The 280,596-nt window shown below is 34.8% G+C and overlaps 33 protein-coding genes, 2 long non-coding RNA genes, 14 other non-coding genes and 4 pseudogenes across 62 annotated transcripts; 33 read left to right on the top strand and 20 right to left on the bottom strand.

Moving 5' to 3' along the window:
• The first annotated feature begins 5,123 nt into the window (after window positions 1-5,123).
• On the top strand, window positions 5,124-5,826 carry LOC110772223 (alcohol dehydrogenase 1-like). Its single transcript, XM_021976646.2, has 4 exons — window positions 5,124-5,310; window positions 5,410-5,492; window positions 5,590-5,665; window positions 5,774-5,826. Exons 1-4 carry the CDS (start codon window positions 5,139-5,141, stop codon window positions 5,824-5,826), a joined length of 384 nt encoding a protein of 127 aa, XP_021832338.2. The 5' UTR covers window positions 5,124-5,138.
• A 174-nt stretch (window positions 5,827-6,000) lies between these two features.
• LOC148296042 (uncharacterized) lies at window positions 6,001-7,955 on the bottom strand (annotated as a pseudogene).
• A 4,501-nt stretch (window positions 7,956-12,456) lies between these two features.
• On the bottom strand, window positions 12,457-15,059 carry LOC148296041 ((E,E)-geranyllinalool synthase-like). Its single transcript, XM_088250676.1, has 4 exons — window positions 14,735-15,059; window positions 14,270-14,459; window positions 14,027-14,196; window positions 12,457-12,578 (listed from the first exon to the last, which is right to left on the bottom strand). The coding sequence occupies exons 1-4, from the start codon at window positions 15,057-15,059 to the stop codon at window positions 12,457-12,459; spliced, it is 807 nt and encodes a 268-aa protein (XP_088106802.1).
• A 10,134-nt stretch (window positions 15,060-25,193) lies between these two features.
• On the bottom strand, window positions 25,194-29,882 carry LOC110772263 (S-linalool synthase-like). Its single transcript, XM_021976693.2, has 12 exons — window positions 29,564-29,882; window positions 29,061-29,259; window positions 28,416-28,585; window positions 27,948-28,068; window positions 27,709-27,827; window positions 27,326-27,531; window positions 27,034-27,149; window positions 26,840-26,941; window positions 26,522-26,737; window positions 26,193-26,322; window positions 25,830-26,075; window positions 25,194-25,748 (listed from the first exon to the last, which is right to left on the bottom strand). Exons 1-12 carry the CDS (start codon window positions 29,880-29,882, stop codon window positions 25,194-25,196), a joined length of 2,499 nt encoding a protein of 832 aa, XP_021832385.2.
• A 10,997-nt stretch (window positions 29,883-40,879) lies between these two features.
• LOC148296040 (secreted RxLR effector protein 161 pseudogene) lies at window positions 40,880-41,332 on the top strand (annotated as a pseudogene).
• Window positions 41,333-43,001: 1,669 nt separating this feature from the next.
• On the bottom strand, window positions 43,002-43,073 carry TRNAQ-CUG (transfer RNA glutamine (anticodon CUG)). The gene has a single exon. It is a non-coding gene; the product is annotated as a tRNA-Gln (tRNA).
• Window positions 43,074-43,128: 55 nt separating this feature from the next.
• On the top strand, window positions 43,129-45,290 carry LOC110772269 (Pentatricopeptide repeat (PPR-like) superfamily protein). Its single transcript, XM_088249815.1, has 2 exons — window positions 43,129-45,120; window positions 45,223-45,290. Exons 1-2 carry the CDS (start codon window positions 43,193-43,195, stop codon window positions 45,287-45,289), a joined length of 1,995 nt encoding a protein of 664 aa, XP_088105941.1. The 5' UTR covers window positions 43,129-43,192; the 3' UTR covers window position 45,290.
• Window positions 45,291-49,488: 4,198 nt separating this feature from the next.
• DFL2 (Auxin-responsive GH3 family protein) lies at window positions 49,489-52,863 on the top strand. The gene is made up of 4 exons (XM_088251271.1): window positions 49,489-49,983; window positions 50,191-50,292; window positions 50,477-51,297; window positions 51,964-52,863. The coding sequence occupies exons 1-4, from the start codon at window positions 49,652-49,654 to the stop codon at window positions 52,500-52,502; spliced, it is 1,794 nt and encodes a 597-aa protein (XP_088107397.1). The 5' UTR covers window positions 49,489-49,651; the 3' UTR covers window positions 52,503-52,863.
• A 115-nt stretch (window positions 52,864-52,978) lies between these two features.
• On the top strand, window positions 52,979-55,611 carry LOC110772272 (uncharacterized). Its single transcript, XM_021976701.2, has 3 exons — window positions 52,979-53,065; window positions 53,597-53,947; window positions 55,171-55,611. The coding sequence occupies exons 2-3, from the start codon at window positions 53,648-53,650 to the stop codon at window positions 55,330-55,332; spliced, it is 462 nt and encodes a 153-aa protein (XP_021832393.2). The 5' UTR covers window positions 52,979-53,065; window positions 53,597-53,647; the 3' UTR covers window positions 55,333-55,611.
• A 781-nt stretch (window positions 55,612-56,392) lies between these two features.
• LOC110772224 (uncharacterized) lies at window positions 56,393-58,020 on the bottom strand. The gene has a single exon (XM_088250911.1). The coding sequence runs from the start codon at window positions 57,692-57,694 to the stop codon at window positions 56,675-56,677; it is 1,020 nt and encodes a 339-aa protein (XP_088107037.1). The 5' UTR covers window positions 57,695-58,020; the 3' UTR covers window positions 56,393-56,674.
• Window positions 58,021-58,659: 639 nt separating this feature from the next.
• LOC110772245 (lipoic acid synthase 1) lies at window positions 58,660-60,996 on the bottom strand. 2 transcript variants are annotated; one of them, XM_021976673.2, is made up of 4 exons: window positions 60,450-60,993; window positions 60,142-60,353; window positions 59,483-59,862; window positions 58,660-59,046 (listed from the first exon to the last, which is right to left on the bottom strand). In XM_021976673.2, exons 1-4 carry the CDS (start codon window positions 60,878-60,880, stop codon window positions 58,927-58,929), a joined length of 1,143 nt encoding a protein of 380 aa, XP_021832365.1. In that variant the 5' UTR covers window positions 60,881-60,993; the 3' UTR covers window positions 58,660-58,926. The 2 variants fall into 2 exon arrangements, with proteins under 2 accessions (XP_021832365.1, XP_088107036.1); XM_088250910.1 differs by lacking the exon at window positions 58,660-59,046 and adding an exon at window positions 59,062-59,332 and having other exon boundaries at window positions 60,450-60,996.
• Window positions 60,997-64,613: 3,617 nt separating this feature from the next.
• On the top strand, window positions 64,614-71,816 carry LOC110772215 (protein STRUBBELIG-RECEPTOR FAMILY 3). 4 transcript variants are annotated; one of them, XM_021976637.2, is made up of 17 exons: window positions 64,614-64,753; window positions 65,266-65,456; window positions 65,821-65,950; window positions 66,043-66,114; window positions 66,666-66,731; window positions 66,866-66,937; window positions 67,020-67,091; window positions 67,182-67,253; window positions 67,333-67,398; window positions 67,518-67,583; window positions 67,804-68,222; window positions 68,334-68,743; window positions 69,448-69,719; window positions 69,838-69,976; window positions 70,573-70,709; window positions 70,808-70,964; window positions 71,247-71,816. In XM_021976637.2, exons 2-17 carry the CDS (start codon window positions 65,336-65,338, stop codon window positions 71,343-71,345), a joined length of 2,370 nt encoding a protein of 789 aa, XP_021832329.2. In that variant the 5' UTR covers window positions 64,614-64,753; window positions 65,266-65,335; the 3' UTR covers window positions 71,346-71,816. The 4 variants fall into 4 exon arrangements, with proteins under 4 accessions (XP_021832329.2, XP_021832326.2, XP_021832328.2 ...); XM_021976634.2 differs by having other exon boundaries at window positions 64,616-64,826; XM_021976636.2 differs by lacking the exon at window positions 64,614-64,753 and adding an exon at window positions 64,906-65,063.
• Window positions 71,817-72,594: 778 nt separating this feature from the next.
• Window positions 72,595-76,230, top strand: SCAMP3 (Secretory carrier membrane protein (SCAMP) family protein). 2 transcript variants are annotated; one of them, XM_021976640.2, is made up of 12 exons: window positions 72,598-72,935; window positions 73,474-73,575; window positions 73,712-73,774; window positions 74,015-74,048; window positions 74,132-74,254; window positions 74,472-74,534; window positions 74,620-74,713; window positions 74,925-74,970; window positions 75,066-75,133; window positions 75,402-75,450; window positions 75,678-75,743; window positions 75,849-76,230. In XM_021976640.2, the coding sequence occupies exons 1-12, from the start codon at window positions 72,882-72,884 to the stop codon at window positions 75,933-75,935; spliced, it is 849 nt and encodes a 282-aa protein (XP_021832332.1). In that variant the 5' UTR covers window positions 72,598-72,881; the 3' UTR covers window positions 75,936-76,230. The 2 variants fall into 2 exon arrangements, with proteins under 2 accessions (XP_021832334.1, XP_021832332.1); XM_021976642.2 differs by lacking the exon at window positions 73,474-73,575 and having other exon boundaries at window positions 72,595-72,935.
• Window positions 76,231-76,675: 445 nt separating this feature from the next.
• On the top strand, window positions 76,676-80,160 carry LOC110772218 (Pentatricopeptide repeat (PPR) superfamily protein). 2 transcript variants are annotated; one of them, XM_088250896.1, is made up of 2 exons: window positions 76,676-78,560; window positions 78,669-80,160. In XM_088250896.1, the coding sequence occupies exons 1-2, from the start codon at window positions 76,865-76,867 to the stop codon at window positions 79,940-79,942; spliced, it is 2,970 nt and encodes a 989-aa protein (XP_088107022.1). In that variant the 5' UTR covers window positions 76,676-76,864; the 3' UTR covers window positions 79,943-80,160. The 2 variants fall into 2 exon arrangements, with proteins under 2 accessions (XP_088107022.1, XP_021832331.2); XM_021976639.2 differs by having other exon boundaries at window positions 76,676-80,160.
• Window positions 80,161-80,342: 182 nt separating this feature from the next.
• On the bottom strand, window positions 80,343-82,465 carry LOC110772220 (Pentatricopeptide repeat (PPR-like) superfamily protein). Its single transcript, XM_021976643.2, has one exon. The coding sequence runs from the start codon at window positions 82,403-82,405 to the stop codon at window positions 80,507-80,509; it is 1,899 nt and encodes a 632-aa protein (XP_021832335.2). The 5' UTR covers window positions 82,406-82,465; the 3' UTR covers window positions 80,343-80,506.
• Window positions 82,466-84,133: 1,668 nt separating this feature from the next.
• On the top strand, window positions 84,134-84,632 carry LOC110772236 (uncharacterized). The gene has a single exon (XM_021976661.2). It carries the CDS (start codon window positions 84,253-84,255, stop codon window positions 84,457-84,459), a length of 207 nt encoding a protein of 68 aa, XP_021832353.1. The 5' UTR covers window positions 84,134-84,252; the 3' UTR covers window positions 84,460-84,632.
• A 6,050-nt stretch (window positions 84,633-90,682) lies between these two features.
• On the top strand, window positions 90,683-94,216 carry NAF1 (nuclear assembly factor 1). Its single transcript, XM_021976660.2, has 3 exons — window positions 90,683-91,846; window positions 92,491-92,568; window positions 92,713-94,216. Exons 1-3 carry the CDS (start codon window positions 90,863-90,865, stop codon window positions 93,979-93,981), a joined length of 2,331 nt encoding a protein of 776 aa, XP_021832352.1. The 5' UTR covers window positions 90,683-90,862; the 3' UTR covers window positions 93,982-94,216.
• Window positions 94,217-94,750: 534 nt separating this feature from the next.
• Window positions 94,751-98,346, bottom strand: ULT2 (Developmental regulator, ULTRAPETALA). The gene is made up of 3 exons (XM_088250318.1): window positions 97,556-98,346; window positions 95,758-96,082; window positions 94,751-95,180 (listed from the first exon to the last, which is right to left on the bottom strand). Exons 1-3 carry the CDS (start codon window positions 97,764-97,766, stop codon window positions 95,006-95,008), a joined length of 711 nt encoding a protein of 236 aa, XP_088106444.1. The 5' UTR covers window positions 97,767-98,346; the 3' UTR covers window positions 94,751-95,005.
• Window positions 98,347-104,515: 6,169 nt separating this feature from the next.
• LOC110772249 (beta-glucuronosyltransferase GlcAT14A-like) lies at window positions 104,516-108,620 on the top strand. Its single transcript, XM_021976679.2, has 5 exons — window positions 104,516-104,700; window positions 104,975-105,958; window positions 106,884-106,959; window positions 107,047-107,162; window positions 107,977-108,620. The coding sequence occupies exons 2-5, from the start codon at window positions 105,352-105,354 to the stop codon at window positions 108,483-108,485; spliced, it is 1,308 nt and encodes a 435-aa protein (XP_021832371.2). The 5' UTR covers window positions 104,516-104,700; window positions 104,975-105,351; the 3' UTR covers window positions 108,486-108,620.
• On the bottom strand, window positions 108,461-110,638 carry LOC110772250 (formiminotransferase cyclodeaminase-like protein). The gene is made up of 3 exons (XM_021976680.2): window positions 110,482-110,638; window positions 109,296-109,710; window positions 108,461-109,196 (listed from the first exon to the last, which is right to left on the bottom strand). The coding sequence occupies exons 1-3, from the start codon at window positions 110,503-110,505 to the stop codon at window positions 108,679-108,681; spliced, it is 957 nt and encodes a 318-aa protein (XP_021832372.1). The 5' UTR covers window positions 110,506-110,638; the 3' UTR covers window positions 108,461-108,678.
• Window positions 110,639-112,072: 1,434 nt separating this feature from the next.
• Window positions 112,073-113,959, bottom strand: LOC148296039 (formiminotransferase cyclodeaminase-like protein). 2 transcript variants are annotated; one of them, XM_088251248.1, is made up of 3 exons: window positions 113,819-113,959; window positions 112,886-113,302; window positions 112,073-112,667 (listed from the first exon to the last, which is right to left on the bottom strand). In XM_088251248.1, exons 1-3 carry the CDS (start codon window positions 113,820-113,822, stop codon window positions 112,156-112,158), a joined length of 933 nt encoding a protein of 310 aa, XP_088107374.1. In that variant the 5' UTR covers window positions 113,823-113,959; the 3' UTR covers window positions 112,073-112,155. The 2 variants fall into 2 exon arrangements, with proteins under 2 accessions (XP_088107374.1, XP_088107375.1); XM_088251249.1 differs by having other exon boundaries at window positions 113,749-113,822.
• Window positions 113,848-114,326, bottom strand: LOC110772227 (uncharacterized). The gene has a single exon (XM_088251250.1). The coding sequence runs from the start codon at window positions 114,262-114,264 to the stop codon at window positions 113,848-113,850; it is 417 nt and encodes a 138-aa protein (XP_088107376.1). The 5' UTR covers window positions 114,265-114,326.
• A 1,690-nt stretch (window positions 114,327-116,016) lies between these two features.
• LOC110772251 (uncharacterized) lies at window positions 116,017-118,678 on the top strand. Its single transcript, XM_021976681.2, has 2 exons — window positions 116,017-116,423; window positions 117,125-118,678. Exons 1-2 carry the CDS (start codon window positions 116,235-116,237, stop codon window positions 118,484-118,486), a joined length of 1,551 nt encoding a protein of 516 aa, XP_021832373.2. The 5' UTR covers window positions 116,017-116,234; the 3' UTR covers window positions 118,487-118,678.
• Window positions 118,679-118,989: 311 nt separating this feature from the next.
• Window positions 118,990-120,972, bottom strand: LOC110772266 (uncharacterized). 2 transcript variants are annotated; one of them, XM_021976697.2, is made up of 4 exons: window positions 120,778-120,966; window positions 120,610-120,680; window positions 120,109-120,195; window positions 118,990-119,271 (listed from the first exon to the last, which is right to left on the bottom strand). In XM_021976697.2, exons 1-4 carry the CDS (start codon window positions 120,896-120,898, stop codon window positions 119,248-119,250), a joined length of 303 nt encoding a protein of 100 aa, XP_021832389.1. In that variant the 5' UTR covers window positions 120,899-120,966; the 3' UTR covers window positions 118,990-119,247. The 2 variants fall into 2 exon arrangements, with proteins under 2 accessions (XP_021832389.1, XP_088106018.1); XM_088249892.1 differs by lacking the exon at window positions 118,990-119,271 and adding an exon at window positions 119,413-119,593 and having other exon boundaries at window positions 120,778-120,972.
• Window positions 120,973-121,632: 660 nt separating this feature from the next.
• Window positions 121,633-123,143, bottom strand: LOC110772267 (syntaxin-124 pseudogene; annotated as a pseudogene).
• Window positions 123,144-123,312: 169 nt separating this feature from the next.
• On the bottom strand, window positions 123,313-126,115 carry QWRF3 (QWRF motif protein (DUF566)). Its single transcript, XM_021976686.2, has 6 exons — window positions 124,753-126,115; window positions 124,509-124,628; window positions 124,274-124,390; window positions 124,103-124,192; window positions 123,715-123,822; window positions 123,313-123,577 (listed from the first exon to the last, which is right to left on the bottom strand). The coding sequence occupies exons 1-6, from the start codon at window positions 125,965-125,967 to the stop codon at window positions 123,476-123,478; spliced, it is 1,752 nt and encodes a 583-aa protein (XP_021832378.1). The 5' UTR covers window positions 125,968-126,115; the 3' UTR covers window positions 123,313-123,475.
• A 1,165-nt stretch (window positions 126,116-127,280) lies between these two features.
• On the bottom strand, window positions 127,281-127,352 carry TRNAD-GUC (transfer RNA aspartic acid (anticodon GUC)). The gene has a single exon. It is a non-coding gene; the product is annotated as a tRNA-Asp (tRNA).
• A 493-nt stretch (window positions 127,353-127,845) lies between these two features.
• Window positions 127,846-131,221, bottom strand: GAUT10 (galacturonosyltransferase 10). The gene is made up of 2 exons (XM_021976657.2): window positions 130,653-131,221; window positions 127,846-129,535 (listed from the first exon to the last, which is right to left on the bottom strand). The coding sequence occupies exons 1-2, from the start codon at window positions 130,800-130,802 to the stop codon at window positions 128,087-128,089; spliced, it is 1,599 nt and encodes a 532-aa protein (XP_021832349.1). The 5' UTR covers window positions 130,803-131,221; the 3' UTR covers window positions 127,846-128,086.
• A 2,871-nt stretch (window positions 131,222-134,092) lies between these two features.
• On the bottom strand, window positions 134,093-136,610 carry LOC110772199 (protein TIC 20-IV, chloroplastic-like). Its single transcript, XM_021976617.2, has 3 exons — window positions 136,457-136,610; window positions 135,207-135,346; window positions 134,093-134,952 (listed from the first exon to the last, which is right to left on the bottom strand). Exons 1-3 carry the CDS (start codon window positions 136,510-136,512, stop codon window positions 134,294-134,296), a joined length of 855 nt encoding a protein of 284 aa, XP_021832309.1. The 5' UTR covers window positions 136,513-136,610; the 3' UTR covers window positions 134,093-134,293.
• Window positions 136,611-137,577: 967 nt separating this feature from the next.
• Window positions 137,578-143,249, bottom strand: LOC110772198 (putative cyclic nucleotide-gated ion channel 20, chloroplastic). Of its 2 annotated transcripts, none has more exons than XR_015834752.1 (13): window positions 142,863-143,249; window positions 142,099-142,441; window positions 141,631-141,822; window positions 141,342-141,440; window positions 141,032-141,169; window positions 140,710-140,958; window positions 139,983-140,237; window positions 139,689-139,834; window positions 139,097-139,174; window positions 138,864-138,993; window positions 138,401-138,647; window positions 138,146-138,292; window positions 137,578-137,961 (listed from the first exon to the last, which is right to left on the bottom strand). XR_015834752.1 is itself a non-coding variant. In XM_021976614.2 (13 exons), the coding sequence occupies exons 2-13, from the start codon at window positions 142,423-142,425 to the stop codon at window positions 137,847-137,849; spliced, it is 2,127 nt and encodes a 708-aa protein (XP_021832306.2). In that variant the 5' UTR covers window positions 142,426-142,441; window positions 142,863-143,245; the 3' UTR covers window positions 137,579-137,846. The 2 variants fall into 2 exon arrangements, 1 of the variants encoding a protein (XP_021832306.2); XM_021976614.2 differs by having other exon boundaries at window positions 137,579-137,961; window positions 138,146-138,296; window positions 142,863-143,245.
• A 1,469-nt stretch (window positions 143,250-144,718) lies between these two features.
• LOC110772228 (putative F-box/FBD/LRR-repeat protein At5g44960) lies at window positions 144,719-146,551 on the top strand. The gene is made up of 2 exons (XM_021976650.2): window positions 144,719-146,106; window positions 146,199-146,551. The coding sequence occupies exons 1-2, from the start codon at window positions 144,727-144,729 to the stop codon at window positions 146,475-146,477; spliced, it is 1,659 nt and encodes a 552-aa protein (XP_021832342.1). The 5' UTR covers window positions 144,719-144,726; the 3' UTR covers window positions 146,478-146,551.
• Window positions 146,552-147,433: 882 nt separating this feature from the next.
• On the top strand, window positions 147,434-148,927 carry LOC110772246 (Tetratricopeptide repeat (TPR)-like superfamily protein). Its single transcript, XM_021976674.2, has one exon. It carries the CDS (start codon window positions 147,456-147,458, stop codon window positions 148,776-148,778), a length of 1,323 nt encoding a protein of 440 aa, XP_021832366.2. The 5' UTR covers window positions 147,434-147,455; the 3' UTR covers window positions 148,779-148,927.
• Window positions 148,928-149,242: 315 nt separating this feature from the next.
• EMB1923 (embryo defective 1923) lies at window positions 149,243-151,817 on the top strand. Its single transcript, XM_021976696.2, has 2 exons — window positions 149,243-149,675; window positions 150,956-151,817. Exons 1-2 carry the CDS (start codon window positions 149,327-149,329, stop codon window positions 151,645-151,647), a joined length of 1,041 nt encoding a protein of 346 aa, XP_021832388.2. The 5' UTR covers window positions 149,243-149,326; the 3' UTR covers window positions 151,648-151,817.
• A 734-nt stretch (window positions 151,818-152,551) lies between these two features.
• On the top strand, window positions 152,552-152,692 carry LOC148296038 (small nucleolar RNA snoR134). The gene has a single exon (XR_015834946.1). It is a non-coding gene; the product is annotated as a small nucleolar RNA snoR134 (small nucleolar RNA).
• Window positions 152,693-152,916: 224 nt separating this feature from the next.
• Window positions 152,917-153,005, top strand: LOC148296037 (small nucleolar RNA U36a). Its single transcript, XR_015834949.1, has one exon. It is a non-coding gene; the product is annotated as a small nucleolar RNA U36a (small nucleolar RNA).
• Window positions 153,006-153,074: 69 nt separating this feature from the next.
• Window positions 153,075-153,166, top strand: LOC148296036 (small nucleolar RNA Z223). The gene has a single exon (XR_015834956.1). It is a non-coding gene; the product is annotated as a small nucleolar RNA Z223 (small nucleolar RNA).
• A 72-nt stretch (window positions 153,167-153,238) lies between these two features.
• LOC148296035 (small nucleolar RNA Z278) lies at window positions 153,239-153,353 on the top strand. Its single transcript, XR_015834925.1, has one exon. It is a non-coding gene; the product is annotated as a small nucleolar RNA Z278 (small nucleolar RNA).
• Window positions 153,354-153,469: 116 nt separating this feature from the next.
• On the top strand, window positions 153,470-153,584 carry LOC148296034 (small nucleolar RNA Z278). Its single transcript, XR_015834924.1, has one exon. It is a non-coding gene; the product is annotated as a small nucleolar RNA Z278 (small nucleolar RNA).
• A 183-nt stretch (window positions 153,585-153,767) lies between these two features.
• On the top strand, window positions 153,768-153,877 carry LOC148296033 (small nucleolar RNA snoR97). The gene has a single exon (XR_015834820.1). It is a non-coding gene; the product is annotated as a small nucleolar RNA snoR97 (small nucleolar RNA).
• A 3,571-nt stretch (window positions 153,878-157,448) lies between these two features.
• On the top strand, window positions 157,449-160,147 carry LOC110772208 (uncharacterized). 3 transcript variants are annotated; one of them, XR_015834304.1, is made up of 5 exons: window positions 157,452-157,948; window positions 158,157-158,273; window positions 158,722-158,939; window positions 159,378-159,487; window positions 159,881-160,147. It is a non-coding gene; the product is annotated as an uncharacterized LOC110772208 (long non-coding RNA). The 3 variants fall into 3 exon arrangements; XR_002529038.2 differs by having other exon boundaries at window positions 157,449-157,948; window positions 158,722-159,487; XR_002529039.2 differs by having other exon boundaries at window positions 157,449-157,948; window positions 158,127-158,273; window positions 158,722-159,487.
• Window positions 160,148-165,160: 5,013 nt separating this feature from the next.
• Window positions 165,161-165,301, top strand: LOC148296032 (small nucleolar RNA snoR134). Its single transcript, XR_015834945.1, has one exon. It is a non-coding gene; the product is annotated as a small nucleolar RNA snoR134 (small nucleolar RNA).
• Window positions 165,302-165,525: 224 nt separating this feature from the next.
• LOC148296031 (small nucleolar RNA U36a) lies at window positions 165,526-165,614 on the top strand. Its single transcript, XR_015834950.1, has one exon. It is a non-coding gene; the product is annotated as a small nucleolar RNA U36a (small nucleolar RNA).
• Window positions 165,615-165,683: 69 nt separating this feature from the next.
• LOC148296030 (small nucleolar RNA Z223) lies at window positions 165,684-165,775 on the top strand. Its single transcript, XR_015834955.1, has one exon. It is a non-coding gene; the product is annotated as a small nucleolar RNA Z223 (small nucleolar RNA).
• Window positions 165,776-165,844: 69 nt separating this feature from the next.
• On the top strand, window positions 165,845-165,959 carry LOC148296029 (small nucleolar RNA Z278). The gene has a single exon (XR_015834922.1). It is a non-coding gene; the product is annotated as a small nucleolar RNA Z278 (small nucleolar RNA).
• A 116-nt stretch (window positions 165,960-166,075) lies between these two features.
• On the top strand, window positions 166,076-166,190 carry LOC148296028 (small nucleolar RNA Z278). Its single transcript, XR_015834923.1, has one exon. It is a non-coding gene; the product is annotated as a small nucleolar RNA Z278 (small nucleolar RNA).
• Window positions 166,191-166,379: 189 nt separating this feature from the next.
• Window positions 166,380-166,487, top strand: LOC148296027 (small nucleolar RNA snoR97). Its single transcript, XR_015834929.1, has one exon. It is a non-coding gene; the product is annotated as a small nucleolar RNA snoR97 (small nucleolar RNA).
• Window positions 166,488-168,678: 2,191 nt separating this feature from the next.
• Window positions 168,679-171,203, bottom strand: LOC110772255 (uncharacterized). Its single transcript, XR_015834374.1, has 3 exons — window positions 170,934-171,203; window positions 169,970-170,033; window positions 168,679-168,872 (listed from the first exon to the last, which is right to left on the bottom strand). It is a non-coding gene; the product is annotated as an uncharacterized LOC110772255 (long non-coding RNA).
• A 2,775-nt stretch (window positions 171,204-173,978) lies between these two features.
• On the top strand, window positions 173,979-175,972 carry LOC110772231 (UDP-glycosyltransferase 88F5 pseudogene; annotated as a pseudogene).
• A 7,945-nt stretch (window positions 175,973-183,917) lies between these two features.
• Window positions 183,918-188,097, top strand: LOC110772234 (external alternative NAD(P)H-ubiquinone oxidoreductase B1, mitochondrial). 2 transcript variants are annotated; one of them, XM_088250787.1, is made up of 10 exons: window positions 183,918-184,114; window positions 184,848-185,127; window positions 185,312-185,512; window positions 185,713-185,969; window positions 186,231-186,450; window positions 186,620-186,724; window positions 186,922-187,185; window positions 187,275-187,396; window positions 187,622-187,741; window positions 187,835-188,097. In XM_088250787.1, exons 1-10 carry the CDS (start codon window positions 184,026-184,028, stop codon window positions 187,920-187,922), a joined length of 1,746 nt encoding a protein of 581 aa, XP_088106913.1. In that variant the 5' UTR covers window positions 183,918-184,025; the 3' UTR covers window positions 187,923-188,097. The 2 variants fall into 2 exon arrangements, with proteins under 2 accessions (XP_088106913.1, XP_088106914.1); XM_088250788.1 differs by having other exon boundaries at window positions 185,312-185,522; window positions 185,723-185,969.
• A 136-nt stretch (window positions 188,098-188,233) lies between these two features.
• LOC110772258 (external alternative NAD(P)H-ubiquinone oxidoreductase B3, mitochondrial-like) lies at window positions 188,234-191,758 on the top strand. The gene is made up of 10 exons (XM_021976688.2): window positions 188,234-188,656; window positions 188,922-189,201; window positions 189,297-189,506; window positions 189,658-189,908; window positions 190,010-190,229; window positions 190,327-190,431; window positions 190,551-190,814; window positions 190,917-191,038; window positions 191,202-191,321; window positions 191,400-191,758. Exons 1-10 carry the CDS (start codon window positions 188,568-188,570, stop codon window positions 191,485-191,487), a joined length of 1,749 nt encoding a protein of 582 aa, XP_021832380.1. The 5' UTR covers window positions 188,234-188,567; the 3' UTR covers window positions 191,488-191,758.
• A 394-nt stretch (window positions 191,759-192,152) lies between these two features.
• Window positions 192,153-195,301, top strand: LOC110772238 (Tetratricopeptide repeat (TPR)-like superfamily protein). The gene has a single exon (XM_021976663.2). It carries the CDS (start codon window positions 192,314-192,316, stop codon window positions 193,376-193,378), a length of 1,065 nt encoding a protein of 354 aa, XP_021832355.1. The 5' UTR covers window positions 192,153-192,313; the 3' UTR covers window positions 193,379-195,301.
• Window positions 193,766-195,517, bottom strand: LOC110772237 (uncharacterized). Its single transcript, XM_021976662.2, has one exon. It carries the CDS (start codon window positions 195,320-195,322, stop codon window positions 193,949-193,951), a length of 1,374 nt encoding a protein of 457 aa, XP_021832354.1. The 5' UTR covers window positions 195,323-195,517; the 3' UTR covers window positions 193,766-193,948.
• Window positions 195,518-197,015: 1,498 nt separating this feature from the next.
• On the top strand, window positions 197,016-207,164 carry LOC110772217 (zinc ion binding protein). 2 transcript variants are annotated; one of them, XM_021976638.2, is made up of 23 exons: window positions 197,018-197,335; window positions 197,802-198,014; window positions 198,119-198,258; window positions 198,361-198,456; window positions 199,043-199,110; window positions 199,282-199,383; window positions 199,550-199,694; window positions 199,934-200,077; window positions 200,176-200,295; window positions 200,469-200,525; window positions 201,379-201,438; window positions 201,537-201,644; window positions 201,939-202,081; window positions 202,324-202,402; window positions 202,527-202,589; window positions 202,698-202,828; window positions 203,370-203,475; window positions 203,914-204,102; window positions 204,487-204,714; window positions 205,121-205,276; window positions 205,665-205,826; window positions 206,383-206,499; window positions 206,753-207,164. In XM_021976638.2, exons 1-23 carry the CDS (start codon window positions 197,173-197,175, stop codon window positions 206,924-206,926), a joined length of 2,964 nt encoding a protein of 987 aa, XP_021832330.1. In that variant the 5' UTR covers window positions 197,018-197,172; the 3' UTR covers window positions 206,927-207,164. The 2 variants fall into 2 exon arrangements, with proteins under 2 accessions (XP_088106967.1, XP_021832330.1); XM_088250841.1 differs by lacking the exons at window positions 206,383-206,499; window positions 206,753-207,164 and having other exon boundaries at window positions 197,016-197,335; window positions 205,121-205,271; window positions 205,665-205,820.
• The last annotated feature ends 73,432 nt before the right edge of the window (window positions 207,165-280,596 follow it).

Raw genomic sequence — 280,596 nt, 5'->3', positions numbered from 1 at the left:
ACACAAAAGGAATAAAGCCACTATTGCCGTAAAACTTATTAGGGCATCCCTAATCATAATATCTAAATGAGGCTATAAAAATGATGGATAGAGCCTTATTTAAAGTTCCGATAAAATAGACTCTAAAGGCAATATGGCGGTCCTATGCCCTCTAGGCACTAGGTAGGCAAGGTAGGTACGAGAGCTTCAGCTCCCAAAAAGCTTCTCAGGTGCCCACATGATACAAATTCAACATGCTTTCACAATTTTCCATGTCATAAAATAGCAATACCTATCCAATATGAAATGATTATTCATATTCAAGTTAATTTGGTTTCTTTACTGCAGTCCTAATTCCCCAAAAATGTAAGATCCCACATCGACTAACGGAGAGGGGGTTGATGTGTCTTATATGTACATGCCCGCATCCATCTAGCACGAGACCTTTTGGGAGCTCACTGGCTTCGGAGTTGTAGGAACTCCGAAGTTAAGCGAGTTGGGGGCCAGAGCAATCCCAGGATGGGTGACCCACTAGGAAGTTGGTAGTGAGCTCCCAGAAACAAAACCATGAGGGCCAGAGAGGGGGCGCCCAAAGCGGACAATATCGTGCTACGGCAGAGCCGATCCGGGATGTGACAATTTGGTATCAGAGCCACTCTGTCGTGTGGTGCGAGTGTGCTGACGAGGACGTCGGGCCCCTAAGGGGGGTGGATTGTAAGATCCCACATCGACTAACGGAGAGGGGGTTGATGTGCCTTATATGTACATGCCCGCATCCATCTAGCACGAGGCATTTTGGGAGCTCACTGGCTTCAGAGTTGTAGGAACTCCGAAGTTAAGCGAGTTGGGGGCGAGAGCAATCCCAGGATGGGTGACCCCACTGGGAAGTTGGTCGTGAGCTCCCAGAAACAAAACCGTGAGGGCCAGAGAGGGGGGCCCAAAGCGGACAATATCGTGCTACGGCAGAGCCGATTCGGGATGTGATAAAAAAAATATTTTCCATGCTCCCTCGCAAATATTTTCATATTCCTATCTGGTTTCTGTGCTAAAGTTCATCTTGTATTTGGTTGGAATTTATTATGATAATTTTAATAAAGGGTTACTTATTTTAATTTATATTTATTTGGTTTGTTACATTATATTTCTCTTTTGTACTCAAATTTCAAGGTTGATAAATGAAGAAATATGTTGTTATAAGTAAATTGCAAAAATTGTTGTCATGTGTGGGGTTGGAAAAATTGTAGTGTTGGATATATTTAAATTTATATATGTTTTTTGATGTGCAATGAGCAACACAACATGATATTATTCATAACAACCTTAATTTTGCACAAACAACTAAAGTTCAAAATTTAAAATAACATCACTCATAAGACAATTGATGCCTATAACTAGAAGTAGTATCAGCACTATTGGTTTTTGTGATGTTGTAAGTCAGAAAATGCATTAGTGTAGTATAAAATTATGATGCTATAAAGCTTATTTAGTTTCAGAACTATTAAAACTACCGATGTCGTTGCATGTTTAGGCATCGGATGTCAACATTTTTTTGTCACACATAAGGAACTTTAGCATCACTGTTTATTATAGAACTGATATAAAGGTAATGTTATAGGCAAAGGTGAGTATTACTGAGGTAGGAAGGGTGATTTGGCATAGTGAATTATCATAAGCTCTTGTCAAGTTATTGACCCCCAAAAAAAAAAAAAAAGAGCTCTTGTCAAGCTTTGTATGTAAGTTTTTGCCTACCCAAGTTTGGAATCCTGAATCCACCACTGTCTAAAGGTATCTTTTCCACAATGGGGGTTCTATATTTGGATTTTATGGTGTAATTTAATTTATGTGAATTATTCATTTATTTATTAACATTTCAACAACAAAATAATCAAATTTACACAAGATTCCGAAACGACAAAAACGCATTTTATTAAGACTTTGAAAGTAGAAACAAATTAAACAAACACAACATTAAATTTGAAAGTAAAAACAAGTGCAAATGACTTAAACAAAAACAACATTAAACTAAAAGAAAACAATGTTGATTTTTTCTGTAGGATGTTGATAGATTAACCAAACAAGAAACATGGCCCCATTATGGGATCAGTTAATGGTTGGACCAAAAACAAGAAACATAGCCCCATTAATGGAAAGGCTCTGGATCTACCTAGATGCCCGAGGGCCAAGACAAGCTGTCCGGCCGACATATATGAATTTCGCAACCTACTTACACAGTTATTTTGATGGCTTCTTGACCACCACACAACGTGCAGCGTAATTTTATGGCCCAAAACATGGTATTGTCGAGAGGTAGACCAGACACATTCAAGAGTGGTAGGTTGTCCGACATTGATGTTTTGCATTATAACATGAATTTTATTTATTATTATTAATATTATACCGTAAAAAACTTGTGGTTCATTCATATTATGACATGTACAAACAGGTGATATGATCACACTCAAATTTCTATGACATTTAGTGAATTAGAATAATACATATATATATTCTAAATGTGTGTACTAGATTTTTTGTGGCCAGAATAAAAGCTATACGGGAAACAAACATCGTATATGTCTATTAGGACCAGAATATATGTGTATATACTGAAGGATTGGCATTTGCAGACTTCGGCAATCTAGCTAGCTATCTAGGTTAACTATATAAACGCAACAGGATAATGACCAAGTTAAGCCACCTTTTTCTTTTTCTTTTTTTAGGACTTTTTCCTACTAAGAGTGACAATAACATATTAAACTTCACACATACTCCACAAATACTAGGACTCGAACCCATAACCTCTCCTGGAAGGGAACATTTACTCCAAATTACTACACTACGTACACTAATGGATCCTTTTCACGTATCATACAGCCACCTAATGCAAATCAATCAACATCCAATTACAACTGGAATATAGGAAGTGATGATTTTGAAAGTTTTTCTTTCAAGATAACTTTACTTTGATCTTCCATCAATGGCATTGCATGGTAGATTATGTGATGGGCCGTAAACAATATATGCGTCATGCATATGTCTGAGACTGAGCTCATGCATGATATAAGCATATGCCTATGATCTAAAATGTACGTACGTGTAGATGACTTACATATTAATCGTTTCAATAAAGTCAATGGTTTCAATCTAAATTAGTTTTCTCTGAATACAACAAATCCATAAGAACAATTAATCTTATTTGTGTGAAGCTTTTACGTTCTGAATTCTACACTTCCAAAATGGTTCATCCATCATTTTGACCTCTACAACCACAAGTCGTGCTTTGTTTGTTTGGCCAAGACCCATGCGCAGACTTGGAATACCAAATTTGGAGTTATGCTCGCGGTGGCTGTAACAGCAAACAAAAATGCATGATCAATTAGCTCGTAGTCTATTGAAAGTTTAAGCTTCTCTTCTAGGCATAGGTCAAACCCTGTTTTTATTTTTATTTTATTTTGTCAAAAACAAGTTTCATTGATATAGAAATCCAGAGCCAATACATCAAAGTGAACTCAAAAGAATGAGCTCAGAGAAATGCAACACAAAAGGAATAAAGCCGCTATAGCCATAAAACTTATTAGGGCATTCCCAATCATATTCTTTAAATGAGGCTCTAAAAATGATGGATAAAGCCTCATTTAGAGCTCCGATAAAATATTTTGGACTCTAAAGGTATATCTTTTCCACAATGGGTGGGGGGCTCTATATTTGGATTTTTACGGTGTAATTTGATTTATGTGAATTATTTATTTATTTATTAACATTTCAACAACACAATAATCAAATTTACACGAGATTCCGAAATTACAAAAACGCATGTTATTAAAAAAAATTAGCATTTTAAAATTTAATAGTGGTATTATACACATACGTACGTATTTTAATAATCTATGAAACTCCACTCTATGAAATTATATTATAAACACACTTAAAGGAAGCTTTAGATATATCAGCTGCCACGTATGAGAAGCTAACAAATAACTTCTACATTTCTAAGTGTTTTGAGTAAGTAGTATGAGTTTATTTCTTTGGTTGGTTAGTGTGAGTTGTTGTTATGGTTAATTAATATAGGTTCAGTCTTTTAAAAAAATTGGAAATCTTTGCATGTTGACTCCACTAATTATGTTCCTCCCTTTAGAGCAAGTCCATCCCAAAAGGCTAAGGATAAGGCAAGGCAAAGGTAAGGCAAGGGCTGCCATTATTCATGTGAATAGGGCAGCCTTGCCTTTTTTGGTTCCACCCCAAAAAGTTAGGGCAAGGGCAAGAAAAAAAAAAGATTATGCAACAAAATATAAACAATTTAGAAATGTAAGAAATAAAATCATTATGCAAGAAAAAAATTAATATGGAAGAAAATATAAAAAAATTACAAATGCAAGAAAAAAAAAATGATTACAATTTATAAATATTGGAAGGAGAAGAGTTTGTATGAGGATTTGGTGTGGAAAGTGAATAAAATTGTTATGTATTTATAGGGAAAACATCCATAATTTTTTGGTATTTTTAAATAAATTAAATTAAATGTTTTTGGATTTTTTCCACTCGCTAACATCAGCATGACATCAGCACTGACGTCAGCGCCTTCAGGCTTGAGCCCAAGCAGGAATTGCCCATGAGCTTGCCCAGGCTGCTGGGTCCCAGTGCTTGCCGGGGCTGGTTTTGTTGCACTGGAGGGGGATTTGGGCTCTCGGGGGGCCTGTTGCCATGGCAGGGCCCCTGCGCTGGATATGCTCTTAAGGCTTGTAAGTAAGGTAAATTTAGCCCATTCCAATTTGAAATCTTGAGAAAAGAAGCAAGCGAAAAATATGTATAACAATCTATGGAAGTCCACTCTTCAAAATTATTTTATATATAAGGTAGAATGGACTATTTTAAGTTAATCTTACTTCCTCTGGATTCAGAATGGACTATTTTTCCCAGTATTGGTTCCTTTTCTTTCTTCCTTTCCCCCTCCCTTGGCTTCCATAACCTGGTTTAGTTCACATTACGAATGCAAATGCTGATTTCACACTAGAGTCGTTGAGAGTGTTAGGGACGGCGTTAAAAACCTCAAGCCAGGGGATCATGTGCTTCCAGTTTTCACAGGGGAGTGTGGGGATTGCGTGCATCGCAAGTCTAAGGAAAGCAATATGTGTGACCTACTGAGAATCAATACATGAGGAGTTATGATTGGTGATGGGAAACAAAGGTTTTCCAAGAATGGGACTCCTATTAATCACTTTCTTGGCACATCCACCTTCAGTGAATATACAGTCATCCATGAAGGCTGCCTTGCCAAGATCGATCCGTCAGCACCATTAGACAAAGTCTGCATCCTCAGTTGTGGTGTCTCAACAGGTTTAGTGTTACACTCTCAGAGCATAATGTTATTGCATATTTGATGATATGTGTAATGGTAAATGTTTTTCTCACCAAAAAATGGAAATAAAAATTCAGGATTAGGTGCTACTCTGAATGTGGCAAAACCAAAGAAGGGATCTTCAGTTGCTGTCTTTGGACTTGGGGCTGTTGGCCTGGCAGTAAGTTTGGGATAAATTTTGTTGACATGTCCTGAATTGTAGTTCTTTGCCATTTATTTCCCATGTGGCATTCATAATTATATATATGTTTCTTTAGGCTGCTGAAGGTGCAAGAATTTCTGGGGCATCAAGGATTATTGGGGTTGACTTGAATCCCAAGAGGCTTGAGGAAGGTACTTGTAATTTTGTACATTTTCATTAGTTTATCATGGTTTAACATTTACTTGGAAAATATAAGAAACAAATTCTTGATTGATACTTTTATTTCCCCTGGTTTTAAGCCAAGAACTTTGGAGTAAACGAGTTTGTGAGCCCAAGGGCCGAGAAATTATAACTCCTAACAGCTTAATTCGGCAAAGCATAGAAATTGGTACTGAAAACTGAATTGACATTCATTTGAAGACACCAGATATATTTCTTCTATTAATCAAAATCCTTTGTTCCACCTTCTCTGTGTGTGACCACAAATGATACGAAAATGAGTGAATGAGCCCTACCAGTGAGGATGTTACTTATACTTCTCCATGATTCTCCTGGCTTCTTCTGGACTGTCCTCCATCCCCTCCTCCTTTGGTGTAGAGGTGGTGCCTCCGCCCCGCTTTGGTCCTTCATCCTTATTCAAAGCTATAAATGTAAAGTATACAAGTCCCATCGTAGCCTGTTATCATACAATGCTTAGTTCATTACAATTACATAATATTTATGTACTCAAAAAATAAGGTCTATCTATACGAGAATAATGCTCTCTTACTGTCAACAGGAAATTTACTTGTCTACATTGCATCTCCTTTCCTTATAGAAACTAGTAACGCAGAAAAAGACGTTGATTTTAAAACACAAACACACAAATGATAGCACAAGCATACTTGATATACATTTTGGAAAAAGCAAGTCAAAATAACATCATCGATCTACTGTTCTTGCAGGAGGAGAGAAATAGAAACATACCAGCACAAAGAAAACTGTAGACAGTAAAGACTTGAGTACAAAGAGTGAAAGAGCCAATGCAACTACTGTCACAGAAACCCTTGCAATTGATCTTGGCACAGAATCCTAGCACCCAAACACAAAACGCAAACAGAATATCAAAAATCTTCAATTTGTACTAAAAGCAAGAAAAACACCCTGCATTGAAATTGCAAAATCGATAAAAGTTTGAAAGGGTAGACTAAACATAACTTACCGCCACAAGATTGGTTCCTGCCTCAATTCCATCTCTCCCAACCTTCCAAACTGTTTGTACAACTATTTTACACAATTCAAACCAGTAGTCAACACAAATGTAAACATAAAACTCAAGGGTAAACTATCTGCTCTCTTGTATGAGCAGGAAAGCAGCAAAAGTAATTCATGTGATGCAGAAAGGTAGAAACACTTGCTGCACATGGCAGCACGTCAGCTAGGTTTCACCCACCAAATGGTAAGTTCCCATGGATATTATGGTATGGATGATTAGCCAGTTCTCTTAACTACCCGATTAACGGGTGATCACTCTTTAATGTAAGAAGATTCAAGCTGTTCTAAACGGTTCCATTCTCTAGTTATAAGGACCTGACCCACCCAGGCCGCCTAACTCCCGCCTAGCCGCCTAGCGCTTTTACCTTTCGTGCCTGATTGAAATCTTTACAATAGCTTTTTATTTTTTGACGCCAATCATTTACAATTTCATTCTACTAACCACTAACCGGAGTTCCAAAGCACTGAATTGAAATCCACAATCAATTTTAAAAATTGCTAGGCGGTAGGCGGGCGCCTAGGCGTTTTTTTTTAAAATTTATAATTATTTTGTATTAATCGTGGCCCGGTGGTGGTCGTCGCGGGTGGAGGCGTGGTGGTGGTCGTTTGTCGTGAGAAGAGAGAGAGAGAGAGAGAGGCAGCGTTAAAGTCAGGAAAAAAAAATATTTTTAAAAGGACCCGACCCGACCGCCCAGGCCGCCTAACTCCCGCCTAGGCGGATTTTTCGAACACTCGACAATTTAACGTTAAAAATTGTCATAATCTAACAGAAATTACATGCTTTCGACAGATATTCACCAATACAATGCTATTCAGTTGCAAAAATACCTTTTATCAAAATCCAAAAACCAAAAATATAAAAACACGATTCATAAAATAGCAAATTCGACGAACCCACTAAACAACAATGTTCAGGGATCATAAATACTAAACAGAAGAAGAAGAAGAAGAAGAAGAAGAAGAAGAAGAAGAAGAAACGCAGGGAAGTGCAGCTAGCTAACCCTTTAAGAAATTGGACTGTGCAGCGAACACAACAGGAACAGAGCGATACCTCCGAGTCCTCTGCCTCTTATTAATTTGAAGAGCTGAGACCAAAGACTGCTTCTTTAACCTTAACAATTACTTAGAAGTGAAGAATTGAGAGTGGGTGAAAGCTAGGGTTTGATTCTTGTAACATCTTGGAGAGTGTGGGGTTATGCAGCATAGGCTCTGGAACATAACTGAGCCAGCCAGCCAGCCATAAATATCTCTCTCCAATATGATTACTTTACGCACACTAATTGAGAGCTGGAACCGCCATTTTAGCTTTCACCCAGTGAGTCTCTCACTTTCTCTCTCAGCCTCACAACAGCTATCGCTAACCTAGTTATGGCTGAATTTGTTATTGATTTTCAGAGCTTGGCCCATTGTTTGTGCTGTTGGAGAGAGAGAGAGAGAGAGAGAGAGGAGTTTTAGGGCGAGGGTGGGATAGAGGGATGGATTGTTGTCGGCTGTGGCCTTTTGGTTAGGAAGCGGGCTGTCATGAAGGAGAAGGGGGAAGGGGAGCTTGTGGGATAATTAGGTTGAATTTTTTTTTCTTTTTAATTATGTTAGTTTTAAAAAATGCAAGTTTTTAATTATAATAAATTGATTTGGCAAAAAAATAATAATGAATTGATGAAAATCACTTTACAAAAATATCAAGGACATGCACTGATGGACAAGTAAAAACTGGGGCCCTTTTCCTTCAACTTTGTTGCCAGCCATGCACTGATGTGAGGGAGAGAGAGAGCACATCAATTCCTTAATCTTTAATAAAACTTTACGGAGGAAAAAGAAGTAGGGGTGGGCATTATTACCGAAAACCCGACCGAACCGGCCGAATCGGACTGTTTTTGGTGGTTTGGTTTGGTTTTTATAATTAAAAATGCATGAATCGGTAAAAAAACCGGCCGAACCGGCCATGAACCGGGTTGAACCGATTTAATTTTCTCCAAACCGGCGAAAATCAAACCGGACCGAACATTTTAAATTATATTATTTTAAAATGAATTAAAACATGTGGCAGCAGCTGATTCGTCCATTTTAAACCCAAGTCTACACCTTGCCACACTCGATCGCTCGCTCAAACAAGCCCTAACATTCCATTTCTTCAGCCGCTCCAAATATTTTTTCACTTCTCTCTCTCGATTAGATCTGCTGCCTCTGCCTCTCTCACTCAACCTCTCACTCAACCTCTCACTCAACCTCCTCTCACTCAAACAAACCCTAACCTAAGTTCTAACATTTCATTTCTTCAGCCGCTCCAAATTTTTTTTCACTTCTCTCTCTCGATCAGACAGATCTGATCTGCTGCCTCACTCTCTCACTTAACCTCCTCTCCCCAAAAACCAAATCCGTCGACTTCTTCTTTCAATCTCTCTGTCACTATCGTTCTCTCTCTCGCTCTCTCTCTTTCTCTCTCTCAGTCACTCGCAGGGTGGCTCTCTGTCGCTCTCGCTCTCGCTCTCTCTCTCTCTCTCTCACTCTCAGTAACTCGCGCTCTCTCAATCAGTGTCGCTCTCTCTCTCTCTCTCACGGTCACTCTCGCTCTCTCTCAGTTTTCCTCACTCGATTTTTCTGTCAATTTGAGCCGCAAATTCTCATGAACGAGTCTGACTATGTTGTGATTTTTATTATTTGTATTTATTTATTTTAGGGCCGAAAATTTATATTTATTTTGTCTAACTATGTTGTGATTTTTTTTGTTGGACAGATTGATTTTGAAGGCTAAGGAAAGGATTGGCTTGCCGCTGGTTGTGTTTTTATTTCTGGTAATTTTCTATATTTTTTGGTTCAGGAATTTTTGGTGTATGTTATAAGATGTTTGTTCACTGTAATGAATAATGTCTGATAAAAGGAACTACTATCTGGCAATTTTCTTTTTATTTGATATTTTTTGGGGGACACTGCCTAGCAACCGAGTTTTATTACGTATTGCATTTTATGTACTGGTTATGTGCTACGTATATTACTATATTTAACATCTCAAAAAATTCAGGTGCTAGCTATACTAAACGAGTTTGCTAAAATTTCTCGGGTTATGTCTAACACAAGTTATAATCCTTACCTCTGTGTGTGTGTGTGTGTCTGCTTCTATACTAATCGAGTTTCCTAAAATAATGAAAGAAGAGAATGGAAACTTTTTCATTTGAAATAGAGTTCATTTTTTGTTCTCCACTAATGTTCCTTTGTGATATCATTATCTGTACAGAATTGATTTGTAGGCTAAGGAAAAAGGATTGGCTTGCTGGTTGTGTTTATTTCTCATAAATTTTTATATTTTGGTTGCTGTCATGGAAATTTATTTGTTTTCATTTGGATTTTCTTTTAAACTTTGCAAATATGTAGATTGTGATTGAGATTACTCTCACAATCAGCTATGATTTGTAATAATTATTGGATTATTTGGACATGAGTGGTGGTTGATAATTTTCTTAGGTTTTAAGTGTTTTTTTTATATTTGAATGATGATAAACTTTAAATAGGAGAAACTGGAAAAACAGAATGGGCCTGGAAAACTGTTTTTTTATAATAAAAAATGGGCCTGGAAAACTTTAAAAAAAAGAATGGGCCTGAAAAACTTTAAAAAAAACCTTCAATTCTTGCTTTGTTGGGCCTCGGCATACATCAAAACCGAACCAACCCGACCTGTTTAATTCGGGTATCGACTTAAGTCGAAAATGGGCTTAATAAACAGGTGTGCGGTTAAGGATTTGGGCTTGCCGACATGACCCGGTTCGGTGAACGGTTTGAGTCCATAACCGACCCAACCCGACCCGTGTGCAGCCCTAAAAAGAAGTGGATTTAATTCTCTTCTTTTTCTAGTCCCTATACTCTTTGAGGTACACAAATAAAACAGGACGACGTATCAAACAAAAAAAAAAACTGGATGCCTTTTGACTACTTTTAAACCCTACCCAAAATAACATATGCTAAACCCACAAATCATGTTCAAATTGAACCAAACATTCATTCAGAAACACTAGCATTTGGATATATGGTGCTTTACACAAAGAAATTAGGTCCACGTGTAAAAGAGCTCGAATTATACAGGGTTATTTTCATTAGCCATTGTCCAAGCCCATCTCTCACTCCGTTTCTAGGGTGTCTAGTAATTGTAGAAGGTTAATTTTACATGATTCTCACTACATAATTAATAGTCACTGACGTTTGTGGTCTTGATGGGGTGCTTAAAAACTTTAGCGGCATCTAATAGTTAATAATAACTACAGTTATTCATACCCATTGTGTTATTAGCCACTTCATCTTGTGACACAAATGTCAAGACCAAACACAAACCCATGCCGTGCCCTTCTAACTAGGGCTATAGCCAAACCAAAAATATGGAAAAATAGTCTACATCTAGGCCAAGGAGATTCAAACCTCTCAAATGGATGTCAACTAAGTGCGCTTTTCCCTTAGGCCATCACATATTTCTTATATATATTTTACTTATAGGAATCTAATATTAGTAGCTTCTCACCCACATCCATCATTGCAATTATGGAATCTATTTATATGGAATCTCATATATATAAAATCATAAACTCTTCTTATTCCATTTGGTCTTAATTGTTGGAGAACAATCAATATAAAACCAAATAACAGAATAATAATCAAAACGAAGTATGCTTTATATAAATATAATCAAATCAATACAAGAGTAGAATAAATTACAAAATACTGACTTGCAGGGACGGATCCAGGAATTTTTCTTCCAGGGGTCAACGTCTAAAAAGTTAAAAAAATTCTATACAAAATACACCCATAAATTTTTTTATATTAAAAAACCCTTAATTTATTCAAACTAACAGTAACTAACCAAAATAAAACCTCCTTGGCAAAAAATTAAAAAACAAACCTCAACAACTAATCAAGAAAAACATCAATATTCATCCCATAAAAATAAAACGATAAATTATCATTCATATATAAATCATTGAGAAAACAACATTACAAAACACCTATTAAATCAATCCACCATATTTTTATTAACTATATTAACCAATCCACAAAAGCAAAAACCTTATATTAAAATGCACAAAGATTCAACACTAAAGTAACAAACTATAAACCTATCAACCTACTAAGAAATATTATAAACATTGCAGGACAGTCAACAATGTAATTTATCTCGGTTACAACTATATCGATGTATTGTGTATTAAAATGCACAAAAACAAATTATAAAATAGAATGAGCTAAAATTATGTAATAAAGAAAAATACATGGAAAGGAAAAAAATGTAAAATAAAAAGTAAACACAAAGTAAAGAGCAAAAGGAACAAAGACAAAAATATATACAAAAAGAAAAAACTGAAATGAAAAAGAGGAGAAAAAGCAAGATTGGGAAAGAGAAAAAAACAAATTGGAAACAATATGTTTAATATAAATATAAATATAAATAAAAAGAGAAAAACAAATTGGAAACAGTACTGCGTTTGAAATGTCCACTGTATTGGGGATTGTGGGCTTTATCGGGTAGCAGCTCCATTGCTTGCTGTTGCCCCTGTTTATTTTAATATGTTTAATATATATATATATATATATATATCATTAAATGAAACAGCGTCGTTTCTCCGTGAATCAAAAGACTAAAAAAGGAAGCGCTCTGCGTGCAATGCTGCTTGCTGCCCTGAAGTTGAAGCTGCTGCAACCCTTTGAGGCATTTTCTCGAACAGATGGCGGGCATGAATTGCCCAGCCATCTAGCCATTGCAGGGGTCAATTTTTCTTCCTCTAGAGGCGGATTCAGGAGTTGCAGGGGTCACTTGACCACCCTTGCTCCTCTGTGGATCCGTCCCTGCTGACTTGGATTGATGATAGAGTCCTGCAGAGTTGCAGGGTTCTTTAGACAGTATTTAGAGGTCAGACACCTCTTCATCCAACAGTTACATTAACTATCTAACATATTTGAATTTCATATAATAATTTTATCTAAAACGAATTTCTAATTAATAAATCCATGATGAGTGTAAGATCCCACATCGACCAACGGAGAGGGGGTTGATGTGCCTTATATGTACATGCCCGCATCCATCTAGCACGAGGCCTTTTGGGAGTTCACTGGCTTCGGAGTCATGGGAACTTCGAAGTTAAGGGAGTTCGGGCCTAGAGCAATCCCAGGATGGGTGACCTACTGGGAAGTTGCTCGTGAGCTCCCAAAAATAAAATCGTGAGGGCAGACAAAGCGGATAATATCGTGCTACGGCGGAGCCGATTCCGGGATGTGACAATTTGGTATCAGAGCCACTCTGTCGTATGGTGCGAGTGTGCCGACGAGGACGTTGGGCCCCTAAGGGGGGTAGATTGTAAGATCCCACATCGACCAACGGAGAGGGGGTTGATGTGCCTTATATGTACATGCCCGCATCCATCTAGCACGAGGCCTTTTGGGAGCTCACTGGCTTCGGGGTCATGGGAACTCCGAAGTTAAGCGAGTTGGGGCCTAGAGCAATCCCGGGATGGGTGACCCCTTGGGAAGTTGCTCGTGAGCTCCCAAAAACAAAACCGTGAGGGCAGAGAGGGGGGCCCAAAGCGGACAATATCGTGCTACGGCAAAACCGATTCCGGGATGTGACAATGAGGCCCAAATTTGCCTCCACTAAGCCTATACCCTATTTAGTATTTCTAAAGTGTTGGTGCTTATAAACCATGGAAGGAAACAACTCCCTTCCAGTGTGGGACTAAATGCAAGTGTATTTTTCCTATACAAACTCTAACATTAACCACTATCATCGGCTCCTTGACTCCACGGATGTTTCTTCTGTTGTTTATCCTCGGTGGAACTTATGGAGTTTGGGATGCCCTTAAAGTGCAAATAGCACTTATTGCTTGGATTATGGTAGCACTACTCCTACTAAGTGTAGTTTGGGTGGCTTGCTCACCACCATTTTCTGTTGGTTACTGGTTTCTCTTTGGTGATTGTCGACTTGCTTTGGTGGTGCAATTTGTGGCTGTTAGATTGTGCGGCACATATCTGTTATTGGTGTTAGGGTTTCCTAATGTTGTGTTGTGTTTTGTAGGCTTTTGCCTTTTGTGGGCTTTTTGCTGTTATGTGGGCTCTTTGCCTTTATGTGGGCTTAATGCCTTTATGTGTGCTTTACGTATTTTGTTAGTTTTATTTGTAGTGGGCTCTATGTCTGGTTGTATTACATTTTGTTTGAACTCAATTATTTGAGTTCATTTTGATGTAATCTAGCTTTGACCTTCTATTTAATGAAACTCGATTTGAACCAAAAAAAAATTAATGCAAAATATCAAAAGAAGACTACGTACCTCCATAACCACATGTTTGGACAATAGAATTCAATTTGACCAAAAACTCCTTGTTTCCTGTCTTCATGAAAGCATACGCAATGGCTGATGGGGATTGGATTAACCCATCTTCAAGATGTTTTAACATGAGTTCTAGATAATACTGTTGCTGACCACAACCAGACACCCACCTGCCCCAACAGAAAACTAGCTAGATAAATTTTCATACTTGGGATATGAGAACCAGGCACCAAATTAAACTACCTGCGCGTTTGCAATATTTCTTGTCTCTCTAGGAAGACTTGTTCCACTAGCCCATTAGAAAAGTAAACATGTAAGCCTTTGGTCTCTGCAAGTTCAATCATTGCTGGGAAAACTATTGCAAACCACTTAGGAAAAGAACCATTCTGCTCTTCCAAGAGCTTCTCTGTGTTTCCATGGATGAATGCCAACCCTAAACATACATATACATACAGTCGAGTCAACAAACACAAAAAGGCAAAGTTTGCAGCAATTAGTTATGCGCAAAATTTGTTAATTTTCGGGTATAATTGGGTACTTTCTTCTTAAAGTATGGTTCTCTTGATTTAAGCTACTGAAAGACTGTAATGTTCGTTGTAGATATTGCATTGGTAATAGAAACAATCCAATAATGATTAGGGAACTGGATTTTAATAGAATCCGAACATCTAAATTAGAGAAAAACTTTATATATATTTGCGTGTGTACCTCTCTGAATGGCATCGTGGCCGACATTCCATGTGGTAAGTGCAACAATATTAATGCAAGCAAGAGTTGAAGTGAGGCACTCTACGGTGGGATGAGCAATATTCTCACCCCAGAAACCTCCTCTGCTTTGGTGTTGGACAACCCAATCCAAGCACCCCTGAAACAATGGTTGATCTGATTGTTGAGGGTTGGAAACCATTGAGAGCCAAGCAGTGTCATAAGGAGAAGGAGGCACAAGAGAATAAACATCAAATTCTGATGACGCTAGGAGATCTTGTTTAACCTTCATTAAAAGATTCTTAACTAGAGATTCTTGCGAATCCATTGAAAAACGACCATATGTCTATCTTCTCTTTTTTTCTCAACCTGCTAACACACAATTATTCTGAGCTTCTGTATGAAAAATAGGTACAAGAATACATTAGGTAAATTATATTTACAGTATTAGGTAGATTAAGTCTATATGAAAAATAAGTACAACAATACATTAGGTAAATTATTTATATTTACAATGTTAAGTAATCAAATATACATTAGGTAAATATACGTTAGGTCCCTCAAACATAAAATATTCGAAGTAAGTCTATTTGAAAAATATGCGTAAATAATCTTCAAACAAAAACACAGGAAGCAAGAACAATTAATACCTAAGTGGTCAAATTTGCAATAAATTCCACTAAATACGTTTAAATATAATGTAGGGGAATTTTAGGAGGAAAGAAATCATCACAGTAAAATGAGAAAAACCAACACTTAATACACCACACATAACATGTTAAACTAAAATTAAGGGTACTTGTGGAATCTTAAATGTATAATAAATTATATTTTAAACTTGATTAGGTAACTTGTTGATTTGGATCCTATAGTCATCAGATTTTACTTATAAAAATTTGGGTTTTATTTATAGAAAAATAAAGTGATGAGATGAATGTAAGAAAAAATTAGTTTGAAAGGGAAAAAACCAAATTGAATATATTTATTAATATTATGCTGTAAAAAACTCATAGCATATTTATATTATAACTAGAGCTGGCAAATTTGCAGGTTACGGGTCGTGTTCGTGTCAACCCGTTACCAAATCCAAACACAACCTGCACAAATTCGCGAATAACACGACACTACCCGTTATGGCTAATGGGTCGTTTTTCACCCGTTTCACTCATTTAAAAAATAAACAATATTTTTTAACAAATTATTAAATGAAAACACCTCAAATTAGAGATATAATAAAAATAAAGCTAAAATCCTTAAATAAGTCTTACACTTTACACATTGGCAAACAAAAAAACTCTTAGACAATGTGAGTTTCAAATTAATCTCAATTGAAACAAGTTTTAAATAAAATGTTAAGGAGGAAAGGAATAAGTCTAGAGCCACCTCCATGAACATAATCTCAAAACTTCAATCCTCCTTGAACATAATCTCAAAATTGCATTTTTCACCAATTATGTTATAATTTATGAAGGTGCGATGGCCATACTCAAACTTGTATGACATCAAATGGATTAGAAAAAATATCCGGAGTGACATATGGACCACCGACCACGTCTATAGTACTGTACATGTATCCAATAATTGTAGGTCTAGTAGGACCAGAATGTGCGGTATATTAATCAATGACAAATCCATATAAAGTCGATGGTGCTGTATTTCAGTGTAAATACGTTTTGGTCTGAATACAACAAATCCATAAGAAAAATGAGTTTGCTCCATTAATAATGCACCGCAGGAATAACAATACTATTCTGCGGATGAGTTTCCTCATCTTCAGGACTTCGTCATTCTGCACCAATGCATAAAAAAAAAGCATATTTGAGTATATATATACAAACAAAGTTGTTTTAAGTTTTTATAATGGTGTATTATGGTGTACTAAGAGTATTTTTGGTAGTTAAATAGAGTGCACTTAGTTAATTTTACATTTTAATTTAAATATTATGATGTACTCAATTAATTTTAAGAAGGTTCGTTTAGCAGTACTCTTTTAGATATTATCATTTTTTTAATTGAAATGGGTTGAATTAAAATGCCTAATATGCACTCAAATCTAGCCCATATTCTCCAATGGAGACACCTACAGGGTGATTAGATAGCAAACATATATATAATGATTCAAAAAAATATCAATGACATTACAGTTTTTATATAAAATAAAAAATATCTATTGCCAGAGTTCCTATTTGATTGATGCGATTTAGCATGTTAAGAGCAAATTAATAGATCTGAAATTAATGCGGCATGGAATGAAATATATGTTACATTAAATTAAGAAATTAGTGAAGCTAGCTTTTCTTTTATTTCGTCTTCATCTGTAATTTGTGATTTAGGTTGGGTTTTTATGTTTAGTTAGGTGGGTGTTCAAGATTTCTTTTGGGTTTATTCTTCCTAAGATTCCGTTTGATTTATGGGAAAGGAGGCTTGTGTATTGTGAATATCAACACATGGTGGGTGTTAGAGACAAGAATTACGTATAACAATAGTACTCGATGATCTATTTTCTCATGTCCTTTTAGCTGGACAATTAATCCTATTTGTGTGAAGCTTTTACGTTCTGAATTATACACTTCCAAAATGGTCCATATCTATCATCTTATTACCTCTACAGTTTCATCTACCTTGGGTTTGTCTAGCCTTGCCTTGCATTGCATTGAGATCGCATGCATTGCCTTCCCAATTCCTTCCACTCATTCTCGCCCTCTACTTCTAGTCATTTCTCTGCCCCCTTTTGCGTTCTTTTCACTTGGATTGGGCTCTGATTTCTCCTTTCCTTTTGTTAATTTCAATTTGGGAATCTTGGATTTCTGAATTTTTGAATTTTTATTTATTTCAATTTCAATTTTTTTAGATCTTAAAAATAGTTTGGAGTTCAATACCAAACAAGTTTTTTAGATCTTAAAATCAGTATTTGAAAACTCATGTTTTTAAAAAGAATTATGTTTTTTTGAGTAGGATACCAAACATGGGTTATGTTTTCCTGAAACTTAAACCTTTATAGGATGGGTTATGTCCATGAAAAGAGATTGAAAGATGGGGCGAAATCTGTCTTTAGGACATTGCAATTCTTGCAAGCCTCAATTGCTAAAGTTGTTAGTATTTCTATCTATTTGTGTTTACTTATTTACATTAATTTCATGTAAATTTGTGATTGTATTTGATTATTACAATTTTGTTGAGAATTATTGTAATCTAAATTCATATTTTCTATTGTTCCGCCAAAACGCATAACATTAGCATTGGAATTTTTTTTTTTAAAATTGTGAACAAAAGTTTAGGGGGAGATTGGCTACACTCACCACCAGATCCAGGGCTAACCCATAACTTTGAGCCAGAAGGACTTACGTGTACCACCCAACTGCTAACTATCACCGGCATGAATTTATGTAGGATTTAGCACTGCAATAATTGATGTACTTGCACTACGCCAAAAATGACCTTTAGCAACATATATATTGGCTATTTACCCATCCTACTATGGTATTCGTGACAAATGCCTATATACATTTCTATTGGATATGAGAATTAGTTTTTGAGTTGTGTGTGATTGTGTGAGGTTGGGTTGGTAGAGGGGTGATTTCCATTGTGATTCTTTATAGAAACAAAATTGATGATATAATGTAGAGACACAGAAATGTGACTTTGTTAGCCATTGCAATTGTTGAGTAATGTTATGTGAAACTTGCAGCGAATAAAATTGAAGGATCCATAATTTATATTGTGGATTGTAAGGCCCGATCACGGCCAAGGGCGAATCCACGTATATGCTAGCATATGCTCTAGTATAATGCTGACTTTTGAGATTCGGCTTATTGTGTAGGCTCAATCTAGACCAATCAAAGAAATCAGCCTGCCATGGACAAGAAATCAGTCGGCTGCAAGAAAAAAAACAAAGATATGGAGCAGACGGAGAGAGTTGGTGCTCAAAGGATCTCTCTATTTATGTTAAGAGTTGTTGCTTTGATACCAATTGAAATTGGTACTTAGGTGACGAGGGGTAAATTTAAATGCTATTCAAACAGACACATCAATATTCACACACTTTAAAACTTGACCAAAGATGATTATGACTAGTCAACAACTAGTCATGAAAGCCATAACTAAGAACACACAAAGCACACCAATTTGTACATGCAAGCCTAGAAGATTACTAGTAACAACCTAGGCACTCAGAAGGACCCGTCAATCTAGGCATCCCCTGTGCTAGCAAAAACTATGGTGAAAGTGTGTGAAAGCATCATAATCAAATTGTTGAGGCCCAAAAATCCAAGGGCTAGGCCCAAACTTGTTCTTAGCCCGGCACAAATAATTAGTCGCAAAAGAAGCCCAATCAGGATATAAAAGAAATTGTAGGACACGCCTACATAAGCCGTGGGTCATGTGTCACGCCAAGCAAGCATGCGCAAAAGGGCCAAAAAATGCAATGGCCTTATAAATTCACACTCATGAACCTGTCCGGTGCCATTTAATTCGATATTGGCTTAATATGGCGCAATAAAACTCAAGCACAGGCACGACAAATAAACACGCAATGCCGTCAAGCCATGCTACAAGCTCGAGTGGGCCCAAGCCACGTAATTACCCGGGGCTTGCTGAGAAGGTTGTGGTATGGAAGGAAACAAGCGATCACAGAGCCCATTGAGGGTTCAAGGAACAAAAGTTTTAAGCCACTTGGGAGCATTAAAATTCAAGCCCGTTCCTCGGACCCAAACACATGGGATAGCATGAGAGAGGGAGAAAATTAATCCAATGCCATAGGAGAATATCTAGTTTTCTATGATACTTAGACAAGCCTACATCAGTAAAAAGCCCAAAATGAAAACAAAGGGGTTGTTTCCAGCAGCTTGACGAAAACCCATTGAATGTTGGAAATAGCATGCCAATAACCCAATACTATGCACAAAGCCCAGCCCAGCGCTTTATGAGAAATCCAGCATCGAGCTCCACCCTTATTAGAACACCAAGGTGGTCAACGAGGGACCATGGCAAGGACCAAAGGAAATCTATGTACGAAGAAGGAATACCCATTGGATAAATAACTTCATCCATTCTCTCCTTTCCTCTGCGAGCTCCAGTTTGAAAATCAAGGGAAAAAGCAAGTGGCGCCTCACCCCCATGGGGAGACCTAGCTGTACAAAAAGCCTTGGAACTCAAAGGGGCTTGCACTCCGGTGGAAGAGATTTCACCAAAATGAGTGAATGGAGAGAAGCGAAGGAAAAGTGGGAATGGAGGATTGATAGAATTAGAATCCTGAACGCCTATAAAAGAAAACTCCCTCTACCCAGCAAACACACACCATTCCAGAGCAAGACCAAACTTTGTCAAGCAAACTGAAATTTACCCCATCTTTTATTCCATCGTTTCTCTCTTTCTGAGATAGAAACCCTCCTAATTTTCCCTTCTTCCACTCTAAACCTTCTTTTCTGAAAGAAACTCAAGCTTTGATCTCTCTCTCAAATTGCTAAACTTGTGAAGGCTTAGCTCCCATGCAACAAGCTCCTCAAGCTAAGTCACTAATAAACTTAATACGTTCTTCTGGTTGTTGGTGAAAAGAACCCAAACGTATTTTTCTAAGGCTTCAGCAAGTCTTTTAAAAATTCTTTTGGGAGTCTGGTTCTTGAACTCATGCATCAGGAGATTTTGTTCGTTTTCTTCTTACAGCAGCCCAAGCCCATTAGTCAGGCTGCTGGAACAAAAAGACCCCTACACAAGTAAACAACAAACAATAGATAATGATGACTAGTCAACCGCAAGAACTCAAACCCAGAAATACATTAACATCATGCGATGACTAGTCAACTATCAAGAACACAAACCCAGAAAATTGTGAACAACAAAACCAAAAAAATTGTTCACCCAGAAACCCACCACTGGGAAAAACTGGGGGACATCATCCGACCAGGCAATCTGTTGCGTAGATACAGCTGCACCAAAATGGATTCAGCTGCATCCTCAACTTGTGATACTCGCAAGTGCACGAGCCGTTCGGTAGTATAGCGTATGTAAGTGCGAGGTCGATCCCACGAGGATTGGTGATTGAATGATTCAATTCATTTTCCCTACACAAAACAGAAATGAAAAAGAAGGGAAATAAATAAAACAAGGAAGAAAGAAAATAACTAACTCAAGCAGATAAGTTCCCAAGTTCAATTAGATTAACGGATTGATTCTAGCTAATGTATGATTAAGCCATGGTGTGTGGTCATAACCTTGTGTTCCTAATTCCCTAATTTGATCATTTGTTGTCTAACCTAAAATTAAGCATTAGGAACCCATTAAGCATAGAAGAACAATTTAAACAACCAAGCATGTATCTAATCCCTGTTGTCGAATGTCCATACATACTCTTCCTATTCATAGTTCAATTCGAATTAAAGCATGGTGTATACTCTTAATTCAAACCAAGATAGCTAACATGCAAGCCTTAATGGTGATCAATCATTCAAACTAGCATATTAACTTATAAGCATAATGAATAAGAACATGAACCATAATTGAAACTTGGAAACTAATCAAACTTGAGACTAAAGAAAAGAATTTACATAATGAAAAGTAAAGTGGAACTAAGAAAAACTTAAGGAAAATTTCAACACAAAAGATTTCATTACAACAATTGAAAACTAGAAAGAGAAACTAAGAGAATTTGAGGGAGAGAAGGGAAGGGAGCTCTAGAGAAGTGTTTGAGAGCTCCCCCCCTTGGGGTGTGTTTACAAGCTTGGGAAACCTCACTATATATAGGCCTAAGGAAGCTGAAAATCTGAATTAAGTATGGCTAATGCATACAACACTTCCATTATAAAATCTGAAATGGTTGATGCACTTCACTAATGCATACAACACTTCCATTATAAAATCTGAAATGGTTGATGCACTTCACTAATAAATCCCACCAGCAGCCCTAGCTCATCTTCATGTCACCATGATCAAGCTTCCAACCAGAAATAATAGCTCATCCTGAGGTCAGCATGACCAGCAACTTCAAGGGCTTACGAATTGGGCTTCCCTTAAGCAAATTAAGACTTTAAGCACTCAAACTTGAAGTTCAGAATGTCTTCTTTCCAGCCATATATCATTTGGGCCAATTCAAGGTCGGAGGAGGAAGTTAAGGCCAAAACAAATTGCTAACTCATTTTGCGCGCTGATAAAATCCATCCTGAGCATGGCTCTGTGTTTGCTAGGTAACAGACTCCATATTTATCCAATGGGGCTGAATTTTGGATATGTTATATTACACACCCATTGGAACAACTTTCATGAAGAATGTGGCCGCATCCGAGCTATGTAGGTTGCTGAAACAAAGCTTGCAATATAACCTACGAAACTGGGCTGGCAGGGGACTGTAGCCAAAATTGAGTTTGTCTTTAAGCTCTTCATCCATTCATCCAAATTAAGCCCTAACATGCATGGATTGCATCATTTACTATCCAAAGCCCTCATTATTACCTAAAGCTCAATGAACTGAAAGATAAACACAAAAAGGATTAAAAGCACAAGTTTAACTCAAAAACATAACCAAATCATAAGCTAGAAGGGTACAAAATGATATGTAAATATGCACCGATCACAATCCACTAAGCAAAGAAGATTCTTACAGAGAATACACAAGCAGGCTCAAGAAATCCTAGATCTATGTAGGAAACAAGCTATACCTCCTCCGAGCAATCTTCTTCTCCAACATAGTTGAGCTAGTAGCTAGTCCGTCATGTAAGTGGCAGCTAGTCCATCAGCTTCTTCACTCCATAGCACCGGCAACTCAGCTCCAGATCGAACAAACATAATGAAATATAGATTCTGAGATGAAAGGGTCAATTCCTTCAAGAAACCATACTCTTGAAGAAATCATCCAAGAATCTGATCCAGACTAAGAACGATGACTAGTCATAATGAACCCATATGCAGACATAAGAAGATGACTAGTCATAACTGAACCCAGATGCTGATTTTAAAAAAGCATTTTCAAAATCTCACAATGAAAAACCTTAGAGAATGCAGAGTATAAGTTTTACTCTCAAAATTTCTCAATAGGTAAAGTAGATTTTGAAAATAAAAGCATATTTCAAAAGCTATTTGAAAACCTCATTTGAAAACTCAAATCATACCCAGCTGCAAATGCAGAGAAGAAGAAGAAGACCTTTCTCTCTCTCTCTCTCTCTCTCTCTCTCTCTCTCTCTCTCTCTCTCTCAAAGATGCAGACCTCATTCTCAGAGAGAATCTCAGAGAGAAGATGCATAGCAAAATCAAAACTCTCAAAACCTTTCTCTCTGAAATTGACAGAGACAAAAAAATGCCTCTCAAAAATCAAACCCCATACTTAGGGCCAGTTTGGCATTGCTGTGCTGTGAAAATAATCGCTGTCATATTTGCTGTGAGGGAAATCAGCTGTGAGAGAAAGCAGTTTGGCGTTTGGTAAACTTTTTGTTAAAAGTGTTGTTGGTATTGATTTTCGCATAATCAGAAAATAATTGCCGCATAATCATTAAACCCAGCGCCTCTTCGAAACTAATTTATGCATAATCAGAAAATGAAAGCACCTCATTAGCTGCTTTCCCTTATGGCTTTCTCTCATAGCAATTTTTAACAATAAGTGATTTTCTCACAGTTTACCAAACAGGCTAGGCTTCCCAAAAATTTTAAAAAATCACTTATTACCCCAAATAAGTAATGCCAAACAGGCACTTAGTCTCTCACTAGAGCTCTCTCTCTCTCTCTCTCTCTCTAAAAAAACCATATCAGAAATTGTAAATGAGAGAGCTCGTGAGTCCAGACCAGCCCTAGCCTTTTTGGTAGGTCAAAAGGACACTTGGCAGCCAATGATTGGACTTACAATAAGCAAAATCACGTCCCTTGGTTAAAAATCCCGTGCTGGAAAATATTGGACTATATGACTAGTCATCTCGACAAAGTAACAAATACTGATTTGGTCTATATGACTAGTCATCTCGACAAGGTAGCAAATGCTGATTTGGCATGTATGACTAGTCATCTCAACAAAGTAGCAAATGCTGATTTGGCCTTTATGACTAGTCATCTCGACAAAGTATATGGATGCAAATGCTGATTTTCCTATTAATGACCATTATAAATGAATGCACAATTACCTTGGTTTTGTAGCCTCATAAGCTCTTCAATGTACTTCAACTTTGTAGCAAATACCCAATGCCTATTTTCTAAAGATGAGCTAAGAGGAATTACATGAAAGTGTACATTTGGCAAGGAAAGCCAATTCTAACAATCCTAAAACTAACACCACCACATCCTCCTCCTCCTCCTCTGCCACCACCACCACCACAACCACCACCTCCTCCTCCACCTCCACCTCCACCACCACCACCACTACGCCGCCATTGCTGCCATCACCGCCACCTCCTCCTCCTCAACCTCAACCACCACCACCTCCACCTCCACCTCCACAACTGCCATCACCACCACCACCACCACTACCACAACCACCACCTCCACCTTCACCACCACCACCACCACCACCACTTTCACCATCACATGATTAGTCCATAACACTTCAACATCATGTCCATTTTAGTCATTATTCACAGTTACAACAATTTATATTAAAATTTACCAAACGGTTTTGACACTGATTTTTGTACTAACAGTGTTTTAAAATATTGTTTACCAAACATGGAGCTACTTTACTTTACAGCTAATTATTTTCAAAGCACAATAAAAGCAACTTTTTTTAAAAGTGACAGAAATCCTAAACTGGACCTTAGTGTATCCATAAAAGGAAGCTTTTTTTTTTTTTTTTTTTGGGGTCGAAGGGAATGACAAGGGCTTTTTTTTTTGCCAAATAAAGATACAACTTACAAGGAAGCACAAATACAAAAGTCAGAAAATAGAAAAACTAGGGCTCCTTAACAAAATAAACATCCAACCTAAAATACTAAAGTAGCATGCTCAAAACAACAAAAGCTCAAAAATTACCAAAACTCTAAAATCTAACCCTAAACTAAGCCAGCCGTCATCACCACCAGATACGCCGCCCTGCCACAACAAGAGGGAGGTCTAGGAGAACCAAGAGAGGAGATCTGTAGAGTGTGGATGTGGGGGAGCAAGCCACCATGCATCATACTCAAGCGATCTATCAAGTAGTAGTCAAAATTGACCATTGATTTACAGAGCCCACAAGTGCAGATCGAAGTGTTACATCTGAGAATGAGTTGTTGGAGTAAAACACAGTTGTAGCAATCCAATGGCAAACCAAGTAACTTTTAGGGGTAGAGGACTTTTGGTTTTGAGATTTTGTGGGGGAGAGACACGGGTCGACGGAGGAGTGGAGGGATGAGAGGAAAGAGAGATGAGGGAGATGCAAGGGATGTAGAACAAAGGGAATGGAAGTTCATAGGGAGAAGTAGAGGATCTCTGGGTCAACATTTGAAAATGCAGAGAAAAGGCTTTTGAAAGGAAACACATAAATTAAAGAAAGGAACCCACATAAAAGGAAGCTTTAGATGTAAGCTTTGGGCTTTGAAAAGGTTGTATAAATAATTGGGTTTCTCATCTTTACTGATAAGATTCTAGAATAAGGCTTGGTCACCAAGTCTTTCCTTGAGTTCCCTTGGACTTTGATAGCACAAGTGCTCTCAAAAATCCCATTACAGGGCTTAGAAGAGCTGTAATGGGATTTGCCATGGATAGCCAAACTTTTATCCTTCTTCAAACCAAGAATGCCTTGCATAGAGTTGAGTGGCATAAATGATCCTTGCACATCTTCCACTCTCAAGGGATCAAAAATTGCTTTGTTGATGTCAGCAAGCAACTCTGTTGGGGAGTCAAATGCATTTGTAGAATTGAAAAACATCTGAAATGCTTTGAGGCAGTGAAGGTGAAGTTGTTTGCATTCTTCTGGCATTTCATTACTACTCAGAGCCAGTTCTTGAAACTCTTTCTTCTTTTCATCCAATGTCTTCTGTACAATTGCTATTGATTCTTCAACCCCCAAATTTGGATTTTCCTTCATGTGTAGCAGAACAAGGTTTGGCTTTCCCTCCTCTTGCTCCCTCTGCAATTATACCATTAGCAAACTGAAAATTGAAACATATTGACAATTAATTAAGAATTTTGTCATTAAATTAATATGCACCTGGTAGCTTCTAATGTCATTCAAAAGCCTTGTCAAAAGCATAAGTGAATTTGTAAGTGTCTGCCTTTGAGGGCACTTGAGGATGTCTATTTCTGGAGGTGGATTAAGCAGAAAAGCAGCTGGAAGAAGAATGGTCTGTGAAGCAATAGAGCTTGTGGCCACTTGGAGGTACTCAACTGTTGATGGGGCATGCCCATTTCGGCTCCAGTCAGCTTCCTTTAACCAGCTTGCAATTGTTTGGCACCACTAAGATTCATTTGGTAAAAAGTTAAAAATTAGTAACAAACATTTTTACTTTTTACCATAGATCTAATGCGTGTGTAAGAAAATTTTGTCAACCGAAGTTTGAAAGTAAAGTCTTACTAGATCCTGGAGATATGCCTTTATGTCATATCCATTTTTATTGAAGAATTGCCCAGAAATGTCATCAACAAGGTCTTTGAGAGCATTGAATATAGTTTTGCCATGTCCAGTCAGGCCTTTTGGCTCCCATCTGATTTTATATGATACCAACATTTAGTTAGTATTGACAAAATTCTATTTGAATGCGAGAACTATATATATATTTTATATAAAGTCGTACTCATAACACTACGCATACCGCATAACAGTGAGTGTTGTAGTTACACATCGTGAAACAAACTTTATATAGCTAAAGTATACAAGAATCATTGTTTAACATTACGTTGTACCTGTTGATGGCATTGGCAAGAGCATCCAATTCATCCATTGAACCTTCCCTGTCAAAAAAATCATCAGCAACTGTAACAAGAATTGCACCTTTCACAAGTGCCAGCCGTACATCTGAAAGGGAAGAGTTTGATGCGGTTGAAGCAACCGCAAAATAGCAGTATGTGGTTTTCTGTCGAGCAAACCCCATGTCAGCAAGACCCATGTCCTTTGACCACCTGCATTATTTTTCACCACACAAAAGGAGAAAAAAAAAAAAAGGTTTCACTTTTCATGACTGATTAAAATAAGATAAATAAAACAATTAGGAGAGTTTGTACCTTTCTAACTCCTTCAATTCATTTCTGAATACGGACTGTCTCAGTGTATAATTCTCAATGGCAAGTTGTAGCAGCGTGGCATTGCTTTGACATGATAGTAATCTGCAGGGAATAATTAATCAAGTAATTAACGGTAATTTACCTGATTGTGAAAATTGGACTGCCTTTAATCTAATTGTAGTATTAGTAATTACCTATAAGATAAGGCATTTCCTGTCCATGGACCAAGAGTTTCTTTCCACTCAATGCACCTCCTGTGCTCTAGATGATCCAACCGTGCAAGCCATGGGATACTAAGTTCATGCTTAATCTACACAAGGGAAATATGCAACAAATTGAGGAGCTGATTAAGTAACTGATTAAAATTATCATTAAAAAATTTAAATGAACAATAATGGCCAAACTTTTACCATATGTTTTTAAAATTTTGTCAAATAATACACGTGCGTATTTTTCTCATCTCTTCGCAAATAATATAAAATATACCTGTTCTTGCAAATTTGTAGAGTCTTTTATTGTTTCCTTTTCTAGTATTCTTCTTGAGAATGCCCTGGCATCCTTAAGCTGATTTTCTCTTATAAAAGTAACATCAGTTGCCCTGTATACGTTATACATGGCACTCAAAAAAGGCTCATGATGCTCTTCTATGTACGCCACTATATCTTCATCCTCGAGGAACCTGCAGAACTTCTCTGCATATAATTGCAAAAAACGTAAATTAATATTTAATTAAAAACATTCAGTGTGCAATTCAATTAATAAAAAGGGCTAACGACAAAAGACCCCCTAAAGGTTTGGGGTCATTCTCAATATGGCCCTGGAGTATGCAGTAACTAATAAACATATATGTAATTAACATTGATCCTTACCAGGAGAAACTCTATAACCATGTAGTCTTAGAAGTCGAAATGCGAGAGAATGTGTATAGAGTTGTAGTGGCAACGCATGCTTTGCCATACTCTTTGGTTCTTCGCAGCTGATGTAACTTCTGCTTTGTCGATTAGAAAAAATAATTAATCAATAACCAGATTAATTAAATGGACATGTTAATTATCTTTATATATCTATATATGCTTAATTAATGTTGAAGATAAGGGCTGGGTGTCACCTGTAAACTTGGCCCAGCAGACTTGTAATCTCCTCCATGAAATGCTCCGCCAGCCCCAGCCTCTCAATTTGGTTAATTAGAAGAATCTTTACAAGGTCTTCATCAAAGGGGACCGCAGGAACTGTACACGTACCAAAATTGTTCTACTATGTTAGCTCATGTAGTTTTCTTATTTTATTTTTATTTTTAATAAAATTGATATTGGGGAGGGGGTCTCGAACACATAACCTAGGTATATGAAAAACTGTGTTCAATCACTTGAGATACAAGCTCCTTAATATTAACTCATTTGTCATTCAGGAAAAACTATTCTCAACCACTTGAAATACAAGCTCTCCTTGCTATTTAGTTAATTTTTCATTATTTAATATATTAACACATACATGCAACGTCAGTAATATAGGTGACAAACTACGTAGGCCAACAATGACGTCATATAATACAAAATATAAAAAGAAAACTACGTACCTCCATAGCCACATGTTTGGACAATAGAATTCAATTTCACCAAAAACTCCTTGTTTCCTGTCTTCATGAAAGCATATGCAATGGCTGATGGGGATTGGATTAACCCGTCCTCAAGATATTTTAACATGCGTGCTGGATAATACTGTTGCTGATCACAACCAGACACCCAGCTGCCCAAAACAGAAAACTGGCTTAGATTAATTTTCATAATTGGGATATTAGGCCCGGCAGGAGAAAAACTTTGCTGTAACGGGAATAACACTATTTTGCTTTTCTCTACCAATCACGCTATGCCACGTGAAAAAATTATCACGCGTGTAATAGCATTATTGGCCGGAAATAGTCAAAAGAACACGTGCAAGAGTTGACACTTGATTGGATCGGTGGTGGGGCTTAGGAAATTGCACGGCAGCATGCTGTTTCACTAGAGAGAAACTCTCATGTATCAGGGATAGCACTTTTTGCTATCCCCAGCCAATAACGCAAAACAACTTTTCCACACATGTCATTGTGTTATTAGCCGGGGATAGCATAACAGTGCTATCCCCATTACATGTAAGTTTTTTAGGTTTGACTGGCCATATTAAGTCTATCATAAAGTGTACTTCGTATTAAACATAAAGAGAAATTAAAATTTAGATCTACCTCTTCGTTTTGAATATTTGTTGTCTCTCCAGGAAGACTTGTTCTACCAGCGCTGCTGACCCATTAGAAAAGTAAACATGTAGGCCTTTGGTTTCTGCAAGTTCAATCATTGCGGGGAAAACTATTGCAAACCACTCAAGAAAAGAACCGTTCTGCTCTTCCAAGAGCTTCTCTGTGTTTGCATGGATGAATGCCAACCCTAAACATACATATACACAGTCGAGTCAACAAACACAACAAATTAAGAAAAGTTTGCAGCAATTAGTTATATGCAAAATTGGGTATTTTTCATAATTGGTTACTTTCTTTTTAAAGTCCAGTTCTCTTGAATTAACCTACTGAAATAGTGTAATGTTCGTTGCACGTAATGCATTAGTAATTGAAACAATCCAATAATGATTAGAGCAAATGTAAAGAACTGGACTTTAATAAAATCAGGACATCCGAATTAGAGAAAAACTATATATATATATATATATATATATATATATATATGTATGTACCTTTCTGAATGGCATCATGGCCAACATTCCATGTGGTAAGTGCAACAATGCAAGCAAGAGTTGAAGTGAGGCACTCTATGGTGGGATGAGCAATATTCTCACCCCAGGAGCCTCCTCTATTTTGGTGTTGGAGCACCCAATTCAAGCACCCCTGAAACAATGGTTGATCTGATTGATGAGGGTTGGAAACCATTGAGAGCCAAGCAGTGTCATAAGGAGAAGGAGGCACAAGAGAATAAACATCAACTTTTGATGACGCTAAGAGATCTTGTTTAACCTTCGTTACAAGATTCTTAACTGAAGATTCTTGCAAATCCATGCAAATTTCTTTTTTTTTTTATATTTAGAGTTAGTGCTCACCTCACACGTCTTTTTGCTTTTCTTATTATTTCTTTGTGTAGGTTCGTATAATGTGTGTGCTATTTATAGAGTTTAAGTCAAACCATTCAAAATGTGTATATATTTAATACTTCCATAAATGTTTTTTAAATTAAAGGGTTCTTAGATGTGGGTCCGATTTGATCAAGATGTAATGGATGTATAGTCCACGTGATTTTCATTTTCAATTGCAATCCAATAACCTGCCTTGCCAAATAAGCAAGTATATCTACAATTTTTAAGTAATTTACAACATATGCCACTATTAGAAAATGGCAAGTCTTGAAAACACCTCCTAAAATTAAGGGGCCACCTACAATCAAGTCCATGTGAAACAAATCTTTGGCAATTCATGCTTAATTAACATATTCAGCATTTTTGTTATATATATACATATATACCTTCAAGGTATTAGTTTTTTTTTTTCTTAGGGTTTCCATGGAGTTTTATCTCAACTATTCATGTGCGAGTATACCTGTTGTGGAGGTGTGAATTTATTTTCCCTAGCTAGAACATAATAGGAACTAAGAATTGAAAAAACACAACAAAACAAAGGTAAATATGTGAATATGACTCAACACATCAAAAAAGGAATGTAATTCTACATGGCAATATAGTCCGAGGACTTAGATCAGTTTATGATAAATTTTCTATTTTAGCATTTTCAGTTAAGTAGGATCGTTTTAAGTTTCAAACAGAGTTCTTGAAATTGAAATCTCATAATTTACTCAAATTATAACTTATTTTTGACCTTGTTTTGGCATCTTAGATCTTTATTATTCCGTTTTTTCTCCTAAACTTTCAGTTTGATTATGACTCTCCTATATCTTTATTAAAAATCAATTTCTACTGTCGAGTAGTGGTATGAATGGCTGGCCACTTTTGGAGTTGGACCAAATACTCGTGTATGCCCTCAATTGTATGAGGTTCTTCTGGTCCAGTCCAGTCCAGAGTCAGACCACATTAATATTGTGGGTTTCCACGAAATGTCTGGGCAAGGGCTGGGATGGTTCAAGGCAGGGATGGATCTACAGAGGAGCAAGGGTGGTCAAGTGACCCCTGCAACCTCTGAAATCTGCCATGGAAGGGGAGAAAATTGACCCATGCAAAGTGTTTGATGAAAGTCCCCAAAGAGCCACAATCTGCTTCTCCAGGGCGCAGAGATCTTGCGCGCAGCGCTGCTTGCGCGCTTCCCCTTCTTTTTTTTTTAACCTCGACGTCAAAACGACGTCGTTCTACTAATGTTTTTTTTTTTTTTTTTAAAGGCCAAAACCACATTGTTTTGTCTCACGTTTTGAAAAAAAAAAAAAAAAAAGAAGGCGCAGACTCTGTTTAACGCAGAGAGCCCGATACCTCCCCTCCCCATATCAGTATCAGCTTCCAGATTTGGGTATTAATTGTGAACGTATCTTGGGAATTTGTTTTCAAGTTATGATCTTTTTAGCTGGGTTTTAGAAATGTAGAAATTTGGAAATTGAATAATCACTGTACTTTGCCAATATTCTGGCATAAACATGGTTTTTTGGGGCTCTGTTTTTGTTCAAATTTAAAGTTCATTTCGTTAAATTAATTGTCTGAATCATTGATTTGTGTTTTCTAGTATTGTTTTGTTTAAAATCTGTTTAAATTTGATGACCTTTCTGCCATTTTTTGTTCTAATGGCTAGAACAATAGATTTGATGAATTATTGGGCTCTGTTCTTTTTTCAAGTTTTAACTATGTCATTTGGTTCCAAAAATTGATCTTGTTTCTAGGTTTATCAGTTTCTTGAGGATTTTTGTCAATCTTTCGGCATCAATCTTGTTTTAGGATCTATCAATTTCTTGATGATTTTTGTCGATTTGTTTAAACTTGATGAATTATCTGAATCTTTGCGTTCTAAAATCTCCTCCTTATCTAATTTTTCTCGTCTCTTTTTGTTTACAATTTCAGTAAAGCTAGAAACTAGGCAAGTCTTTGCAACTCAATTTCCCATGCCTTCAAGGTACATTGGTCAGATGAATGTACCTCAGCTCCGAAATCAATATCAAGTAGCCGTTGGGACGTTGACCCCTGGAAGGAAAATTCCTGGATCCGTCCCTGGTTCAAGGTAATGAAATCAAGGCTAGTTACACTATAGAAGCATGCATGCACTTACTTCATTAATTATAATAAGGACAACACCTGGAATTCTAATTGTCTTTTGATTCTTTTTCTCAGTGTTTACACATGAAATTTCTTTGTGTCGGATGTAGAGTTTCTTTGTCTGGACTTAATAATTTTTAAGTTTGTCAATCTGGTGGACCTGATCCAGCCGCAAATCTGATAGCTTATTGACCACCACACAACGTGCAACGTAATTTTATGGCCCAAAACATGTTATTGTTGAGAGGTAGACTACACACATTTCAGAGTGATAGGGTGTCACGACATTGATGTTTTGCATTATAACATGGATTTTATTTATTATTATTAATATTATACCGTAAAAAAAATTTGTGATCCATTCATATTATAACTAATGAATCCTTTACAAGCAGCCTTTGATTACTACATTACGTACACTAATGAATCCTTTACAAGCAGCCTTTGACTAAATCGTATAGAGCATAAATTCTCATTCTAATTTGTCTTTTTTGACCTCCAACATTATGATTAATTGTGTACTTCACGTATCATACAGCCACCTAATGCAAATCAATCAACATCCAATTAATTGTGTACTTCGCATTTGAATATCGGAAATGATGATTTTAAAAGTTTTTCTTTATGATATAAGCATGTACATATGCTCGCGTAGACTTGGTCCATCATCATTATGACCTCAAAAAAGACAAGTCGTGCTTTGTTTGTTTTGCCAAGACCCATGCATGCGTAGACTTAGAATACCAAATTTGTAAAGGCTCTGTATCTACCTAGATGCCCGAGGGCCAAGACAAGCTTGCCGGCCGACATATATGAATTTCGCAACCTGCGTACAAATTTGTGGTCCATTCATATTAAAACATGTATATAAAGGTGATATGATCACACTCAAATTTCTATGACATTTAGTGAATTAGAATAATATATATATATATATATATATTCTAAATGTGTGTACTATATTTTTTGTGGCCAAAATAAAAGCTATACGGTAAACAAACATCATATATGTCCAGTAGGACCAGAATATACGTGTATATACTTTTTTTTTCCCCAAAAATATATGTGCATATATTGAAGGATTAGCATTTGCAGATTTCGGCAATCTAGCTAGCTATCTAGGTTAACTATATAAACGCAACAGGGTAATGACCAAGTTAAGCAACCTTTTTCTTTTTCTTTTTCTTTTTTGAGGATCTTTCTCTATTAAGAATAGCGATAACATACTAAACTCAAACACACTATACGAATACTAGAACTCAAACCCAGAACATTTACTCCAAACTACTACACTACGGTACATCAGTGGATCCTTTCCAATCAAGCTTTGACCATATCGTATAGAGCATAAATTCTGATTTTAATTTGTCTTTTTTGACCTCCAACGTACCGTCCCAAGTGTGATTCATGTGCATTATGATTAATTGTGTACGTCACTTATCATACAGCCACCTAATGCAAATCAATCAACATCCAATTACAACTGAAATATAGGAAATGATGATTTTGAAAGTTTTTCTTTCAAGATAACTTTACTTTAGATCTTCCATTAATGGCATTGCATGGTAGATTATATGATGGGCGGCAAACAATATATGCATCATGCATATCTGAGACTGAGCTCATGCATGATATAAGCATATGCAATGATCTAAAATGTACGTACGTGTAGATGACTTACATATTAATCGTTTCAATAAAGTCAATGGTGCTTTATTTCAATCTAAATAAGTTTTCTCTGAATACAACAAATCAATAAGAACAATTAATCTTATTTGTGTGAAGCTTTTACGTTCTGAATTGTACACTAGTTCCAAAATGGTCCATCCATCATTTTGACCTCTACAACCACAAGTTGTGCTTTGTTTGTTTTGCCAAGAGCCATGCACTCGTAGACTTGGAATACCAAATTTGGAGTTATGCTCGCGGCGGCTGCAACAGCAAACAAAAATGCATGATCAATTAGCTCCTAATCTATTGAAAGTTTAAGCTTCTCTTCTAGGCATAGGTCAAACCCGGTTTTTATTTTTATTTTATTTTGTTAGAACAAGTTTCATTGATATAGAAATCCATAGCCAGTACATCAAAGTGAACTCAAAAGAAGAAATGCAACACAAAAGGAATAAAGCCGCTATAGCCATAAAACTTATTAGGGCATCCCCAATCATAGTCTTTAAATGAGGCTCTAAAAACAGTGGATAGAGCCTCATTTAGAGCTCCGATAAAATATTTTGGACTCTAAAGGTATCTTTTCCACAATGGGGGCTCTATATTTGGATTTTTATGGTGTAATTTGATTTATGTGAATTTTTTTTACTTTTTTATTAACATTTTAACAACAAAATAATCAAATTTACACGAGATTCCAAAACGACAAACATGCATATTATTAAGGGTAAATGATTTTCCCACTCCCTTTTTATCCACCTACACTCTTTTTTGTTTAGAAAAATGGAGTGTAAGTGGATAAAAAGGGAGTGGGAAAATCAGTCCCCTTATTAAGACTTTGAAAGTAGAACAATTGCAGTGAATGATATTGGTGGTGTGAAATTTTTTAAAGAACAAGGTGCATTTTATATGGAAAATTGAATTGCACAAAATACTTAAATAATCAAAAAAGAAAAAAAGAAAATTGATGTTGGTATATTGAATTTCTTAAAATTGCCATTAGTTTTTTTTTTTTTTCTTTTCTGGATCGGAACTAAAGTTCATTAGAAACCCACAAAAGGGCACAAAAATACAACATAAAAGTGAGACCCAACAAATTGAGCTTAACATCAAAGCAAAAAGGCTAGAGGCCCAAATAAAAGACATAATGCCCACAACAAGCGTAAAGCTCATAAAGGCATTAAGCCCACATAAGCCCAAACAAAAGGCCAAAATAGCATACAAACCCTAAACAAAACTCAGCTGAGTCGCTGCCGCCAACGCTTGAGACGACACCACCGGGACAAGTTAAGGAGATGAGCTACCATACCCAAGGGGCACAAAGTGAAAAAAAACCCACAACCCACAAATCCACCCAAATACCCTAAAATCCCACGTATTACATAAACACAGACAAGAAAAAAGAAGCCACCACATGAAGCTCAACACCTCCCAAATCAAAACTGATAATGTACCAGAACAAACACAATAACCAAACAAACAACGACATAATAGAAGGAGGTGGTGCAGGCACCTGAGTAAGAGCAAGAGCAAAAGGTTGAACTCTACGAATCTTCTGAGTTGTACGCTAGAATACATGTTTCCGACTAGCCGAAATAGCCACATGGTTAAGCCAGATCAATAATGAAGAGGCAAATTCAGTGGGAGAAGATAGGACCAAGACTAAAGAGAAGAGATTTGAATGGAGTGGGTAGGAAAGATAAAAGGAAAGGGATGATGGAATGGACAACTGAATACAAGGGATGAGAAATATAGGGATAGTTGGGGAAATAAATGAAGTCGGAGACATAAAGCCTCAAAGTTCAAGCAGAGCTCGGGTAAAACACCCACACACAAAAAGGGTGAAGGGGGCCAACAGATCTCCACCAAGGGATCCACTGGAAATAGGCAATAGGCAGAAAGGCAAAAGAAGAACCACTAGAGGAAGGGGAGGATAAGGGGACCTCCTTCCCCCTTTCCCCCCCTTCCCCAAGTCGTCCGACGCAAACTTAAATTTTATCTGAGAGTTTATGAAACCCATTATAGGTTCACTAAGCTAAATGGGCAATCAATCTGGATTGTTGTTTGTGTATGCACTTATGGCGATTAGATGGAGCAGCTTTTTTCCTTCCATGTGGGGCCCGCTAAGGCTTAAGGAGCTCTATCCATGTCCACATATTTGGAGACCTCTTTGACAGGGCTTCATCATTTAGAGCGCAAAATTAATGCCACTGGGATGCCTTTTTAGGTCTTGGGCTATATAGTTGAGAGCCTTATGGTGGTTGCAAGAATTCTATAGTGAGAGCCTTATATATGGCCCTTAAGTGAGGCCATATCTCTTAACTGTTGGATCACATTGGTTAGCCTGATCCAACGGTTAAGAGATAAGACCTCATCTAAGAGTCATATATAAGGTCTACATTATAGAATGACTCATGGTGGTTGAGCCTCAAAATATAGACCCCATTGGGGATGGCCTTACATGCATTAATCCTATTGAAGGCATAAAGCCAACCAATGGCCAGGTAAATTCTAACTCTAACAGACTAACAACAGTGTTGTCAAAGCCTGGATGCCAAGCACAGCACCCATGGCCCAAATAGATGGGGAAAGCTGCCACCACACATGAAATATGGCAGCAAAAATACCAAAAAAAACACAATACAAAAAAATTCACAACCCATCAAAACCAAAAAACCCTTACAAAACATAAGCACAAAAACACAAAAGCAACCACACAATAATCACCAACTCCACCAAAATTGACATCACCAAAACACCGAATCAAACACTGCAACCAAGGGAAGACGCAACCCTACAGTAAAAAAAGAATGAAAGGAGGTGGGCCAAGTACTTGAGCTATAGCATAATTTAGATTTCTACACATCTTTCAAGAGGTACGCAAGAAGTCGCGTTTAAGCCTGGTAGGAACATCCGAAAAGGAAGGCCAAATCGAATTAGGGGAGAGAGATTTTGGTTGAGAAAAGGGAAATAGGGGATTTTGATAGCGAGAGAAGTGGTAAGGAGGATTAGGAAGGAAGAGCAGAGATTGAGATTTGGATATTTGGGGGAAATAAGGATAACATAGTGAGGGATGGTTTTGTGGGAGATTGAGGAAAGGCATATAAGAAGAGGCATCGAGCCTCAAAATTCGAGCAAAGCTAAATCAAAAACCCACAAATAGAGGAGAAGGGGCCACTAACAAACAGCTTCGGACCAAGCAAATAGGGAAAAGCCTACTGTAGTCCTTATTTGATGTCCTTTTTTTTTTCTTTTTTTTTTTTGTTGTTGAAAATTTCACTTATGTATATGTATGCATTTCGAGAGTTAAGGTCGTTGACTCCTGACTAGGTGTATTTTTTCTTGCTTATCACTGAATTCATCGTACTATCGAGTTTTGTTTTGTGTAAAATTTAGGATGCATGTTATTCTTGAGAATGTAGTTGAAGATATAGAAGTAAATAATAGAAGTATTTAACGGGTTGTATATGTTATGTTTTCCTATTTAGATCAATGCACTAGATACTAAGTTATATCAGGTTTTGATAAGAGTTTAAATTAAGTTGTACCTTGAGGCCCAAAACCTTGTGAAATAAGGAAGGGTTTTGAGGCCTATTAAGGGGTCCTATTTATTTCCTTTTGTGCGTGAACCGATTTGGTGGGCTTACAAGATAAGTTAAGTCGGCCCTCGGTGATGAGTAGAGACGACTTGACCTAGCCTATATAAGCTTAAGGCCCTGCTCTCATCAGACATGTTCTCTAAACCTATTCTCATCATAAAGAGAGAGTTGAAACAGATTCTGAGATAGAGCAGAAGTCTTGAGTCGTTCCTGTTCTTGCTAGGATTGCTGCTGCTACAGATTGGATGAGTTCAGAGGTTGTGTACTCAAGGAAGGTGGCTCTAGGTATATCTTCATGTCTTTATACGTATTACATATTTGTTCACACATATCTATAATCGTTGTTCAAGCATGCCTACTATGTTTTCATATATGTTCATGCCGTGATGAGTTTTTTGTTATGTTTAAAATTTGAAGATGGATTAAACATGTTTTCTAAAATATCAAGAATATTAAATAATCTGGAAAAGCATGTTTTATTTTGATTTTTCATATCTTCAAAACTTTAAACACATTTTTGACATATCAGATGACCTTAAAACCTTAAATCCTAAACTCTCACAGCAAAGCTGTGAATTGTTAATTAGGTCATTCCCCATTCAGAAAGGCATTTTGCATCAAAAACGGACACCAACAACCCCTAAAATACTGTTCACGTTTAAAACACTGTTCACACAGAAACACTATTCACTGCCATTTTAGGGGTTTTCTCTTGAACTGTGTTTTGGCTGGTTATTTTATGTGCTAGATAGGTGCTTGTTTTTGTTTTGAGAATCAACAAATTTTTCATAACAAAACCAAACATAAATACTCAAACCCTAAAGAAATAACCAAAATTGCATCATACATAAATTACTTGATAAGTTTCTTCAACAAATAGAATCTATCCTGTAATTTGTTTATGATGGCACAAAATAACACGTAATTTGTGTAAGCTATAAGTAATCTCTTGCCACAAAGGTGTGATACTTAATTGAGGAAGCTTGCATATGTTATTTGTTAGTTTTGTGAATAAAGTTAACGGAAAAACTGTTTTCTCTTAATAAATTGAGAATCGGTTTCTTGGAAAGTAATTATACTTTCTTTTGCAAATCCTTACAGCTTTGAACACTCCCTCAATCAATTTCTCGCAAATTGAAAGATCATTGGATCAAACTTCAAAATATGGACGTTTGATTTTGAAGTTATTCTCAGAATGAATGAGATCGTTTATGATCTCACTCATGATTATATTTAATTCAAGCTAGCCATTTCGCTTATGTATCTTGTAGTTTCAGTACGCTAAATAAAGAGAAATTTAATTTCTGATTCAAGATTATTAAGACTTGGTTTTATTTTGGATTCAATAAAGATGTTTTGTATCCCAAAATTCAAAGACAATAAAGATGGATTATATTGTCTCAATTACAATAAAGATTGTGAAGTTTTAATAGCTGAATCGAGTGAGAAAAAGATATTAGACGTGAAGGAACATCCACTAGGCTATGGCATAGACGTTTAGGGCACATTTCAAAAGAAAGAATGAAAATTCTTGTTAAGGAACAAATCTTGCCATCACTGACTTTCGGTGATGATGAAATTTGTATTGAATGTGTTAAAGGAAAGCTCACTAAGACTAAGAAGAAAGGTGCAACTCGCAGTAATGATCTCTTAGAAATCATCTACACAGATATTTGTGGACCGTTCCCTCATCAAACAATTGATGGAAATCGATATTTCATCACCTTTATAGATGACCATTCTCATTTTGGTTATCTGTATCTCATAGCAAAAAAGTCTCAAGCTTTTGAAATGTTTAAGATTTTTCAAACTGAAGTAGAAAGGCAACTTGAGAAAAAGATCAAAATTGTGAGGTCAAACAAAGTGGGTGAATATTATGGACGTTTTGATGAAGGAGGACGACGTGCTAGACCTTTTGCCAGGTATTTACAAGATAATGGAATAGTTGCTTACTACACAACACCAGGAACTTCGCAACAGAAAGGTGTAGCTGAGAGAAGAAATCGAACTTTGAAGGACATGGTTCTTAGGAAGATTTCCAAAACTGATTTGCCTATGCTTTTTGAGAGAGGCGATCAAAACAACAAACTATAGAGTGCCTAGTAACTCCGTACCTAAGACTTTTTTTTTTCAAAATTTGGACTTCCATAAATCCTAGCCTGCGGCACCTTCATGTATGGGGTTGCAAAGCTAAAGTTAGAATCTGTAACCCTTAAGAGAAGAATATAACCTTTAAGAGAATAAGCTTGATCCTAAAATGATTTACTGTCATTTTATTGGCTATCCCGCAAGGTCAAAGGGTTTTAGATTTTATTGTCCAAATTATAGTACCCGAATTGTTAAGACTGGTTGTGCAAAGTTTATAGATTACGAGGAGAATGCTACTGGGAATGAAGATTTTATTTTTGAAGAAGAAGGTGATGTAGCTGTGATTGAGAATGTTGAACAAGATGTCACACCCTTGATTCCTTTAAGTGAAACTGTATTGGAAAATCCTCAGTTTGAAGAACCGGTTGATCCACAAGAACAAGCTGTCGAGAATCCTGAGTTAAATGATCCACAAGAACCAGTACAACCGAGGAGATCTGATAGACCAAGAAGATCCACAGCAAATTCAGATTATGTGTACTTACAAGAAGCAGAGTTTGACATTGGAGATGAGATTGATCCAACAAGTTTTAAAGAAGCTATGGAGAGTCAGAATGTAGACAAATGGAGGGAAGCAATGTTGGATGAACTCGAAAGCATGAAGAATAATCAATTATGGGAATTAGTTGAACCTCACAAGAGTCAGAAATTGATAGGCTCGAAGTGGGTATTTAAAACAAAGAAGGATAAGGATGGAAGAATCGAAAGATTTAAGGCTAGATTAGTAGCCAAAGGATTCACCCAAAGGGAGGGAATTGACTACACTGAGACATTTTCTCCAATTTCCACCGAAGATTCTTTCCGCATCATTATGGCTTTGGTGGCGCATTATGATCTATTTTTGCATCAATTGGATGTCAAAACTACCTTCCTGAATGGTGAACCCGAAGAAGAAAATTATATGAGGCAACCTGAAGGGTTTGCAAAGGAGGAAAAAGAGCATATGGTTTGCAAACTTGGCAAGGCAATTTATGGACTGAAGCAAGCAAGCAGGAGGTGGTATTTCAAATTTCACCAAATTGTTTCATCTTATGGTTTTGAAGAGAACATAGCTAACCAGTGCATTTATCTGAAGAAGTGTGGGAGCCGATTTATTTTTCTGGTTCTGTATGTCGATGATATACTCTTGGCTACAAATGTCCACAATTTACTGAAGGATACTAAGGAACTACTTTCAAACAATTTTGAGATGAAGGATTTGGGAGAAGCTGCTTTTGTATTGGGCATTGAAATTCAGAGAGACTGAGGTCGAGGCCTTGTAAGCTTATCATAGAAGGCATACATTGAGAGGATACTCAAGCGTTTTGACATGAGTATGTGTTATGGACAGAAAGTTCCGTTAGCTAAATGAGATTTAAGGAAGGAGCATTGCCCTAAGAATAAAGAATAAGAAGATGAGATGAGGAACAAGCCATACGCTTCTCTAGTTGGAAGCATTATGTATGCACAAGTGTATACAAGGCCAGACCTAGCCTTGTGCATTAGCAAGATGGGGAGATTTCAGTCAAATCCGGGAATGAAACATTGGATAGCTGGAAAGAAGAGTCTGAGGTACCTACAGAGAACAAAGGCTTATATGTTATTTTATAGACACACAGAAAATTTAGAGCTTGTGGGTTATGCTTATGCAAATCTTGGAAAAGCAGAGGATGATTACATCTCTACTTCAAGTTTTCTTTTCAAGATGGTAGGAGCAACTATTACTTGGAAGAGTGTTAAACAAACTGGTGTTTCGAGTTCAACCATGTTTTCAGAATACATAGCTTGCTATGAAGCCACTTCTCATGTAGCATGGCTAAGGAATTTTATTAAAGACATTAAGGTGGTGGACTCGATCTCTAGACCAATATAGATATATAATGACAACACTGCGGCTGTTTTTCACTGCATAAACAACAAGATGTCGTCTGGACTTCAGCATATTGACAGAAAATATTTAATAGTGAGGGAGAAGGTGGCGGACAAACTAGTCAGGTTTGATCATATCAGAACTCAAGATATGATTGCAGATCCGTTCACAAAGTTTTTGCCTTCAGAAGCTTTTTTGAGACATGTTGAGAGCATGATATTATTTCCTAGTTTTGATACTGCAATCTAGTGGGAGTCTTGTTCTCATTATGATATTTTACTAGTTTGTTTATTTTGCTATTTTCTGGATTGAGGGATTTGCATTTATGGATGTTAATTTGGTTGACAGTTTTATTTATTATTGAATAAATTCTACCATTTTGACTATTTAGTTGTTTAAACTTATTATGCAATTTTGTTTATGCATGTGAGTTTATGGTCTCTTTTGAGATACTATTGTTTTAATAACATTGCGAATTGACTCTTGCTAAGTCGTAAATGGGTACTTGTACTGAAATTGCATAAAGATTCACATTAAAGATCAGTACATATTAAGGTTCGCGTTGTAGGTGCTTCATGTGTTTTGAGATTGCATTATGTGATTATAGATGAGCTGGTTTTAACAAAGAGAGCAGTGCTTGTCTATAGTTCGTTTTGTCTATTCACTTTTCATGATAGCTTGAGGGGAAGGACTTAACTGTTTTAAACTCATGGCCAATAAAGATTATCAAACCTTTCGGAATATAGAAGCTTATTGTTCTAGTGCTTGATCTAGTGGGAGAATTAAGTTGTACCTTGAGGCCCTAAACCTTGTGAAATAAGGAAGGGTTTTGAGGCCTATTAAGGGGTCCTATTTATTTCCTTTTGTTCGTGAACCGATTTGGTGGGCTTGGAAGATAAGTCAAGTCGGCTATCGGTGATGAGTAGAGACGACTTGACATAGCATATATAAGCTTAAGGCCTTGCTCTCATCAAACACGTTCTCTAAACCTATTTTCATCATAAAGAGAGAGTTGAAACAGATTCTGAGATAGAGCAAAAGTCTTGAGCCGTTCCTGTTCTTGCTAGGATTACTGCTACTATAGATTGGATGAGTTCAGAGGCTGTGTACTCAAGGAAGATGGCTCTAGGTATGTCTTCATGTCTCTATACATATTACATATTTATGTGAAAGATCTTGATTGTATAAAGAAATCTAATAGTATACAATTTGGGAAATGTCATAAAAATTAAAGTAAACTCAGCCAAAATTTCAAGAGAAACTTTTCGTTTCATAAAATTTACGTAGAAGTTAGCCTACCTTATTTTTGAATCACGAGCCAGTACATATTAGTTTTCCGAGATGTCACATTGCAGAAGGAAGAAACAAAGAAACCAAGGAATAAATTACTAAAACCAACCAAATCAACAAATTGGGCCTTGGGCAACCCTTGTGTAGGAGTGGGGCCAGTAGGATTGTTTCCTTGCAAAACAATGTGGTAATTGGACTTATGCATAGCAGCACACTCACTTCCGTCAGAGATTGTTTCCATAGGCGTAAGCCCAAGTGCTACATTTTTATTTCGTTTGTGAGATGAATATATTTTTCTCCTTGGTCTGGCAAAGAAAAGAAAAAGATGGTAATCAACAAGAAAATAATGTAAGCTTAAAAACATGGAAAAGGGCAAAAAATAAGGTCCCACCGAGATTTGAACTCGGGTTACTGGATTCAGAGTCCAATGTCCTAACCACTAGACCATGGGACCGTTGTGCTAAAATCCTCCAAATTATTAAATATAACCAGTGCCTCTTTCAGTCTTCATAAACCATTTCACCATTTTAGCTTCACTCTCGCTGAGCACACTGGCAAACACCCAAAACCCTGATGAGAAGAACCCTACTGAGAGCTCCCTTTTCTTTCTCAGCAACCCATGTTCTTCCTCCGAGGCCTCCCCGTCCGTACATCAATGGTGACTCTTCATCAGAAGCCTCGAGTTTTCACTCCATGTCAAGTTTCAGCTCAAATCCGAGGTGGGTCTTCACCAACTCTCTTCCTCCTCCAGAATGGGTAGAGCCTTTCAATGATGTCTCTGATATAGTATCGAACCCACAAGACTTTGACCCATCTCCATGGGTTGCCCAAATTCTCAATCTTTTAGATGGGTCTCTGAAGATGGAAGCCAATTTGGACTCTTATTGTCATACATTCTTGATTAAATTGTCTCCCAATTTTGTTGCATATGTGTTAAAGTCTGCTGAGCTTCGTGGAAAGCCCGAAACCGCTTTGCGGTTCTTTGCTTGGGCTGGTAAGCAAAAGAAATATCATCATAAGCTTGAATGCTATGTATCTTTGATTGACCTTTTATCTTCATCTGGTGATTTGGATCGTATTCGATATGTTCTTGCTGAACTTAAAGACAAGAACTTTTTGATGAATTCTGCCGCTGCTAATTCTTTGATTAAGAGTTTTGGCTGTCTTGGAATGGTTGATGAGCTGTTGTGGGTTTGGCGTAGAATGAAGGAGAATGGGATTGAGCCTAGTTTGTATACATATAACTTTTTAGTGAATGGATTGGTAAATTCGATGTTTATTGAATCCGCTGAGCGGGTTTTTGAGGTTATGGAAGGTGGGAAAATTGTACCAGACATTGTGACTTATAACACAATGATTAAAGGGTATTGTAAGGCAGGGAAAACCCAGAAAGCAATGGAGAAGTTCAGAGCTATGGAGGGGAGGAATGTGGAACCTGATAAGATTACTTATATGACTTTAATACAGGGATGTTATTCAGAAGGAGATTTTGATTCATGTTTGGGTCTTTACCAAGAAATGGAAGAGAAAGGACTTGAAATTCCTCCGCACGCGTATAGTTTAGTTATCAATGGGCTTTGTAAAGGTGGGAAATGTATGGAAGGATATGCTGTTTTTGAAGATATGATTCAGAAGGGTTGTAAAGCAAATGTGGCAAACTATACATCTTTGATCGATTCATATGCAAAATGTGGGAGCATTGAAAAGGCAATGAAGCTTTTTGAGAGAATGAAAAATGATGGGCTCAAACCGGATGTGGTAACTTACGGCGTTGTTGTCAATGGATTATGTAAGAGTGGGAGAGTGGAGGAGGCCATGGAGTATTTTCAGTTTTGTGAAGGCAGTGGGATGGCAGTTAATGCCATGCTGTATTCTAGTCTGATCGAGGGCCTCGGAAAAGCTGGGAGGCTAGATGAAGCTGAAAGCCTTTTCGAAAAGATGATTGAGAAGGGATGTCCACAGGATTCATATTGCTATAATGCCCTTATTGATGCCCTAGCTAAAGGCGGAAAAACTGATGAAGCATTAGCACTCTTTAAGAAAATGGAAGAGGAAGGTTGTGATCAGACAGTTTATACTTACACAATACTCATCAGCGGACTGTTTAAGGAGCACAAAAATGAAGAGGCATTGAAGCTGTGGGATATGATGATCGATCAGGGCATCACACCAACTGCTGCTTCCTTCAGGGCTCTCTCAATTGGGCTTTGTCTCTCGGGAAAGGTAGCCAGAGCTTGCAAGATTTTGGATGAGCTAGCACCAATGGGTGTAATTCCTGAGACAGCTTTTGAAGACATGATCAATGTTTTGTGCAAAGCTGGCCGTTTCAAGGAAGCTTGCAAGTTGGCTGATGGGATTGTGGACAGAGGTAGGGAAATACCAGGACGAATTCGAACTGTTCTAATCAATGCTTTGAGGAAAGCAGGCAATGCAGATTTAGCTATGAAGTTGATGCATAGTAAGATCGGCATTGGGTATGACAGAATGGGTAGCATCAAAAGGCGAGTGAAGTTCCGAATTCTCTTTGACAGTTGAGTCTTAGCAATGCTGTAGCTCTTAGAAATTGTGTTTAGCTAATTCAAAGATGGCCTCTTGTATCGCAGAGTTGATGTTCACAATTCAATCCCTGTATATTACATCATTCAATTTATTGAAGAAACTTTCACATAAACGTTTTGGACCTTAAAAAAGTTGTCGAAGTGTCTATCGGCCCAGCTGGATGGCAGAAGAACCTAATCAATTAGCTTTGGCTAAATGGCATGTTGAATATATATGTGATCTCTGTATCAATACCCAGGTGTGGCTTTCGTCCTCTATATCAAGAGCAACTAATCATACATGAATTAACATTTTCAAAAATATATAACTAGGTGGAGATATATTAATCGGAAATCTAAAGAAAACATTCTATTCAATGTCCAAAATTAGCATGTTTTATTATTTATTAAATAGAAAATGTTGTTGAATAGACAGAAAGAGACAATAGATTCATTTCCACAATTCTTCTAAATGCAACCTAATTTGCAAGTAGATATAGGTTTCAAATTTGAACAAATAATAATAATAATAATAAATCTTCTGGAGAGATTTGCAGTCCTTGGGCAATTTCAGTTTGGAGGAAAGCAAAAGTTAAAATCATACAGAGTAAATAGTGAATCTAGGTGTACTCTCACTCCTCCCAACCAGGGCTACCACCCTCCAACAAAAGGAAAAAGAGAAGAACTGCAGGTGATTTTCAGAGTACCATGATGTGCTAGAAACTTTGGCTCTTCAAGATTCCTAAAATAATAAAATTGCAGAGAAAAGTTTCGAATAGACAGGGAAAGTAAAAAAACTTTAGTATCAGCAACTCAACTGAGCAATATTCAATATATTGACTCTATTTGGTTCCTAATTTTTACATATTCTACGAGTGTGTATGACTAAGCACATTCATCTGTAATGATTTGCCAAATTAGTTTCTTGTTGTGGTAGGCATTCCACCCACCTAGATATCATTAATTGCGTTTACTGCCAGACACATTTGTTGACATTGCTGCAAAAATATCATTAGTTTGTATTGCAAGTTGCATATGTGATGAAGTTGTGAGATTTATTGCTCATGCAGGGAAAGGCCCATCCCCAAAGAAATAACAGCTGTCAATTTGTGTTCCCCTTTGAATGGCTGTCAAAATCAAAGCTACAGTATGGACTTTTGTAGTTATTTCATTAAGAGAATCTAGGTTGATGCTTTGATGAACCTGGAATAAGGATGGGTTCCCGACATAGTCAGATGAAATGAGGGTGAAGAGAGGCTTCAGTGTTGGGATAAGACAAAATCTTGCATACCCTACTCATATCAGCTACTGTTTTCATCATTCGCAAAGACGCTTGTCTTTCTAAGCCTCTATCTTATGTGATTGTCCATTAATATTATTGTTTGAATGAGGTCCCTCAGTGACTTGATGTCTTGAGAATTATGGTCATCTGGCTTAAGTCCTTAGTCAAATTTGGTTTTTCTGCTGCTGTCTTGCACCCAATGTTAAGTATAAACTGCTTGCTGAACTTGCAGCATTAGGACTTTTCTGAGATCAATTTTGGTCCAGGGTTTTATATTTGCTGTAAAGTTGCTTTCTGAGATTAATTTTGGTCCAGAGTTTTATATTTGCTGTAGAGCTGCTTTCTGAGATTAATTTTGGTCCAGGGTTTTCTGGTTGTCTTGAGAGGGATTTCCACATTAATGTCATCATCTGTGATAAGTGTGACTCAATCGCTTTGCCAAAAAAAGCTTATCATGTCTATTGGGAAGATTTTGTTCAGGTTTTTCTTCTTTGAGAAGATTTTGTTTCTTCTTCTTCTTCTTCTTCTCCTTTGTTCTATTTCTCCATTTTCTCCACTTTCACTGCAATAGCCAACAGCTTTTATTTGCCACTTGGGTAATAAAAGTTAGCAAGTACAACTGGAAATCTTTGCTCACACAACACAACAAGACTAGCACCCCTTTTTCCCTTCGAACAAAATGAAGTATCAACTCTATGGTAGTGACCTCTCTGGACGCTAACAGACAAGAATTGAGGTACCGACGACTTGTTGCAAATTGAAATTTAAAAGAAAAAAAAAAGGAAAAAAAAATAACAACGATCCAACTGTCGCCTTCTTCGTTACACTACCCTCGTCGCATTATTAACGTTGTGTTTCTAATTGTTGATTCTCATACATAATGTCCTTGTATTATCAAGATAAGATTTGTTCGTTCTTTAGGCCCCGTTTGGTCGGCGGGTTATGGTATTGCAGAAACTAGTATTAATTGAAGAACTTCTCTTCTTGTGACATTGGAAAATATCTAGCTTTCTTTTTCCTCCGGGGAGATTATATCAGTCTAAATCTAACAATCTTGAGACCAAAAAAAAAATATTTGTTTCGGAGTCATGTATTTGTTTCTGCAGGGTGCAACAAAGCTAAACATCATCTGTTAAATCATGAAGAAACTTTACATCAATAGATTTTACAAACTAATCAAGGTTGATTAGTACCTTTTTAAAATCATTTGGGTTTATGGAAAATGCTGGTTTTTGACCCCTAAAATCTTATGTGAAACAGGTGGGAAAATTAGAAACCCCACAAAATCTGGAAAAAGATATTGGCTTGTAAATGAGTGGCTCCTAAACTTAACACACACATGTTTGATTAATTTCATCATAACTAAATGTTCATTTTGGCTGGGGAAAACTCGCAAATAATTGTAATAATTATATCTTTGGACATGGACTTGGATTGGATGAGATTTAAATAGTTGAGAGTAGCTACATCACTGATGGTGAAATGGAGAAAGTGAAGCTACAAATGGTCCTTGCACTGGACACATTTAGAAGGCAGGGCCCCAAGAGACAAGTAAAGCTTGTCTTTGCACAACCACTTGTTAATTATCCAGCTAGGAAAGGATATTACATTAAGTGCCTACAAAATTATAGGACGTGGTGTGGGTCTCTTCTGCAGAATATGCAGTGCACCAATGGTGTGAAATTAACCAGTGAGTTTATGAAAAAAAAAAAACCAGTGGGTTTGGGTGGTAAAGCATTCTTCTCCCTACCCAAAATCTGGGTTTGATTTTATCAGTCTTTGCTAATATGCACGCAATGAGGGGACAGTTTTTATCCAAGGCTGACTGGTCCGTAGAGGTCCACAAGAGTTGGAACAAAATCTAACAACTATCTTAATAGTTATAAATATAGACTTTTGTGAGCTGTAATAAATAGGGAAATCGTGATTATGTATTTATAAGAAATGCTAAGGTCAGTCGCCACTTGATTGAGCAAGCATGCCATACATACGCGATACATATATGCATAATCTGCCACAAATCATGAAGAATAAGAAAATTTAGGAGCATGAAAATTCTGGAAATAAGAGGCCAAACATAGCTTCTTGAAGGAAGCTTGGTATCTTCTCGTCAAGCTTCAACCCTTTCTTTAAGTGAGCATAAATAGGAAGCTCAAAATCGCAAGTAGATTTCCTCTTTTGCATCTCCATCCCAAAGCGCCCTATGCTCTTGGAAAATGGTTTGATGAGTCTACATCAGGCAAAACTCACTCCAACTAAACGCCAATCTTTTCTTTCATGGCTCCAAATACTTTAAGGCTACTAGCGAGAAAATGGGAAAGATGATTCTTCAAAAAAAGTGATAACTAGATAAGCAAAGTACAGAAAATCTGCTTTTGTTACTTGAATGAGCTGGAGATGATGAAAGTTTAGTTTGTTCTAGTTCATTACCTTGTATTAAATGTTTTTCTCTAAATACATGGATCAAGTTTTCAGTCTAACTTTGTTAGGAATTAATTATCCCATCCCAAAATTGTCATGGTAGGTTTGGTGTGTTTACCATTTTCTGTCTTTGACTTGATGAAGTGGTGTTCCTCTTATTGCCACATGTGCCTATAACTTGGGTTTCTATGACTTGGGTTCCTACGAAACTAGAATGAGATCATTGTCCACCTAAATTTCTGTACCTTGCCTTAGCAGTAGAAATAGGAAGGTGGGCAGAGGGGCCTTCCACCAAAATGAGAGATGAGAGCATTTATGTACGAATGAGGCACTACTATATATCATAAAATCCTTCTCATTTTTCAAAGGGTGGCTTAGTAATTGGAGGGAAAAATAGAGCATAGTGCTTCGAGGCCAAGCTGTCAAAGCTGATTGGTTTTGGTCCCTTAGCAATCGTTGTCCCCATATAATTTCAAAGAAGAATCTCTCTCTCTCTCTCTCTCTCTCTCTCTCAGAAAAGGATGACACTACGTATGTCTTGTGGTCTACAAGGCATCGTACCATTCTAAGAAGAGTGAGGTTGTGCAACATTAGAAGAAGGTTGGTTGAGCTTTTTAATAAACGACAAAGGCTAGCTCAAGATAGATTGCCATAATCCAAGAGAGATATTTGAATGTTGTGCTTTGCTCTATATAAATCATATATATGCTAGAGAGAAACAAGAGCAGTCAGGACCCCCACTAACAATTGTACCAACTTTATTATTTTCTGCAGCCTCTCAGAATCTCTCCAATGGAACCAGCTGAGTGTACGAATAACCAGAGCAATGGCAACTATGGAGAAGACATCATTGGGTGGTTTGAAGATGTGACTGAGAAAGCTGGTTTGGTTCAAACACAGACACTCAGGAAGATACTTGAGCAAAACTGCAGTGTGGAATATCTCAAGCAATGGTTGGGGGACATCAAAATCCAAGAGGTAGATGGATTTGTATTGGAATCTCTCTACACTTCTTTGGTGCCCCTTGCTTCACATGCAGATTTAGAGCCTTATATTCACAGAATTGCAAATGGGGACACTGGCCCTATACTCACCCAACAACCTATGACCACTCTCTCCTTAAGGTAGGTTCCTTCATTAGGTTATGTGCTTTACATTATTCCTGGTTTTCGACCAAACTAAGTAAAATATACCTTGTTTGTGCTATCTTATGCCTGCTCGGAACATTTTTGCTGTTGTATTGAGTTCAAAGAAAAAAGCCACCATTACCTCTGGTTTTGCAATTTGGCTTATGTTTTCTCACTTTTTTTTTGGGTTTAATGTTCTTCTAGTTCTGGAACCACAGATGGGAGACAGAAGTACGTACCCTTTACACACCATAGCGCACAGACCACTCTTCAAATATTTAGGTTGGCTGCAGCTTACAGATCAAGGTTGGCTACACTACAAATTTTTCATTGTTCTATTTTATGAATAACTATTTGAACTTCTGAATCTTTCATTCAATATATATGAACCTATATCTTACGGAAATATTCCAATCTTTTATCATGAATACTTAGAAATTTCTTGAAGTGGCTCTTTAATTTTACTGAGATTTCTTCCTCTTGATTATAGAGTTTATCCAACAAGGGAAGGAGGGAGGATCCTGGAATTCATATACAGCAGCAGACAGTTCAAAACTAAGGGAGGATTAACAGCAGGAACAGCCACAACTCACTACTATGCCAGCCAAGAATTCAAGATCAAACAGGAAAAAACCAAGTCATTCACTTGCAGCCCAGAAGAAGTCATTTCAAGTGGAGACTGCAAACAATCAACATACTGCCATCTCCTTCTTGGCCTCTTCTTCTCTGATCAAGTAGAGTTCATAACCTCCACCTTTGCCTATAGCATAGTGCAGGCCTTCATCACTTTTGAAGAACTCTGGAAAGAGTTGTGCAATGACATCAGAGATGGCACTCTAAGCAAAAGAATCAATCTACCGAACGTGCGAAAAGCGGTCTTGGATATCATCTCCCCAAACCCGACATTGGCTTCAAAAATCGAAGCTAGTTGCAAGGGCTTGGAAGATTTGGATTGGTTTGGTCTAATTCCCAAGCTCTGGCCAAATGCCAAGTATGTGTATTCTATAATGACAGGATCAATGCAACCATACTTGAAAAAACTCAGACGCTTTGCAGGGGATGTGCCATTAGTTAGTGCAGAATATGGATCAACTGAGAGTTGGATTGGGGTGAATGTGGATCCTTGTTTGCCTCCAGAGGATGTGACTTTTGCTGTGGTACCAACTTTTTCTTACTTTGAGTTCATACCACTCCATAGACATAAGCAAGATTGCAATTTAGCCATTGATGACTTCATAGAAGATAAACCAGTCCCACTATCCCAAGTCAAGGTTGGACAGCAATATGAGATAGTCCTCACTACTTTCACTGGTAAGTTGCCACTATTGCTTTTCTCTTCTCTTTTTTCTTTTTCTCATGGATATCAATTTTTTAGCAAACATTTCTACATGAAGCATGTAACGTCCCAAGGGTTTGGTTTTTTGCCAATTCAAGTGATACGTGAGTTGGGTTTAGAACATCGTGAGACAGTTTGGTGTTTGAAGTTAATCTAATTTTGCATATTAAACCCAAGTTAAAGTTAGTGTTTTTCTTAAGCATTTTAGCATCTTTACTAGGCCAGCTCAACCAGTTGCCCTGACATAAACGACTTTCATCAATAGAACTTTGACTTGGACGTGTCTATGCCCCATCACTATGTTTTCCTATAGCAAACCAAGCCTCGATTCAACACAGACACGTGGACTGTTGATTATTTGCAGACCAGCAGCAATCTTGGAAAAATCTGATCTTTTTCCCAAACTCATGGCCCACTAGTTACATTTGGAAAAATTAGGTAGTTGGGATACGTGGATGAAATTAAGACCATAATATTATGGTCTCAAAAAGCATATGCATTAGGATCTGTGTGATGTGTTGATCAATATTTGAGTTACTGTAGAAGTTAAAACATCACAAAATGAGGGAAATAAAAGCAAAATCTTGCTTTTGTTTCAATTTTAAATTTTAATATAATGAATGTTTGTATAATGTTTTCAGGACTTTATAGGTACAGGTTAGGGGATGTAGTGGAAGTGGCTGGTTTCCACAATGGGACTCCAAAATTGAACTTTATATGCAGAAGAAAGCTTATATTGACAGTAAACATTGACAAAAACACAGAAAAGGACCTTCAGATAGTGGTAGAGAGAGGGTCTCAATTGCTGAGCAAGTCCAAAGCTGAACTGGTTGATTTTACAAGCCATGCTGATCTGCTAACTCAACCAGGCCACTACATCATATATTGGGAGATCAAAGGTGAAGTTGAAGAGAGGGTTCTTGGTGAATGTTGTAGAGAGATGGATGCATCATTTGTGGATCATGGCTATGTGGTCTCAAGGAGAAGCAATTCAATTGGGCCTCTAGAGCTACGCATTGTGGAGAAAGGAACTTTCAAGAAAATTTTGGAACATTTCATAAGAAATGGTTCTGCTTTGAGCCAATTTAAGACCCCTAGGTGCACCAGCAACAAGGTGATCCTGAGTATTCTCAATCTATGCACTATTAAAAGGGTTTACAGCACTGCATTTGCTCATTAGCAACATAAGTTGCATATTGCGGGTTAATTTCTTCCGAATTAGAGAGATCACATGTCAAAACCAAGACTTGCAGCTGCGCGCTATCAAATGTCTGACAGTTACAGAATAAGGCTTTGTTACATTGTTTCTCCTGCTTATATATCATGTCCTTGCCATTCCCTCATGCGTGGTGAATGCTCTAAACGGATAACGAGAGAAACAATTTAAGATAAAATGGCGTTGGCTGTGGCAACCCCATTTACATCCAAGGGATTGAAAGACTTGTTTCTGATAGAAATCTAAAACTTTAACCATCCATCAGTCTTGTTTTTTTAAGTAAGATAAATGAGCACTGGCCTGGCCAGATCAGTTTTACTGTCCATCAATGATTGAGCTTTTCAATAAGAGACCTGTGCAGATGAAAAGTTCATCAACATTGAAGAGCAAAACTCAGTTCAGGCTTCTCACATCCGCAGATTCTAGTCTGCATCTCGAGAATTGCAGTTCAATGAAGAGATGAAAATTAGTAACTACAACAACAGTTTTGTGTTCTACTTATCATATGACAAGCTAATTTCAACTTGGTAAGAACCATAACCTGAGGTGGTTTGACGATTTCTTTTCCTACAAGCAATAGGAAACTTCTATCTTAGGCAATCTTGGACGTTGGTTGCCTTTACTTCACAAATCACAACTTTTTAATTTTAAAACATAAAAATATATCCAATTCCTTATGGAATTTAAAGTTTCAATCTTCCACACACACAAAAAAATGCATAAAAATGTACTAACTTTGGAAGCTTTTCCGTTTCCACACTCGTTTAAGTGGCTAGACATAAACGCTTGGCCCAATAAAAGGTCCATATTTAATAATTCCGAACAAAAACTAGCCCAAGCAGGACTTGTATTCGACCCATAAAGCCTAGAGACTCCCTCTGTCTGTAGGCATTTCAACCTCCAACCATCTCTCTGTTCTCTCTCTGTTTTCCCTCTGTTTTTCTCTCTGTTTTTCTCTGCTTTTCTGCTCTACGATTCACTATGAAGTAAAGAAATGCACAACTGGGTTTCTCTCTTTTTCATCAGCATTTTTTTCTGAGCTTAGTTGTTAATGACAGTGACACAAAGGAAGAGAGAAGAGAGAGATTTCTGCTGAGGTTTGGCTCTAAATGGTGGGTGAAGATAATTGGGACGGCGGCATAGCTCTGGCACCAGCGATGATGATGGCTGCACAAAATACAGAGAGAGAAGAAGAGAAGTGGAGGAACTTCAACAACTCAGTCAATGCAGTTTCCTTGGGTTTTGTTGCTACTGCCATTCTCATATCAATGTTTCTTGTTATGGCTATTTTTGAGAGATTTTTCAGGCCCAGATCATCACATCTGCCTTCAACTTCTCGAACCACTCGTTTCAATCTCCAGCAACAGCTTGTCTACCAGAATCCCAAGCTTGATCACCACTCTCCCAAAGTAAGCTTCATTTAATTTCTCTTGTTCACCGCTAAACTTTTTTTACTTTCTTTTATGGGGCTCCAATTATAGCTAAGCTGATTCCAGTTTCACTGGATTTCGTCCAAAATGAAAATGGGTTTGTCATTCTCCACCAAAAACAAAAACAAAAAATAGTGTCACTAACAGAAGAAAGAGCAGAACAGAAACCTATTTTTATTTTTAGAATTTGCTGTTGTCTTTTAGAATTTGTTGTTGTCTTTTAGTTTCACTAAAATAGTGTCACATTTGTTAGGCTCTTTAGCTAATTGAGGGGTTAGTGGTTTTAGTTTAAGTAACAATCTCATCAAGATGACAGTGAGTTATTTGGAGCTTCCATTTGTATAGTGGGCTGCATAGTTTATAGGATCTGCATTACTTGCAATCTTATTTGATTATTAATATCCCAAAACCTATGATTTTAAATCATCATTTCAAACCATTTCTCATTATTAATGTTTGTAATGCTTTGTGGACTGTTCTTAATTTGTTTTTTTAGGTAGACTATCAAGCAATAAGCAGACTCTTTGACTCAATTATTTATAAAATTATGAGATTTATATACTGATCAAGTACTTGTTCTTTGACCAACTATAGCCATGAACCCTGATTTTAAGCATGGGAATGGCAAAACTTAGCCACATGGTGCAAGGACCTATGTTCACCATGTGATTGATGTTCCAAATGTTTTATGCCTGCCTTGTATGATCTCCAAAAACAGGCATACCACCAACTCATTTGTTTCTTATGCATAATAAAACAAATTATGTTCGGGGTGCCACGTGTCCGTACGACATTGAGTGATCGATGAATTGTGAATATCTTTTGATGTTTCATAGTTGAATTTGGTTTGTGAGAAGCCTTGATTTGAGGAGAGGGTTAAGTATTCTGCAGACAGCTTTAGTATTTTTAGAAGGTGTACAATTCACGTGAAGGAAATTTCTTAATGTTATTTGTTTACTTTTTGTTAACCCACTAGTGAAGGAGTGATTATCATATTCATATTCATGTTCTATTCTTGGATTGCAAGAATGATTAAGTAAAAGGGCTTGCTTTGCTGCATTTGAATCTTTAAAAGCCACCAACCACGCCAGAAAAGTGGCTTCCATGATTTGGATTTATTTGTAATTGCATGTTATTTGTGCTTTTGCGCTGTCTGTTAATGAAATTGAGTTGTAAGCTAGTTTTGTATTGAATTTGTGCAGATGACAAGTTATGCCAGAGAAGTTTCTGTGGTGATGCCTGGAGAAGATATTCCTACCTTCATTGCACATCCTGCACCTGCACCTGCACCATGCCCCAGAGAGCGCGCCGCTTGGCCTCTGCATCAACACAAGCCATGCCTCAACCCCTCCTCCTCAAGCTGAATTTCTAGTTATACCTAGAATCATACCTAGTTTTCAACAAAAGTGCTTTTAGTTTCAGACATTATTAAAACTTGGGTTAGTTATTGACAATCACATTAGTGTTTTGAACCTAGGAAAGAAGCTAGTAACCAGAAAGACTCATCATCAGCACAAGGACATGTAAATTCCACTTATGTATATGTTTTCTTGGTAGCTCATTTGAATTCTATGTAACTTAAGTTTGTGGCTTTGTTAGCCTGCAGTGGATGAAAATCAAATAACCATCCACAAATTGGTCCTGCCAATCCCACCAAAGCGTCTAAAGGACCTTACTTAAGTGTCATATATAAGGCCCTCACTATAGAATGACTCACTCAAACGGGCTTACTTGCTTTTTCACCTTCTAAAGCCCAAAAGAAATGTTAGAGAGTCAGCTACGATTCAGAAAAGATTACCACTGAACCTGTACAATTAAAGGCTTTTATTTTTTAAATTACCAAAAATTAATATAATCTACGAAAAGAGAGTTTCAAACTTAGGTGCAAGGGACGAGCTCCCTGTCCTAATCAACTAGTCTAATCTACTCCTCACAATTTTAAAGTTAAAAAAGAGAGATTGGAAAGACTACATTGATTTACATTTACCAAACAAAAAAGAGGAAATTTCCTACCAAATCACCAAATGTTCCTGAGTACAGACCGTACAAGCAGAAACAAATTCTGGGGGATAGTTTTGTATTATTTGTATGCAAAACCAAGACCAAAACCAAAACCCAAAAAGTTACACCAAAACCAATGAAAGGGAAAGAACTAAAAAGTCTTTGTCTTTCCCACCGCCCATCCCATTCCATTCCAAGAGAAGATACCGCCAATTCGAGGAGGAGGACCATTTCCAGTCCAGTACATATCCCTAGACGATTTGCAAATCTTAACTTTTTGAATAAAATTTTTTGAAAAAATAAGTAGGAAAGAAGGGTGAAGAAAGATGAAACTCAGCAAGTCAGCTGCTGCTGCTGCTGCAATCCAACACACAACAAAGAAAGATTATTGGGTTTTAATTCACAATTAATCACAAGACAAAGTCCCAAAAACAAGGATGCTCAACACTAATTCACATAAAGATAAAGACACAGCCCAATCCTGATGATACCATCTCTAGGGAATATATATATACATTGTTTTTTAAAGCAAAATCAATTTCCCATTTTTTCAAAAGCACTTCCCTTATTGCTATTTGAAGCTGCTCTAATCTATCTTATCAGCACATGTTTATGCATCAAAACAGCTCGATTCCATAATGCTTTCAAAAAAAGCCAAGAAAAACATTTCGCACAAAATGCAACCAGTAATGTGAAAAAGCAGACTTAGACAAAGATGAAGCATTCTAACTCAAGGGACTCGTTCCCCTGCTTCTGGGGATGCGAAACGCCGTCGTTTGATGGTTCCGCCTCCTTTTTAATTTGTTTACCCTCACTCTCCACTGCTCCCTGCTGCGATGAACTGCCACCGGCAGTGGCTCGTCCAGTCACCTTCGCCGGGCTCCTTCCTACAGCTGCCCGACCAGCACCACCGGCCGTCCGTGTAGCTGGTGACCTCGACCGGGACGACACCGCATCACGCCTGACGCCGGTGGGGCCCGCGCCACGCTGCATGGTCCTCAGCTGACCCGATTCCCGCCCTCGAGACGACCTCGTTTCAGTCCGATTCCTCTTCCCCATTGTTGGTTCCGGCGCCCTCGCAGGGAGCTTGACTCCTTTTTCTCTCCGGCCGGCGAGTTCGCCGGAGTAAGGACGCTTGCAGCGTGCCGTCGTTGAAGAAGGCCCACTCGCCCTGTCTCTGTGACCCACGTCTCTCTTCCGCTTGCTCGTAGCTTCGTCTTCTCTGGCGTCTGTAATGGTGGTTGTGGTGGTGGTTGTTGACAATGAGAAGCTCTCGCTAACCCCACAAAGCTCTGAAGCCTGAGAAGGCTCCTCGGAGAGCTCCTTGGGCTGCTCTGCTTGGAGTTTGGGAGGAACATGGGTGAGCTCTGCCTGGGGATTCGGAGGAAAATGGATGGGTTCTGCTTGGAGTTGCGGAGGAAAATCGGGAAGCTCTCCTTGGAATTTCGGAGGCAGATGGGTGTTTTGGTCTTGGGATATTTTAGGGATTTGGGGTTTGGAGATGGGGGTTTCGGAGAGAACCTCTTTCACTGACTCTTCTTCAACAACCGGTGGAGGAGGTGGAGGCGGCGGCGGTGTCGAGGCTCTGAGTTGGGTTTTCTGGATATGGGTCGGGTCGGGTTCCGTCACCGAAGATCTAGCGTGGAAGTGGCGGTTGTTGGGGCCATTTGGGTGGTGGTGAGGGTGTTGGTTTGGGGTCTTGGTGGTGCCGAGACAACAACCCATTTATGATTTTTTATGGTTTGTGAAAGCAGGGATTATTTTCAGAGCGCTTTAGTGGTTGGTAGTGGCTAGTGTAGTGAGGGAGGGTTGGGTGGGAAAGAAAGATTTAAAATTTAACGGTCATAAATGGTTGGGGAGAGAGAGAGTGACTGGCGCAGAGACAGAGGTTTTAACCTTTAGGCTAAAAGACTATCTCCAAACAGCCAAGATATTGATGATGGATTGATTGGTTTGGTCATTCCGATGAGGATGAGGCCCTCTTCACTCTCTTCAGTTGCAATGCTTTATGCAGCAAAAGTCTCATTGCATTGCAGGTTAAGTTGACGTGACATATATATATATATATATATATATATATATATATTTGTGTGCGGTATATTCACCTCTCTCTCACCACAGCACGCTCAATGAATGATTATGGTTCCCAAACGGAGCAACAAAAACTTTTTAGAAGAAGGAAGGAATAGATAGAGAGAAAACATAAAGGTTTCGTACGTACAAAAATTTAGAAAAACAACGCCAAAAGCAAAAGATGCCCATGCGCCACCAACATCTCAAATATGGTCCCCAGATGCTAGAGTCGCTGATCTTCAATATAAAACGAAAGGAGAAAACATATGGGCGTGAAGAAGACTCTAGTAGGTCCAGTACTAAGGAGGACCCGCAACCAGTCTGGCAAACCTTCCTAGGATCATTGCAAGCTACAACATAAAAGAAGAGAGATGGTTTTCAAGTACACTTTTGCGACGATATGAATGATTTTGGCATATGCCGTAAAGCCATTGCCATCAAGTAGACCCAAACATATGGGACTTATAAGCAAGCATATATTATCAACTACACTGCCTGTAAAAGGATTGTATTGCAAGGCAGCTTCTTGCCATCCACATCAGTCGCTTCGTGTGGGTTTAGTGCCGAACTAGAATCCAAAATCAAAAAAGGGAGCAGCATGTATAATGGATGTGGCATTGAAGAATAATCAATTATTCTTTCTATTAGTAAGCTGATTAACAGCAACAATCACAATGATATAAGCCCTCAATAGAGCAGCAGAGCAGAGTGGTGTCTGATAATTACAATGAATTGAGCATACAACTGGAAGAGATCATAACAAGACCATGTAAGCTTGGGCCCTCTATAATCATCAATTGTACAACACAGAGAGTAAGCCCATGGAAAAGAATACAGACCGACGCTTTGTCGAAAGACGACAAGGTAGGAAACAAACCCACTTATCATGAGGCAGAAAGATGCGCAGAAGTGGCCCGATCTGATTCTATCATAGATTTGATGTAGAATTCACCGGCTTTGTATGACGACCTGACCATGGGACCAGAAGCCACATATCGAAATCCCTGTAACATTCAAAATAAACCATTGATTGAACTGGTAGCTTCATAGAATGAGATGGTATTGTATCAATTCATATATTCACGACACTCAGTTGTGTAGTTGTCAAAATATTCATAACATGATGTTACCACATCCAGAGTAAACCAGGCTCGATATAGCTGTACCTTGCCTGATCCCTGATCTGGTTTCCAGGTATAGGACCTGGGAGAGACCAAAGCTGCCTAACGTGCTTGTAACCAAATTTATATGTGAGGTGGGCCAGAAGATCATTTGTTTATAAGTTGTGCTCTAGCATGACATGAGAGAGCAACTAATTATACCGGTGCTCAAACTTTTTTTTTTTCTTCCAAACTACAAGAGAAAATGGGAAAACCTGTTTTGCAAAGAAACATGGAATCAAATAGCATAGCCAGCTTAGTTAAAATGATAAAAGCATACCATTTCCATGCCAAGAGCTCGATACTTCTCAAAAGCTTCAGGAGTAATATATTCAGATACAGGCATATGGCGCTTCGAAGGTCGCATGTATTGACCAAATGTCATCACATCAACACCTGCTGCTCTCACCTTCTCCATTGTCCTCACAACTTGATCAGGTGTTTCCCCACAACCTAACATTACTGAAGTCTTTGTAAGTGTTCCAGCAGGAGCGTAGTCTTTGGCCATCATTAGAACATCTAAAGATTGTTTAAAATTGGCACGATGATCCCGCACTGCCCTCTGAAGCTCTTCAACTGTCTCAATATTGTGAGCAAGAACATCTAATCCTGACGTTGCAACTTTCTCTACGCAGCTGGAGTCTCCCCGAAAATCAGGAACTACAAGAAAACATGGCAAATCAACATCGCATATGGAAAACAAACAACACCGGAAAAGTCTAGACATAAAAGAACTGCAATCACATAATTTCCAGGTTTAACATCCGTTAGCTATAATCTCTTAACCATTCATTTATACATACAAAACGCAATCTTTAGTCCACTCAACATAATGTTCTGAATTCTATACTGAGCTGATTTCTATCATCCTAATTTAAACAATATTATTAACACAAATTCATAATCCAGAAAAAATATAATAAAAGATAAAAATCATACCCAAAGCCTCAATTAGCATACTGGGTTTCAGCGTCTTCAACTTTTGCACGGTCTCCGCAAAATGCCCACTCCCTTGATCAGGCAAATCGTCCCGGTCCACGCTAGTAATCACCACATAATCCAAACCCCATGACGCGATTGCCTCCGCCACATTCGACGGTTCATTGGGGTCAGGAGGAGGTGGAGTCTTCGAAGTCTTCACATTACAAAATCTACAAATTTTAACACACAACCAAAAACTCCCATCAAAACAAAAACCAAAAAAGCACAGCGACTAGCTCTCAAGCGCATTTCATCGAACAACTTGCCTACAACCGCGGGTGCACGTGTCACCGAGAATCATGATCGTAGCGGTGGCGGTGCCGGTCTCGCCGCCGGACCAGCACTCACCGAGGTTGGGACACTTGGCCTCCTCGCACACCGTGTGGAGCTTCAATTCCCTGAGCTTCTTCTTGATCTGAGTGTACTTTTGGCCGCCGGGAATTGACTCCTTCATCCATTTTGGCTTGGGGAGAGGGTTCTTCTTGGTTCCAACTTCGACGGAGTATGGGCCTTCGCCTTCCACGAAGTCCGTCAGAACTGGAGACTCGGCGGCGAGGCGGGCCCGCAGGCCTGCCAGAGTCTGTGGGAATTGAGAGGAGGTTGTGGTGGTTGAGGGTGGAGTTTGAGTGGACGACGAGAAGGACCGCGTGGTCGATTTTAGAGTTCGAGCAACTAGGGTTGTGAACCGGGTCTGCATCTCTCTCCGATGTGGGTTTTGCGATAATGTGATGAGCGATACGGAGAGAGTCAGATGGCTCGAGGATGAGGAAGAAAGGTGATGAGATGAGATTTGGTGGTTCGTTTGGTTGGCGCAGACAATTTTGGATCTGAAAACAATGGCCCATGTCTAACTTTATTAGGGCCTTTTATGTTTTATCAAATTGGGTTGGTTTGGGCCAATGGGTAGCCCAAAATATCAGAAACCCAGTGGTGCTATAATGAGGGACTAGCCTATGTTGAACGGCTATCGAGGACCTGGGCTATAATGAGGGGTCAACAATAGCTGTTTGATCAATGAACTCCTCAATATTAGACGGCTAGATTGAACCTTCAACATAGCAAATGGCATCTAGCTCAGTGGAAACTTGCAGACCATAAGTCTCATGTTCAAATTTTTACGGCATCATAGTTGTGTGGGTGTGTAAGAAATCTCACTCTTTTATAATTTAGATTATCGTTTATATTAGAAATAAATAAATAAATAAAAGCTCTCTCATAAACCTTGATGTGCTAAAAATAACGCATATTTTTAATTACTTGAAATCGAGTCAATCATGAATTCGAGACAAATAATTTTTTTTTTCTTCAAAAGAAGTAGTAAATTTTCATTAAAATTGTGATAGGTTACATACTCGAGCAAACAAATGTGGCCTCATTAAAATATTGCTCAGGAAAATCCAACAGGACAAAACCTAAGACGAAAGAAAAAGAATGTCACACACTCCATAAAGGCTACAGACAAAAACTCATGACAACTCCATAATATCATAGTCATCTTGAAGAAGCACATTGAGCCATGAAGAACCCTCTTTAGGCCAAACGTCTATGGACGCACTACCTAAAGCAAACTTAGCAAGTCTATCAGCCACAATGTGTGCAATGTAACCTACACTATAACACAAAGAAGCGATGAATTTACACTTTAGGATATATGTTAGTATCACATAAGGGTGCACTATAATGAAATACATTAATAAAAACCTCGTGAACGTAACCCGATTATCATTTCATTGAAGTTGGGTAAACCACATAAACCTCGTGGTCTTTCTCTTGTTTGTCCATTTTTTTTAAGACATAAAAAATATAGTTTCAAAAAAAATGAACATGTTATAATATCAGTAAATTAATAACATCACGTGGCAATATTACTCAGTAGGCTGGAGCTTAAGCTCTACGCGTTGATTAAAAAAAAAGAGAGCTTTGAAAACAGAAAGAGAGCAAAAATATATCAAATTCAAGCGTGTCGATTTCCGATTGGGTGTTAATTGGCTTTTCCTTTTTGAAAAATGACTCTCTTTTTGCAGCCAATAAGCTTGGGCATCATCCTTAAGTCGTCAACAAATAGCATCTATTCAAAGGTGCTGGGGCACCACCGAAGGTCCTACATATAAATAATAGACACAAGGACAGAAGAAAGAAACAGCTTGTTGATATCATGTATACATCTTTAGGGATATATGTCCAGTTAGAACTTAGATGTACATGACATGTCACATGTATGCATTGATCAGACAGACCTAGAGAGAATTTGGACTAGATCTTAGCTTATCATCCACTAAATTTTATATATTCTTATGAGTGTGACTAATTATTATTAATGCCTAAGTTCAGTTAAGAGGTTGCTTTCTATGTCTTTCTCCTCCAAACTCCAAGTACCAGATCTGCCCATTCATTAATATTATCTAATTTCCTCCAAATTTATATATCCAGCCTTGTTCTTTTATCTTTCTTTTTTTCTTCTCTTCATTTTGCCAGTCACGTGGATTGGGTTTAAATTATGTTTAAAACTAATGACTGGCAATACATGGTTTGATTCTTGTATCTTTCGTTTTCTAATTAAACTAAATTAAGTGTCCGTTAGTATTCCATTTCTCTGTTAAACCGAATATTAAAACGACTTGTAAGAGCATCTCCAAGGGAGATGTCAAATACCAAACATCAAGTTTAAATTTGATGACTGATGTGGCAATTTGACATCTTACACAGTCTGGTGATAAGAGGATTTGTAACTCAAGTAGTTAAAAATATTTAACCTTGCACTCAAAGTCTGGTGATATTAGAGACAACAAGTTTTGTTTTTCTTCCACTCTTTTCGAGACATCGGGTCCTCCATGTGTGTATGTATTTTTCTCACACAAAATGATATTGAAAAAAAAGAAGAATCAAACACGATATACATCATGTATGGAGTTAAATTCTCTTAACTATTTAAACTACAGTATCAGTATAATTAACGCAGCTTGCCACATAATATAATCAGCAGCTAAATAAGATTATCTCTTCATAATTTTTAACTATAAATTGGTTTAAGGAAGACTAAACGCAAGTAGCGCACTGTTTTCAGCTGAGGTGTTGTCGCCGTGGCATTGCTTTGTGGTTTTATGCAAAACTCAATTTTTTTATGGAGACAAAAGAGACACTATAATATAATACGATGATGTGAACTAAACGACGCAAGAAGTTGTCGTTTTCGGTCATTTTAGTCGGTGGCTCAACTGGCCATTATCAGAGAGATTCCGCCGCGATGAATGACAGCTAAAGACTGCCGACCTTTTTCGAGATCCGATTTTTCTATTTTCTTATGACTTGTGACTTTTTTTTTCTTTTCGTTCGTTGGAAACCGATAGGGATAAGAGAAAATTTTTGCTTTTCTTAAAAGTCGCTTTTCCTCACCCTTAATTTTATTCCCCACACTCCACGTTATGACAAAAACTGACCTCCAACCCAAGTAACGCTCCTCATCCAAACAGGCTTTTATACTCGTCCAATATTTTTTTTTCGGTTTAAATTTGGGAAAAAGTCCAAAATTGTGACCGTTTTCATGAAACATTTTATTTTCAAGACTATAAATATTGAAAAATAAGGGGAAAAAAAAAACAAAAAAGATAAAATTATGTCCTCATAAATTGTGTGGGCTTTTAATTGGCTGGATACAAAGCCCATAACAATCATTCGACGGAACACGTGAAGCCCATAGAAAATCTGGCGGCTATTAATGACGTGTACTGTTTTTAGGTGTAAAAAAAAAAAAAAAAATTTCCGCTTCCCTTAAATCACTTCGTCACGCTCACGCGGTATGCGTGGCAGAGCTGAGCTACCCATGCAAATACTTATCACTAATTTATTTGAATTTTTTTTTATAAAAAAAAATACAGAAAAGGGAGAAAAATATAGAACTAATATGCCAATGTTTTTCTTACTAAAGAATTTTTTTTTAAAAACTATGTATGTCTGATTCTTCCTTCATAATTTATATTTTTAGTGTGTTTATTGTTTGTTCTTTACGTGTATATTTTGAATTAATTATTTTATTGCCTAAAGTATGTGTGACTTTTACTTTGCTGGTTAGATTTTGATTTAACTTCCTTACGGTCTTTTTCTATTCTTTACACATTTTAATTTATCCAAACAAAGCAACTTTAATGGTATATTTATCATCATGGAGAGAACATAAAATGGCTATTAGGAGGGCTCATTAGGTAACTGATTAATCTGGATTACATATTTTATTTTTATCCATTAAATATGAGTCAGAAAAAGTAAAAGCAAAGTCAATGATTTTTTAAAATTTAATTTTGTGGTGATATTACAAGATAAAATTATAAATCTCCGAAAAAGGAAATAAAACCGACGCGCGCGCCATAACGAGCGTGGGCTTTATGCTCAACCTTTCATACAAAGAGATATGTATGACTTACGCGCACACACATAGACTGTTCCTGAGCTGAAGTTTAGAGAGAGAAAGAGAGATAGTGGTGGGAGAGAGAAAGAAAGAAAGCAAAGAAAGCAAAGAAAGAGGGAGAAGAGTTTCAGAGCTTCAGAGCACCTCCTTCTCTTCTCCTTCCTCACCGTACCTTTCTACATTTTCCTCTGCCTTTTTCCAACTTTTTCTTTTCTTCCAAGGCTAAAAAGGATTAATATTGGTAATTGTTAATTCGGATTATGATGTAATAATTCTGTTTAAGTGCCTCACTTACATTGCGTAATTCATTTGAATCTTAGCTCTTAAGTTCTTTTTTTCTCTTGTTAAATTCTACATTTAAACAATTCACTACTTTATCCACAAAGCTCTCTGCATTTTTCCTCACTGCTGCTTCTTGCTTCATTTACTTCAATTTCCTTCAGCATTTGCTTCATTCTTTTCTCTCTCCACTTTCTCTGTAAGTTCAGGCCATTGTTTTTACATGAATCATTTACCTGTGTATATGTGTGTGTGAAATTATGATGTTGTTTATCTGTGAGTTTTGGCAAGTGTGTTTGCTGACTTTTTTGTGGCCAGTTGGGATCACGAGGGCTGCTTTCTGTTTGGATATTAATATTTTATTTTAATTACGTGATTTTTGTTTTTGGTTTATTTTTCAGATTGGAGGATGATTTGTGAGTGATTGCTTATGAAAAAGGGAATTGAGAAGTAAACTTCAGCTTGGGATCAATGGGTAGGAAGAGATCTGTGTTAGAGTACAAGAACTTGAAGATCCATGGACAGGTTTCATTGGGGTTGATATTGATCTGCTTGGCTCAAGTTTCTCTTGGAGCCACTAGTCCTACCGATGGTAAGCCTTTTCCCATTTTCATTTAATGGCCATTCTTCAGCATTAAAATTCTTATGTGGGAAAATGAGTGGGTGCTCAAGTTCTAAATCTTGGTTATTCTTATGGCTGGATTTCTCAGATAATCAAAACTCATTATTCTGTTGTTTCTGTGTATAACTTTGTGTATGTCTTTTTTTTCCCTACTTATTTCAAAGAAAATAAAATCTTTTGATAATGTGCTTCGGCGGCGTCGTCGTTTTCACCAATTGAATGCTTTATTCTAGTGTAATTGTGTGTAAACATGTTTTCTTGATTAGTTCTAAATTTTTATAGTTAATTGGAGCTATAAACCCTTATTATCTGGGCTTACTTCTGGTTTGGTCAGTTGCTGCAATTAACAACTTACATGCTGCACTTGGCACGCCTGTTCTTCCTGGGTGGACTTCTGCTGGAGGAGACCCATGTGGTGAAACATGGCAAGGCGTTCAGTGTAACGATTCTGTAATATTGAGAATGTATGTTAGTTTCTTTCTTCGACTTCTTTTGTTGACAGGTCGTTCTCAGCATGTTAATTTTCAGCTGTCTCATGATTATAATGATTTTATAGAGTTCTTAATGGCGCTAATTTGGGAGGACAACTGGGTGAAAACTTGGGAATGTTTGCTTCAATACAGGCAATGTAAGTTGTACTCTCTCTCTGATGGAACTTTATGTGTGTGTGTGTGTGTGTGTAATGTTGTTTTATTATATCTTTTGCTCCAAGTTATTTCTTGATTCAGTGTCATTAAAATCTTTTAGTCTTCATTTTAAGAGATAACAGGCAAATTAGGAAGATATGCATGAAGGGGTGGTTGTGAGTGGATTTAGGTTTGGTTAGTATGTATGTAGGGGCTTTTTGTGCATGCAAAATCGGTTTTACTTTAATCTTTGTGCTTGTACGTTTTTGTTTTTGTTTTGCTCTTAAGTTGTTTTCTTTGGATGATAGTGTGGGGCCCATAAACATTATACACTAGCTTTTATCCGGAATGCTCATTAGGATGATAGTTTTGCATTTGCCAAGGTGACTTGTTTAGTCTGTGTGTGCTTGAGGTGTAGAATGCAAAATGTTGGGGAAAGATCTAGGACTAGCTTTCCTCATATTATGATATCTTGCATTTCTTCATGCATAAGTTTTTTCTTTTTGAAATTTTGATAAGTTTGTGGATTATCGACATTGGTGTTTATGTGCAGAGATCTAAGCAACAACCATATTGGGGGAAGTATTCCATCCAATTTACCTGTTAGCTTGCGAAACTTGTATGTTCAACCCTCTTATGAAATTATAATTTTATACTGCATATATCAAATATTAGCCTGAGACTGCTGATTATTTCCTATCTATTATGCTCACTTATGCAAAACATATGATAGTCTATACGTACGTTTGGCAGTTTTCTTTCAGCTAACCAATTCACTGGAAGCATCCCAGATTCTCTAGCGTCGTTGGCTGAACTCACAGACATGTAAGTCATTTTCTTGCTTTTGGTACAGCAGCTCTCAGTTTTTTATAGGATTGTTTCTAAGATAAACTATTTTGCCAATCAGGTCTCTTAACAATAATCTTTTAACTGGAGAAATACCAGATTCCTTTCAGAGCATCACAGGGTTGATCAATTTGTAGGTTCTTATTCTGAACTTTTCAGGCTTATACTTCCCAGTTTTACTTTTGTACGCTTTTCAGGCTTTACACACATTTAACCTTTGCAGAGATTTGTCCAGTAACAATTTGAGTGGGCAACTGCCACCCTCTCTAAAAAGCCTAGTATCTCTGACCACTCTGTGAGTATCTTGTCTAAGTAAGCCTTGTTTATTATGTATCTTTTGTGTCGATGAATAGAGCTAACTCCTCTATTGGCAGACATTTGCAGAACAATCAGCTGTCTGGAACCCTAGACGTTTTGCAGGATCTTCCCCTAAGTGACCTGTAATCATCTAAACAATTATTTGTCATATACAGAATTCGGAAGTTTCTATTTCTATCTTGCCTTCTCATTTTCAACGTTTCTTTCCCATTATAAATGATTTTTCTTCCTTACTAAACAGGAATATAGAGAATAACCTTTTTGCTGGACCCATACCTGAAAAGTTGCTGAGCATCCCAAATTTCAGGTGAGGATTATGGAGTACAAAAGTTTGAAGAGATTGCTTGCAGTTTCACACACATTGTAGACTTATCCTTAAATGAAGCATTAAGTTCTGTTGCAGTATATCATATGCAGAATCTAAGTTGTTGATCTCTGTTATACATTGTTATCAAGGAAAGAGAGCTTGATAATTTGGATACTATAGTTGTTTTTCCACATAACTAATTCTTATATGCTTAATGCAGAAAAGATGGGAATCCATTCAATTCTTCTATTGCTCCAGTCCCTCCACCCACATCTCTGTCGACTCCACTCCCACCTCCACAGTCTTTTTGGGGACCACCTACTGGAAAACCACCCGGCAGAACACCTGGAAGAACACCTGGGAAACAGGCTGATGGACCATCTTCACAAGATACATCAAATTCTGGAAAATCAAAGAAATTTTTAACTACTAAAAGGGTAGTTGGGATATCAATTGGTGGGGTCTTGCTTTTTGTTGTTTTGTTACTAGCAATTTTGTTTTTTATGCCAAGACGTGGCAGAAGAGAAGAGGCGGACAGAATTTCCAAGCGGCATCAAATAGGTGCATATATGGGTGACAGGGAGAACCCTCCCAGGGACAATAGTTCCTTGGTTCAACCAACCAATCTAATACAGAAAGGCAAATTCTCTCACTTTTTAATTCAATCCAATTTAAGTATATTTTTCTTTCTTGGATCGTTCATATTTATGCATCTTATTGTAAGCAATTCACTAAAATTATGGTGAACAGTTCCGAAAGAGGCAGTTGTGAGGCCCAAAGAGGATAATGAAACAGAAACCAGAAGAACATGGGCAATTCCAAAGCCAAATGATGAGCAAGATAGAAATGTCCAAGGGACGGGCACAGTACCAAGGCAAGAGTCTGATTTGAGTGCACTTGATGCGTATTTGATGCCTCCTCCTCCTCCCCCTCCTCCCCCTCCTCCACCACCACCTGTTGAGAAGGTCATTGTGAAGCCATTTGTGCCAACTGAACTGCCTAAACTGAAGCCTTCCACTAAAAATCCAAACCTTGCAATTTTTGCGAAGTCTTTTACCATTGCTTCCCTTCAGCAATATACAAACAGCTTTTCTCCTGATAATCTTCTAGGAGCAGGCATGCTGGGAAGTGTCTATAGGGCACAGCTTCCTAATGGAAAGGTCTGTTTCTGATTTATGGATTGGTTTTGCTTTATTGCAACTGCTTCATGGATGCGTAGTTGACTGAAATTTGTGTTAGGTGCCTGTTATTTTGCACTTTTGTAGTATTGTTGTGCTAGGTCCACCAGCATTGATTGATTGTTTTAAACAGCCTTCTTGTTTATCAATTTATTTATTATCTGCTATTTGTACTTCCAACCATCTGAGTTTTTTTTTTTAACAGTATGATTGATCTAGTATCAAAATAACCACGTGGAATGGGTGCATCTAATTCATTATATGTAGATTCAATCTTCATGTTCATTCTGTGATAAGTTTCTAGCAAATGAATTAATGTGTAGATAGTTTCCATTTTCATTGAAATCTAGTGTCAAGCTTGATAAATAAGCAAATTCAGGTTGATCAAAAGCAAGCTGTCAAACTTGATAAGCAAACTGAGGAGGACTTCATAATATGTATTGGATTTCACCTTTTAATCAGATAAGAAGAAGCAGATATTTTTCTTTATAGAGACATAAAATTAGATGCAGTCTTATCAACATTTTGCAAAAATATCTTGGCTTGGGAGAAAGGGTTGCACGAAGAGAGTTATTTCATATTTTTTTCTGTGTCATGTGCTTTTATCTCATGTAATCAAGCAGTTTCTGTTTATATGTACAAAACAGTTCAGAAACTGACATTAATCTTTTGGGATGCTTTTGTAGCTACTTGCAGTCAAGAAATTGGACAAGAGAGCTTCCAGTCAGCAGAAGGATGATGAGTTTCTTGAACTGGTAAACAACATTGACAGAATCCGGCATGCTAATGTTGTTGAGCTCATCGGTTACTGTGCAGAGCATGGTCAAAGGCTTCTTATCTACGAGTACTGCAGTAATGGTTCACTGCATGATGCTCTGCACGTAGATGATGAATTTAAGAAGAAACTGCCATGGAATGCTCGTATTAGAATGGCACTTGGAGCTGCAAGAGCCTTAGAGTGAGTACCAATTGCAATGGCAATTTCTGAACCCACTCATGTAGGACTTTTTTTTCCCTGATCATATGCTGATAGGAGCTACAGTGAGTCTAACTCTCCCTTTGTTTTGTTTGAGTAGGTATTTACATGAGGTCTGTCAGCCACCTATTGTACACAGAAATTTCAAGTCTGCCAACCTTCTCCTTGATGATGACCTTTCCATGCGTGTTTCTGACTGTGGCTTGGCTCCATTGATATCATCAGGTTCTGTAAGTCAGGTAAGTCATATTTCTACATTTTTTTTGCAGGTTTTTTTTTCCTTACAACAGCGTGGGTCATGAGACCAACATTGACAGTTTAAGGGTTTTTTTTTGGAGGACATGTGTTGTATTCCTTCAACATGGATTTAATTAGCAAGAGAATTTGGTGCAGTGAATGCTTTCTCCATTGTGATTATATATAGATATAGTCTAGATTAGGAAAAAGAAAGAGTAAGAATGTAAATGATTTCTTTGCATTTTAAATGGATGTAATTGTGCATTCTTAAGTGAGCCAATATTGCTTTTCTTTCCCAGATAGTTTTGTAGCTTTAGGCCATTCCTATTGGTTGATTTGTATTTCTCAGATGGTTTTGTAGCTTTAGGTCATTCATGTTGGTTGATTTCGCCTTCTGATCTTGAAGCTTGCTTATTGGACTACCACTCTTCCGTATTACTTCTTTTTCAAAAGGCATGCAGTGTCTCGATTGTCTGCTTAGGCTTTTGGTCATTTCTATTGGTTGATTTGCAGTGTGGAACAATTGAACGAATGATGACTAGTTATGGTCATCACCAGTACTACTTATTACTACTCCTAAATTGCATCGTACTTTCAGTTGTCAGGACATCTGCTATCGGCTTATGGTTATGGAGCTCCAGAATTCGAGTCAGGAATTTATACTCATCAGAGTGATGTTTACAGCTTTGGGGTGGTAATGCTGGAATTATTAACAGGCCGGAAGTCCCATGACAGGTGAACGACTAGCAAATTCAAGTTCTTAATTGCATTCTTGCATTATTCCACCAACCCCTGCTTAATTTATTTTTGTATTTGAAAATTTGAGTTTACAGCACAAGGAATCGAGGGGAGCAATTCCTTGTTAGATGGGCCACTACTCAGCTTCATGACATCGATGCATTATCAAGGATGGTCGATCCTTCTCTAAACGGACAATATCCTACGAAGTCTTTATCACACTTTGCAGACATTATATCTCGATGTGTTCAGGTGAGCAATGCCATTTTTGACATCGTAAGTTATACAGTTAAGTTAGACTTTGTTTTATGGAATTTGTGACATAATATTCTTCAAAAGGGGCACCATTGGGTTGGTAAATTTAGCTTACCTGGTATCTCTGTTCAGTAAAGATAGAATGCTTCAAATGCTCAAAAACATAAGTTTAATTTGCCATATTAGTGGGACATGAGCCCCACTATATTTTTAGTTGTTATTCACCACCTCGACTCCAAAGAGAACCATAATCCTAAAAATGTGAATTGTATTTTACAGTCCGAGCCAGAGTTCAGGCCACTGATGTCTGAAGTCGTGCAAGACCTATTAGACATGATACGGCGAGAGCCTCACGGCAGTGGATCAAGTGAAGGTTGACTTCTTTGTGAAATAAAGACCTAATGACCAGATTATCAATGATGGGGTGCGCGCTAGTTGTGACTACTGCTAGAACCAAGAAGATACATCCTTTGTAAACAGGCTGCAGATGATGGCCCCAAACTAACACCACCAATATCTGCGTCACAAGCTTCTTTACCACGACCGGCTGCACAAAGTTCTGGATGTGAACATTCCAACAGTCCGATTTTGGTGTTCGATACTCTGTGGTCATTCTATTGTTTGTCTGTCCTGCAAAGTTGAGCTAACCCAATTTTTTAGCTATTATTATTTGTCAATTGTCACTATAAATTCTTGGTAGTGAAACGTTTTCAGCTAGCTCTGTGATGCCTCACGAACTTGGTTTCTACCGATTCAAAATGTAATCTATTCCATTTTATAACGCATATACATCATGAGTTTTGTAAAGGATGGGTTAAATTAGATTTTCTCCGCCATTTCAGGTTGTTAGCGCATTTGCCTGTGTAGTTTTACTATTTTAGCAACATCTTCTGACTGCACCAGCGGTGAAGTCATCTGACATGGCAATGTGGGCCCTACACTAATTCATGCCACGACTGATGTTAGCACTTTTCTTAACTAACACGTCATATTGAATTCGGCATTTGGATTTCCATGTATGCGAACTTGAGTGTGAGGGAGGTGGACTCATTGTCCTGATCAACTGGCTTAACCCATGTATACGAATGCAAAAGATAATATGACCGTCATTGTGGTTTAATCCAATCCAACTAATGCACAATTAGCTCCTTGAAGATTGGGAGCTCCTAGACTATCATGGTCAATTTCTGTCTCAGGGATTAGAAGTTAATTATAACTAGCGGTTAATTAGTGGTGTTAAAACTAATTTGTTACCTCAGTGAATTGTGGTTTTACTTAATGACCGCTATTCACGCTCCCTCAATGCACTCCCACAGTGCAAGGCCACCACAAGGGTTGAGCGCGAATATCTCCTCCTTTTCCTTCTATAGATATTTGCTTCTCAAATATTTATTTACTTTCGACAATACATTATAAATAATAAACATAGTGAGTGTGACAGTCTTATAATGTATATAAATTATAAATAGCACTAAATAAATTAAAAACCGATTAAAAAACACAAAAAAATATTTGTCTCCAAATCTTACTGTAGAGAAATAAATATTATTAAAATATAGTTTTGGCCCTTTTTTTTAATGTCTGAAGACTGAAATATTCTCTTAAAGGCCCCACGCCACGCACAGTAATAAGTTACAGACTTATAGGCCTTCCCCGCCAAACACCCTTTATAATCTCGTCTCTGATTTTCTGGTTCAATTTTCCCAGGAAACAAACAGCTCCACTAAAACGAAGGCCGTACGCTCCAAGAGCCTCTCTTTGTCTCTCGCTTCCTTAAAACCAATAACCACAAGAAAAAACCGTCTCTCTCGTTTTTCCATGTTCGACGATCCTTATCACCGAAAACTCTAACTCCCACATTCCCAATTTAGAGCCCATTGTCATTTCACAGTCACCAGAGCTTGGATCGCTCCCATGAATCGGTACGATTCTAACCCTTTCGCCGATGAAGAGGTCAATCCATTTGCGGTAAGTTCCGATACAGACCTGCATTTACGCATACGTGTTTTTGTGTCTATAGACCGAAGTCTCTATCTTCAATCGCGATTTCTGTACGTTTCTATGTATTTACATATACATGATCCTTTGGGAATTGGAATTGATGATATGTTGAAATCCTGGCTTATAGTTTGAAATCTTCAATGTGTTTTCATTTCACTGGTTGGGTCTCTGTTTTGTATTTGATTCCGCGGTGAATTGAAACCCACAATGTAGGTTGTGTAGCTATGTTCATCTCTAGTTTCTTTGTTTCTGTTATTCAATGGTCAGTTTAGTTGCTTAGAAAACAAAGAAAAGGGAAACAATTAGAAGGTTCGGATCTTAGGCACTTTTTTTGTTTGTTTTGGGTTATGTAGAACTCAAGAATCTGAATGGGTTCATGGTGCATTGTTGGTGTGATTGTGCTTGCCTGATGTGCTGACTCTGTAAAGATGATTTCTGCAAAGATGATTTTTTTTTCTTTCCCTTTCTGTAATCTTCATCTTATTGCGTTTTTCTAAATTTCTAGAATCCTGGAAGTGTCCCCCCTGCAAACTCGAGGCTTTCACCTCTTCCTCCTGAACCCTATGATCGCAATGCAACAATTGATATTCCTCTTAATAATTCAAAGGTTGTTCAGCATATGCAAGATGTTGAATCATATTTTAAAGTTTTCTATCTGTTATTTACGATCAATGATTTATTTATTTATTTATTTTTGTCAACGAGCAATGATTTATTGTTTCTTATTATTTTTGTTACTGTAGAGTTTACAAGCAAAGGAGAAGGAACTCCACGCAAAAGAGGCTGAATTGAAAAAGAAGGAACAGGTAATTGCCCATTATAACTCATATGATGCTTGCAAAGGGCTTATAAAATATAATTGATGTACTTGTAAACAGAGTCCCAGACCGTTATTTTTATAGTAATTATCAATTTATTGCGGGTATGTCGATATTTAGTTTATATTTTGACGTGCAACATTGATTTTAGTTGAGAATTTTATGCTTTTAGACAAATTAATTTTGTATTTAGTAAGTGGAATTCATAATGCCATCATCTTGTTTCAGGAACTAAAGCGGCGGGAAGACGCCATAGCACGAGGTTTATCCATTTTCTGATATGTGCTTGAGAGAGACTATGACACCAAAGTTCAATTTGTAATTTCCCTTTTTTTGTTTTGGCAGCTGGAATTGTTATAGAGGAGAAAAACTGGCCTCCATTTTTCCCCATCATCCATCATGACATTGCAAACGAAATACCAATCCATTTACAGAGGATCCAGTATGTTGCGTTCACAACATATCTGGGTATGCTAATTTTTGTTTATTTTCTTTTGTGATAGTCGGCACAGCTGTTTCAATGGCCAGATGATATTTGATTGTAGATTTTTTGTTTCTCGCTCTTTTCCTTGTATTTACTTTAGTAGCTTGAGTTAAAAATTGTTTGTACAAAAAGATGATCTAACTAATTAAGTCAAATTTTTCTGTGGTTGCTTAAGTTGACTAAGCTTATGGCATTGTTCAGGTTTGATTGTGTGTCTTCTCTGGAATATTCTGGCTGTTACCGTAGCCTGGTTCAAAGGAGAAGGTTTGATCTGTGACTTAGTGTAGACGCATTAACCATTATAAATAAACTCTTTCATAATTTAGTCTGAACTTTTATCTTCTTGCAGGTCCAATAATTTGGCTTCTGGCTGTAATCTACTTCATAGCAAGTGTTCCGCTATCCTATTTCCTCTGGTATCGCCCGCTTTATCGTGCTATGAGGTACTTATGATTCTATGGATATGACCTTATTGTCATCACTATGAAAAAAACTGTATATGAGGCTTCAGGCCTATGCAAATGATCACTTTGATGACTGTACTTCTACAACATTTGTCCAGCATATCTTCTATCTTTTTCTTTTTTTTTCTGTTATTTTTTCATCCTAACATATTAGGATTCGTACTTGTAATTGTGTGCTGTCTATTTACAGGACTGACAGTGCTCTGAGTTTTGCTGGGTTTTTCTTGTCTTATCTGGTACGTATATTTTTGTTCTTATTAAAGTTATATTTTCTGCATTCAAGATGATGTGAAAATTGGCTCACTTCTATGCCCTGTTTCTCTATTTGCAGCTCCACATTGCGTTTTGCATCTATGCTGTAATTGCTCCTCCAATTGTCTTCAAAGGGAAATCTATCACGTAAGTTTTCTTAACTGTGCAGTCTACGGGGTTTACTAATGACTACTGTTACATTAGTTATTTCTTTTATGAAGGGGGAATAAGTACAAATGAGTAAGGGATGTGCCATCCAACATGATAATGTCCAGCAGATCTTGTCATCTAAAATTTTCTCCCAATAGAAAACCTTGCCTTCTTCTAGTAGTACATCTTCTTCTATTAATCACAAATATATACTAATATATTTCCTCCTGAAACTGATTTTTCTTTGGTGTGATCTTGTGTACAGAGGTATTTTGCCTGCAATAGAACTGCTGGGTTACAATGCTGGGGTTGGGGTAAGTTTCGAGCTTTCATTATTCTATGTTGGCTTGGATATTCTCCTTGAATAATTGCAACAGAGATAAGTCTCTTTTTCAGCTAGGCAACAATCTAGCGGTGTTAGTGATGAGAATTTCAATATGATGGAAAGAACTAGAACTGTTAGATTGCTATGACAGTGGTTTGATCTTGAAGTTTTATTTTGAGTTGATGACCCCGTCAAGACTTTGTTTCTTCATTTCAGATACTTTACTTCATTGGATTTGGGTTATTCGTCTGTGAAACACTCCTCAGCATCTGGGTTATTCAGGTTAGATGATTAATGGACTTGCATTTTTCTCCTGGCTTTTACTCTGTCGTTTTTCTTCCCCTCATTGGAGAAACTTACTCTTCTTGCATCGTATCGTATTCGCAGCAAGTATACACGTATTTCAGAGGCAGTGGAAAGGCTGAAGAGGTGAAGCGTGAGGCAGCAAGAAGTACCATGATGGCAGCAATGTGAAATGACCAAAACCAAAAGGATTTTGGATAGCAACTTGTTAGGATCACGGTTTCTCTTACATTCTTTTTGTTTAATGGTTTCTTCACAAACCAAAGGATTTCGTATAGTAGTGAATTTTGTTAAGTTGTGCAGTCAGAGATGGACGGTGCCTCTTTTGAGTCCAACCTTGAAATATCGTTTTCCCCGTTTTTGATTCTAGAGAAACACTCTTTATGTTTGATACTTTTGGTCCTTGAATAGTTGAAATTTTAGTCACAGAGCCCATGATAAATCAAGCTAGAGAGGCTTCTTTTCATTGTCTCGTACAATTTTGAATTTCTTATGACTTTGTTAAGCAAGCATTAATAAGACCCGTGAATCAGTCTTGTGTAGGGCTGTCTCAAAAACATTAAGCATTGCATGTGTCTCAACTCCGAGACCCACTTTTTGTGAGAGAGTACTCTCATACTTGACCTAATTTCTTATAATACAATCAAAGAAAAAATGCCATAACAATTTTCCTCTCCAATATTTTTTCAGTGCCAACCATATAAAAATCATGGCCGCCGTCTTGCGAAGGCTATGAGCATGGTCACATTAAAAAAAACAAAAAACAAAAAACAAAAAATATTATTTCTGGGGATAAACAGAATATTTTGTCTAATATTATTTTAATAATAAACTTCTTTTTTTTGGTAAAGTATAAAGATAAGACGAAAGTTCAAAGACTGAAACAGAAAAAAAAACATTCAATAAAAAAACGAAGATTTCGAAAATTTCTTTTGTCGGTTTTAGCCCTGAGGCTCAGCTTGTTTCTACATGAAAGAGGACCAACTGCCAGGGGCTGCAGCAGGAATGAGAAACTTAAGTCCTCCATTAAACCTAATTCTTTAGGAGCTGAAAAACCCTGAGCCCCAAGTACCAAGTTTCAAAACTCAAAGCACAAAGCCATGATGCTTCACAGCCAGAGTTGCAGTTCCATGGAATTAGGGCAAGAAAGTTTCCAGAGCTCAATGCACAACCGCACCTTCTCACCAAGTAAGCTTCGAAATCCCCAATGTCCTTTCAGAACTAGGGCCTTTCTAGAATTTAACTTTACTCACCACAATCACGGCTTAGCAAGAAGGCAACTGTATCCTGTTCCTTATGCCTTGTCCATTCCTCAAAATATTGACCATGTTGTGACTTCACGAGCTCAGAAGCAGAATTCGAGAGGTCCTAGGGCTTTTGTAGGGTTTAAGCTTCAGTGTGATTCGAAAACATTGGTTTTGCCCACAAAAGGTTCTTCAATTAATGGTAAGAAGAAGGCGTATGGAGGCGTATTGCCTTCGATTTTGCGGTCTTTACAGTCCGAAAACGATGTTGAAAAGACCCTTAATTCGTGTGGCGAAAATTTGAATCCAAAAGAACAGACTGTGATTCTCAAAGAACAGAAAAGGTGGGAAAGAGTTGTTCGTGTTTTCGAGTGGTTCAAGTCACAAAAGGAGTATGTACCCAATGTAATACACTATAATGTGGTGCTTCGAAAGCTGGGTAGGGCTCAGAAATGGGATGAATTAAGGCTTTGTTGGATTGAAATGGCGAAAAGAGGTGTTCTGCCGACAAACAATACATATGCAATGCTAGTTGATGTGTATGGGAAAGCAGGCCTTGTGAAAGAAGCGCTTTTGTGGATCAAGCACATGAAACTAAGGGGGATTTTCCCGGATGATGTTACAATGAATACGGTTGTTAAGGCCTTGAAGGATGCAGGGGAGTTTGATAGGGCAGATAAGTTTTATAAGGATTGGTGCAATGGCAAGATTGAGCTCGATGAACTTGATTTGGATTCTATGGGTGATTCTGTGAATGATTCTGGATTAGAGCCTATTAGTTTTAAGCATTTCTTGTCCACTGAGCTTTTCAAGACAGGTGGGAGAATTCCCAATTCAAAGATTAAGGCCTCATCGGATACAGAGAACTCTATCCGAAAACCACGGCAAACATCGACATATAATGCTTTGATTGATTTGTATGGGAAGGCAGGACGTCTTGATGATGCAGCTAATGTGTTTGGAGAAATGATGAAATCTGGTGTGGCAATGGATGCTATTACTTTCAATACTATGATCTTTACTTGTGGAAGTCATGGGCATTTGTCAGAAGCGGAAGCTTTGCTTAGTAAGATGGAAGAAAGGGGAATATCTCCTGATACAAGAACTTATAACATTTTTCTGTCTCTGTATGCTGATGCAGGGAACATTGATGCTGCTCTGAACTGTTATAGGAAAATCAGAGAGGTGGGTCTTTCCCCAGATATTGTATCTCACAGGACAGTTCTTCATGTATTATGTGAGAGAAACATGGTCCAAGATGTGGAAACTGTGATTCGGAGTATGGAGAAATCTGGTGTGCGAATTGATGAGCATTCTGTTCCTAGTGTAATCAAGATGTATATTAATGAGGGACAGCTTGATCAGGCGAAGGTTTTTTATGAGAAATGTCAATTAAATGGTGGGCTTTCATCAAAGACATGTGCAGCAATTATAGATGCATATGCTGAAAAGGGATTTTGGACTGAAGCTGAGGCCATATTCTATAGGAAGAAAGACTCGGTGAGACAGAAGAAGGATGTTGTGGAATATAATGTTATGATCAAAGCTTATGGTAAGGCAAAGCTTTATGATAAAGCATTTTCTCTCTTCAAGGGCATGAGCAATCATGGGACTTGGCCTGATAAATGCACATATAATTCTCTCATTCAAATGTTCTCAGGAGGTGATTTGGTGGACCAGGCAAGGGATGTTTTAACAGAAATGCGTGAAATGGGTTTCAAGCCACACTCTCTAGCCTTCTCTGCTCTTATTGCATGCTATGCTCGCCTTGGCCAGCTTTCTGATGCAGTTGATTTGTACCAAGACTTGGTAAACTCAGGAGTAGGACCAAATGAATTTGTGTATGGTTCTTTAATCAATGGATTTGTAGAATCTGGCAGAGTTGAAGAAGCACTTAAGTATTTTCGCCACATGGAAGAATCTGGGATTTCTGCAAACCAGATAGTTCTTACATCCCTGATAAAGGCTTATGGTAAGGTGGACTGCCTTGATGGAGCAAAAGTACTCTATGAGAGGCTGAAAGATCTAGAGGGTCCCCGAGATATTGTTGCATCTAACAGTATGATCAATCTCTATGCAGATCTTGGAATGGTATCTGAAGCCAAATTGATTTTTGAAAAATTGAGAGCAAAGGGTTGGGCAGATGAGATAACATATGCCATCATGATTTATCTTTACAAGAATGTGGGCATGCTTGATGAAGCCATTGATGTAGCAGAGGAAATGAAACTTTCAGGTCTAATAAGGGACTGTGGTTCATTTAACAAGGTAATGTCATGTTATGCCATTAACGGGCAGCTACGTGAATGCGGAGAATTGTTGCATGAGATGGTAACTCGGAAACTCTTGCCTGATAGTGGAACTTTTAAAGTATTATTCACTATATTGAAGAAAGGTATTCCAATTGAAGCAGAAACGCAGCTTGAATCATCTTACAATGAAGGGAAACGTTACTCTAGGCAAGCTATCATCACCTATGTTTTCTCTCTGGTTGGTATGCATGCTATGGCGCTCGAGTCGTGCGAAAAATTCACAAAAGCTGATGTAAAACTTGATTCTTTTCTCTACAATGTTGCTATATATGCTTATGGGGCAGCCGGGGAAATTGACAGGGCTCTGAACATGTTCATGAAAATGCAAGATGAAGACCTGGAACCAGACCTCGTAACGTATATTAACCTAGTGGGTTGTTACGGTCAAGCTGGTATGGTTGAAGGTGTTAAGCGGATATACAGCCAGATGAAATATGAAGAAATAGAGCCAAATGAATCCTTGTTCAGAGCTGTAAGAGATGCGTATACAGATGCCAATAGGCATGACCTTGCCAAATTGGTTAGCCAAGAGATGAAATATGTGTTCGACTCAGAACATCAAACGGATTCCGAAACTAAAGCTGAGCCTGATGAAACTACTTCAGATCTTGAGGATTTGTAATTATTTGAAGTGAAAAACTCCCAATGGCGTTACACTGTACAGAAAAGCATTTGCGCATGCATCTCATACTGTGTATGTATGGTAGGAAAACAGCTGAATAATTTGAAGATTGTATAAAAAGTACTGGGTTTGACGAAACATGTATTGTATTTCCCATTTGTTAAATTAAATCTTAATAATATGCCAACGCTGAATGCAATTTTTGCTACTTGATTTAAGCTTTATGTGCTTGTTCATTTTTCATGCAGGCTGATATGCCAAAATTTGCAAGTGATCGGTATCTCATTTGAACATTGCTACAGTAAAAGATAACCGATTATTTTGACAAGTCCAGGTCAAAATCTACTCTCACTCACCAATTAACCATACAAAATGAGATTAAACCAAAATTCTCATGATATAAAAAATGTAGAACTCCCAGTTGTATATTGAAGTGAGAAAAGCTAAGAAGAATGCATCAATGCAATTGCCTCCACCAACCATTTCTTGAATTGCATAATGTGAGTATCTTATCAAGGATGGGTCGACAGTGGATTGTTGGTTCACTCCTATTTCTTCTCACTTTCAAACAATATCCATAACAACTGGAAAATTTATTCTTCTTGGAATTTCCACATCACCCACAGGAAGAAAAGAACCCAATTTACTGTTGGATTCAATCCAGCTCTTACCCGGCGTCTTCTTAACCCCTCTATCTTGCATTATCCTCCCAATCTCCAAGGCATCATCCCATCGGCCTACTGATCTATACACATTAGCTAGAAGAACATAACTCAAATGGTAGTCAGGTTGTAGTTCAATCATTTTCTTGGCTATGCGCTCCGCAGTAGTGGAGTTGGAACAGGTTGTGCTAGCACCTAGAAGAACTGCCCAAAGAGAAGAATCATTCCTACAATCTGCATTCTCTATTAAATTCTCAGCTTCTTCAAGTAGCCCAGCACGGCCTAGAAGATCAACCGTGCAACAATAATGTTCAATCCCAGGTTTAATCCCGTACTCCTTTGTCATCAAGATAAAATAGTTTCGCCCTTGATCAACCAAACCTGCATGACTACAAGCAAAAAGAACCCCAATAAAGCTGATATAGTCGGGCTTAACCCCCTCCTTAATCATCCTATCAAATATTCTAAGAGCTTCTGCACCTCCACCATTCTGAGCAAACCCACAAATCATTGAGTTCCATGTTATCAAATTCCTAACTGGCATCTGCGTGAAAACTCTACGGGCAAAATCTATGCAACCGCATTTTGCATAAAGATTAACTAAAGCTGATTCTACAATAACATCTCCCCAACCACACCTTCTCACATACTGGCAGTGCACTTCTTTCCCTTGTTGTACAGCCGCCAAACCTGCACATGCACGAAGAACAGTTCCAAAACTGTAGAGGTCAGCCTCTTCCATTTCCCTGAAATGCTTAATGACAGATTCAAAGTCTCCAGTTTGACAATACACTCCTAGCAACGCAGACCAAGAAACTGAGTTCTTCTTGGGAATCCTATCAAAGACACGCCGAGCATACTCTACTGACCCGCATTTTCCATACATGTCAACCAAGCTACTCTCAACAACCACATTTCCACAAAGTCCATGTGTAATTACCTTAGCATGCATTTCTCTACCTTGCCTCAGCCTCCCCAAGTTGCCACAAGCAGTCAAAACCGTCCCAAACGTAAAACCATCCGGAGACAACCCATGATATCTATGCATCAAATAAAAGAACCCCAATGCTTCCTCAAACAAATCGCTCCTTGTGAACGCAGAAATAACCGACGTCCAGCATATAGCACCTGGTTCAGTCAATTCATCGAACAGCCGGCGCGCATCTTCCGATCTATAATTCCTCCCATACATATAAATCAAAGCACTAATTATAACATGATTTGAAACAAACCCACGTCTCACCACCACTCCATGAAAGCACAGGCCCAGCCTCAAGTTCCCAATCTCCGAACAAGCTTTAACCACGGCAGACAAAGTGAACGCGTTTGGCTCAATCCCAAACTTCAACATATCATAAAACACTTCAATTGAATTTCCAGGCTTTCCAGCCCGAACGTACCCAGTTATCATCGAAGTCCATGATATCACATCCTTAACAAAAAGACCATCAAACACTCTCCGAGTCTCGGACATATTGGGAACCAACTTGAAATACAGAGAAAGCAAGCTGTTCCCAACGAATCTGTCGGTTTCGAGGCCAGACTTAACGACATGCGCATGGATTTGGAGGCCATGGTTGAATGAAACAGCTTTGGTGCAAGTTTGTAAGAGCGAAGCGTATAGGATTGGTTTAAGGGTGATTTCGCCGGAATCAATGGAGTTCAGGACCCGAATCGCATCGGAGAGTAAGCCCAGCTTGCAGAGTCGGAGGATTTGGGATTGTTTGGGTGATGGGTTTTTGGTGCTCTGTAGATTTAAGGATGTGAGAGAGCTGCAATGGCGTTTGAAGACGAGCTTCATGAAAATGGGGACGACGGACCAAAACTGATTTTTGAAAAATAGATTATTATAAATAAACCCAATCCTAGACATGTATTTATAAAAAAAACCCACACACTATTTAAACATAGAAACACACCCAAAATCAACCCCAAAATTAACAATTGTATATTTTTTGGGTGTGTTTATAAATGGGTTTTGAGTATGTGTAATAATGGGTTTTGGGTGTGTTTATAAAGTGTTTTGGGTGTTGGGTTTTTTTATAATTTCAGCCCTCATTTTGGGTGTTTTAGTAAAATCCCCTTTGAAAAATATATAGCCGTTTGAGAACCTGTTAAGTGAAGTACCCGCCTCTCTTTTTTATTCGAGTCATATTGAAGTTTTACATCATTAATTTAAATTAAAAATTGAGCAATTTTTTTTTTCTTACAAACTATAGAGAGGGAATCGAATTTTGGTGTAAAAAATCGGGTTCATTGTCTTTGTCAACTAACCTACCCTACATTTTATAAAAAAAGTTGCGAACTACTTGATTAATTAATAAATTTATGGGAATTTATTCATAGCATTTCATCTTGGATAACTTAATTTACATTCCTTACCCATTAAGAAATATATGTGCTTGTATGGTGTCACGTCATCTTAATTTACATTCCTTACCCGTTAAGAAATACATGTGCTTGTATGGTGTCACGTTATAAAAATGAGACGAAAGGAAAATGTATGGCTGAGATCCTTCAAAAAGAAGTATAGCTTTAAAAGTTCTATTTATAACCTTTTTTTTCTTTTAAGGAAGATAATTCTACTTTTAATCTTTTAATTATATATGATGATGGTATAAGTTGGCAGGTCCTTGAATTTAAGAATGGACATATTTCATGAATATGGTAATCCCAATACCAATTTGTAGCCACTAACTATTAAGCAAACGATTGTGATTTGTAGCTGAAAAAATCATATAAGTTGGAAACTAAAAAGTTCGAGAAAAGAAAAAAGTTCGATAAATTTTTGTATGTGCTGGTGTACCATCCAATACGCATGGGAAATTACTCGTTTGATTGATACTCTTGGTATTTTTATAAAATTGATTTTTCAACCAAAGTTTTAAATGTGATTTGATGACACCTTAAAACGGGCATATTTTTCATGTGGTGACGTTTTATATTGGTTGAGTCAATTTGAGCTAATCGTTTTAGGGTAAAATTCTGTTGCTGATATTACAAGTTTGGACGAGACAAACAACGAAATATTAATTGAAGCATGCGCATGTGGTGGAAAAGTCAAAATCTTTTTCCAATTTTCCCAGCAAACAAACAAAAGTTAACATCTTTTTTTCTTAACCGATTTATTTATTTTCCAAGTTGGAAGAAAGATGACCGTGGATTTACAATGCTTTGACTGTGAGTCGGCCAATGCCCACTCCAAATCCAAATCACCACCAAGGACCTACCAACTGCCACCCACATTCATTCCCAACTGAATCAGCTGAACCCTATTAATCACCAGATCACTGTCAGCCCTTCATCTACACCCACACGTACGGCCAAGATCCCTTGTCCATCGTTTCATCCTCAGCCAGTTGGCGAAAATATATAGGCCTGCAACAGGAGCTTAAGCCGCGAACATCTCCATCCCACAACCTTACAAATCCACACTGATCCAACGGTCAAAAATCAAGATGACCATAAAACTTGCTCGACCTATAATTCTTCTGATGTATTATATAAACCAATAAATTTCCATTTCGTATTTCTCAACTTGTAGTTCTCACTTGCTCTCAGCTCCCAAAAAAGCAACACATCACATTTTTGGGTGCTCTCCTCAGAAATTAGTTAAAAGGCAAAATCCGAAACCGAAACCAAAACAGAATGGTGGTGTTCTGTTTTCTGGTGGATCAGAAGAGGCAAGTGCGGCGGAGCAAGCCGGCAGCAGGGATATGCTCACGGTGCGGCGGAGGAGCGAGTGTTGCCGACATGAAGACGGCTACAAGATTTTGTTACGTCCCATTTTATTGGAAATCTTGGAGAGCCATCATATGTACTTTTTGTGGAGCCATTCTTCGATCTTATCGATAGTTTGCTAGTCATGCAGGTTTACTTTACTATGAATGACTGATTCAATTTCTATCTCTCATTATTAGTTTAACAAGTGTAAGAGTGCACATAAACGCCTTACACATTGCGTCCGATTCTCTCACCTGAATATGTTTTTTTATAAAATCCCTATGAAGTTTTTCTTTTTCTGTTTCGATTTGGTTTTTGGGACGTAGTTGCGTTCATGGTGTAGATTTTGACTACACACAAGAAAATAATAATTCATGGTGTCGAATTTAAATAGAAACAGTGTAAGGTGGAGACCATGAATTTTTTTTACACATGAACTGTTTTTATGAAAGCTGTTCAAAGTGGATAGGTAAAAGTGAAAGCTGGAGAGTTAAGATGGTTTTTATGACATGAAGAAGGTAAGTTTGGTGTTAGGTTTGGTTGGGGTAAAACTGTGTGCTCACTCTTTATGATATATATGGTATATGGATGTCTGCCTCCGGCTCAGTTTGTAGCTATATGCAATAAATACTATGCAAGTCAAAATGTTTTTTTTTTAAAAAAACCAGGCTTTTATCATCAACAATATAGAAAAACCGTATTTTATCATCTTATCCTTGTGGAAAGTAGAGTTGAAAATTTCATATATTTAATAATCCTTTGCCTTTGTTTTTTTATACGAGCGATATTAGAGGAGAGGGTTTTTTCACATACAAACACTATTAAAGTACCATCGTGGAGTTCAAACCTGAGACTACTGATCTACAAGTCAATGCCATTTTTAATTGAACTAGACTCCATTGACATAATTTTTTGACTTTTGATTATGAGCAAGAGATAAAAAGGGAGTTGAGGGGATCCGTCCCCTATAGTTTCAATGGGTTGATTTTACTGCGTACTCTCCTCAACTCCCTTTTTCATTACTAATGGAATATCCTTCATTAATGTTATTGTACTAAAATTGGGACGAATGATGTTGTTTTGTTTCTCCAGTTGAAAAGAGAGATGTCATGAGCAATCTTCATGTCAATTCCAACATATGGGAAGAGTTGAGACACATAGTGGCTTTTATTTCAATATTTATTCGTGAGTCGTGACAGTTAACAGTTAGGTCCTTATAATAAATGCTATGCTGAAACAATTTTACCTCAAGAGCTATTTACATTTTTCTAACCCTTAAAAAAAAAGAGCTGTATACATTCGATCTGTTTTCTTAAAATTTCTATTTCTATTTTTGACTCGTGTCCTTTGTTTGGATGAGAGAAAATAACTCAGAATTTAGCTCAAAGTCGGGAATTTAATAGGGGAAATTGATAATTTCCTTGTTTGACAACTTAAACGCGTAATTTATTAAACGATGGGCAGAAAAAATTGTGGAAATTGGACATTAAAATCCTGAGTTTAATTTCCACCAAAATAGGCGTCATTTCACAATTTTTATAGTGTCGTTTACAAAATTCGACATACATGAATTCAAACACTGAAATCTTCAATTGCTAGAAATTGAAATTATAGAAATCCAAATTGTGTCTTTTTTTATTTTTTATAAATCAAATAGAAACTTCATTAAATAAACTTCAACGGTACAATCAAAGATATCAACAACACATCTAAAATACCAATCCTAAGAGAGCAACAAATTAACATGCTAAAAACAAAACTAACGCGGACAAAAGCCGCACTAAAACTACTAGCCCATATCACCACAATTAACCATAAGCCGAAACAAATCCCACAAACCCAACATAACCAAAACCTTAAAACAACCCATGAGTCTAGACGAATCCTACCACCACCACTTGAAGAAGCGTCGTTGCAACCACACCCACCATGACATCCGTAATAGATATGAGGAAAATATGATTTCCAACAATTTACCTGGGCATAAGAGCGAACAAATAAGCGAAAACAACAACTTTGCCAAGGAACAATTTGGTGATTTACAACAACCTCTGTCAAAGACGATGTAGAATCAAATTTAGAGAATATGAGCGGCGTTAAGGAGCGAATTTTGGGAGCATGATTTGATTAAGAACATAGATTAAAAAGGGTGATGGGGAACTTCAATCTAATCATAGCTCAGAAGAAACCACCACAAGGGGCTTTTTCTCAAAACGCCCCGATGGACTTATTCACTAACCTAAAAAGAAAAAAACGAGAAGAGAGGAGGAGGAGGGGCAGTGATGCTTCTTCCTCTTCCCCCTCTATGGAGTTTTCCTTTAGGGCTCACAAAAGGAGAGAATGGCTAGAATTTCTTAGGAGAATCGCAGTATTAAATTCCGTCATTTGTAACCCACTAATTCAAGTCATTATTAGTTAGTGTTTTTTTAATCAAGACATTTATTGGTTTTCTAAACAATTTATTGTGTCGATCACATGTGAGACCAATTAGTCATTTTAGACGCTCTTAGTTAATTAGAGATTTTCCTATACTCTTCAAAGCATAGAAAAAGACTAAAATGTCTCTACACATAAGATTTAACCACTTGAATCAATTACATGAACAAATTTTTTTTTTTATTAATGCATAAACAAAATAAAAACTCAAGATAGGGATCATCATTTGGCCCTAAGTCCATGAGCTGAAGTGGGTAGCTCAAGGCCTAATGGGCCAAAGTTCGACATGGCCATTCTTTAGGTCCGTTTGGTTCGACTCGCTCTTGAATTGAATAGGGCTTGAGATTATAATTTGAAACCCTTGACCTAACCCGTCTAGGCCTTTTTTTTAAGACTTCATTGATATGCACTCCTTAACCTCATTTTAGACTTAATCAAAATAATACAATTGTTTAGGCCCAAAAAAGTCACGAGAAGCCCAAAGACATTTAAAGTCCAATATAACATAAAATGTTGGTCATGCGTTAATCCAAGCTGTATTTTGTGAATTAATTCATTAAATAAATAATAGTGTCCATGCCATGCGAAGCCAATAATACATTTTTCATATGTCAATCACTTATCAAGCTTACATTAACCCAAGTCATGTGGTTTACGGGGCTTGGATGAGGGATTGTGGAGTGGAAGGTTACAGAGGTCCACAAGGCCTACGGAAGCTCTTGGATAATGGAGACTTTGGGCTAGCTACTTGGGAGCACCAAAGTCTAAGCCCATTACTTAGAGTTCTCCAATGTGGGTAAGCAAATGAGATATTTTCCAAGCATTTCCTTTTATCCATAGGAAATAGTCATTTTCCAAATGTCTAGCTTTACCCGTTGGAAATAAGCATTTTTCTAGCACTTCCTATTACCCATTGGAAACAAGCCAATTCCGACACTTCCCTTTACCCGTTGGAAATAGTCATTTTCCAATGCTTAGCTTTACTCGTTAGAATTAAGAATGTCCCAATGCTCCTTTTTACTCATAAGAAATAGACTAACTCCAACACTTCCTTTTACCTATTAGAGATAAAGGAAAACCCTCACCCTCTATAAATTGGGAGGCATTTGCCCAGCCAAAATCAATCATCTCTTGGTTGTTGTAAGCCTCCCAGCAACCATGAGAACTCATCTTCCTTCCTCTTTTTGGTTGCTGCAAGCATTCCAGCAGCCATCCCAGCCATCAACCTCCATCTTTTGGCTGCTGCAAGCATCCCAGCAGCTGTCAACCAACATCTCTTGGTTGCTCAAGCACCCTAGCAACCGTCGAACCACTTTCCCTCCTCCCTTTGGCTGCTGCAAGCATTCCAACAGCCATCCTAGCCGTCCCAGCCATTCTTCAACCATCACAACCGAGATTTTCCTTCCTCCTCATACCCTTCCAAGCTTTAAATACCATAGCCTTCAAGCCTCAAGCTTTTCCCCCCATCCTTCTTCTCTTGAAACTCTTAAATCCATAAAGCCTCACCAAGCATAACTCCAAGTTTTTCCTTCATTCCAAGCTATAAACACCATAGCCTTCAAATCTCAAGCTTTTCCTCCCATCCTCCTCTTGAAACTCTTAAATCCTCATAGCCATAGCCACAAACAACAAATTATCAACACCCCAAACTTAAGCATATCCAACACCAAGCCAAGCACATGCATTCTCATTTGCTAAACTTGTGGGTCTTTAGCTCCCACACTCTAAGCTCTCATGCCAAGCTCATACAATCTCATATCAACATCAGCAAGTCATCTTCAACTCTTCTTCAAACTGCCAGAAACATCAGCAAGTCATCTTCAACTCTTCGTCAAGCTGTCGGAAATATCAGCACCAAACACGCAGCCGCTGGAAGAAGAACAGAGTACTCCCCTGGGACTTGCTACTCCTTTGGGATGCTTTGGGCCTAGTTCTCGCTAACTCAAACACGGGGTAATTTCACCAATTTGCTCCTTACGGCAGCCCAGCCCATTTGTAGTTGCCGGAACGAAAAAAACCCCAACAACAATATATAGGATAACTTAATAAACTTTTTATTTTGTTTACACATATTATGAATTAAGTTAATTTTTTCAATATTGTCTAAACATTTGTAACAACAAACTTATAAAAGACATTGAACTAGAACCCACATCTGTTGGCTTCACAAATCTCGCGGCCTGGTGCTCCGGGCCGAGGGGATCTGCGTCAACACAAGTCGTCATTCTTTGGTGCCATGTGGTGGTGCGCGGGCGTGCCAGCACGATTTACCGTGCGTTTGAGGGTGAGTTGATTGGGTGAATAGATGAAGGGTGCACCTGTTCAAATCTAACTTCTAATCGAGTGACTGTGGCCGAGAGAGGAACTGATCTCGGCCGTCAGGTTCACGGCCTAAGTTACAAGGCCGTTAATGGTGATGATGATAGTGGTTCTTAGGTGGTGCTCCGGCGCATCGTTGGGTAGCGACGGTCGTATGATATATGAGATGAACGAAAGAGTAACAAAGGTGGTGCTCCGGCGCCTTGAAAATCAAGGGTCGTATGATATATTGATGAATGAATTTTTCTACAAACTGCCACTACTCTTAAGAAAACAAGTAAAAGTATTGAAAATGCATTACTAGAAAATAAATGACCTGAAGGAAATGACCTAAAAATATAATCTGCTCCGGGGGAAGCTTGTGTTTGGTGTTGAACCCTTCAAATGTAGTTGGGGCCTGATATTTATAGGGAAGGTCTTGAGAGGACAATGAGGCTGAAAATCTGCATGGTGAGGTTGATCAGAGCTAGTGGGTAGTCAAATCGACATTTGGGAATGTGAAGCATGGTGGTGTGACCCCCATAAACCCCGGCCGCCGCCCTGATGGTGGGCTCTGCGTCTCGGGCCTTGGAGGAGCATTTAATGCCCTGGTTTGATGGTTGGTGGCTTAACCTTACAAGTCGTGGGATTTTCGCACCTAATCCCTGATTTTACTCGCCACATCCTGACTTCAATCACGTCCCCTCTTTCTTGGCTCATTAAATGCTTCTTCGTGAGTCATGGGCCTTCTACTGTAGTCAGAGGCGTTACTTCATTAAATGAAGTGTGAGACCTTAACGTTGCATGGCGACGCCTCTTGACCCTCCTGCCTTGGCCGTATATCTGAGGAGTTTGTCCTTGGCCGATGTTACCGAGGCCATGATGACTTTGCCTTACAAACTCACCTTTGTTTCCAAAAGAAAACGAACAATGACTTGTAACGTTCGGCCTTGGGTAGGTGCTAGGGGCGAGGAAACGAACAATGACTTGTAACGTTCAGTTTCCTTGGCCAAGATTTATTAGGCACAAACAACATCCAAGTGCACTCCCTAACCTTATTGTATACTTAATTGAAATAATATAATATGTCGCATAAATTAATAAACTTTTTTTTTACACATAACTATGACCACACAATATTATATACCGATGCGGCATCATTGACCACACAACATAAACTCGACATTATTATTATAATACATGTTAATTCTGGACACAAATATATAAAAATAACATAATGTGCTAAAAAGTTTCCCAAAATTAATTAATAACTTCCTAAAATGGCTAATAAATGAGTCATTTTAAACATGAACAACTTAATCTTGTTTGTAAAATAAATAAAAAAGAAAAAAGAAAAAAGAAAAACTTAATCCATGGAACCCATTTATTTGATATTGTATAAAGAAAATGTTTGAATATATTTATTTTCCTTAATATTTTTTTTTATACAAATAGTATTTTTATTCTATATAAAAAAATATATAGTATTTTTATTGGTCGTGCGTTTACAATTTTGTTTCCTCGATGAACCTCTTGAAACGACGCCGCCTCACCTTATTATTATTTTTTAAATATTCTTGATTTTTTGGACGAATAAATATTCTTGATTTAATTAACCAAATTACCGAACACTTCGCCATCTTTATATTCAGCTGAAGAGGTTGAAAACCCTAGCTAGGGTTTAAGCACCTGACCGTTTCAAAGCAAAACCCCAAACTATTTATATTCGCTTGCTATTAGCACTTATGGAATTTCACTTATCTCATTCTTCAACACGAGTTCTTCTTGTCTGCGTTCTCAAATGGTAGGGCTCATCCCTGAACTAACCCTCGAAGACCTCGATCTAGCTTCAAAGACCAAGATTTCAAAGGACCCGCCTGACCCTGTTGATCCCAGAGACCTGACGTTTGCAGATTCGTTCTTGGATTTTGAGTCCATAGAGGATTGGTTTAAGGATATACCAAACCCTGATATGGCAGAAACAGGGGAGGTCAAGGTTGAGGTGGTTGAAGATGGGTTTATTAGAGAGGCAAATGGTTGTGAAGGCCAAATTTTTAATGTGTATGACCCAATTGATTGTGGATCTGAACCGACTGTTGATGGGTCTGTGCCAATTGATTGTGGTTTTGTGGAGAAGGTGGAGTGTGAAATATCAGAACATTTGAGTTGTTCTATTGAGGAAGAGCTGGGGAAGGTCAGTTTGCTTGGAGGGTGTGATCAAAATTCGGTTCTTGATGGTGGGAATTGTATGAGGAGTGAGAGGCATGAGGAAAGTTCGGCCCTTAATGGTGAGAATGGTATGCAGAGTGAAATAGTGAGTCGTAATGCTGGAGAAAGAGAACCACAGAATAATGAGAATGGGAATGAAAGTTTGAAATCCAAGATTGAAGGTGAGAATGGTGCTAGAAGTGAAATAGTGAATGAAAGTTCAGAGTCCTCATCGTCGTCTTCGAGTAGCAGCTCGAGTGTTGACGACAGCAGTGATGATGACAGCAGTAATGATGGTGATGATATGGATGAGGAGGAAAACAAGAAAGGGAAAATGAAGGTGGAGGTGGAGGAGTGCGACGAGGCTGGTGAAATTGAAGAAGGTGAGATACGGGATGCTGATGGAGGGGAGAAGAGAGATAAGACAGACTATATAGATTATGAAAGTGCTGCTGATGATGATGATGATGATGAAGTGGTTGCTTGGACTGATGCTGAAATTTTTGATGATGGAGACGAGGAAGAGGATGATGGTGGAGCTCTGAAAGGACCCATTAGGTCCAAGAATGAGCTTGAGGTAAGAAATTTTTTTATTGGTCCTCTCTCGCTTTTGAAGCCATTACTGAACTTTTGAATTGATAAGCTGCTATGAACTTTTGGCGAGAGGTGGACAAAAAGTCTCCATTGATTTGCTTGGAGTCACGGAGGAAATGGTACTTCATGACTCCTTACTGATAAATTAGCTTAGCTGAGGGGTACTGGTTGATTTCGTTTTAGTGTAGATAGATGAGAAGATAGCCAACCTCAACTTTTCTGGATGGGGACTTGGTTGAATTTAGTTGGGATAAGGGGAAAGAAAAAGTAGTTAAGATCTTTAAGCAAGCAACAAAGGAGGATTCGGCTATCCTTCTCACTGTCTAAACACATGTTGAATTGATCTTCTTTTTCTATCATATAAGTCTCATATTTAGTGGATTCCAGAATTGCCAGTATTTTGGTCTGAATACTCTGAAGCAGATTAAGTAGCTTGCGTTGGAGTTAATACAGCATGATAATGTTAGGTTTTATTTTTCAATGTCTCTTAACTTAGGCTACTTTTACTTGTCAGAACTGACTTTGGAATTTTTGTCAGCCATCTTCTGTGTAAACCGTCAATGAAATTAGCTTTCTGCAGTTATATGTCTGCAAATTGCTTGAAACAGATTGTTTTGAACTTTGCAGGTACTTCCACCTATTCCTCCAGTGAATGTGACCTTGGAACCACATCATCAGATGATGCCTGTGGGAGTTGTTTTATCGGTAAGCTCATAAGCAAGTAATCCTATATTGTAACATGGACTCCATCAATCTCTGGTGTCATTGAAAATGTAGAATCTAGGTGACACTCCAGAAGATGCACATTTGTGGTAATGTTTGAGTTTGATGTCAATTTCAATTTTACAGATCCTTGGTACCCAAGCCATCGTAGAAGGGGTTCAGAAGCACAACCCTCTAAACGAGGGTTCAATTCTTTGGATAACCGAAAGCAGATCTCCGTTGGGGTTGATAGATGAAATCTTCGGACCTGTCATACACCCTTACTATGTGGTGAGATACAATTCAGAAAGTGAAATCCCTGCTGGAATACAAGCAGGCACTTCGGTCTCTTTCGTTCCGGAGTTTGCAGATCATGTGCTCAATAACAAGGATGTTTACAAAAAGGGTTATGATGCATCTGGTAAAAATGATGAAGAGGTGTCAGATGAGGCAGAATTTTCAGATGATGAGAAAGAGGCTGAATACAGGAGAATGCAAAAAATGACAAAGAGGGGAATGAATGACCAGAATCTTGGCAATAGGAAAAACAACAGAAAAAAGGGTAAAAACAAGCCTGGACCCTGGAAAAATGATCAACCTTCACCCCAGCAAACACCAAAGGATGCAGGTCAGCTGCCTCCCAATCAACACCAACATCATTTCTCTCCAGCTGCACCATCATTTGATCGCGGTTATTGTCCATCTTCTTCTGCAGCACCACAAGGTTTTGTTGGTGGGACTGGATTAGTTCCACCATTTCCAGCTGCTACACAGGCCACTGGTATGAACGCAACTTCAAATGGAGTTTGGACAAATGGGATGCCGTTTCAGCAACAAAATACATCCTTCCCTAATGGATTTCCAAATAATAGTTCGCCATGGCCTTCACCCTATAATCATCAATATCCTTATCAAATGCCTATTCCGGAGAGATTGCCATTCTATCCGCAGGCTGAAGGTCAGAGATTTCTTTCTGGTGCTGTCTTACCAGGTGGACAGTTGAATTCCTTTGCAGGACCAACGTATTCACAGGGGCTGATGGGTCAACATGGCTTCAATCAAACAACATTTGGGATAGGTTTACAGGGCCAACCCACACCAGGTCAACAATTGAATGCCTTTGCAGGACCCATGTATCCACAGGGGATGGTGGGTCAGCATGGTTTCAACCAAAATGCATTCGGGATGGGTTTACAAGGCCAACCTACTCACCCGACCTTAAATGCAGACCAAGGAATGCTGTCGAATAGATTGCCTGTTGAACAGAACTGTAATATGCCACAGCCTGTCGCAAATACAGGCAATGTGGGCATGCAGCAATTTAATCCGGGCGCATCTTCTAATCGTGGAAGGAGACCCTCTCATAGAGGGGGTCGTCATTTTGGAAGGGGAAGAGGTAGGCAGCAATCAAGGTGAAAGTTATGGCATGCTCTGCTGCACCAAGCACACTGAAGTTAAACTACAATAGGCGATGAGAAGAGCCACCGTTTTGAAATTGCTTGGTTCTTTTGTATTTTGTTTACCGATTTTGATAGTCTGTTCCATGATGCCAATTTTCTCGTTTTTGTATTTGCTGGTCCAGTATATGGATGAACATAATACCTGCAGCATGGAGATCAATGTGATGCATTAAATTCTATTGGTGCCCTTATTTATTAGTAGAAGTTAAATTCCAAAGCGAGGACTAGGAGGTTAAAATGGTCTTGGGTGAAGTCGAATTTTGAATGTCGAGAAATTCTGGTTTAGTAAAATGTTGAATTGTGTTGTGTCCGCAATATATAGAAAATAAAGAAGTTGAATTTTGTATTCCGGTGTCCGTTGGGGCAAATCTTTTGCAAGGGGTTTAGTCCTCCCTAACTTATGCAAAGAAAAATACATATAGAAACTCAATGTAACTTCCCATCTCATTCCCCAACAAATAGAACGGGGCTCAAATCCTTTAATTCATCACCTAATTTTCTACTCACAAATTCGTATTACACTATCTCAATACTTTGCATTTGCAATGTATATAAAGTATTTTCTTTCATTTGCAAGGGTTAATCTAGCGAAGACCGTAAGCATGCCCGATGACAGAAGACAGAATCTCCAGGTCAATCTTAAGCTTTCCAAGTATTCAACAATTCAAGAAATTTTGAAAATGGTAGGATAGTAGAACTAAAATATCACACTGACCAAATAGAAATGATGAGAATAAATCATTAAATTAGAAGGTTCTGAAGCAGTCAAGAGAACAACATACATTGAACTCAGGTGACTGGAAACAAGTTTAAACATATAAGGAGAATGTCATTGAAGGCTGCTTTTCAATGCTTCTTTTGCTTCTTTTTTCTTTTCAATGCGGGGAAATGGGAGGTGGCGGGCGTTCTCTCAATGAAGCTATAATTGGTGCACATAACCCATATGATGAAAAGAGAATATCAGGACCACCGATTGTTACTCAAGTTTTAGCATTCCTTGTGAAGTCAGTGCAAGTCTGGCAGCTGCAATCTGAGAAACGACAGATTTCACAGCCAAAGCACACACAAGAAGTGCAGCCTTGGCATGTTGGAGAACGGGTACAGCCTCTATATACTCTTCGACTTGCTCGTTCTTCTTCATCATTACATGTTATTCTGAAATACATAAACAACCATTCCCATCATCATTATTGAACCTTTAAAAACCTAAACATACCTAATACATATATATACTTGGTGTTTGCACGAATTTACAACATACACACTTTAAAGATGTGGTCACAAGGAACATGAAAATAGATTTACCCCCAAACTAAAATACCTACTGGTAGCTTTTAAACATTCTAGTGGAATAACATTTACTAAAATTAGCGCCTTCCATTTTCAGGGTTATGTATTCCTAAGGCAGTATTCGAGTTCATTACATAGTAATAGAATATTATTCCTCTGAAGTAAAATCTATTTTTGCTGAATGAACAGGATACATAAACATAAAATAGGTGAACAATAGAACTATAGACGCTTCAATAAGCAATCATTTAATGGTTCTAAAAGTTGAGTAGAACAGTATTAAAACCGTAATAACTTTAGACACCATTAGCATAAGTATGGAACAAGCTTGTTCATATGCTTCACATTGTTAACAATGGTTAATGGACTAAAGTATAAGAGAAAAAAACAACCTGATCCATTAATGAGTAAAGTATTTATTCAATGTAAGAGAGGAACATACTTGTCATATGGCAGCTCAGCACATTTCCAGTTCACATCAGCTAAAGCATCATGGTGAATCCGGCATTCCTCTTTTGTCCGGAGACGAAACCTGCGCTCCTTGTTGCATCTAGTACAGCAAACAAACTCATCACGGTGACAAGCCCGTCCATTGTTGGATCTGTGGGAAGCATTAGCATGTTTTGATGCCTCGTTGTGGTATTTGAGCAGCACTGTTTTACACAGTGCAACCTTCTTCCCATTATCAATTACCCAAACATTATTCTTCCATTTCCTAGCTGTCTCTCTTCCAGAATGCTTCTCAAATGCGGCAGGAGTCAGTTTGTCTAGTCATTAAAATACAAAGAGAAAAATTCAGATGCTTAAAATGCAAGATTTGAAATGAAATTGAAACAAAAAACCTGAATATAACCATAAGCATCAGACACTTCAATGTGTGCTTTCTTCATGATCACTTAAAGTAGTTAAACAATACTTGAAAAGGCTTGCATTCCTGCCAGGTAAAGTTTCACATGCTAAAAGAAAAAGAACCTTTACCATTTTCTGGATATTCTCAAGGCATCACGCTCGCTTAGATATAGCTAAGTTAACTACATAATTAAGCATTAAGGTGCTGTGTCTTTATCTTGTTAGAACACGAAAAGTACTGAAAGTACAAAGACATCACTTCAAGACAAGAAAGTTGTAAGCAGGTGGTCTCAGTTATGAAGTTAAGACAGTAACCAAATAGCTTTCCTATTCATGGCTTCAAGGTAACTATTTGCTCTACGAACAGAACAACTGTCCTTAATGTACCAAGTTTTAGATGAGGAAAATAAACTGGAAATTCAATGTACAGCGAAGACATAGAATCTTATTAGATCCTCTAATGTTTTAAAAGTACTCAATAGAAAGAAAAGAAAGTCCATGAGCTATGGCAAATCCAATATGCATAATTATGAGGATGCAACACTTTCAGATCCTCGGTTGTCAGAAAGAGGTACTTTTGAAAACTCCACGCCATATTCTCATTGCTTATTGATAATATTACTGTAGAAACAAGACCAGATGCTCATAAAGACATCAAATAACAAAGCCTAGCTTGAAAGTTATGCGCTTGATTGCTCATCAGAAATCAAGTGCAAAGTTCATTAGCTGCAAGAAACACTGATAACCAAAGAACAAAAATACTATCAATACCAATAAGCCAAGGATGAAAATGCAATTTCATGAACCACACTTGTTCAAATTACAAGAAAGAAGAAAGAAAGATAGATAAAACCCTATAAAAACTAACAATGGTATGCAACTCCACAACATCTTACTCTGTAGAACAGAAAGAAAGAACAGAATTTGGACATCAAAACCAAAACCAAAACCAAGTCCAGGAGGTCCCGATCACCACCACAATGGCAATGTAGGTTTAATTCTCAACACGCCGCCCCAAAGAAGAGCCCCTTAGTCAACAAACAGACCACGATACAATCTAAACTCAACCATATGAAGCAAGAAAGTGTACAAGTACATAGCTGCATTACGTTGTTGCATAAAATCAAGGAGAAGACATTCACTGAGACAAAACAACATACACTTAAACTGTATAACCAGAAAAAATACAATGGACAACTTGCAAAGAGAAACTCGACACCAATACAAACTCTTATCTCACGGCAGATTAAAAAGACCAGAAAGGGACACCCATCAACGTCAAAACCCAGTTCACGATGAACTCGAACTCAAAACACAGGTACGCACATTTAACATGCATTAAAATCAAAACCCTTTTCCCAAAAACAACAAAGCAAGGCAGAAAGAAAGACCTTCCTGACAACCAGGGGTGCATTCACAGGTGATTTCCAGGTCACCATTGACGAAAACCCTAAGCCTCCCAACAGCATCACCATATCTGTGGCTGGTACAGCCACACGTGACCTCTATATGGTCCGAGCCTCTGTTGACCCCACTCATCTCTCTCAGCTCATCATCGCTAAACAGCACCAACCCAGTTTCCCTCTCTACTCCATTCGCCATTTTTTCGCTTTTCTCTCTGAAAAGAACGGTTTTCGATCGAAACCCAGAAAACCCACAAGGCTTTTCAGAGAGAAATCGAAGAGAAAGTCAGTGAAAAGCTAATAAATCAAGGAAAATAACATGGGTCTGGGTGATGGATAATGGGCTCTATTGGGAACAAGAGGAAAAACTCAAAAAAGCCCAGAAAACCACAAAGAAAGGCAAGTAATTAAAAGGGTCTAAGAGGCACGCATCTCCATGGATTTATTCCAAGAGATCTGGTGGAGGAAAACGTTGAAAGTTGTGGTCTTGTAGATAGAAAGAGAAAAAAAAGAAAAGAAAAGAAAAAAAAATAATAAGCGTTAGGAGTTTGATAGAGAGAGAAAGAGGTTGGTTGGTAATGGGGTTGAATGAATATGAATGAATGAAATGAGCTGGCGAAGGAAAACAAATGTCGTGGGGTGAACTGAGAGAGAAGTGAGAAGGGGTTAAAGGACTCTCTCTCTCTCTCTATAAACTACTTGCAATGCATGATATGACATGAGAGAGGGATAAAAGAAAGAAAATGGCTTTGGGGTCAGGGCTTTTCGTTTATGGGAAAATCCCTCTCGTGGGAAGGAGACGAGGTTTTCGTTTTCTGTTCAAGTCTTTTGTTTACTCATTCATTTCTTTCTATCTATAATAAAAATATAAATTAATTTGTATTCTAATTTTTTACTGCTAGCTACTTGGTTGCTGTGGAGTTTACGAGTACTTTAGGACTGTATTAGCAGATTTGCCCTGTTTCCATAGAGCTTGGCATCTATCTATAATCTATCTATGTCCATCTATATATCTAACTTCTAAGTCTAATAATAGACCAAGTCTAAAGTCTAAACTATGTTTACTGTTTTACTATGCTGCTGAGGTAAAGGTCGCTGCCACCAGGCACCTGAGCTGTAAAGATTTTATCAGAATTTGTAGGGAGCTGAGTTGGGTTTGTACTTTACCAGTGAACAGCCAAATTTTGAGCAGAAATTATAGGTTCATACACTTGGTTTTCTCGAGAATCGGGATTGAAAACAACCCAACCCTTTGCTAAATCTCTCTCTCTCTCTCTCTCTCTCTCTCTCTCTCTCTCATACATATAACATATGTATGCCAAGAATACCAATTATCTTTTTAATGCCTTCCCCTAAGTTTCAGCTAAAAGTTTATTGAATTTGGGTTGAAGATATGAGAAATGCATGAGGTTGTAAAAGTTGCATTGTCGCTATCTGTAAATAGTTTTGTCTTTAGGTGATCAAAGCTATAAGTTCACGGTGCTTGAATTGCTGCAAAAGGAGCTTTTCCAGATAAGAAGTGAGCCTTCAGCTGGGCATACATGTCTGATGCATGCACAATATTGCACAATTTGTCTACCTAGCCAAATAGTAATGCTGCTGCACAGATGGTGCAAAAGATTTTTAATATTCCAAAACTGCATGATCACGAGTCTTGCAATCAAGTGGTCCAAACAAAGCTAGCTCCAACTATCTGAGGTCGATTGTAGTGTTTTCAAATCCACAAAATACGGATCTCAATTCTCTCAAGTTATTCACAAATAATCTTGATATAACATAAATCTTGTTAATACTCTCGATTTGTTATGGTAATAGTGTTACTTGAGAGTATTTCTCAAAACTTTATATTTATCCAATAAAAATCATCATCGTGCCTACTTCGATCATTTTAAAACGAGACATTTTCTCAAGTTTTCCAATGATAGTTATACAAATTTAGGAGAAATATAATATAAAATGTGATACTTGCACTTTTTTTTTGGGTGATAAAATGTCTTAATTGTACTTAGGCACTCACCTACCTTGAATTTGTGGGAGTAATTTTATATTATTTGTATGCGTCTGTGGCGCCATTCATATTAGGTACGTCACTATTTTCACAATGGCACATGCATTCTCTGTTTTCTATGACTTGGAACATTTAAAAACATACTCAAAGTTTTAGACTAGCTTAAAGGGACATCATGGACGCTAGAATCCGCGTCTAAATTCATACATTATTGCAAAAGTTGGATGCCAATTATCAAATTCATATACTGTCCTTATATATATAAAAAATAGTAAGATTTGGTTTTAAATTGATCGGTGCAGGACGTGTTGATTGTTTAAACTTTAAACACACTTGATTATGAATTTTCATGCCTTTAATAATAGTGGCGGGTTTTTGTGTGTGCTCAAGCCAGCTCCTCTTTTGGGCACAAACACTGCATTTGTTTTTCCTACTCTGCTTTCCCATAGGCAAAGATTGAATTGAATAATATGGTTATCTTTATTGCATACTTATGAAGCGAGCCAGAACAATGTCTACCATGCCTGGTTCACCATCTTCATGACTTTTAGTTGGCAGTGGTGAGGCAGTGCTCCCAAAAGGACCTACCATATTAGACAAGAGGCATGATTTAAATTGAAAGTTAACTGCAAGAAACTTTGATCCTTTGTGCTCTATTGGACTTGGTTTTTGTTAGCGTCAATTATCCACGCGGCGTGCCACCAATGCATTGTAAATTTCATATGTATATAACGTGAATAAGTTACGCAGGTGCACATTAACATGAATAAATTACGCAGGTGCACGTGGACGAATGACGGTAACTTCTTTTCTCTATGGTGCCAAAATCTCAAAGCTGGTGGATGTCAGTGTCACCTTATCACAACTCAGGCTTATGAGCAATATTATTATGTGGCATACCACACTGGACTATACTCCCCTGAAAAGAGTCAGTTCATGACACGGTTGCATCACAGTGAAACGCTCTAGTTATAGTTTGGTTTCGTCTATCTATATATACATATATACATATATGTATGTATAGATAGCCAATTGGTTCCATCATTAGCTCATGACACAGTGCAGCCACTTACATATGTCTTGAGCTAATTATGAGCTGTTTTGGCTAATTACCAACTGCGGAGCCAATTGGGTTTTGTGGTAGCAGGATCTGATGCCATCATCATCATCATCATCATTATAATCTTTACTAAAAGGTATAGGAAATATTTCAGTGTACTCCCATTATATTATTATATAATTTCATAAACAAAACCTTTTTTTCACTGTGGCATGCGATTTGGTTGATGATTGGCTTGATATCCATTGAAGTGACCTGGCCAAACAGTCATCTCTCTCTCTCTCTGCATTCAAAAAGTTGTGCAGACAGCCAAACCATAGTCCCCAACCCAACAAGCAACAAGAAAAACTTTCTTAACCCCGTTGCGTGTCCCTTGCTTCTTATCTCTCTCCTCATGTCATTTATTAAAAAGTCGAGATAGACAAAAAATGAACAACATAACGGAATAGGGAAGTATTTCTCACAAGCCACACCATATAATCATAACAGATTGCCCTGCACAGATCTTATGCAGGACAGATTACTAACAACAATGATTAATTTAAGAATTATGAGCTTCTATTTTTTTTCCCTTCCTTTTTTCCATCTGAATATGGGTTTGAGCTTGTCATATGAAATTGCTACATGATTTACATTGGATTCTCCTTGAGGACCACTTGGACTTCCAGGCCTACCCAACTTTGAAATCAACATACATACATACATAGTTTTGATCATTCTATATATCTAGTCTAGTGACCCAGTCAATAGTCATTCATGAATCATAATCCATTGGGTCTTTTCTCATGTACAATTTTTCTTCCAGTAATTAAGACAAATTCATTGGCAAATCCAAAACCAAAACAGCATTTTTTTCTTGTCCAATCCAAATAATAAAAACCTAGGGCGGTGCCTAATATCCACCTACTCCTAGAGACACAATACAAACAGCTTTCTAGGTCACCCAAATAGCTTTGAACTTAGGTTGTTTTCAGAGAAAGATACATACAATATAAAATAGTAAGTGACTAAAATCTCAGATCAAACCAGCAAGTTAGCTTTAAAAGCTTACAAGAAGGAAGAACAAAAAGATTTGATCAGTTTGGTCTTTGTGTAAGATGTATCATGGGGCATTGTCAGCGAGCTCCTCTGTTGAGGTAAGGCTTCCAGGTATGGTATGGTGTAAAAGCTCTGAAGCTGCACAGAACCCAATACTTGTTGTATGTATGTATATACGTGAATCTGACCCATATATGTATATATATATATATATCAAATGGTACAAAAGCATGTATCAGCTTTTGACGCCATCTGAAGCTGCTAACTTTGGCAATACTTGAACCTGCTGTTACCTTTTTTTTTGGTTCAAGCATTGATGATAATGATGCTCTCAAGTTTTACCTCGATCAAAAGTCAAAACCCAACCAAGCAACATAATTTGGGTCCAGTAACAAAGATTGCTTTACCCAACTTTCAAAAATCATTGAATGTAAGCTTCCTTCATTCAAATTCACAACATTTTTATCGTGAATAAATCCTCTCCTTTTATTCCGCATTCATCAAAAAGAAAGAAAAGAAAGCAAATTCCATTTTGACAAATTGGCCACGCAATTTAGGTAATGATTAACTTATTAACGTCTGAGTTTACAGTTCATCTGACAGTCGGATAACTTAAAAAGTTACTAAATGGTTGCAAGACCTTCAAAACCCTATTGACAAAAAGTGCAAGGTAGATTGTAGATGTGCAAGTTGGGATGGAATCTTATATTTATATTATATTGTATAGGGCTTCTGTTTCATGAACGTCAGTGTCAGAGTACCTAAGATATAAACACAGAGAAAGAGAGAGAGAGAGAGAGAGAGGTCTGAGGTCTAAGTCTAAGGTCTAATCCCATCTCATACTAGTGCTCGTACCATATGTGAGATCCGCATAGCCGATCACACCACAGAAAACGACGGCGTACTTTTCCTACATTTTCATCGAAAAGTCAACCTGTAAATTTCTCCCATTCATCACCATTTTCATTGGCTAATCACATCAGTCAAACAGTAAAACTTTTATATAAAAAAACCTTAATATATCACATGAAATACCCCAATAAACCAAATAAAATTTATAAAGATTTGGAAATCACAAATATTATAAACTTTTAAAATATGAAATTTTATTTTAAATTAAAAAAACACACACACAAAAAAAAAACTTCTTTTGGGATGAGTTTGGACTTTGCGGCCCAAAGCGAGGTCTTGAGCCCATGAGATGGGCTTCCCTGTCGTGATCAACAATGAACAAGCTTTTCCTTTCAGCCAACCACAAAAGCAGCTGCAAGAGCAAACTTTATGATCTTCTTCTAAGCTGAGTTGAAGTTTCAGATGATAGATTCAAGAAATGTTAATTTCATTGAAGATAAAAACTTCCAAGTCACAAGAACCAGATTAGTTTAGAAACCAACAATTAAACATACGGATTATGAGTAATATATGAGAATAGGACCCTCAAAGCTATCACAATACAGAGTAGGAGCCAAGAATTGAGGGCTTTTCCACTCCAATGCCTTTTTTTTTTGGGTCAGTACTCCAATGCCTTGTAAAAGCTATTTAGAACCAAAAAAGTTCAATTAGCAAAAGGGCATAATGTTTTAGCCTTGGTATTTGGATTGAACACCACCAAAATGTTCTTTTACCAATTAACCAAATTACGAAAGAAAAACCCCAAAGTTTTTAACATATCAAAGTTATTAGCAAGGCAAAACAATTGTTGTAGTTGTATTGGTAGATTTAAGAGTTGTGATTCATGTCTGGTTTGTTCAGACATGCGGCTTTTGTGCCGAAATTTCAATGGCCTTTTGTGGTTTGTATATGTATTAACCATGTGTGGTTATTATGCTTCCATATTTGCATTACCCCTATGTCTAATTTATGAATACAATTATCACTTTTTCTAACAAAAAAGTTATTTTTATTTATTTATCAAATAAGAATAACTTCATTCATCGCTATCATCAAACAAACGATAAAAGTTTGGAACATAAGGTGTTAATGTGGCCTCATTAAAACTTTGTCATCAAAAACCCCCAATGAAGGTAAATCCAATTAAGGATAAAGAGTACCACCGCACCTCAATAATGTACAGAAAATTGTTAGTTAATCTAAAAGTTTAATTCCTTACTAATTAACCATCAATAACCCCAACAATCAAACAACAAATGTGAATTTATCATTCATTAGGACTCTTTCATGGTTTCAGAATTATTAAACTATAATATCAGTTAGGTGCAAAAAAGTACGAAGGGTATTATAAGCAGAACAATAATTTTGCAAAAATGCCTATCTTATTGTCATTTCATATAATTAAGTTAATCCCTCCCGATCATAATCTCAACCACCACCCAATATTTTCACTTCATTTTAGTATGTGGGCCATAGCCCCACACAAAAGAAGGTATGTGGGCCAAAGCTCTAGTAAACTATAGTTTTCTTTTTTGAGAATTTTATAATAATATTTAGGAAGGAATGAAGATGGTGTTTAATGATAACAAATGTCACCACCAAGCACAATGTTCAGCGTTACATTCCAATCGCAATTAAACTATAAATTTTTTGTTCAACTCATTAATGAATTTAATCCATTCGGATTGGAATAGGGTGGGGACATCTTTGGATACCATCACTTGTTGCTTGTACATCGATCTTCTTGTGATTTGGACATTTAGCATTTGGCCAACGGGTCTAGTTCGATTGAAAAGTCAATAATTTACAGATCATTAGTCTCAAATTCGAATCCTCATAGCCGTATTATGTGAGAAAATTTCCTCTTTTAATATTGCTTACAAAAAAAATATATATATAAAAACACATTTGATTAAGATTAAATTATGTTTTTGTCCACAATGAAAGCAAAGTCTTCATTTACTTAATCACCCATTGCTGCTTCTCTCCGCCTGCCCTAGTCTCTCTCAAGCTGCCCACTTTCTGATGATCTCATCTCCCATTACCAAAAGTCATTACTTGAGCCTTTTAATTTCTGAGACTCAAGACTTGAGCTTTCTCTTGTTTCTGAATCTTCTCTGGGGCCTCTCCACCTGAGTAAGCATTCATACTCTGTTTCCTTTTTGTCTGGGCAGTTTTTTTCTCTCTCTCTCTCTCTCTCTCTCTGCCAAACTTCCTTGATTGAAGCTTATCAAACTTACACTTTAGTGGTTTGCTTTTGTTGCTTTCAATTCAATTTTGGTAAGTTAGATCTGGGTTAGGTTGGAGTTTAAAAGACGCTTTCCATTCATGGCCCTCTGAAAACTGAAATTTAACTCCTTTGCATTTAAATTCATCTTGACGTTTCATAACTCTGATCATTACTTGATAGATACCTCTCATTCCTTCACCTGGTCTCGTTCCTTTGCAACCAACGCATCTGTGTAAGCGTTCTTATTGTTTCTGTAAATAAATCATACATTTTTCACTTGCCTTGTTCGCCATCATAGCTCCTGAATGCTAAAGTTGTGAACTTGTTTCTGTTTTGCTTGACACCCATGTTTTGTGCTGAAAACTATTAACTCTCGGCTTAGATGTTATTTATATACTTGTTAAGAAGGCGTTTCTGGTTTGGTCATTAACCTCCTTGCTACTTAAAGCTCTGTAGTCTTTAGAAGATTGGTGGGTTTTGCTTTGATTCAGTTTCTGAGCTGATACAGAGGGTTTAGGTTTCTAAACCGAAATATTTGTTGGATAAGGAACCAGTAAATGAGTATGAGGAAGTATATGAATCCCCACTCAGCAAGGGTCTTTGGTGATAGGGTTTGGGTTATTCCATTCTTTGCTAGCTTGATCATATTCATTACCCTCTTTTTCTCGGGCATTTCTGGGCTGTTTACCTCCCCACATGGTGGAGAGCAGTTGCCATTTGACATTATCTCCTTCTCAAAATCAGATGACTCAAATGAGTATTTTGTTGAATCTGATTTGAAAAGATCATTGGAAACCAATGGGCGTTCTGAAATTGGGGCACCTAGATTAGCATATCTTATATCAGGTACAAAGGGTGATAGCCATAGGATGATGAGGACTTTAAGCGCGGTATATCACCCAAGAAATCAATATATCCTACATTTGGATCTTGAGGCTCCGCCTCGTGAAAGGTTGGAATTGGCAAGTTCAGTGAAGGTTGATCCTACTTTTAGTGAAGTGGAGAATGTGCGTGTTATGGCTCAATCCAATTTGGTGACGTATAAGGGCCCTACAATGATTGCTTGTACCTTACAAGCCATTTCTATTCTGTTAAAGGAGAGCTCAGAGTGGGACTGGTTTATAAACCTCAGTGCGTCAGATTATCCTCTCATGACACAAGATGGTTAGTACTAACCTTCCCTAATTGCTCATTGTTACTTTCATTGATATCATGGATGCTGTAATCATTACTACTATGCTTGTATGAATATTTGCTGCCCTTGATTTTTTAAAGAGAGATTTGATACATATTTTGCTATTGCTTTTGATTGAGCTTCTTTCCTCCCATATGGCCTGCCAAAACGTTGCTTGTCACGTTTGTCGTTTTAAGGACTTTGTGACAATTGCAAGGGCATTTTTTTGCAGCATGAATTTGTGTATTGTCCACTATGTCATTTCTAATTATGATGGATTTTCATCCATTTTAGTGTGGTAGCAGAGAATGTTTTGCTGATTCAATGTATACTTTTATCCCTTACCATGTCGTAATTGATAATAATAATAATTTTTTGTTGAATCTGTTTGCTTATGAACTTGGATAGTGAAAAGTACCTCATGAAGTGTTTCCGATGACATGCCCACCAATGTAGCCCCAAATTTTGCCTGCTAATATTCAATGTTGTGCTAATACCTGATGAATTGACACTTTATTCAAATATGTGATGAAGCCTATCCTCGTTGACTAATGGCATGCTATCTGCACACTGCTGTTCCTTTGTATGAAATAGTCTATCAAAGGTGTACCAGAATCCTATAAGTAACAAGGCATTTATAAAAGGGGTACAGTAGTTTTCAAAATATATTGCTTTGGAACATTGAGCTAGTGATGCCTGTCTATGTTTTGGCTTCATTGATGGGCATTTGTTTGGTCCTAGGAGTGACAACTGCTCTGTCCTGTTGATTTACCCTAAAGTCTCATGGCATTGTTATTTATGCTACTAGCAGAACCATATTTGTATTAAACTGTCTGCCTGTTTGATATAATCTAAATGTATGTCATGTGAGGAATATCAGTCTCATGTTACCTGATCTGTTTCCTAATTGTGCAGATTTGCTTCATGCTTTCTCCAATCTGTCTAGAAACCTCAACTTTATTGAACTTATGCAGATTACTGGATGGAAACTGTAAGTGAAATGTATTAAGCCCAATAAGAAACTATTCTATCTTTGTATTTTCTTATCATGATTATGCTATAATCTCTTGTTTTGCAGGAATCAAAGAGCAAAACCAATCATAATTGATCCAGGCCTGTACTTATCAAAAAAATCTGACCTTGCATGGACCACTCAGCGCCGATCACTTCCTACATCATTCAAGTTGTTTACAGGTAATTAAAACTGGTAATTTCTATCCCAATGTTGTTTCCTGGAAATGTTTTATTGCACCTTTGCTTGTTGAATGGTTATAAAAACTTACATAGCAGAAACATATTGAAAAATGTTGAAATGTGTTTATTTTCTTTTAGTTTGACGTGTGTTGTTCATGCAAATCAAACTGTATGCATATTGGGTAATTCAACTCTGAAACAATCTAGAAGGTTCAGCTAAAATGATTTATATTGTATATATATATATACACACACAAACCCTTTACGGTCCCCTAAGAATTTGTTTTCAACGATCCAAACCATCTATTTTTTAAGTCTACATTCATAGATCATCCTTGCAAAAAATTAGACAAATCGGAAACCGTTTTGACATCTAATTGTGTCCTACAAAATCAATGAACATGGTGCTTCAATAAAGTACTAAAATTTTAATAACTCAATTGAGTGGTCAAATGATATCAGATTCCAGTGATTTTTTGTAGAGATGATCTTTGAATGATTATCTAAAAAATAGACGGTTTGGATTAGTGAAATACAATGCGGAGTGAGCCCTACATGGGTGTCCCTCAAATAAGTCCTCAATGGAAGCTATGTTTTGTGTCCAGCTGAACTACTCCCTCAACCCCAAGAGAGGGAAAAATAGAATGAAGATAGACAAAGTTATATGTTAGAAAACCGTTTCTTCTGCAAAATGACATTAGCTTTACTGATTAAATATAGTAATTTATGACTTTGATTTTTCGTTTTTCGATTAGCAATGAATCTCTCTCTAAATTAGTTTTAACGCTAGTTTTTCATTTTTCCTTGTGTGCAGGTTCAGCTTGGGTAATGCTATCTCGATCGTTTCTTGAATATTGTATATGGGGCTGGGATAACCTACCACGTACCATCCTTATGTATTACACCAATTTTGTTTCTTCTCCAGAAGGCTATTTTCATACTGTTATTTGCAACAACGAGGAATTTCGCCATACTGCAGTAAGCCATGATCTCCACTACATTGCTTGGGATAGCCCTCCGAAGCAGCACCCCATCTCGTTGTCTATGAAGGACTTTGACAAAATGGTAAAGAGCAATGCTCCATTTGCTCGAAAATTTGCAAGGGATGACCCTGTCTTGGACAAAATTGATAAAGAACTTCTCGGTCGAAAAAGCCGGTTTGCGCCTGGGGCTTGGTGTATAGGCAACCCAGAAGGTGGGGCTGACCCATGCTCAGTGCGCGGTAATGATTCAGTGTTTAGGCCAGGCCCTGGTGCTGTGAGGTTCCAAGAGCTGCTTCAGACACTGTTGTCTGAAGATTTTCAGAAAAAGCAATGTACATGACAGAGCAGAAGTAAGAGTTGGAAAACCCAAGTGTACATTAATGTATCCATAGATTACAAGGCTGATGTAAAATGACACTGAGTTTTGTTTTAGATATATTAATAGAATATGCAAGCTCGCAACTTCCATTTGGCATCATGGTTCTTCATCCCTTTGTTCTCTTGGACCACATTGTCCAAACAAGTTCTTCTGATTAGTTTCTGTCTTCAGATGTTAGTTTCATATACTTTTCAATAATCATATCTGGTGAGTGATCAGTGAAGTAACCCTTCTCCACATCCAACCCTTCTTGAGCCGCTAGCATCTCAACATGGTTCTGAACTCTGTCCCCTCCAATCTGGTTGGGCTCTAAAAGCATGCAAGCTATCTCTGTGGAGTCCTCACCGTGAACAAGGCCCAGTGTTTGCACGGTTGGGAGTCCGCCCCCTCGGGCACTCACCATCCGTGCAATCCGTCGAGTGGCTGCGACATCTGTGGACAATATGGGTATGTTGTACAAGGCAACCCATGGACGTGCCCCGATCATCGAGATGCCTCTAGCGGGGCATATACTAGTTGGCCCTTCATCAGGCTTTTCATGGAGGATTTCTGGCATTGTCCATCCTGCCCATTGGCTGCCCATGAAATTGGGTCTGTAGTAGCCAAGCTCACGCCTGATGGTGTCAAGGGCCTTGCCTGTAGGGTGTGCTGCAGCATACAGATATACTGGCACTGCAATCAGTATGAAAGAAAGCTTATTAGTCAATAAAGAATGAAGGGTTACATTTCCTTGACTTAAGAGTTATTTTAAAAGCTTAGGATAGGACCAACCTTGGAACCTATTGCCAATGTCCACTGCCACTGCCTTGGCAAGCCAAGCAGCTTCATCCAGAGATGCCCTAGCCAACGGGTGGAAGACAATGTCGTCGACAACCCCTAACCGAGGGTGAGCCCCGGAGTGCTGCTCAAGGTTAATGGCTCCAAAGGCTGCCTCAGCCATGGCCATTACAGTTTGCTGCAAGGGGCTATATATGGCACTTCCTGTGCTATCATGCATAACATAGGACACAATAGTGTACCTGATCCTATTGTAAGCTCGGTCCTCAAACTTGTTAACAATGACAGACTCTGGATCGAGCCTGGCAGCACGTTCAATGGCGTCCAGAGCAGCGTGGTTGCGCGATTCAGATATGTAAAGCTTACAGCAGAGTAGCATGGACTGGTCTATGGTCTTCTTCTTCTTGTCCTGGTGTCAAAAACGACATCATCTTTATCAAAGTGTTCGAGTGAGACAATAAGAGGATAATGTACATAAAATTTACTTCATGTATGTGGCCGGTTAGAATGGCAGGAAACATTTTCAACTAATAGAACTAAAAACCCACCGTAGAGATCCAGTGGGCTTTTTACCATCTTGAAACATCATCTTAAACTCTGACTTTTCAAACTAATCACACTTTAATTATGCAGATCGTCTTCACGTGAATCACATCATATGTCATGAAGCTTCCACTTAGCAAACTGACGAATGTATGGCCGGTATTTTTGTTATTTATTCATTGTCATTATTAGTCTGTCTTCTTGTTGATCCTTTTTTTCTTTCCTCTCTCTCTTTCTCTCTCTCTCTCTCTCTCTCTCTCTCTCGGTAGCCCCCAAAACCAGAATCCAAATGCATGATGAACATTTCTAAGAAATCTTAATTTGTTTGATGAACATTATACTTAGAGTAAAGTAAGCTACTAAGTTATACTTGAAAAGAAGCTGCTGCATTATTGAAGAATGGGTTGGTTTCAATTAATTCATAAATCACACATATAATCGCCACAAACTTGATGAATGATTCTGCAGTTGAACTAGGCATGAGAAAAATAAACACAAGAAGAACTATATGAGCAGATAAAGAGACTAGATGATATTTTCTTCTGCTAAAACAGAGAAGAAGAAGAAGAAGCAGCAGCAAACTACAGAAGACGAGATGATCAATCTTTCAATTTTAATGACTTTAACAACTCCGTACCTTGCAAGCTGGGCTATGATCCATTTCTTCTCTCCAATGTTTAATCTTTGCAGCTAAAGTTAGTGTCTGTTTCACGAGACCTAACAGACAGGGAAGGCGCGTATATAAGAACAATGCTGTGAGTCAGCATTGAGGCAGCATCCGTGTAAGCATGCGCCCCCACAATTTGACAAGTAAAATTACCAAACCCTTTTGAAAGCATAAACCATATGGTGAATGTGACGTATTTTTTTAATCACCACCGTCCGTATGAATATCCATTATAATAACACCACATGATAAATTATCTCTCTCTTGCCACTCTTGCACATCAACACCTAACTATAAGTATACACGCTAGAAAGCCATGTGTAATTGTAAACAAAGCATCCCAAATGTTGTACTTATCTTAGGTATGGGCATCTTTTCTTGAAAGAAGTATAATGTAAGCGGAAAAACTTGCGTGAAATGAGGGTATCGGTCAATCACGGTATATTAAATGAAAAAATTATCACGTATGACATACCGTAATTGATCAGGATAGAAAAACAGTGCTATCACTGTTCCACACAAATGTTTCTCATCAAGTAAGAGTTCAACCCAGGCAACTTTTGTCCTCTTTCCGTGGTTGTTTCCTCTAAAGTAAAGAGTTCTTCAAACAATAAGCAGACTGTGTTAGCATTACAAATTGCAGTCTTGGTAAGTTTTGTTGTTTGCTTACAAAAGTTATTTAATGTTAAGATGAAACTGGAGCCCTAAACCAACACGCCATGCCATTAATATAAAGCTGCAGAATCAAATTTCTCATTGACTGTGGGAAACAATATGACTGGATGACAGATGTGTCATTTTGTCTCTGATCCCTTTTAGCACAAAGCCAGACCAATCAAATATTATTAGTGTGGATAAGAATTTGCCATGCTTTGTCGGGCGAGGCACTACTACTAAGCAGTAAGCACCAACTAGACCTCCATAATTATACTAAAAAAATACATGATTAAGAATAACAAACATATAGGATTTAAATAAATTCCAAGAAGAATGACTACAATAGGATTTAAATAATAAATTCCAAGAACAACGCCAAAGCTTCGAGTTAATTATAAATTGGGAAAGAAACTAATGTTTGGATAGTGTGTTGACAACGACAGATGGAGAAGCTTCAACCAGACAAGTTATGAAGTCTCATCACGGGTGCATTGGCCTTATCATATTGAAAGAAACTCTTTTGATTTTATTCATCAAAACTTGTCTCAGATAGTTTGTGCGATCCAACACATGCTGAAAGAGAGGCCTTAAATCTTGTTCGACTAGTATGAGCAACGGCTGTTTCTAGCCTCATAAAAAAAACAGCTGTTTCTAGATAAAACTAAATAAATTTGATCTTCTGCAAGACATTCCTAATATTGCAAAAAAAACATTTCTTTTAACGGAAATAACACTGTTTTGTTAGCCCACGTGTCATTACGTTATTGGACAGGATTATCTCATTGCATGAGAGTGTTTCTCCTAATATTGGGGTTATTATTATTATTATTATTTTAATAGCAATTTCATTGGGATTATTATGACTAAAAGTTTACACAAATCAAAGCCTCAGCGATTTCAAATATAATGCCAACAGAACCATCCAAATTTCATACATTGGACAATTCAAGAATCAGTAGCCTCACAAGGATACATGAAAGAACAAGTTTACATACAGCAACCTGACTGCAAGTAACTTTCAATTAATTTTTCCTGAGAAAAATCAGTGAAGTAGCCCTTCCCCACTCTCATCCCCTCTTCCTCTGAAAGCCTCTCAACTTCAAGCTGAACCCTATCTCCACCCACTTTCTCCGGTTCCAACAAATTGCAAGCTACCTCGATGACAGATTCACCGTGTGCAAGTGCCATGGCTTGGACTGAAGGAAGTCCACCTCCTCTGCCACTCACTCGTTTCGCAATTCTACGAACAGCAGCAATATCAGTAGAAAAAACTGGGACGTTATAGTTATCAACCCACCGGGTTGCTCCAATCACAATGACACCTTTTCCCTGAGTCACTTGAGGGGGTCCCTTGTCCGGCTTCAGTGCCAAGTATTCCAATTTTGGCCCCCCAACCCACTGTTCTCCACTAGAAGTTGGCTTGAAATAACCCAGCTCTCTTCTGATTGAATCAAGTGTCCTCCCCTCTTCATGGGCAGCTCCATAGAGAAAAGTAGGAACTGCAGGCTACATTTGAGATTATCAGCAATCCATGTAGAATATAAACTGATTTGCATCCATATAATTTGAATTTGAAGTTGACTGTTGCTAATAATCACATAACTTAACATAGCCAGATGATTTTCTACTTTCCAGTTAATCATCTTTAAAAGCATATTTGCTCAGCATTCTACTACTATCGACAATATAATGTGGTCTCACAGTAAAGGGAGCAAACCTTGAAGATTAGAGCCAACATCTGCCCCCAAAAAGTGTGCAACCCCAGCCACTTCGTCCAAAGAAGCACCAAGCAGGGGGTGAAAGCATATATGATCCACAACTCCGAGCCGGGGATGACTTCCACAATGCATCTCAAGGTCTATGGTTTCGAAAGCAGCCTTAACCATGGCAAGCACTGCCATCCTCAAGGGACAAGGATCCTCAGATGGCTTTGGAGCCAACTTGGAGACAAGAGTGTAACCAACTCTGTTGTAAGTCTCATCTTCAAACTTATTGACAATGGGTGCTTCTGAGAAAAGCTTAGCAGCTCGCTCAATGCCCTCCAGCGCAGCCCTGTTTCTGCTTTCAGAAATGTACACCTTGCAGCAACCAAGCATCGACTTCAACATTTTCTCTCCTCCCTGCTCATCAGTAGCTGCAGAAAAACCCCACCGATTACCACAATGAACAGACACCATCCAAAAACAGTGTGGCCATAGTTTCTCTCGGACCACAAAATCCTCTAACCTTAGCCACTACTTCAGCTAGCTACTAGTGGCTGGTGATAAAAGTATCTGAGCACAACCTAAATTTGCAATGAAGGATGCTTTGCAATAGTGTTTATAAATTTCATGCAATGGGAAGTTCAGGTTTATAAAAGCTATATCAAATTGTCAAAGAACCTTGTCTTGCAGTTAATTTACTGAGACTCAACATATAGAAAAACAATAGAGTTTATCAGATTATCATGAAGAACAAAACGTTCTTTAGTGTTCAATTTTCCAACTAATTAATTACACTATAATCATATCATAATTTCAGCAATACATATTAGGAAACTCTATGAGTAAAGAACAAATCTAGAACTAGACCAGGAGGAACACTCACAACCCAAAAAGCAATTGACCAACTCACGCTCCTCCCTTAACCAAAACATCAACTTGAGACTAACCCATTACAGTAAAATGACAAGAACGCAACTCAATACGACATCTGCTTAGCTTCAGAAGCAGCTCCCGGATACCCCTTATACTCCAATTTCACACCCATTGAAGCACAAACCGCCCTGAACTTCAACCTTAGAGCCTCCATTACATCTTGGACGCTCTCGTCCTCGGGTTCCATAACTGGGTATTTCTCAATCAACTCCTCCATCTGCTTCACACCCTTCTGGACCCGAAGCGAGAACCGGGTAGGGTCGACCCGGATTGCAGAGTTCCACACGTCCACGCAGCCCCGGTAGAAGCCGAGCTCCTCGCCCACCTCAAAGCCGTGCTTGAGGCCCACTTCCTTTGCCTCCTCTTTTCCGGCGACGAGGCCGTCTCCGTAGCCTTCATCGAAGCCTTCCTTATGTAGGTTCTCAACGAGATTCACAGCTGGCTCCAATATGTCCTCCATGTAGCACAACTATGCAGAACAATAAAAGCAAAAATAGGAAAGAGACCAAAGATATATCTACCTGCTGATCGCGTAAGTCTCCGAGACTGCAAGAGGGCGCTTGTGAATGGCGGTGGCCTGTAATTCGGCTGGAACAGATCGGAAACTAGTGTTTCGAATTCCAATCCGAAAATTTTCGAAATTCAATATAACTTCCAATTCCAATCCCAAAAAGCCATTATAAGAAAATAAACGGCGTAGACGAAGAAGCTATTGAAGACAATGAGGGATCCTTACGAAGTCATTTGGGCTACTGCGAAATGGGCTGGGATAAAAGTAATTGGGCTGCTGGCATATTAAACCTTTTTGTTTTTCAGTTTTTGTTGGAAATGTTATATAAACCTTATCATGAATGAGAGTTGCACAATTCACAATGAATGCACTTGTTTAATTTATGATATTTTTGTTGATGGAAATTTTATTTATTAAATCTTATTTCATCTTTAAAAAAAATTAAATTGTATGAATATTTTAAATAAAATAGTAGTATAGTAGATAGCAACATTACATATAATTATATGTATGTTTAATTGATATAGGGAGAGATAGTTTCTGTTTGATATAATTAAATGTATGTTTAATCTTGGTTTGTATTAATATAACTTGGGAAATTTTTTATGCTTTTTGTATACATATACATTATAACAAAAAAAAGTTACACATGTACATCTAAAACCAAATGAAAGTATTTCACGTGGTATTAGTTAATGACAAATTAATGAAAAAAAAATTTGTGATATGTATATTTGTTCATTCTTAAAAAATGTGTTAGTCTTGCTCTAGACAAGCACACATATACTCCTATCATGATTTATAGGTAACAAGCACATATATGCATTTTTTATTATATATTATAGTAAAAAATACATAATCTTAAAGTGATATGTACTCTTATACATATGCACATATATGTATATATAATAAACCTTTAGTGTATATAAGTATGTGTATAATTCTTATGTATACATGTATGTGTGTTTTATATATACCCATATATTATAACAAAAAATAGATACACATATATATAATACATAAGTATACATTAGGGGTGTCAATTTCCTATACGACCCGTTACACGACTCGAAATCCACACGAAAAAAACAAGACCCAAACCAGCACAATTAATAATTGGGTAATTTTTGAGTCAACTCATTATGACTCGTTTATTAAACAAGTGGATTTCAGGTCAACCTACCAACCTGCTAAAATACTTGGTTAACCCGTTTAATAAACGGGTTGTGTCAACCAGTGTAATACCTGCCAACCCACTAAAAAATACAGGGAAATGAAAACTTCAGCATCTGAGATCTTTAGTTTCCAAGTCAAAACTCTTTTTTTATTTGGCTAGACCTCGTTAGCAGCGGTAGTCTAAAGTATTCTAATATTCTAATTTATGAAAGTGAGAATTCAAACATTAATGCAAGAAACAGACAAACTGCCTAATTACTCTAATTGATTTTTTATGGCAATTGTTAATGTTGTCTAAACTATGCCAATCTCATCTTGATCCAAGGGCAATTTTCTATACACCACAATATGGGAATTTGAGGGACTAAAAAGCCCAAGTAATATCTCACTCACCAACCGAAAAATGAGGGACATTGTTGTAATTTTGAAAGAGAACATGGGAATGCTCAAAGAAATAAATAAAAAAATAAAAATGTGAAAAGGTAAAGAGGAGTTTCCAGAATCAGTGCTCTGGACACAGTTCCCATGCTTACTCACATTTGACTTCTTCCTTGTTAACTCCGCTCTTAGTGAGTTATTTCTTGTGAGAGAGACTGAGAGTAGTTGCAGGGTCCTTTTTGCATGACAAGCAACATGCTTATATGAATTAATTAACCTCTAATATTATCATTATTATTATGACTGACTGAGAGAGAGATCACTCTGAGAGAGACCCATTGAGAGAGAGAGAGAGAGAGAGAGAGATGGCTAAGGGGAATGGAAGCAGCAACAACAGCAGCAGAGGGAGGCCATATGGATTGATGTTGGTGATGGCATTTGGGGCAGCATTGCTTGGGGTGATGGTGCTTCACAAGCTCAGGGAGAGGCGCATCTTCAACCTCCTCCTCAAAGAGAAAGACACCGACCTCATTTCTCTTCACCACCTTCTACTGGTTCTCTCTCTCTCTCTCTCTCTCTCTCTCTCTCTCTCTCTCTCGCATGCAACTCACTTTGACAAAACTACAAATCAATCTCTTTCTCTTGGCACGCCACCTACTAATTAACCACATGCTGACATGCCCTCATCTCCCTTTTGAGTTTTTAGTTTTCTCCTTAAAGAAAATCACCCAGAAAATTATGGCTTGCAATCAGTGCCTGTTTTGAGCTGTTAATTGGTATGTATTCATGTTGCTGTTTCAATCGATATGCAGATCCAGAAGCCCTTCTAAAAGCACTTTCACTTTGTGTCCCCTCCCCTGTAGAAAAAAAAGTAAAAAATTGATGGCATATCGATGGACGAGTTACATAATATATTCTAAAGAGATACACCCGTTTTGACCAAAACACCTTACTTATTTAATCAGTGACCAATTATTTTATTTGGGATTTTCTTAATTTGGGGAGAAGAACTTCCATGCAATTTTGGCGGTATTCCAAACCAGTCACACACTGTAATGTAGGAAAGTTAAAACCCATGTGATTTGCTTGGGATATCGCTGCAATGACATCCGAGTGTTGGTACGTTTCTCTTAGGGGGCAAGAGGGGTGGATGATTAATTATGATTGATTATGAAGCGTATTATTAAACAAGATTAGCATATATGGCTAATGAGATTCTATTTAGTGATATTTTGCTATTTGTTTACCCTCACAGAAGGAGAGAGACTACGCCAAAGAGTTGAAAAGGAAGAACGAAGAGATGACAGCGAAGCTATACTCCACTAGAACCAAAAAGATGGAGCTTGACAGAAGAGTCTTGGAGTTTAAGTCCACCATTGATTCGCTTAAAGAGGAGCTACAAACCATGGAGACCGCACTTGAGGAGAAGCAGAGTGAAATCAAAATGCAGAGAGTTAACGTGGAGAATGAGAATCCTCAAGTGATGGAATTATTAGAAATCTTGAAGAAAAAGGAAGCTGAAGTTGAAGATTTGAAACACCGTCTTGAATACCCGGTTAAGTTATGGTCGGTGAGCACTGATGATCCATCAAATCCAGCTGTAAATCTAACCTTGTCTGAAAGTGTGGCAGGAAAAGGGAAAACAGAGGTGATTGACACTACAGAAGAGGCTGACCGATTGCAGGAATCAACCACCTCTAAAAAGGACATTGAGAAAGCAAGGCCAAGTGAAGGTGGAAGTGGGAATAAATCCATTCGTCCTAGACAGGGTGAGAACAGAACAGAAGTAGAAGATCAAATTGGAAATGGAGAGGGAGAAACTGATAGGAGAGAAATGATGAGCAAACAGTCGGAGAATTTCGCGAACCCTCAAGACGGGAATATCAAACAAGGCGACACCGAAGAGGAGGGCCAAGGAAAGAAAGGTGAGAATTTCAAAGATGGTGAGGAAAGTAATCTGGCAAATGCAGTTGAGGCAATTAGTGAGACTAATGGAAAAGATGATGGAAATATTGAAAACTCTGAACTCAATGAGAGTCAGAAACTTCATGCGACTCCTAAAGGTGGGATGAAGTTGGAAATGCAAGACAACTCTGACAACAGTGGAAGGTCTAGAAGAGTGAGAGGGAAGCATGGCTTTATTAGTGGCGATAGACGTAAGAAATGGAGATTAATTGCTAAGCACAGGAGGTTGGAGAACAGGGGAAATTTTAAAACCAATGGAGTGGGAAGTGTAGGAAGTGTGAGAAGTACAAGATTCATCAAAGATGATCAGAATGGGTCCATGGACAGTGGAGACTTAGAGGAAGCAGCTTCAAACAAGAGACTTAAAGGTGATAGCAAACAGAGACTTGAAGTTGGAAAATCAGAAGACCATGAAGCCATTAACATGCAACAACAGAACCTAAACAACAGGTATATCAAGAAACCAGAAAATAGCGCTGAACAAACGAACTCTGCAGATACACAGGACTTGCCAGCGGATTTGGAAGTTGGAGATGCAGAGGAACAAGAAAAAGATATGACTGATGATAATCTCTTTGATGAATTATCTGGTTCCAATTTGGAAGAAGATAAAGATGAGTACAGGGAGGAAGTAGATGAGTCTGAATTTTAGCAGATTTAACAACTTCTTAAGACTTCTGTTTGATTAGGAAAGTCTTAGATATCCGCTTTTATTGCTAGTTATGTTTGGTTAGCATGTTTAAGCCAGAGTGAAACTGAAATCTGGTGTATTTATTCTACAAACCCGGAATTTAGCAATTAACATCACTGAATAGCCAAGAGAGTGATTCATTTGGTTTAAGAATTCTCCAGAAAACAAAACTGCAGACAAAAAAAACAACTTTGCGCTATTAAAGAGTTTAATATTAAAAAAATTCCCAGAAATTGAAGAATCGCTTCGATACGAGTTGCAGACTTGCTTTACCAAAAAGGCAGATATAAAGAAATTGGAGTATAAAATGTTCTTGTGTTTGAGTGGCTTTTTTAATTTGCTGAAAATGACTATTTATTTGCTAATAAATTTCTATTGAATCCAACAATAAGAGGAGGGTCTGATTGGGTTACTTCTCTAGAGCCTAATTAACTGCCCTTTAAAGCCATCAAAAGGATTTGAACTAGGAAGGAGAAAGTCATTATTTTATTGACACATGAAAGGTTAATGCATCGAATGACAAAAGTAACTACAAAAAAGACATAATTGGACAGGGCATAAACTCCCAACAAAGCCATTAACCTCAATATTTTTTCAATGTATCAATCTCCATAGACTGATCAAAAATCAGTTGCTGACAAAGAAAATGAAATTTGAAGACATTATATCCAAGCAAACTCGTTATTTCGAAGAAGTTCTGGGAATATCTAAAACTCCAAACCTCAGTGCGATGCTTCCGCCAGTTGCTGAAACAAAACAAGAATTGGTCAGCAAAAGCTAAAAATACATCACAAAACAACACAATAGTTTACATCGGTGACTCCATACTGGAATGCAAAACTACACTCCCAGCTATGTTTACCTGATTCAATCAAAATTAGTTTTTTTTTCTCCCTGATCGTAGAGTTACTAGGATTGTCCAACCAATAAACACAGTAGAAAAGGCACACTGCATTGCATGGTTCACACAGAAGTACTCTACAAGACCCTGACCCAGCGTAAATTCCCCTAACTTGATCCATAGCTAGCTCTATGTGGGGCATTAATAGCAATTAGCAATGCAACACCCTGTAATAATGTGATCCAAATGCCATATGTGAACAACTTGAATATTGCAAACAAGAGTGTCATCTTGCAAATTTTCTTAGAGGTGAACCACTAACTATAGAATACCAAGCCATCTATATCATAACACCAAAAACATACAATATAAAGCAGGGAATGTGACGACGGGACAAAAGGAGAACAACCATTTATTGTAAGAGTATAAAGTGAGAGACGCAACATGAGTTCTCTAGTTATGTTTTTGGCATCCTACTTATTTTTAAGCATGCACAGATTTAACAAAACCTATATGCTGGAAACAATGTAAAACTACAACATCTCACTAGATTGGGACAGGGAACAGCCACATAAAGGCATATCTGATTGATAACACAAAATTATGACACGCATCCTTCTGCATCGAAAACAGTGCTTATTAAAAAAAAAACACAGCAATGTTGCTTTGCATATCTGATGCCTAAGTCCACAATCAACCATAACATATCCTAATACTTATGGGTTAAAGAAATCTGAAGTACCTCTTCCTTCTTGCCTTTGCCTCCAGTGAAGAACTTGTAAGACCCAAAGATGAGTAGACCCCAGCCAGATAAAGAGACAATTACAAACTGCAAAAGTACAGATTCCAGTCAAGAAAACAACTTTACGTGCCCAGTAATTTCTATTATACCAACGGTTCAACGAGGTAATGTGTAAAACCACTTTTCCATAGCTAACAGTCCCTTTTTAGCACGTCTTTTCAGATGAGAATCATAACTCAGCACCCATAAAAATGTTAACATTGCTTATTCTACATCTTAAGCCATAAAGATTTTTCCTTGACGAATGTCAATTTCAAACAAATGGATATAATGAAAACCTAAAAAAAGCATCAAAATCATCACAACTCATTAAAATTCAACAAGAAACTAATTTCATGAAAACGAATACCACGACCATAAATTTATATATATATATATATATATATACAATGAAATTTAAGATAAAAGGAAAACGAAGCACAGAGAGAGAGAGGGACTGACATGCTCTTCCTTCCATTTAGATGGGCTCAATGGGTCTTGCCAGACGTTAATCCTTGGGGGTCCATGATGATCTGCAAGTTCAAATTTTTTTGTTGAAATAAAATCAGCTCAAAACTCTAGATCGGGAATCAAGTAATGGAAAAACACAAGATTGAATCTACGGTTTACCCGCAGCGCCGGCAAGGCCACGCCTTTGGATTAGATTCGAGGCTTGAGACGAGGTTCTAGCCGAAGAGATTCGACTTGAAGTTGCGAATTGACGAACTGCAGCCGCCGCTAAAGTAGCCATGGCTTTGAGCTTCAGAGATGAGAGGTAGACGAAGAGGAGAGCGAGACACAGAAAAACGAGGAAATGCTTGCTTATGAGTTATGCATCATATGACTACAAGTAGGGAACAAACGTCGTCGTTTGTGCAAATTACTAATGGAGGGTTGGGTACTTTACTTGGGTTAGTTTCTGAAGTTCAGCCCAAAAGGCTTGTAAGCCCAAAACGGGAGAAATTCTCTGGTCTGGACGAATCACCTCACCCGTCCGGCCGCAGATGCACACAACACAAGGGAGCCCCTGCTTTGGGGTCTCATACCAATGAGAGGTCTCATTATTTGTGTTGTGGGCCGAACGAATGAGGTGATCCGTCGTCGAATAAAAGAATTACTCCTAAAATTAACCGATTAGGCCCATCCATTGTTCTTGAGAACATGTGCAAGACTTGAAAATCTAGTGGAATAATGTTATGTTCGTTACTGAGAATGTACCATGCGTAATCGAAAATATTTCCTTGAATTTCTTTTACTCTGATATGAGCCTAGCACACGAGGAAATCCATTCATCTACTTGTATATAAATCATGTTTGTATGAGCTTTCAGGTTTTCGCGTTGCGTTTGAAACAATAGCTTCTCATAAACACAAGTACTTGTTACTTTGCATTGATTCAAAGTGAACTTCAGCGATACAGTGGAATTATATTTCATACCATGTAAATCTAGTAAAGTAAAAACGTAGAGAGAATACAAATCTGCTTGCATGAACATTCCAGCTTCTATGTGCCATAGAAAGATTATATAAGAAAAAAAGGAATTAAAATATGGAGCAAGCTTGTCCAATGTATTGGAAAACAAACAACTCAATCAATTTCTTGTCACTCCAGAAGGCAATTGCATCTTTTGTTAACTCTTGAAGTGAAGATAAACAGGTAAAAGAAGAATGATAACAACACAGGTGCCAATAACTATGGCAATGCAAGCCCACTTCCTGTTATTCTTCTGATAGTCCTTAGCTACCTCAAGCTGCACATTTCCTTGCCTGACGAATGAATTGGCACGTGCCACATGGCTCTCTATGTCATTCAGCTGCTGCCCTTGTGCATCCACCAGTTGCCCCATGTCTAGGAACACTTGGTGGAGCTCAACGAGGCTCTTCTCCATCTCCTTCACGGCATCATGCCGCTCTTGGATCTCTTGAACAGTGTCCAAAACTTGGCCACGACCCTGCTCCTCAATTGCCTTCTGAAGCAATGTCTCACTCGCTCCACTCGATATCAAATTCTCAATCATTTCTTCATTGGCCTTCTCACCTGTTATTGTGAAGTACCTCCCTTGAACCGTCTCTTTGTATTCGGATCCCATTTTGGCTCTGAGGCCTTGAAAGTCATCCATCATGTCCTTGAGCTTCTTTGCTAAGCCATTAAGTACTGAAGTTCTCGTTCGATCAGAAGATGACCCTGCTCCACAGCCGGGAAGTTTACGCTGTTCGGCATTGGAGAGTTCAAGTGTTTCCAGCTTCCCCTTGATGATTTTAACCAGCTTCAATACCTGCTCAACATCAGAATCCATCCTGGCGCGAAGCTCTTTCATGGATTTGGCATCGTGGATGAGTTTGTTCTCCTCATTGGCTTCCTGTAACCGCTTGTAAAGCTGCACTACAGCTCTCATGTCATGTTTGACATTCTCTATCTCCTTAAAGAAACCATCAAGATTAACAGTCTCTTTCCAGGCCTCGCCACCTGCCTGCATATCATCAATGTAGACTTGGTGTTCGAGGTCCTTGTATCTTTTGAACGAATCGCTCAAAAACAGATCGTTCATCTTGGCAGCTTATCTTGATCAGCTTTGCTGTTTGGTAGGAGGAGAAACTTGTTTGAGGTACGGACTGGTGAGAGGGTCATAGCATTTTCCACTTTTCTGAGGACCAACATTATAGGAGAAAGAGGAATTCATGGTTGCCCATGAACTGCCACATGGCTGCTTCTCCTTCTTGGTACACCCTTTGAATTGGGTTTGACTTTGTCATTGATTTTCATCTCAACGATCATGATTGCAAATTCAAACAGTAATCTAAATGAAAGTTGACTTACGTTCCAATAGATCTGGCCTCACTCTGTCAAACATAAGTACGTGTTGACCAAATTGATTAAATAAAAGAAACATGAAGAGCACTAAACATTTGTAGTGCTGCCCCTGTAGATTTGTGGCTTGGCAAGTGAAATACAATAATTTAAAACATGGCATTGCAGATTTACAATGCAGGGCTGATTAAATTACTCATATGTCATGGAAACATATTATATGGAAAGTTAGAAGCAAGCCGAAGTGAATATGCTGCAACTACATGCCTACAAGTGCACATGGTGATGAAAGCAGAATCAGATAAGAGCCAATTTATATATATGATCATAAAAAATGATATTACAAAAAAAGGAATGTGTTCATCAGCTAATGATCAAAATTTTCTTGCTCATTTACAGAAGCTTGTACTCACATATACACTACAATGGTACGTTTCACGAATCATCTCCCGGGTCATGATTTCTAGACAATATGATGATGTCACTTAGCCCCGTGCTATATAATGTTGAGATAGATAGATCATGACATTATATCTTCTTGTTTTAGTTGTTGCTGCTTAATTTTCTCCTGTTTCCATAATTCCAATTGAATAATACTACACTTCAAACTCCTCTCCTGACTCTGTCCGCACAAAATAAAAAGAAATAGGTCACTTCTGAGAAGTTTTGAGCCACTTGTATATGACATTAAGCATTAGTAGATCGAATTTTAAACATGTATCGTTCTTGATTTGGAAAAGAATAGTGTTCTTTTATTACCTCAAGTGTCGATATGGTCTTGGAAAGCACAAGACACTCCTCTAAAAGCAATTTTTCTTGTGCAACCACCTTTGCTAATTCAGACAGTAAAGGAACAGTCTGCTCAGCCTGTTCAAGAATCGGGTTCAATGTGAGTCCGCATTGCACAAATTTCAGGTTACAAGGTAGTAGTATATAAGCTTACAAACCACTGAAGTAAAGACCTCTTGTGTATGATGGGACCTAAGCCTTTATTAAGGATCTCAAAATGCTTTATTCTAAACAGATTTCCTCTTAGCTTAATAGATTTCCTCTTAGTAGGAAGAACAACTGTAAGTAGAAGTTCCTATTAAATAGGACTTCCTTTAAGTCTTATTTGGGAGTATGGTAGTGTTGGGGAGTATAGTACCAGAGGTGAGAAAGTAGCTAGCAACAACTTCATGGAAGCTGTGAGATCGGAAGCATGTCGAAGAGCAACAGCAGCCAATTGAGTATCCACCTGCAGAATGCTTGGCTTTGTTAGAAAAACAAATCTCTTTCGCCGAAACCAAAACCTTACAATCAGTTTCCTTTGGCCTACCTCTGCACCCTCAATAAGGGGTACTCTGCAGACAACAGAATGTAAGCACTCTTTCATCATGGAAAATGCTGCCATGTGTTGCCATTCCATATCTCCCCAAGACTCCAATGGCTTAAGCTACACAAATTACAAACACATCAGTCACATTTTAACACAGTCTGTTTGAATCAATCCGAACATCTGCACACCATCAATCTTGTAACAAAATATTTATTGATTGTTGTTTGCTACTGACTTGAGATCGGAGTATAGAATTCAGCTTCAGGTCAAGCTTTTCTTTCTCTAGCTTCAATTTCTTCTGTAGCACGGAATGTCGCAACTTTATAAGATTATCCCAAGCATATATAACATTGGACTGCAAAAATCATTGAAAAACAAACAGTTCCCAGTTATGAACTGAACTTGGTAACCTCATAATCTCATGAGAATAAAATAAAAAAATTTTGTTCCCACAAAGTAGAACTAGAATCAGAGATAACCTGTGCTTGATTAGCTATCTTCTCATCCACAACATAAGCTCTAGCATTGGCATATCGCCACTGCATCAATCTGTTATGAAGCAACCGAAGTTGATGACCCATCTCCGTCATACTTGACGCCGAAGAAACCGAATTAGACCTTACCAGCACTGAGCTAGACGAAGAAGATTTCTTACTCTTGAACAAGTCCAACCCCAAGTTGAGTAACTTCTCCACCCCCTTGGTTTTTGAGGGACTAGTAGGAGGCTTCAAGCTCGAAAACGACATCGGTACGCCCATGTTCTCGACAGACATCGTCGGCGACCCTGTTCTTCCCGGCGACAATGCCCATTGTGTCGTCGCCCCCGTCAGCGAATGAGCTCTCCTGAACACATTTTTAATGGTGAATTTGTTCAACTTCGGAGACTTATCTCCTGATATCGGATTTGGGAGAGTAGAATCCGATGTCCCTCTTCGATGCCTTAAAGGTACCTCATTCATGTACTTTGAAGAAACCCCCATGCCCAATTTTCTCGAACTCGAACCCGCATTTGGAGACCCAACAGTCTGGCCTGAACAACCATCGCTGCACTCCGATCCCGAATCAAGAGTATCGGAAAAACCATCCGAAATTCGCCGAGACGATTTCTGATACAGAGCATTTTCGTCCACTGAAAATCTCCTAGGAACAACCACATTCGAATTACTCGAAAACTTACTCGAAGACGAAGAAGAAGGGGAAGTAGATTTTCCCGGAAATTTGAAGTTTCTCGGGTATCTCATCGACCCACCAATGATGGGTTTGTGATTTTCCTTGGCGCTTTCTCTCTCTTTCTCTTTTCCATTCTCGAACAAACCCACTTCTCTGCGGCTTCTCTGCCTATCAAAGTTTGAATTTTTACTCTCGATATGATCTTTGAGCCTGTCCTTTCCAAGGTGATCGGCTAGAGTGTCGAGCTTCTTGTTTGATGATGAAGTTGAAGAGGGCCATAGTCCTCGGATGGGGCCCAAGTCATCGAGCTGGGTTTTGGGTTTTCGGGTTTCGTTGAAAGGCGAACCAGATTTGCGCCGGACTGGCGAGATGGCTTGGTTTGGAGATGGGAGGTTAGTGGTGGTTTCGAGCGAAGTGGCTGAAGTTGGTGATGACATAAACCGCGAGCTTACTTCGCGGGATTTGGGTCTTCTGGGTTTGTGAGATTGCTCTGTGACAACTTGATTGTTGTCATTCTTCTTCATGATTTGTGAGAGAGGGAGGGAGAGGGAGAGAGAAATGTTTGATTACTGGTGCGAAAAGAGTATGTGAGGATTTGAAGAATTGATATCTGCGTTTCTTTGGAAACAGATGGGATGATACAAAAAACAAACCACCACACTTGAAATGGCGGCAAATTAGATCCTACGCCGGCATGTGAGGGGGGGTTTTGTGGGATTTTGGAGGTGAAATCACTATAATGCCCTTGTGTTGACTAACTTAGCAATAAGTGGTATATAGACGAAAATAGTTGTATTAATTGTTTTTCAAAATAATGACTTCTTTTTTTCATAAATACCAATAACATAGCAAGATAGAAGATTCGAACACAAAATATTGGTTGCAGAAGTAACACTGTTACTTCTCTTAACCAATCCTTTAGTAAAATAACGAATCCTGAAATCAATTCCGATGTATATAATCACTGCAAATTTATAAATATAAGCTTAATAAAAATCTTAACGATGTACCATATTTACTAACCGAATACATAGTAGAACTTGTTAATGGTATTAATGCTATATATGTGCTAATCATACAAGTAACTTTGTTTGGAAATGAATGTTAGTTTTCGGTGGTAAAAGACTCAAAAGGGTAGTAGTAGTGATTGGATGGGAGTGAAGCAAGAGACGTTAGGAAGTAGGAGACAAATGGAATAAAGAATCACACTTGGGACTCCGAGACTCAGTACAAAGTAATTCAATTAAGCCGGCAGTTAAGGGTTAACGAAGGATTTGGTTGGATTGGCATCTGCCATTTGTCAAATAAATAATGTGTTTTTGTTGTTAATTTGTGATTAAGCATGAGCGTGCGTGTCTATGCAAGCTTCTTCCAATTTGAAACTTTGAACCCAATCAATCAAAATCCTGTTTTATCTTTTGTTGATTCAACTCAAAATTTGAAGTGGCAAACTAATCTCATATCAAAGAAATAGTCAACTGCCAATTCAATATTTTGAGGAAGGTAAAGGCACAAAGAGAAGAACGTTCTTTTAAATGAATTTATAAATAACCTTTTATTTTTATTATTTTCAAAGAATATTGAGTGTAATAAAAGGGTGTCTTTAAACGATCTCGTCCCTTCTTTTTTCTTGCACAGAATATAAATAATAATAATATAAAGAAACATTGAAGTGATTAGAGAACACAAGAAAAAAAAAATTCTGGTAATATATTTTCATGTAACGAAAGAGTAATGCGTCAGGGAGAATATGGTGATGGTAAAAGTGATTGTGAAACACTGAAGTCAACGTTCACAATCTCTTTTATTTTAAAATAAAAAATTAAGGAAAGGAGCGCGCCGTTGCCGGGGATCGAACCCGGGTCACCCGGGTGACAGGCGGGAATACTTACCACTATACTACAACGACGTTGTTGTTCATAGCTTTAAGCTTCATCGTATTTAATAAATTCAGAGCAGAAGTAGTACAAGAAGATACAGAGCTATTGTATTCGTTTTAACACTATTTTCTCTATCATTATGTCGATTTAGCTTTACCTTATAACTGTGATTTCTCTCTATCAAATTTCTTTTTCTTTTTCTTTTTCTTTATGGGAATCTATCAGATCAAAAATCGACTTTACATTTTCTTTCTCATTCCTGATTGTTACCGGTTGCATCGTTGCGGTTGAATCTTGAAACAAGCATATGTTGTCAGCAGGTGATGAAAGGAAGTAAGCCAAGCACAAATCTTAAGAGTACATGACAATGGTGAATTTGATTAGATGGAATGTAAGAAACTTTGCCTATCCAATACCAAGCAGTAAAAGGCAATATCCTTCCTATCTACGTATTGCAAAAGAGACCAAATCAAAAGGATACTACAAACTACCAAGGTTGTACAGTTCAACCTATACCACAGATACTGCAATAAAAAAACAGTTATTCAAGAATAGTGGTTAGCATTAACAATTCTGAATGACTTATAATGAAGTAAATCATCTATACTACAACACGATCAAATAAACACTACCCATCTTACAACCAATCCCCATGCTTGATCTTGCAAAATCATCATGCAAGCATTCATGACCTCAAAAAGGCTACATCTCTCCTTTACCCACCAACTCCGCCGTGATAGAGTAGAAACTTCTGTGTCTGAAATCAGTGGAAATTGCATCTTTGTAATAAGGGGTGGCTATAATCAACGTATTTCTCCCAAAGGGGCTTGTACTTTTCCATCCCAATCTTCAACCATGGTTTCGAGTTTCCGTTGTAGTGCAGCACAGCTCCTTTCTCTATCAAATGAGGATCAACATTTGTGTAGCCTAAACCCAGAATATGCCACGAGGGATCCAAAGGCTCTGTCAATCCGTAGAACGTCAACAATCCAGGTGGCAATGTGCCAAGTTTCCACAATGTTCGATCTACATTTCTTTCCTGCCAGTAGTGGTAGATACCAGTGACATTCCTCTTCCTCCACTGAACCAAATCAAAAACATTCATCCCAAACGCCCATCCACATGCATCAGGGTCAAAATGTGCTCTTATGAGAGGGTGAGAGTAATTCAGATATTTATGGTATCTGTGAAATGTCTCCATGCATGTCTCCACTGCTCCGTTAACATTACCATTCAAATCAATAGAGAACAGATCAGACACATCCTTCTGAACCACAACATCATCATCCAAAAACACCACCTTCTTCAGGGCAGGAAAAACTTCTGGAATATAAAACCTCAGATGATTAAGCATAGAAAGATATTTTGGGTTCCGAAACTTGATTGGTGTCCGGCCATCATCATTATTTCCAGAAAAATAATAACTTTGAGTTTCAGAGTCTTGGAGCTGCTTAAGTACGGGAACATAAGAAGCATTTAACCATGTAAAATCCGCAAATTTTTGAACATCAACGACCACTCCTCTGAAGCTGTTTATAGAAAACCAGGCCTTCATTGCAGCATAGTTGATTTCATCAGTTACGAGATGGAAGACAATCTTATCTGGACTTTTGGAATTTATAGAAGTTGAATTGACCACAACTGAAGTTGCTAGGATGTTGTCAGAGAAGACACAGAAATGATAGAGATTGTTATCCTTCAGTTTCATGTCTATTTGCTTTCTGTCCTTGGTTTTCCTCTGTAGATTTGAGTTTCTGAACCATTCACCAGTCAACTGAATACCAAGACAGTAAAGACTTTTTGGGACTTCTTCAGCAGCTATTTGTCCATATTTTGAACTTTTCTCACTCACAGAACTCATCTGTTCTTCCAGAGCTTGGATTTTGGCTTTCAGTCTCATGATCATGGTTGCACTATCATAATGGAGCTGCTGTGCTTGGTACAGTATTAGTGCCATATCGCGAATTGCATTTTCCGATTCTCTAATTGTCAAAGGAATTCGCCTGGTTGCAGCATTTGACAGTAGGATCTGTGAAATGCGAATCTGAGCACTTAATTCCCAAGCAAATTGAAGGTTGTTGCTTTCTTTGGCAATCACAACAAAAGCTTTTGCCAGAGCAATTTGGTCATTGAGTTGCCTGGAAACTGAGTTGGGATTCAACATTTCTTTGGTAATGTTAAGGCCTTCCATAAGTCTATCATTCCTGTATCTCTGCGGAAGGAAAACAAGCACATATTTTCTTAATTTTGCAAAAGAAAGTGGAAAAGCTAAAGGGAAAACGACGTATCTATCATTTCCTCCACAGCAGAAAAGAATCAAACAACGAATTGTCTTTTGACCAAATAAAAAGGAAATTCAATTTGTCTACCAAAATCTTGAAGGAGGATATTGGGGACACCATATAAAACCAGCTTCCTGGCATTCAGACCACATGATATGGTGTCATGATACATTACCAAAACAGAATGCTAGGATTCAGCCAGAGTTTTTATTATTTGTACTTTATGACGACATCTAAACTAAGTGTTCCTTGACCTTGTGATGACAATAAAATTTCTAGATTTTTTCTTTGATTTTAACGTAATCAACTCCACAAATTTCACAAGGATCCACAATATGAGCATACTAGTCTGAAATTTTGATACACTCAAAAAGACAATCCGCCAAGCACATCCATATCATTCGACAAGCATTAAATCTCTGTACTGCCTTTCAAAAACATTAACTATTTTTAGGCTTCTCTAGGGTGTACCATATTTCAAGATCCATGATGCAAGCAAGTTCAGTCAAATGGCCCTGGAATCCCTTACACAAATCAAAATTGCTTTGAGTACTCTTCTGGTATACTCCCTTGTCACATTCCACATAATAGATAATGAAAGTAACAGGTTTTTTTCTTTTTTTCCCCTCCCAATAGATCTTGTGCACTCAACTCCTATTACATGAAAAGGGGAGTCAACACTTTCAATGAAAGTTTTGGGAATAATAAGATCATGTCAGATGACAACTAGATCAAAAGCCAAACCCCAAGTATACAAAATCAACTCCTTTCCCAAGTACAAAAGCAAAATACAATCGAATTCTAAAGCTTACATCTTTTTGTTGTATTAGCTCTCAAACTGACAAAAAAAACTCATTCCCATAAAACCAATCAACTGTTCCATTCACAACCCAATTCAGCCTTTTCTACCTCACCTCCCAAGTCACTCAAAAACACAATATGTACAACTCCAATTCCCTCTTTATTCCTACATTTTCTAAGGAGCACCCAACTAAACCAAAAACGAAAAAAAAAAAACAAAAAAACAAAGGGTAGAGAAGTATATACCGTGGGAATGACAGGCCCGGACTCCATCTGATTTCCTCTGCTCAAAGTGAAAATGAAGAGCAAAACCGCAAACCCACACAGTACCCACCACAAGGCATTGGGAAACCGCCTCCTCAGGGGCCTCCGAAAGTCCACGGCTCTCCTCCTCATTATTCTCTACCAGTTCCAAATCTGAAGGGCCAATACGGAACCCGTTTGTTTCCCGAGAAAGTTGCAGCCTTTTAGACAGTCGTATATCAGAGATCGCCAAGGTGGATTAAATTCGAGTGATTGGATCTTACGGCACAATACTTTTCCAGGGCTGAGACTTGAGATTTGAGATCATAATTGGGATTGAAATTTAGGGTTATGAGGGTTGAATAACTTGAATTGGGTTGGGTTTTGGATTGACGAAGATTTAGCAAACACTGGGAGGGGAAATTTGGCAAAGAGAAAGAAGGAAGAAGAAGCTTGTCTTCTCAGTCTTTTTTTGGGTCTGAATTGTCTTCTCAGTCTTTCTTCACTAGACAGACAACAACAGTTGGGAGTTTGTGTGTGATTGTGTGGAGTCAGAGTGGTGTGGGCTCATCTCTTTTGTCCAAGTTCTGATAATAATTCTCTTTCTTAATTTTTATTATTTTAAATTTATTTGTTCATTGGGCATGCGCATGACTATATGTCTATGAGATTCAGATGAAAATAACAGCAAAGTTTTAGAATAATTAATTCAATTGCTGGGGTCGTTTTCATTTGATCTTGTGGCTTCTCTTAATAATGTGGGGTTTTTTTTTTAATTCGTCACATTCAGATTTCTGACATTCACATATACTAAACAATTCTACCGAGCGTAAGAGCAATTCCACCCATTTGCTCTTAGCCATGGCAAGGGGGAGCTAGGGCAGCCACTATTCACGTGAATAGTAGTTGCCCTTGCAAATAGTATTTTGTGTTTTCACCCGTTGCCATGGCTAAGGGCAATTACTATTCATTTTTTTGTTTTTTTCACAAATTTTTTTACCTTAATAATTAATTTGGACAAAATTTTTTAAAAAGATTTTTGGTGTGGAAAGTGAAAAATATGACTAAGTATTTATTTAAAAAAAATTTGAAATTTTTTTCCATTTTTTATAAAAAAATTTGTTGCTGACGTCAGCAACCCTCGTTTTGGACCTCGGGCTGAACTGGCTTTCGGGCCAGCCCGACTTGCTGGGACCCACTCCCTGCCCGGGCCTGGGTTTTCCGTTGAAACACCATTTTTTCTTTCCCCCCCCAGCCCGTGTCCCAACTCCTCGCTGGAGCTGCTCTAATGTGGAAGATTTTTCTAGAACGTCAATTATATTTGATGCAAACGCATTTGTAGCCGTTAGATTAACATGTTCATGATAAATTCAGAAAGACAGGCCAGTGGCCTACTACTAACAGCATCGATATTGTCCCCAACTTAACCACTTACAAAGCCCAGTAGGTGTGAGGTTTTATCACAAAAAACCTCTGTGATATTAGTAGTGGGGCCATTTATTGTATTTTATTTAGTCAAGTTTCCGAGGTGGGACTTTAAATTCTTCAACATGCCCTCTCACGTGGGACCACCACATAGTGGGCCACACAGAGTCAAGTCCATATCGGAGTCAAACATTCAAGTTCAACACGTGAACATCACGTATTGGGTAAGAGGTATCGGTAAACATTCAAGGCCAATATGTGAACATCACATATTGGGTGAGGGTAATGGCCCAATTCAGGCCCAATCAATTAACCCGCTCTAATACTATGTTAAGATTTCAAAAGGACGGATCCTTGACCCACCACTAGCAACACCGATATTATCTCCAACTTAACTACCTACAAAGCCAGCTGGTATGAAGTTTTATCACAAAAAAATCAGTGATATTAATAGTGGAACCATTCATTATATGTTGTATCTTATTTAGTCAAATTTCAATGTGGGACTTTAGGGGTCGTTTGGTACGGCGGACTGTCATGGACTGGACTAAATCCTGGGACTGTCTTGGATTAGCTCGGATTGGACTAAGCTGGATTAAGTACTGACCTACGTTTGGTGCTGCGTCGGACTAAGAAGCTGGATTGTAAAAATAGTGAAGACCTATGTTTGGTGCTGTGTCGGACTAAAAAATAATTCTTGTAATATTTAAATTTAATTTGAAATTTTGACCTAAAAATAAATAAATGCTACAAAGAAACACAATTCAAAGATTTAAAACAATAAAACAAATAAAATTATGATTGTTTATGAAGAATAAAATTTTGATATTTTTTTTTTTTGGCTTCTCAAGATTTATCTTAGTTGCTCCTTAGCCTTGCCCCAAGACTACTACAAATCTTCTATTTTTTGTTGGTCGAAACATTACTAAGGAGCTAAACTCACTCTATATAATTCTACGTCTTTCATGGAAGACCAAGTAAAAAATAATTTAAAATATATATATATATATATATATATATATATGTGTGTGTATAATTTTTGTATATTTGACTTTTGACTTTAAACTGAAAAATATAATTTAACAAGGTAATAATTGCTTGCGATAAAGAAAGCAACACATCATGAATTATTAAACTTGTTTCAATATAAAAAGAATATCAAGCATTTGTCAATTATTATAGTTTGATTTTCCAGCACATCATGAATTATTAAACTTGTTTCAATATAAAAAGAATATCAAGCATTTGTCAATTATTATAGTTTGATTTTCCAAATACAAATGTGGTCAAATGCAATATCAAAATAATTCTTGTAATATTTAAATTTAATTACGGATTTTGACCTAATAAATAAATAAATGTTAAAAATCCCAATTAAAAATTTAAAACAATAATAAAAAGAAAACAAATAAAATCCTAATATTTTTTAAAGAGAGGAGTCGGACTAGCGTGTTCTATTTAGGAACGTGCTATTTAGTGAACCACTTTTCGGGCTCACTATATTAGACGGGCGAGTGAGGCCTTTTTTTCACTATTGGACTATATAGTCTCATTTAAGTTAGTCCCGTCTGTTACCAAACATGGGTTTCGAGTGCTATTTAGCCTAGTCCAGTCCAGTCCAGTCCAGTGAAGCGTACCAAACATACCCTTATATTCTTCAACAGTTCACTTTTAAATGACGAAAAGATAAATATGAAAAGAATTGTATTTTTTTTAAATAAATTTTTTAATATAAACGATAATTTAAATTACAAGGAATGAAGATTTTTCACACACGCAAAAACATCAAACAAAGAAGTAGGTTGTGGAAATGAATTAAATGATAATTGAAGTTAGAAAATGATCTCTTGGAACATTCAACAGAAGTCTCAAATTCAAACATCCCTCTCCTCCCCTTGTCGATAAAAGAGAAGAAAGAAATCCATCGGATTTGTTAGGATTGACCTTCAATTTAAAAACATAATGTTGATAAAAATGTATAACCATTCGTCCCAAGCGCATAGCCAAGTCACACTGACTTATTCAAATGGAATTTTATTTCTTGTTTTTTTGACATGTTTTTCTTTTACAATACAAGAACCCAGAACAAATGTAATGAAAATAAGTAAACCAATAACTAGTACAGATGAAAATTGATCTTCTGCATAACCTTACATCTCTAAGCCAACAAAAAAAACTAAAACAACATACAACTCACAAGGGCGCCGGAATGACACCCTCTAGAAAGGTTTGTAGTAGCCTTCTACTTCAAAAAGAGTATGCGCTAAAGCAGGTGTGCTAAAGAATGGGAGTTTGACATACTTGCCACCAAGAGCACACCTTATACACTCCAACAAGATGAAGATGTACGCGAATGAGACAGCTGCCCAGTATTCTATGCCGAACGTCCCACTGAAGTGTATCAGCGGAAAAAAATTGCTCGAATGCTCTACCACTTGCAGTATCATTTCTAACAACATCGCCATCATTATATGGTACCTAAAGAAGTGAGGCCACTCTTTCTTCTTCACCACTCCATAATATGTAGGGAGGATATATATCATTGTGAACCAGTCAGGTAACCTCTTTATTGCTCCTGGGACATAATAAACCAAATCTCCAAATACTTCGTAGTGTTCTGTGAAGGGTTTAATGAAAAACCCAGTATCAGACGTCTGCAAAGCTATCAAGTAGGGGAGACATGCTAAAGTTCTCCACCACCAATCTGGCTTCTTTTCCATTTTTGGAAAAGGTATAGTGACGGAATTATTCTTTTTTGCTTGTGCCAATGTTGAAGATTTGCGTTGTCTAAGTAACACTGGTAGTTGGTGTGACTGACTGCCTCGTTCCCCCGTTAACAATGCGGATGATGTAGCAGAAAGGTGCAAGCTTGGCAATCCTGAAAATTATGAGTTCAGGATTATAAGAGCATAAAAACAATCTCAATGATGCTCCTATGCAAGTATGCATTTCATCTTCGTCCGTATAGAAAATGAGACTTTGTACATAACATATTGAATGAGCTCATCATAACACAAACAACAGATTAGTTTCAAATAAGCTTATGGGTTCTAAACCTCTTTTACTCTGAGACCAAGGATTGGCTAGATGCGATTGAAACAAGGAAGATGATTGACAAGATATTGGACATACCTGTGGAAGTCCAGCCATGCAGATTGTGATTAGGTTGTTGTAGATTTCTGCTGCTGGACAATATAGGGATTGTATTCAAGTTAGATTTGCATGCAACCCTGTTGGGCTTGTTGCGACTTTTGAGGCTCACATCCTTATACCTAGTTAAAGACCAATATAATGTATACTGATTAGCAAAAATACAGGAGCTGAGAAACAATCATCAAGCTGAAGCCCTCTTTTGTTTCTTCAATAGAATGCTGCTATTGATGAAGACACGAGCTGAGAAACAATCATGCTAATAATTCTTATAATTGTGTTTTAATAACCATCTAAGTGAAACACATGAGATAGAGAATCTATATCACTCAGACCCTTAGAAATAAGCTCCAATGGCGGAAAAAACAAAACCGTCCTATCTCTGTAATAATACTCAAGAGAAACAGAGCGTCACAGAATGTCTCTAACATTACAATGCAGTGAGCCCTTTATCCGTGTCTCCACCACCCTTTCTTTTGGCAATTACAGATTCAAGAAAACTGTTTTCAATTTTATGTAGAACCATGTAGGACATGGCCGTGCTCGTGGTAAGGGTACACACTTACTTGGCCACTCTGGTTGTTCTGAAAACACCCTCACCCTCTCATAAAAAAGCAAGCTATGTTTATTTCAGTACAACTAAAAGGAAATTGAGATAAATAATCATTGCCACCGAACACTTCGAAGATTTATATGCCTTATCTACGAAAGAACTTGATCCACCTACCAACCAACACTATACACTCTTCGATCACGACTCAAACTCATTGCCAGGTTAGAAGCTTAAAGAGTAACTCTACAAAAATCTTTATCCAAAACCAGAGCTACATAAACGATTTCCTAAATTCCCAATTTTTTCCTCTTACATTAGGATTCCGTTCCTAATGTCTGAAAATCCTAAAATCCGTTTCTTGCTAAAGCACTAAAATTTACAAATTTATAATAGTAATGAATACAAAAATAAAAATACAAAAAATACAAAATTGCCCAAGACCCAATTAACTCTTGACTGTTTCAAGGAATTAAGAAATCGAAAAGAAAAAAATGAACGAATCCACGAAAAAAAAAATTCAAAATTAAACTAAGAACAAAAACAGAAGTGGGTTCCTTATCTTTTCATATAAGATGGCGATCTGATTACCAAACAGGCTAATTTGTTTTCATTTTTTTTTTTCATTTCTCTGTATTTATTAGATCAATGGTAGCAATAACTATAAGGATCGAATACGTACCGAGAGGCAGCGGGTGAGGCAAGAACGCTAAGGCGGCACCCCAAGGTGGTTGCCATGGCTTGTTGAGATGTGTTCTGGTTTCGCGCACTGTTAAATACACGGCGCCGTCTGGGTTCCTTTGTACGCAAGTATTATAGGGCCCCACACTCCTATATAAAAATCACCTAGGCTAGCCGGAATTTTAATTTATTTTTAAGTGGGTGAGGGAGTATGGAGTTTATTTATTTTACCCAAAATAAGGTTTTTGTGTTATTTATTTTTAATTCAAGGATTGAAATGCAAATAGTTTAACTCTTATCGTACATATAAAAACAAATAATTACTAACCAAATTGGGTATGTATATGCGCATCCTCTAAACTTTCCGAAGGAGGTGGGATGGGTGAGTTGAACAATTTCCTTTAATCAGATTTTCTTTTCCTTTTTATGACAATTTCCTTTTCCTTTTTGGTTTGCCCTAAATTTCTATGTTTACAGAAGCTTTTCCATAGTGGTTTTTTTTATAATTAATAATGAAATATTTATAAAGCTATTTTTACAACGGTCACTCACAAACAAATTATGTTATTCAATGAGTTCGTACAACTAAGTATTGAACTCCCCAAAAATATATGTATCCTATCGCAATATTTATATTGATGTAAGTCGAATTTGAGGCATTTTCCTATTAAGGTGAAGACAACTACTACTAGACTGAAGATTCATAATATCTTTTTCTTAATTGACATAGGGCTCGTTTGGGGAAAAACACATTCTCCATATAATCATTTTAAGTGATTTTAAGTAATTTTGAAAAGAAGCACTTCCCATGTTCTTCTTCATAAACGAGCCCATATTGTATTATCTTAAATATGATCCAATGCAAGCACTCAGCAACTAATGTTTCTAATAATTAAGAGTAAACATGTTTCTAATAATTAAGCATTTTACTCGTATACAATGAAGATAAACAAGTTTGAGCATAATCCATGATTTGGACCGCTAATCTGGTGATTGCAACTTAATTTTATTCAATGTCAAAACTTACATAAACATTTTCGTTTAAACTTGTTGCAAATAGAATGTCTCCAACGTTAGAAAAAGGGGTAAGTACGCAAGATACAAAGAAAATATTGTCCCATTCGTAAATACGGCAAATAATGGACACTTTGGAAAATTCGAAATTTGAGTAAAAGAAACTTTGACATTCTCAACTCTTCTAGGATGTGTACGAAAGTATATTCAGAACTGTTCGAACTAAGACTAACGACAGTAAATAGATTAATAATTAAATACTGGACACAATCAGCTACTACGATCCTACTTTTATTAGTCTACGTCCCTCCCTAAGAAAATCAAAATGCTTTACATGAGAAACGGTGCGTTTCATCAAGTGATTGACCAAGAAGTCTTTAATGCAGGCGAGAGGAGCGAGGGATGCTTGCACGACTTAGACGCTTCTTCCGGTATCTCCATGCTACTTGAATTCTCTTTGCTGCAAGACCTCTCCAATAGGGTGATTCATACCTATCAAAAACAAAAATTACAATCAATCAAGTTTCACTTTCTTACCACAATGACCAAATTGCTTCATTACGATTAAAATCAGATTAGTATGCTTCCATGTTGCAAAATCGAAAACACGTGCCGTAGGAGATAAACAAGAGCAAAAAAAAAAAAAAAAGCTATGTTGGTTGAGATAGTAAGTAACCTTATGGCTCCTTGCACGCGTGCATTCCGTAAGAATCTTGCAAAACGACTGGTGAATTCTTCCAGGTCTGCAGCTCGAAGTGAAAATGCTTCTACGTTACTCAAGCACCTTACCATCCTGTTGCTCAACAATTTCCGACCAGGGATCCTGACTTTTTTTTTTTTTTCCATCCGCAAAACAACATGTTGAATAAGTATTTAGTTTATGTAATGAATTGGAGTAATTCAAACAAGTGAGCAGTTATCAAAGTAATACCATTGTTTACTGAAGGATGCTCTAGACACCATGTGAGAAGTTCTTCGCCGCAGACATCCCCTTCACATAAGGAAACAACAATCCCATCCTCCCCAATGCTCTCCACTCTTCCGCGCACAATAAATACCATCTTCTCGACCAGGCCTCCAGGATAAAAGATTTTGCTTCCTTTGATGTATGTCTTTTGTTTTAGTTTCTCACAAATTGCATCTAAGACAGGATCTTCTAGCAGGGCAAAAATCCGAACCTGCAATATTCTTTTAAGTTATGGGAACATGCATGCTGCATGGATGCTCTCTACACTTAACATCAGGAGGTATCACTCATAGTGCTTCTTTAACATATTGAGTTTTAGTTATGAAACGACTCTCTGTAGGTTCAACACTCAGCCTAAAAGATGCACTGCAGCATTTCAAAGCATAAGACACAGAACTAAGTAGTAAGCATACAATGGAGATCTTACTTTTTTCACAAATTTGAAGAGATGACGCCTTATATCTCTTTGAAGGTCTTCAGGCAAATTCTCCAAAAGCATTTCTTCATTTACACCTCTAGTTGCAGACCAATTATACCGTTCTGCTTGCCTTACTTGTCTACATGAGTTAAATTGCCAACAAATGCCAAATAACATTAGAGATAAAAGTTATTGAAGAACATGTTCATAAATATGTGCTTAGAGTCAGTACTGACATATACCTTCTCAGTTCTTCTGGTAAGTGGCGATAGCTCATCCACCGTTCAACATCACGGCGTCGCAACAACATCTCAAATCTCCTGAAAGAGGAAAAACACCCAAAATTGGGAAGAAAAAAGAGGAATGAAAGAAATTAGAAGGGCGCACACACACACACACACACACATATATATACATCAGAAAATTAAAGGAGAGTTTGAACTAAAATTTCAAGGCTGCAAAGTATATTGCCAAAAGATAAATACTGACAAATTTTCAGTTAGTGATCACATATAGTTACAAAACAACCATGCATAACATACTGCTCTGTTATTTTATACAGAGCTAGCCTACTCCAATATACAGGACGATTTTCTTTGTTGGTATAACAGTAGTCCTACTATTGTTAAAATGAGCAAAATTAATACGTAAGCATAGATGCTTACTTTCAGATACCTCTTTTTGTGAAAGAGGTTCATAATGGAAAAATGTGGTTATTAAGACAAATAGGATCAAACAGTTAAAATGCAGTGTGATCAATATACCCTACATCCCTTCAAGCAGCTTTGGCATGTAGAAGATTTAAGAAGCAGAAATGATAGTAGAAAATAGTACCTCCGTCCAAGAGATTGAAGAAAATTCTGCATATTTCCAATTAGAAGAGCAAAGAGCAAGAGACCCAGTCCAATAATTGCCATGGTAAAAAGGACTTCCCAAACAAAGTAGCTTGGAACTTGATTTCCTGCCAGAGTGCTGATTTGCTTCATAGAATCAAGTAGGAAGAAACCAATAAACCAATTAAATTAGCATTTGGTAAGATGTGAGGTACAAATAGAAATATATTGAGTACACAAATAGTCGAACATATCTTCAATACACACATTATAATTAAGATAAGATGTGAGGTACCTGGAATCCCCAAAACAATGAGTATACATAGCTAGTCACAGTATCTGCAGTAGTGAGCTTGACAGCTTTAGTGTAGATTCCATAGGAGAAACCGTCTTCATCAAAACAAGCATTAGCCCTCCCATTATTTTTCCAGTTATCCCACGCTGGCTCGGATGTAAAACTTCTACCAAACCCACAATCTATGAATCTCATGCACAAGTCATGGGGGATTTCAGAGGCATGGCAGGCATTTCGAAGACATTGATTAACCCTCTGGGACAAGAAAAATGAGTAAAAAGGAGATATTAAACATATAATGGAACACTTCATGCATGCAAGTTCAACACGCTGTATTTCGACACTTAATTGGCAAGATGCACAAACAAAATTATTATGGAGACAAGTTAGAATTAATGGGTCCATGAATAGATTTCTCTAGAAATTAGTAGCACATGGATGGATATCTAAGTTTTAATGAGAGATTCATGTCGACACATTGCTATCTTTCGAGGGAGTTATTAATTGCAAACTGTGGCAGCTAGTAAAAAAGGAAGAGCACCCTGTAAACGTTCAATCCAAGAAAATATCTTTGAGTGAAATACAATAATACTGTAAGCTTCAAGTTCCTTATGTACGTTTCTATTTAGTAGCTTTATATTGAAGATGTTATGACATAAGTTTTCTCTACTTCTGCTGCCTCATATACTTTCAACACTTTATTTTAGAGAATAAAATCTTCGCACACCTGTAAGCCAAAGAGGTACCAGCAGGAGCCGACAATGTGGCCAGCCAACATGAAAGTGAGAAGGTTTATTATAAAATTCGTCCATGCTGACTCAAATACGAAGCCATATGGAGATTGACCAGCAAGCAGAGGTAGAAACCTATACAACCTTGGAATGTACTGAAAAAGAACTGCCATACGTAGAAGATTCTTCGCATCATTTGCTCCAGATGATTGGATGTATTGTGGTAAAACTACAAAAATTATGATCTGAAAACAATTTAAATTCATTAACTCATAGCAACAAGAGTGTAGTAAGATGATTGAGAGCATTGAGCCTTACTTGAGGGAGTGGCAAAACAATAAATAAGTCAACCAGAAATTTTCCGTGGAGATAATTGAGAGCAATTCTCTTTGGTTGGTCCACTATCTCTCCTGCACCAACCACTCTAGACTCAGGAGCCACATAAGCCAACCTAAACTGCGAGAAGTCACTTTGGACATATCAGTCAAGACACTGAAATCAGATTGTAAACAATCTCGGAGAAAATTTCCAAACAATAAGCCTCGATCAATCTTGCACTAAAGCTACCAATTTAGTAACCAGCATATTCACAACAAGGACATTTCTAAAAGCGAGGTAAAACGGTTACCTGAAGAAGCATATTCAAAAAGTGAATAAAGTCAGTTATTGTTCTGAAAAACACCATTATGAAGGTCAAGTACCATTTGATACGTAGACACTTGTTATCCTGCATTTTAAGATTGTAAATACCCGACAAAATTAAAAGAGAACCGAATTAAAAAGTTAACAAAAACATTTGATATTATTCTAAATGAAAAGCCAATGAAGAACGATCTTTATAAAGTTTAATCAGTGGTTTTGTAGAAAAAGAAAAAGAAATGAGCTAAACCAATTCTGTAGAAGGAAGGAAAACAAACCTGTTCTGCATATAACACGAAGAAAAACAAAGGGTCTAGAAAAATTGCCACCAAACAAGCTATGACAAAGAATTTGTTCCACTGTCGTATGGCTTTAGTATGAGGATTCATGACTCCTGGAATATATTGATTTAGAAAAGAGATAGATCTTATAAACAAGCCTTTAGCATCACCGTAGAAAGCAATCTGGATCTGCAGAAAACCACAAATCACTAGACTGAACATGCATAGGTTTTTTCACAATAGTATTTAATAACATTCTACATAGTCAGATATACATAGCATAAGGACATTATCGTACAAAAGTAAAAATACCATATGCATCATTGTCATTTTCATACAAGTAGACATAAACAATTAAAGAATTAAACCTCACAATTTTCAAGTAGTACGCAGCTAATATAAGCACATACAAAAAGGCAGTTAAAACAAATTAACTCTGGTGTAAGAATAAAAGGGAAACAAAACCTTAGGATCAAAAAGCCTTGAAGCTTTGGGATTATCCTGCTTAGCAGATTTCAAACTCTGACATGTTGAGCAAATTGTGCAGTAAGGATCATTGCACATTCTAAACTGCTGGAATGGAACACACGCATGCATGAATGGACTTTTTATGTTACTTTGCAAGCAACTTGTAAGGTCTACAAGGTTGGTTTCAGTTTCCTTGGAATTCACAGGAATGGAATTTGACACATTCAGGGAAATGGATTCAAATTTCCGGAATTTAGAATCTGCATGTTCATCTGAGGATTTCGTAGCTAGCATTGGTGCTTCATCGTTCTCGAAAGCAGCCATTTGTGAGGAAGAAAACCTACAAAGCTAAACAAAATAAATTAAACAAGTGCACAATCTGAGACAATGTCCTTGAATGCAAAATCCCTAAATCTCCCTATGGAACAGCATCATAATCTGAGTTTATGCATTTTCCTCAAACCTCAGTTCTAATTTTACTTTCTGTGTGTGTGGATAGTCATTTTTTCTGTAATCTAATTTTGAAAACCAAAGAGACAAGAATTCAGACGAATGAAAATCAACTCAACACACTAAAATAATAAGAAATTTCTGTTGTAATTTCTCTGTTTCCACAAATAAAAAATTATAGTATCATAAGATGAAAATAAATTACCACACAGAAAAAAGGGTATTCAAAATAATTAATTAAAACAACTAATAAATTGCTAATAAACAAACCCAATAAAAGCTGAATTCTCTTGACTTGGGGTGGGGGTCACCTTTGTTGATGAAAACAGAACCAGGCTTTAGGGTTTGATGAGCCTGAACAATGCTCTGCTCAATTGAGGTTTTTTTATACTGCCCCACTCTTGACTGTGGAGTCCAGAGCCCGCAAAGCTGAGTTCTCTTGACATGTGATGCGAAGGCAAAAGAAAAGAAAACGGGTCATGTTACATATATTCACACCCAACCAAACCATCCTTTCATGAAAAGAAAGAAAAGGAAACAAACTGAGATGGAATCTTTCCGAAATTAATGAGATTACACCTATTTGGAGAAGGATCCAAAAGGGTTTTCGGTTCCAAAAATATATAATGTTTTAATTTCGTTTCGTTCACATTGCTATGTCCCATAAGTATGAAAATGGAAGAAATTCTAAACATTTATTTTGTTTCTCTGGAGGTTAGCTCTGGCTGTAGAGAAATTAGTGAGAACGCTGATATCCATGGGTTTTTGACGTCTTGGCACATTAAGAAATTCTTATCATTGTTCTTTCCTTCCTAATATGCGTCAAAATTGGAGTGTCATTATCATATCATATTTAAGTATTTTTCTCATAAAAATTTGAAAATAATATTGAGAGGAAAAGTTAATATAAGTTGTACCTTTTTTTTGTTTTTTTTACAAAGATAAAAATTAGAGGAGCTTTGTTATCTTATCACCAATCAAACTATTGTATTCCATTATAGCTATAAAAAAAACGCAGTAATTGTTTTCACATAAAGATATGACTAGAACATTTTATAGTTAATTAGAATTATACAATTAGTTTTTACACTTACGATCCTGGGGACCGGGAGAGGGGGTGTTCTTATACGAACAAGGTTCCTTCTCTCACCTGTGAAGTAGTATGACGATTGAATCCTTATGTGTAGAGAGGCTCATCTAATCCTTTAGGAAAGAATCTAACTTTTGTACTTGTTGCTTCCTCACTTCAATAAAATACTATCGCTTATGATTATAAAAAAAATAAATAGAATTACACAACTTTCAAAAAGTAATCTTTGATTTAATTCCTTTTCTGTTGCAACTTTCACATAAAGCGATTTCAATTGGGCAAATAACTAGCTATAATTATTACCTATGCAGATTTGGGTGAAGCCTACACGCAGGAAGCAGAGAGCTTTTGTGGAACTGCGTTTCCTGGTTGAGTTGAACAATGGAAAGATAATGTTCACAAAAAAAAAAGATAAAAAGATAAAGATTTTGGTTGTTTTATTACTCCTCCATATGAAAAGAAAAATGTACGTATACAATTGTATTTGAATATATTTAAGAAAGCCAACAGGGTATAACCTCATGGAAAAAGGTATTAACTTGAAGATTACGAATCCTCATGACACATTGACAGTGTGTGAGAAAAACCCCATTCCCTTCCTAACTTTGGCCACACAAAAAAAATTGTTCAAGAAAACCATTATAAAAAAAAAACATGTTAAGATTGTGATAATAATATTAGAGGAAGTTGTAGATTTTTTGTTGTTGTAAATAATTAACCTTTAATTTTTTATATATATAAATAAAAAGGAGTGACAATTCAAATTAGGTCCGTTCTATACCTGCGCTGTTATATTGTGATCGTGGAACACTATAGGAAACTTGTTTCTTGAGGGAAGACTTGTTCCTATCTAGCATAGGATTCGCAATATCTAGAGTTTTCTTTTTTCCTTGAGGATTTGTCAACTGTCTTTCTAATTATTATTGACCTTCTCCTCTAGATCTTCTCTGTTAAAACCACAGATATATTGATAAAGACTTGTTCTCTAAAGCCATTGATTGATCACTACGTGCTATAGTTTTGCATCACAGAGGGACTCTATGATGGCTAACAAAAGAAAAGGCGAAGGTTGCAGCAGCGCAGACATGAGTAAAAAGATGAAAACCCACGAACAAGATGATGTTCACAAAAACTCTATGATGGCTAAGAAAAGAAAATTTGCAGGTTGCAGCGGCTCAAACATAAATAAAAGGATAAAAAGCCATGAACTAGATGATGTTCAGAAAAACCAAGAGCTCCCCATGGATGTGGACACGTACACACCAGAATTACCTGACCTTGTTGTCAACCAAATCCTCCTCCTCCTCCCCACCAAGCTCGCTGTCCGGGCTAGTACTCTCTCCCGGCAATGGCAATGCCTTTGGTCTTCGCTCCCGGTCTTGAATTTCGATGAGGATCTGCAGCTCTACGATTCTCAGTATGGCCCTGACAGGGCAATGTTCCGGAAGTACTTGCTCAGCTGTTTGAAGCGCCGCGAAAAGGACGAAGAAGAACATGACTTGGACACATTCAGGCTTAGCATGAGGTACTCTGGAGGTGCCAGTATGATAGATAAGTGGCTGAGTTTTGCTGTTGAGAGAAACGTTAAAGAGTTGGAGATCATCCTTATAAGAAAGTATGGGGACAGAAGCAAACCCTACTTCTTGCCGCAAACGATCCTCAACGCACAATCTTTAACCACTCTGAGATTAAATAATGTGAAAATAAAAGACAACCCTATGCCTATAAGCCTTCCTAGTTTGAAAAATATGGTCCTCAAGAACATGGATTTGGGTAACGTGGAATTTGTCCACTTAATTTCTGGGTGCCCTTCCCTTGAGGACTTGTCGTTAGATTCCTGTGGGTTAAGGTTCTGCAAAGTTTTGAGTTCAAGCCTCAAATCCTTGCAAATTGATAGGTGCCGAAAAGTGAGAATTGAAGTTGGAGCTGTGAATCTTGAATCTTTTAGATTCTGGGGTGATTCTTATACTGAAATGTACATGCACAGCAGCCTCAATATCGCGTCGTGTCGATCCCTTAGACATCTGGAGTTTTTTGATACATGCTTTGGAGGCCGATGGTTTCATGACGACCTCAGTTCAAGATTTCCCCTGCTTGAGAGTTTGGTGTTGTATAAATGCAGCAACTTTTGGTCAGATACCATCCACATCAATAATCAGATTCTGAAACGCCTTGCGTTTTCTGGACGCAACGGTTTTACCGTGAAAGTCAATATCAATACTCCAAATCTAGATGCTTTTGAGTTTAGTACTGGTTATTTGCCGAGTCATCAGTTAAATGTTCTGTTCTCCAACTTTTCTCTGAATGCTCCAAATTTGTTGAAGGCCGACGTCAACTTAAACTTGGAAGACAGATCTGGCAAAGAAGAAAATATCTTCGAAGACATAGATTTTCCTGCGTTAATAAACTTTCTCAGACATTTTGATTCCTCTGGAAGTTTAAGCCTAACCCTTAATGAAGCTGAGGTATTTATGCATACTGTTCGATTTTAATCACTTTTATATGTGTCAATCGATTTCTAACCTTTTTGTTGTTGTTGTTGTTGAATATGTTTCAGGCTCTTATCTTTCCAGAAGAAAGGAGAAATACATGTTCTCCACCACTACCTAGTCTCAGGCATCTTTGGGTAGCAGTAGATCCTTTAAAGAAGGTGAAAGATGATGTTTCTTCAAAGAAGGTGAAAGATGATGTCTCTTCAAAGAAGGTGAAAGATGATGTCTCTTCCAAGAAGGTGAAAGATGATGTCTTGAGCTTGAGGGATTCCTTGCAATGGATGGCACCAAGAGGGTATATTAACATGTTGATGGAAGAAGACAAGACAGTTAAATCATATTAATATTGTTAATAAGTTTTATCTTTAACCTTAATTTTTAACTGCCTGCTTTTTAATGCCAATTACTACTTATTGCTCCATGCTAAAACTCTGACTAATCTTCAGAGAGCCAGAGAATTAACCTTACTTCTGTCAAGAAAAATTAACCCTGCATGTTCTACTATGGCTAAGACTATGGAGCATATATTTTCTGCAAATATTGCTTTAAAAGTCCAAAATGGTATTTCTCTTTAGAATTCAAAGACCAGAGGATGATCAATCTTGTGATCAAAACTGGTCTATTTTTCATGTGTACAACACTAGGCCTGATTAGACTTAAGCATGGGACGGAGTTGCCTTAAGCATGGGACCAACACATAACTTGCAACAGAGTTCAATCCTCACGTGCCTATGCCCTCCCTGTTTCTTTCTTCTTCTTTTTTTGTTCAATACTAAATTTCATTTCAAGCCAAACAAGGCACAAAAGATACAAAAGAGAGGAGATAAACAGCCAACTAAGAAAGCCTATCAACTGAATACATAGTACCCAGCAAAGACAGACCTCCCACAAACAAGTTATCAAATAGGGGGGCATGGTAGCCCTTAAGACACTAACACCTGAACCAGAGACAGTGGTGGTCGTGAAGGAGAATAGGATAATGAGTTAGGATTAGGTTAGGTTTGGTTAGGTCTATAATTCGGTTCTCTCCAATATGACAATCCAATGTAAACAAAAGATAAAAGTTATCTCAAGAAGTGAAGGGAGAGTACGATAATGGGTTAGGATTATGTTAGGTCTATGGTTGAATTCTCTCCAATATGACCATCCAATGTAAACAAGAGAAAAAATTCATCTCAAGGGAAGGAGAGTAGGATAATGAGTTATGATTGGGTTAGGTTTATGGTTCGATTCACTCCAATATAACCCTACAATGTAAAAAAAAAAAGAGTTTATATTATAGATATTTCTCACCAAAAAAATAAAAAAAATTGCTTATATAGATGCTGTTGGTCCCCAAAGCCCAAACTAACATGGGCTCCTACCAGCCATCAAACTTCCAGCGCTTGCTTTCTCTCACCAAGCTCTTGACCTCTGACGTCAACCAAGGCCGTCATGACAAAGCCCTTGCTCTTTTCCACCACATGCAGGCCTCACTGGCCCTCCCTCTCGACGCCCATGTCTTCTCTCTTGTTCTCAAGTCCTGCTCTGCCATCCACCGCCCACAACTCGGCATCTCCATCCATGCCCATGTTGCCAAATCGTCAATCCTTCCAAGCCCATTTGTGGCTTCCGCTCTCGTTGACATGTACGGCAAATGCGTGTCACTCTCAGCGGCACGTAACTTGTTCGAAGAAATTCCTCAGAGGAACGTTGTTGTGTGGAATGCTATGATGTCGGTGTATACGCGTAATGGGAAGGTGTCTGATGCGTTGGGATTGTTTGAGGCTATGGATGTTGAACCAGACGTGTCAACATTCAATTCCATTATAGCCGGGTTGGCGGGATCCGATGATGGGTCGTTCAAGGCCGTCGAGTTCTATAGAAAAATGAGAGCTTGGGGATGGAAGCCGGATTTAATAACACTGCTTGCTCTGTTACGTGCTTGCGTTGGTGTTGCAGCTTTAAGGTTTATTAGGGAAATTCATGGCTATGATGTAAGGAATGAGATTGACTTTCATTCTCAATTGAGTAGCCTCCTGGTGGAGGCCTACGGGCGCTGTGGTTGTCTTGCTAATGCGCATAATCTGTTCCACTGCATGAAGAAAAAGGATGTAGTTGCATGGAGTAGTTTGATATCTGCGTATGCACTTCAAGGGGAGGCAAGAGCTGCATTGGACGTTTTCCGGGAGATGGAATTGGCAAAAGTAGAGCCCGATGAGATCACTTTCCTTGCGGTACTGAAAGCGTGTAGCCATGCTGAAGGATTAGCCGATGAAGCACTACATTATTTTAGTCGGATGCGTAAGGATTACGGTGTGCAAGCGAACAGCGATCACTATTCTTGTATAGTAGATGTTTTGAGCAGAGCAGGGAGGTTGAATGAGGCATATGAGGTCATAAGGCAAATGCCAGTGAAGGTGACTGCTAAAGCTTGGGGTGCTCTTCTTTCGGCATGTAGAACTTATGGAAACATGGAGCTTGCTGAGATTGCAGGGAAAGCTCTGTCCGAAATCGAGCCTGGTAATCCTGCCAATTATTTATTGTTGGCAAGGATGTATTCTAGCTTAGGGAGGCATGAGGAGGCTCAGAGAATGAGAAGGGAAATGAAGGAGAAGGGAGTGAAGGCACCTTCTGGCACTAGTTGGGTGGTGTATCAAGACTAATATTGTACATTAACTGTTGTGTCAGACTACTAAAAGCAAGCTTCACTTGTTCCATGTCATGTCACACAGAAAGAATTCAGTTTTGAGGTGTTTTTACCAATGCAGATCGTCCTCCATTTCATGACATACCAAACTAGCAATTTTAAGTTTTTACTGTCCAAAAATCCTTTTATTCAGAATTTGTCAAATTGGAAAAGGCTAAAAGTTAAGACGGGGGATGCTAAACTCAATTACACAATATCATGGATTGAAAAAACAAGCTAGGAAAACAATTGGGTTATAAAGTATTTTCTAGTTGCAAATCACAATCCAATGTTCACATTCAAAAGAAAAGAAAAATAAATTTATAATTCAAACTTTTGCACAAGGTCTTTGTGGGCTGGACCTAATAGTATGAAATTGCTGTCAAGTTTGGGCTCATAGGACAAAAAGTTCAAACCTTTACCTTGGAAGAACAAAAGTCCAAACCTTCAAAACCCCAACATCCAATTTCTGCTACTCCATCGCTAATACCGATAATGGCTGCAAAACCTCTCTAATCCCAAGCCATGGCGACTTCCATTCCCGCCCTCTCCGCTCCAAGCCCCTCTATTCTCAGACTCAAAATTACTTCATTTTCTCCTCTCAGCATTCGACCACATAAACAAACCATTCAATTTCGCTCTTCAACCAAAGTTCAATTTTTGAACCCAATACAAGCTCATAATTTTCCTGGGTTTTCCGGGAAAGCAATTGGGTTTTTGTTTGAAAGAAGGTTTAGGGTTCGTGTGAGTGCAAAAAGTGATGGCGTTGATGAAGCTGAGGAAGAGACTGGAGGAGAGAGTACTATGCCTGAGCGGTTCAGGTACTTGACCAAAGAAGCTCCTGATCCTCCTGTGAGGTGGCCTTGGTTTGTAGGTAAAATGTTCTACTCTCTTTTCCTTTTTTCTCTGTTTGTTTGCTGAGAAAATGTTGATGAATGGAAAAGAGAAAAAAAATATGAAAGTTTGAACATTTGGGATTGTAATAAATTGGGACTCCAAGAGAATTTAAGAGCGACACTCTACTGGATACTTGTGATAATATCCCATTGAATGATTGTGGGCAGCAATATCACTATGATTAAGGAACTTGCTTTCATATAGAAATACATCTTGTTGGTTAGTTTCTTGTTAGGAAGTATATTTTGACGTTTCTCACCACAACTTCCTCAAATTTAGAAATGCTTGCCCCATAAGCTCTTAAAATGCGAGACAGCAAATTATAAGAGTTCGTCACAAACATCTAAAAAGTGAGCTAGCGGTTTGTAATTCTTGACTTTTCAGAATTACTTATAAAGAGAGAGAATGTATAGACAGTATATGTGTTTTAAAAGAAGGGTTCTTCAACCTATCGACCGTTCTCATAGTTTTATTTTCTGCCTGCTCTGGCGTATGCATTAGTGACTAAATGTTCATATGCCATAACACATTTAAGTTTATTGACTGATTTTCACCTGAGAATGTAGAAGAGTACCGCTTTATATGAGTTGGGGGAGATGATTTAGACAAGTGCTCTGATTAAGTGTGTCTTAGTTCTCCATGCTTGAGGGTATTCTGCCACAAATGCTTTTTCCTTGTGATTGTATGAATATAGAAGGATTTGCTGAATCTGGATGCATAAGAAACTTAGAAATTATTTAGCAGAGGGCAGAAAGTGCTGTTTTGTGGAGTTAAACAGATCTGAGAGCTGACTTTTTCGGTGTGAGCTTATAAGCTGATAAAACAGAAGCTTTAATGTATTGGTTTTAGATTATTTAGTTCCTGTTACATGAACTCGTTAGTGGTATTATAAAACTATTCTAATATAACTTTTTATGAGGGCAGAAAGTGCTGTTTTGTGGAGTTAAACAGATCTGAGAGCTGACTTTTTCGGTGTGAGCTTATAAGCTGATAAAACAGAAACTTTAATGTATTGGTTTTAGATTATTTAGTTCCTGTTACATGAACTCGTTAGTGGTATTATAAAACTATTCTAATATAACTTTTTATGACCATACTAATTATGTTGTTCAGTTTCTGTTTGTGGCTTGCACCTACTAATTTTTATGACCAATGCAACTGTTGTTCTTAACCTTTTTCAAAATACTTTTCTGGGAAATCTGACTGCAAAATAACATATCTTATGCAGCTAACTAAATATTATTTGTAATTATGCAGCGTTGGTCTTCCTTATTTATGCATGGAGAGCTGTCTTGCTGGAATTAGCTAACTGGAGAAAGGCTGCACTGGCTGTTGTCCGTTTTGTGGGATACCTCTTGAAACTTATCTTGGCCCTAATCTTCCATTTCCTTGGTGATCCCATTACTTTCATAATCAGATTCATAGAAACGACAATCTATGCCCTTCGCTCTTTCTACTCTGGCATAGTGGCATATGCTCCAATTCCAGAATTGACAACGGTTATCATGCTGGCATCAACCATCCTTGCTATCGCAGAAGCTGTTGTTCCAAACTCTATAAACTGTCAACCATTTCTTCTCACAGCATCTGGTGTAGTAGGCTATGCAGCTGTGACAGGTTACATCTCAGAGCCTTTCTTCTGGACAATTCTAGTGGGGTTGTACGGTTACTCACGATTTGTTAAAAAGAGGGATGATGTTACATCTGCATTACCCGCAGCAGCTGTGCTGGCTGCTGTAGGAGAACCGTATATTAGAGTTTTGGTGATCTCATCATATCTCGCCTTAGCCATTTTGCACCACTCAAAGAAGCTTTCGGAAAGAAAGGAAGAAATTGTAGTGACTAATAGTAAGCTTCCAATGCCCTTGCTCGGCGTAGCCTTAGCCATCGGAATTCGTCTTGCTGCTAAGTGGGCTGGGTACCGGCATTTGACATGGATGATAGTATGAGTGTTAAGAATACCATTACATGCCTATTGGACTGCAAGGGAAGTGACCTTGTGTCTTGTGTGAGATGTCTCAAGTTTGCGGTGACAGAATTATACCCTTTGTTTTTGTCAACTGAATTCAGTGATCTCTCTGTAATTTAGATTGTAGTAGTGATCTTGTTTTGTGCTTCCCATTTTTGTCTTCCATGTTTCATCTCAGCTTGACTAGAATTCAATGATTGTACAACTCCAGAAATTTCAAAGTAGCTAGTCTCCCTATAATTTAAACTGGAACGTTTCTACATTGTTCATGTGACCCATGTCACATATCAATAGTTTCCTTCTCTTCTTTAGCATGAAGAAATGTGACTGATTCATTGTGAAATCATACTGTTCGATTCACCCTTAAAAGACTTTTAACCTTAATTATACTATTGTTTAAAAGTTTATAATTTCAAAGGGCAAATCCGAAATCCGAACATTAGAAGGTGAGTGATAATGTAATTCTCGCTGCAGTATATTCACACTACAAAATTACTTATGATACAAACGATATTGGGGGAGGGAGAATCGGTCTTGAGTCTTACCAAATCCTTTTCCTCGACAAAGGACATTACAAATTACAACACCAGTCGTGGGCAAAAAGGACATTGAGCATGCTGAACGGCTAGATAGTGAAGAAACGGCGTCGTTACAACTGTAGTACGAGTAAAAGGAAAATGACCTAGGGTTTGTGCGGGGCTTTAGATTGCCTATATAAACAACACGAACCGCTGCTTCTCCTTCATACTCTTCAGTCTCCATCGAAGCCTTTCCTAGCCTCCTCAAATCTCCTCTTTTTCTTGTTGTTCAATTCTGTTTCAAAGTTCCATTCTTTTATTTGTTTAAATCTTGCTGAATCACGCATGTTTAAATCTTGCTGAATCACGCACGATGCACCCCGGGCTTCTCTGAGAGTTCTCACTGAAGATGAAAGCCCCAATGCTCGTGCTAAAACGTCGCCGTTAAGTGTTGCAGTTTAGCTTTGCTCCCCACGGCTTTTCTGTGTCAAATCGACGGCCATATCTCTCCCAAGCTTATCCCTTTTCATCAATTTCAGTGCTGTATGTTACGCCTCGACACACCTTAAGCCTGTTTTTGAAGATTCTCCGAAAACAGAGCTAGTCATGGAGGCGCAAAGCGATTGCGGTGTCAACGTGGGGGTTTATCTGTTTTGATGGTTTTGCCTCTAAAAACGTCCGCTAGATTTGTCCTCTTTAGATCTCCAAATTCAGTTTTTTTGATTGAATTTTGGCGATGATTACAAATTATCCGCGCTTCTGAGAGCAATCCATGAAGCAGAATGTGATAATCAATGGTTGAATTTCTTGATATGAGCCATGATTTGTGATATTTTTGGTTTATTTATGTTTTGGGTTGTTGAAAAGTTTGCATATTTTATCATATTTGTTTTGGCAGTGATGACTAAATTTACAGCTTTATGCCAGTTCTGCTTCAGAAAATTCGTGATCGAGAGAGCTGTTTCATACTCTGAGCCTTCAGTTTATAAATTTGATTTCTTTTGTGTTTTTTTTATTATAATGATTTGATGTTTCGAATTTTGTGTTTATGTGGCCTATGATGATTCAATCCGCTTGTTTGAGGTGTGGTGGAGCTGAGACCCTGTTTTCAGGGAGAACCCCTCGGCGAAGCCACATTTCATATGACGTTAATGGATTTAACTGAGGTTTTGGTCCAAATTATTGCATCCAAATCAAATGTTTTTGTGTCCGTTGCTTGATCTGCCGTTTTATGTTTTGAAAATCTTCTTGTTGCAATTTTGATTTGAATATTGTGTTGTTCTGACCTAGGATGATTGCATCCGCTTGTTTGAGGTGTAGTGGAACTGAGACCCTGTTTTCAGGGAGAACCCCTCGGTGAAGCTACATTTCATATGACATTAATGGATTTAACTGAGGTTTTTAATCTTAATGGTTGCATCAAAATCCAGCGTTGTGTGTTTGGTTTTTGTAAGATAAGATTAGGTGCTAAGGATTAGACCCTTGCTACATGTTCTTTGTTTGTGTGTTTTAAATCAAACACTGTTAATGTTTGTTTTCCTTTCTTTAATGTTTGATTTTGAGTTTTAACTATACCCTTGTCCTTAATTCGATTGGGTTTAGGGTCTGAAAAACTCATAAATTTTGGTGTTGTCTATCAGCTTCATCTCTTGTTACTGGTGGAGACTGAAGTTAAACAACAACACTACATTTAATCGCTTTCAAGCTCTTTGTATTTTGCATTTAGGTGATAATCATGTGAAAACTGAATCTGATTTGAATTTCTCCTGAATATGAATGTGAAGAATTTGGTGCCCTAAAAAAGCCTTGCTGGTATTCACCGCTTTTAACCCCTGAACAAAAACATAACTACATGTTTGAATCAGGGCGTCAGAGAAATACATATGAGAGAGGGAAAGAGACCCAAATCACAACTATTACTACACTCCATTGCATAAAAGGGAAATATGTACTCAATAACACTCAGTTTATTCGAATATACTTATTATGCACTAAAATATTAAATATTTGAAATATAATAAATCAATTAAGTACTAATTATGCACTAAATAAATAATGTATGAAATATAATTAGTAATTAAATAAGGCTAAGATAGTTCTTAATTACAAATATTAAACTGAAAAAGCTAATCTTGTTTTTAAAAATAGATATAAAATAGATATTTTCGAATAAAGAAAATAAAAATAAAAATTCGAATATTATGGCACGGCTATACTATATAAATATTCGAAATATATTCGGAGAGTATACCCGCACGGCTATACTCTTTAAAATACCCGAATATTTACATACTATTTATTTATTTATTTTAAAAAGACTACCTCGCATTTTTTTAATGAGTATAGCCGTCCGGCGATACTACTTATTTAAAAAAAAACCCGCCTCCCATTTTTTTTGGAGTATAGCCACCTGGTGATACTATTTATTAAAAAATAAAATAAAAAAGGACCCAGGTATGGCCGCCCGGCTATACGCTTTCAATATATTACATTTACAATGAAGACACTCTTCTCTATGATTATGGGGTTGTCCGTTTGGGGTGACAGCAGAGGAATCAGAACTTTTACCTGAAATTATTTCACTGATGTAAACATATGCATCTTTTGATTGTAAATAGCATACAATGGCTAATGTGAAATGTTTGATTATTGTAATGTGATGTCCAGCAGATAATGCTTCAAATGCCAAGTCAGGTCCCTTCCTTCAGGAAGAGATCATGTCTTTGAAAGGTTTGGAACTCATCACTAAGCATGCAGAGCCTGTTGAGTCTGCACCAGAAACGATACCAGAGGCATCACCTCCTGTTGTTCAAGAGAAGAAGCCTGCAAAGAAAAAACCTGTTAGGCCAAAGTGGCTGAAACTGTGACATGAATCAGTGAATCACATGAGTTCTTTAAATTGATGAGCGCAACTCCCTATCTTTGAGATTGTGCTGATTCTGACCGTTATTTGATGGCTGCAACTTGCCGTCGGATATTTGTTAGGAGTTTAAAGAGATAACTTTTCCATATGGCAACACTTGTGCTTTGCTAAGGTGGTTCATATTTCTAAAACAAAGTATGAATGTTAACCATATATGAAATGTTAGTGACTGTGCTGCTAATTATTTTGCCTTTTAATCTTACATCTTTGAATATTTTGTTTAGCGTTGGCTAGGCATTTGTATTGCCTGTTTTCCCAACTTCCTTTTTCTGTGTTTATCAAAGGGTAGATGATTTGAATGTCAAAGAAAAACGTACGGAAAAGAGGGAATTTGGACACTGTACACTCTACAAAATTTAATCGAGCAGGTTTCGAGTCGTATATATGAGGTCACGTCGGAAATTGCCACCAAATAGAAAATAAATGTTTTCAACTAGGAATATCATTAAAAGAAATATTTTTTTTATCTACTACTGGGGGTTTAAAAGCATTAAAATTTAACCTGGAGAACAAAAATCTAAATTTAAAATAAATAAATAATAAATAAATAAATAAAACGCCTAGGCCGCCTAGCATGGATTTTTATTTTTATTTTTTCTGATGATTCAAACGCCTTTAGGCACCAAGCCTCTTGAACATAGCTTTGCCTACACGAAGAAAACTATCGAACGAGCGTTTGGCCGCAAGCTCCCGGAGATTTTTGAAAATTTTGAAGAGAAGCCAGTAGCTCCTGAACATAGCTTTGTCTACACGAAGAAAACTATCGAACAAGCATGTGGCCGCAAGCTCCCGTAGATTTTTGATAATTTTGAAGAGAAACCAGTAGCATCTGGAAGTATTGCTCAAGTGCATGGAGCTGGTCAACAGGCGAAGCCCATAGTAGTTGCCGTAAAGGTTAGGCATCCTGGTGTTTGTGAATCGATTAGGAGAGATTTTGTTATAATCAATCTGGTAGCAAAAATTTCAAACTTCATTCCTTCTTTAAAGTGGTAGAGATTGGATTGAGAGTGTACAGAAGTTTGCAGTTTTTATCATGTCTCAAGTTGATCTTGCAAGGGAAGCTGCCCATTTGTGCATCCCGCTGTTTTGGTGGAAACTTATGAACAGGGGGAATGTGTCGATGATCTTCAAGGGCATGATCGGATTAAATCTGCGCTTGCTCACATTGGGACACACGCACTTTGGAAGATGCTCCTGGACCTGGTAACATATATATACCTTTGATGTTGCTTGCAGTGCATTTATGCTTTTGGACTATTTTGATTGAATTGTATTTAAATCTTTTATCTTGTTGTGTCTTAAGGTTTGTAAATTATACCAGTTGATATACATAAAATAAATAAAACGTAGGAAAAAGCTACTATCTTTCTAATATCTTATCCCTACATGGTTGATTTTTTTCTCTCTCTATTGTTCTATCTTCCACCATCTCCTCTCTGAAAATGGGCAAGTAATTCACCTTCAAAGGTTTTACCTTGTTAGTTTTTCCTTAACAGTTCTGGAAAATATCCGTTGTTTGGGTGTTCCTTATTAAATAAGTTGCAAGTTTGATATTTGCCCTTTAAATATATATTCCTCCTTTATGCTAAGATTATGCAAAGAAAGAATTTCATATTAGAATGCTTTTCAATCCAACTTCCCCAGGTAATACTTTCTTGTCTCAAAGCCTGAATTTTGTCAAGCACAATTGAAATATGTGATATATGTGTAGTATTCACTCCTTCTTTCGTTTATTCATCACTGTGTGTGTTATGGTTATAGACAAAATGCAGTTCCTCAATGATATTATGAACTCAGGAAGCTTCTATTACAAGTTTCCCTCCTTAATAATCTACATTCTGTATTTGATTTTAGTCTATATTTGGCCAAAGTTTCTAATCTTCTTCTTTTTACAGCAAGTGGAGGAGGCATTCGCTTTCTGGGGTACTCCAGAAGGTGATCTGGTCCATCCAGCTGAGTGTATGCAGCAGTTACTGGAGAAATTTAGGCTTCATAGAGTCAATGTCGATGGCAATGTCTGTACTGTCATGGTAATCACTTTGGTTCTTGAGGTAATTTCTTTTTCCTTTATCTACTGCAGCTGAAGCATGGAAATTCTCTTATAAAATTCTGTAATCTTTGCAATATAGGCATTTGCAATTTATAAGCACAAAGACATTAAATTATACTACAAAATTGTTAAACAACGACACAAGCTAGACGATAGTTAATCTAAAAACCGTCATTGTATTTCAAAAAACGACGGTTTTTTTTAAAACAGTCGTGGTATGTAATCTAGTACACCACTAAAAGCAGTTGATTTTAAAAACACTACGGTGTGGAATTGACAAACGTCGTCCTTTGAAAACACGCTAAAACAAAAGGACACTTAAGTTATTCACCCTCGACCAAAACATTTCAGAATTCGCCCTCCTTTTGAAAATGGAACATCCCTCTCTCTCCCTCCTTCTGAAAATCGAAACCCTAAACTCTCTGAATCTCCCTCCTTCTGAAAATCGAAACCCTCAACTCTCTGAATCTCCCTCCCATTTGTTCTCTGTGGTCGTCACCGAGCTCGCCGACACAGGTCACTGTTTGCGACCCATCTTTAGCCCCTTGGTTGTCGTCGTCTCCGAGCTCTGCCTCCAATCTCATATCTCTATTACATATCTGAAGCACCATCTCCCCTCGTGCCATCCACGTAATGGAACTCGCCGAGATCGCCATCTCCCTTGCGCTATCTAGGTCACCGAGCTCGCCCCATCCATCTCATCGAGCTTGCCAAGCTCGCCATCTCTCTAGTGGATGAGAAGCGTGAGAAGATGCTTCAAATCTTTTACGACTCTCAAGATTTCTTCCTTGTGAGTATTATCACTCCCTAATGCTATAATTTTAATGAATTCATTCAATTTTTTGTAATTTTAATTTGCGAACCCTATTCGAATTGATTTCAATTGAGTTCTGTAATTTCAAATGTGGTTAATCTCTTTGTCATTGTGAACAATGTCAATGGTTTCAGCTTATATTGTACTTCTACAGCTCTGTTTATATGTTTATTGGTGATTTTAGCTAAAGGAGCTTGAGAAGTCAGGCCCAAAGAAAGGTGTTATTTCTCAATCTGTAAAAGATGTGATCCAAAGTTTAGTGGATGATGACCTTGTTTTCAAAGACAAGATAGGAACCTCTGTAAGTAGATGTTTCCATATACAGCTTTGCATCGTGGATGATGATCAGTTTAGTTCAGTTATTAGAGGTAGTAGAGAAGCCCATGCTTTATTATGTTTGAAATCTTGATTTTTTTCGGACAACAATAATAAGCAAGTCTTCATATCACTCTTTAAGCTTTCTGATTCTGTTCTGTTCTGAAATCCTGTGGGAGCGTCTTTTAAATGTCTATCTACATATTGTTACTAAAATTGTTCTTTTTTTCTTTTGGCCATTGGCCAGATTATAACTTTACTTGTGATCAGCTTTGTTTGGAAACATATTTTTTATGGGACATAATATAAAATTTTATATGAAGGAGAACTTAAAATCTGAATGCTTAATTCAACTTTCATTTATTATTTCTTGGTTTCAGTAATATCTCTGCCGGTTAATCTAATTGATAATACAATTATTAAATCACTTGCAGAGCAGAAGCACTTAATAATCACTTGGCTGCTGTCCAGCGAGACCATGAAGTCAGATCTCAAATAGAAGAAAGAAAAATAAGAATTGATGGAGCTTATGAAGATGCTAAAAGAAAGGAAAATTCTCTGCAAGAGGAAAAACTTCGACAAGACAAGAACGAGCTAAAGCAGAAGCTGAGGTCTTTTTGATTGGCCTTTTTATATAATTACTGTTTTGTTGGTAAGTTTCTAGATATGGTGTGCATGCAATGGCCTCTTTATGGTACTGCTTTCAATATTCTTTGCTGATGTGTCCGAAAGGTTTTTTTTGCATTTCAAGTTGTTCCACCCCAACATGCTCATTGTATATACTTTTCATTGCATTTGTCTTACATGCTCGACTACTAACCTATGCTATCTCAATTAATCGTGGTTAACCATTTCTACTCATTTGCGATGCAAAATTTTTCTTTGCTTGAATTCATGTTGAATTCCTCTTTAGGCATGTATCCTGTCTTTGATACCCCATAACTGGTTCCCACTTCCCAGGCAGGTATTTCTCCTATAAATGGGAAATAAAAGAACTTTCTTGCACCTCTTTCTTTTCATGGGCTTTTCAATTGTTTCTTTCCAAAAGTTTTCCACCATCTGATACATGAACTGGGCAATTTAATGGCAGGTAACATACTCAAGGCAGCAGAAAGTGCTCTGAATCTAGAGCAGGGGAGGCTACAAAAGCTTAAACAGTCTGATGATGAAAACCAGGCACTGAAATTACGCTCCATTGAGGTCTGCTGGCACCCAAACATTAAGCCTTGAAGGCTTTATTCTATTGGTTTTGTGAAACAATGCTTCTGTTTTTTCTATTTGTCTACAACTTCATGATATCTAATAGAATTGATTAATTTAATATATGTCGTTTGAATATCTGATTCTGGAACTCAATATTAGAATGCATGCTTCCATTGATTCTCTCCTTTGTTCTGTAATGTATCGTTTGCCTGTTGATATTATTACTTTATATTATTTCTTATTATCACTGATGATTACTATCATGATCTTTTCTTGTCATTGTGATTATTGTAATGTTTGGATAAGTCATGTTATTCTAATCCACTTTTCAACATGTTTTTTTTCTTCCTTTATGTTAGTTTGTCATGCCATGCTTTTTCTTTTTGTTAGGATTTCAGGAAGTATGAGAGGCAAATTTCTAAGTTGATTCAACAGATTACAGGTCCCTCCGACACCACCAACTTGGAAAATGTGCAAGAAGGCAGAGCTAAGTCAACCCAAGACAAATTGATGAAGTTAAGATCAAATTAGTAGAATTTGTGAGCTCTATTATTTCTAATTATAGTTAGGAAGTATGTACGCAATAGAATAAAGATTGGTTGACTATGTAATATATTGAGTCTTCAAGTTTTATGAAAGAAATCATTTTTGAGTGTATATATTCGTTAATAAAGCATTATAATTGGTTTTCTGATTAAAATCGTTATATAGAATCATAGGAAACAAAAAACAAAAATGTAATAGCTTGGGAATTTATTAGACGACAAATTTAAAGACAATAAAACGATGGTTTTATTGGAAAAACCGTCGTTTGTACATATAATCAATGACCTTTTTAACACTATGTCGTCTTCTTTATATACAATTAACGGCGATTTTTAACAAAATACCGACGTCTTTACAAATAAGTGATGACGGTTTTTAATGAAATACCGATGTTTTTACCAATAAACGACGACGGTTTTAATAAGATATTGTCATCTTTACCCATAAATAACGACGGTTTTTAACAAAAAAACTATTGTTTTTACATAAGAACAACGACGGTTTTACTAAAACCCGTCGTCTTTACATATAATAGACGACGGGGATTTACCGTCATGGTTTTATGCATCAAAAGATGTCGGTTGATTTTACGACGGTTGAAAAACACGAAACACGACGGTGGATTACCGTCGTCTATTGCGATTTTTGTAGTAGTAAGCACACGCAGATTATCAAGTTGTCTTTTCTTTATTATTTCACACCATTTTGTTTTTCTACTTTTGTCTGTTGGCCATATATCCTTTACTCCTTTCTCTTCTCTTTATAAATTTAATTTAATTGTCTCAGAAAAACAAATATGATAGTTTTTTGTATTATATAATAGGTTTACCATGAGTAGCAGAAATAGACAATAAGTGATATCTTATAGTTTTCTGAAGGTTCAATCCTTCTGTATTTAGTTTGTTTTAAAAAAAAAAAACATTACAGTTTTTGAAGTCTCACAATTCACATGTAAAAACAGTGTAGAGGTAAAAAAACAGAAATAAAGTGGAATTCTGTTCTTTTTTTGGTAACCTTGATGTTCATGAATCTTCCAGTTCTCCTCTATTCTAGATGTGTTCATTTGTTCTAGATGCTTGCAAAGATAGGCTATGTTCCTGCGTAAGTAATATGTTGGCCCATTTTGCTTCTTTTGGGTCTTGGAAAATGTCAGTAATCTGGTTGCTTATCTTTAGGTTTTCTTGGACTGTTTGAGGATCTATGAAGATTTAAATTTTCCTGATAACTGTGCCATTTACGTTTTGTAATTTTTTTAATTTGTTCTGTAACTTGTTTCAAATTTTTTTTCCACGTATGTTGTTTCAGATTTTGAAGAAAATTTAAAATAAAAATTTATTGACCTAAAGATACTAAGTTTATATTTAGTTTTAAAAAAACCTCTTCATACTCCTTTAGACAGCAAACTCAAGCTTGACATGGAAGGTGAACCCCTAAACAACATCAGCTATTATCAGAGGTTGGTTGGTAAGCTTATCTACTTAACTATCGCTAGACCAGACATCACATATGCAGTTAGCATTGTGAGTCAATTCATGCATTCGCCCACCATGTTACACTTGAATGTGGTTAAAAGAATCTTGCGGTACCTTAAGGGGTTTGTTGATCATGGTATACTCATGAGAAAGAATGATAATGTTCACATCCTTGGGTACACTGACGCTAATTGGGCAGGGAACATCCTGGATCGAAAATTAACCACAGGATATTGTACCTTTGTAGGAGGAAACCTGGTCACTTGGAAGAGCAAGAAGCAAAATGTCATTGCTTGTTCAAATGCAGAGGCAGAATATAAGGCAATGGCTTCTACTGCTTGTGAACTTATATGGTTAAAAGGTTTGCTTTCTGACTTAGGCTTTTGTCAAAATCAATCCATATTTCTCTTTTGTGACAATCAAGCGGCACTCCACATCACCTCTAAATAAAGGAAGGACTGCAAGGGAGGAGGCACGTGAGTTACAACTTAGGGAGGAGGCATCTATACGTGAGAGGGTCTGAGAAATACAGAAAAATCTGTCTTCTATACTTAAACCACTTGGGGAAATGTCCATGGCTAATCTTATTTTCGCACACAGTCAGATTCCTTCCATGATATGATCTAGGAGCCTGAACTTGTGGAATGTTTGTCATTTGTCTTTAACTAGTTTATTTGATTTTTCTTATTTACTAATTATTCACTAAAGAAATAATAATTAAAACATAATTACTACTGAAAGTAATTAAATAAGGCTAAGATATTATTTAATTACTCAAAATAAATTTTAAAATAAAAATTTATTGACCTAAAGATACAAAGTTTATATTTAGTATTTAAAAAAACCTCTACCGACGAAATTTCGTCGGCACAGGTCTATCCCGGCGACAATTTGCCGAATTAGACCTCTCTTGACGACGTTACGTCGGCAGAGGTAACTTTTGTCGAGAGAAGTCTAATCTAGCAAATATTTGCCGGCATAGAACTGTGCTGACGAAAATCGTCAGGAGATGATTTCTATTTTTTTTTAATATTTATTGTTATATTGTTATATTTAAAGAGTATAGCCGCGTGGCTAATATTGTACAATATTGCCATGCGCCTACACCGTTTAAATAGAATATTTTCATAGTATAGCCGCGCGGCTATATGCTTTTAATAGAAAATTGTGACAGTATTGTTTGGGCCCAAATTTGGTGCGCCTGGTCCAGAGATAAAAACCAACATCATTTTGGGCTGCTAATCTGGACCTAAAAATGACGCCCTCAGCCCATTAAACGCGCCCAGCCCATTAAACAAAATAAACAGGCCAAAGCAATATCACTTGGCCCAAAGGAACAAATGGGCCGTCTCAAGAAGAAACTTGGGCCTCGAAAGAAGCCAAAACAAGTTTGAGCCAAAGGAACAAATGGGCTTGGCAACTTTTAAAAAGAGAAAAACCTACAAAAAGAACAGACTCATGTGACCCCTGACTTGGAAAAGTCAATAACTTCGGCTGAAATTAAAGATTGAGCAGGGGCAGGTATAAAGAAGGATGTCTCTGAAAAAACTCTGTTGTCAGGAGATCAAACTCCGTTTTAATTATTCAAAAGATATTTTCCTATTTCAGAGAAGACACCATTCTCAAGAGATAAGCAGACTCAGCCTCTGTGAAAAGAAGATAAGCGGGAAACAGGGAACTGTTCAAAAACTGAGAACTTACCATATCAAAACTTCAGACTCTTGCAAAAGCAGTTGAAAAAGAAGAAGAGCATGGCACCCCATCAAAAAACAGAAAAATGGTCACTTCAGGAACTGATCGTTGAGTGTTTGCTTACCAAAAATGGATAGAACCCCCTTCTTTCTCTTTTAAAAATTAAAGATATTTTGAGATTATTTGCCGCCCAATATTAAAAGAATCAAAACTCCCACTCAAGAAAATTTCTTATATATATGAGAGAGGGTGAACAGAGCAAGAGGCAATCAACACAACCAAAAACTCAGTCAAAAGACAAACACTCAAAATGATCATTTGATCACGAGAATTCCAAACAAAGTCCAACAGACCCAGAGTCTGAAGCATTTCAATATTCAAAAGCTTTTTCAACAAGCTTGCAGAATCATCCTACCTTTCCCAGCAAAGATAGTTAGAATACTGCTTCTGATTTGAATCCCAGTTCACAAATCAATAATAACGAGATTTCTCTCGTTACAAATTTGGTTCAGCAAAAGCCAAGGCAAGCAGAGTTTGAGTTTTTCTCAAATACGAAAACCTCAACAAATTTATGGAGAGCCCTGACTAAGCAGCACAGGTACCACAGTACACCTCCAGCTCACGTCCAGTCACTTCTGTCCCTTTCAAACCGGAGAAATCCCAGTTCTGCCCGTCCAAAAGCCTTCCAGGGCTTGAAATGAATTAAAGCTCTGCCAAATTCAAACTTGGTATCGATTTGCAACTGAAGCCTAGCAGTTGAAGCAGTTAAGAGTCCAATCTAGCATAGACACATCCAGTCCAGCCCAGAACAGAGGCAACTACCCAGACAGAAATGGAAGCACAGCCCTCCTCTTATCTTTGCATAGTCAGTTTTTCCTTTTTGAGCCTTGTAAAGGGGAGTTCTGCCTGAAATTAGTTCAATCTGTTACCAACTACTCTGGCCAGAACTACCGGTTTTATATTGAGAAAAATCATAAAGTCCTTACTTGTCTAAGGCATAGAAAAGAACTTACTTGGGAGATATTCCTCACCCAAATTCACAATCGTTTTGTTTAGAGTCAATAGCTTGGGGCGCAAGTTATCCTTACTCTCAAAGTCTGTTAGGATTGAAAAATTGCTAACGGTGGCACGCTCAACACATAAAGAAAGTTAATTTATTGACCAAACCAAGGTTTTTGAATTAATGGGGAACTTTACCCTACCATCACAGGAAACAAATCAAAACGGATGAACAAGTATAGCCGGGCGGCTATACCTTATAAATAGAAACTTTTAAATGTATAGCCGTCCCGGTTATACTTATTTTGACACGTGGTTGCCAAATCGATAGAGGGTCAACTTTTGTTTAATAAAAATAGTATCGCCAAGCGGCTATACTAATTTTGACATGTGGTATAGTATAGCCGCTCGACTATACTCGGGTATTTTTTTAAATTTTTTTAAAAAAATAGTATTACCGAGCGGCTATACTCAATTTTTGGATTTGTTTAAAAAATAATATAGTCGATTTTTTAATATTTGTTTTTAAATAGTATAGCTGATCAATTATACCCTTAATATTTTTTTTTAAAAATAAAAAAAATGGGATGCCTAGGCATTATTAGGCGGGTCCTTTTTATATATAATTTTTTAATAAATAGTAGCCGCGCGGTAATACTTTGGTTTTTTTTTAAAATTTTTTTAAAATTAACAGCATAGCTGTGCAGCTTTTTTTGGTATTAAATAGTATAGCCGCACGGCGATACAGTGTAAGTATAATATATTTAAAGAGTATAGTCGCACGGCTATATTAGTTTAATAAATAGTATATAAACAACACGAACCGCTGCTTCTCCTTCATACTCTTCAGTCTCCATCGAAGCCTTCCTATCCTCCTCCCATCTCCTCTATTGCTTGTTGTTCGATTATGTTTCAGAAAATCAAAATTCCATTCTTTTATTTGTTTAAATCTTGCTGAATCACGCACGATGCACCCCGGGCTTCTCTGAGAGTTCTCACTGAAGATGAAAGCCCCAATGCTCGTGCTAAAACGTCGCCGTTAAGTGTTGCAGTTTAGCTTTGCTCCCCACGGCTTTTCTGTGTCAAATCGACGGCCATATCTCTCCCAAGCTCATCCCTTTTTATCAATTTCAGTACTGTATGTTACGCCTCGACACACCTTAAGCCTGTTTTTGAAGATTCTCCGAAAACAGAGCTAGTCATGGAGGCGCAAAGCGATTGCGGTGTTAACGTGGGGGTTTATCGGTTTTGATGGTTTTGCCTCTAAAAACGTCCGCTAGATTTTTCCTCTTTAGATCTCCAAATTCAGTTTTTTTTATTGAATTTTGGCGATGATTACAAATTATCCGCGCTTCTGAGAGCAATCTATGAAGCAGAATGTGATAATCAATGGTTGAATTTCTTGATATGAGCCATGATTTGTGCTTTTTTTGGTTAATTTATGTTTTGGGTTGTTGAAAAGTTTGCATATTTTATCATATTTGTTTTGGCAGTGATGACTAAATTTACAGCTTTATGCCAGTTCTGCTTCAGAAAATTCGTGATCGAGAGAGCTGTTTCATACTCTGAGCCTTCAGTTTATAAATTTGATTTCTTTTGTGTCTTTTTTATACTGATTTGATGTTTCGAATTTTGTGTTTATGTGGCCTATGATGATTCAATCCGCTTATTTGAGGTGTGGTGGAGCTGAGACCCTGTTTTCAGGGAGAACCTCTCGGCGAAGCCACATTTCATATGACATTAATGGATTTAACTGAGGTTTTGGTCAAAATTATTGCATCTAAATCAAATGTTTGTGTGTCCATTGCTTGATCTGCCGTTTTATGTTTTGAAAATCTTCTTGTTGCAATTTTGATTTGAATATTGTGTTGTTCTGACCTAGGATGATTGCATCCGCTTGTTTGAGGTGTAGTGGAACTGAGACCCTGTTTTCAGGGAGAACCCCTCGGTGAAGCTACATTTCATATGACATTAATGGATTTAACTGAGGTTTTTAATCTTAATGGTTGCATCAAAATCCAGCGTTTGTGTGTTTGGTTTTTGTATGATAAGATTAGGTGCTAAGATTAGACCCTGTCAACATGTTCTTTCTTTGTTTGTGTGTTTTAAATCAAACACTGTTAATGTTTGTTTTTCTTTCTTTTATGTTTGATTTTGAGTTTTAACTATACCCTTGTCCTTAATTCAATTAGGTTTAGGGTCTGAAAAACTCATAAATTTTGGTGTTGTCTATCAGCTTCATCTATTGTTACTGGTGGAGACTGAAGTTAAACAACAACACTACATCTAATCGCTTTCAAGCTCTTTGTATTTTGCATTTAGGTGAAAATCATGTGGGAACTGAATCTGATTTGAACTTCTCCTGAATATGAATGTGAAGAATTTGGTACGGTAACATAAATAACTATTTTTAAATCAAATTTTCCGTGCCCTAAAAAAGTCTTGCTGCTGGTTTTCGCTCTTTTTAACCCCTAAACAAAAGCATAACTACATCTCTTTGACAAAAAAAAAACTCTCTCCTGGAAAGAGACCCAACTCACGACTATTACTATTAGAAATATAAAAGGGAAATATGTACTCAATAACACTCGGTTTATTCGAATATACCTATTTGAAATATCTTAGCCCCTATTATGCACTAAATAAATAGTAATTAAATAAGTAATTATGCACTAAATATTTAATATTTCAAATATAATAAATCAAGTAAGTACTAATTATGCACTAAATTAATAATATTTGAAATATAATTGTAATTAAATAAGGCTAAGATAGTTCTTAATTACAAATATTAAACTAAAAAATCTAATTTTGTTTTTAAAAATAAATATAAAATAGGTATATTCGAATAAAGAAAATAAAAATAAATATTCGAGTATTATTGAAACGTATAGCCGCACGGCTATACTGTTTGAATATTCGATATTCGGAGAGTATAGCCGCGGCTATACTCTTTAAATAGTAGTAATACTCGGCTATACTCTTTAAAATACCCGAATATTTACACAGTATAGCCGAACGGCTATACTACGGCTATACTATTTATTTATTTTTTTAAAAAAACATGCCTCACATTTTTTTAACGAGTATAGCCGTCTGGCAATACTATTTATTTAAAAAAAACCCGCCTCCCATTTTTTTCCAAGTATAGCCGTCGGGCGATATTATTTATTAAAAAATAAAATAAAATAAGGATTAACTACACTTTAGTCCCTAGAGGTTTAGTGTCAGTATCGAAATGGGCCCCAAAGTTTCAATTCAATCAATTTCATACCCGACATTTCCAAGTATTACCAATTTACACCCACCGTTACATTGACCGTTAAAGTCAGACGTTAAATGCTGACGTGGCAGTTGTGGGACCCACCTCATAACCAAACAGTAGTTAGAAAGAGACCAATATGGGACAAATAATATTAAAAAATTATTTATTTTTAAAGTTAATTAAAATCAATTATTTTAAATAAATAAAAAACATAATTAAAAAACCCTTCAAACTCCCCACCCGTCTCCTTCTTCCTTCTTCTCTCCACCCATCAAACCTAAATCCAAACCCAGCATCTCCACCACCATCCTTCTTCCTTTTTCTCTCCACCCATCAAACCCTAAATCCAAACCTAGCATCTCCACCACCCACCCTTCTTCTTCTTCCTCCTTATCTTTCAAAAAAACAATTTAATAAAATGAAATGAATATACCCAGAGCGTTATACTTGGAAGATTCACGCATCAAGTTGGCACAGAATTGGTCTCCATCGTTCAACGAGTTTTTACTCAAAAATTCCATCATCTCTTCATATGCCTCGGGGTTGTAACTCTGCTCTGGGAATTTACTCTCCACGCAGCCCCGCCCCAGCCCCATCCCCTTTCCCTCCTCCTCTGAAATATCTCCTCCCCTCTCTGAAATATCTCTCTCTCTCTCTCTCTCTCTCTCTCTCTCTCTCTCTCTCTCTCTCTCTCTCTCTCTCTCTCTCTCACATATGGTTCGATCCAGTTATGCTAATACATCCATATTCCCACCACCAAGCCCCATACCCAGATCTGCAAGTGTTTCCGGGTGATTGGGAGGTGCGATGGGCAATCGGGAGGGGCAATCAGGAGGTGCGAATTTCCGGGCAATCGAGAGGTCTTTGTCGACCTCGAAAACCCAAGTGGTTGGGTCATCGTCAACCTTGAAAACTAAGCGACGTCATCGCGAACCCATATGCCGAATCTGCCATACGTCTCCGACGACGCGCAGATCTCCTCCTCAGATCTATTGGCTAGGGCTCTTGACAGGACCCGACCCAAATTCCACTTTGGAATCCGAGCCGAACCCTGTGCGTGGCCGACACCTGGCAAGTGCCGGGCACAAGTGACCTAATTGCCCTTTCCAGTCAACTTTCAACATAAAACTGGGGTTTGACTTCTGCCAAAAAAATTAGCAGAGTCTCCCCTGCAATTAGACCAATCCCAAACTTACACCTGTCAGACATGCATATAAAATAATATACACCAACTGCCAGCATACAAAAATTTACATACTAACCGTTAGACAAGTGTTCTAGGGCAATATCAGAGCTCTACACAGATTAGGTTACAAGTATAAAATAATTAAACAAAACCCTACTTTGTCAAGGAAGGTGGCGGAAGATGAACTCGGCCCGGTGGTGGCTCACTGTGCATGCTTACTGCCTGGGGGCGCAAAACATTAAAAGGGTGAGTGGACCAAAAACAAAGCGTTAGAAAATAGTATTAGAACATACTAACCCCTCTGTAAAAACAGTTATAAAACTATATCATTTTCTTATTTATACTCGTACTAAAATCAATGCATTTCTATTTATATCTAAGAGTCAATCATACACTTAATCAAACATTAAGTCTTATATAAATATACGCACAGAAATCAATGCAAGCGTGTATATATATATATATAAACAATCACACACTTGATTAAAACATTAAATCCTTGAAAGCATTGAAATCAACTTTTAAATCTACCACCTAGGTGTACCCATTTAGTAATCCGTCAATTCCTTTAATTTCCATCAATTCCTTTATAATCCGTCAATTCCATTCTCGTGCCACCGGAGTGACATGTCCTAGCAGACCTCGGGAAACACAAAGTCAACCCGAGCCGCAATCCTAGCAGAATTCAGGGGACACTTGGTCGGCCTGATCCGCAATCCTAGCAGAATTCAGGGGACACTTAGTCGGCCTGATCCGCAATCCTAGCAGAATTCAGGGGACACTTGGTCGGCCTGATCCGCATTCCTCACACCCACGGTTTGGGCGTCCCCGAAAATCGTGGGGCGGTGTCTAGCATGCTGACTTACCCGAAGGCAACTGGATGTCCGTCAACATCAATATAACCGAAGGCAACATAATTTTATTCCGAAGGCAACTTTATTTCCGAGGCAACATTTATTATACTGAAGGCAACCTTGGGTACCTATGGTGGCTTAAAATAAATGTATATATATATATATATATATATATATATATATATATATATATATATATATATATATAATTCTTGAAAAAGATTAAAGTTTATAAAACTACTTATAAAACTATTCCTTAAATCCTGCTGCCATTTAATATGATAATACCTCAGTTCTAACTTTCCAAATCCCTTTTTAAATGTTCCACTAGGCAGCACATAAATAAACAGAAATATTTAAATCTATCAAGTCATGCTAGGAAAGCTGTATTCAGTAAAACTTATTCAAGATCAAATAATGAAATTAAAATGCATAAAACGTTTATAAAACAAACAGTCCACTCACAGATACTCTGAGCTAGCTGGACCCTTTGAAGGTCCCTCCTGCGGGTCACCTGGTGCCCGGGTGCCTGTATAACCATCATAATATTTTATTAAAAACTCTGCTCAGTAATATAATATTAAATTAAAAATCCTGACCCCCGGCTCCTAAAAATGCGTGCATCACTTTAAAGGTCATTCCTATGTCCACACTCACTTTCCTCTCAGTTGACACGATTTAAAAGTACCTAGGGACTCAAAAGCGATAAAATTCCCAAAAGTCAACTCGGGACCCCGTGGGGTCCACGACCTCATAATTCCGATCCGATCATTCCTAGAGGTTCCAATAGGCCTAGGACACATGTCCCAAGAGTTTGGTCTCGATCGGATGGTCAGATTGCTCACAATTGTACGATCGGACTAATGAATGATTTTCCGTAAACCTAGTCCTAGGGTTGGCTTTTTCGGAGTATCCGGGACTCCGATTGACGATCCGTCGAATCCTACACGATCATTAAAATACCTAGATCAACATCCTCCAGTTTGGCTATGATCCAACGGTCCGAACGTATTGAACCCGAAAAACGCATACTATGCGAGATCCGTTCGGGGTTCAAACGTTATCCGAATTGAGATCCGCGAAAACCTACGCGCTCGTGAGGACACGAGGATCGTTCTGGGACCAAGAATGGCCCCTGCTACCTGGCCCACGCGCCGCCCACGTGCCGGCAGCGCGTGGGTGTGCATAGTAAGTTCCGGCGGCCGGAAAATCTCCAAACCGCCCGCCCAAACTCCTATCCTAAGTAAGACACCCTATTTGGAACCACTTTTGTTCTCGGACTATGGCCAAAAAGTGGCCGGAAATGACTGAAAACGGCGACGCAAACTGGCAGAACTTTCAGCTCGAAATTTAACCAATCAAACCTCAAAATTTCTCAAAACCTACCCAACCATCAGCTAGAACGTGAAAATCAGTCGAAAAACCATACCTAATTCGTCCGATTCGGTGACCGGAGGAGGGAGAACGAGGGTTGAGAAGTTTGAGCAAAAACCAGCCCGTTTTTCTGCAGTTTTCTGGTGAAACTCGCGGCGGCTGACGGCTGGGCTGCGGAGGTGGCTGCGATACTTCCTTGGCCGGTCTGGTGGCCGGAGGTGGTGAGTGGCTGGGTGTTAGTGGCGGTTTGGGATGTTGGCTGGAGCAAAAGAAGAACAGGGGAGGGGGAAGTTTCGCGAAGAAGAAGAAGAGGAAGTGAGGAGAGAGAGAGAATCAGATTAAAAAAAATCTGATTTTCGCAAAAAAAATACCATTTTGCCCTTTTTTTCGTATTTTGATTGTATTTTCTTCGTTACAAGTCCGATTCGAGTCCACTACGTGTCTACGGACTCGTTTTGTCGTGCTCTACGCAATGGTACAAGTGGATTTTCCAAAATCCTTCCCGGTCAAAAAGTCAACTTAAAATCAAATAAAATACCTCAAGGGCATAATTGTCTTCTCCTCTAATAAATTATTAATTAAATATTAATTAAGGTTTGGGTTGTTACAGCTCTGGTATTGGTTGGGGCTAGGAGGAGAGGACTGAGGGAGAATGAGGTGGTGGGTGGTGGGTGAGGAACGAAGGTGGGGATGTTGGAAGAGAAGGAGGAAGAAGCAGGGCCGGTCCTGAGTTTTCAAAGGCCCAGGGCGAAAATCTAAAATGTGCCCTACACACATTAATCACTAATACTAGTATACTTCTTGTTTTATCAACTAAGCATTGGGTTTTTTGAGAAAGTATTTATTCGAAAATATTTTTAGACTTTGAGCAATGTCTTCCATATTCCTAAATAATGAAAACAAATGTCCAACTATGGAGACCATACCAATGAGTCAAAGAATTTCAAGAATGCAAATCAAGCCAATATCAAAGAATTTCTTTTAAAACTCTCATCATGGATCCTTTGTTCCAAAATTTCAAATTCATCTCAATATCCTATTCCTAAAAATTATGGAAAAATATTAAATTAATTTATTATAATATAATATAACACTTATTATAATAAAAAAATTTGGGGCCCCCTTGAGTAATGGGCCCAGGGCAGTCGCACTGACTGCCCCTAGGCAGGGCCGGGACTGGGAAGAAGAAGGATGGGTGGTGGAGATGCTGGGTTTGGATTTAGGGTTTGATGGGTGGAGAGAAGAAGGAAGAGGAAGAGGGATGAGTGGTGAAGATCTGGGTTTGGATTTAGGTTTGACAATAGGGTTTTTTAAAATCAATATTATGTATTATTATTATTGATTTTAACAATATTATTGATTTTTTTTAAAATGACATGTATTTACCTAAATCCAAACCCAATAATACATGTATTTACAATCAATATTATGTATTATTGATTTTAACAATAGTTTCATTGATTTTGCCAATCCGACAATATTTTTAAAATCAATATTATTATTATTGTCATTTTAATTATGTTTTTTTTATAAAAAAAATAATTGATTTTAATTAACTTTAAAAATAAAGAATTTTTTAATATTATTTGTCCTATATTAGTCTCTTTCTAACTGCTGTTTGGTTATGAGATGGGTCCCACGACTGCCACGTCAGCATTTAACGTCTGACTTTAACGGTCAATGTAACGGCGGGTGTAAATTGGTAATACTTTGAAATGTCGGGTATGAAATTGATTGAATTGAATCCTTGGGGCCCATTTCGATATTGACACTAAACCTACAGGGACTAAAGTGTAGTTAATCCATAAAAAAATGATGAATTTTGTGGCAGTCTTCCTGGTTGTGAGCTTGCTGGCCAGCGCTGGAATGTGGTCTCCGAGCCCACAAAATGAAAATCAGAACCAGCAGAAGAAGCAAGGAGATCATCAGAGGGAGGTTACTTATCAAGTTAAACTTATCAAGTTTACACACAAAGCACCCTCATAGGTAAACTTATCAAGTTTCAAACCAGCCATTCTTGCCAAGAGGTTGGGATGGGTTTGTGTACTAGGTTCCTCAACCTCACTTGGAGATGTTGTTTTTGGTACTGTTGCAAATGTAGCTGCAAAAAGTACTGTTGCAGTTGCTGAGTCGTTTTGGTGGGTGATTTGGGGTTGTGATATTTTCATGAATTGGTTAATTAAATGGATCCTCAACAAACTTTTTCTTGTCGAAATTCTTCCTAGATTTTGATTGCTTTATGAATTGGGTGCTGATTTGGTTATTATGTGTTTCTTGTCAAATAAATAACCATTTTCAAGCATCAATTTTTTTTTTTGGGGCCAAAGTTAGGATGGGGATTTCTTACACACATACTACAAAGTCATGGGTGTTCGAACATGACACCGCTAATTTGCAAGTTAATGTAATTTTTTACTGAGCTAGATCCCTTCGGCATATTGAAGCATAATTAATTCATAACAAGCTACCAAATTAATAAATACATAAATATACGGATTGTTATAAAACTAAAGATATTGTGGGGAGAGTATAGATAAATTAAGCTGTAATAGAAATCTGATATTTTATTGAATGCGTAATCATGCCTTCCACTTCCACAATACTTTCATCATGATATTCTTCATTATTTCCAAATATGTGGAATCCACTCAAGACTTTACAACACGAACTAAATAATAAAGCTAATTTTGAAACACTAAAAATTCCAACAACCGATGATTCTTGGTGATACTCTAGAATATTTTATTTGAATAATAAACCACCAAATGAATAAAAGCATAAATTTAAGATTAAATAATAGAGCTAATTTTGAACCACTAAAATTCCAACATGCTTAAAGAATATCTTACTCCAATAAATAAATAAAACCATTTCCCCTTTTTCTTATGATTATGATTATATGTCCCAATCTCAGGGTAAAGATCCCCAACATAAAAACGAAATGAGAAAACAAGAAAAACAAAAGCAAAAAAGAAGAAGACAACCTTCTATTATTATTGATGGTCAGAATCAGCCAATCACTGTCAACTTTACATTAGCGATTGTCGTTTTGGTGTACAAGCTGTGCCCTCGTGCTTCACCTAATTTTCTCAGAGTTGAATTTCCGTTCCATTACTTTGCGTGAAGAGTATTTCAAAACCTCACCAGAGGACAGAAGCCAAACACAAATCAACCAAAAGCCATGGAAAAAGACACAATAGTCCTCTACGCAGCTCCAGGAATGGGGCACATAATCTCCATGGTTGAGCTAGGCAAGCTCATTCTCAATCGCTACCCCGAAAAATTCTCCATCACTATTCTCTACACCTGCGGCAGCGTTGTGGATACTCCAAGCATCCCCGCCTACATCCACCGCATCTCCCAAGCCCATCCTTCCATCTCCTTCCACCAATTCCCTCGAGTTCAAAATGAAAATAAATCATTAATTGGCTGCAGCGGCGCTGCCATAATGTTCGATTTCATCCGCCGGAATGATCCTCATGTCCGCCTTGCCCTCCAAGAGATCTCCAAATCTTCAGCGATTCGCGCTTTTATCATCGACCTCTTCTGCTCCTCAGCGCTGCCAATGGCGAAGGAACTCGGCATTCCCACCTACTACTTTTACACCTCTGGCGCTGCAGCTCTTGCGGCTTTTCTGTATTTCCCTTACATCGGGGAACAAAGCACCAAGAGCTTCAAGGATCTAACCGAGACTGTTTTCGAGTTTCCCGGGTTCAAGTCTCCTATCAAGGCCCCCCACATGCCTGAGCCAATGCTTGATCGAGACGACCCTTCGTATTGGGACATGCTCTACTTTTGCTCACACCTTCCCAAATCTAATGGGATCATAGCCAACACGTTTGAAGAGCTGGAGCCTCCTGCAGTCCTCAAAGCCATTGCTGGAGGTCTTTGTGTTCCTGATGCTCCCACTCCTCCCTTCTTCTGTATTGGGCCGTTGATTGATGAAGAAAAACAATCTGGTGATGCCGCTGAGGCGGAAGTTTGTTTGTCATGGCTTGATAAACAGCCAAGTCGAAGCGTGGTGTTTCTCTGTTTTGGAAGCAGGGGATCATTCTCAGGGGCTCAATTGAAGGAGATGGCAGATGGGTTGGAGAAGAGTGGGCAGAGGTTTTTGTGGGTGGTGAAGAAGCCTCCTCTTGATGAGAAAACCAAGCAGGTCCATGGAGTTCATGACTTTGATTTGGAGGGTTTGTTGCCAGAAGGGTTCTTGGAGAGGACCAGAGATAGGGGCTTGGTGGTGAAGTCATGGGCTCCGCAGGTGGCAGTGTTAAAGAAGGAATCGGTGGGCGGGTTTGTGACGCATTGTGGCTGGAACTCGGTGCTTGAAGCAGTGATCGCCGGCGTGTCGATGGTGGCGTGGCCGCTCTATGCAGAGCAGCACATGAATAGGAGTGTTTTGGTGAAGGAAACGGAGTTGGCGATTGCTGTGGAGCAGAGAGAGGAAGATGGGTTTGTATTTGGGGATGAACTGGAGAGAAGGGTTAGGGAGCTGATGGAGTCGGAAAAAGGGAGAGAGCTTAGAGAAAGGAGCAGGAAAATGGGAGAGATGGCTTTGGCTGCTTGGGGTGAGTCTGGTTCGTCCACTAGAAACTTGGTCAACTTTGTTAATAGCATTACATAAGTTCCGGCTAGGAGGCCTTTGAACACGGTGGATCGTAGTGCTGCTGTGTCTTTCTTTTTCCCCTCCTAGTTTGTCTTTGTATTGCATTTTGGTTTTGCTGTCCCCCCTGTGGCTTGGACTTCCTTGTTTGTTGCTTTTGTATTTTTCCTGGGTTTGGTTTCTTGGCTACCCCCTTCTCGAGGTTAACAAATTTTCACTGTATATATAATCACAATCCGAGCCGTCATCTTCTTGTATGTAAAATATCAATGAAATTGGAGATCGGTATCCCCAATGGTTGGGGCTCTAAAAAGGATTTATAGAGCCCCATTTAGAGCTCCGATGGAATCTTTGGGGCTCTAAAGGAATCTCTCCCACAATGGGGGGCTCTATATTCATGGCGAGCTCTATATTTTTTTTATGATGTAATTTGATTTACATGGTTTTTTTTTTTTGTTAACTATTTTACTTTAATGTTTATTCATGTTATGTTAGTTTTTTTTTGTGTGAACATTTCAACCAAAAAAAATCAAAATTTGGACAAGATTTGGAAATCAACATTTATTTCATAGATACAATGGTCATCCCAAAGTTGGATATGGATCCCTTGCAAAGAACGTGCAAAGAACGTGGGCCAGCATGCAAATCAACAATCAATTTTGTAAATTTGTTTTATATGGGCCAACATGCAAAGAACGTGGGCCAGCAGCAAATCAACAATCAAATTGAAGGCAAGTATGCCTTGTACAGTCGCAGGCAAGTGAGAAATAACACAAAAGTGGGCTGCAGCTTTTTCAATTGGTGGGTCCCACTCGATTTCAGGAGCTTCAACCAAGGTCATACATTTAGCTACTACTCCGGCTGGGCTTTAAGTTTTAGAGCCCCAAATTTGCACCATTGGGGATGCCTTTTTAAAGAGGGTTTGTATATATTGGAGCCTTGTGGTGGTTGAGCCCCATATAGAGCCCCCATTGGGGATGGCCTTAGTTATCCAAATGCATCGAACAAATCGACGAAATTGATTACGAGTAAGATTTTCATTATGAATTATGCAATTTTTTTTTTAATAGATATCAACTATGCATTTTAATTGTTAACTATGTGAGTATTGTTGGAGTTATCAAATGCATCATTTGTTATGTGTGCTTGTTCCTATAATAATTTTTTTTAACACCTTAATATGATTTGAACTTGTTATGCACCTAACAAGACACTATTTTCCAAGAAAATTGATAACTTGTACCATGCTTTGCAAGGAGCTCTCGATCCCATCCAAGATTTGGTTGTGCCAACAAAATGTATGAAAAATATACTAAATAAGTAGTCAATATAAGGGATCACGAGACTTTTATATTTAGCCTTGGTATGCACTATTTACATAAATACATTTAGAACATACCCTTTTTGGGCCTTATTTTTTTTGCTATTGGTTCCTTCTTCATCATTCTTCATCCTTTTGAGGGCTCTTTTCATATTTGAGACTTGGAAAAAATAAGTGATAGTTTAAATTAAACTACAAAGGGGATGAGAGTTTCTGTAGAGTTTCTGAATTCTTGCCTCATCAACACAGCTTAACACTAGGTCCACTCCACTGCCTTCTTCATTTGGGCGGAATGATTTATATATTACAACTATTGTCATTGTCAAGTAACATTTGAGTCTGGTTGTGGACAACTTGTAACATGATAATTCTCCATCTTCTCGTCATTGTAAATGCAGCAGGCTGGCTTGGCTTATGTGCTCATCGATTTCGGGATCAAAGTTAGGAATTAGAGGGGAAGAAGGAATGGGATGATTCCTGATTCGGATAAACCATAAACTAAAAACTAAAAAAAAGGAAGAAAGAAAGTTGTCCCACATTGATCAACTGCTCTCCGAAAAAGGAACTGTTTTTTTAAATTGAGGTTAATGCTGCCACTTGGATAATGTTTAAGTTTCTGTTTTTTTTTTTTAAATTGAGGTTAATGTTTTTGATTAATTAGTTGTGCTTAGTTTGTGTTAAATACGTGCTATATATGTTGGTAAAAAAAAATTAGCATGATAATGTTTAATTGGATTGTATAATGTGTTTTGTTTCTTTTAGTTGGATTATAATGTATTATATAATATGTATGTTTGACTAATGTTTTAATGGGTTTATGTTTTTTTATGTAGATATTATGAGTTCATCCACACCTACCAAGTGTGCTCAAGCTACTTTTCAATGTTAAGGAGGAATTTAATGAAGTTGGATTGAATTTGAGTTGTAACATATATTTGTTGCTTGGGCACGGTGGAGCAAGTTTGAGTATATGTCTGCACAAAGTTCAGATACAGTTAAAATCGTGGTGCTAATAAACCAAAAGGTTGTAGGAACAATGTAAGCATCATCTCTTTCTTTTCCAATTCTCGGAAATCTTCTTTAAAAGTTAAATCCTTGAACACACTGTCACTCATATCTGAATAAATGGCCTGGGCGGGCGTTAGGCGGGCGCTAGGCGGTCTAGGCGGTCTAGGCGGGCGCTGGCGCCTAGAAGAAAGAAAAGGCCATTTTGGAACTCCAAGTTCTGGGACGAGATGACAATGGTGCTATGAGGCGAGAGAGAGAGAGAGAGACGACGTTGAGATTGAAGAAGAAGAGAGGTTGCGTGTTATGTTTAGGGTTTAGAAAAGGGCCTGGACGAGAGAGAAGGGCCTGGGCTTCAGAAAATACAACATTAAATGGATTTTGCATTATGAAATCAGTAATAAGTAACAAATAAATTGTGGTCAAAATGTTATTACCTAAGAAGAGAATAATAATAGTAGAACTGTGACCATCCAGTGGGCGACCATGACGTTGAAGGCAACTCCTATGCTGATGCCCAGCATGAGCATTGGCTGAAAGAGAAATGCCAGATCATAATCTATAAGGGGCATGTCCAGTGTTGGGTGCCTAAGTCTCAAATTCAAGTATACAGTTGAAACTGAAGCACCCATTATCTTACCTGCATGACCCATAGGATGGCATATAGTTCTTTAATTCTGTCAAAATTGAATTATACATTAAGATGAAATTAACAAGTTAAAACAAAAGATTAATAAGAAAGGTGATTACTAACACTTGGAAATGGCAGTGGAAGACTTGGGATCAAAACCAATGATCAAGGAATTTTGAATCCAAACCTCTTCAGTGATTTTTCCTTGCCAAGGATTTCTTGACAAGATTTTCTGACATACAAAAAGAATAGAGTGAATTTTGTCTTGCGTTGAACTATACCGAAGGAGGAATTCCCAATTCAAGAAAAAAGGGTCCCAAGATGAACCCGCCTCCCAGCCCAAGTAGGATACCCACCGTACCAGCTACTATCCCACAGCTGCAGTAAGGAAAAATCTGATGCAGCTTCTTAAAAAAAAAATTAAAAACCGAATAGAGCCAAGCGGCTATACTATTTCTATAAAAAAATTTAAAAACCGTATATAGCCACGCGGCTATACTATTTCATTGTAAAAAAACAGCAAAAACCGAGTAAAACGTGCATTTAACTTAAAACCAATGTTCAAAGAAACTAAAACCTCAAAACAACGTTGTTTTGAAGAAAACCTATTAAAAAAAAAAATTCACGCAACTTCATCTTGTCTCTCATCTCTCCTCCTCCATCACCTCCCATCTCTCTCTACCTCCATCCTCTCTCATCTTTCTCTGCCTCCATCATCTCCTCTTGCGCGCCCTTGAAATAAGGTGAGCCCAGCAGCAGCTACAAAGAAAAGAAGAAAAATTCAAAAATACCTCTAATGAGTAGAGAAAAAGTCGTCGTTTCCGTTGGTTGGGTCGAGAAGAGTAGAGAAGCAGCCACCCGACCCGCCCAGGGTGCCTATGTGGGCGCCCAAGCGCCGCCTAACTCCCTGGCGCCTACCCCTAACGTTTAGGGTGAACTCACTGCGGTGTTCTCCCACCTAGCGCCTAGGCGCCACCTAGGTCTATTTTTCAGAGTTTCTTCTTCTTTTTTTGTGGTGAGTGGTGAAGAGATAAGAAAACATGTAAAAAGGGCATGAAAGATGCCTATATCACACAACGTTTCTTGCAATTTTTTGCAACTTCTTTGTTATCTGCAATTTTTAAGTGATTTCAATTTTTGTTCTATTTATATGATGAACAGCTCTATCCAGGTGCCTATATCACACAACGTTTACTGGAAGGAGTTATTGACACTTGTGTATGTCTGGGTGGCTTTTCTTATTGTTTAGATTGTTAAGGTAAGTTATTTTACTCTCTAGTTTTGTACAACTAAAGAAGCTTTGCACAACTAAAGAAGCTTTGCTTAGCTCTTTTTTTTTTTTTTTAATAAATAGAATAGCCGTTCTATACTCGGTTTTTCTAATTTTTTTAAAAAATAGTATAGCCCCCGGTTGTACTCGGTTTTTGCTACTTTTTTACAATGAAATAGTATAGCCGCGCGACTATACTGGGTTTTTGCTGAAGAAAAAATTGTGCTGGTAGTGATAGGCTTTGGGCATGTACAGGGATTCCCTTTGACGAGCTGTTAGGTCTCTTCTTTTTCTGGGCCTTGTTCCTCTGTTCCTCTGCTAGGCCTTTGGCTAGGTTGTTCTACATTGGACTGTTTCAGACTGTTCATTGTGTGTTGTGCACCTGTGTCTTTTTGTACAACTCAATTACAATGCTACCAATTTTTTTTTATGCAATATTTAAACACCATTCACATTTTGTGTTTCTGGCCCCCTTTTCCAAACAAAAGAAAGCAGAAAATGTTATATGCTTCCAATCAAGGTGGCGGTGTTAGTAGGTTGTAACTTGTAACTCTTGTATGAATGACTCATGCTTATTCGCACGCTAGTTTTGTAGATTAATGTTGTAAAAAATAACTATTTATAACGACAACATCAAATGACATGTCGACCTTGTGTTATTACACAAATTATTCACCCGAATTGGCGAAAGAAAATGTACAAATTATATAAAAGGGCCAAGGGTCACCGTCCAAGGCAAGTTACAATTAAACCCATGCAAACAAAAAACCTGCATGGTATCAAAATAGTTAAATGTATGATGTTCCCACTATGCATTATATGTACCTGTTTAATGAGCAGTGTAACTTACTATATAGAACTTATCATTCTATTGAGATATCTCTCAAATAATTATTTGAGGAACACCCTTTAGGGTCTCGTATGAATTTTTTTTTAACGATTCAAATCATTTATTTTTTAAGTTTATAGATCATCCTAGCAAAAAATTAGACAAATCGGAAACTGTTTTGACATCCAATTGTGTCCTACAAAATCAATGAACACGATGCTTCAAGAAAGTACTAAAATTTCAATAACTCAATTGAGTTGTCAAATAATATAGGATTCAAGTGATTTTTTGTAGAGAGGATCTTTGAATGATTATCTAAAAAATAGACGGTTTGAATTAGCGAAATACAATGCGGAGTGAGTCTTACAAGGGTGTACATCAAATAAACTTATTTGAGGAATCATTCAGTAGAAGCTCTATTCTCTAATGCAGATATCCTTATTTTACTAATGTACGGACAACTTCTTTGCGTGCATTCTTTATGCTAATAAAATCAACTCAGACACTTTTCTCACGTTTCCTAGTATTAGTACAATAGAAACCAGGCTCTGGCAATACCAAAAAGTCAAGCAACACCTTTAGATTTGGCTTTTCTTCACTGGTACCTTGTAGATAGAACTTGGGAGCTGTTTATATGCTTTAGTGCCTTTTTTTAATGATAATAATATGGAAAAGAAGAGAGTTACACAAAACAAAATGGAAATGGCTTCCATGTCATTGAATGAATGAATTTATTCTCATCATGAAAAAAAACAAAACAAGTCCGGACAATAAGTTGTATCCGGAAGTTCACACTTGAGAATATCTTTTATACAGAGAACTTCAATTAAGAGATCTCTCAAAAAAATTATTTGAGAGATACCTTTGTATGTATGGGTGGAGCCATGTTGGACCAGTGCAGTCCCAGGCCCCACAAAGAAAGAAAGTAGTATGCTGTTATTGGATAATCCATATTAATTAACATATTCATTTTACCATGTGGAGCCCTACCCAGCCAAACCTACGTTTCCTCCAAGACTACATCTTCTTAGTTTTGATAAAACTATTATTATTATATTACCTTTTAACACAAATATTACCTTTTTACACAAATTGCTAAAAAGCAAAGAGATTTTAATTCATTTTTCTATTTTATTGGCGGGAGCAAAGTTTCTCATTGTTTGTGAGTTTTTCTCTCAAACTCAATATTATATTATCAAGTTTTAAAATTAGGTTAATTCATAGACGAATGATTACTAGGTTGCATATATTGAGAAAAATATTTTTAATAGCATTGATGTGTCGAGGACAATTATGAATTGTAATGATTTTTTTTTTTTGGTTGTAAAAATTATAATTGTAATGAATAGACAATATTATTTTTTATGTTTTGGTATGTCTTGAGATCAAATTTTTTATTATTTATATTTTGTGAGAGGCCTTCACACACATAAAATCTTGGCTTCGCCACTATTTGTTGTTGTAGAATATGAGTCCCACATCGGAAACTTGACTAAATAATATACAAAATATAATAAATGGTTCTATTATTAATAATATTGAGGACTTTTGTAATAAAACCTCACACTTACTGGACTTTATAGGTGGTTAAGTTGGGACAATATCGGTGTTGCTAGTAGTGGGCTGCTAGCCATTCTCTCTAAATTTAACATTTATATGGCCCCTCAAATAATATTTAAAGGATCTCTCAGGGACTGTATCCCTATATATATATTATCTTATCAACTAGAGCTGGCAAACGGGTCGTTTTAGCGGGTTCTGGGTCGTTAACGGGTCAACCCGTTTTCTTAACGGGTTGACACGAACACGACCCGTTAAGTTAACGAGTGACAAATACTAGACCCAAACACGACCCGTTACAATTCGCGAATATCCGACACGACCCGTTAACCCGTTAAGAATAAACCAGAAAAAAAAAAAAAAAAAAAAAACATCAAAGCACAGCTTCTCTACCCAGCTAGCCAACACCTTCTCTGTCTTTTTTCCCCCAAACCCCAACCCTAACCTTTCTTCCCGCCCTTTACATTTCAATCTTCTCACCCCAAAATAGTATATATCTCTCTCACAAATATATTAAAACCCAACAACAACAGAAACTGAGAAAAAAAGAAAATTCAATATGTGGAACTCGACCCAGATACCTCCTCCTTATTCCCTGGCTGACTCTGGTGGCTGGGCTCGTTGGTGGACTCTAGTGGCTGGGCTGACGGAGTCTGTTGAGTGGAGAGAAGCAGAGAAGAAGAGAAGAAGAAAAAAAGGAGAGGAAGAGCTGGAGGAGTCTGTTGAGTGGAGAGAAGAAGAGAAGAAAAAAAGGAGAGGAAGAAGAAAAGGAAAAAAAGGAAAGAAGAAAAGGACACGGAAAGAGAAAGCTAAAGTGGAAAAGGTGAACTCACCCAAAAAAAAAAGGAAAAGGTTAAGAAGAAAAGAAAAGAAATTTTGCAAAATTACAAAATTAACCTCCCTAACGGGTGTAACGGGTTCACCCGTTTTCGACCCAACACGACCCGTTAGCTTAACGGGTGGCTAACGGGTTCACCCGTTTTCAACCCGACCCATTAAGCTCAACCCAAATACTGATAATTTCGTGCGAATTCGTGTCGTGTTAACGGGTCGTGTGCAATATTGCCAGGTCTATTATCAACATTGACTTGTTCGTGAAATTCCATTATTTGATCAAATTATTTCAAGCAAAATAATCTGAAGCACGTAGCACATCGTCAAGTAAAGATTCTCAACTATCCGAAGGACTAGGAAGGTCCCAACCCAATGTCCTTATAAAACTATTTATAAAAACCACCATACAAGTTGGAGCCATCTGTCCTTTTTATAAAAACAAAATGTCAAATTTTACTTTTAGTCCGTATAACAAAATATATCACTACAACACTATTATAAACAGAGGCCCAAAGCAGTTGGAGTAGCATACTACACTAAAAAAGATGGGTTATGTTAGGGAGACTAATTTTATATACCAATTTGTGTACCAACTCTCTAATAGAGGTGGAGCCTACTAATACAATGGGTCTCACGCTCTATTAGAGAGTTGGTACACAAGTTGGTATCTAAAGTTGGTCTCCCTAGTATTTTCCAAAAAAAATATATTGGACAATAAAAACTTGAGATTAGTCAAGTTGATTAGAACATATGTGTTTTCCACGCTGAGCTAGTTCGAATCCTCCTCTACGTAATTTAGATTAAATTAAAGTATTAGATCCGAATAAAATACTATAATACAGGCCCAGCCGACATCTTGCCTACAGCTACCATCTAATCATGTTACTGTCGGAGGATCCAACTCATCCCCTAAATAACTGCACAAAACAAGGGCCACGTGTCCATTGAGTAATGACTAATATAGCAGCTCCTCATTTTCTTTTATCTTCTTTCTAATTACATTGTCTCTTCGAGTGTGGAGTGATTTGAGCTGAAGGAAGCAGTCTGTTCACTTGCTCGCTGTCTTCTTTGATCAGCCTGTCAATTCTGGTCAACTTATGACGATCTCGTCCTTCTTCACCAGAGCTTCAGGTGCTTTCAATGGCCACCCTGTTGCCTCCAAGCTTCTGGTACTCTGTACTCTCAGGTTCTCAGTTCTCTACTTTCTCCTGTTTCAGTGATTCGTTTTCCTCCTCATTTCTTGTTTACCCATGTTAACTTTTTCTTTCTTGCTTCGATCTGTTTGGCTTCTGAGAAAAATGTAGGACTAGAAAATGAGATGGCAAGCTTGAATTTCAATTTTTTTTTTCTTTCCTAGGATATAAAGACATTCTTTTTTAAGTTTTGGTTGTATTTGACTTAGTTCAAGTATCATTTATTCTATTTCCCATGAAAGCAAAATGGCATAATCCGTAAACTCTGAATCCAAATTTTTCTATGAACCTCAGTTTTCTTAGCCACACACCAGAGACTTAGCCCTTGTTTGGTCACTGAGAAAATGGAATTAGCGAAAATATATTAATTGTAAATGTTTAACTTATTTGATTTGTTTCGTGTGATCTTTCACTGTGGCAAAGAACCCGTATCCCTCACGTTATTCCTTTGCTTGCTTAGTCTGTAGGATTACACTGAATGTACATATTCCAAGTAACGTGATATAGATCTACTAATAAAAGGGCTAGTTGAAGAAGTGCACTAGTTTATTACTTTTAACTTTTTTATTTGTTTTTTGAACTGTTACTTTTTTTTCCTAGTTAACACCAAAATAAACTTTTTTGAAAGTAGACAGTAGCTTTTCTTGCCTCAATGTAATAGACAAGCAAATATAGTCAAAATGTTGATCACATTTTCTGTTTGGTTTATTTTTTGGATGATTGCAGTAGTGGAGGTCTCCTGGCGTATGCAGAATCACAGTCAAACATTGGCTCTCCTAGTGTTGTTGATGATAAACCAGATGAATCCAGGAAGAAGAGAGTGGTGGTGCTCGGGACAGGATGGGCTGGTACTAGTTTCCTCAAGTATCTTGATGCTACAGCTTATGATGTTCAGGTTGTTTCACCCCGGAATTATTTCGCATTTACCCCTTTGTTACCTAGTGTCACATGTGGGACGGTTGAAGCCCGAAGCATAGTAGAGCCAGTTCGAAATATTATAAAGAAGGTAAGCGACACATTCAAAAGTTGCAGGAATTCCTTTATGTGTTTATGTATTAGTTGTATGGAAAGATTGATCACATACAAATGTATATTAGTATATGTTGCAGGAATTCGTTGGCATTATGTTCAAAAGTTCCAAACTGTAAGCCAGAAATTAATGTTCACAAGTTACTTCTATGTCATGGCAGAGAAATGGAGAGATCAAATTTTGCGAGGCAGAATGTGTCAAGATTGATGCTACAAATAAAAGTGTTGTCTTGCGGGCTAATTTTGGCACCAACTTGGTGGGAAATGATGAATTTTCCCTTGAATATGACTACTTGGTCATAGCTATAGGAGCACAAGTAAACACTTTTAACATTCCTGGTGTAAAGGAGAACTGTCATTTTCTGAAGGCAAGTGAGTTTATTTTCATGCAAGTGGAGCAAAGCAGCATTTAATCATATTTGTGCTTTAAATTAGGTTGCTTGTTCAATCTTTTTTAATGAACTTGTGTATCTTGAAGTCTGTCAAGAAAACCAAGTTGCTCTTAGTCTTCTTTCATAAGGTGGTGATAGGAAATTTTCTAATGAAGCATCTTTGACTTCACATGCAGGAAGTAGAAGATGCTCAAAAGATACGTGCGAGTGTGATAGATTGCTTTGAAATGGCTGTACTTCCAGGTCTAAGTGAAGAAGAACGGAGGAGAAATCTTCATTTTGTAGTTGTTGGAGGGGGTCCTACTGGTGTGGAATTTGCTGCAGAGCTGCATGATTATTTCCAAGAGGATTTAGTCAAGTTATATCCTATGGTTAAGGATCTTGTGAAAATAACAGTGATCCAATCGGGAGATCACATCTTGAACATGTAAGAAAGATGCATCATGTTTTATCCTATTGATTGCTTTTTGGAATCATTTGAATGATAAACCCATTTTAGCTTGATTCCGCACTTCATTTATGTGAAGTTTCAGCAACTTGTTTCTGTAATATTGAAGTATGGGACCAATGAACTTGTACCAATCACGGAAGCTCACCTTCCATGATTTGAAAGTTTTCTTATTTCAAAAAGTGAATAGGCAAGTTCACATCAAGGAACTCTTTAAAATTTCATATCCTCTCTCTGTAGGTTTGATGACAGAATTAGTTCGTTTGCTGAGCAGAAGTTTAAAAGAGATGGTATTGATGTTCAGACAGGATGTCGGGTTGTCAGTGTTTCTGATAAGGAAATCACAATGAAGGTGAAATCCAAGGGAGAGGTCTGCTCTGTACCACATGGGTTGGTTGTGTGGTCGACTGGTATTGGGACTCGTCCAGTTGTGAGTGACTTTATGAAACAAATTGGGCAGGTTTGTTTCATAATTTTTATGCCATCCAAAGCCTGAGAAATATAGAATTTACATTATAATCAACTGGTCTTGTCGGATTGATGGTTTTCACAATCTGCTTGGACTAATATGGATGCTACAGGGGTGACATGCTCAGTCAATCATAATTTATATTCTGCTCCATGTGCAGGCTGATAAACGTGTTCTAGTGACTGATGAATGGCTGCGTGTAAAGGGTTGTGAAGATGTGTATGCCATTGGCGATTGTGCTTCAATTACTCAACGTAAAATCATGGTATGCAAAACCTTACCTCTTTTATATTCATCATTAGAATTTCCGTAAGTGCTGGAAGCTTAGATTTATTATAGTGTGGTATGTTGGACCAGCTTCTTGAAGTCAGAATATGTTGTATATTTAGTGTTTGTTTCTTATATTTGTAGTAGTTTTTCACACATTATTGCTAAAACTGGTATCCATCTTGTCACCTTTAGGAAGATATCTCTGCCATATTTAAAGCTGCGGACAAAGATAACTCTGGTACCTTAACAGTTGGTGAATTTCAAGATGTAATTGACGACATCATCATAAGGTACCCCCAAATGGAACTCTATTTAAGGAGCCAGCATCTGCAGGATGTGAAGGACCTGTTGAAAGATCCTGAGGGTAATGATAGGAAGGAAGTGAACATTGAAGAATTTAAATTAGCCCTTGCTCAAGTGGATTCACAGATGAAGAGTCTGCCTGCAACTGCACAGGTATATGTCTTTTATCTTATAGTTGGAGTAAACTGGTTACTTTTAGTTATGAAAGGGACCCTCAGTTTCTACACTCTTTTGGCATTCAGGTTGCTGCTCAGCAGGGAGCATATCTTTCTAGGTGCTTTAACCGGAGAGAGCAATGCAAAGAGAATCCTGAAGGTCCTAGACGTTTTAAAAGTTCTGGGCATCATGACTTTCGTCCCTTCCGGTATGCAATATACTTTAGGCTCGTCTCACTTGCACCCTTTATTATTTAAAAATGGGAATGAAAATTTCAATAAGTTCCAGAACTGCCTTTTTATTTGGCATTCTAAATTGCTAGCAAAATCTCACTTTGACACACAATATTACTGTCCAGTTGATTCTGCATATGCCATTTTCTTTCTTTTTCCTTTCCTAACCAGTGAGTTACTTGTAACTTGTGAATCACTAGGTACAAGCATTTCGGGCAATTCGCTCCGTTGGGGGGAGAGGAAGCAGCAGCAGAGCTACCTGGAGACTGGGTTTCCATGGGCCATAGCACTCAGTGGCTCTGGTATTCCGTATATGCAAGGTGATCTTAATTTGCTTGCTTCTTGTAAACAAGAGTTATAACGTACTATCTGCAAGATTGAATCTGATTCGATCCAATGTTTTCCTTATTCAGCAAGCAAGTGAGCTGGCGGACTAGGGTCCTTGTGGTATCTGATTGGACCCGGAGATTTATTTTCGGGAGAGATTCAAGCCGCATTTGAAGAGGGCCAGAATATTTCTGGCACCAGTAAATTATGAGTGTTTGCATCTGCTTCATATGTAAATTCAGAGAGAAATTCCTTTATAGGCCGTAGAAAAAAATTCCTTGTGATGTGATTCATTCATGGCCAAAACATCGAATTTTACTTACTGCAGTAAATATGTTGTTTCTATCTATTCTTCTGAATGTGTGAAGAAGTGGGATGTTCAAAGCCCATGTGGGCTTGGAGACATTGCGTTTAACTTCTTGACATGCGTGAGATAATTTTCAGAGAATTAAAAACTGGAATTTTGATTATTAACCACAACATCCAAACAATATCATAGGCTACAACTTAATTTACAACCCTGTCTCCCTGTCTTGGACTTTTAGACAAAGCACACGTGTCTTACTTTTTCTGGTCTGACTAAGTCAACTTCGGACCCAAAAGAATAGAGTGCCTTATTTTACGTGACAATTGCACCTTAGGCTTCGGGCCCTGATTTGAAGTAATAACCCCCACTCACATACCCTTCCATTAGAAATTGTCACCTCAATTTTTGGCAACCAGATCACTGTCTCAATTCAAAATCATATATCTTCCGGCATTACATTTTTTTGCCTTTTCTTTTTGAGAAAGAATCATAATCAGAAACTGGGTTTCACAATGTGGGGACATTCTTTCTATGAAAGTGCCTCGAGGCTCTTTCGTCAACAGCCCTCTCTGTCTAAGCTTCTTCTTGTTGTCACAGTCAGGTCTTTCATTTCTCTTTAACATGCATCTTATATGAGCTTTCAGTAGTTGTGGTTTAGCTTTTGAACAGTCAGGTTTCTTTTTGTCTTCTCTTTTTTCGGTTTATCCTCGTTTCATTAGCGGTTCTAGTGTTATGTGTTTGTGCTGATTATATATGAACATGCATATATTATGCATGCATATGTATGGTTGATTCATGTCCGTATTGTATATGAAACTCTGCATATCTTAATTCTTCCTTGTCTGATTTGCGTTGATATATTGCAGTGGGGGAGGTCTAGCGGCATTTCATGAAACCACACCAGTCCACACTGTATATGCTGATTCAGTTCCGGAAGACCAAATAGCCAAGAAAAAAAAGGTGGTGGTACTTGGAACTGGTTGGGCTGGAGTCAGTTTCTTGAAAAATTTGAAGAGTTCTAATTATGATGTTGAAGTAGTGTCACCCAAAAATTATTTCTTGTTTACTCCTTTGCTACCAAGTGTTACATGTGGCACAGTGGAAGCACGCAGCATCGTTGAACCAATTCGATGCATTACTAAGAAGGTTAGTATGCGATAAAAGCCTAATTGATTGGTATGATTATTGATTGATGGAGATACTTAGACAATAAGGCTTAATTTCTTTTCATTTTTTGGCAGAAAGGTTTAGAAGTTCAATTTAGAGAAGCAGCATGTCATAAAATTGATCCAAAAACAAAGAAAGTTTACTGTCGATCAACCCAAGACACAAATCTGGGTGGAAAACACGGTGAATTTAGTGTAGATTATGACTACCTGATCATTGCCATGGGAGCTCAATCAAATACATTTAACACCCCTGGTGTGGAGCAATATGCTCATTTCTTGAAGGTATCTTTATTTTTTCTTCTTCCCTTGTTGAAAAGTATTGTATGGAGCAAATGTACATTAATTAAATCTTTTGACTTAAAGCACTCTACTTTCAAAAGATGAAGAATTAAATTCATTTTTATGTTGTTGGGTTTTAACTTTTAATTTGTAGGGAATAGAGGATGCTATGAAGATCCGTCAGTCTGTGATTAACTGTTTCGAAAGGGCAAGTCTTCCTTGCGTAAGCGAAGAAGAAAGAAAGAAAATTTTGCATTTTGTATGTGTTGGTGGTGGTCCAGCTGGTGTGGAATTTGCTGCAGAGCTTCATGACTTTGTTAAAGAGGATTTAGCCAAGTTATACCCTTCAGTTATAGACTGCGTACAAATTACCGTTATTGAGGCAAGCGATCATATTTTGAACATGTGAGGCCATGAATGCTTCTATATTAGGATTTAAATGATGATGGTGGATTAATCTTGGTAAATATGGCAAGTTAATGGTTGCACTTGGTTTGTTCTTACAGGTTTGACAAGAGAATTACTGCATTTGCTGAACAAAAGTTCTCTAGAGATGGCATTGATGTAAAAACAGGTTCAATGGTTGTGAAAGTAACTGATAAGGAACTCTCCACCAAAGAAAGAGAAACGGGCAAAGTTTCACATCTACCTTATGGGATGGTTCTCTGGGCAACTGGTATTGGGCCACGCCCAGAGGTTATTGATTTTATGAAGCAGATTGGTCAGGTTTGTTGCTAATTTGTGCTTATTTACAATCATATGGAGCTTGACTTTGGGCTTGAAACTTCAATTAATCAACGTTGTATTTGTTTGAGCACAACAGAGTAACAGGCGTGCTTTGGCTACTGATGAATGGCTGAGGGTGGAAGGATGTGATGGTGTATATGCTTTAGGTGATTGTGCAACAATAAATCAACGCAGGGTCATGGTATATATATTTATTGACAAGCTATCTGTGTATTTTATATGCATTATAGTGCACTTGTTGAGCAATTATTCATCAGCTATATGAAACTTTGTTACCATTGCATGGCAATCTGTTGTCAGGAAGATATCGTAGAGATATTCAGAACGGCAGACACGGACAAGTCTGGTACTTTAAACCTTGAGGAATTTCAAGAAATCATGGATGACCTTGTGGAAAGGTATCCTCAGTTGGAACTTCACTTGAAGAGCAAACAGATGAGGAATATTGATGAGTTACTGGAAAAGAGTTGGCAAAATCCGACTGCTGAAGTCGATATTGAAACGTTTAAGTCCGCTCTATCACAAGCAGATTCTCAGATGAAAAATCTTCCTGCAACAGCACAGGTGAACTAATTAACAGAAGATTCTCAGAACCTCCAACTCAGGCATCCTATCACTTTATTAACTTGTCTTTTTTTCCCCCCTTTCCAAATTGTTATATTCTAGGTAGCTGCTCAACAAGGTGCCTACCTTGCCAACTGTTTCAACCGTATGGAGGAGTGTGAGAAGTACCCTGAAGGTCCCCTCAGGTTTAGGGGCGTTGGACGCCACTGTTTTCAACCCTTCAGGTGAAACTTTGTTGCCAATCTCTAGTCAAATTTCTTATCTAGCATAGAAACACAAATTTTAACATGATATAAGCTGTTATATGTGGTCAATGGTGCAAGACATCCTGATCCATGATCTTAGTATAAATGCTAGAAGATAACTTTTTATATGATTTAACCCAAGGTATAAACATTTTGGGATGTTTGCTCCTCTGGGAGGAGAACAAACTGCAGCTCATCTTCCAGGAGATTGGGTCTCAATTGGTCACAGCACCCAATGGCTCTGGTACTCAGTATATGCTAGGTACATTTCTGGTATAGATTCGCTTGAACCGGTCATATTCATATCACCATTGTCTGAACATTCTCCCTATATTTGCAGCAAGTTAGTCAGTTGGCGCACAAGGGTGCTGGTGGTATCTGATTGGGGAAGGCGATTTGTATTCGGGAGAGACTCAAGTCGCCTTTGAGACCAGACGGAAGCATAAGTCACACTAGAACTCTGTTTCCACCATTTTTGTCTTCCAATATTAGGCAGAGCATTGGTTCCATTTCTTTGTCTAGTGTCAAACTTGTAATGCGATTGAGCTTATGATATTTTTTGTACTGCATAAATGCAAATAAACTGGCTTGTATTTTGTATTCAGCTAGCGGTTGTCTGTTTCGTTTTTACCCTTTGGGGTTGTACAAGTTTAGTGCCTATAGGCTATAGAAAATCAAGTGGACCAAACATAATATTCATCCCAACAGTCTCCTCACTCCGTTTTACTCTGTTTTGCTTTTCTAATTTCTTTCACAGTTAGATTTAAGTAATTTTTTTATTTATTAATATAAGGGATAGTTTAAACTAGAAGGGAGGGGATTTCTCACACACAAACAACTGATGCTATAGGGCTTCGAACCTAAGACCTCTCATCTGCGAGTCAAGATCCTTTTCCATTAGGTTAAGACCCCGTTGACAAATTTAAGTAATTTTTACAGCTCCTTACAAGACACAAACATCTTCTATTTTTTGGTCAAAGAAGGCAATTATGTTCCCCTGAATTGTTACAAATTAGTCATATAATGAAATAAGGTGATTTTTCACTTGCAAGGGAAAATTGTGAAATACACCACAATTAAAAAAAATATATTATTCGTAAACACCTTCGTGTGCACTTGTGTTTGAACTCTAATATTCAATACCCCGCGAGGCCGCGCCTCAGTGCATCGGCTCCCAAGTCCTGTGACCGAAGTCTGGGCAATTCGTCGAACACCTTACCCGCAAATCAGAAAAACCCTCTGAATTTCCAAAGCATGCTATCTGCTTCTTCAAGGCGTTTGCGATGCTACATAGCAGCAGCAGCAGACCTATGCGCTCGCAATTTCGGCCCCAACTCGGCTCCAAATCGGTACCCGATTCACAAGCCTACGCCATTATCCACCCCACTTGATAAGCCATTGTTTTCCACTATAAGTAGATTCATCAGCAACTCTCGGGCGTCTTCTTCCTCAGAAGAAGAAGCTATAGTGAATCAAATTCTTTCCGATTTAGAAAACGCCGCTCCATTACTCGAATCGTCATACAAAAAACGCGTCTTCCTGAGCTCCAAAGCGTTTAATCGTGTGCTGGTTGCAGCAGCCAGCGAAAGGAACGATCTTTCCCTTGTATCCGAACTTGTTCAAGTTGCAGTCGCGTCTCGTCGTCAACCCTTGAACTCGACTTGTTTTCTCACTGTTGCCAAGGCTTTTGGAAAGTCAGATGATTGTGGGGAGTTGCTCAGACTAACAAAGCAAGTCATGGAGATGACCTCTCCCAATATGACCATGATTAACAGGGTTCTCTTTGCCTTTGGTGAATGTGGAGAGATTGATAAAGCGCTTCTGATCTTTGCCCAGATGAAAGCTTTGAACTTTGTACCAGATTTGTACACCCACAACACCATTTTGGAGATCTTGGGTTGTGCAGGTCGCATTGATGACATGCTGGGTCAGTTTGGGTCCCTGAAAGAAGCTGGTTTTGACCCAGATGTGGTTTCTTACAATGCTGTGTTGAACAATTTGAGGAAGCTTGGGAAATTCGATATTTGCTTGTTCTATTTCAGGGAAATGGGTGAAAATGGAGTTCAGCCAGATTTGCTGACTTATACAGCCATGATTGAGAGCCTGGGCCGATCAGGAAATGTTGATGAGTCATTGAGACTCTTCAGTGAGATGAGGGCGAGGCGGATTCGTCCTTCGGTGTATGTTTACCGGTCACTGATCTGTAACCTGAAGAAGATGGGGAAGGTGGACTTGGCATTGAAGTTGATGGAGGAGATGAATTCATGTGATACAGAGTTTGCTGGTCCTATGGATTTCAAACGAAATAAACGCTTGTAAGTAGTTAGAAGCAGATATTTGTTTTGCTTTTGGACTTTGGAGGTCTCTTGGTATTGCCAATTGATATGGTTGTATAGTTCTTGAAATCTGCCATTCACTTTCTGTGGTCATTTGCAAAGTGATGCTTATCATTAAGACATTGTTTCACATAGGCAAGGCGCACAATCAGCTCATGCTTCTTGCTCTAGCATATGCTAGGATGTCAAATTATGGTAATGTCAAATGTTGTCAAATGTTGTTAAAAACCCAAAAGAACATGTTTGTTGTTATTAGCAGACAAGGGAGTGCAATCCAACAAGAAAACATCTCCAAGAGGAAATCTTAAAATGTTTCATACTGATTACTATTACTCAGATTTTCAAGGCTGAAACAAATACATCTTGCAAGGAAAGCAAGGAAAATAGCTTCATCTATTATTGCACAGCAGAGAAACTACAGACTTGCAAACCCATTGACAGAAATAGAAAGCATACTTACTCCATAACAAGAGTTATGGCTCACCAAAATCAAGCTAAACTTCAGAACAAAAGTTAACCAATTCAGTGGAGGTAAGTTCCTCCATTATTCCACTTATTCTTCCTCAGCAGCTTCTTCTGCAAAACTCAATTCCTGGCAAAACTCCTCCTTGGAGCTAAAGTAGGGCTTCATCCCAACCAATTGAGCTACTCTTTTGGCTGGCCCTGAACCCCTTGGAGTATCATTCCCACATCGGACAGTCCTAATCTTCGGAAGCACGTCACCCATCTCAGCAACATTGCAAGGTGACTTATCCTCCTCCTGTACACCTTGGTACACCACTATCTCACTTGGAATCTCCCACCTTTTCTTCACCCGGCTCTCCGGCCCTTGGCTCCTTGATGTCTCCCGGCCAATGCCACGTGGCTTTCCCACCAAGGACACCCGCCTCTTGTCACACCTCTTACCATCATCCTTATCATCCTCAGGCCAAGACCTCTTCCGGCCATCACTCACTGCCGAATTACCAATCTGATTGTACCTGCTTGCCACAACCCTCCCAGCCTTGAATGGTGTTTTCTTTGCAGCCACAGACTTCTCACCTCCATCTTTAAAAAGCTTCTTGGGTTCAATTGATGCAAGAACCTTGTCTTCCTTCTTCACAGGCCTTTTCGACCCTCCAATGGTAGTTGCAGCCTGTTTAGGAACTTGAACCTTGGACACAGTTTTACGCGATTTTGGGCTCAAACTCAAACTCTTGCCCCTCTCTTTTGTAACCCTCAATTCATCAATGTCCTGAAGCTTCCAAAAGCAAGATTTCCGGCGACTCTGTGTTGCATGAACAGGGGTTATTTCAAGCTTACTCGGCCTCCGAAATCCGGCGCCAGCTATAATCTCCGAGGGTCCCAGACTCATTCCTCTCCTATTACTCTTTGGTGTCGCTCTTAACATTAAAGACTCGATCTTTTTCAGCCCCTCTAAATTCTTAACACTCTGTTTCGGCTCCATGAACTTCGCCGCCACAACCCTTCCACGCTTTTCTACTGTCTTCTCGTTTCTCTCAGCCTTTTCGAGTTTAAGCGCTTCGAGCCTCGAAGACAATCGACTTATCTCCTTCTCAATTGCTTCAATTTCCGCATCAATCTTCCCCTCATCTCGAACTTTCTCTTCTCTTTCTTCAACCTCCTCAAGACCCTTCTTTGCGACCACCGAGAATGGCTCAAGATTAGTATTTGTGTTCAGCGGCATAAAGGGTACTGAAGATTTGACGCAAGCAGGGGTTTTCAGAATCGCGGGGCTCAGATTCTCTTTGCTGCAATCGGATTCGAACGACTCGGAAGAACGATTCAGCAAGAGGGGTTGTAGTAGATCAGACCAAGAAGCTTTGATGGCGGAGGAGCCTTCAGAGTCTTCGTTGTCGAAGGCGGCGTTGTTCCACACCTGAAGGTCCTGTGCGTTAATGGCATCTGGGTATTGAAAAACACTCATTTTCGCTCACTGGGTACCAACAATTTTAGACAAAGATGATTAGACGATGGGTTGGTTCTTTACCTTGGTTTCTGTATTGTATGTATATGTACTGATTCTCTGTGATTCTTGGATGAGAGAGAGATAGAGAGAGGGGGAGATCTTGATTTAGAAGAAATTCTTGTATTTTGAGATTTTTGACCGTTGGGAAGAAATTAAGACGTTGGGGTCATTTTGAGGCTCCGTGTAATCGTAGCCGCTGGATGCTAAACGGCTCCTATAGACGCTCCGATTTGATTTAAAGTTTTTTTTTTTCGTTATTTTTGGACAGATTTGTGTTTTAACCTTTTATTTATTACGTTTATTGTTCTGTTTTTTTCTGAACGGACGTCTTTTTCTTATATTATTTTCTCTCTCTCGAACACTCTTTTCTCTGTACTTCAGAAGCATTGTACATGTTTTACATTGTCAAGTAGGAGAATATAGGTTTTGGCTACATTTTACATTTTGCAAATTGTTTACAATTTCATGAACTTCGTAACTTTTCCAAAGAAAAAAAATAATAATTTCGATTGAAAATATGAGTTTTTTGTTTTTGTTTTTGTTGTTGGTTGAACTAGTATACATGAAACTCTGGGTACAGTACAGCTCATGAGTTGTGACCCAATAAATTTACAGAAAACAAAAACCATGATAAGAGTAAAAACATTAGTTCAAAGACTAAGGGCCCTTTCGATAACGTTTTTGGAGAATGTTTTTTGAGAATATTTTTTGAGAATGAAAACAAGAAAACAAATTTGCATTTTCTGGATTCAAAAATGCTTCTGGCAGATTAATTAGAAAACATATTCAGAAAATAAAAATAGTGAAAACATGTATGGTAGGACAATTTGAGAATAACAATATTTGAGTTATTTTTCAAGTATATTTTTTGCTAATTTCTATCCTAAAAAAAATATATTTTTAAAATTCTGATATTTTAACAACTAAAATTATTACAAACAATGAAAAATATATAATTAAAATAATAATAACAATTCTAATTTTAGAAAAACCTAGGTAATAAAATTATATTATCTTTAGTTTAAAATAAATATAAAATTGAATAATATATGATGGTTTTATCATAAAATTAATATACACTGGTGTAGCAAAATAAAATAATGAAGCGGAACGAAAAATCTGAAAAAAAAAAAAAAAAAATTAAAAAAAGAAAAAAAGAAAAAGAAAAATCAGACCAACAAAAAAAAGAAGAAAAAGAAGAAAGCAATCAAACCAATACACTGGATAGAAAATGAAAACGATAATTAAGTGTTTTCATTTTTTGTTCATGAGTTTGAATTTGTTTTTAGAAAATGAAATCCAGTAAAAATGAAGATGGGGTCTTGAAAGCGTTACTGAACGGCCCCTAACAGAACTTTTAGCTCAAGTGATTAAAAACGTTTTTCTGTCTGCGAGATCTTGTGTTCTAACTTCTAATATTCTCCAACCCAACCCTCAACCCACTTCCATTCTTTTACTACAGAAAAGCTCCTCTATTATATGACAAATGTGGATTAAAAATCATAGAAGAGTTTTCAGAATGAAAAAAAAATCAATTACTAGAACAAAAAAAAAATCAACTGAGCATTGCAGACGTGGCAGAGTGTGAAGCATGTGATTGTCTTCGACGGCCAGGATTAAAATCCTGGAATAATGAGGCACCAATCCAGTCAGGCAGCGGATCCAGGTAGACACTAGACCGGTCTGGGCAGAGGCTCTGGTGCTCTGGAACTCGAACTCTTGCCAACTTTCGGCTTCTTCAAGTGGGTTGGGGGGTATTTGGATGCTGGACAGAATTTCGAATTAAGTTCCTGGAATTGAATTTGAAGATGGATTCAGGGAGGCAGGTGTTCACGGTGGATCTTCTAGAAAGATATGCCGCCAAGGGGCGCGGAGTTATCACCTGTATGGCTGCCGGAAACGATGTCATTTTATTGGGAACCAGTAAAGGTTGGATCATTCGACACGATTTTGGCCTCGGCGATTCATATGGTGCGTTATTCTTGTCTATCATTTTTCTGGCATTCAATTCCTTGAAGATTTACACACACCATGTGATGAGAAAATGGAAATTCAATTTCAATTACTGTTTTTTTTTTGGCTGAAAATCATTGAGTAACTGCCAATGTCAGGATTTTGAATATTAGCTTATGCCAATGTGATGAGATAAAGCTTTTCCGAGCTGAATTTTGACTTTTGTGTTTTGAGCTTTGTTTTCCAACTAGATATGAATGCTTAGGAACAGTTTAGTTCGATATTTATACTGATTCTAAAGTTGCACAGAAGAAAATGTTTCGCTTTAGTTACTGAATTCTTTGTGTCAAGCTCAGTCGAGCTAGATGGGTATTTAAAACTCAATAAAGCCCCTTCTTTGATTGGGTTGACTTGATTAATTTTGCATTCTATTCTATGTAAGATCAAGCATTGCTTGATGGGTACCTGTTCTTTTGAGCTATAGATACTGATCTCTCGGCGGGTCGTCCTGGGGAGCAATCCATCCATAGAGTTTTTGTTGATCCTGGAGGGAGCCACTGTATTGCCACTGTTGTTGGTAGTGGGGGTGCTGATACGTTCTATACTCATGCAAAATGGACCAAGCCTCGGATTTTGACCAAGCTTAAGGGTCTTGTTGTAAATGCCGTCGCCTGGAACAGACAACAGATAACAGAAGGTAATTTATCGGTCCATTGCCTATTTTTCTCCATTGCATTTGGATGGAGGTATTGTACATATTAAGTATTTGAGCTATTGCCTGGGATTTTTTTTCAATCACAGCTTCGACGAAGGAAGTCATTCTCGGTACAGACAATGGCCAACTTCATGAAATGGCTGTGGATGAGAAGGATAAGAAGGAGAAATACGTGAAGTTTCTTTTTGAACTATTAGAACTTCCAGAGGCTTTTATGAGTTTGCAGGTAATCTTTGTTCACCTTTTCTTATGGGAAATTAATTCTGACAGAGTTGCACCAATTTGTAACTCTATGCATCATCATCTTCATCTCATTCTTTGTGTGCAGATGGAAACTGCGACCATTCTCAATGGAACTAGATACTATATAATGGCTGTAACTCCTACACGACTCTATTCTTTTACTGGTGTTGGATCGCTGGAAGTAAGTTTGGCTCTAACACCTATTCTTGTGTTGGATTTATTGAAATTGGGTGACATTGGCATAGTGAAATTGTCAATTATGTTCATGGTGTCAATTTTCAAAAACATATGTGCATGGTTCCAAAAATTTCTACTTTAGTGGGAGTGTGCTACGATTTACAGTAGATGGCGACAATCATGCACTGGTTGGAGGTTGTACCATAGTTCTGGGTTCAACTATTTGCAACAAAAACCAGCATAAAAGATGTAAGATTTTTATTTCAACAAAAAAAAAAAAGGTATAAAATTTGTATTAAAGTAAGGACATAAATATGTAGTAGCTCGCCAAATGGTGTTTGGAGATGGTGACGTAGAGTTGCATGCTGTTGATTTTAGACTAAGGAAAGTTAGTACATGGGTGATCTAAGGGTTTCACTGTTTCACAGGTCTATTATCCTGTTGTATTCTTATGCCTAGAAAAGATGGTCATGTTAAATTTACATTGTTTTTTCTCCTGTTATATGGTGTTAATCATGTCCAGTGACAACATATTTGTTTGTCTTACAGTCCCCTGTTTTTCCTGATTCTAACTTGTTCTGCATTTCTAGACTGTTTTTGCTAGTTACTTGGATCATGTGGTGCATTTCATGGAACTTCCTGGTGAAATACCTAACAGGCAAGTGTGTTTGTTTACACTAATAAAGTTATTTGTAAGATGAGATACAAAAATTTCTTACAATTTTTTTCTTTGAATTATTGTCCATAAAATAAAATTTAAAAAATCACTTTATGATTTGCAAAAATTTGTGATGTACTGTTTCCTGTCGTTCTTATTGCCATTTTTCAGTGAACTGCATTTCTATATCAAGCAACGGAGAGCGGTACATTTTGCATGGCTTTCTGGTGCTGGTATCTATCACGGTGGTTTAAATTTTGGGCCACAACATAGGTACATGACATTCTTTTCTTCCTTGTCTAATGGTATCATCCGTCTAAATTCTGATCATTCTGGCTACTGGGTAGTTTTGTGGTTGGCTTGCTTTCCTTGATATATCTAATCATAGTCCACATGAAAACCTTCTCATAGTATGGATTTTTGGAAATCTTTTGGGCAGTTCTCCTAATGGAGATGAAAATTTTGTGGAGAACAAGGCTCTTTTGAACTATTCAAGTTTGAGTGAGGGTGCTGAATTGGTGAAACCCAGTTCTATGACAGTTTCAGAATTTCATTTCTTGCTTCTTATCGGGAATAAGGTTAAGGTATGCATATATTAATTCTCTGAATGACTTTTTCTTGTGATCAGTGCTGTTATCTCTATGCTCGTATTGGGTATCATGTTCTGAACTACTGCTGGTGCTAAACCATAGGTTAAATGAAAAAACCTATATGCTGTGCCCTAGAAAGTGGTTTTTTAGTGTTCACATAAAACAGCTTAAATAATGCACTTGTCCTCTCCATTTAGCTTCCAGACTGTTTTATGAGTGTAAATGTTTTGAAGGTTGTAAACAGAATAAGTGAGCAAATTATTGAGGAACTTCAGTTTGATCAAACACCTGAGTCAGTTTCAAGGGGTGTCATTGGATTGTGCAGTGATGCCACTGCTGGGTTGTTCTATGCATATGATCAAAACTCTGTATTTCAGGTTTGCTTCTTTTGATGACTAAATATTTTCCGGATTTATTTCAGTTTGCATCAGACAGTAAAATTTTCCGTACTGCTGGATTTGAGAACATAATGTAGGTGTCTGTTAATGATGAAGGCCGAGACATGTGGAAAGTCTACCTGGACATGAAAGAGTATGCTGCTGCTCTGGCAAATTGTCGTGACCCACTTCAGCGAGACCAAGTATATTTGGTGCAGGTGGTATCTAACTGATGGTTACACTTATTGCCGATGATCGTAATTTATTCTCACAAGTTATAGAACTTAATAAATAAATAAATATGAACCTCACCGCCTCGCAGTGTTATTTATTTATTTTCTGAATCTTGTATTCACCTGGGTAGTCAGTAACAAAGTAATTCGATTTGCAGGCTGAAGCTGCATTTGCCTCCAAGGATTATCTTAGAGCAGCATCTTTCTATGCAAAGGTGAATTCTCTATTTCCTTGATCTCTATTTTTTCAATAAGTTTATTACAATAATGCCTATAGATGCAGCAGGACGTTTGTTGTTTCTTGATCTCTTTTTTTTTTTCTTTCTAATCTCGTTGTCTTATAATTGTGCAGTCACCCTGATGACATGTAGGAAATTCCACTTATGCTTCACTCATTGACCTTACTATTGTCTGTTTAACTATGAAAGCTGTAAAGTACCACATATTTGTATTGACTCGATGTTTCTCATATTCTAAGGCAATACCTAAGAAATTGCCAATTAGTATCTTTTCAATGAACAGCTATATTATTAACCATCAGTAACATTCAATGAGTGTCCCTTTCAATTGTACCACACTCTGATTATTCAGATCTCATATTTGACGGATTCTGAGAATTAGCCAAGATCTTTTTTATGAATATAAGTACATTAGTAACCATTAGTAAAATGAAAACATGTTGTCCCTTCTGCAAACATAGCAACTCTTTACAAATGAACCAACACACCCCTGTCTCGCTAGTGTAATATGATGCCCCCATGTTATTCTCCTACATACATCATTTAATTTGTTTAACTGAGATTTAAATATGGTTCTTCAATTTGGACTTGTGTTAAACATATAACCTCACTGTAAAAAGCACAATGAATCCTTCCCCTGCCACTGCTCTGTTAATATGTTGTTTTATTTCTATTTTATGGCTGAGAACAAGATACTTCATAAACTTTCGCTGTCTATATACACTCTATCTTTTCATGATCTCTGGTTCTCAAGGTCCCTCTTATTCCAACTTAGGAACTATTTGAACTGGTTACAGCTCATTTGTTAAATGATAGGATTGTCTTGCAGATTAATTATATATTATCATTCGAGGAGATCACTCTGAAGTTCATCACTGTAAATGAACAGGTACTGGCAAAATTATTCTTCGCATCTAGTGTGTGTTTTGATTTGGTACTGAACTCATACATTTAGGGGCTTTTTTATTTCACTTTGCATGTTTGCAGGATGCTTTAAGGACCTTTCTATTGCGGAAACTTGATAGCCTTGCGAAGGATGACAAATGCCAAATTACAATGATTTCAACATGGGCAACTGAATTGTACTTGGATAAGGTTTTGCTTCTTTCTTTGCTTAGCTCTTGGATAAAGAACTACCTTTCCTTTTCTTTCCTGTCTTATGTTAGATAACTTTGTAAAAGCTGCATACTTGTCTTTTTAACATATCCAAAGGCAAGATGGAGATAAATTAAAGATGATGCATCCTACATTAGATGAACTTTGAGACCATCTTTCTTTTGACTTCTCCCACTTCATCATCTATGTACAATTTAAATAGAATTATGAAGGTGTTGAAACTTTCCCTCAAAATTTACGAAGCAGGTATTTATATGTTGTTTTCTATTTTAGATAAATCGGCTACTATTGGAAGATGACACTGCATTAGACAATCGTAATTCAGAGTATCACTCGATCATGAAAGAATTTCGTGCATTTCTTAGTGACTGCAAGGATGTATTGGATGAGGCAACTACCATGAGACTTTTAGAAAGGTAATTGTTACAGAATCGGCTCTGAATTGTTTACCTTCTGACCATTCTTTTCAAATTATTATATAGCTGTGGAATCTCATATTCTATATCATGTTGTTTATTGATATCATCTACAATGAGATTATTGTGAAACATGTACCATAAGGGACTTGGGCCAACTTATCTTTATGGGTCTTTCTCTTTAGATTTTATTCCAGTTGAAAGATCACTATAACAAAGGATCCTCTGGCTACATCTTGCAGTTATGGTCGAGTTGAAGAGTTGGTGTTTTTCGCTAGTCTGAAGGAACTGCATGAAATTGTAGTTCACCATTATATTCAGGTGCTTTCGTGCTTACCATTTTTTTTTTTGGGTTTCAGATTGTTATTATCACCTCTTAGTACTTCTATTTTAAAAAAATGTCCTTCTAGTCATGAATGATTTACTTTGACTGAATGCATATTAGCAAGGGGAGGCAAAGAAAGCATTGGAGGTGCTTCAAAAACCTTCTGTCCCTATAGATCTTCAGGTATAGGTCATGTTCCCTAACAGGTTCCACATGTTCTCAAGTTTTTATGTCTTAATATTGTTGTACATGCCTTTTATTTTATTGAATTATGCAATTCTTCACTTGCAGTACAAGTTTGCCCCGGACCTCATCATGCTAGATGCATATGAAGCTGTAGAGTCATGGATGGCAACAAACAACCTCAACCCAAGGAAACTCATTCCTGCAATGATGCGTTATTCAAGTGAACCACATGCAAGGTATTATCTCATGAATGTCCTTGACTATAAATTGCAATTATGATATAAAGATCTGGCTAATTCTCTTTGGATACTAATTCCTTTCCCTTGAAGCACATAAAAACTCGTAATTTTTTTTAAAAATAAATAAATAATTGCATAAATCCACTACACTTTTCTTTGTTGGTTTTAGACCTAAAACTTGAAATATCTAGTATACCCCAAGAATTGCATATATCCACTATACCCTCTATATTTTCATCTTGAGTAGTTGGGATTATGTATTGCAATACCTTGTTTTTATCCATGTAACCCTCCTCTCATATGACATGCACAATTCTTTTAAGCAGATACAAATTTTGGCTCCCATTATGTATTTTATACTTTGGTCACTGAAGCAACATCTCTTTCACTGTCAGGCACAAACTTCTAGTTGATACTGAATTAGTAATTAACAGTTTCCATAAAACTTGGGATTTCTATTCCTGATTGTTGGTTGATGACGCATATGGTTTTACTCTTCTTTCTTATTGTTACTTATTGCTTTGTATATCCAATTCAGAAATGAAACACACGAAGTCATCAAATATTTGGAATACTGTGTTCATCGTTTGCATAACGAGGATCCTGGAGTTCACAACTTGCTATTATCGCTATATGCCAAGCAGGTTGGATTTCTTGATTAACAATTTTCAAATGATTTTAAATAAGATCATGGTTTAGTGGTTTTGATAGATACATACATAATTATGTATATATAATTGTCTGTATGTGGATAGATAATATATTCCTACATGAAAACCTGATGCCTCTTTTTTCCTAACTAACTTCAAAAGGAAAAAGCCAATTCAACTTTAAAATCTGAATCCAGATAAAGGGAAAAAATTAATTTATTTGTCACTTATAAACTTTGTAATTTGTAATTTTCAGAAAAATTAATTCAAATTTGGTTGAGTTTTTAAAAATGAATTATAGCCATATCTCTTGTTTTTTCCTCGGTTTTATTTTAGATGCAATTATATATGTAGAATTTCTTTGGGTTTATATATTTTTCATCCCTCTCCACTATAATGAATGTTTGTCATTGCTTTCATAATAATTTACAGGAAGATGACAGTGCACTTTTGCGTTTCCTACAATTCAAGTTTGGAAAAGGACGGGAAAATGGCCCAGAGTTCTTCTATGATCCCAAGTATGCTTTACGCCTTTGCCTCAAGGAAAAGCGAATGCGTGCCTGTGTTCATATATACAGTATGATGTCCATGCATGACGAAGCAGTTGCTCTTGCCCTACAGGTTATAATTTGAGGCTAATGGTTTTGTGATTCAAATATTGTTGCCCCAATCAAGGATAAAGATCATTGCTTCAATCTTAGTACATCATATTCTCATTATTTGCATACCAATGGCCTTTTTTGATTTATTTATGTATCAGAACTATCATTGTTTAGAACATATGCTTCTTGTGGGATAATTAAGATCGAGGTTATCTGTTTGTTGATGTGGTTATGAATTCTAGGTATCTTGTTTCTCCAACTCAGAGGAATAGAAACAATCACCTCCGGCTAATATTCTCTTCTTCAGTGGAACCTAGCCAAATCTAATTGTTATTTTTTTGCTCCAGTATGTTGAAATGGCTTTTATCCTATTGTTACATAAGTTGTCCTTTTGGTGACTTAGGTTGATCCTGAGCTTGCTATGGCTGAAGCTGACAAGGTTGAAGACGATGAGGACTTGAGAAAGAAGCTTTGGCTCATGGTTGCGAAGCATGTTATAGAACAGGAAAAGGGAGCTAAAAGGGAGAACATACGAAAGGCAATAGCATTTCTTAAAGAAACTGATGGCCTTTTAAAGATAGAGGATATATTACCGTTCTTTCCAGATTTTGCCCTGATTGATGACTTCAAGGTAGGATTGTTGTAACCTTCTGCATTGTCATGCTAGCGCTTATTATGATTGAAGTCTTTGTCGGGTTACAAGTTTTTCTTCTTCTTTTCTTCCAAAAGTGTTTTATTGCCTTTGTTGTTGGCCACTTTATATGATTTCTACTTTCTTTATATGATTTTCTCTGTCTTTATTTAAGAGTTAAATTGTGAATTTATTTGCATGCATGAGAAACCATGTTTTTGTGAGAAGACTCTTACCTTTTTTTTCGGGTCAAAGACTCTACCGATTAATATTGTAGTTGTTTGATCCTCCCAAGATATAAGATGTCTATTATAAAGTGGCTTTCAGAATATTTACTTGTATGCTGCTGTTGGAACTATAAATTTTCGCCCCGGTTGTATTTTGAATTGCATCTATATCTATGTAGGAGGCAATTTGCTCATCATTAGAGGATTACAACAATCAAATCGAACTACTGAAGCAGGAGATGAATGATGCGACACATGGTGCAGATAACATTAGAAACGACATTAGTGCACTGGCTCAGAGATATGCTGTGATTGATCGTGATGAAGAATGTGGGGTATTGCTTGTGCTGATGTTCTAGTTTCTTAATCTGATTGATTTTTTGATTAAGATACAACTTATTTTGCAATCACGCTCCCATAGAGATTTTTTTGCATGCCTCTTGGCTTATTTATGAATACTGAACTCACCCCACCCACCACTCCAACAAAGAAAAGAAATACGGAAACACACACACATGCACATGCACAGTTCTCCTGGTGTGAGCTAGGAAACAAGTTTTTTCTTCTTCTTTCATCCATTAAAGAGTTGAGTGACTGCATGGTATTGGGTCATAATGCAATCTCTTTAAGTTGGGTTGGCTCATACTTGTTTTCTTTTTCTCAATATCTAAGATATTTTAGGCCAAAAAATAATCTGAGATAGTATTCTTCTTCTTCTATCAGGTTTGTCAGCGTAAGATTTTAACTGTGCGTAGGGAGTATCAGTTGGCTAGGGGCTATACATCAGTAGGCCAAATGGCCCCATTTTATGTCTTTCCATGTGGACATGCCTTCCATGCGGAATGCCTGATTGCTCATGTCACACGTAGTACAAATGAATCTCAAGTAAGTTGAAGTTTTTGTCTTCTGTATTATTTCTTTGTTTTCTATTCTCATTGGTTGCATCAAGTGGAAAGCAGTAACTGAGGTATCATTCTTCTCGTTTGTGTCTCAGTTGCCATGTCAAAAGATTGTTCAGTATTTGTCATACTAATCCCATCTTTTAGATTTAAACGATCACCTGATAGTTTGAAAAGGCACTAACAGTGTTATTACAAAAATTTATTAAAAAGATTGAATAGAATGTTAAGATGTTTCATGGCTGATAACAGTGAAATGAATAATCATTATTCTAGAAGACTTTTGTATCATAAACAGGATTCAATATAAATGACCCTTCGGATAATGGAGATGATAGGCAAAGAAACCTTTAAATACATGTTGTCGCAGTAGTCTTGACTGGTTCAGAGATTGCAGGACAGAATGCATAATCCATAAGCCTACATATTTGTACAGCTTAACATTTGAATTTTGTTATTTATGTAATTTATAGCATGAAAGATAGACAATTCCAGTGACAGGATCTTTATACTTCTTGTCTCATTTTTGAATCGTATTGCAGGCAGAGTATATACTGGATCTGCAGAAGCAGCTTACTCTAGTTGACGCGGAAGCTAGGAAGGATACAAATGGTAGCCTAACTGAGGAAACCATAACAAGCATGGCGCCCGTAGATAAGGTCTGCATTTTGATCTTATTTGGCTCTATCTTCTTTTCCTTTACATTGTATCTTATTTTGATCTATTATCTGTTTCATGGCTGGTAAATGAGTCTATATGATTATTAGCCAGTTTCAATAAGATTTTAGTTTATCTACCATCCTAAAATTGAAAGACTTCGAAGTTAAATACAGGTATTTGGTGATGACTTACAAGTACCTTAAATTCTATATAGTAAACTAATCCAAGTACTTTATGTTAAAAATGACGCAGCTCCGATCACAGTTGGACGATGCAGTCGCCAGCGAATGCCCATTTTGTGGGGACCTAATGATCCGTGAGATCTCTCTGCCTTTCATCCTGCCAGAGGAGCAACAGCAGAATAATTCATGGGAGATAAATTCACGTAATCTTGGAAACCAGAGGAGCCTGTCTTTAAATTTATGATCATATTTCTCTGCGTCTGCGTCTGTGGTGTGCATGTGAGTTGTGTTCCTACGGAGATGTGTCCTTTGCCTGTTGTGAAGCTTTGGCATCATCTTTTTTATAACCATTTAATTGGCGTCATTAGAGTTGTTGACAATGCTCTTGTTTCTTGTAGCATTTATTTGGTGCCACTGCCATTAAATGTAATTACAAAAATGGTTTTTATTGCCAAATAAACTAAATAATTGTGTAAAAAATATGCGTAGGTGTAGTATTTTCTATTTTTAATTAATTCTATTTTCCATATGAGAATAATTTCTGTCTAAATTTACACCCAAGAAACCAAAAAGAAGATTTGAGAGCACTGTAGTGTAGTAAATTATAATATTCCGTACTCAAAATAACATAACATAAATCAAGTTTCAACAACAAAGTCCTTTTTACCAACGTTGGTAAAAAAGCAACTATAAAAAAAAATTGTAAAAACAAAACAAACTGGAAACTTGAAAGAACACTAATGCCTCTATTTTTTGGTGTGCTTTTTCTTTATTCATGCATTTATTATCTTGGCTCGAACTCGAATTCTCTCCTTGAGGCTGCTGCAAGCTTATTTTGCTGTCCCAACAATACAAAGCCATTGACCCACAAAGATGCTGTTGCAATTGATGTTAGGATTGATCGCAAAGAACTCAGCATTCAGTTTGAACTTCTGCATGATCCCATTGCAAGTATCACCAGCTTCTACCCCATAAACTTGTTGGCATCTTGGAGTGGCTTTCACATGAAACCCAACTGCACCATTAAAAATTCAAAAGAAAATTCAAACACAAAAGGAAATACAAAAGAAGACCAAAGATTGATTATCAGCTATAACTAGATAATTAAAACTCTAATGTTGTAAAACTTACAGCCTAGTTGTTTGCCCTCAGCAAAGGAGATGATGAGGAAAAGGCAAAGCACAAGAACCAAATTAAGGGACATGGTAAGTTTGTTTTTAGACATAATCAAAGCCATTATTGCTTTAAGTATATGTAATTACTTCTAAGTTTTTAGTAAGAACTCTGTTTAGTGTTTAGGGGATGAGATTTGAGGACAGTGCAGAGCCATATTTATAGGTAGAGGTGTTGTGCCTAGTTACAAGCCGGCCTGTCCAATGTCCATCTAGTGTGTTTGCTTTGGTATCCCAAAGCATATTTATATATTTGTTTAAGCAATCTTTGTGAACAACATGTTTTGTATGGGGAAATTGCGCATTGGGCAGGCTCTCTTTTATTTGCTATGCCCATGTTCGTTTTTGTCTTGTTCAAGATTTGTGATATTACGTTTCTGCAAGAATACCAAAAAAGAAATTATGCCTTTGATGGAGCCATGAAAGTTTACTTCACTGTTCTGGAAGAAGATAAAAATTTGTGAAATCTTATGTTGGCAGGTCGTTATGATACGAATAATTTTGCTTAAATTGTCTCTGGGACGCGATCATCAAATTATGTCGTGAAAGAGATCTCAAGTGAAAATTTACCACACCCACGGATAAAAAGAAAAATTACTCTTTAGATCATGATCACGGATAAAAAGAACAATTACTCTTTATATTTTCTGTATATTCTCCCATCTGAGTTTTTGCTCTTTCCGGAATGTTCTGTTTATTTTGGTTCTTATCCGTGGATTCCTTCAAAAATGTCCTGAGCTCGTCACTTTAGCTGATAAGGGAAATGGGTTGCTTGCTTGCTTGTCTTTTAGCCTGTATATGTATCTTGTAGGGACTCCTGACTTCAGTTGCATGAATTCCAAAACTTATGTGCTAAAAAACACTTGTGTGAGCAAAAGCGCATAATTTTAGTTTCTTGTTACATCCTTGAATTCTCTTGATAATTGATATGAGATGTTTGACGGTTTGAAGTAATTGCTGCAACTGTTGCAAACCCCTCTACAGATGAACATATAAGCTCATCCAGATAATGTCTTTAGTCTGCGCAGCCATTTCTTTAAAAAACAAACCAGTTGTGTTGATTATATGAATAGTTAAACTAAAGTTTGAGGCGTCAATCCACCTTTCTTACTGCTCTCCATTTTCTTGGCCTTGAGAATCCAGACCACATTTATTTTTACATTGCTGGTGAATTTTGATTAAAGAAGTATGTAGAACAAAGGATACTTAGCTCAACGAAAACTAAAGATGGTACTAAGTGATTAGAATTGAATGAACGTCTGTTCTAATCCATGACAAAAGAGTTAAGTGAAGGGAACATCCAAATAGTGTGTTTGATGTGCCATTTACCGAAATGTATTTGCACTTTTCATGATTGCATCCAATATAGTAAATAATATTACGTATCTCCTGTTCTCAATAAGAAGTAACATCTCTCTTCTTTTCAGATTACATGTGTCTTCAGCCTATATATTTGGTGTGCAGCTGCTGATCCTGCAGATCCAGGAGTTTTTAGGTCAAAGAAATATCTCAAGATTCCAGCCAATGAAAAGCATACTAGAACAAAAGATTCTAAACTATGTGGGGAATCAACATCATCAATGCAAGATGCTAATGCTGTAACAGTTGGAGGCAAACCTCTGGATAAGGATGTTCTGGGAAAATATGCGACTTCAAAAATGTGCACCAGTGATAGTGGAAAGAAGAATGCACCTGAAACTTCGTCTTGCATCTTGTTGGCTTGCCCTCCGTGTGCTTAAATCTGCAATTTCTCTAGTTCGAGCAAGGAATCTTCTGTGCAACAAATGAGAGAAGAAGGTATGTTCTATTGCAGCTTGTGTGAAGTTAAGATGTGAACACCTACTAAGATTAATGTTTTCCTGGTAAATTTGTTCAGTTGTGTTCTGTAATCTATTCTATAACAAGCATGGGAAACTGGAAAGGACTCATTCGGGGTGTCAGTTCAATGGCATTGATTGAAGTTGGTTTTCATTTAGGAGATATCGTACTGAAAAATAAAATTGGTTGTGTTTCATGATTGACTAAGTATTTCTTTCCAATTTTGTGTTCTTTAAAATGAGGAAAGCTTGAATGAAAAATAACCTTGGCATCTTCTCAAACTCAAATGGCTTGCATCCATCCGCTAGCCATTGTTGAAATTATTGCATATATTTTTCTTTGATTGCGTACAAAGTTGATATTATTCGAATAATTGCTCATATGTAGGTTTTCAAGTACAGCAAGCACTGCAGAATTTGTGACAAATGTGTTGACTGGTTTGATCATCACTGCAGGGTATACATGTTCTTAATTTGTTGTTTATTATTGCCTAGTCCCTTTGTAATTCCTCTAATGCCATTTCCATTTTGATTTGTAGTGGCTTAACAACTGTATTGGAAAAAAAGAATTACCGACAGTTTTTCACCCTTATGGTTACTTTTCTCCTCTTGGTAAGCATAACCTTCCATTCTTTGTCTTTCTTCGGATCTCTCATATGATCAAAACTTACAACCACACCAACATATTGTTTCGTGTCTTGTATCTGAGCCCTTTGAGTTTGCTCCAATTCCAGGTAACCTAGGCCCTAGAATTTTCAAACCTCATTCACTCCACCCATCTAAACATTTCCAGTCCCCCATTATCTTGAAAGACAAATATTCTAAATGGTACGCAATGTTTACAGTCAATCTTGGTACCCCACTCAGCCATATCTATGGAATTCTCTTTAAAATATGGATGACAGTTTGCCAATATTCCATAAATAATCAATTATCTCCATAGGTGCTTTACTTTAGAACTCGTAGGGTCTTCCTTTTGGCAATATTATTAATCCCTTTAATTTTCATCATTGGCTTTCCTAACTGTTAGTTAGAATGATGGTCTAAACAATGTCAAAAATAGTAAACCACTCCTGGTCTTACATGTTCACTTTATCCTATATTTTCTGCCATCATTCAGAAAAGCAACAAGCCAGAACCTGAAGATCACCTCAGAGTAAGTGTTTTTAGTTTCAAGTCATTTTTATTTTAGTTAGTTATTGACAGGTATGTACATGGTTTGTGCACCTTGGGCTTGAGATTGCAGCTTATTTTACTATGGTCAACTGGAATCTTCGTGCTTATCTGCTGTATAATTGAGAGGAAGCAATTTCTCTTTAGTTCCTTTCATTATTGTGGTGGTGAGTTTCTTCTATTGACTCTATTTTTCAGTTCAGCTGCTAGTCCTAATAAGTGGTACTTCAATTGTGGGAAACTTTATGGAAAGTAAGCTGGTTTCTATCTACATTGGGCTGGACATGAATTGCTTAGCTTATTGCATATTACGTTTGATTTCAATAGTTCAATATGCGATTTTGGATATCATTTGTATCCAGGATGACTTTCTGCATGCTGAAAGCTCTCATTTGGATGGAGATAAAGTGGCCACGGTATCAGATGGTGTTTTGGACTTTCAGGATTTACAAAGAAGAATAAAAGCTATTGAAAAGGCAATGGTGGAAAAGGAAAGGAATTTTTCAGCAAATCAGGTAGAAAAGAAATTCAGGGATGGGGTTGGTAACACTATGAAGAAGCGTGAAAAAAAATTAGAAATTCCACATCGAAAATTCACACTCCTATTAAGGTGTTTATAAACAAAGCACAATGATGATTTAGTAAGTGTGGTTAACATTGGAGAGTTGGGCTTACAGGCTTGGTTTTGGATTTGGCTTCCATTAATAATAATTAAATTAATCAAAGACTTGGGCCTTGGGCCTTGGGGCTCTTGGGCTCTGGGGAAGTTTAATTAAGACACCTAAACGAAAATAAGCTTAGGATGTTTAGGTTAATTAATTTTTGAAAATTTTATTTTTATTAATTAAATAATATATTTGAGTGATTTGATTAGTTAAATTAGTAATTATATTTTAATTATTATTTATTTAGTGAATAATTAGTATTAAACATAACTACTAATCAAAGTAATTAAAAAAGAGATACATATTATGCTACTTAAAGGGTCTGTAAAATAGTATAGCCGCGCGGCTATACTATTTAAAAAAAAATTAAAAACTGGGTATAGCCGTGCGGCTGTACTATTTTTACATGTAAAAAAAGAGGAGCCCAGTCATTAGGCGCCACGTGTCAAGACAACTCTACTTTTAAAAAGAATTAAGAACACAGAGTATAGCCGCGCGGCTGTACTCATTTTTGTTTTTTAAAAAAGAGGACCCTCCAGCGATCAGACGCCACGTGTCAGTATACTATTTTTGAAAAAAAAATCGTAGTTTAGCCGCACGGCTATACCATTTAATATATAAATTAAAAAAAGAAAAGAGGATCCTCCAAGTTTCATTAGTTTGTACTTTATATATTTTAATTTGCTAGTTTCAACATATCCAAAGTAGATATTAATAAGCCACTACTATATAATGTTTTAGTATAACTTTTATAACATATATTATTGGTATTCAATAATATATGAGAGTGATTTGTATAATACGTGAACTTTGTGTGAATTATTGAAAATTGTAAAAAATATGGTTATTAAGCTTTAGAAATGCGTATGTACATGTACAATACGACTATTATATGTTTGCTTTTTAAAAAATAGTAGACATGTATAGAATACGAATGTATTATTGAAAAATACATACGTACATATATACTTATATATATAAAAGACTATAAGATATTAATTAAATTAAAGAAGTTGGGGGGAAAACAAACTATTTTTATATTTTTATAAAAAAAATAAAAAAAAAAAACATAAACACTTCTCCCGACGAAATTTCGTCGGCATAGGTCTATGCCGGCAAATATTCGTCGGATTAGGTTTCTCCCGACAAAAAAACCTCTGCCGACGAAATTTCGTCGGGAGAGGTCTTTTTAAAATATATATATATATATATATATAAACTTAGGATGTTTAGGTTAATTAATTTTTGAAAATTTTATTTTTATTAATTAAATAATATATTTGACTGATTTGATTAGTTAAATTAGTAATTATATTTTAATTATTATTTATTTAGTGAATAATTAGTATTAAATATGTTAATTAACTTCATGAATTATACTACTTAATAAATAGCACTTCAATTTTTCTTTTTCTTTGTTTCCTTTAATATTCACTAAGTAAATAATAACTAAAACATAACTACTAATCAAAGTAATTAAAAAAGAGATACATATTATGCTACTTAAAGGGTCTGTAAAATAGTATAGCCGCGCGGCTATACTATTTAAAAAAAAAATTAAAAACTGGGTATAGCCGTGCGGCTGTACTATTTTTACATGTAAAAAAAGAGGAGCCCAGTCATTAGGCGCCACGTGTCAAGACAACTCTACTTTTAAAAAGAATTAAGAACACAGAGTATAGCCGCGCGGCTGTACTCATTTTTGTTTTTTAAAAAAGAGGACCCTCCAGCGATCAGACGCCACGTGTCAGTATACTATTTTTGAAAAAAAAATCGTAGTTTAGCCGCACGGCTATACCATTTAATATATAAATTAAAAAAAGAAAAGAGGATCCTCCAAGTTTCATTAGTTTGTACTTTATATATTTTAATTTGCTAGTTTCAACATATCCAAAGTAGATATTAATAAGCCACTACTATATAATGTTTTAGTATAACTTTTATAACATATATTATTGGTATTCAATAATATATGAGAGTGATTTGTATAATACGTGAACTTTGTGTGAATTATTGAAAATTGTAAAAAATATGGTTATTAAGCTTTAGAAATGCGTATGTACATGTACAATACGACTATTATATGTTTGCTTTTTAAAAAATAGTAGACATGTATAGAATACGAATGTATTATTGAAAAATACATACGTACATATATACTTATATATATAAAAGACTATAAGATATTAATTAAATTAAAGAAGTTGGGGGGAAAACAAACTATTTTTATATTTTTATAAAAAAAATAAAAAAAAAATAACATAAACACTTCTCCCGACGAAATTTCGTCGGCATAGGTCTATGCCGGCAAATATTCGTCGGATTAGGTTTCTCCCGACAAAAAAACCTCTGCCGACGAAATTTCGTCGGGAGAGGTCTTTTTAAAATATATATATATATATATATATAAACTTAGGATGTTTAGGTTAATTAATTTTTGAAAATTTTATTTTTATTAATTAAATAATATATTTGAGTGATTTGATTAGTTAAATTAGTAATTATATTTTAATTATTATTTATTTAGTGAATAATTAGTATTAAACATAACTACTAATCAAAGTAATTAAAAAAGAGATACATATTATGCTACTTAAAGGGTCTGTAAAATAGTATAGCCGCGCGGCTATACTATTTAAAAAAAAATTAAAAACTGGGTATAGCCGTGCGGCTGTACTATTTTTACATGTAAAAAAAGAGGAGCCCAGTCATTAGGCGCCACGTGTCAAGACAACTCTACTTTTAAAAAGAATTAAGAACACAGAGTATAGCCGCGCGGCTGTACTCATTTTTGTTTTTAAAAAAAGAGGACCCTCCAGCGATCAGACGCCACGTGTCAGTATACTATTTTTGAAAAAAAAATCGTAGTTTAGCCGCACGGCTATACCATTTAATATATAAATTAAAAAAAGAAAAGAGGATCCTCCAAGTTTCATTAGTTTGTACTTTATATATTTTAATTTGCTAGTTTCAACATATCCAAAGTAGATATTAATAAGCCACTACTATATAATGTTTTAGTATAACTTTTATAACATATATTATTGGTATTCAATAATATATGAGAGTGATTTGTATAATACGTGAACTTTGTGTGAATTATTGAAAATTGTAAAAAATATGGTTATTAAGCTTTAGAAATGCGTATGTACATGTACAATACGACTATTATATGTTTGCTTTTTAAAAAATAGTAGACATGTATAGAATACGAATGTATTATTGAAAAATACATACGTACATATATACTTATATATATAAAAGACTATAAGATATTAATTAAATTAAAGAAGTTGGGGGGAAAACAAACTATTTTTATATTTTTATAAAAAAAATAAAAAAAAAATAACATAAACACTTCTCCCGACGAAATTTCGTCGGCATAGGTCTATGCCGGCAAATATTCGTCGGATTAGGTTTCTCCCGACAAAAAAACCTCTGCCGACGAAATTTCGTCGGGAGAGGTCTTTTTAAAATATATATATATATATATATATATAAACTTAGGATGTTTAGGTTAATTAATTTTTGAAAATTTTATTTTTATTAATTAAATAATATATTTGACTGATTTGATTAGTTAAATTAGTAATTATATTTTAATTATTATTTATTTAGTGAATAATTAGTATTAAATATGTTAATTAACTTCATGAATTATACTACTTAATAAATAGCACTTCAATTTTTCTTTTTCTTTGTTTCCTTTAATATTCACTAAGTAAATAATAACTAAAACATAACTACTAATCAAAGTAATTAAAAAAGAGATACATATTATGCTACTTAAAGGGTCTGTAAAATAGTATAGCCGCGCGGCTATACTATTTAAAAAAAAAATTAAAAACTGGGTATAGCCGTGCGGCTGTACTATTTTTACATGTAAAAAAAGAGGAGCCCAGTCATTAGGCGCCACGTGTCAAGACAACTCTACTTTTAAAAAGAATTAAGAACACAGAGTATAGCCGCGCGGCTGTACTCATTTTTGTTTTTTAAAAAAGAGGACCCTCCAGCGATCAGACGCCACGTGTCAGTATACTATTTTTGAAAAAAAAAATCGTAGTTTAGCCGCACGGCTATACCATTTAATATATAAATTAAAAAAAGAAAAGAGGATCCTCCAAGTTTCATTAGTTTGTACTTTATATATTTTAATTTGCTAGTTTCAACATATCCAAAGTAGATATTAATAAGCCACTACTATATAATGTTTTAGTATAACTTTTATAACATATATTATTGGTATTCAATAATATATGAGAGTGATTTGTATAATACGTGAACTTTGTGTGAATTATTGAAAATTGTAAAAAATATGGTTATTAAGCTTTAGAAATGCGTATGTACATGTACAATACGACTATTATATGTTTGCTTTTTAAAAAATAGTAGACATGTATAGAATACGAATGTATTATTGAAAAATACATACGTACATATATACTTATATATATAAAAGACTATAAGATATTAATTAAATTAAAGAAGTTGGGGGGAAAACAAACTATTTTTATATTTTTATAAAAAAAATAAAAAAAAAATAACATAAACACTTCTCCCGACGAAATTTCGTCGGCATAGGTCTATGCCGGCAAATATTCGTCGGATTAGGTTTCTCCCGACAAAAAAACCTCTGCCGACGAAATTTCGTCGGGAGAGGTCTTTTTAAAATATATATATATATATATATATATAAACTTAGGATGTTTAGGTTAATTAATTTTTGAAAATTTTATTTTTATTAATTAAATAATATATTTGACTGATTTGATTAGTTAAATTAGTAATTATATTTTAATTATTATTTATTTAGTGAATAATTAGTATTAAATATGTTAATTAACTTCATGAATTATACTACTTAATAAATAGCACTTCAATTTTTCTTTTTCTTTGTTTCCTTTAATATTCACTAAGTAAATAATAACTAAAACATAACTACTAATCAAAGTAATTAAAAAAGAGATACATATTATGCTACTTAAAGGGTCTGTAAAATAGTATAGCCGCGCGGCTATACTATTTAAAAAAAAAATTAAAAACTGGGTATAGCCGTGCGGCTGTACTATTTTTACATGTAAAAAAAGAGGAGCCCAGTCATTAGGCGCCACGTGTCAAGACAACTCTACTTTTAAAAAGAATTAAGAACACAGAGTATAGCCGCGCGGCTGTACTCATTTTTGTTTTTTAAAAAAGAGGACCCTCCAGCGATCAGACGCCACGTGTCAGTATACTATTTTTGAAAAAAAAATCGTAGTTTAGCCGCACGGCTATACCATTTAATATATAAATTAAAAAAAGAAAAGAGGATCCTCCAAGTTTCATTAGTTTGTACTTTATATATTTTAATTTGCTAGTTTCAACATATCCAAAGTAGATATTAATAAGCCACTACTATATAATGTTTTAGTATAACTTTTATAACATATATTATTGGTATTCAATAATATATGAGAGTGATTTGTATAATACGTGAACTTTGTGTGAATTATTGAAAATTGTAAAAAATATGGTTATTAAGCTTTAGAAATGCGTATGTACATGTACAATACGACTATTATATGTTTGCTTTTTAAAAAATAGTAGACATGTATAGAATACGAATGTATTATTGAAAAATACATACGTACATATATACTTATATATATAAAAGACTATAAGATATTAATTAAATTAAAGAAGTTGGGGGGAAAACAAACTATTTTTATATTTTTATAAAAAAAATAAAAAAAAAATAACATAAACACTTCTCCCGACGAAATTTCGTCGGCATAGGTCTATGCCGGCAAATATTCGTCGGATTAGGTTTCTCCCGACAAAAAAACCTCTGCCGACGAAATTTCGTCGGGAGAGGTCTTTTTAAAATATATATATATATATATATATAAACTTAGGATGTTTAGGTTAATTAATTTTTGAAAATTTTATTTTTATTAATTAAATAATATATTTGAGTGATTTGATTAGTTAAATTAGTAATTATATTTTAATTATTATTTATTTAGTGAATAATTAGTATTAAACATAACTACTAATCAAAGTAATTAAAAAAGAGATACATATTATGCTACTTAAAGGGTCTGTAAAATAGTATAGCCGCGCGGCTATACTATTTAAAAAAAAATTAAAAACTGGGTATAGCCGTGCGGCTGTACTATTTTTACATGTAAAAAAAGAGGAGCCCAGTCATTAGGCGCCACGTGTCAAGACAACTCTACTTTTAAAAAGAATTAAGAACACAGAGTATAGCCGCGCGGCTGTACTCATTTTTGTTTTTTAAAAAAGAGGACCCTCCAGCGATCAGACGCCACGTGTCAGTATACTATTTTTGAAAAAAAAATCGTAGTTTAGCCGCACGGCTATACCATTTAATATATAAATTAAAAAAAGAAAAGAGGATCCTCCAAGTTTCATTAGTTTGTACTTTATATATTTTAATTTGCTAGTTTCAACATATCCAAAGTAGATATTAATAAGCCACTACTATATAATGTTTTAGTATAACTTTTATAACATATATTATTGGTATTCAATAATATATGAGAGTGATTTGTATAATACGTGAACTTTGTGTGAATTATTGAAAATTGTAAAAAATATGGTTATTAAGCTTTAGAAATGCGTATGTACATGTACAATACGACTATTATATGTTTGCTTTTTAAAAAATAGTAGACATGTATAGAATACGAATGTATTATTGAAAAATACATACGTACATATATACTTATATATATAAAAGACTATAAGATATTAATTAAATTAAAGAAGTTGGGGGGAAAACAAACTATTTTTATATTTTTATAAAAAAAATAAAAAAAAAATAACATAAACACTTCTCCCGACGAAATTTCGTCGGCATAGGTCTATGCCGGCAAATATTCGTCGGATTAGGTTTCTCCCGACAAAAAAACCTCTGCCGACGAAATTTCGTCGGGAGAGGTCTTTTTAAAATATATATATATATATATATATATAAACTTAGGATGTTTAGGTTAATTAATTTTTGAAAATTTTATTTTTATTAATTAAATAATATATTTGACTGATTTGATTAGTTAAATTAGTAATTATATTTTAATTATTATTTATTTAGTGAATAATTAGTATTAAATATGTTAATTAACTTCATGAATTATACTACTTAATAAATAGCACTTCAATTTTTCTTTTTCTTTGTTTCCTTTAATATTCACTAAGTAAATAATAACTAAAACATAACTACTAATCAAAGTAATTAAAAAAGAGATACATATTATGCTACTTAAAGGGTCTGTAAAATAGTATAGCCGCGCGGCTATACTATTTAAAAAAAAAATTAAAAACTGGGTATAGCCGTGCGGCTGTACTATTTTTACATGTAAAAAAAGAGGAGCCCAGTCATTAGGCGCCACGTGTCAAGACAACTCTACTTTTAAAAAGAATTAAGAACACAGAGTATAGCCGCGCGGCTGTACTCATTTTTGTTTTTTAAAAAAGAGGACCCTCCAGCGATCAGACGCCACGTGTCAGTATACTATTTTTGAAAAAAAAATCGTAGTTTAGCCGCACGGCTATACCATTTAATATATAAATTAAAAAAAGAAAAGAGGATCCTCCAAGTTTCATTAGTTTGTACTTTATATATTTTAATTTGCTAGTTTCAACATATCCAAAGTAGATATTAATAAGCCACTACTATATAATGTTTTAGTATAACTTTTATAACATATATTATTGGTATTCAATAATATATGAGAGTGATTTGTATAATACGTGAACTTTGTGTGAATTATTGAAAATTGTAAAAAATATGGTTATTAAGCTTTAGAAATGCGTATGTACATGTACAATACGACTATTATATGTTTGCTTTTTAAAAAATAGTAGACATGTATAGAATACGAATGTATTATTGAAAAATACATACGTACATATATACTTATATATATAAAAGACTATAAGATATTAATTAAATTAAAGAAGTTGGGGGGAAAACAAACTATTTTTATATTTTTATAAAAAAAATAAAAAAAAAATAACATAAACACTTCTCCCGACGAAATTTCGTCGGCATAGGTCTATGCCGGCAAATATTCGTCGGATTAGGTTTCTCCCGACAAAAAAACCTCTGCCGACGAAATTTCGTCGGGAGAGGTCTTTTTAAAATATATATATATATATATATATAAACTTAGGATGTTTAGGTTAATTAATTTTTGAAAATTTTATTTTTATTAATTAAATAATATATTTGACTGATTTGATTAGTTAAATTAGTAATTATATTTTAATTATTATTTATTTAGTGAATAATTAGTATTAAATATGTTAATTAACTTCATGAATTATACTACTTAATAAATAGCACTTCAATTTTTCTTTTTCTTTGTTTCCTTTAATATTCACTAAGTAAATAATAACTAAAACATAACTACTAATCAAAGTAATTAAAAAAGAGATACATATTATGCTACTTAAAGGGTCTGTAAAATAGTATAGCCGCGCGGCTATACTATTTAAAAAAAAAATTAAAAACTGGGTATAGCCGTGCGGCTGTACTATTTTTACATGTAAAAAAAGAGGAGCCCAGTCATTAGGCGCCACGTGTCAAGACAACTCTACTTTTAAAAAGAATTAAGAACACAGAGTATAGCCGCGCGGCTGTACTCATTTTTGTTTTTTAAAAAAGAGGACCCTCCAGCGATCAGACGCCACGTGTCAGTATACTATTTTTGAAAAAAAAATCGTAGTTTAGCCGCACGGCTATACCATTTAATATATAAATTAAAAAAAGAAAAGAGGATCCTCCAAGTTTCATTAGTTTGTACTTTATATATTTTAATTTGCTAGTTTCAACATATCCAAAGTAGATATTAATAAGCCACTACTATATAATGTTTTAGTATAACTTTTATAACATATATTATTGGTATTCAATAATATATGAGAGTGATTTGTATAATACGTGAACTTTGTGTGAATTATTGAAAATTGTAAAAAATATGGTTATTAAGCTTTAGAAATGCGTATGTACATGTACAATACGACTATTATATGTTTGCTTTTTAAAAAATAGTAGACATGTATAGAATACGAATGTATTATTGAAAAATACATACGTACATATATACTTATATATATAAAAGACTATAAGATATTAATTAAATTAAAGAAGTTGGGGGGAAAACAAACTATTTTTATATTTTTATAAAAAAAATAAAAAAAAAATAACATAAACACTTCTCCCGACGAAATTTCGTCGGCATAGGTCTATGCCGGCAAATATTCGTCGGATTAGGTTTCTCCCGACAAAAAAACCTCTGCCGACGAAATTTCGTCGGGAGAGGTCTTTTTAAAATATATATATATATATATATATATAAACTTAGGATGTTTAGGTTAATTAATTTTTGAAAATTTTATTTTTATTAATTAAATAATATATTTGACTGATTTGATTAGTTAAATTAGTAATTATATTTTAATTATTATTTATTTAGTGAATAATTAGTATTAAATATGTTAATTAACTTCATGAATTATACTACTTAATAAATAGCACTTCAATTTTTCTTTTTCTTTGTTTCCTTTAATATTCACTAAGTAAATAATAACTAAAACATAACTACTAATCAAAGTAATTAAAAAAGAGATACATATTATGCTACTTAAAGGGTCTGTAAAATAGTATAGCCGCGCGGCTATACTATTTAAAAAAAAAATTAAAAACTGGGTATAGCCGTGCGGCTGTACTATTTTTACATGTAAAAAAAGAGGAGCCCAGTCATTAGGCGCCACGTGTCAAGACAACTCTACTTTTAAAAAGAATTAAGAACACAGAGTATAGCCGCGCGGCTGTACTCATTTTTGTTTTTTAAAAAAGAGGACCCTCCAGCGATCAGACGCCACGTGTCAGTATACTATTTTTGAAAAAAAAATCGTAGTTTAGCCGCACGGCTATACCATTTAATATATAAATTAAAAAAAGAAAAGAGGATCCTCCAAGTTTCATTAGTTTGTACTTTATATATTTTAATTTGCTAGTTTCAACATATCCAAAGTAGATATTAATAAGCCACTACTATATAATGTTTTAGTATAACTTTTATAACATATATTATTGGTATTCAATAATATATGAGAGTGATTTGTATAATACGTGAACTTTGTGTGAATTATTGAAAATTGTAAAAAATATGGTTATTAAGCTTTAGAAATGCGTATGTACATGTACAATACGACTATTATATGTTTGCTTTTTAAAAAATAGTAGACATGTATAGAATACGAATGTATTATTGAAAAATACATACGTACATATATACTTATATATATAAAAGACTATAAGATATTAATTAAATTAAAGAAGTTGGGGGGAAAACAAACTATTTTTATATTTTTATAAAAAAAATAAAAAAAAAATAACATAAACACTTCTCCCGACGAAATTTCGTCGGCATAGGTCTATGCCGGCAAATATTCGTCGGATTAGGTTTCTCCCGACAAAAAAACCTCTGCCGACGAAATTTCGTCGGGAGAGGTCTTTTTAAAATATATATATATATATATATATATAAACTTAGGATGTTTAGGTTAATTAATTTTTGAAAATTTTATTTTTATTAATTAAATAATATATTTGACTGATTTGATTAGTTAAATTAGTAATTATATTTTAATTATTATTTATTTAGTGAATAATTAGTATTAAATATGTTAATTAACTTCATGAATTATACTACTTAATAAATAGCACTTCAATTTTTCTTTTTCTTTGTTTCCTTTAATATTCACTAAGTAAATAATAACTAAAACATAACTACTAATCAAAGTAATTAAAAAAGAGATACATATTATGCTACTTAAAGGGTCTGTAAAATAGTATAGCCGCGCGGCTATACTATTTAAAAAAAAAATTAAAAACTGGGTATAGCCGTGCGGCTGTACTATTTTTACATGTAAAAAAAGAGGAGCCCAGTCATTAGGCGCCACGTGTCAAGACAACTCTACTTTTAAAAAGAATTAAGAACACAGAGTATAGCCGCGCGGCTGTACTCATTTTTGTTTTTTAAAAAAGAGGACCCTCCAGCGATCAGACGCCACGTGTCAGTATACTATTTTTGAAAAAAAAATCGTAGTTTAGCCGCACGGCTATACCATTTAATATATAAATTAAAAAAAGAAAAGAGGATCCTCCAAGTTTCATTAGTTTGTACTTTATATATTTTAATTTGCTAGTTTCAACATATCCAAAGTAGATATTAATAAGCCACTACTATATAATGTTTTAGTATAACTTTTATAACATATATTATTGGTATTCAATAATATATGAGAGTGATTTGTATAATACGTGAACTTTGTGTGAATTATTGAAAATTGTAAAAAATATGGTTATTAAGCTTTAGAAATGCGTATGTACATGTACAATACGACTATTATATGTTTGCTTTTTAAAAAATAGTAGACATGTATAGAATACGAATGTATTATTGAAAAATACATACGTACATATATACTTATATATATAAAAGACTATAAGATATTAATTAAATTAAAGAAGTTGGGGGGAAAACAAACTATTTTTATATTTTTATAAAAAAAATAAAAAAAAAATAACATAAACACTTCTCCCGACGAAATTTCGTCGGCATAGGTCTATGCCGGCAAATATTCGTCGGATTAGGTTTCTCCCGACAAAAAAACCTCTGCCGACGAAATTTCGTCGGGAGAGGTCTTTTTAAAATATATATATATATATATATATATATAAACTTAGGATGTTTAGGTTAATTAATTTTTGAAAATTTTATTTTTATTAATTAAATAATATATTTGACTGATTTGATTAGTTAAATTAGTAATTATATTTTAATTATTATTTATTTAGTGAATAATTAGTATTAAATATGTTAATTAACTTCATGAATTATACTACTTAATAAATAGCACTTCAATTTTTCTTTTTCTTTGTTTCCTTTAATATTCACTAAGTAAATAATAACTAAAACATAACTACTAATCAAAGTAATTAAAAAAGAGATACATATTATGCTACTTAAAGGGTCTGTAAAATAGTATAGCCGCGCGGCTATACTATTTAAAAAAAAAATTAAAAACTGGGTATAGCCGTGCGGCTGTACTATTTTTACATGTAAAAAAAGAGGAGCCCAGTCATTAGGCGCCACGTGTCAAGACAACTCTACTTTTAAAAAGAATTAAGAACACAGAGTATAGCCGCGCGGCTGTACTCATTTTTGTTTTTTAAAAAAGAGGACCCTCCAGCGATCAGACGCCACGTGTCAGTATACTATTTTTGAAAAAAAAATCGTAGTTTAGCCGCACGGCTATACCATTTAATATATAAATTAAAAAAAGAAAAGAGGATCCTCCAAGTTTCATTAGTTTGTACTTTATATATTTTAATTTGCTAGTTTCAACATATCCAAAGTAGATATTAATAAGCCACTACTATATAATGTTTTAGTATAACTTTTATAACATATATTATTGGTATTCAATAATATATGAGAGTGATTTGTATAATACGTGAACTTTGTGTGAATTATTGAAAATTGTAAAAAATATGGTTATTAAGCTTTAGAAATGCGTATGTACATGTACAATACGACTATTATATGTTTGCTTTTTAAAAAATAGTAGACATGTATAGAATACGAATGTATTATTGAAAAATACATACGTACATATATACTTATATATATAAAAGACTATAAGATATTAATTAAATTAAAGAAGTTGGGGGGAAAACAAACTATTTTTATATTTTTATAAAAAAAATTAAAAAAAAATAACATAAACACTTCTCCCGACGAAATTTCGTCGGCATAGGTCTATGCCGGCAAATATTCGTCGGATTAGGTTTCTCCCGACAAAAAAACCTCTGCCGACGAAATTTCGTCGGGAGAGGTCTTTTTAAAATATATATATATATATATATATAAACTTAGGATGTTTAGGTTAATTAATTTTTGAAAATTTTATTTTTATTAATTAAATAATATATTTGACTGATTTGATTAGTTAAATTAGTAATTATATTTTAATTATTATTTATTTAGTGAATAATTAGTATTAAATATGTTAATTAACTTCATGAATTATACTACTTAATAAATAGCACTTCAATTTTTCTTTTTCTTTGTTTCCTTTAATATTCACTAAGTAAATAATAACTAAAACATAACTACTAATCAAAGTAATTAAAAAAGAGATACATATTATGCTACATAAAGGGTCTGTAAAATAGTATAGCCGCGCGGCTATACTATTTAAAAAAAAATTAAAAACTGGGTATAGCCGTGCGGCTGTACTATTTTTACATGTAAAAAAAGAGGAGCCCAGTCATTAGGCGCCACGTGTCAAGACAACTCTACTTTTAAAAAGAATTAAGAACACAGAGTATAGCCGCGCGGCTGTACTCATTTTTGTTTTTTAAAAAAGAGGACCCTCCAGCGATCAGACGCCACGTGTCAGTATACTATTTTTGAAAAAAAAATCGTAGTTTAGCCGCACGGCTATACCATTTAATATATAAATTAAAAAAAGAAAAGAGGATCCTCCAAGTTTCATTAGTTTGTACTTTATATATTTTAATTTGCTAGTTTCAACATATCCAAAGTAGATATTAATAAGCCACTACTATATAATGTTTTAGTATAACTTTTATAACATATATTATTGGTATTCAATAATATATGAGAGTGATTTGTATAATACGTGAACTTTGTGTGAATTATTGAAAATTGTAAAAAATATGGTTATTAAGCTTTAGAAATGCGTATGTACATGTACAATACGACTATTATATGTTTGCTTTTTAAAAAATAGTAGACATGTATAGAATACGAATGTATTATTGAAAAATACATACGTACATATATACTTATATATATAAAAGACTATAAGATATTAATTAAATTAAAGAAGTTGGGGGGAAAACAAACTATTTTTATATTTTTATAAAAAAAATTAAAAAAAAATAACATAAACACTTCTCCCGACGAAATTTCGTCGGCATAGGTCTATGCCGGCAAATATTCGTCGGATTAGGTTTCTCCCGACAAAAAAACCTCTGCCGACGAAATTTCGTCGGGACAGGTCTTTTTAAAAAAAAAATATATATATATATATATATATAAACTTAGGATGTTTAGGTTAATTAATTTTTGAAAATTTTATTTTTATTAATTAAATAATATATTTGACTGATTTGATTAGTTAAATTAGTAATTATATTTTAATTATTATTTATTTAGTGAATAATTAGTATTAAATATGTTAATTAACTTCATGAATTATACTACTTAATAAATAGCACTTCAATTTTTCTTTTTCTTTGTTTCCTTTAATATTCACTAAGTAAATAATAACTAAAACATAACTACTAATCAAAGTAATTAAAAAAGAGATACATATTATGCTACTTAAAGGGTCTGTAAAATAGTATAGCCGCGCGGCTATACTATTTAAAAAAAAAATTAAAAACTGGGTATAGCCGTGCGGCTGTACTATTTTTACATGTAAAAAAAGAGGAGCCCAGTCATTAGGCGCCACGTGTCAAGACAACTCTACTTTTAAAAAGAATTAAGAACACAGAGTATAGCCGCGCGGCTGTACTCATTTTTGTTTTTTAAAAAAGAGGACCCTCCAGCGATCAGACGCCACGTGTCAGTATACTATTTTTGAAAAAAAAATCGTAGTTTAGCCGCACGGCTATACCATTTAATATATAAATTAAAAAAAGAAAAGAGGATCCTCCAAGTTTCATTAGTTTGTACTTTATATATTTTAATTTGCTAGTTTCAACATATCCAAAGTAGATATTAATAAGCCACTACTATATAATGTTTTAGTATAACTTTTATAACATATATTATTGGTATTCAATAATATATGAGAGTGATTTGTATAATACGTGAACTTTGTGTGAATTATTGAAAATTGTAAAAAATATGGTTATTAAGCTTTAGAAATGCGTATGTACATGTACAATACGACTATTATATGTTTGCTTTTTAAAAAATAGTAGACATGTATAGAATACGAATGTATTATTGAAAAATACATACGTACATATATACTTATATATATAAAAGACTATAAGATATTAATTAAATTAAAGAAGTTGGGGGGAAAACAAACTATTTTTATATTTTTATAAAAAAAATAAAAAAAAAATAACATAAACACTTCTCCCGACGAAATTTCGTCGGCATAGGTCTATGCCGGCAAATATTCGTCGGATTAGGTTTCTCCCGACAAAAAAACCTCTGCCGACGAAATTTCGTCGGGAGAGGTCTTTTTAAAATATATATATATATATATATATATAAACTTAGGATGTTTAGGTTAATTAATTTTTGAAAATTTTATTTTTATTAATTAAATAATATATTTGACTGATTTGATTAGTTAAATTAGTAATTATATTTTAATTATTATTTATTTAGTGAATAATTAGTATTAAATATGTTAATTAACTTCATGAATTATACTACTTAATAAATAGCACTTCAATTTTTCTTTTTCTTTGTTTCCTTTAATATTCACTAAGTAAATAATAACTAAAACATAACTACTAATCAAAGTAATTAAAAAAGAGATACATATTATGCTACTTAAAGGGTCTGTAAAATAGTATAGCCGCGCGGCTATACTATTTAAAAAAAAAATTAAAAACTGGGTATAGCCGTGCGGCTGTACTATTTTTACATGTAAAAAAAGAGGAGCCCAGTCATTAGGCGCCACGTGTCAAGACAACTCTACTTTTAAAAAGAATTAAGAACACAGAGTATAGCCGCGCGGCTGTACTCATTTTTGTTTTTTAAAAAAGAGGACCCTCCAGCGATCAGACGCCACGTGTCAGTATACTATTTTTGAAAAAAAAATCGTAGTTTAGCCGCACGGCTATACCATTTAATATATAAATTAAAAAAAGAAAAGAGGATCCTCCAAGTTTCATTAGTTTGTACTTTATATATTTTAATTTGCTAGTTTCAACATATCCAAAGTAGATATTAATAAGCCACTACTATATAATGTTTTAGTATAACTTTTATAACATATATTATTGGTATTCAATAATATATGAGAGTGATTTGTATAATACGTGAACTTTGTGTGAATTATTGAAAATTGTAAAAAATATGGTTATTAAGCTTTAGAAATGCGTATGTACATGTACAATACGACTATTATATGTTTGCTTTTTAAAAAATAGTAGACATGTATAGAATACGAATGTATTATTGAAAAATACATACGTACATATATACTTATATATATAAAAGACTATAAGATATTAATTAAATTAAAGAAGTTGGGGGGAAAACAAACTATTTTTATATTTTTATAAAAAAAATAAAAAAAAAATAACATAAACACTTCTCCCGACGAAATTTCGTCGGCATAGGTCTATGCCGGCAAATATTCGTCGGATTAGGTTTCTCCCGACAAAAAAACCTCTGCCGACGAAATTTCGTCGGGAGAGGTCTTTTTAAAATATATATATATATATATATATATAAACTTAGGATGTTTAGGTTAATTAATTTTTGAAAATTTTATTTTTATTAATTAAATAATATATTTGACTGATTTGATTAGTTAAATTAGTAATTATATTTTAATTATTATTTATTTAGTGAATAATTAGTATTAAATATGTTAATTAACTTCATGAATTATACTACTTAATAAATAGCACTTCAATTTTTCTTTTTCTTTGTTTCCTTTAATATTCACTAAGTAAATAATAACTAAAACATAACTACTAATCAAAGTAATTAAAAAAGAGATACATATTATGCTACTTAAAGGGTCTGTAAAATAGTATAGCCGCGCGGCTATACTATTTAAAAAAAAAATTAAAAACTGGGTATAGCCGTGCGGCTGTACTATTTTTACATGTAAAAAAAGAGGAGCCCAGTCATTAGGCGCCACGTGTCAAGACAACTCTACTTTTAAAAAGAATTAAGAACACAGAGTATAGCCGCGCGGCTGTACTCATTTTTGTTTTTTAAAAAAGAGGACCCTCCAGCGATCAGACGCCACGTGTCAGTATACTATTTTTGAAAAAAAAATCGTAGTTTAGCCGCACGGCTATACCATTTAATATATAAATTAAAAAAAGAAAAGAGGATCCTCCAAGTTTCATTAGTTTGTACTTTATATATTTTAATTTGCTAGTTTCAACATATCCAAAGTAGATATTAATAAGCCACTACTATATAATGTTTTAGTATAACTTTTATAACATATATTATTGGTATTCAATAATATATGAGAGTGATTTGTATAATACGTGAACTTTGTGTGAATTATTGAAAATTGTAAAAAATATGGTTATTAAGCTTTAGAAATGCGTATGTACATGTACAATACGACTATTATATGTTTGCTTTTTAAAAAATAGTAGACATGTATAGAATACGAATGTATTATTGAAAAATACATACGTACATATATACTTATATATATAAAAGACTATAAGATATTAATTAAATTAAAGAAGTTGGGGGGAAAACAAACTATTTTTATATTTTTATAAAAAAAATAAAAAAAAAATAACATAAACACTTCTCCCGACGAAATTTCGTCGGCATAGGTCTATGCCGGCAAATATTCGTCGGATTAGGTTTCTCCCGACAAAAAAACCTCTGCCGACGAAATTTCGTCGGGAGAGGTCTTTTTAAAATATATATATATATATATATATAAACTTAGGATGTTTAGGTTAATTAATTTTTGAAAATTTTATTTTTATTAATTAAATAATATATTTGACTGATTTGATTAGTTAAATTAGTAATTATATTTTAATTATTATTTATTTAGTGAATAATTAGTATTAAATATGTTAATTAACTTCATGAATTATACTACTTAATAAATAGCACTTCAATTTTTCTTTTTCTTTGTTTCCTTTAATATTCACTAAGTAAATAATAACTAAAACATAACTACTAATCAAAGTAATTAAAAAAGAGATACATATTATGCTACTTAAAGGGTCTGTAAAATAGTATAGCCGCGCGGCTATACTATTTAAAAAAAAAATTAAAAACTGGGTATAGCCGTGCGGCTGTACTATTTTTACATGTAAAAAAAGAGGAGCCCAGTCATTAGGCGCCACGTGTCAAGACAACTCTACTTTTAAAAAGAATTAAGAACACAGAGTATAGCCGCGCGGCTGTACTCATTTTTGTTTTTTAAAAAAGAGGACCCTCCAGCGATCAGACGCCACGTGTCAGTATACTATTTTTGAAAAAAAAATCGTAGTTTAGCCGCACGGCTATACCATTTAATATATAAATTAAAAAAAGAAAAGAGGATCCTCCAAGTTTCATTAGTTTGTACTTTATATATTTTAATTTGCTAGTTTCAACATATCCAAAGTAGATATTAATAAGCCACTACTATATAATGTTTTAGTATAACTTTTATAACATATATTATTGGTATTCAATAATATATGAGAGTGATTTGTATAATACGTGAACTTTGTGTGAATTATTGAAAATTGTAAAAAATATGGTTATTAAGCTTTAGAAATGCGTATGTACATGTACAATACGACTATTATATGTTTGCTTTTTAAAAAATAGTAGACATGTATAGAATACGAATGTATTATTGAAAAATACATACGTACATATATACTTATATATATAAAAGACTATAAGATATTAATTAAATTAAAGAAGTTGGGGGGAAAACAAACTATTTTTATATTTTTATAAAAAAAATAAAAAAAAAATAACATAAACACTTCTCCCGACGAAATTTCGTCGGCATAGGTCTATGCCGGCAAATATTCGTCGGATTAGGTTTCTCCCGACAAAAAAACCTCTGCCGACGAAATTTCGTCGGGAGAGGTCTTTTTAAAATATATATATATATATATATATAAACTTAGGATGTTTAGGTTAATTAATTTTTGAAAATTTTATTTTTATTAATTAAATAATATATTTGACTGATTTGATTAGTTAAATTAGTAATTATATTTTAATTATTATTTATTTAGTGAATAATTAGTATTAAATATGTTAATTAACTTCATGAATTATACTACTTAATAAATAGCACTTCAATTTTTCTTTTTCTTTGTTTCCTTTAATATTCACTAAGTAAATAATAACTAAAACATAACTACTAATCAAAGTAATTAAAAAAGAGATACATATTATGCTACTTAAAGGGTCTGTAAAATAGTATAGCCGCGCGGCTATACTATTTAAAAAAAAAATTAAAAACTGGGTATAGCCGTGCGGCTGTACTATTTTTACATGTAAAAAAAGAGGAGCCCAGTCATTAGGCGCCACGTGTCAAGACAACTCTACTTTTAAAAAGAATTAAGAACACAGAGTATAGCCGCGCGGCTGTACTCATTTTTGTTTTTTAAAAAAGAGGACCCTCCAGCGATCAGACGCCACGTGTCAGTATACTATTTTTGAAAAAAAAATCGTAGTTTAGCCGCACGGCTATACCATTTAATATATAAATTAAAAAAAGAAAAGAGGATCCTCCAAGTTTCATTAGTTTGTACTTTATATATTTTAATTTGCTAGTTTCAACATATCCAAAGTAGATATTAATAAGCCACTACTATATAATGTTTTAGTATAACTTTTATAACATATATTATTGGTATTCAATAATATATGAGAGTGATTTGTATAATACGTGAACTTTGTGTGAATTATTGAAAATTGTAAAAAATATGGTTATTAAGCTTTAGAAATGCGTATGTACATGTACAATACGACTATTATATGTTTGCTTTTTAAAAAATAGTAGACATGTATAGAATACGAATGTATTATTGAAAAATACATACGTACATATATACTTATATATATAAAAGACTATAAGATATTAATTAAATTAAAGAAGTTGGGGGGAAAACAAACTATTTTTATATTTTTATAAAAAAAATAAAAAAAAAATAACATAAACACTTCTCCCGACGAAATTTCGTCGGCATAGGTCTATGCCGGCAAATATTCGTCGGATTAGGTTTCTCCCGACAAAAAAACCTCTGCCGACGAAATTTCGTCGGGAGAGGTCTTTTTAAAATATATATATATATATATATATATAAACTTAGGATGTTTAGGTTAATTAATTTTTGAAAATTTTATTTTTATTAATTAAATAATATATTTGACTGATTTGATTAGTTAAATTAGTAATTATATTTTAATTATTATTTATTTAGTGAATAATTAGTATTAAATATGTTAATTAACTTCATGAATTATACTACTTAATAAATAGCACTTCAATTTTTCTTTTTCTTTGTTTCCTTTAATATTCACTAAGTAAATAATAACTAAAACATAACTACTAATCAAAGTAATTAAAAAAGAGATACATATTATGCTACTTAAAGGGTCTGTAAAATAGTATAGCCGCGCGGCTATACTATTTAAAAAAAAAATTAAAAACTGGGTATAGCCGTGCGGCTGTACTATTTTTACATGTAAAAAAAGAGGAGCCCAGTCATTAGGCGCCACGTGTCAAGACAACTCTACTTTTAAAAAGAATTAAGAACACAGAGTATAGCCGCGCGGCTGTACTCATTTTTGTTTTTTAAAAAAGAGGACCCTCCAGCGATCAGACGCCACGTGTCAGTATACTATTTTTGAAAAAAAAATCGTAGTTTAGCCGCACGGCTATACCATTTAATATATAAATTAAAAAAAGAAAAGAGGATCCTCCAAGTTTCATTAGTTTGTACTTTATATATTTTAATTTGCTAGTTTCAACATATCCAAAGTAGATATTAATAAGCCACTACTATATAATGTTTTAGTATAACTTTTATAACATATATTATTGGTATTCAATAATATATGAGAGTGATTTGTATAATACGTGAACTTTGTGTGAATTATTGAAAATTGTAAAAAATATGGTTATTAAGCTTTAGAAATGCGTATGTACATGTACAATACGACTATTATATGTTTGCTTTTTAAAAAATAGTAGACATGTATAGAATACGAATGTATTATTGAAAAATACATACGTACATATATACTTATATATATAAAAGACTATAAGATATTAATTAAATTAAAGAAGTTGGGGGGAAAACAAACTATTTTTATATTTTTATAAAAAAAATAAAAAAAAAATAACATAAACACTTCTCCCGACGAAATTTCGTCGGCATAGGTCTATGCCGGCAAATATTCGTCGGATTAGGTTTCTCCCGACAAAAAAACCTCTGCCGACGAAATTTCGTCGGGAGAGGTCTTTTTAAAATATATATATATATATATATATATATATAAACTTAGGATGTTTAGGTTAATTAATTTTTGAAAATTTTATTTTTATTAATTAAATAATATATTTGACTGATTTGATTAGTTAAATTAGTAATTATATTTTAATTATTATTTATTTAGTGAATAATTAGTATTAAATATGTTAATTAACTTCATGAATTATACTACTTAATAAATAGCACTTCAATTTTTCTTTTTCTTTGTTTCCTTTAATATTCACTAAGTAAATAATAACTAAAACATAACTACTAATCAAAGTAATTAAAAAAGAGATACATATTATGCTACTTAAAGGGTCTGTAAAATAGTATAGCCGCGCGGCTATACTATTTAAAAAAAAAATTAAAAACTGGGTATAGCCGTGCGGCTGTACTATTTTTACATGTAAAAAAAGAGGAGCCCAGTCATTAGGCGCCACGTGTCAAGACAACTCTACTTTTAAAAAGAATTAAGAACACAGAGTATAGCCGCGCGGCTGTACTCATTTTTGTTTTTTAAAAAAGAGGACCCTCCAGCGATCAGACGCCACGTGTCAGTATACTATTTTTGAAAAAAAAATCGTAGTTTAGCCGCACGGCTATACCATTTAATATATAAATTAAAAAAAGAAAAGAGGATCCTCCAAGTTTCATTAGTTTGTACTTTATATATTTTAATTTGCTAGTTTCAACATATCCAAAGTAGATATTAATAAGCCACTACTATATAATGTTTTAGTATAACTTTTATAACATATATTATTGGTATTCAATAATATATGAGAGTGATTTGTATAATACGTGAACTTTGTGTGAATTATTGAAAATTGTAAAAAATATGGTTATTAAGCTTTAGAAATGCGTATGTACATGTACAATACGACTATTATATGTTTGCTTTTTAAAAAATAGTAGACATGTATAGAATACGAATGTATTATTGAAAAATACATACGTACATATATACTTATATATATAAAAGACTATAAGATATTAATTAAATTAAAGAAGTTGGGGGGAAAACAAACTATTTTTATATTTTTATAAAAAAAATAAAAAAAAAATAACATAAACACTTCTCCCGACGAAATTTCGTCGGCATAGGTCTATGCCGGCAAATATTCGTCGGATTAGGTTTCTCCCGACAAAAAAACCTCTGCCGACGAAATTTCGTCGGGAGAGGTCTTTTTAAAATATATATATATATATATATATATATATAAACTTAGGATGTTTAGGTTAATTAATTTTTGAAAATTTTATTTTTATTAATTAAATAATATATTTGACTGATTTGATTAGTTAAATTAGTAATTATATTTTAATTATTATTTATTTAGTGAATAATTAGTATTAAATATGTTAATTAACTTCATGAATTATACTACTTAATAAATAGCACTTCAATTTTTCTTTTTCTTTGTTTCCTTTAATATTCACTAAGTAAATAATAACTAAAACATAACTACTAATCAAAGTAATTAAAAAAGAGATACATATTATGCTACTTAAAGGGTCTGTAAAATAGTATAGCCGCGCGGCTATACTATTTAAAAAAAAAATTAAAAACTGGGTATAGCCGTGCGGCTGTACTATTTTTACATGTAAAAAAAGAGGAGCCCAGTCATTAGGCGCCACGTGTCAAGACAACTCTACTTTTAAAAAGAATTAAGAACACAGAGTATAGCCGCGCGGCTGTACTCATTTTTGTTTTTTAAAAAAGAGGACCCTCCAGCGATCAGACGCCACGTGTCAGTATACTATTTTTGAAAAAAAAATCGTAGTTTAGCCGCACGGCTATACCATTTAATATATAAATTAAAAAAAGAAAAGAGGATCCTCCAAGTTTCATTAGTTTGTACTTTATATATTTTAATTTGCTAGTTTCAACATATCCAAAGTAGATATTAATAAGCCACTACTATATAATGTTTTAGTATAACTTTTATAACATATATTATTGGTATTCAATAATATATGAGAGTGATTTGTATAATACGTGAACTTTGTGTGAATTATTGAAAATTGTAAAAAATATGGTTATTAAGCTTTAGAAATGCGTATGTACATGTACAATACGACTATTATATGTTTGCTTTTTAAAAAATAGTAGACATGTATAGAATACGAATGTATTATTGAAAAATACATACGTACATATATACTTATATATATAAAAGACTATAAGATATTAATTAAATTAAAGAAGTTGGGGGGAAAACAAACTATTTTTATATTTTTATAAAAAAAATAAAAAAAAAATAACATAAACACTTCTCCCGACGAAATTTCGTCGGCATAGGTCTATGCCGGCAAATATTCGTCGGATTAGGTTTCTCCCGACAAAAAAACCTCTGCCGACGAAATTTCGTCGGGAGAGGTCTTTTTAAAATATATATATATATATATATATATATATAAACTTAGGATGTTTAGGTTAATTAATTTTTGAAAATTTTATTTTTATTAATTAAATAATATATTTGACTGATTTGATTAGTTAAATTAGTAATTATATTTTAATTATTATTTATTTAGTGAATAATTAGTATTAAATATGTTAATTAACTTCATGAATTATACTACTTAATAAATAGCACTTCAATTTTTCTTTTTCTTTGTTTCCTTTAATATTCACTAAGTAAATAATAACTAAAACATAACTACTAATCAAAGTAATTAAAAAAGAGATACATATTATGCTACTTAAAGGGTCTGTAAAATAGTATAGCCGCGCGGCTATACTATTTAAAAAAAAAATTAAAAACTGGGTATAGCCGTGCGGCTGTACTATTTTTACATGTAAAAAAAGAGGAGCCCAGTCATTAGGCGCCACGTGTCAAGACAACTCTACTTTTAAAAAGAATTAAGAACACAGAGTATAGCCGCGCGGCTGTACTCATTTTTGTTTTTTAAAAAAGAGGACCCTCCAGCGATCAGACGCCACGTGTCAGTATACTATTTTTGAAAAAAAAATCGTAGTTTAGCCGCACGGCTATACCATTTAATATATAAATTAAAAAAAGAAAAGAGGATCCTCCAAGTTTCATTAGTTTGTACTTTATATATTTTAATTTGCTAGTTTCAACATATCCAAAGTAGATATTAATAAGCCACTACTATATAATGTTTTAGTATAACTTTTATAACATATATTATTGGTATTCAATAATATATGAGAGTGATTTGTATAATACGTGAACTTTGTGTGAATTATTGAAAATTGTAAAAAATATGGTTATTAAGCTTTAGAAATGCGTATGTACATGTACAATACGACTATTATATGTTTGCTTTTTAAAAAATAGTAGACATGTATAGAATACGAATGTATTATTGAAAAATACATACGTACATATATACTTATATATATAAAAGACTATAAGATATTAATTAAATTAAAGAAGTTGGGGGGAAAACAAACTATTTTTATATTTTTATAAAAAAAATAAAAAAAAAATAACATAAACACTTCTCCCGACGAAATTTCGTCGGCATAGGTCTATGCCGGCAAATATTCGTCGGATTAGGTTTCTCCCGACAAAAAAACCTCTGCCGACGAAATTTCGTCGGGAGAGGTCTTTTTAAAATATATATATATATATATATATATATATAAACTTAGGATGTTTAGGTTAATTAATTTTTGAAAATTTTATTTTTATTAATTAAATAATATATTTGACTGATTTGATTAGTTAAATTAGTAATTATATTTTAATTATTATTTATTTAGTGAATAATTAGTATTAAATATGTTAATTAACTTCATGAATTATACTACTTAATAAATAGCACTTCAATTTTTCTTTTTCTTTGTTTCCTTTAATATTCACTAAGTAAATAATAACTAAAACATAACTACTAATCAAAGTAATTAAAAAAGAGATACATATTATGCTACTTAAAGGGTCTGTAAAATAGTATAGCCGCGCGGCTATACTATTTAAAAAAAAAATTAAAAACTGGGTATAGCCGTGCGGCTGTACTATTTTTACATGTAAAAAAAGAGGAGCCCAGTCATTAGGCGCCACGTGTCAAGACAACTCTACTTTTAAAAAGAATTAAGAACACAGAGTATAGCCGCGCGGCTGTACTCATTTTTGTTTTTTAAAAAAGAGGACCCTCCAGCGATCAGACGCCACGTGTCAGTATACTATTTTTGAAAAAAAAATCGTAGTTTAGCCGCACGGCTATACCATTTAATATATAAATTAAAAAAAGAAAAGAGGATCCTCCAAGTTTCATTAGTTTGTACTTTATATATTTTAATTTGCTAGTTTCAACATATCCAAAGTAGATATTAATAAGCCACTACTATATAATGTTTTAGTATAACTTTTATAACATATATTATTGGTATTCAATAATATATGAGAGTGATTTGTATAATACGTGAACTTTGTGTGAATTATTGAAAATTGTAAAAAATATGGTTATTAAGCTTTAGAAATGCGTATGTACATGTACAATACGACTATTATATGTTTGCTTTTTAAAAAATAGTAGACATGTATAGAATACGAATGTATTATTGAAAAATACATACGTACATATATACTTATATATATAAAAGACTATAAGATATTAATTAAATTAAAGAAGTTGGGGGGAAAACAAACTATTTTTATATTTTTATAAAAAAAATAAAAAAAAAATAACATAAACACTTCTCCCGACGAAATTTCGTCGGCATAGGTCTATGCCGGCAAATATTCGTCGGATTAGGTTTCTCCCGACAAAAAAACCTCTGCCGACGAAATTTCGTCGGGAGAGGTCTTTTTAAAATATATATATATATATATATATATATATAAACTTAGGATGTTTAGGTTAATTAATTTTTGAAAATTTTATTTTTATTAATTAAATAATATATTTGACTGATTTGATTAGTTAAATTAGTAATTATATTTTAATTATTATTTATTTAGTGAATAATTAGTATTAAATATGTTAATTAACTTCATGAATTATACTACTTAATAAATAGCACTTCAATTTTTCTTTTTCTTTGTTTCCTTTAATATTCACTAAGTAAATAATAACTAAAACATAACTACTAATCAAAGTAATTAAAAAAGAGATACATATTATGCTACTTAAAGGGTCTGTAAAATAGTATAGCCGCGCGGCTATACTATTTAAAAAAAAAATTAAAAACTGGGTATAGCCGTGCGGCTGTACTATTTTTACATGTAAAAAAAGAGGAGCCCAGTCATTAGGCGCCACGTGTCAAGACAACTCTACTTTTAAAAAGAATTAAGAACACAGAGTATAGCCGCGCGGCTGTACTCATTTTTGTTTTTTAAAAAAGAGGACCCTCCAGCGATCAGACGCCACGTGTCAGTATACTATTTTTGAAAAAAAAATCGTAGTTTAGCCGCACGGCTATACCATTTAATATATAAATTAAAAAAAGAAAAGAGGATCCTCCAAGTTTCATTAGTTTGTACTTTATATATTTTAATTTGCTAGTTTCAACATATCCAAAGTAGATATTAATAAGCCACTACTATATAATGTTTTAGTATAACTTTTATAACATATATTATTGGTATTCAATAATATATGAGAGTGATTTGTATAATACGTGAACTTTGTGTGAATTATTGAAAATTGTAAAAAATATGGTTATTAAGCTTTAGAAATGCGTATGTACATGTACAATACGACTATTATATGTTTGCTTTTTAAAAAATAGTAGACATGTATAGAATACGAATGTATTATTGAAAAATACATACGTACATATATACTTATATATATAAAAGACTATAAGATATTAATTAAATTAAAGAAGTTGGGGGGAAAACAAACTATTTTTATATTTTTATAAAAAAAATAAAAAAAAAATAACATAAACACTTCTCCCGACGAAATTTCGTCGGCATAGGTCTATGCCGGCAAATATTCGTCGGATTAGGTTTCTCCCGACAAAAAAACCTCTGCCGACGAAATTTCGTCGGGAGAGGTCTTTTTAAAATATATATATATATATATATATATAAACTTAGGATGTTTAGGTTAATTAATTTTTGAAAATTTTATTTTTATTAATTAAATAATATATTTGACTGATTTGATTAGTTAAATTAGTAATTATATTTTAATTATTATTTATTTAGTGAATAATTAGTATTAAATATGTTAATTAACTTCATGAATTATACTACTTAATAAATAGCACTTCAATTTTTCTTTTTCTTTGTTTCCTTTAATATTCACTAAGTAAATAATAACTAAAACATAACTACTAATCAAAGTAATTAAAAAAGAGATACATATTATGCTACTTAAAGGGTCTGTAAAATAGTATAGCCGCGCGGCTATACTATTTAAAAAAAAAATTAAAAACTGGGTATAGCCGTGCGGCTGTACTATTTTTACATGTAAAAAAAGAGGAGCCCAGTCATTAGGCGCCACGTGTCAAGACAACTCTACTTTTAAAAAGAATTAAGAACACAGAGTATAGCCGCGCGGCTGTACTCATTTTTGTTTTTTAAAAAAGAGGACCCTCCAGCGATCAGACGCCACGTGTCAGTATACTATTTTTGAAAAAAAAATCGTAGTTTAGCCGCACGGCTATACCATTTAATATATAAATTAAAAAAAGAAAAGAGGATCCTCCAAGTTTCATTAGTTTGTACTTTATATATTTTAATTTGCTAGTTTCAACATATCCAAAGTAGATATTAATAAGCCACTACTATATAATGTTTTAGTATAACTTTTATAACATATATTATTGGTATTCAATAATATATGAGAGTGATTTGTATAATACGTGAACTTTGTGTGAATTATTGAAAATTGTAAAAAATATGGTTATTAAGCTTTAGAAATGCGTATGTACATGTACAATACGACTATTATATGTTTGCTTTTTAAAAAATAGTAGACATGTATAGAATACGAATGTATTATTGAAAAATACATACGTACATATATACTTATATATATAAAAGACTATAAGATATTAATTAAATTAAAGAAGTTGGGGGGAAAACAAACTATTTTTATATTTTTATAAAAAAAATAAAAAAAAAATAACATAAACACTTCTCCCGACGAAATTTCGTCGGCATAGGTCTATGCCGGCAAATATTCGTCGGATTAGGTTTCTCCCGACAAAAAAACCTCTGCCGACGAAATTTCGTCGGGAGAGGTCTTTTTAAAATATATATATATATATATATATATATATAAACTTAGGATGTTTAGGTTAATTAATTTTTGAAAATTTTATTTTTATTAATTAAATAATATATTTGACTGATTTGATTAGTTAAATTAGTAATTATATTTTAATTATTATTTATTTAGTGAATAATTAGTATTAAATATGTTAATTAACTTCATGAATTATACTACTTAATAAATAGCACTTCAATTTTTCTTTTTCTTTGTTTCCTTTAATATTCACTAAGTAAATAATAACTAAAACATAACTACTAATCAAAGTAATTAAAAAAGAGATACATATTATGCTACTTAAAGGGTCTGTAAAATAGTATAGCCGCGCGGCTATACTATTTAAAAAAAAAATTAAAAACTGGGTATAGCCGTGCGGCTGTACTATTTTTACATGTAAAAAAAGAGGAGCCCAGTCATTAGGCGCCACGTGTCAAGACAACTCTACTTTTAAAAAGAATTAAGAACACAGAGTATAGCCGCGCGGCTGTACTCATTTTTGTTTTTTAAAAAAGAGGACCCTCCAGCGATCAGACGCCACGTGTCAGTATACTATTTTTGAAAAAAAAATCGTAGTTTAGCCGCACGGCTATACCATTTAATATATAAATTAAAAAAAGAAAAGAGGATCCTCCAAGTTTCATTAGTTTGTACTTTATATATTTTAATTTGCTAGTTTCAACATATCCAAAGTAGATATTAATAAGCCACTACTATATAATGTTTTAGTATAACTTTTATAACATATATTATTGGTATTCAATAATATATGAGAGTGATTTGTATAATACGTGAACTTTGTGTGAATTATTGAAAATTGTAAAAAATATGGTTATTAAGCTTTAGAAATGCGTATGTACATGTACAATACGACTATTATATGTTTGCTTTTTAAAAAATAGTAGACATGTATAGAATACGAATGTATTATTGAAAAATACATACGTACATATATACTTATATATATAAAAGACTATAAGATATTAATTAAATTAAAGAAGTTGGGGGGAAAACAAACTATTTTTATATTTTTATAAAAAAAATAAAAAAAAAATAACATAAACACTTCTCCCGACGAAATTTCGTCGGCATAGGTCTATGCCGGCAAATATTCGTCGGATTAGGTTTCTCCCGACAAAAAAACCTCTGCCGACGAAATTTCGTCGGGAGAGGTCTTTTTAAAATATATATATATATATATATATATAAACTTAGGATGTTTAGGTTAATTAATTTTTGAAAATTTTATTTTTATTAATTAAATAATATATTTGACTGATTTGATTAGTTAAATTAGTAATTATATTTTAATTATTATTTATTTAGTGAATAATTAGTATTAAATATGTTAATTAACTTCATGAATTATACTACTTAATAAATAGCACTTCAATTTTTCTTTTTCTTTGTTTCCTTTAATATTCACTAAGTAAATAATAACTAAAACATAACTACTAATCAAAGTAATTAAAAAAGAGATACATATTATGCTACTTAAAGGGTCTGTAAAATAGTATAGCCGCGCGGCTATACTATTTAAAAAAAAAATTAAAAACTGGGTATAGCCGTGCGGCTGTACTATTTTTACATGTAAAAAAAGAGGAGCCCAGTCATTAGGCGCCACGTGTCAAGACAACTCTACTTTTAAAAAGAATTAAGAACACAGAGTATAGCCGCGCGGCTGTACTCATTTTTGTTTTTTAAAAAAGAGGACCCTCCAGCGATCAGACGCCACGTGTCAGTATACTATTTTTGAAAAAAAAATCGTAGTTTAGCCGCACGGCTATACCATTTAATATATAAATTAAAAAAAGAAAAGAGGATCCTCCAAGTTTCATTAGTTTGTACTTTATATATTTTAATTTGCTAGTTTCAACATATCCAAAGTAGATATTAATAAGCCACTACTATATAATGTTTTAGTATAACTTTTATAACATATATTATTGGTATTCAATAATATATGAGAGTGATTTGTATAATACGTGAACTTTGTGTGAATTATTGAAAATTGTAAAAAATATGGTTATTAAGCTTTAGAAATGCGTATGTACATGTACAATACGACTATTATATGTTTGCTTTTTAAAAAATAGTAGACATGTATAGAATACGAATGTATTATTGAAAAATACATACGTACATATATACTTATATATATAAAAGACTATAAGATATTAATTAAATTAAAGAAGTTGGGGGGAAAACAAACTATTTTTATATTTTTATAAAAAAAATAAAAAAAAAATAACATAAACACTTCTCCCGACGAAATTTCGTCGGCATAGGTCTATGCCGGCAAATATTCGTCGGATTAGGTTTCTCCCGACAAAAAAACCTCTGCCGACGAAATTTCGTCGGGAGAGGTCTTTTTAAAATATATATATATATATATATATATATATAAACTTAGGATGTTTAGGTTAATTAATTTTTGAAAATTTTATTTTTATTAATTAAATAATATATTTGACTGATTTGATTAGTTAAATTAGTAATTATATTTTAATTATTATTTATTTAGTGAATAATTAGTATTAAATATGTTAATTAACTTCATGAATTATACTACTTAATAAATAGCACTTCAATTTTTCTTTTTCTTTGTTTCCTTTAATATTCACTAAGTAAATAATAACTAAAACATAACTACTAATCAAAGTAATTAAAAAAGAGATACATATTATGCTACTTAAAGGGTCTGTAAAATAGTATAGCCGCGCGGCTATACTATTTAAAAAAAAAATTAAAAACTGGGTATAGCCGTGCGGCTGTACTATTTTTACATGTAAAAAAAGAGGAGCCCAGTCATTAGGCGCCACGTGTCAAGACAACTCTACTTTTAAAAAGAATTAAGAACACAGAGTATAGCCGCGCGGCTGTACTCATTTTTGTTTTTTAAAAAAGAGGACCCTCCAGCGATCAGACGCCACGTGTCAGTATACTATTTTTGAAAAAAAAATCGTAGTTTAGCCGCACGGCTATACCATTTAATATATAAATTAAAAAAAGAAAAGAGGATCCTCCAAGTTTCATTAGTTTGTACTTTATATATTTTAATTTGCTAGTTTCAACATATCCAAAGTAGATATTAATAAGCCACTACTATATAATGTTTTAGTATAACTTTTATAACATATATTATTGGTATTCAATAATATATGAGAGTGATTTGTATAATACGTGAACTTTGTGTGAATTATTGAAAATTGTAAAAAATATGGTTATTAAGCTTTAGAAATGCGTATGTACATGTACAATACGACTATTATATGTTTGCTTTTTAAAAAATAGTAGACATGTATAGAATACGAATGTATTATTGAAAAATACATACGTACATATATACTTATATATATAAAAGACTATAAGATATTAATTAAATTAAAGAAGTTGGGGGGAAAACAAACTATTTTTATATTTTTATAAAAAAAATAAAAAAAAAATAACATAAACACTTCTCCCGACGAAATTTCGTCGGCATAGGTCTATGCCGGCAAATATTCGTCGGATTAGGTTTCTCCCGACAAAAAAACCTCTGCCGACGAAATTTCGTCGGGAGAGGTCTTTTTAAAATATATATATATATATATATATATATATAAACTTAGGATGTTTAGGTTAATTAATTTTTGAAAATTTTATTTTTATTAATTAAATAATATATTTGACTGATTTGATTAGTTAAATTAGTAATTATATTTTAATTATTATTTATTTAGTGAATAATTAGTATTAAATATGTTAATTAACTTCATGAATTATACTACTTAATAAATAGCACTTCAATTTTTCTTTTTCTTTGTTTCCTTTAATATTCACTAAGTAAATAATAACTAAAACATAACTACTAATCAAAGTAATTAAAAAAGAGATACATATTATGCTACTTAAAGGGTCTGTAAAATAGTATAGCCGCGCGGCTATACTATTTAAAAAAAAAATTAAAAACTGGGTATAGCCGTGCGGCTGTACTATTTTTACATGTAAAAAAAGAGGAGCCCAGTCATTAGGCGCCACGTGTCAAGACAACTCTACTTTTAAAAAGAATTAAGAACACAGAGTATAGCCGCGCGGCTGTACTCATTTTTGTTTTTTAAAAAAGAGGACCCTCCAGCGATCAGACGCCACGTGTCAGTATACTATTTTTGAAAAAAAAATCGTAGTTTAGCCGCACGGCTATACCATTTAATATATAAATTAAAAAAAGAAAAGAGGATCCTCCAAGTTTCATTAGTTTGTACTTTATATATTTTAATTTGCTAGTTTCAACATATCCAAAGTAGATATTAATAAGCCACTACTATATAATGTTTTAGTATAACTTTTATAACATATATTATTGGTATTCAATAATATATGAGAGTGATTTGTATAATACGTGAACTTTGTGTGAATTATTGAAAATTGTAAAAAATATGGTTATTAAGCTTTAGAAATGCGTATGTACATGTACAATACGACTATTATATGTTTGCTTTTTAAAAAATAGTAGACATGTATAGAATACGAATGTATTATTGAAAAATACATACGTACATATATACTTATATATATAAAAGACTATAAGATATTAATTAAATTAAAGAAGTTGGGGGGAAAACAAACTATTTTTATATTTTTATAAAAAAAATAAAAAAAAAATAACATAAACACTTCTCCCGACGAAATTTCGTCGGCATAGGTCTATGCCGGCAAATATTCGTCGGATTAGGTTTCTCCCGACAAAAAAACCTCTGCCGACGAAATTTCGTCGGGAGAGGTCTTTTTAAAATATATATATATATATATATATATATAAACTTAGGATGTTTAGGTTAATTAATTTTTGAAAATTTTATTTTTATTAATTAAATAATATATTTGACTGATTTGATTAGTTAAATTAGTAATTATATTTTAATTATTATTTATTTAGTGAATAATTAGTATTAAATATGTTAATTAACTTCATGAATTATACTACTTAATAAATAGCACTTCAATTTTTCTTTTTCTTTGTTTCCTTTAATATTCACTAAGTAAATAATAACTAAAACATAACTACTAATCAAAGTAATTAAAAAAGAGATACATATTATGCTACTTAAAGGGTCTGTAAAATAGTATAGCCGCGCGGCTATACTATTTAAAAAAAAAATTAAAAACTGGGTATAGCCGTGCGGCTGTACTATTTTTACATGTAAAAAAAGAGGAGCCCAGTCATTAGGCGCCACGTGTCAAGACAACTCTACTTTTAAAAAGAATTAAGAACACAGAGTATAGCCGCGCGGCTGTACTCATTTTTGTTTTTTAAAAAAGAGGACCCTCCAGCGATCAGACGCCACGTGTCAGTATACTATTTTTGAAAAAAAAATCGTAGTTTAGCCGCACGGCTATACCATTTAATATATAAATTAAAAAAAGAAAAGAGGATCCTCCAAGTTTCATTAGTTTGTACTTTATATATTTTAATTTGCTAGTTTCAACATATCCAAAGTAGATATTAATAAGCCACTACTATATAATGTTTTAGTATAACTTTTATAACATATATTATTGGTATTCAATAATATATGAGAGTGATTTGTATAATACGTGAACTTTGTGTGAATTATTGAAAATTGTAAAAAATATGGTTATTAAGCTTTAGAAATGCGTATGTACATGTACAATACGACTATTATATGTTTGCTTTTTAAAAAATAGTAGACATGTATAGAATACGAATGTATTATTGAAAAATACATACGTACATATATACTTATATATATAAAAGACTATAAGATATTAATTAAATTAAAGAAGTTGGGGGGAAAACAAACTATTTTTATATTTTTATAAAAAAAATAAAAAAAAAATAACATAAACACTTCTCCCGACGAAATTTCGTCGGCATAGGTCTATGCCGGCAAATATTCGTCGGATTAGGTTTCTCCCGACAAAAAAACCTCTGCCGACGAAATTTCGTCGGGAGAGGTCTTTTTAAAATATATATATATATATATATATATAAACTTAGGATGTTTAGGTTAATTAATTTTTGAAAATTTTATTTTTATTAATTAAATAATATATTTGACTGATTTGATTAGTTAAATTAGTAATTATATTTTAATTATTATTTATTTAGTGAATAATTAGTATTAAATATGTTAATTAACTTCATGAATTATACTACTTAATAAATAGCACTTCAATTTTTCTTTTTCTTTGTTTCCTTTAATATTCACTAAGTAAATAATAACTAAAACATAACTACTAATCAAAGTAATTAAAAAAGAGATACATATTATGCTACTTAAAGGGTCTGTAAAATAGTATAGCCGCGCGGCTATACTATTTAAAAAAAAAATTAAAAACTGGGTATAGCCGTGCGGCTGTACTATTTTTACATGTAAAAAAAGAGGAGCCCAGTCATTAGGCGCCACGTGTCAAGACAACTCTACTTTTAAAAAGAATTAAGAACACAGAGTATAGCCGCGCGGCTGTACTCATTTTTGTTTTTTAAAAAAGAGGACCCTCCAGCGATCAGACGCCACGTGTCAGTATACTATTTTTGAAAAAAAAATCGTAGTTTAGCCGCACGGCTATACCATTTAATATATAAATTAAAAAAAGAAAAGAGGATCCTCCAAGTTTCATTAGTTTGTACTTTATATATTTTAATTTGCTAGTTTCAACATATCCAAAGTAGATATTAATAAGCCACTACTATATAATGTTTTAGTATAACTTTTATAACATATATTATTGGTATTCAATAATATATGAGAGTGATTTGTATAATACGTGAACTTTGTGTGAATTATTGAAAATTGTAAAAAATATGGTTATTAAGCTTTAGAAATGCGTATGTACATGTACAATACGACTATTATATGTTTGCTTTTTAAAAAATAGTAGACATGTATAGAATACGAATGTATTATTGAAAAATACATACGTACATATATACTTATATATATAAAAGACTATAAGATATTAATTAAATTAAAGAAGTTGGGGGGAAAACAAACTATTTTTATATTTTTATAAAAAAAATAAAAAAAAAATAACATAAACACTTCTCCCGACGAAATTTCGTCGGCATAGGTCTATGCCGGCAAATATTCGTCGGATTAGGTTTCTCCCGACAAAAAAACCTCTGCCGACGAAATTTCGTCGGGAGAGGTCTTTTTAAAATATATATATATATATATATATATATAAACTTAGGATGTTTAGGTTAATTAATTTTTGAAAATTTTATTTTTATTAATTAAATAATATATTTGACTGATTTGATTAGTTAAATTAGTAATTATATTTTAATTATTATTTATTTAGTGAATAATTAGTATTAAATATGTTAATTAACTTCATGAATTATACTACTTAATAAATAGCACTTCAATTTTTCTTTTTCTTTGTTTCCTTTAATATTCACTAAGTAAATAATAACTAAAACATAACTACTAATCAAAGTAATTAAAAAAGAGATACATATTATGCTACTTAAAGGGTCTGTAAAATAGTATAGCCGCGCGGCTATACTATTTAAAAAAAAAATTAAAAACTGGGTATAGCCGTGCGGCTGTACTATTTTTACATGTAAAAAAAGAGGAGCCCAGTCATTAGGCGCCACGTGTCAAGACAACTCTACTTTTAAAAAGAATTAAGAACACAGAGTATAGCCGCGCGGCTGTACTCATTTTTGTTTTTTAAAAAAGAGGACCCTCCAGCGATCAGACGCCACGTGTCAGTATACTATTTTTGAAAAAAAAATCGTAGTTTAGCCGCACGGCTATACCATTTAATATATAAATTAAAAAAAGAAAAGAGGATCCTCCAAGTTTCATTAGTTTGTACTTTATATATTTTAATTTGCTAGTTTCAACATATCCAAAGTAGATATTAATAAGCCACTACTATATAATGTTTTAGTATAACTTTTATAACATATATTATTGGTATTCAATAATATATGAGAGTGATTTGTATAATACGTGAACTTTGTGTGAATTATTGAAAATTGTAAAAAATATGGTTATTAAGCTTTAGAAATGCGTATGTACATGTACAATACGACTATTATATGTTTGCTTTTTAAAAAATAGTAGACATGTATAGAATACGAATGTATTATTGAAAAATACATACGTACATATATACTTATATATATAAAAGACTATAAGATATTAATTAAATTAAAGAAGTTGGGGGGAAAACAAACTATTTTTATATTTTTATAAAAAAAATAAAAAAAAAATAACATAAACACTTCTCCCGACGAAATTTCGTCGGCATAGGTCTATGCCGGCAAATATTCGTCGGATTAGGTTTCTCCCGACAAAAAAACCTCTGCCGACGAAATTTCGTCGGGAGAGGTCTTTTTAAAATATATATATATATATATATATATATAAACTTAGGATGTTTAGGTTAATTAATTTTTGAAAATTTTATTTTTATTAATTAAATAATATATTTGACTGATTTGATTAGTTAAATTAGTAATTATATTTTAATTATTATTTATTTAGTGAATAATTAGTATTAAATATGTTAATTAACTTCATGAATTATACTACTTAATAAATAGCACTTCAATTTTTCTTTTTCTTTGTTTCCTTTAATATTCACTAAGTAAATAATAACTAAAACATAACTACTAATCAAAGTAATTAAAAAAGAGATACATATTATGCTACTTAAAGGGTCTGTAAAATAGTATAGCCGCGCGGCTATACTATTTTAAAAAAAAATTAAAAACTGGGTATAGCCGTGCGGCTGTACTATTTTTACATGTAAAAAAAGAGGAGCCCAGTCATTAGGCGCCACGTGTCAAGACAACTCTACTTTTAAAAAGAATTAAGAACACAGAGTATAGCCGCGCGGCTGTACTCATTTTTGTTTTTTAAAAAAGAGGACCCTCCAGCGATCAGACGCCACGTGTCAGTATACTATTTTTGAAAAAAAAATCGTAGTTTAGCCGCACGGCTATACCATTTAATATATAAATTAAAAAAAGAAAAGAGGATCCTCCAAGTTTCATTAGTTTGTACTTTATATATTTTAATTTGCTAGTTTCAACATATCCAAAGTAGATATTAATAAGCCACTACTATATAATGTTTTAGTATAACTTTTATAACATATATTATTGGTATTCAATAATATATGAGAGTGATTTGTATAATACGTGAACTTTGTGTGAATTATTGAAAATTGTAAAAAATATGGTTATTAAGCTTTAGAAATGCGTATGTACATGTACAATACGACTATTATATGTTTGCTTTTTAAAAAATAGTAGACATGTATAGAATACGAATGTATTATTGAAAAATACATACGTACATATATACTTATATATATAAAAGACTATAAGATATTAATTAAATTAAAGAAGTTGGGGGGAAAACAAACTATTTTTATATTTTTATAAAAAAAATAAAAAAAAAATAACATAAACACTTCTCCCGACGAAATTTCGTCGGCATAGGTCTATGCCGGCAAATATTCGTCGGATTAGGTTTCTCCCGACAAAAAAACCTCTGCCGACGAAATTTCGTCGGGAGAGGTCTTTTTAAAATATATATATATATATATATATATATAAACTTAGGATGTTTAGGTTAATTAATTTTTGAAAATTTTATTTTTATTAATTAAATAATATATTTGACTGATTTGATTAGTTAAATTAGTAATTATATTTTAATTATTATTTATTTAGTGAATAATTAGTATTAAATATGTTAATTAACTTCATGAATTATACTACTTAATAAATAGCACTTCAATTTTTCTTTTTCTTTGTTTCCTTTAATATTCACTAAGTAAATAATAACTAAAACATAACTACTAATCAAAGTAATTAAAAAAGAGATACATATTATGCTACTTAAAGGGTCTGTAAAATAGTATAGCCGCGCGGCTATACTATTTTAAAAAAAAATTAAAAACTGGGTATAGCCGTGCGGCTGTACTATTTTTACATGTAAAAAAAGAGGAGCCCAGTCATTAGGCGCCACGTGTCAAGACAACTCTACTTTTAAAAAGAATTAAGAACACAGAGTATAGCCGCGCGGCTGTACTCATTTTTGTTTTTTAAAAAAGAGGACCCTCCAGCGATCAGACGCCACGTGTCAGTATACTATTTTTGAAAAAAAAATCGTAGTTTAGCCGCACGGCTATACCATTTAATATATAAATTAAAAAAAGAAAAGAGGATCCTCCAAGTTTCATTAGTTTGTACTTTATATATTTTAATTTGCTAGTTTCAACATATCCAAAGTAGATATTAATAAGCCACTACTATATAATGTTTTAGTATAACTTTTATAACATATATTATTGGTATTCAATAATATATGAGAGTGATTTGTATAATACGTGAACTTTGTGTGAATTATTGAAAATTGTAAAAAATATGGTTATTAAGCTTTAGAAATGCGTATGTACATGTACAATACGACTATTATATGTTTGCTTTTTAAAAAATAGTAGACATGTATAGAATACGAATGTATTATTGAAAAATACATACGTACATATATACTTATATATATAAAAGACTATAAGATATTAATTAAATTAAAGAAGTTGGGGGGAAAACAAACTATTTTTATATTTTTATAAAAAAAATAAAAAAAAAATAACATAAACACTTCTCCCGACGAAATTTCGTCGGCATAGGTCTATGCCGGCAAATATTCGTCGGATTAGGTTTCTCCCGACAAAAAAACCTCTGCCGACGAAATTTCGTCGGGAGAGGTCTTTTTAAAATATATATATATATATATATATATATAAACTTAGGATGTTTAGGTTAATTAATTTTTGAAAATTTTATTTTTATTAATTAAATAATATATTTGACTGATTTGATTAGTTAAATTAGTAATTATATTTTAATTATTATTTATTTAGTGAATAATTAGTATTAAATATGTTAATTAACTTCATGAATTATACTACTTAATAAATAGCACTTCAATTTTTCTTTTTCTTTGTTTCCTTTAATATTCACTAAGTAAATAATAACTAAAACATAACTACTAATCAAAGTAATTAAAAAAGAGATACATATTATGCTACTTAAAGGGTCTGTAAAATAGTATAGCCGCGCGGCTATACTATTTAAAAAAAAAATTAAAAACTGGGTATAGCCGTCCGGCTGTACTATTTTTACATGTAAAAAAAGAGGAGCCCAGTCATTAGGCGCCACGTGTCAAGACAACTCTACTTTTAAAAAGAATTAAGAACACAGAGTATAGCCGCGCGGCTGTACTCATTTTTGTTTTTTAAAAAAGAGGACCCTCCAGCGATCAGACGCCACGTGTCAGTATACTATTTTTGAAAAAAAAATCGTAGTTTAGCCGCACGGCTATACCATTTAATATATAAATTAAAAAAAGAAAAGAGGATCCTCCAAGTTTCATTAGTTTGTACTTTATATATTTTAATTTGCTAGTTTCAACATATCCAAAGTAGATATTAATAAGCCACTACTATATAATGTTTTAGTATAACTTTTATAACATATATTATTGGTATTCAATAATATATGAGAGTGATTTGTATAATACGTGAACTTTGTGTGAATTATTGAAAATTGTAAAAAATATGGTTATTAAGCTTTAGAAATGCGTATGTACATGTACAATACGACTATTATATGTTTGCTTTTTAAAAAATAGTAGACATGTATAGAATACGAATGTATTATTGAAAAATACATACGTACATATATACTTATATATATAAAAGACTATAAGATATTAATTAAATTAAAGAAGTTGGGGGGAAAACAAACTATTTTTATATTTTTATAAAAAAAATAAAAAAAAAATAACATAAACACTTCTCCCGACGAAATTTCGTCGGCATAGGTCTATGCCGGCAAATATTCGTCGGATTAGGTTTCTCCCGACAAAAAAACCTCTGCCGACGAAATTTTGTCGGGAGAGGTCTTTTTAAAATATATATATATATATATATATATATAAACTTAGGATGTTTAGGTTAATTAATTTTTGAAAATTTTATTTTTATTAATTAAATAATATATTTGACTGATTTGATTAGTTAAATTAGTAATTATATTTTAATTATTATTTATTTAGTGAATAATTAGTATTAAATATGTTAATTAACTTCATGAATTATACTACTTAATAAATAGCACTTCAATTTTTCTTTTTCTTTGTTTCCTTTAATATTCACTAAGTAAATAATAACTAAAACATAACTACTAATCAAAGTAATTAAAAAAGAGATACATATTATGCTACTTAAAGGGTCTGTAAAATAGTATAGCCGCGCGGCTATACTATTTAAAAAAAAAATTAAAAACTGGGTATAGCCGTGCGGCTGTACTATTTTTACATGTAAAAAAAGAGGAGCCCAGTCATTAGGCGCCACGTGTCAAGACAACTCTACTTTTAAAAAGAATTAAGAACACAGAGTATAGCCGCGCGGCTGTACTCATTTTTGTTTTTTAAAAAAGAGGACCCTCCAGCGATCAGACGCCACGTGTCAGTATACTATTTTTGAAAAAAAAATCGTAGTTTAGCCGCACGGCTATACCATTTAATATATAAATTAAAAAAAGAAAAGAGGATCCTCCAAGTTTCATTAGTTTGTACTTTATATATTTTAATTTGCTAGTTTCAACATATCCAAAGTAGATATTAATAAGCCACTACTATATAATGTTTTAGTATAACTTTTATAACATATATTATTGGTATTCAATAATATATGAGAGTGATTTGTATAATACGTGAACTTTGTGTGAATTATTGAAAATTGTAAAAAATATGGTTATTAAGCTTTAGAAATGCGTATGTACATGTACAATACGACTATTATATGTTTGCTTTTTAAAAAATAGTAGACATGTATAGAATACGAATGTATTATTGAAAAATACATACGTACATATATACTTATATATATAAAAGACTATAAGATATTAATTAAATTAAAGAAGTTGGGGGGAAAACAAACTATTTTTATATTTTTATAAAAAAAATAAAAAAAAAATAACATAAACACTTCTCCCGACGAAATTTCGTCGGCATAGGTCTATGCCGGCAAATATTCGTCGGATTAGGTTTCTCCCGACAAAAAAACCTCTGCCGACGAAATTTCGTCGGGAGAGGTCTTTTTAAAATATATATATATATATATATATATAAACTTAGGATGTTTAGGTTAATTAATTTTTGAAAATTTTATTTTTATTAATTAAATAATATATTTGACTGATTTGATTAGTTAAATTAGTAATTATATTTTAATTATTATTTATTTAGTGAATAATTAGTATTAAATATGTTAATTAACTTCATGAATTATACTACTTAATAAATAGCACTTCAATTTTTCTTTTTCTTTGTTTCCTTTAATATTCACTAAGTAAATAATAACTAAAACATAACTACTAATCAAAGTAATTAAAAAAGAGATACATATTATGCTACTTAAAGGGTCTGTAAAATAGTATAGCCGCGCGGCTATACTATTTAAAAAAAAAATTAAAAACTGGGTATAGCCGTGCGGCTGTACTATTTTTACATGTAAAAAAAGAGGAGCCCAGTCATTAGGCGCCACGTGTCAAGACAACTCTACTTTTAAAAAGAATTAAGAACACAGAGTATAGCCGCGCGGCTGTACTCATTTTTGTTTTTTAAAAAAGAGGACCCTCCAGCGATCAGACGCCACGTGTCAGTATACTATTTTTGAAAAAAAAATCGTAGTTTAGCCGCACGGCTATACCATTTAATATATAAATTAAAAAAAGAAAAGAGGATCCTCCAAGTTTCATTAGTTTGTACTTTATATATTTTAATTTGCTAGTTTCAACATATCCAAAGTAGATATTAATAAGCCACTACTATATAATGTTTTAGTATAACTTTTATAACATATATTATTGGTATTCAATAATATATGAGAGTGATTTGTATAATACGTGAACTTTGTGTGAATTATTGAAAATTGTAAAAAATATGGTTATTAAGCTTTAGAAATGCGTATGTACATGTACAATACGACTATTATATGTTTGCTTTTTAAAAAATAGTAGACATGTATAGAATACGAATGTATTATTGAAAAATACATACGTACATATATACTTATATATATAAAAGACTATAAGATATTAATTAAATTAAAGAAGTTGGGGGGAAAACAAACTATTTTTATATTTTTATAAAAAAAATAAAAAAAAAATAACATAAACACTTCTCCCGACGAAATTTCGTCGGCATAGGTCTATGCCGGCAAATATTCGTCGGATTAGGTTTCTCCCGACAAAAAAACCTCTGCCGACGAAATTTCGTCGGGAGAGGTCTTTTTAAAATATATATATATATATATATATATATAAACTTAGGATGTTTAGGTTAATTAATTTTTGAAAATTTTATTTTTATTAATTAAATAATATATTTGACTGATTTGATTAGTTAAATTAGTAATTATATTTTAATTATTATTTATTTAGTGAATAATTAGTATTAAATATGTTAATTAACTTCATGAATTATACTACTTAATAAATAGCACTTCAATTTTTCTTTTTCTTTGTTTCCTTTAATATTCACTAAGTAAATAATAACTAAAACATAACTACTAATCAAAGTAATTAAAAAAGAGATACATATTATGCTACTTAAAGGGTCTGTAAAATAGTATAGCCGCGCGGCTATACTATTTAAAAAAAAAATTAAAAACTGGGTATAGCCGTGCGGCTGTACTATTTTTACATGTAAAAAAAGAGGAGCCCAGTCATTAGGCGCCACGTGTCAAGACAACTCTACTTTTAAAAAGAATTAAGAACACAGAGTATAGCCGCTCGGCTGTACTCATTTTTGTTTTTTAAAAAAGAGGACCCTCCAGCGATCAGACGCCACGTGTCAGTATACTATTTTTGAAAAAAAAATCGTAGTTTAGCCGCACGGCTATACCATTTAATATATAAATTAAAAAAAGAAAAGAGGATCCTCCAAGTTTCATTAGTTTGTACTTTATATATTTTAATTTGCTAGTTTCAACATATCCAAAGTAGATATTAATAAGCCACTACTATATAATGTTTTAGTATAACTTTTATAACATATATTATTGGTATTCAATAATATATGAGAGTGATTTGTATAATACGTGAACTTTGTGTGAATTATTGAAAATTGTAAAAAATATGGTTATTAAGCTTTAGAAATGCGTATGTACATGTACAATACGACTATTATATGTTTGCTTTTTAAAAAATAGTAGACATGTATAGAATACGAATGTATTATTGAAAAATACATACGTACATATATACTTATATATATAAAAGACTATAAGATATTAATTAAATTAAAGAAGTTGGGGGGAAAACAAACTATTTTTATATTTTTATAAAAAAAATAAAAAAAAAATAACATAAACACTTCTCCCGACGAAATTTCGTCGGCATAGGTCTATGCCGGCAAATATTCGTCGGATTAGGTTTCTCCCGACAAAAAAACCTCTGCCGACGAAATTTCGTCGGGAGAGGTCTTTTTAAAATATATATATATATATATATATAAACTTAGGATGTTTAGGTTAATTAATTTTTGAAAATTTTATTTTTATTAATTAAATAATATATTTGACTGATTTGATTAGTTAAATTAGTAATTATATTTTAATTATTATTTATTTAGTGAATAATTAGTATTAAATATGTTAATTAACTTCATGAATTATACTACTTAATAAATAGCACTTCAATTTTTCTTTTTCTTTGTTTCCTTTAATATTCACTAAGTAAATAATAACTAAAACATAACTACTAATCAAAGTAATTAAAAAAGAGATACATATTATGCTACTTAAAGGGTCTGTAAAATAGTATAGCCGCGCGGCTATACTATTTAAAAAAAAAATTAAAAACTGGGTATAGCCGTGCGGCTGTACTATTTTTACATGTAAAAAAAGAGGAGCCCAGTCATTAGGCGCCACGTGTCAAGACAACTCTACTTTTAAAAAGAATTAAGAACACAGAGTATAGCCGCTCGGCTGTACTCATTTTTGTTTTTTAAAAAAGAGGACCCTCCAGCGATCAGACGCCACGTGTCAGTATACTATTTTTGAAAAAAAAATCGTAGTTTAGCCGCACGGCTATACCATTTAATATATAAATTAAAAAAAGAAAAGAGGATCCTCCAAGTTTCATTAGTTTGTACTTTATATATTTTAATTTGCTAGTTTCAACATATCCAAAGTAGATATTAATAAGCCACTACTATATAATGTTTTAGTATAACTTTTATAACATATATTATTGGTATTCAATAATATATGAGAGTGATTTGTATAATACGTGAACTTTGTGTGAATTATTGAAAATTGTAAAAAATATGGTTATTAAGCTTTAGAAATGCGTATGTACATGTACAATACGACTATTATATGTTTGCTTTTTAAAAAATAGTAGACATGTATAGAATACGAATGTATTATTGAAAAATACATACGTACATATATACTTATATATATAAAAGACTATAAGATATTAATTAAATTAAAGAAGTTGGGGGGAAAACAAACTATTTTTATATTTTTATAAAAAAAATAAAAAAAAAATAACATAAACACTTCTCCCGACGAAATTTCGTCGGCATAGGTCTATGCCGGCAAATATTCGTCGGATTAGGTTTCTCCCGACAAAAAAACCTCTGCCGACGAAATTTCGTCGGGAGAGGTCTTTTTAAAATATATATATATATATATATATAAACTTAGGATGTTTAGGTTAATTAATTTTTGAAAATTTTATTTTTATTAATTAAATAATATATTTGACTGATTTGATTAGTTAAATTAGTAATTATATTTTAATTATTATTTATTTAGTGAATAATTAGTATTAAATATGTTAATTAACTTCATGAATTATACTACTTAATAAATAGCACTTCAATTTTTCTTTTTCTTTGTTTCCTTTAATATTCACTAAGTAAATAATAACTAAAACATAACTACTAATCAAAGTAATTAAAAAAGAGATACATATTATGCTACTTAAAGGGTCTGTAAAATAGTATAGCCGCGCGGCTATACTATTTAAAAAAAAAATTAAAAACTGGGTATAGCCGTGCGGCTGTACTATTTTTACATGTAAAAAAAGAGGAGCCCAGTCATTAGGCGCCACGTGTCAAGACAACTCTACTTTTAAAAAGAATTAAGAACACAGAGTATAGCCGCTCGGCTGTACTCATTTTTGTTTTTTAAAAAAGAGGACCCTCCAGCGATCAGACGCCACGTGTCAGTATACTATTTTTGAAAAAAAAATCGTAGTTTAGCCGCACGGCTATACCATTTAATATATAAATTAAAAAAAGAAAAGAGGATCCTCCAAGTTTCATTAGTTTGTACTTTATATATTTTAATTTGCTAGTTTCAACATATCCAAAGTAGATATTAATAAGCCACTACTATATAATGTTTTAGTATAACTTTTATAACATATATTATTGGTATTCAATAATATATGAGAGTGATTTGTATAATACGTGAACTTTGTGTGAATTATTGAAAATTGTAAAAAATATGGTTATTAAGCTTTAGAAATGCGTATGTACATGTACAATACGACTATTATATGTTTGCTTTTTAAAAAATAGTAGACATGTATAGAATACGAATGTATTATTGAAAAATACATACGTACATATATACTTATATATATAAAAGACTATAAGATATTAATTAAATTAAAGAAGTTGGGGGGAAAACAAACTATTTTTATATTTTTATAAAAAAAATAAAAAAAAAATAACATAAACACTTCTCCCGACGAAATTTCGTCGGCATAGGTCTATGCCGGCAAATATTCGTCGGATTAGGTTTCTCCCGACAAAAAAACCTCTGCCGACGAAATTTCGTCGGGAGAGGTCTTTTTAAAATATATATATATATATATATATAAACTTAGGATGTTTAGGTTAATTAATTTTTGAAAATTTTATTTTTATTAATTAAATAATATATTTGACTGATTTGATTAGTTAAATTAGTAATTATATTTTAATTATTATTTATTTAGTGAATAATTAGTATTAAATATGTTAATTAACTTCATGAATTATACTACTTAATAAATAGCACTTCAATTTTTCTTTTTCTTTGTTTCCTTTAATATTCACTAAGTAAATAATAACTAAAACATAACTACTAATCAAAGTAATTAAAAAAGAGATACATATTATGCTACTTAAAGGGTCTGTAAAATAGTATAGCCGCGCGGCTATACTATTTAAAAAAAAAATTAAAAACTGGGTATAGCCGTGCGGCTGTACTATTTTTACATATAAAAAAAGAGGAGCCCAGTCATTAGGCGCCACGTGTCAAGACAACTCTACTTTTAAAAAGAATTAAGAACACAGAGTATAGCCGCTCGGCTGTACTCATTTTTGTTTTTTAAAAAAGAGGACCCTCCAGCGATCAGACGCCACGTGTCAGTATACTATTTTTGAAAAAAAAATCGTAGTTTAGCCGCACGGCTATACCATTTAATATATAAATTAAAAAAAGAAAAGAGGATCCTCTAAGTTTCATTAGTTTGTACTTTATATATTTTAATTTGCTAGTTTCAACATATCCAAAGTAGATATTAATAAGCCACTACTATATAATGTTTTAGTATAACTTTTATAACATATATTATTGGTATTCAATAATATATGAGAGTGATTTGTATAATACGTGAACTTTGTGTGAATTATTGAAAATTGTAAAAAATATGGTTATTAAGCTTTAGAAATGCGTATGTACATGTACAATACGACTATTATATGTTTGCTTTTTAAAAAATAGTAGACATGTATAGAATACGAATGTATTATTGAAAAATACATACGTACATATATACTTATATATATAAAAGACTATAAGATATTAATTAAATTAAAGAAGTTGGGGGGAAAACAAACTATTTTTATATTTTTATAAAAAAAATAAAAAAAAAATAACATAAACACTTCTCCCGACGAAATTTCGTCGGCATAGGTCTATGCCGGCAAATATTCGTCGGATTAGGTTTCTCCCGACAAAAAAACCTCTGCCGACGAAATTTCGTCGGGAGAGGTCTTTTTAAAATATATATATATATATATATATAAACTTAGGATGTTTAGGTTAATTAATTTTTGAAAATTTTATTTTTATTAATTACATAATATATTTGACTGATTTGATTAGTTAAATTAGTAATTATATTTTAATTATTATTTATTTAGTGAATAATTAGTATTAAATATGTTAATTAACTTCATGAATTATACTACTTAATAAATAGCACTTCAATTTTTCTTTTTCTTTGTTTCCTTTAATATTCACTAAGTAAATAATAACTAAAACATAACTACTAATCAAAGTAATTAAAAAAGAGATACATATTATGCTACTTAAAGGGTCTGTAAAATAGTATAGCCGCGCGGCTATACTATTTAAAAAAAAAATTAAAAACTGGGTATAGCCGTGCGGCTGTACTATTTTTACATGTAAAAAAAGAGGAGCCCAGTCATTAGGCGCCACGTGTCAAGACAACTCTACTTTTAAAAAGAATTAAGAACACAGAGTATAGCCGCGCGGCTGTACTCATTTTTGTTTTTTAAAAAAGAGGACCCTCCAGCGATCAGACGCCACGTGTCAGTATACTATTTTTGAAAAAAAAATCGTAGTTTAGCCGGACGGCTATACCATTTAATATATAAATTAAAAAAAGAAAAGAGGATCCTCCAAGTTTCATTAGTTTGTACTTTATATATTTTAATTTGCTAGTTTCAACATATCCAAAGTAGATATTAATAAGCCACTACTATATAATGTTTTAGTATAACTTTTATAACATATATTATTGGTATTCAATAATATATGAGAGTGATTTGTATAATACGTGAACTTTGTGTGAATTATTGAAAATTGTAAAAAATATGGTTATTAAGCTTTAGAAATGCGTATGTACATGTACAATACGACTATTATATGTTTGCTTTTTAAAAAATAGTAGACATGTATAGAATACGAATGTATTATTGAAAAATACATACGTACATATATACTTATATATATAAAAGACTATAAGATATTAATTAAATTAAAGAAGTTGGGGGGAAAACAAACTATTTTTATATTTTTATAAAAAAAATAAAAAAAAAATAACATAAACACTTCTCCCGACGAAATTTCGTCGGCATAGGTCTATGCCGGCAAATATTCGTCGGATTAGGTTTCTCCCGACAAAAAAACCTCTGCCGACGAAATTTCGTCGGGAGAGGTCTTTTTAAAATATATATATATATATATATATATAAACTTAGGATGTTTAGGTTAATTAATTTTTGAAAATTTTATTTTTATTAATTAAATAATATATTTGACTGATTTGATTAGTTAAATTAGTAATTATATTTTAATTATTATTTATTTAGTGAATAATTAGTATTAAATATGTTAATTAACTTCATGAATTATACTACTTAATAAATAGCACTTCAATTTTTCTTTTTCTTTGTTTCCTTTAATATTCACTAAGTAAATAATAACTAAAACATAACTACTAATCAAAGTAATTAAAAAAGAGATACATATTATGCTACTTAAAGGGTCTGTAAAATAGTATAGCCGCGCGGCTATACTATTTAAAAAAAAAATTAAAAACTGGGTATAGCCGTGCGGCTGTACTATTTTTACATGTAAAAAAAGAGGAGCCCAGTCATTAGGCGCCACGTGTCAAGACAACTCTACTTTTAAAAAGAATTAAGAACACAGAGTATAGCCGCGCGGCTGTACTCATTTTTGTTTTTTAAAAAAGAGGACCCTCCAGCGATCAGACGCCACGTGTCAGTATACTATTTTTGAAAAAAAAAATCGTAGTTTAGCCGCACGGCTATACCATTTAATATATAAATTAAAAAAAGAAAAGAGGATCCTCCAAGTTTCATTAGTTTGTACTTTATATATTTTAATTTGCTAGTTTCAACATATCCAAAGTAGATATTAATAAGCCACTACTATATAATGTTTTAGTATAACTTTTATAACATATATTATTGGTATTCAATAATATATGAGAGTGATTTGTATAATACGTGAACTTTGTGTGAATTATTGAAAATTGTAAAAAATATGGTTATTAAGCTTTAGAAATGCGTATGTACATGTACAATACGACTATTATATGTTTGCTTTTTAAAAAATAGTAGACATGTATAGAATACGAATGTATTATTGAAAAATACATACGTACATATATAAAAGACTATAAGATATTAATTAAATTAAAGAAGTTGGGGGGAAAACAAACTATTTTTATATTTTTATAAAAAAAATAAAAAAAAAATAACATAAACACTTCTCCCGACGAAATTTCGTCGGCATAGGTCTATGCCGGCAAATATTCGTCGGATTAGGTTTCTCCCGACAAAAAAACCTCTGCCGACGAAATTTCGTCGGGAGAGGTCTTTTTAAAATATATATATATATATATATATAAACTTAGGATGTTTAGGTTAATTAATTTTTGAAAATTTTATTTTTATTAATTAAATAATATATTTGACTGATTTGATTAGTTAAATTAGTAATTATATTTTAATTATTATTTATTTAGTGAATAATTAGTATTAAATATGTTAATTAACTTCATGAATTATACTACTTAATAAATAGCACTTCAATTTTTCTTTTTCTTTGTTTCCTTTAATATTCACTAAGTAAATAATAACTAAAACATAACTACTAATCAAAGTAATTAAAAAAGAGATACATATTATGCTACTTAAAGGGTCTGTAAAATAGTATAGCCGCGCGGCTATACTATTTAAAAAAAAAATTAAAAACTGGGTATAGCCGTGCGGCTGTACTATTTTTACATGTAAAAAAAGAGGAGCCCAGTCATTAGGCGCCACGTGTCAAGACAACTCTACTTTTAAAAAGAATTAAGAACACAGAGTATAGCCGCTCGGCTGTACTCATTTTTGTTTTTTAAAAAAGAGGACCCTCCAGCGATCAGACGCCACGTGTCAGTATACTATTTTTGAAAAAAAAATCGTAGTTTAGCCGCACGGCTATACCATTTAATATATAAATTAAAAAAAGAAAAGAGGATCCTCTAAGTTTCATTAGTTTGTACTTTATATATTTTAATTTGCTAGTTTCAACATATCCAAAGTAGATATTAATAAGCCACTACTATATAATGTTTTAGTATAACTTTTATAACATATATTATTGGTATTCAATAATATATGAGAGTGATTTGTATAATACGTGAACTTTGTGTGAATTATTGAAAATTGTAAAAAATATGGTTATTAAGCTTTAGAAATGCGTATGTACATGTACAATACGACTATTATATGTTTGCTTTTTAAAAAATAGTAGACATGTATAGAATACGAATGTATTATTGAAAAATACATACGTACATATATACTTATATATATAAAAGACTATAAGATATTAATTAAATTAAAGAAGTTGGGGGGAAAACAAACTATTTTTATATTTTTATAAAAAAAATAAAAAAAAAATAACATAAACACTTCTCCCGACGAAATTTCGTCGGCATAGGTCTATGCCGGCAAATATTCGTCGGATTAGGTTTCTCCCGACAAAAAAACCTCTGCCGACGAAATTTCGTCGGGAGAGGTCTTTTTAAAATATATATATATATATATATATAAACTTAGGATGTTTAGGTTAATTAATTTTTGAAAATTTTATTTTTATTAATTAAATAATATATTTGACTGATTTGATTAGTTAAATTAGTAATTATATTTTAATTATTATTTATTTAGTGAATAATTAGTATTAAATATGTTAATTAACTTCATGAATTATACTACTTAATAAATAGCACTTCAATTTTTCTTTTTCTTTGTTTCCTTTAATATTCACTAAGTAAATAATAACTAAAACATAACTACTAATCAAAGTAATTAAAAAAGAGATACATATTATGCTACTTAAAGGGTCTGTAAAATAGTATAGCCGCGCGGCTATACTATTTAAAAAAAAATTAAAAACTGGGTATAGCCGTGCGGCTGTACTATTTTTACATGTAAAAAAAGAGGAGCCCAGTCATTAGGCGCCACGTGTCAAGACAACTCTACTTTTAAAAAGAATTAAGAACACAGAGTATAGCCGCGCGGCTGTACTCATTTTTGTTTTTAAAAAAAGAGGACCCTCCAGCGATCAGACGCCACGTGTCAGTATACTATTTTTGAAAAAAAAATCGTAGTTTAGCCGCACGGCTATACCATTTAATATATAAATTAAAAAAAGAAAAGAGGATCCTCCAAGTTTCATTAGTTTGTACTTTATATATTTTAATTTGCTAGTTTCAACATATCCAAAGTAGATATTAATAAGCCACTACTATATAATGTTTTAGTATAACTTTTATAACATATATTATTGGTATTCAATAATATATGAGAGTGATTTGTATAATACGTGAACTTTGTGTGAATTATTGAAAATTGTAAAAAATATGGTTATTAAGCTTTAGAAATGCGTATGTACATGTACAATACGACTATTATATGTTTGCTTTTTAAAAAATAGTAGACATGTATAGAATACGAATGTATTATTGAAAAATACATACGTACATATATACTTATATATATAAAAGACTATAAGATATTAATTAAATTAAAGAAGTTGGGGGGAAAACAAACTATTTTTATATTTTTATAAAAAAAATAAAAAAAAAATAACATAAACACTTCTCCCGACGAAATTTCGTCGGCATAGGTCTATGCCGGCAAATATTCGTCGGATTAGGTTTCTCCCGACAAAAAAACCTCTGCCGACGAAATTTCGTCGGGAGAGGTCTTTTTAAAATATATATATATATATATATATATAAACTTAGGATGTTTAGGTTAATTAATTTTTGAAAATTTTATTTTTATTAATTAAATAATATATTTGACTGATTTGATTAGTTAAATTAGTAATTATATTTTAATTATTATTTATTTAGTGAATAATTAGTATTAAATATGTTAATTAACTTCATGAATTATACTACTTAATAAATAGCACTTCAATTTTTCTTTTTCTTTGTTTCCTTTAATATTCACTAAGTAAATAATAACTAAAACATAACTACTAATCAAAGTAATTAAAAAAGAGATACATATTATGCTACTTAAAGGGTCTGTAAAATAGTATAGCCGCGCGGCTATACTATTTAAAAAAAAAATTAAAAACTGGGTATAGCCGTGCGGCTGTACTATTTTTACATGTAAAAAAAGAGGAGCCCAGTCATTAGGCGCCACGTGTCAAGACAACTCTACTTTTAAAAAGAATTAAGAACACAGAGTATAGCCGCGCGGCTGTACTCATTTTTGTTTTTTAAAAAAGAGGACCCTCCAGCGATCAGACGCCACGTGTCAGTATACTATTTTTGAAAAAAAAAATCGTAGTTTAGCCGCACGGCTATACCATTTAATATATAAATTAAAAAAAGAAAAGAGGATCCTCCAAGTTTCATTAGTTTGTACTTTATATATTTTAATTTGCTAGTTTCAACATATCCAAAGTAGATATTAATAAGCCACTACTATATAATGTTTTAGTATAACTTTTATAACATATATTATTGGTATTCAATAATATATGAGAGTGATTTGTATAATACGTGAACTTTGTGTGAATTATTGAAAATTGTAAAAAATATGGTTATTAAGCTTTAGAAATGCGTATGTACATGTACAATACGACTATTATATGTTTGCTTTTTAAAAAATAGTAGACATGTATAGAATACGAATGTATTATTGAAAAATACATACGTACATATATACTTATATATATAAAAGACTATAAGATATTAATTAAATTAAAGAAGTTGGGGGGAAAACAAACTATTTTTATATTTTTATAAAAAAAATAAAAAAAAAATAACATAAACACTTCTCCCGACGAAATTTCGTCGGCATAGGTCTATGCCGGCAAATATTCGTCGGATTAGGTTTCTCCCGACAAAAAAACCTCTGCCGACGAAATTTCGTCGGGAGAGGTCTTTTTAAAATATATATATATATATATATATAAACTTAGGATGTTTAGGTTAATTAATTTTTGAAAATTTTATTTTTATTAATTAAATAATATATTTGACTGATTTGATTAGTTAAATTAGTAATTATATTTTAATTATTATTTATTTAGTGAATAATTAGTATTAAATATGTTAATTAACTTCATGAATTATACTACTTAATAAATAGCACTTCAATTTTTCTTTTTCTTTGTTTCCTTTAATATTCACTAAGTAAATAATAACTAAAACATAACTACTAATCAAAGTAATTAAAAAAGAGATACATATTATGCTACTTAAAGGGTCTGTAAAATAGTATAGCCGCGCGGCTATACTATTTAAAAAAAAAATTAAAAACTGGGTATAGCCGTGCGGCTGTACTATTTTTACATGTAAAAAAAGAGGAGCCCAGTCATTAGGCGCCACGTGTCAAGACAACTCTACTTTTAAAAAGAATTAAGAACACAGAGTATAGCCGCGCGGCTGTACTCATTTTTGTTTTTTAAAAAAGAGGACCCTCCAGCGATCAGACGCCACGTGTCAGTATACTATTTTTGAAAAAAAAAATCGTAGTTTAGCCGCACGGCTATACCATTTAATATATAAATTAAAAAAAGAAAAGAGGATCCTCCAAGTTTCATTAGTTTGTACTTTATATATTTTAATTTGCTAGTTTCAACATATCCAAAGTAGATATTAATAAGCCACTACTATATAATGTTTTAGTATAACTTTTATAACATATATTATTGGTATTCAATAATATATGAGAGTGATTTGTATAATACGTGAACTTTGTGTGAATTATTGAAAATTGTAAAAAATATGGTTATTAAGCTTTAGAAATGCGTATGTACATGTACAATACGACTATTATATGTTTGCTTTTTAAAAAATAGTAGACATGTATAGAATACGAATGTATTATTGAAAAATACATACGTACATATATACTTATATATATAAAAGACTATAAGATATTAATTAAATTAAAGAAGTTGGGGGGAAAACAAACTATTTTTATATTTTTATAAAAAAAATAAAAAAAAAATAACATAAACACTTCTCCCGACGAAATTTCGTCGGCATAGGTCTATGCCGGCAAATATTCGTCGGATTAGGTTTCTCCCGACAAAAAAACCTCTGCCGACGAAATTTCGTCGGGAGAGGTCTTTTTAAAATATATATATATATATATATATATAAACTTAGGATGTTTAGGTTAATTAATTTTTGAAAATTTTATTTTTATTAATTAAATAATATATTTGACTGATTTGATTAGTTAAATTAGTAATTATATTTTAATTATTATTTATTTAGTGAATAATTAGTATTAAATATGTTAATTAACTTCATGAATTATACTACTTAATAAATAGCACTTCAATTTTTCTTTTTCTTTGTTTCCTTTAATATTCACTAAGTAAATAATAACTAAAACATAACTACTAATCAAAGTAATTAAAAAAGAGATACATATTATGCTACTTAAAGGGTCTGTAAAATAGTATAGCCGCGCGGCTATACTATTTAAAAAAAAAATTAAAAACTGGGTATAGCCGTGCGGCTGTACTATTTTTACATGTAAAAAAAGAGGAGCCCAGTCATTAGGCGCCACGTGTCAAGACAACTCTACTTTTAAAAAGAATTAAGAACACAGAGTATAGCCGCGCGGCTGTACTCATTTTTGTTTTTTAAAAAAGAGGACCCTCCAGCGATCAGACGCCACGTGTCAGTATACTATTTTTGAAAAAAAAAATCGTAGTTTAGCCGCACGGCTATACCATTTAATATATAAATTAAAAAAAGAAAAGAGGATCCTCCAAGTTTCATTAGTTTGTACTTTATATATTTTAATTTGCTAGTTTCAACATATCCAAAGTAGATATTAATAAGCCACTACTATATAATGTTTTAGTATAACTTTTATAACATATATTATTGGTATTCAATAATATATGAGAGTGATTTGTATAATACGTGAACTTTGTGTGAATTATTGAAAATTGTAAAAAATATGGTTATTAAGCTTTAGAAATGCGTATGTACATGTACAATACGACTATTATATGTTTGCTTTTTAAAAAATAGTAGACATGTATAGAATACGAATGTATTATTGAAAAATACATACGTACATATATACTTATATATATAAAAGACTATAAGATATTAATTAAATTAAAGAAGTTGGGGGGAAAACAAACTATTTTTATATTTTTATAAAAAAAATAAAAAAAAAATAACATAAACACTTCTCCCGACGAAATTTCGTCGGCATAGGTCTATGCCGGCAAATATTCGTCGGATTAGGTTTCTCCCGACAAAAAAACCTCTGCCGACGAAATTTCGTCGGGAGAGGTCTTTTTAAAATATATATATATATATATATAAACTTAGGATGTTTAGGTTAATTAATTTTTGAAAATTTTATTTTTATTAATTAAATAATATATTTGACTGATTTGATTAGTTAAATTAGTAATTATATTTTAATTATTATTTATTTAGTGAATAATTAGTATTAAATATGTTAATTAACTTCATGAATTATACTACTTAATAAATAGCACTTCAATTTTTCTTTTTCTTTGTTTCCTTTAATATTCACTAAGTAAATAATAACTAAAACATAACTACTAATCAAAGTAATTAAAAAAGAGATACATATTATGCTACTTAAAGGGTCTGTAAAATAGTATAGCCGCGCGGCTATACTATTTAAAAAAAAAATTAAAAACTGGGTATAGCCGTGCGGCTGTACTATTTTTACATGTAAAAAAAGAGGAGCCCAGTCATTAGGCGCCACGTGTCAAGACAACTCTACTTTTAAAAAGAATTAAGAACACAGAGTATAGCCGCGCGGCTGTACTCATTTTTGTTTTTTAAAAAAGAGGACCCTCCAGCGATCAGACGCCACGTGTCAGTATACTATTTTTGAAAAAAAAAATCGTAGTTTAGCCGCACGGCTATACCATTTAATATATAAATTAAAAAAAGAAAAGAGGATCCTCCAAGTTTCATTAGTTTGTACTTTATATATTTTAATTTGCTAGTTTCAACATATCCAAAGTAGATATTAATAAGCCACTACTATATAATGTTTTAGTATAACTTTTATAACATATATTATTGGTATTCAATAATATATGAGAGTGATTTGTATAATACGTGAACTTTGTGTGAATTATTGAAAATTGTAAAAAATATGGTTATTAAGCTTTAGAAATGCGTATGTACATGTACAATACGACTATTATATGTTTGCTTTTTAAAAAATAGTAGACATGTATAGAATACGAATGTATTATTGAAAAATACATACGTACATATATACTTATATATATAAAAGACTATAAGATATTAATTAAATTAAAGAAGTTGGGGGGAAAACAAACTATTTTTATATTTTTATAAAAAAAATAAAAATAAAATAACATAAACACTTCTCCCGACGAAATTTCGTCGGCATAGGTCTATGCCGGCAAATATTCGTCGGATTAGGTTTCTCCCGACAAAAAAACCTCTGCCGACGAAATTTCGTCGGGAGAGGTCTTTTTAAAATATATATATATATATATATAAACTTAGGATGTTTAGGTTAATTAATTTTTGAAAATTTTATTTTTATTAATTAAATAATATATTTGACTGATTTGATTAGTTAAATTAGTAATTATATTTTAATTATTATTTATTTAGTGAATAATTAGTATTAAATATGTTAATTAACTTCATGAATTATACTACTTAATAAATAGCACTTCAATTTTTCTTTTTCTTTGTTTCCTTTAATATTCACTAAGTAAATAATAACTAAAACATAACTACTAATCAAAGTAATTAAAAAAGAGATACATATTATGCTACTTAAAGGGTCTGTAAAATAGTATAGCCGCGCGGCTATACTATTTAAAAAAAAAATTAAAAACTGGGTATAGCCGTGCGGCTGTACTATTTTTACATGTAAAAAAAGAGGAGCCCAGTCATTAGGCGCCACGTGTCAAGACAACTCTACTTTTAAAAAGAATTAAGAACACAGAGTATAGCCGCGCGGCTGTACTCATTTTTGTTTTTTAAAAAAGAGGACCCTCCAGCGATCAGACGCCACGTGTCAGTATACTATTTTTGAAAAAAAAAATCGTAGTTTAGCCGCACGGCTATACCATTTAATATATAAATTAAAAAAAGAAAAGAGGATCCTCCAAGTTTCATTAGTTTGTACTTTATATATTTTAATTTGCTAGTTTCAACATATCCAAAGTAGATATTAATAAGCCACTACTATATAATGTTTTAGTATAACTTTTATAACATATATTATTGGTATTCAATAATATATGAGAGTGATTTGTATAATACGTGAACTTTGTGTGAATTATTGAAAATTGTAAAAAATATGGTTATTAAGCTTTAGAAATGCGTATGTACATGTACAATACGACTATTATATGTTTGCTTTTTAAAAAATAGTAGACATGTATAGAATACGAATGTATTATTGAAAAATACATACGTACATATATACTTATATATATAAAAGACTATAAGATATTAATTAAATTAAAGAAGTTGGGGGGAAAACAAACTATTTTTATATTTTTATAAAAAAAATAAAAAAAAAATAACATAAACACTTCTCCCGACGAAATTTCGTCGGCATAGGTCTATGCCGGCAAATATTCGTCGGATTAGGTTTCTCCCGACAAAAAAACCTCTGCCGACGAAATTTCGTCGGGAGAGGTCTTTTTAAAATATATATATATATATATATAAACTTAGGATGTTTAGGTTAATTAATTTTTGAAAATTTTATTTTTATTAATTAAATAATATATTTGACTGATTTGATTAGTTAAATTAGTAATTATATTTTAATTATTATTTATTTAGTGAATAATTAGTATTAAATATGTTAATTAACTTCATGAATTATACTACTTAATAAATAGCACTTCAATTTTTCTTTTTCTTTGTTTCCTTTAATATTCACTAAGTAAATAATAACTAAAACATAACTACTAATCAAAGTAATTAAAAAAGAGATACATATTATGCTACTTAAAGGGTCTGTAAAATAGTATAGCCGCGCGGCTATACTATTTAAAAAAAAATTAAAAACTGGGTATAGCCGTGCGGCTGTACTATTTTTACATGTAAAAAAAGAGGAGCCCAGTCATTAGGCGCCACGTGTCAAGACAACTCTACTTTTAAAAAGAATTAAGAACACAGAGTATAGCCGCGCGGCTGTACTCATTTTTGTTTTTTAAAAAAGAGGACCCTCCAGCGATCAGACGCCACGTGTCAGTATACTATTTTTGAAAAAAAAATCGTAGTTTAGCCGCACGGCTATACCATTTAATATATAAATTAAAAAAAGAAAAGAGGATCCTCCAAGTTTCATTAGTTTGTACTTTATATATTTTAATTTGCTAGTTTCAACATATCCAAAGTAGATATTAATAAGCCACTACTATATAATGTTTTAGTATAACTTTTATAACATATATTATTGGTATTCAATAATATATGAGAGTGATTTGTATAATACGTGAACTTTGTGTGAATTATTGAAAATTGTAAAAAATATGGTTATTAAGCTTTAGAAATGCGTATGTACATGTACAATACGACTATTATATGTTTGCTTTTAAAAAAATAGTAGACATGTATAGAATACGAATGTATTATTGAAAAATACATACGTACATATATACTTATATATATAAAAGACTATAAGATATTAATTAAATTAAAGAAGTTGGGGGGAAAACAAACTATTTTTATATTTTTATAAAAAAAATAAAAAAAAAATAACATAAACACTTCTCCCGACGAAATTTCGTCGGCATAGGTCTATGCCGGCAAATATTCGTCGGATTAGGTTTCTCCCGACAAAAAAACCTCTGCCGACGAAATTTCGTCGGGAGAGGTCTTTTTAAAATATATATATATATATATATATAAACTTAGGATGTTTAGGTTAATTAATTTTTGAAAATTTTATTTTTATTAATTAAATAATATATTTGACTGATTTGATTAGTTAAATTAGTAATTATATTTTAATTATTATTTATTTAGTGAATAATTAGTATTAAATATGTTAATTAACTTCATGAATTATACTACTTAATAAATAGCACTTCAATTTTTCTTTTTCTTTGTTTCCTTTAATATTCACTAAGTAAATAATAACTAAAACATAACTACTAATCAAAGTAATTAAAAAAGAGATACATATTATGCTACATAAAGGGTCTGTAAAATAGTATAGCCGCGCGGCTATACTATTTAAAAAAAAATTAAAAACTGGGTATAGCCGTGCGGCTGTACTATTTTTACATGTAAAAAAAGAGGAGCCCAGTCATTAGGCGCCACGTGTCAAGACAACTCTACTTTTAAAAAGAATTAAGAACACAGAGTATAGCCGCGCGGCTGTACTCATTTTTGTTTTTTAAAAAAGAGGACCCTCCAGCGATCAGACGCCACGTGTCAGTATACTATTTTTGAAAAAAAAATCGTAGTTTAGCCGCACGGCTATACCATTTAATATATAAATTAAAAAAAGAAAAGAGGATCCTCCAAGTTTCATTAGTTTGTACTTTATATATTTTAATTTGCTAGTTTCAACATATCCAAAGTAGATATTAATAAGCCACTACTATATAATGTTTTAGTATAACTTTTATAACATATATTATTGGTATTCAATAATATATGAGAGTGATTTGTATAATACGTGAACTTTGTGTGAATTATTGAAAATTGTAAAAAATATGGTTATTAAGCTTTAGAAATGCGTATGTACATGTACAATACGACTATTATATGTTTGCTTTTTAAAAAATAGTAGACATGTATAGAATACGAATGTATTATTGAAAAATACATACGTACATATATACTTATATATATAAAAGACTATAAGATATTAATTAAATTAAAGAAGTTGGGGGGAAAACAAACTATTTTTATATTTTTATAAAAAAAATAAAAAAAAAATAACATAAACACTTCTCCCGACGAAATTTCGTCGGCATAGGTCTATGCCGGCAAATATTCGTCGGATTAGGTTTCTCCCGACAAAAAAACCTCTGCCGACGAAATTTCGTCGGGACAGGTCTTTTTAAAAAAAAAATATATATATATATATATATATAAACTTAGGATGTTTAGGTTAATTAATTTTTGAAAATTTTATTTTTATTAATTAAATAATATATTTGACTGATTTGATTAGTTAAATTAGTAATTATATTTTAATTATTATTTATTTAGTGAATAATTAGTATTAAATATGTTAATTAACTTCATGAATTATACTACTTAATAAATAGCACTTCAATTTTTCTTTTTCTTTGTTTCCTTTAATATTCACTAAGTAAATAATAACTAAAACATAACTACTAATCAAAGTAATTAAAAAAGAGATACATATTATGCTACTTAAAGGGTCTGTAAAATAGTATAGCCGCGCGGCTATACTATTTAAAAAAAAAATTAAAAACTGGGTATAGCCGTGCGGCTGTACTATTTTTACATGTAAAAAAAGAGGAGCCCAGTCATTAGGCGCCACGTGTCAAGACAACTCTACTTTTAAAAAGAATTAAGAACACAGAGTATAGCCGCGCGGCTGTACTCATTTTTGTTTTTTAAAAAAGAGGACCCTCCAGCGATCAGACGCCACGTGTCAGTATACTATTTTTGAAAAAAAAATCGTAGTTTAGCCGCACGGCTATACCATTTAATATATAAATTAAAAAAAGAAAAGAGGATCCTCCAAGTTTCATTAGTTTGTACTTTATATATTTTAATTTGCTAGTTTCAACATATCCAAAGTAGATATTAATAAGCCACTACTATATAATGTTTTAGTATAACTTTTATAACATATATTATTGGTATTCAATAATATATGAGAGTGATTTGTATAATACGTGAACTTTGTGTGAATTATTGAAAATTGTAAAAAATATGGTTATTAAGCTTTAGAAATGCGTATGTACATGTACAATACGACTATTATATGTTTGCTTTTTAAAAAATAGTAGACATGTATAGAATACGAATGTATTATTGAAAAATACATACGTACATATATACTTATATATATAAAAGACTATAAGATATTAATTAAATTAAAGAAGTTGGGGGGAAAACAAACTATTTTTATATTTTTATAAAAAAAATAAAAAAAAAATAACATAAACACTTCTCCCGACGAAATTTCGTCGGCATAGGTCTATGCCGGCAAATATTCGTTGGATTAGGTTTCTCCCGACAAAAAAACCTCTGCCGACGAAATTTCGTCGGGAGAGGTCTTTTTAAAAAATATATATATATAAACTTAGGATGTTTAGGTTAATTAATTTTTGAAAATTTTATTTTTATTAATTAAATAATATATTTGACTGATTTGATTAGTTAAATTAGTAATTATATTTTAATTATTATTTATTTAGTGAATAATTAGTATTAAATATGTTAATTAACTTCATGAATTATACTACTTAATAAATAGCACTTCAATTTTTCTTTTTCTTTGTTTCCTTTAATATTCACTAAGTAAATAATAACTAAAACATAACTACTAATCAAAGTAATTAAAAAAGAGATACATATTATGCTACTTAAAGGGTCTGTAAAATAGTATAGCCGCGCGGCTATACTATTTAAAAAAAAAATTAAAAACTGGGTATAGCCGTGCGGCTGTACTATTTTTACATGTAAAAAAAGAGGAGCCCAGTCATTAGGCGCCACGTGTCAAGACAACTCTACTTTTAAAAAGAATTAAGAACACAGAGTATAGCCGGTCGGCTGTACTCATTTTTGTTTTTTAAAAAAGAGGACCCTTCAGCGATCAGACGCCACGTGTCAGTATACTATTTTTGAAAAAAAAATCGTAGTTTAGCCGCACGGCTATACCATTTAATATATAAATTAAAAAAAGAAAAGAGGACCCTCCAAGTTTCATTAGTTTGTACTTTATATATTTTAATTTGCTAGTTTCAACATATCCAAAGTAGATATTAATAAGCCACTACTATATAATGTTTTAGTATAACTTTTATAACATATATTATTGGTATTCAATAATATATGAGAGTGATTTGTATAATACGTGAACTTTGTGTGAATTATTGAAAATTGTAAAAAATATGGTTATTAAGCTTTAGAAATGCGTATGTACATGTACAATACGACTATTATATGTTTGCTTTTTAAAAAATAGTAGACATGTATAGAATACGAATGTATTATTGAAAAATACATACGTACATATATACTTATATATATAAAAGACTATAAGATATTAATTAAATTAAAGAAGTTGGGGGGAAAACAAACTATTTTTATATTTTTATAAAAAAAATTAAAAAAAAATAACATAAACACTTCTCCCGACGAAATTTCGTCGGCATAGGTCTATGCCGGCAAATATTCGTCGGATTAGGTTTCTCCCGACAAAAAAACCTCTGCCGACGAAATTTCGTCGGGAGAGGTCTTTTTAAAATATATATATATATAAACTTAGGATGTTTAGGTTAATTAATTTTTGAAAATTTTATTTTTATTAATTAAATAATATATTTGACTGATTTGATTAGTTAAATTAGTAATTATATTTTAATTATTATTTATTTAGTGAATAATTAGTATTAAATATGTTAATTAACTTCATGAATTATACTACTTAATAAATAGCACTTCAATTTTTCTTTTTCTTTGTTTCCTTTAATATTCACTAAGTAAATAATAACTAAAACATAACTACTAATCAAAGTAATTAAAAAAGAGATACATATTATGCTACTTAAAGGGTCTGTAAAATAGTATAGCCGCGCGGCTATACTATTTAAAAAAAAAATTAAAAACTGGGTATAGCCGTGCGGCTGTACTATTTTTACATGTAAAAAAAGAGGAGCCCAGTCATTAGGCGCCACGTGTCAAGACAACTCTACTTTTAAAAAGAATTAAGAACACAGAGTATAGCCGCGCGGCTGTACTCATTTTTGTTTTTTAAAAAAGAGGACCCTTCAGCGATCAGACGCCATGTGTCAGTATACTATTTTTGAAAAAAAAATCGTAGTTTAGCCGCACGGCTATACCATTTAATATATAAATTAAAAAAAGAAAAGAGGACCCTCCAAGTTTCATTAGTTTGTACTTTATATATTTTAATTTGCTAGTTTCAACATATCCAAAGTAGATATTAATAAGCCACTACTATATAATGTTTTAGTATAACTTTTATAACATATATTATTGGTATTCAATAATATATGAGAGTGATTTGTATAATACGTGAACTTTGTGTGAATTATTGAAAATTGTAAAAAATATGGTTATTAAGCTTTAGAAATGCGTATGTACATGTACAATACGACTATTATATGTTTGCTTTTTAAAAAATAGTAGACATGTATAGAATACGAATGTATTATTGAAAAATACATACGTACATATATACTTATATATATAAAAGACTATAAGATATTAATTAAATTAAAGAAGTTGGGGGGAAAACAAACTATTTTTATATTTTTATAAAAAAAATTAAAAAAAAATAACATAAACACTTCTCCCGACGAAATTTCGTCGGCATAGGTCTATGCCGGCAAATATTCGTCGGATTAGGTTTCTCCCGACAAAAAAACCTCTGCCGACGAAATTTCGTCGGGAGAGGTCTTTTTAAAATATATATATATATAAACTTAGGATGTTTAGGTTAATTAATTTTTGAAAATTTTATTTTTATTAATTAAATAATATATTTGACTGATTTGATTAGTTAAATTAGTAATTATATTTTAATTATTATTTATTTAGTGAATAATTAGTATTAAATATGTTAATTAACTTCATGAATTATACTACTTAATAAATAGCACTTCAATTTTTCTTTTTCTTTGTTTCCTTTAATATTCACTAAGTAAATAATAACTAAAACATAACTACTAATCAAAGTAATTAAAAAAGAGATACATATTATGCTACTTAAAGGGTCTGTAAAATAGTATAGCCGCGCGGCTATACTATTTAAAAAAAAAATTAAAAACTGGGTATAGCCGTGCGGCTGTACTATTTTTACATGTAAAAAAAGAGGAGCCCAGTCATTAGGCGCCACGTGTCAAGACAACTCTACTTTTAAAAAGAATTAAGAACACAGAGTATAGCCGCGCGGCTGTACTCATTTTTGTTTTTTAAAAAAGAGGACCCTTCAGCGATCAGACGCCATGTGTCAGTATACTATTTTTGAAAAAAAAATCGTAGTTTAGCCGCACGGCTATACCATTTAATATATAAATTAAAAAAAGAAAAGAGGACCCTCCAAGTTTCATTAGTTTGTACTTTATATATTTTAATTTGCTAGTTTCAACATATCCAAAGTAGATATTAATAAGCCACTACTATATAATGTTTTAGTATAACTTTTATAACATATATTATTGGTATTCAATAATATATGAGAGTGATTTGTATAATACGTGAACTTTGTGTGAATTATTGAAAATTGTAAAAAATATGGTTATTAAGCTTTAGAAATGCGTATGTACATGTACAATACGACTATTATATGTTTGCTTTTTAAAAAATAGTAGACATGTATAGAATACGAATGTATTATTGAAAAATACATACGTACATATATACTTATATATATAAAAGACTATAAGATATTAATTAAATTAAAGAAGTTGGGGGGAAAACAAACTATTTTTATATTTTTATAAAAAAAATTAAAAAAAAATAACATAAACACTTCTCCCGACGAAATTTCGTCGGCATAGGTCTATGCCGGCAAATATTCGTCGGATTAGGTTTCTCCCGACAAAAAAACCTCTGCCGACGAAATTTCGTCGGGAGAGGTCTTTTTAAAATATATATATATATAAACTTAGGATGTTTAGGTTAATTAATTTTTGAAAATTTTATTTTTATTAATTAAATAATATATTTGACTGATTTGATTAGTTAAATTAGTAATTATATTTTAATTATTATTTATTTAGTGAATAATTAGTATTAAATATGTTAATTAACTTCATGAATTATACTACTTAATAAATAGCACTTCAATTTTTCTTTTTCTTTGTTTCCTTTAATATTCACTAAGTAAATAATAACTAAAACATAACTACTAATCAAAGTAATTAAAAAAGAGATACATATTATGCTACTTAAAGGGTCTGTAAAATAGTATAGCCGCGCGGCTATACTATTTAAAAAAAAAATTAAAAACTGGGTATAGCCGTGCGGCTGTACTATTTTTACATGTAAAAAAAGAGGAGCCCAGTCATTAGGCGCCACGTGTCAAGACAACTCTACTTTTAAAAAGAATTAAGAACACAGAGTATAGCCGCGCGGCTGTACTCATTTTTGTTTTTTAAAAAAGAGGACCCTCCAGCGATCAGACGCCACGTGTCAGTATACTATTTTTGAAAAAAAAATCGTAGTTTAGCCGCACGGCTATACCATTTAATATATAAATTAAAAAAAGAAAAGAGGATCCTCCAAGTTTCATTAGTTTGTACTTTATATATTTTAATTTGCTAGTTTCAACATATCCAAAGTAGATATTAATAAGCCACTACTATATAATGTTTTAGTATAACTTTTATAACATATATTATTGGTATTCAATAATATATGAGAGTGATTTGTATAATACGTGAACTTTGTGTGAATTATTGAAAATTGTAAAAAATATGGTTATTAAGCTTTAGAAATGCGTATGTACATGTACAATACGACTATTATATGTTTGCTTTTTAAAAAATAGTAGACATGTATAGAATACGAATGTATTATTGAAAAATACATACGTACATATATACTTATATATATAAAAGACTATAAGATATTAATTAAATTAAAGAAGTTGGGGGGAAAACAAACTATTTTTATATTTTTATAAAAAAAATAAAAAAAAAATAACATAAACACTTCTCCCGACGAAATTTCGTCGGCATAGGTCTATGCCGGCAAATATTCGTCGGATTAGGTTTCTCCCGACAAAAAAACCTCTGCCGACGAAATTTCGTCGGGAGAGGTCTTTTTAAAATATATATATATATATATATATATATATAAACTTAGGATGTTTAGGTTAATTAATTTTTGAAAATTTTATTTTTATTAATTAAATAATATATTTGACTGATTTGATTAGTTAAATTAGTAATTATATTTTAATTATTATTTATTTAGTGAATAATTAGTATTAAATATGTTAATTAACTTCATGAATTATACTACTTAATAAATAGCACTTCAATTTTTCTTTTTCTTTGTTTCCTTTAATATTCACTAAGTAAATAATAACTAAAACATAACTACTAATTAAAGTAATTAAAAAAGAGATACATATTATGCTACTTAAAGGGTCTGTAAAATAGTATAGCCGCGCGGCTATACTATTTAAAAAAAAAATTAAAAACTGGGTATAGCCGTGCGGCTGTACTATTTTTACATGTAAAAAAAGAGGAGCCCAGTCATTAGGCGCCACGTGTCAAGACAACTCTACTTTTAAAAAGAATTAAGAACACAGAGTATAGCCGCGCGGCTGTACTCATTTTTGTTTTTTAAAAAAGAGGACCCTCCAGCGATCAGACGCCACGTGTCAGTATACTATTTTTGAAAAAAAAATCGTAGTTTAGCCGCACGGCTATACCATTTAATATATAAATTAAAAAAAGAAAAGAGGATCCTCCAAGTTTCATTAGTTTGTACTTTATATATTTTAATTTGCTAGTTTCAACATATCCAAAGTAGATATTAATAAGCCACTACTATATAATGTTTTAGTATAACTTTTATAACATATATTATTGGTATTCAATAATATATGAGAGTGATTTGTATAATACGTGAACTTTGTGTGAATTATTGAAAATTGTAAAAAATATGGTTATTAAGCTTTAGAAATGCGTATGTACATGTACAATACGACTATTATATGTTTGCTTTTTAAAAAATAGTAGACATGTATAGAATACGAATGTATTATTGAAAAATACATACGTACATATATACTTATATATATAAAAGACTATAAGATATTAATTAAATTAAAGAAGTTGGGGGGAAAACAAACTATTTTTATATTTTTATAAAAAAAATAAAAAAAAAATAACATAAACACTTCTCCCGACGAAATTTCGTCGGCATAGGTCTATGCCGGCAAATATTCGTCGGATTAGGTTTCTCCCGACAAAAAAACCTCTGCCGACGAAATTTCGTCGGGAGAGGTCTTTTTAAAATATATATATATATATATATATATATAAACTTAGGATGTTTAGGTTAATTAATTTTTGAAAATTTTATTTTTATTAATTAAATAATATATTTGACTGATTTGATTAGTTAAATTAGTAATTATATTTTAATTATTATTTATTTAGTGAATAATTAGTATTAAATATGTTAATTAACTTCATGAATTATACTACTTAATAAATAGCACTTCAATTTTTCTTTTTCTTTGTTTCCTTTAATATTCACTAAGTAAATAATAACTAAAACATAACTACTAATTAAAGTAATTAAAAAAGAGATACATATTATGCTACTTAAAGGGTCTGTAAAATAGTATAGCCGCGCGGCTATACTATTTAAAAAAAAAATTAAAAACTGGGTATAGCCGTGCGGCTGTACTATTTTTACATGTAAAAAAAGAGGAGCCCAGTCATTAGGCGCCACGTGTCAAGACAACTCTACTTTTAAAAAGAATTAAGAACACAGAGTATAGCCGCGCGGCTGTACTCATTTTTGTTTTTTAAAAAAGAGGACCCTCCAGCGATCAGACGCCACGTGTCAGTATACTATTTTTGAAAAAAAAATCGTAGTTTAGCCGCACGGCTATACCATTTAATATATAAATTAAAAAAAGAAAAGAGGATCCTCCAAGTTTCATTAGTTTGTACTTTATATATTTTAATTTGCTAGTTTCAACATATCCAAAGTAGATATTAATAAGCCACTACTATATAATGTTTTAGTATAACTTTTATAACATATATTATTGGTATTCAATAATATATGAGAGTGATTTGTATAATACGTGAACTTTGTGTGAATTATTGAAAATTGTAAAAAATATGGTTATTAAGCTTTAGAAATGCGTATGTACATGTACAATACGACTATTATATGTTTGCTTTTTAAAAAATAGTAGACATGTATAGAATACGAATGTATTATTGAAAAATACATACGTACATATATACTTATATATATAAAAGACTATAAGATATTAATTAAATTAAAGAAGTTGGGGGGAAAACAAACTATTTTTATATTTTTATAAAAAAAATAAAAAAAAAATAACATAAACACTTCTCCCGACGAAATTTCGTCGGCATAGGTCTATGCCGGCAAATATTCGTCGGATTAGGTTTCTCCCGACAAAAAAACCTCTGCCGACGAAATTTCGTCGGGAGAGGTCTTTTTAAAATATATATATATATAAACTTAGGATGTTTAGGTTAATTAATTTTTGAAAATTTTATTTTTATTAATTAAA

This window comes from Prunus avium, chromosome 3, assembly GCF_965620075.1.
Source record: "Prunus avium chromosome 3, drPruAviu1.hap1.1, whole genome shotgun sequence".
In the NCBI taxonomy this organism is placed as follows: domain Eukaryota; kingdom Viridiplantae; phylum Streptophyta; class Magnoliopsida; order Rosales; family Rosaceae; genus Prunus; species Prunus avium.
This window is presented reverse-complemented; position numbering and strand designations above follow the sequence as displayed.

Excerpts from the sequence above, each read along its gene's own strand:
- LOC110772223 (XM_021976646.2), top strand. The coding sequence starts at position 5,139 with ATGATTGGTGATGGGAAACAAAGGTTTTCCAAGAATGGGACTCCTATT. Across the intron at positions 5,493-5,589 it reads TTGGGGCTGTTGGCCTGGCA|GCTGCTGAAGGTGCAAGAAT; the intron begins GTAAGTTTGGGA and ends ATGTTTCTTTAG. Across the intron at positions 5,666-5,773 it reads TCCCAAGAGGCTTGAGGAAG|CCAAGAACTTTGGAGTAAAC; the intron begins GTACTTGTAATT and ends CCTGGTTTTAAG.
- LOC148296041 (XM_088250676.1), bottom strand. The coding sequence starts at position 15,059 with ATGGATTCGCAAGAATCTCTAGTTAAGAATCTTTTAATGAAGGTTAAA. Across the intron at positions 14,460-14,734 it reads CCACGATGCCATTCAGAGAG|GGTTGGCATTCATCCATGGA; the intron begins GTACACACGCAA and ends ATGTATGTTTAG. Across the intron at positions 14,197-14,269 it reads GAAATATTGCAAACGCGCAG|GTGGGTGTCTGGTTGTGGTC; the intron begins GTAGTTTAATTT and ends CTGTTGGGGCAG.
- LOC110772263 (XM_021976693.2), bottom strand. The coding sequence starts at position 29,882 with ATGGATTTGCAAGAATCTTCAGTTAAGAATCTTGTAACGAAGGTTAAA. Across the intron at positions 27,150-27,325 it reads CTACAAATTTGCAAGAACAG|ATTAAGCATGAACTTAGTAT; the intron begins GTATATTTTATA and ends TCCCTTGTGTAG. Across the intron at positions 25,749-25,829 it reads ATGACATTAGAAGCTACCAG|AGGGAGCAAGAGGAGGGAAA; the intron begins GTGCATATTAAT and ends GTATAATTGCAG.
- LOC110772269 (XM_088249815.1), top strand. The coding sequence starts at position 43,193 with ATGAGAAGAACCCTACTGAGAGCTCCCTTTTCTTTCTCAGCAACCCAT. Across the intron at positions 45,121-45,222 it reads AGAATGGGTAGCATCAAAAG|AGTTGATGTTCACAATTCAA; the intron begins GCGAGTGAAGTT and ends CTTGTATCGCAG.
- DFL2 (XM_088251271.1), top strand. The coding sequence starts at position 49,652 with ATGGAACCAGCTGAGTGTACGAATAACCAGAGCAATGGCAACTATGGA. Across the intron at positions 49,984-50,190 it reads ATGACCACTCTCTCCTTAAG|TTCTGGAACCACAGATGGGA; the intron begins GTAGGTTCCTTC and ends ATGTTCTTCTAG. Across the intron at positions 50,293-50,476 it reads GCTGCAGCTTACAGATCAAG|AGTTTATCCAACAAGGGAAG; the intron begins GTTGGCTACACT and ends TCTTGATTATAG.
- LOC110772272 (XM_021976701.2), top strand. The coding sequence starts at position 53,648 with ATGGTGGGTGAAGATAATTGGGACGGCGGCATAGCTCTGGCACCAGCG. Across the intron at positions 53,948-55,170 it reads TTGATCACCACTCTCCCAAA|ATGACAAGTTATGCCAGAGA; the intron begins GTAAGCTTCATT and ends GAATTTGTGCAG.
- LOC110772224 (XM_088250911.1), bottom strand. The coding sequence starts at position 57,694 with ATGGGTTGTTGTCTCGGCACCACCAAGACCCCAAACCAACACCCTCAC.
- LOC110772245 (XM_088250910.1), bottom strand. The coding sequence starts at position 60,880 with ATGCAGACCCGGTTCACAACCCTAGTTGCTCGAACTCTAAAATCGACC. Across the intron at positions 60,354-60,449 it reads ACGTGCACCCGCGGTTGTAG|ATTTTGTAATGTGAAGACTT; the intron begins GCAAGTTGTTCG and ends TAAAATTTGTAG. Across the intron at positions 59,333-59,482 it reads GAGCTCTTGGCATGGAAATG|AGCACAACTTATAAACAAAT; the intron begins GTATGCTTTTAT and ends ATGTCATGCTAG.
- LOC110772215 (XM_021976637.2), top strand. The coding sequence starts at position 65,336 with ATGGGTAGGAAGAGATCTGTGTTAGAGTACAAGAACTTGAAGATCCAT. Across the intron at positions 67,092-67,181 it reads ATCACAGGGTTGATCAATTT|AGATTTGTCCAGTAACAATT; the intron begins GTAGGTTCTTAT and ends TAACCTTTGCAG. Across the intron at positions 69,720-69,837 it reads GGAGCTGCAAGAGCCTTAGA|GTATTTACATGAGGTCTGTC; the intron begins GTGAGTACCAAT and ends TTGTTTGAGTAG.
- SCAMP3 (XM_021976640.2), top strand. The coding sequence starts at position 72,882 with ATGAATCGGTACGATTCTAACCCTTTCGCCGATGAAGAGGTCAATCCA. Across the intron at positions 74,714-74,924 it reads CCGCTTTATCGTGCTATGAG|GACTGACAGTGCTCTGAGTT; the intron begins GTACTTATGATT and ends GTCTATTTACAG. Across the intron at positions 75,451-75,677 it reads GTTACAATGCTGGGGTTGGG|ATACTTTACTTCATTGGATT; the intron begins GTAAGTTTCGAG and ends TCTTCATTTCAG.
- LOC110772218 (XM_021976639.2), top strand. The coding sequence starts at position 76,865 with ATGATGCTTCACAGCCAGAGTTGCAGTTCCATGGAATTAGGGCAAGAA.
- LOC110772220 (XM_021976643.2), bottom strand. The coding sequence starts at position 82,405 with ATGAAGCTCGTCTTCAAACGCCATTGCAGCTCTCTCACATCCTTAAAT.
- LOC110772236 (XM_021976661.2), top strand. The coding sequence starts at position 84,253 with ATGGTGGTGTTCTGTTTTCTGGTGGATCAGAAGAGGCAAGTGCGGCGG.
- NAF1 (XM_021976660.2), top strand. The coding sequence starts at position 90,863 with ATGGTAGGGCTCATCCCTGAACTAACCCTCGAAGACCTCGATCTAGCT. Across the intron at positions 91,847-92,490 it reads GGTCCAAGAATGAGCTTGAG|GTACTTCCACCTATTCCTCC; the intron begins GTAAGAAATTTT and ends TGAACTTTGCAG. Across the intron at positions 92,569-92,712 it reads CTGTGGGAGTTGTTTTATCG|ATCCTTGGTACCCAAGCCAT; the intron begins GTAAGCTCATAA and ends TCAATTTTACAG.
- ULT2 (XM_088250318.1), bottom strand. The coding sequence starts at position 97,766 with ATGGCGAATGGAGTAGAGAGGGAAACTGGGTTGGTGCTGTTTAGCGAT. Across the intron at positions 96,083-97,555 it reads CACCCCTGGTTGTCAGGAAG|ACAAACTGACTCCTGCCGCA; the intron begins GTCTTTCTTTCT and ends TTTAATGACTAG. Across the intron at positions 95,181-95,757 it reads GCTGAGCTGCCATATGACAA|AATAACATGTAATGATGAAG; the intron begins GTATGTTCCTCT and ends TATGTATTTCAG.
- LOC110772249 (XM_021976679.2), top strand. The coding sequence starts at position 105,352 with ATGAGTATGAGGAAGTATATGAATCCCCACTCAGCAAGGGTCTTTGGT. Across the intron at positions 105,959-106,883 it reads TCCTCTCATGACACAAGATG|ATTTGCTTCATGCTTTCTCC; the intron begins GTTAGTACTAAC and ends CTAATTGTGCAG. Across the intron at positions 106,960-107,046 it reads CAGATTACTGGATGGAAACT|GAATCAAAGAGCAAAACCAA; the intron begins GTAAGTGAAATG and ends CTTGTTTTGCAG.
- LOC110772250 (XM_021976680.2), bottom strand. The coding sequence starts at position 110,505 with ATGGATCATAGCCCAGCTTGCAAG. Across the intron at positions 109,711-110,481 it reads ATCATAGCCCAGCTTGCAAG|GACAAGAAGAAGAAGACCAT; the intron begins GTACGGAGTTGT and ends TTTTGACACCAG. Across the intron at positions 109,197-109,295 it reads CATTGGCAATAGGTTCCAAG|TGCCAGTATATCTGTATGCT; the intron begins GTTGGTCCTATC and ends TACTGATTGCAG.
- LOC148296039 (XM_088251249.1), bottom strand. The coding sequence starts at position 113,803 with ATGTTTTGGTTAAGGGAGGAGCGTGAGTTGGTCAATTGCTTTTTGGGT. Across the intron at positions 113,303-113,748 it reads TTGCTTTTTGGGTTGTGAGT|CTACTGATGAGCAGGGAGGA; the intron begins GTTCCTCCTGGT and ends GTTTTTCTGCAG. Across the intron at positions 112,668-112,885 it reads TGTTGGCTCTAATCTTCAAG|TTCCTACTTTTCTCTATGGA; the intron begins GTTTGCTCCCTT and ends TGTAGCCTGCAG.
- LOC110772227 (XM_088251250.1), bottom strand. The coding sequence starts at position 114,264 with ATGGAGGACATATTGGAGCCAGCTGTGAATCTCGTTGAGAACCTACAT.
- LOC110772251 (XM_021976681.2), top strand. The coding sequence starts at position 116,235 with ATGGCTAAGGGGAATGGAAGCAGCAACAACAGCAGCAGAGGGAGGCCA. Across the intron at positions 116,424-117,124 it reads CTCTTCACCACCTTCTACTG|AAGGAGAGAGACTACGCCAA; the intron begins GTTCTCTCTCTC and ends TTACCCTCACAG.
- LOC110772266 (XM_088249892.1), bottom strand. The coding sequence starts at position 120,898 with ATGGCTACTTTAGCGGCGGCTGCAGTTCGTCAATTCGCAACTTCAAGT. Across the intron at positions 120,196-120,609 it reads CTAAATGGAAGGAAGAGCAT|TTTGTAATTGTCTCTTTATC; the intron begins GTCAGTCCCTCT and ends GTACTTTTGCAG. Across the intron at positions 119,594-120,108 it reads GCAAAGGCAAGAAGGAAGAG|GGTGTTGCATTGCTAATTGC; the intron begins GTACTTCAGATT and ends ACATTATTACAG.
- QWRF3 (XM_021976686.2), bottom strand. The coding sequence starts at position 125,967 with ATGAAGAAGAATGACAACAATCAAGTTGTCACAGAGCAATCTCACAAA. Across the intron at positions 124,391-124,508 it reads ATTCTATACTCCGATCTCAA|CTTAAGCCATTGGAGTCTTG; the intron begins GTCAGTAGCAAA and ends TAATTTGTGTAG. Across the intron at positions 123,823-124,102 it reads TAGCTACTTTCTCACCTCTG|GCTGAGCAGACTGTTCCTTT; the intron begins GTACTATACTCC and ends ATTCTTGAACAG.
- GAUT10 (XM_021976657.2), bottom strand. The coding sequence starts at position 130,802 with ATGAGGAGGAGAGCCGTGGACTTTCGGAGGCCCCTGAGGAGGCGGTTT. Across the intron at positions 129,536-130,652 it reads CCGGGCCTGTCATTCCCACG|AGATACAGGAATGATAGACT; the intron begins GTATATACTTCT and ends TTCCTTCCGCAG.
- LOC110772199 (XM_021976617.2), bottom strand. The coding sequence starts at position 136,512 with ATGGCAACCACCTTGGGGTGCCGCCTTAGCGTTCTTGCCTCACCCGCT. Across the intron at positions 135,347-136,456 it reads GCCTCACCCGCTGCCTCTCG|GTATAAGGATGTGAGCCTCA; the intron begins GTACGTATTCGA and ends GTCTTTAACTAG. Across the intron at positions 134,953-135,206 it reads GCATGGCTGGACTTCCACAG|GATTGCCAAGCTTGCACCTT; the intron begins GTATGTCCAATA and ends CATAATTTTCAG.
- LOC110772198 (XM_021976614.2), bottom strand. The coding sequence starts at position 142,425 with ATGGCTGCTTTCGAGAACGATGAAGCACCAATGCTAGCTACGAAATCC. Across the intron at positions 139,175-139,688 it reads CTTCAATCTCTTGGACGGAG|GAGATTTGAGATGTTGTTGC; the intron begins GTACTATTTTCT and ends TTCCTCTTTCAG. Across the intron at positions 138,297-138,400 it reads GCATCCTTCAGTAAACAATG|TCAGGATCCCTGGTCGGAAA; the intron begins GTATTACTTTGA and ends AAAAAAAAAAAG.
- LOC110772228 (XM_021976650.2), top strand. The coding sequence starts at position 144,727 with ATGAGTAAAAAGATGAAAACCCACGAACAAGATGATGTTCACAAAAAC. Across the intron at positions 146,107-146,198 it reads TAACCCTTAATGAAGCTGAG|GCTCTTATCTTTCCAGAAGA; the intron begins GTATTTATGCAT and ends AATATGTTTCAG.
- LOC110772246 (XM_021976674.2), top strand. The coding sequence starts at position 147,456 with ATGCTGTTGGTCCCCAAAGCCCAAACTAACATGGGCTCCTACCAGCCA.
- EMB1923 (XM_021976696.2), top strand. The coding sequence starts at position 149,327 with ATGGCGACTTCCATTCCCGCCCTCTCCGCTCCAAGCCCCTCTATTCTC. Across the intron at positions 149,676-150,955 it reads GAGGTGGCCTTGGTTTGTAG|CGTTGGTCTTCCTTATTTAT; the intron begins GTAAAATGTTCT and ends GTAATTATGCAG.
- LOC110772234 (XM_088250787.1), top strand. The coding sequence starts at position 184,026 with ATGACGATCTCGTCCTTCTTCACCAGAGCTTCAGGTGCTTTCAATGGC. Across the intron at positions 185,970-186,230 it reads GGAGATCACATCTTGAACAT|GTTTGATGACAGAATTAGTT; the intron begins GTAAGAAAGATG and ends CTCTCTCTGTAG. Across the intron at positions 187,742-187,834 it reads TGGTATTCCGTATATGCAAG|CAAGCAAGTGAGCTGGCGGA; the intron begins GTGATCTTAATT and ends TTCCTTATTCAG.
- LOC110772258 (XM_021976688.2), top strand. The coding sequence starts at position 188,568 with ATGTGGGGACATTCTTTCTATGAAAGTGCCTCGAGGCTCTTTCGTCAA. Across the intron at positions 190,432-190,550 it reads TAAATCAACGCAGGGTCATG|GAAGATATCGTAGAGATATT; the intron begins GTATATATATTT and ends ATCTGTTGTCAG. Across the intron at positions 191,039-191,201 it reads CACTGTTTTCAACCCTTCAG|GTATAAACATTTTGGGATGT; the intron begins GTGAAACTTTGT and ends ATTTAACCCAAG.
- LOC110772238 (XM_021976663.2), top strand. The coding sequence starts at position 192,314 with ATGCTATCTGCTTCTTCAAGGCGTTTGCGATGCTACATAGCAGCAGCA.
- LOC110772237 (XM_021976662.2), bottom strand. The coding sequence starts at position 195,322 with ATGAGTGTTTTTCAATACCCAGATGCCATTAACGCACAGGACCTTCAG.
- LOC110772217 (XM_021976638.2), top strand. The coding sequence starts at position 197,173 with ATGGATTCAGGGAGGCAGGTGTTCACGGTGGATCTTCTAGAAAGATAT. Across the intron at positions 198,457-199,042 it reads CTGGTGTTGGATCGCTGGAA|ACTGTTTTTGCTAGTTACTT; the intron begins GTAAGTTTGGCT and ends CTGCATTTCTAG. Across the intron at positions 206,500-206,752 it reads GCATGGCGCCCGTAGATAAG|CTCCGATCACAGTTGGACGA; the intron begins GTCTGCATTTTG and ends AAAATGACGCAG.